This window comes from Rattus rattus, chromosome 4 (genome assembly GCF_011064425.1).
Source record: "Rattus rattus isolate New Zealand chromosome 4, Rrattus_CSIRO_v1, whole genome shotgun sequence".
NCBI classification, from domain to species: domain Eukaryota; kingdom Metazoa; phylum Chordata; class Mammalia; order Rodentia; family Muridae; genus Rattus; species Rattus rattus.
Window position 1 is genome coordinate 120,491,710 of NC_046157.1, and position 260,753 is coordinate 120,752,462.

The window sequence follows — 260,753 nt, forward strand, 5'->3', positions numbered from 1 at the left end:
ATGCACACCAGAAGAGGGCATCAGATCCTGTTACAGATGGTTATGAGCCACCATGTGGTTGCTGGGAATTGAACTCAGGACCTCTGGAAGAGCAGTCAGTGCTCTTTACCGCTGAGCCACCTCTCCAGCCCAATTTATTCTTAAGTGATAGTTATCATACCGATAAAGATCATCATGCAAATGGCATTGCTTAGTTACCAGTAATTATTCATGAATTATTTACAGAAAAATTAGCCTTGTCTTCAGATAAGTGTTTTCGTTGTAATTTTCTTGTTTTCTTTTGCCTTTTTCTTTCCTTTTGAGTCAGTGTTCCATGTATCTCAAGCTCTCCTTTAACAAGGTGATATACCTGAAGATGATTCCCATTTTCCTTACTCTAGCTCCTGAGTGCTGGCATTACATGTGTGTGTCACCATGCCTATTTTAATGGTGCACAATAGACAAGGAGTCAATAACATGAGCTATATACTCAGCCTCTGCTACAGTCATTTCAATGTATGCTTACTTATTTTGATAAAGGAGAAAGCAAGCAAGGAAAAAAGACCATGAACCCAATTCAGGAGATCTAAACATTGTGTCAAGAAAATCACCTAATATCTCTAAACCTCCATTACCTTGGGTTCCAAACTATGGAGTTTGATTGGAAAACGATAATCAGAACTGTTTCTGTTGGAAATATTGGGAGGCTGAATCTTTCTTAATGGAACAAGTATCAGAAAAGATCCACTCTGTTATGAAATCTTTGGAGAGGAATCTATCATATCTCTGACTCTCCAAATTACAGCAAAATATGATGGGATGTTTAAGAACCTTTTTTTTTTCTGTCTTTTTTTCTCTAGTACTAGTCCATTTTACCTCCTGTGCATGTGACTGTCGTGAGTTCTAACACCTAAGTCCTTTCTCCTGTTGTAACTGAATAGCAAGAGTGTTCCTGGAAAACAGAAAGAGTAAGAATGGGACTGAAATGGATTTAGGTCCCTCTGCCTGCCTCTTTGCCCTGACTTGGAATAATAGCATGTTACAAAGCACATCGATTCTATATGCATGCTAACCGAGTAAACTGCTTTTTATCTTTTCCCTTTATTTTCACATTCAAACAAGAATTGGGTCGACTAAACGTTAAGGATTATCTTCCCAGAAACTTTCTCAGCGGTCCGCTCATGCTCCAGATTCTCTCTCCTGAGGATGTGTTTTTAGTCTTTTTCCACTCAGAAATTTACCAGGCTCATTAAGAATGGTTTGCTGTGTTTTCCTCCCAACCCCACACACAAGTTCTGAAGTCTGAGGTAAGCATAAAAGTTGCTAATAAATAGAATGTGGCCGTCAAAAAAAAATTTTCTTTCTTTCTTTCTTTCTTTCTTTTTTTTTTTTTTTTTTTTTTGAGGGTAGGTGTTGGAATGGGGAAGGGTAATGTGCAAAAGAAAGATCCAGGCCAAGTTTAAAGAGAACAAAAAAAAAAAAAAAGTCTAGCTCCTGCAGCCGCGTTTCATGATTGATGCTGGGGCGGGCCCACATCACTTATATTTATGCAGTTCCTGTGTCACTTTCTCTTTTGTTAAACCGCAGAGGTGTTATACATTCTTAAGAAACAGCATCTTTGGGAGGAGGTTTAAAAGGAAACGTGGAGCTGTGGGAGTGGGGCGGGGCCCGCGTTTTCGCTCAGTTCGAAATAAGAATTGGGTAAGGCAATGGGTTTCTTTCTGCACTCTCTAACCTCTCCAGGTCTGCCTTTAAAAGCAGGACAGTTCTGCATTACTGCAGAAAACCCCACCAGGGTCCCTAGGAGACCTGTCGAAGTGCGCACACGGAGCCATAGTTTTCTTCTGGCCGAGAGGGGGAGCCCCACGATCCCAACCCCAGCAACTGGGAGTCCCGATCCAGCTCCTGCTGTCGCCAACACCAGTTCGGACTTCGGAGGATTAGGAGAAGGATTAGGAGAAGGAGGGAGAGGACCAGAGCCGGAAGGTCCGGAGCCCAGTGCCTTTCGAACCTGCACAAAGTTTCCCCGAGGGCCACAGACACTCGACCGTGCTCCCCGGTCCCCGGAGCTCCTGTGCTTTACCCAGCCCAGCGACTGCATCCCTCTACAAAGCAGGGTAGGAAGCGGAGCGTCCCCGGCCGGGCCAGCTAAGGCAAGGTGGCGGGGAACCAGGAACAGACCGGGAGAGGAAAGCGCGGTTAGCGGGAGGGTGAGGAGGGCTCCGGTCTGCGGCCGCCTACAGGTTGGGTAGATGCAAACCCCGAAGGCGCAGGGAGTCGGCGGGCAGGGAAAGAGGCTGGGACCTGTTGCTGCAAGCGTGGGCAGTAACGGAGGAAGATGGGGGCACCCAGGGACGCCAGCCCTGCGACTTCCCGCCGCATCCTCCTCTCGACCCAAGGAGGAACTTCTCCTGGGTGCGGCGGGGGCGCGCAGGCGCCGGGAGCGAGCGGTGGGGGACACTAGACCATCCCGCTGCGGGTGGGTGGAGCAGAGGCTGCCCAGCAAAAGGAGGCATCGCTGGGTCAATGAGGTGACCCGGCAGCCAATTTCCTCCAGCCTGGTCTCGCTTTGTTTGGGTCGCTGTAAAAATGTGGGCAGCGGGCGGGGAGGCGGCAAGGAGCTTGTGACTGGGCTGTAGATACTTTAAGGCCCAACATCGGTAGGCCACCCCCCCACCCCCATCTCCTATCCCCCAACACTCAGACACTCTCGAGCGGAGTCCACGCGGCTGCCCTTTGGCTAGGCGGGTCCGATCGCCTCTTGGGCTGGAGGTAGCGGGACCCCCGCTTGCCAAGCTTGCTTGCTCTGGTCCACCTCCTGGTGGTGGCGGAGAACACAGCCTAGCTGGCTCTCTATCCTGGGGCTGCTGGGCTGATTTCCCTGTTTGCAGGAGGGAACTCTGGGCAGTCTAGTTTTCTTGGAATGTGTTTACAATGTAGAATGGGACTTGAACAGGAAGCTGGACGCTGCAGCTAGAAATAGAGTGCTAAGGTAGAGTGAGGAAAATAAAGCTGCTGTTGGGGAAACTCCCAAGTGTGGGGGGAAAGTCAAGGAACACTGCCTCCCCCCACCCTCCCCGCGCTCCCTTCCTCCCAAACCGGGTCTTAGTTTCTTGATGGAGCTTATCTTTGTTTGCAAATAGACAGGTACGTGCAGTTATTTCAGTCTGTTAGTTTGACAACATAATATCAATTAGGAAGATTTAATAACTTTGTATTTTGCTTGCTTTTAAAAAATGCTCTACTAATATTTAAGAATGAAAACTTTCTAGACTATTTCAGTTCTAGCTACTCTACTAATTCTAGGACTTGCAGAGGCCGGGATACCGATGATTTTATGTAGTCCATATAGGTGACCAGGTCGTAAAAGAGCATGAATCAGAAAACAGAGTAAATGATGAGAGGTGGGAAATCCTGAAAGGAATTGGATTATTTTCAGATTTGTAAATCGCCTGCTTGCTCTGCCAGCCTTTCCCTTCTCCCTCATAAACAAATAGAAATTGCTAGAAAACCCATCGATTGGGAGAGGTCAGACACTGGTGTCTATAAGCTTTTTTTTTTTGGAAACAACGTTGAGGCTAAGGTACTGCTCCATTGCATAATTAAACTCTTTTTTGAGCTGTCCAGGAGCGTTTTCCAAGTTCGTCCAGAAAAGAAGAGAAGAATCTGGCAGGCAGCCAAACTATACTGAGCTCAGTAGCCAGGCCTGAAAGAGACTAGGGAAGTTGCAGGGCATAATTTGAAGGGCTTGGTGGTGGTACTGGGGCTTAAATAAGGGGTTTCTTTTAAAATGAAAAATTTAAATGGCTAAGAGCCATTTTGGGAAAACAAAAACAAAAACAAAAACAACTAACTAAGCATAGACTGCAGTTGAGTATCAAAGAGAGTTAAGAAAGCCTAGAGGGAAATGTCATCCTTCTCATCCTGGCTCTGAAATAGCAACACTTTGCATGTGCTTACACTGTTACTGGGTCCCCTCCAGATGCCCTTTGTTAGCTGCTACTTCAGTTCTTTGGCCTTGATCTTTCTTCTCTGTTTTCATGGCCAGTAAGGATGAAAGACCAGGACTGAGCAGATGGTTTTCCACCTAAATTGATCAACTCAGTTATTTTAGATAGCTTGGGTTTGGGATCATGGAATTAAAGTGGAAAATTCATCTAGTGTTTCTTTCTTGTATTACAGAAGTGACCCCATAATAAGCAAATCTTCCTCTTTTACCTGAAGAAGGACAAATCAGGGTGCAAGCTTCCTGCTTCTTTCTCAGTTTCAGGCGAACCAGGCACTCACAGCCGTATCTGCAATTTGGACCCTTTTCTGTGTTACCTTTGCTGTGTTTCATCTGTCCCTCACGTTGTTCCTCAGTGAGGTGGATGGGGTGGGCGTAGGAGGTAAATGGCAAAAAACAAATGTGGTTTGTATTCTTTCTGAACGTCAGAGTTTGAGGTTGTAAATGCCACTCTTCTCTCTGAGATTGACTTTATGAATCATCTGGCGTAAAGTGTCTTTCCTTACTGTGTCTTCTGTTTTTCCACTTGCAAAAAAAACCTTTCCTTTACACAATCCCAAGGTCACTAAAGAGATGAAGTGATATGAAAAGCTTTTTTTAAAGGTCATGAGTTTTCTCACTGAGTTTATGAGAATAAATTGAGAGTTTTATATCTGTTATACATATATAATAATATTTCTGTAAACTTATCTTTTACCTTTTAATCATAGCTATAATCATAAATTTTTATTTTTTAATTTTTAATGTTTTTGAGATTTCTTACCAAAGTACTAATGCATTGATATCATTTCTACTCCTCCCTCTCTGATTTAACACCTTCTTTCCTTTTCCCACAATCTCTCAAATTAATCTCTCTCTCTCTCTCTCACACACACACACACACACACACACACACACACACACACACACACACACATAGACACAAACACACACAGACACCAAATAAGAAAAAATGTACGTACTTCTACTGGTATGTTTAGGATGACCACTTGGGCTAAAGTAACCTGGAGGAAACTTTCTTCATCTCTCAAAGCCACTGATTGGCTGTAGCTCTTCATGGAGGGGTGGGACCTTGTGAAAGACACATCCGCATTGACACATCAGCTCGTATTGTCATTATGTAGATCTTCTTAGGTGACTACGTTGTTGAGATTTCACGAATGCGGTCTCTCTGTCATGTCTGAGTTCCCTATCTAGTAGTAGTTGTCCTTGTCCTCTGGTTCACACAATCTTTTTGCCTCTTCTAACACAATTTCCCCTGAGTTTTAGGTGTATGGATTATGCTGTAGATGTATTTGGGGCATTCCATTTAGTTTCAGCACTTTGAGCAATTTAATCTGTTGAAAAAAAAAACCCTTTTGGAAGAAGCATGAGGGCTACTCTTATCAAAGTGGCAAGTGTGAGAGCTGCAAGTCCGGAGCTAGGGCTAGGAGTGTTCAGTGTCTCAGACCTAGGAGTGTGTAATATCTCAGGTTGAGGATTGTGCAGTATCTCAGGCAGAGGAGTGTACAATGTCTCAGGCCTAGGAATGTGAATTGTCTCAGGTCTAGGAGTGTTCAATATCTCAGGCTTAGGAGTGTGCAATGTCTCAGGCCTTGGAGTATGCAATGTCTCAGGCTTGGAGTATGCAATGTCTCAGGCTTGGAGTGTGCAATGTCTCAGGCTTGGAGTGTGCAATGTCTCAGGCTTGGAGTGTGCAATGTCTCAGGGCTTAGGAGTGTGCAATGTCTCAGGCTTGGAGTGTGCAATGTCTCAGGCCTTGGAGTGTTCAATATCTCAGGCAGTGTTCAATATCTCAGGCTTAGGAGTGTGCAGTGTCTCAGACCTTGGAGTCTGCAATGTCTAGGGCCAGCTTGGTTTTCAGATTTTCATTTCCAAGGATGTTGAGTAAGATGTTGTTATGTTAAAGACTGGGTTATTTTGTTAAGCAGAAGAGACCAACTCACTAATTTTTGTTTATCTCTACATTCAAAAACCAGTTAATTTTAAGGCCTGGCTTATATTTTTCTTTGTGAAGTGTTAACAAGCATGTTTGCAAAATTGTGTTTATTTAATTGTTTCTCAATTTGCACATTTAGTTTTGGTGCTTTTGAGTTAGTGCCCCATTCTGTATCCCAGAATACCTGGTAACTCATTATTTATGTAGCCAAGGCTGGTATACACTGGAACAAGAAGCAATCCACCAGCCTCACTTCATCTTTTGAGTTCAGGAATTCCTGGCATGAGCCTCTGTGCTGGCCTGCCTTTCTTAGAAGCAGAGTTTGAGAGATTAAAATACATTTGTAACGTAGAAACTAACTAGTGATAGCCACAACAATTTCCATATGGATTCTATGCTAGATTGTGGAGCAGCTAGGTTGACTCATTCAGTATTTGTTATGTGAGCCTTAGCTTTCTGTCAAGATTTTAGCACTGAACTCAGCTTTGCTGATCTGTATGTGATAAAATTCATTTACTGTCTGTATGGGCATCTGTAACTTGTGAACTTATTAGTTGGTGACACGTGATACTTGTGAAATATTCAATCTTTAGTTTACCTAATAGTATGTTAAGAGTGAAACATTTTGCCTGTTTTTAGGTTCCTTGTGTTATTCATGAAAATAGGTCGATTTGTCGAAGAAAATAGAATAAACATGATAAATGTCTTAAAGACAAAAGCTCTGTGAGATGTTTAGTAATAGTCTTTGTTATTGGATTTCACATTATCACAAATAATGGAGTATCAAAAGCAAGCACAAAGAGACTGGAGTAGTCTAAATTGTTGATATAGTAGTCAGAATATCCATACCTTTGATTTAACTACCAGGTGAATAGTTAAGGATATATTAAGTTAATGTTAATACAGAATGTCTTTTTTTTGTGTGTGTTTTAAAATCTTTTTCCTGGGCTGGAGAGATGGCTCAGCGGTTAAGAACACTGACTGCTCTTCCAGAGGTCCTGAGTTCAAATCCTAGAAACCACATGGTGGCTCACAACCATCTGTAATGAGATCTGATGCCCTCTTCTGGTGTGTCTGAAGACAGCGACAGTGTACATATACATAATAAATAAATTAAAAAAAAACCTTTTCCCCCTCCGTAGAATGGAAATGACGCCTTTTTGCTGTAAATTTTAGCAGACTGATTTGTTTAGAAGACTGATTTGTTGGTGTTTCTAGTTGCAATAATGTGTGTTGTCTTCTAAAACCTCTAAAGGACAGAGAAAGTTATTTCTTTGAACTCAATAATGAATTCGCGATAGTTACAGAAACCAATTGCATGGATTCCATGAGCCCTGGTCCCTAAATGTTTAAGAGGTTGGTGGATCTAAGAGTTTCTGTTATCGCATTTATAGATCAGGAAGTTTATGTTTGTTCCTATGGGACACTAAATATATTCGTATTGGAGGAAGGAAAGTGGCATGAACTTTTAACACATCAATTGGTCTGCTTGCAAACAGCAGAGATATTAAATTGAATCAACTTTATTTTTTTAAAGAGAATAACTGAACATTATTCTTCCTATATAAATCCCTCTGCTTTCAGGGTGCTATTTGCTAATTCTGTGTTTGTTTTATGCTTGGGAAATGGTTTTATCCACTCTTGTGATGCTAAACATGCATGTGTTTTGATTTTTAAATAAAAACACAGTTAATTGGCTCACATATTATGTAGGAGAATAAATGCCAATTTTCTGTCTTTATTGAATGGTATACTTGTGGAAATCTTGAAATTGTTTTAAGTGGTCCAGTATTCTCTGCTTAGAATAATTTACAAAGATTGCTTCATCTCACATAATCCGAATAGGTGATGAGCTCAGGGGGCAACTGCATCTCCAGTGTTCTGTACCATGTGGTAAAGATTAAAAAAAGTTTAAGAGTTTGAGTAACCCTATGTTTAATTTCTAGTGTTCACCCAAGAAAACACAAGGGTATAAAAATACTGGTCTTTCTTTTCCCTTTTCCTTGGGTGATACCGTTACATAAACATACCGTGTGTGTATCATCTTATGCTTTCTGGCAAAAGGGATTTAGACGATATCACATAGGCTTCCATTTCTTCGGTGTCTACGTTGCCTCCTGTGTGAGAATTTCTAATTATGACATATGTATGTTCTTGAATGCTTATGAATTTGTGTTGGATATGTCTTTCTGTAGGAGTAAGGAAACTTCAGTTAATCTTGTTTTCTCAACTGAGAATTGAAACTCTGAGTCTTGTGCATCCTCAGCAAGTCCTTAGAGCTGGGGTCCACTCCGACACCTAATGCATGTATACATGCATGCATGTATGTATGTATGCATGTATGCATGTATGCACACACGTACATATACAGAGTAATATTGAGTCAAAGACTCACTATGAAGCCATAGTTGGATAGGAACTCTATGTAGACCAAAAGCTGGCCTTAAATTTACAGCGATCTGTCTGCCTCTGCCTTCTGAGTGCTAGGAGAAAAGGCAACACCACCCCCAGCACTAATTGATATTTCTAACACTATTTATTTAATTTCTGTGTATTTAAATGTGCCTATGTGAATCTATGTGTATAACTTGTATGCAGTTGCCCTTAGAGACAAGAGGGTGTCAGGTGACTGGAAACTGGAGTCTCAGGCAGTTGTGACCAGGGGACTGAACTCAGATTCTTGACGAGAACAGGAAATGTTACTAACTACTGACACTTCTCTATAGCTTCTGAATTAATAGTGTGGAATCTAGTTTTAATACTGAATTTCAAAGTACGTGTGTGAGAGAGACAGAGACAGACACACACACACACACACACACACACACACAGAGAGAGAGAGAGAGAGAGAGAGAGAGAGAGAGAGAGAGAGAGAGAGAGAGAGAGAGAGAGAGAGAGAGAGACTGACTGTTAGGCAAGTAGAGTTCACTTATGAATTACTATTTTCTCAGACGGTGACCTGGAAACAAACCTCTTCTAAGATCTTTAAGTTAGAAATGGGCAGAAATGAAGTTGCCAATTGTAAGAAGGCAATTTCTTTTTTAGAGAGCAGGTACCACTGATAAATTTATAAGGTCCTATGAAATAATTGTGTATAAAGGCAGTATACTATTGTAGTGATAGATGTTAAAAGTGGGGTTTTTAGCCTCCTTAGACCATTTATGTTCTGGGATGAAAGACACACACGGTCTTGTATTTTAAAATATGCCTTAGGCAGCACAATATCTGGGCAACTGCCTACCCTTCATGCTGTTAGAATCTCCTTCCTATCCTTAACCCAAGTTGTTACTGTTTCCTCTGGGGTGCTCTTCACATGGCGGCTCTCCTTTCTCCTCTCCTGTATGTTCTTTCCTGTGGCACCTTCTCCCTCTCCTTCGCTCCCTCTCTCTTTCTCCCTCCCCCCCTCCTTCTCCTCCTCCCCCTCCTCCCTCCTTGTCCCTATCCTTCTCCCCCTCCCGCTCTCCTTCTCCTTCCCTTCTCCTCCTCCCTCTCTTTTTAGCCCCTGAAACTAAACCCCACCTAAGTCTCTTCTCCTCAGCGATTGGCTGTCAACTTCTCTATTCACCAATCAGAATTAACTTGGCAGGGCCTCTGAGATACATGTAGACTCCAGGTTTTGGGGGCCCTCACTTAACATTACAATAGACAGTAAAAGACAAACCCTCAACATACTATATATTATATTTTAGTAATGTTATATATTATATATATATATTAATGTTGAAAGATGTTAAAGCTGATAAGTTTGCTGAAACTTCGTCCATGATTACCCAAGAATTTTAGACATAGCAATAAAGTTTTATTAGATCTAACAAACAGAAGTAAGATTGATGTGAGCTGTGGTTGTATTATAGAGATATGGTGCTTTTGAGGCCAGCCTGAGCTATCTAGTAAAACATGTTTCAGTACAACAGAAAATAACAGAACAGTAACAATAACATGGAAAGAGAAAGGAAAGTATCAGCAACATTGAAGAATTTAGCTTCTTTGCAGCAACAAAAAGTCATTTAAGAATTTAACTAGTCCATTATTTAAGCTGTGAAGAATTTGGCTAGTGTAGTGTTGTTAAATACACCTGTGCTCTTAGCATTTGTGAGGTACAGGCAGGCAGATTGTGAACTGAAGTCTATCCTTGGCCACATGGCAAGTTTGAGATTAACCTGGCTACATGAGACCTTATCTCAAAAAATTCAAAGGACAAAAGATTTTTATTCTTTACTTCATATTTTCAAATGTGTAGTCAATATTTCACTAAATGACATCATGTTTTCCCTTTCATTTGTACTTGAGAAGATAATAGCTTACTTCATATAGCATTCTAGACTATTTAAACAAAGCAAATTGAACATGTGTCGTGTGTAGCAAATATGCAAATTTGGGGTAATTAGTTCACATTCAAAAGGATAAGCGTAGGTTTGGCTGCTGGATGTGTTTCAAGCTATTTACATAATGAAGAAGGTAGTGCGCTTTAGAGTGAGAATTAAACAATACATGGGTCCATTTACTGAGCTATAAAGCTAGATGAGTTAAAATGGACTTGCGAGTATTCATAAGAGCTTACGGGGTCAAATGCATGCTAAGCCTTATAATTAGTTCATTTTTGTTCTGAGGAGCTGTAGCCAACAGAGTTTAGATTGCTGGCTGAATGTCCTTATAACCTTTGAAGATGTCCACTGTAGTAATTATAAATATGACTTCCAATATAAGTGCTGATTATTACTGGTAGCACACATAATTACAGAGAAAATCTGGATTGTTATGAAGAACAATTGTATACCAGAATTACTTTCAAAGTAATTTATTTATTACAGTATTTATTACAGTAATTCAGTGTGACTAGTAAGAAATTGTTTTATGTAGAGCACTCTCTCAAAGTATAATTAATGAAATACTGAAAAGTCAAATTTGAGTAAACATCTTTTATTTGAAATGATATAGTCACAACCTCTGATGGAAACTTACTATGTAGAATTTATTACTTCAAATTTATTATGTAGAATTACTATATTGCAAGAGTGGCTATTGTTTCAAATTTGTATGAGTTATAGTTTCTCTTTTAATGAATGAGTGGGACTGTAAATATAAATTTAAAAATTTTAATAATGGGTCTGGAGAGATGGCTCAGTGGTTAAGAGCACTGACTGCTCTTCCAGAGGTCGTGATTTCAATCCCCAGCAACCACATGGTGGCTCACAACCATCTGTAATGGGGTCTGATGCCCTCTTCTGGTGTGTCTGAAGACAGCTACAGTATACTTATATACATTAAATAAATAACATTAAAAAATTTAAGTAGTAAACAAATAAGGAATCTCCACTGTTAATATTATCTTTTATCATTTTAAAGGAAGAACAAGTCTTACATTTATAACATGGGTTTACCATGGGCTTAATTACTTAAATTAAGCAGTCTTAAAAAATGTATGATAAGTTTGAAAAAAATTCCTAGAATATTGAAAAAAGCTTTCAAGAACTGTTTTAAATGAGATACAATAAATTGTGAATGTATTTTTCTGAATCAATGATTTTCAATAACATTGCAACTTTAACGTTCACCCTTTACTCATGTTGGAAAATACGTTTTAACTATGAGTCTACAGACACATGGACTCTGATGTGATTTAATATATCGAAAGCCACATATTCTTTTTATAGTTGTGTGCATAACAGTGAGAGACAGACAGAGGCTTTGCTATAGGACTTGGTAATTTTCTGAAGAGCAGGGGAGAGGGTGCTGAGGGAGTAGGAACAAGAGAAAGCAGTTCACGAAAAGATCGTGTGGACATGGTTCTACACAAAGTCTTCCTGTTTCAAATGAACCTGGGGCAGGCTTAGAAGCCTGAAACCGTGAGAATGATCTAGCAGCTCATATAAAGTTTCTCTCCATCTCTATGTTTATGACGTGGTCATTTACATGTAGGACTTAAGGATTTTTTTTTAACTGTATCAGTTTTTAAAAATAATTATTATATCTATTATTTTTCTTTTTATTTCCTTACATGCAAGCAACATATAATTGGAAGAGGTTGTTCCTTTTAGTAAACATTTATGCTTAAGTTGGGAATATGTAAATAATATGTATTGATCTTTGTCATAGCATGAATTGTGTTTGGAATAATTATGATCTGGCTAGCATTTTTTATGGAGACCTTTCACTTCTCCTGTTTAAAGTACAGATTGATAAATATTTCCTAATTAGTCTTTATGGTCATCAACACTCATACCAATACTAAACATTTTAAAACTGTGAATGACAGGAATTACTTTTCTATACATGGATGTGTTTTTAATTCATTTAAAAGTACATATTTGTTTAAATAATGTACATTACTTATTACTGATGGAAGATTTAAGTATGTGCTAAGAATTTTTGGAATTAAAATTGGAGAAAGCATATAACATATTACTGTATTACAAAAATGTTCCTATAATTAGAACCTATGATGTAATCTATTGCCCTCTTTGTGGTCCTTTTCTTCCTTTTGCTTGGCAGGGGACTATATCTACTTTAATTTAAAATTTTTATTCATATTTGTTATACTTGAAATGAATGGGTTATTTTACTTTTTAAATCTATTAAAGAAGATGGTATTTAATGATATTCATTTTAGAAAAAAATACAGCTTCACATAGTCCTCAGTTTGTAGATCTGTCCTACCTTCAAGTTCAAAGGATGGGGGTGTTGGGACTCAGGAAACAGTGTCCCAGGCTCTCAAGTGTGGCAGTCTTGAACTAAAGGAACACAAAAGTGTGGGAGCTGGCTCTCCCGACCTCCTGCACCCGTTTTCTTTCTCTTCTGAAGTTGAGGGAGTGGCTTCACCTGGAGCTGTCTTCCTAGCGGGAAGGCAATTATGAACTCTCACTAACTTGGAAAGATTAATCCCTGGGGAAAAAGAGATTGCGTCCAGGATGCTCCACCTGTTCAGGTATCGTCTAAGTTTCTGATGGCAATACTTTGTGGACCTCCTAAGATTGCTTTTGTTTCTGTGTACCCCTCCTTCCGTTCTCCCAGGACTTGTCAATGTGAACCTCCTACTCTGTTCAAGCCTATGTTTTTCTCATGTAGCAACTAAAGTTATTTAAGCTTAATCACCTGACTTTTGGAGACTGTATTTTACTTAGCTTTCTTACATTCTGATTCCTCTTAGACAACACATATGCATCAACAAATGGGTGTATCTTTTTCCTACTAAATTTGTGTATCGTCAATTTATCTTATGTTTGATACAATTTCTAATTACTTAAAACTGAGGACTCAATAGTAAGTGGAACCTTAGTTTGGTTAAGAACCATGTTAATTGTTAAATTAGATACTTGTCTGATAAGAGTTTCTGGAAGCAGCCATAGCTGCTCTAACAGGCATCTGCTCCATTATGACAACTGAAGAAACAAGGATTGGTGAGCGGAGATGGGAGAGATCTAATCGATGTGGCCACATAAACAGAGAAACAGATAAAGAAGTTCAGTAGACCCAATTTCCTCTTTAGGGTACTGACGTAATTTTTAGGTAGAGCAAGAGGGTAAGTGGTACGGGAAATTAAACATTCGTGGTCAAAGTGTGGTCTTGATTACTGTTTCAGCTCTGCAAGGAGGTTCTACAAGGTGTTCCACACAGGTCCTTATGGCTGTCCTATGAACAGGATCAGTCTGTTCCTTTGGACGCTTACTCCTACTTCAGGGTGTAGCCTCATTCTGATGTGTAATTGCACTTAGCTGGGTGATGGTCTGCTGGGTGAGGTTTTTCTATTCCAGGAATCTGTGGTGATTGCAGAGTTATGGCTTTGTCTGCCTGCCTCCTTGGATTTAGCCTTGAAGGGGATGAGATAGTTTAGGTTTCTAGATAAGCCACTCCTTAATTTCTTGACATGCCTGGTGTAGAAGTAAGCAAGTGACTAAAGCTAAGCGAGACCCACACCACATGAAAGCAGATATGGCAGACTTATTCTCTTCTGGTTACCTTTTGCCCCAATGAGGAGTCAGTGTTTTTCAAAGGAAATGTTTTCTAAGTGCTTATTACACATGCGTGCTATAGACACTTTACAGAGAGTCTAATTCATCTATAAAAGCATTGCCAATACCACTATAGCCTTAATGTAGCAAACATATCAGTCATTTGATTAACCAAATGTAACCTGAGACGAAAAAATTAGGGAGGAGTAAGCAAAGGGAGGAATAATCTTCGCAGGCTTAGAGTAATTTAATAAAGAATAAATTAATTTGAAATATAAATTCATAATCCATTCCATTCATAAAATTATACTACTGTTTATTGTTTGTATGGCACCCTTTGTGGACTGATAAATATATATATAGGTATATATATAAATATATAAATATATATATATATAACCAATCTCACCTTCTCGTTTGAGTAATTTAAAATTCTGATATTAGTGCTAGCATAAGTATTTATGTAACACAAATCTTATAGGAATTAAAATTAAAAGAAATTATGACTTGCAGATTCATTCACAGAGGTGTATATTAAAAGTTTATGTAAAAAGAAAGAACACAGAGAAATGACATTTACTGCAAGAAACCAGGTGCTTCTGAACTTTGGCCTCTGGGACTCTTTGTTACATTGTCCAAACTCAGCAAGAATCTTGTTGGCTCAGCTTAGCAGTCTCACTATTTGATTATGCTGAATTATATAACTGGATTTCTTACTGCCACATCTCCAAGATGATGTCTTCTTACTCTGCATTCAGCAAGACTCCTGCGAGATGAGCTCAGCCACAGTTTCCACTGGTACCTGGGATGCTTTGTCTCTCATTGCTCCCTTTCCTGCTAATTCTCAGTTTTCTTCTTTGGGGTTTGAGCCAAATGTTTCTCCCACATGGCAAAAGAACTCACTGTACCTGTTGTGATTCTGCTTTCCTTCTTTAAAAAATAAATTTTGTTTTATACAGGAGATCTTAAAATTTTTAAGTTTACTTTTAAAAATTTAATAGTATATTTCCTCTTCTACTGTAAGGGTCCCAGAATTGCTGAAGGAAGGCCCCAGACTCAGATCATATGCAAACAAAGAGTGTTCATTCTACAGAAACAACCAGGATGCCAGAGTCAACCATTTTTGAAATGGCAATCCCAGTCAAAGACATGCAGGCCTTCTTATAAGGAACTGGCAGAACTCTCTAGAAGGATTAGATAATCTAAAATTTCAGGAGTGGGTGTTAGGGGGTCACAGGTGATCAGTGGTCTGCATTCCTATGTCACACCTTGACCCACAGGATGAAATAGGAGCTACCCAGAGCAGGTGACTCATTCTGAGATAAGATAGTTCTCCATTTTTGTGGTTATCCCTAGGCTGTTCTTTGGGAGGGGGTTTTATGATGTTGTTCTGGATTTTATGGTCTATTCCCGAAGCTAGTGCCCTACAACCTTTTGTGAGATCAGGCTGGTCCTTAAATGGAGACAAATGGAGTACATGTTGTCTTTTAACTTCTAACTGCCCCACGTGTCTCACACATTAATATTTGTATGTTTGTGGGCACACACACAAGATCATCCATATAGATCATGTGGATCAGATACAACTTTGTAAAGTTGATTCTTTCCCTCCACCCTTATGGGAGATACGGGTATTGAACTCAGTTTATCAGGCTTGCACAACAAGGAGTTTACCCATCGTGCCATCTACCATGTCACCGGCCCATTTTATATGTTATGAATAATCTTTTTCTTTAATAGTAGTGTTTCATTCTCCTAGCTACAAGCATTAGTAATTTAGCTTTTTTCCTGAGTTAGGAGTTTAGGTTCTCATTTTTGTGTGTATGCCACTTGTACTCCAGTGCCAGTGATGGCTGGAAGATTCCATCAGATAGAATGTAGCAGTTGTGAGACCCCGAGTCTATGGTTTCTGAGAACAGAACTCAGGACGTTTGGAAATTCAATATGTACTTTGTAGCTGCTGAACCACCTCCCTTGACTTAGTTTTTTTTTTTTTTTTTTTTTTTTTGTTTTTGTTGCTTAGAACTATGTAAATTGTTTTTTATAACATGCTTTCTCAAAGTAAGAAAAGATGACTTTTGGTTCTCTTACTCTAAAAGTAATACGATTCATCCAAATCTGGAATTGGCAAGCATAAGAGTAAAATGTGTTTTATTATATCAATGTCCTTCCAAACCAAAATAGTTACCCAAATAGTTTAAGCAGGAAATTATAAATAACCTAACAGCTCAAATAAGACATAAAAGTCATAGTGTACAGGCTTGTTGGGAATAAAGGGGTGTGAGAAACAGAAGAAAGGAGGTGTGGGTAGTACAGAGTAGGGAAAACAGTGAGTGGGTGAAACTGGCTGTGATACAGATGTCGAGAACCTGCTGTAAACAGATTTGGTAATGGAAACAAGCTCAAGGCTAACTTATTAGCATGGACATTAGAAACATGTAGGTTGGAGAGAGACATAGTTAATAACCTGAATACCAAAGGAAAATGAGAAAGTCATCAGGGGGGGTTACTGGTGCAAACATTTAATGTGCTGGTATTTCCTGAAGTGCTGTGATGAGGTGTTCATTTTAGTATTTTGCATAAGAATGCAATAATTATGCTTAAGATGCTTCACGCATGAGATCATGACTTTCATTCCAAGCAACTAAGTAAGCAATGAAACTTTCCACTGGAAAGCTTGATCCAGGGAGCCCAGAATAAAACGTGCTAAAATTCTCAGGATTTTTGGTTTCTTTAGACATAATGGATGTTTTGGGGCCTTCATCTATGGTTACAGAAGAGACATGTACTCTGGTGACCTTGTTTTCTGGTTTAAAAGGGTTCTTGTGAATTTTGAAATAAGTAACTTCAGGTCGATATGAATTGGGAGGTTTCAGTCCATGGTTCATTAGCTGCATTAATTTAATTTTAGGCGTGTGGTAAGGCCAGTACATCATGGCAGATAGGGGAGAGAGAGAGATGAGAGAGGGGAAGGATAAAGCCTGTGACCTCAGTGACCTACTTCTTCCACTTAGGCTCATTCCTTAATAACCCATTTCGCTGCGAATGGACTAGATCCATCATAATCAAATCTCATCTCAATAGCTCAGTAACAGCAGCTGAACCTTTAATACCTTTGAAATCAAAATAGGCAATGGAGAGAGAGACATTTATCAGCATAGACATGCATCAGCCACTTTTGTCCTCCTGAACTGAAGGAAGAATATAAAGTAAGAAAGGCTTATTATTAATTCCAGGAGGCACAAGAAACAGTTTATTAGGCGGTCACAGCCTGTGGTGATTTGAAAGAAAATGGCTCCCAAGGCTCTACAGGAGTGGCACTATTCAGAGGTGTGACCTTGATAGAATAGGTGTGGCATTGTTGTTGAAGGACCATGTCATAGTTTACTTCCTCTTGCCTGCTCATCTGGATATAGAACTCTTGGCTATCTCTCCGGTACTGTGTCTGCCTTCGTGCCACCATGCTTCCTGTCATGTTGATAATGAACTAAACATCTGAACTGTAAGCCAGCTCCAATTCAATGTTTTCCTTTATAAAAGTTGTAGTGGTCTTGGTGTCTCTTCACTTCAATAAAACCTTAACTGAGACAGAAGTCACAGCCTATGAGTCAGCTATAATCATGATGTCCAATTCACCAGACCTATTCTGTTCTCTTCCCACATGTAGCCATGTTCATAACTCAGGAACCTAGAGAATTCATGAAGATTTCAAGATCCATACCAAGGACCCAAACTCTCCATGCTTCCAAACTCATACGCCTTTAGAGTATATATTTCAATTATTATTCTTGTAAACATTCATGTTTGTCTTTGACAACTCTCAATTAGGATTAATTTTTGAGATCTATAGGGATACTCATCGAGTATTTTCATATGCATGCATATTCTCCTCTCACTTTTAGGCAGTTGGCCCTCTGCCTTTGTTACTTCAAACATTTGTATCCCAGGCATCAAATATGCTGAAGACAGCCTCTGACATCTTCACTATGTCTGTTTCAGGTTATTTCTCAAAATGAGTCTCCCCCGTAGGCTGTGTGTGGAACACTTGCTGTACAGCATATTTGGAAGGCTACTAGACCTTTTGGGGGTAGGGTCTGGCTTTCAGAAGAAGGTCAGCAGGTCAGGCCTTTGAAGATTACAGGTACTTCTGATCCCTGCCTACATTCTCTGCTTCCTTATCCAAATCAAGTAAATAAATCTCAACTCCTCTGCCATGTCTGAGCTCCTCTCCTGTATCTTCCCTGCAATGATGAACTGAATCATTTGAAACCATGAGCCAATAATAAGCCTTTCCTCCTTTTATGTTCTTATTTCAGTTGAGGAGGGCATGTGGTCTAAACAGAAAATGGTATCAGAGAAGCACATATTATTTGGCTATTTTATTTGTAAGAACTATTGTGATTTTTTATCAGTAAAACAACTTACTGAGCCTTGGGGAGAGGGGAGAGCACTGTAAAATGAGGTCACTTTGGCCAACCAAGGTCTCTGATTGGTCTCTAGCTCATTTTGTTCAATCAGTGGCTTGGCTTTTAAGCTAATATTTTGTTCCTGTTATAGGAGCTGAAAAATCTGGACCTCAGGACACCATCTTCTTGTTGCACGCATTAGCAATCATGTGTGCTGGACTGGGGTTATGGGAACAGGCTGTCTCTCTCTTTTCCTGACATCTGTACATGCATTAAAGAAAATTAGGCCTTATAGATGAAATCTGCTTTTTAGGTTTGGTATTTAAAGCATATTTTTCCATCAAAGGCTAAAAAAAAAAAAAAAATCCTACTTTAGTTTTGTAACTCTTCACAGGAAAAGCATTCTTCTGGAATTAAAATGAAAATCTTACAAAAACCAGATTTTGACCTGTATCAATCCATAACATGTTTATTTAGATCAACTTGTTAGGTAATTAATTAATTAATTAGGTAGTTAATTGAGGAAAATTTTCAATTTGTCATTCAGTCTGCCTGGAGATTCAGTATCATCCTTGAATGGATAGCACATACCCTGAGTACTGCACTTAGAATCCTGTATCAGCGTTTCCAGTTGCTCCCTCCCCTGCTGCTGTAATATTTCTCAAAGTACCCCACCCTGGTTAAAGTATGAAAAGAATCATGCACATCAGGAAAGCAGAAGCTCGCAAGCAGAAATACACTGGCTCTGTTGCATGTTTCTGACCCCTTTACATCTGTACAGTGCAAGAAAATATGAAAGGAAGTGTGTCATGTGTGTAGTGTAACAGAACACCTATAATGAGTTATTAAAAACATACTGACCATTAAGTAACCCAGCCCTGTGCCAGGCGTTCCTTTGTACGTTCACCTAGGCTTCATTACTGGTTGCTTAAGGGGTCTCGTGGGCGCTGATTTTGCTAAGTCAGGCATACCTAGGTCTGAACTTTTTTTTTTTCAGTGTAACTGAAGGTAATGATATGATGTCCTGTCATGTATCTCTCTGGCAAGTGTAAAAATGAATGAAGTAAAAATCATGGTTGTAGGACATTAGACAGCCTTTCCAAACTTTCTGTGCTTCAAATCCTTTCAGTAAAGAAAGGAGACAATATAGCTGACTTCATAGGTTTGCCCAAGGACTTAATGATTTATTATAAAGGAGAAGATCCTGGGAAGACTCTGAGCTAGACACTGAGCTCAGAAAAATAATGTAGTAATTACTTGACCTTGAGCTAAATGTAATAATGATTGCAGGCAAACAGGAATTTTCCATAGCAAAAATGATTGTGTCAAATGTGGGATATTCTATGAACTAAGTTTCACTTGACTGTATGATCTTATGGTTTTGGGAAGTAGGAAAGGGGCAGGTCGTGCCTGTGAAGTAAGCAGGGCATAAGTAAGTTGTGACGGAGGCAGAAGGGATAAAGGCACAGAACAAATAGTCTCTTCTATGCAGTGACGTTTGAAAGAAGAAAACATGTACAAGACAGAATTTAATTTTTAGATTTAAAAAGCAACCCTCATGTATACAGAAATCTCCCTACTTATTTGTTATGGATTCTTTTTAATAATTATTTATTGAAATTATAATATAATCAAAATCAATCGCATCATTTCTTCCTTCATTTCCTCCCTCCAAATCCTCTCACTTAACCACACATATCCACAATGGCCTTTTTTTCTTTAATTAATATTAAATACGCATGTGGAGATATCTATCTATCTATCTATCTATCTATCTATCTATCTATCTATCTATCTATCTATCTATCTATATATTGTGTGTGTGTGTGTTTCTTTGCATGTGTGTGCATGTGTGTGTGTGAGTGTGTGTTCTTCCCCAGAGGCGACTATTTCTCCAGTTTTCATCATTACTTAGCTCTCTGTTGTTCCTTATTTAAGTCGAGGACTATTCAGGTTTCCCTCATAGACATTAGTATGTCTATTGGTGTTAGCCTCGTTCAGTTTATGTTTAGGTAGTCATGCTGGTAAGAATTGATGGTTGTAGAGTCTGACTTTTTTAGGAGAAGAAAATCTCACAGCATATGTCTTGATCTTTTGGCTTTTACAGTAATCTCTTCTGAATGGATTTTTGAGCCTTAGGTGCAGCTGTGCTGTAATATACCTGTTAGGAGGAGACAGACAGACGACTCTCTCTCTCTCTCTCTCTCTCTCTCTCTCTCTCTCTCTCTCTCTCACACACACCCACACACACACACACACACAGAGGGAGATAGACTGAGACAGAGCAAGACATGGGTGAGAGTTTGCTTACAGAAGCATGGGAGCCATCCTATGTGGTTATACAACTGAATAAACTGTCTGCCTTCAGTCATCCACCTTTAGCTCCCTATAGAATTTTAGCGAAGTATCAATGACTACCTGCCTATTAATCCCCGGGCAGTGTTTCAGAGACAATTATTTTTCAAAAATATTACTATTCACTGATAACATATACATAGCGTAGTCTGATGCTCTTTTAAAGAAAAATTTATTATTACTTCATTGGCATGCCATTGTTAGAATGCTGACATGACTTCCTTTTGCATGTTTTAAATTATTTAATTACAATGTATTTTTCATGTTCAGGTGCCACCTGTCAAATATTTGTGTCCTGAAAAGTGCCACTTGTTAATGAATTACAAGAAATGAGGAGTAAATGGTGTTTTGATTTATTTGCTGTATCATTTTAATGATTAATTCCTCGAAAGGTGGCAAAGAACACTGATTTTATTTATCATTTCTAATAAAATGATATGACTATATGACTTAGCTGCATAACATGATTCTTAAAGATGTGTATATTTATAACATTTTTAAATGAATTAAATGAAATGTAAATTACTACACACTTGTGCTTATTATGCTGTTTGCTATCTAATACTAATATCTTTGCAGTTTATGTAATATATTTATTAATATGGTATTTTAGTGTTTTGCCTTATGGCATACATACAATGAATGGGTGATGTTAGCTGAATAAAGAAATGCTGTTTTAGCTATAGCACTGCCATGTTGTATTGATCTTATGATCCCTATCTTATCATTTCCAGCTTTCCATTGTTCAGTGTTTTCAAGTTGGCACCTAATTCTTAGAATCTTCCAGGATTTCACTTGGGTATTTATTATGCATGGCCGCTATGAGTGAGAAAACTTTATACCTTTTCAGATTTGGTTAGATGAAATAACTGTTTCTTTTCTAATTTATATTTGTGGCATAGAATTATATGTTAATAAATGAGGAAAATAAATCACAATCCATCAAAGTACAATTATTCTGGCTCATAAAAGAGCATAAAAGAGAAAATTGAAAATCTTTAACTGTTTACTGACTATTGCTCTGTATCATTTATAACTCATACTGATTCCCTCAAGTTGGAAACGTACAGAAACTGTCTCAATGGTTATAGAAGTCTTTTACAAACATCAAGAAAATTTATAAATTCCTAAAAATGCCCTACATACTCTGAAGGTCTCAGTTAATTTACAGAAATATATCAGAAGGAAAGTGGCTATTTTTATTGAAGAGATGGCTTAGTGGATAAGAATTCTTGTTCTGCAGGCATATGGACATAACCAGATCTGTGCACTCTCTCTCTCTCACACACACACAAAGCCAAGCTGGGGTGCATGTGCCTGTAACCCAAACATTGGAAGCAGAGATAGATAGATGATTCCCGGTCCTGATGGGCCAACCAGCATACCTGAAATGGTAAACTTCCAGTTCAGTTAAAGACCCTGGTCTTATGGCTGTAAGACAGAGAGCAATAGAGAAAAATACCCAATGTCCTTTTTTCTCCCTTCACATGCATGCTTATGGTCTGGCAGTCCTTGGATGTATCACACACACAATAAATTCAAACTAACAAAAAAAGCGTGACTAAAATTCCAAGCTTTTATAATGATGTGCAGAAAGTGTTCATTTGCTCATATTTTGTCACTGTTAGTTTTCTGTGTGGCAATGTATGTCAATGCATGTGCGTTTTAAAATATATTGCATATTATATTATTGTGTTGTATTATATTTATTATTATATAATAGGTGAGCATGAAAAATGGTTTAATAGATAAAAGCACTTGCTGCCTGAGCCTGGTGACTTGATATTGATTCCTGGAACCCGCATAATGAAGAAAGAAAGAATTTCCTCTGTAAAGTTGTTCTGTACATGTCATGCGCGCGCGCGCGCACACACACACACACACACACACACACACACACACTACCCTCACTTCAACTCATTTAATCAAATAAACAATTAACCGATAATCTGTAGTGCAAACTCCAAGATTTCTTGGCAAGATTCCTTTTGTGAGGTTGGGTAGGGAATGGAGAATGATCAACGGTCTTACTGTGATGTTCAAACAATTCATATTGTTCAATTTATATTGTACATGTTAGTAGATTAAAGCAAATGTTTTGCATTTGTAAAAACTCACTCTTTGAAGAAAGAGAACCCACAAACATACATGCTGATGCATCTCCATCGTAAAAATGGCTGAGACAGAGGACAAGAAAACAAAACGAAACAAACGAGTGTTTACTCTTGCCCTTTCCACACACGCTCCTTGGAAGTAAAAGCTGCTATTGGTTCAGTATGTTTCATTTTAGTGCAAAATTTTAGCTATTTCTAAATGTGTAATCTGTCGGAAATATTTTTGTAATTGGGGTCACAATGCACATTCTTCTAGCTGGGTTGGAGGGGATCAACATTCTTTGTAATTAAGGAGATTTGCTTACATGGTCCAGAGGTCACATTGTTTTCTTCTCTCACACCCACCCAAGTAGCTCCAAGCACTAGCCAGTGTGCTATCACTAGGTTTCTCTCACAGTTGTCACAGTTCTTGCGACGAATGGGGAGAGCATCAACTACTTCTTTAAAGTCATTTTGTATTTCAAGCAAAGAAATACTGCCTCTTAAAATGGAAATATTTTTTCTGTGATAGATGTTTCATACCAACAGTGGAGTAAATATTAGACATCTCAAGTTCTTTTACTAATACTGGCTTTTCCTTTTGCTCTTGAGCTTTTGTGTCCTTCCTGCCTTCCGTCTTCATCGCTCACATTTTGCACCAGGTTTGGTGGTGATCAGTGTAGTTGTATCATGTTGTCGTCTAGAGCATTATGAGACATTTAGAAATAGCCCTGGGTGCTGCCTGCTTGATGTTAGGAGAAATTGCCTGGGTGGTACAATGCAGAATGTCTCCCGAAGTTCTCAAATTCTTCAAATCAGCATCTCCAAATGTCCTCGGACCATCTCCTACGTTCCCGGTGGGAGAGGAACATGGAACAGTTACTCAGGTAAAGAATTAGGGTTAAGTAGTATTTAGGAACTCACAATAATTTTCTAAAACTTATTTCTCCTGACCAGGTCATAGTGTAATTAAAATTGTCTTAAATTCAAGTCTAAAGTCCATTTAACCATTGTTGACACATATTTACAAAACAAAATGTTTTTCATTAAAAAGCACTGACTCTTAAAAATGTCCTCATTTACAAATCAAAATATGAGTAACCCCAAATCCAGAACTAAGATAAGTCTTCATGCAGAATATTTCTTAGTACTTTATAAAATACATATTGAGCTAAAGATAATGTGCATGCATGCATGCAATTTCCTTTTTTTTTCTTTTGTATAGAATAGAGTTTATTCAGGGCATGAGGAGGGGAGTTAAGAGGGTAATGGGGAGAGAAGGGAGAAAGCGGGAAGAGAGAAAGAGCAAGCTTGCAAGAGAGAGCAGGAGGGAGTTAGAGAGCAAGAGTGAAATTTCTACTTTTTATTACTTTTATTTTTATAGTCCACCCTCATCCTTGTCTGCCCTCCCACACTTTCTCATCCCATTCCTCCTTCCTCTCTTTCCAAGATGATGTCTCTATTCCCTCACCCCCATCCTCACCAGGCCTCCCCACTCCCTGGGGGCTGAAGTCTCTAGATGTTTAGGAATACCTTCTCTCACTGAGACCAGACCAGGCCATCCTCTGCTGTATGTGTGTCAGGGACCTTGGGCGTGCTAGTGTTTGATGCCTCTTTGGTGGCTCAGTGTCTAAGAGATCTCAGAAGTTCTATTAACTTCTGGTTAACAGACTGCTGGTCTTCCTATGGGGTTGCCCTCCTCCTCAGCTTCTTCCGGCTTTTCTTAATTCAACCATGAGGGTTCCTGAATTCAGTCCATTGGTTATTAAGTATCTGCATCTTTCTCAGTCATCTGCTTGCTGGGCCTCTCAGAGGACAACCACACTAGTCTCTTGTCTGTAAGCACACCATAGCATCAGTAACTGTGTCAGGCCTTGGAGCCTCCCCTTGAGATGGATCCCAAGTTGGGCTGGTCTCTGGACCTCCTATCCCTCAGTCTCTTCTCCGTCTTTGTCCCTGCAGTTCTTTTAGACAAGACCAATTCTGGGTTGGAGTTTTTGACTGTGGATGGCAACCCCATCCCTCTACTTGACACCCTGTCTTTCTACTGGAGGTGGACTCTATAAGTTCACTCTGCCCACTGTAGGGCAATTCATCTAAGGTCTCTCCCTTTGAGTCCTGAGAGTCTCTCACCTCCCAGATGTCTGGTGCTTCCTAGAGGGTCCCCGCAGCTCCTATCCCACCCCCAAGGTTACATCTTTCCATTTGGCTGGCCCTCTGGGCTTCTCTCCCGTCCCTCCCAATATCCTCTCATGTTCCACTTTCCCCCTCCCCTTCCCCTCTTCTATCCAAATCCCTCTCTTCCTCTGCTTGCCATGACTGCTTTCTTCTCCCTCCCAAGTGGGATTGAGGCATCCTCACATGGGCTCTTCAGCTTCTTAACCTTTTTGAGTTCTGTAAATTGTATTCTAGGTATTCCATACTTTTTTGGCTAATATCCGCTTATTAGTGAGTACATATCATGCATATCCTTTTGGGTCTGAGTTACCTCACTCGGGATGGTATTTTCTAGTTCCATTCATTTGCCTGCAAAACTCATGATCTCCTCATTCTTAATAGATAAATAGTATTCCATTGTGTAAACGAACCACATTTTCTGTGTCTATTCCTTCTTTGTAGGACTTCTGGGTTGTTTCTAGCTTCTGGCTATCACAGATAAAGCCACTATGAACATAATGAAACACTTGCATGGTGGGGCCTATGCCCCAAAGCTTGGTCTTCAAGTACATATATTTCCAATTTTTCTGAGGAACTTCCAGATTGATTTCTAGAGTAGTTGTACCAGTATGCAATCACACCAGCAATGGAGGAGTGTTCCTCTTTCTCTACATCCTTGCCCACATGTGCTGAGTTTTTGATCTTAGCCATTCTGATTGGTGTGAGATTATTTTGATTTACATTTCCCTGATCACCAAGGACTTTGAACATTTCTTTAAGTGCTTCTCAGGCATTCGAGATTCCTGTTGTGAATTCTCTGTTTAGTTCTATACCCCATTATTTGATTCGGTTTGGTTTTTTGGAGGTTAGCTTCATGAGTTCTTTACATAGTTTCAATATTAGCCCTATGTTGGATGTGGGGTTTGTGAAGATTTTTTCCCAGTCTGTAGGTTGCTGATTTGTCCTATTGACTATATCCCTTGCCTTATAGAAACTTTTCAGTTTTATGAGTTCCCATTCTTGATCTTAGAGCCTGAGCCATTGGAGTTCTGTTTAGTACCTCCCCTCGCCCCACCTCCCACTCCTTGCCAATGAGTTTGAAGATTTTTTCCACTTTCTCTCCTATTAGATTCAGTGTATCTGGTTTTATGTTGAAGTCCTTGATCTACTTGGACTTGAGCTTTGTGCAATGTGACAAATATGAATCTATTTCTATTTATCTACGTACACACTGCCTATACCATTTATTGAATATGCTTTCTTTTTTCCATTATATATTTTTGACTTCTCTGTCAAATATCAAGTGTCCATAAGTGTGTGGTGTTTATTTATGAGCCTTCAATTTTATTCTATTCATCAACCTGTCTGTCTCTGTACCAATGCCACGCAGTTTTTATCACTACTGCTCTGTAGTACAGATTGAGGTCAGGGATGGTGATTCTCTCATAAGTTTTTATTTTTGAGAATTGTATTATTATTATTACATCCTGGAATTTTTGTTTTTCCATATGAAATTGAAATTTTTATTTCCATGTCTTTGAAGAATTGTGTTAGAATTTTGATGGTTAATTAACCCCAGGATATTTTATATTGTTTGTGAATATTGTGAAGAGTGGTGTTTCCCTATTCCCTTTCTCAGCCTGTTTGTCATTTGTACAAAGGAAGGCTACTTATTTCTTAATTTTATATCCAACCACTTTGCTGAAGTTGTTTATCAGCTGTAGAAACTAAGGCTAGAGTTCAATAACCACAAAAATAACGGAAAACCCACATACCCACGGAAACTGAACAACTGTCTACTCAATGATAACTTGGTCAGAGAAGAAGTGAAGAAAGTGAAGACTTCCTGGAACTCATTAAAAATGATGACACAGCAAACTTATGGGACACAATGAACACAGTGCTAAGCAGAAAATTCATAGCATTAAATGCCCTTGAAAAGAGACTACATTAGCAACTTAACAGCACACCTGAAAGCCCTAAAACAAAAGAAGCAAACACACCCAAGTGGAGTAGATGGCAGAAAATAGTCAATCTCCACCAAAATCAACCAACTAGAAACAAAGATTCCCATACAAAAACTCAACATTCTGGTTCTTTGAGAAAATTAAGTAGATAGATGAACCCCTAGTCAAACATAGTAAAGATCACAGGCAGTATTCAAATTAACAAAATCAGCAATGAAAAGGGAGGCATAACATCAGAAACAGCCTATACTCAACAAAACAGGAAAAATCTAGAGGAAATGGATAATTTTCTAGATAGATACCTTGTACCAAAGTTAAATTGAGAGCAGGTAAATTATTTAAACTGGCCCCTATCCCCTAAGGTAATAGAAGTATTCATTAAAAACCTCCTAACCAAGAAACGCCCAGGACCAGATGGCTTTAGTACAGAATTCTATCAGACTTTCAAAGAAGAGCTAAAACCAACATTACTCAAAATGTCCCATAAAATAGAAACAGGAAGAACACTACCTAATTCATTCTATGAAGCCACAATTACTCTGATATTTAAACCACACAAAGACCCAACAACGAAAGAGGACTTCAGACCAATTTCCCTTATGAATATCGATACAAAAATACTCAATAAAATTCTAGCAAAATGAATCCAAGAATGCGTCACAATGATCATTTATCATGATCAAGTAGGCTTCATCCCGGGATGCAAGATTGGTTCTATTTACATTTTTTTAAAAGGGGAACTCAAAGGATAATCCTGTATTTTCCTTAGCATTCATTTTTTGATATACAAGTATATGGATTTTAAGTAGGATAACATAGAGGAGTTGTTTGATTTCTTCTAAGACTTGGGAACCTCCTTGAGGGTTTTTTTGTGGGGAAACAATGCAAACAGATGATGTGTATCATTGAGTTATTCCATCTGGCTGTTGTTCTGTTGAAACGGACTAGCAACAACAAATGGTATTGACAATGAAGCCGCTTTACAAAGTGTTTTCTGTATTTTACACTTAATGTGCTTATTTCTGCCCTTAGTATATATTCATGCTTAATGAATTTCCTGTTGACTTAAAAAAAATTCTATTATGTACTATTTTTTTAAAGAGTTGCCTATTTTTAGCTGTCTAAATCACAGGGTTAAATCACTTCTGGTCCAGGAGCAATGCTTAACTTTGAACTATAAATCTGACAATGGAATTCAAGCTTTATATTCATTTAAATGTATTATTTTTTGTTTTCAATACAATGGTTTATAAATTGGTAATGTCTGAATTTCCACTTATTTTTAATGAGTGTAAGCTTTAAGAGATTTGAAAATGTCAAATCTTTTCAAAATAGAAAAATGAAGTTTTTTTTTTGTTTCTAAACAAGCTGTATTCAAGGCATGTTGTATAAACCAGTATTATATTCAATGCTAATACTGACTCTTTGTAAAGTAATAAGATTTATTCTTTCATATACTGGAGAACAAATAAAATTACTAAAAATTAATATATTGACAGTACTACCTATGCCACTAATGCTGGTGAATATGGGATGCTAAATATGTACAGTGTAGTAATAAAATTATCTTTATATTTCTTGCTGTTTCCTTGTAACATCTGGATTTTGCAAAGTTTAATATTTTTGTTTGAATAAACCATTTTATACCTAAATATCTTTCTATTGAATACAATATGATCTTTTTTCTTATGTTTTTATAACTAAATAATCTGGGAAGAAAAGTACATTGGTTAAATGTTGGCAAGTCTCATTGGTTGCAGAATGAAATAATAAATTTGTTTGATATGAAAGTTCTCTTTTTGACTCATACAGACTTTTGCTTTTAAATAGGATTTTTCTGGAATATTGTAAAATTATTCTGCTTTATTATTTTAAATATTACCTACATTGATCTCTACTGAATATCATGAAGCCACACTCATATAGGAACTTTCCACCTCAGAACTCTTCCTTGAGGCTGGAGGGGAGATTTCTGTTTGTTCTTAGGGGTTACCAAAGGAATGACAATACAACCTCCTCTTTTTTTTTAATTTGTTTGTTCTTAGTTCATAAATTTCAGTACTGGTTCAGGGTTCAGCGGAAGGGGAAAGCTGAAGCTGGTTCCAGCTTGCTTAATTTTAGATCTCCTCAGGAATGTTATTAAAAATAGTTCAAGTATGTGGCTGGGTATACTACTCATGGTGACTTATGATAATCCAGACTTATGGACATTCCTTTACCAGGTATTTCTATAGTTGAGCTCATTTTCTTGCAAGGCTGAAATTCTATGTTATTTCAGCTGTTTCATGGAGGTTTCTGTGGAAACTAAAATTTTATGTGCCCTCTCTCTTGGCTGTCGATAATAAAGGTCACAGTTATTTAACTGTAAACTTTCACTGAGGAACATTAGAGCTAGCCAACTTCAATTCCCACTCCTTTGTTGACTGCTGTTTTGACCTTGAGTACCTCTCTCCTGGTTGCTTGAAACTTCTCAATTTTCCTCTCAGCTTTTGCTGTTCTCTACTCCCATTTCTTGCCAATCTGATCCTGTTTCATTTTGGACAGAAGCCTCTGGAATCCTGCCTTTTGTCAGGGCCTCTCTGTTCTATTCCCTCCACCATCTGCCCTGTCCTTTTATTTATTACTCCTGAGCTCTACACAAGCTTCCCATCCTGTGAGCTTAGGGAGTTTTATATTTGCTTTGCAATACTCACTTCTCTTTTTCCTAAGTTTTCAAACCATGAATATAAGGGCATTTGCTACACTTGAAGGTTCAACAGCCATTTTGTCTCCCCATTAAGCATCGAGGGTTCTCTTTTAATTCTCTGTAGATAGGTACATATTTTCCTTTTCCCAGAAATGCCACTGTAATTTTTTTGTGGTTTAATATTTTGTTTTACTTCTTATGGTTAGATTACAACCTCAGCAGATAGGAAAGACTTGTGTTAAAGAAGTAGATATAACTTGTTTCTGATCTGTTTCTTCTATCTGCTTCAGGTAGGGACTATCTTGTGGTATAAATTATTTTATAGTGTAGATATTCCATTCATTGCGTGGAAAGATGTATGTTAGCAATAACTAAGAGTTGGAAGAATAAATAAGGCTTATTTATGGTGGAATATTATTTTAATACTTAGTTAATATCCTGGAGAGTCTCAGTGATCTTGCCACCCACAGAGAAATAACTTCCTTATCCCAAACATCACCACTCCCCAAAAGCCATAGAGATACAGCGAGGGAGTTTATGTGTGGGAATGGAATGCAAAATGCAGGATTTCAAGAGTAGTTGATGATGACTTGTACCTGTGTATGTGTATTTACACATTTAGAACAGAAGGTTTTTTTTTGTTTGTTTGTTTTCAAGCTTTTATGAAGCCAATTATAGTAGTTATTTAGAGCTAGTTGGAGTACTTTTTGAATTTAATGACAATTTCTAGTTTGGAATTGGGAAACTAATACGGCAATAGCAGTAGACTAGAGTAGACTTTCAGTCTCTTATTTTTATTGTTATTTTTTTGTGAAATATTTTCAATGTATAACATTACTACATAGGCAAAACAACTAATAAGTTTGCAACTAGAATACACACAGTGGCTTACTAACTCAAATAGTGGAGCCATATTATTAAGCTGAAGAAAGTCCTTGGTAGCTTTTATATGTTTCCTGCTTTGGTGAAAAGAGGTAACATACATAGCATAGAAAAGTTTTGAGCACTAGAACTTAGCCTAAAGGACTAACAGCTCAAGCTTGGACTGACAAAGATTCTAGTGTCAGAAGAATGCCCTCTCACGCTGCTCGTGCACCGGTGCTTAAGGTTACTCTGCACACATTTCTGCATTTAATCAGGAACGATGCCATCTCTTAAATTTTTAGAAGGTATTATCACACCTTTAAATAATTTTCCTGAGAACATTCTGAAACTCAACCCTCTAACAATAACTGCTTGGTGAGTGTATGAAGGGTCAGCAAACTTTTCAATGCCCCATTTTTGAAAATTACTATTCCAAGTTCCTTTTAAATGACTGCAATTTTTTTCTTTATGACACTGCATAGAGTAAATATGGAGCCTCTGTTTCATCACCTTAGCCATTTAAAATATGATTTCATTTGAGTAGACACACTTTTGCTAACTGAATTCGATGGCAAGTGTGGAAGCAAACGCAGAACTAATAAAGACGGATGCTTTGATTAGTATGTAGTTTTCAAATGCCAGTATAGATACTTAAACATCTTTTTATGCCATAATATGCTATTAACGTAATATAATAATGCATCCTCTCCTTTATGCTTTTTGATTTTATGCACTCATTCTTCAATCTGCAAAGAATCAGGCTTAACAGATAAACTTTGGAAGCAGCCCTCCATCAAGTCATATCTCCATTGTGGAATCTGTCTATAATTTCTCCATTGTTATTTACTGTTGGAATATCATCTACTGACAGTTTATTTTAGTCATTGTGGAATCAGAGGCCTATGGCCAAATTTACAACCTCCAAATTAGAGAATCTTACTCCTTCAGCCGGCTGCTTCTATATATGCACAAAAACATTAGAGCTCTCAGCAGTAACCTTGCATTTGTTTAATTTTCAGACCATAGGCAATTGCATTGAACACAGCATCAGGGGATGTTGTGTACTATTGTGCAAAGACTTTTTGCTCCTGTCTATTATAAAAACAGAAGGGCAATTGAAATCAACTGAAGAGAAGGCACTTTGGTATTAGAGGGACCTATATTTTCGATATACCTTCTGGGAGACCGGGAGAGCCAAAGTCCCTGTCAGCTCATTGGTAGTGCTGCATATGAATTAAGGACTTTGATTGATACAGGTATAAAAGCTAAGAAGTCAGAAATATTTTGTTCTTTATTCTGGATTAATGATGGGTCACTATCCTGAGTGGAAGAAGCCTACTACAGCTCATGAAATCATGCCTTATGATCTCTGAGAAAACTCTGGAGGTGGACTCTTGACATACTTTGGAGCAGAGAACATTGGCATAGAGGAAATAAAAGTGTCATGTCATAGCCACAACCTTGACAAGTAATAGAACTGGAACAGTAAAGCAGTTGCCTCTTTGGGGTCAGATCTCTGAACGTCTGAGACCCACAGTTTAGACTCAGTCTCAGTGAATCATTAGCATCCCTGTGTCTCTTTTTCAAATAACGAAACCAGAGATTTCTGTGGTGAGAAAGCTGGCTGATGCGTTCAGTATGTGATTCAAGAGAAGAGCGGAATTCTGTGACCCACCCATCTGTCTCCATTTTTTGTCTTAATTCCTAATTCAAAACACGATGCATTTTAAAATCCATGAAGTCACCTTGGAGATCTAGTGTAAGGTCAGATTTGGGGCTGTTCACATTGCATGTTCTCTTACATTGGATGTTCTTGATGAACATGTAACCAGTATCTGTATCAAACTGTACTGATGTGGGGAACATATCATGTAAGCTATCCTGCCAGCATAGCAAACAAACAAACAAAACAAAACAAAACAAAACAAAACAAATGCAAAAAAACAAACAAACAAACAAAAAGCTAAGACTTTTGGCTCTTTACTCTGTCTATCTTTGAGATAGTTTTGCTATGCAGGCATGATAGCTTATGCAGTGTCTAGAGAAAACTCTCCATAGAGAAATGTCTAACTGTCATACAACCATTAGGAACCACACATTTTCCAAACAGGCGTCTACTTCACGGTGAAGATGAATTCTAGGTTTGAAATTTATATCCTGAGCTTAGCTCTGTAAAGTAAATGTGTTTCAGATTGTATTTCCCATGGACCCTTGCTCTCTGCCTATCTAGACGAATGTTTGGTTGCCCACTCCTTTCATTGTTGTTATTCAGTGGGTTCCTCCAAATGACAGAACAAGGAAACACTAATAAAACCTGTGCCCTCAGTACACTTCCAGAAGCATTGTTGTTCCTTTCTGAGTTGTTTCCTAGTATATTGGATTCATACTCGCTGACTAATTTCAATGAAGACCGCTGCTAAGTGTCTTTGCTAAGTGTCTGTTAGTCCATTACCTAAGTTTGTGGAATCCTCAAGGCAGTGCTCCATGTGAGCTCAGGACTTGTGGCTTTCTATTCCTTTGTTGTATTGTTGAGTGCAATCATAACTGCAATTAGCCAACTGTAAAATCTAAATAACCTTTAAGAATCTAGTCAGGTGTTTATGACAAGAGTGTTTTATTATTTCGCATATCTACCACTGAAGGCTCACCTTTAATTTTCACCCAAATCCTGAAAAAGTAAGTCAAATTATCTTTGCTTTATAGATGAAAAACATGACATATAAATGATTAAAATAGTTTGCCTTTGGATTACTGAGATGATTAAGACATCTGATTGCTAAGGCTCACCGACCTGCTGTACAATAATCCGTCAATAAACCAAAGTTTTAGCATAGTCGTTTATGATTTGTATTGATGCTAGAGCCTTAACTGAGTCTCAGTATAGCTCAGAGCTGTTCTTCTGAGTCTAAAGTCTTTGGTGGTTTTAGATACTTTTAGGAACACCAGTCATGTGAACACTAAATGCAGTTTTATTTCTTCTCTTTCTGTAGCAGAGTTTGTAATTATTGCCAAAAAGTCAGATGTTGGTGGCCTTCTGAACTGTACTCTTTGTCCTATGGATGGCTTTAGCTTACAAAACCAACCTAGGCTATTCGGGCTGACGCTGTGGTTAGTGCTGATGACTGAACAGATGGTGGCCACGATGTGACTCAGCACAGCTCTTCTGGCCTGGCTGCACACTCAGCAGATCCACAGTCTGCCTGTTTATGCAGCTTTGGTCTGTGGTGGAGAGAGAGGCTTATCTGGAAAGCCAGAGAAAACAAAGCAAGATGCTAATGGAGGTCAGTGGATGGTTCTAACTTCTCTGTGTGGTGTTGTGTCAGGTTTAAGAACCATATGGCCAGGGAGCTGTTTTATTGTAGGGCCATTTAGGAAGGAGGCTGGTGTCAGATTCCAGATAAATAAGTTTACATTTTGTGCTGAGAGCATTTTTATCAGAGGGTGCTGTGTTTTACAAGTACTCACATGAGAACAAGTTGCCTACTGTACACAACACAACTGATGAATTCCCCATGGACCCACAGAGAGATGCCTTTCCTGTGTCAATAAAGCGCTCTTTGTTTCACAGACATTTCCCTCATTTTGGACTGGAATGTTTGAATCCAAAAACAGATGAAGCAGGCTCTGCTCTGCTGGTGCTCGTAAATTGGGGCTATTGCTTTGTGACCTGTAATAACTATTTCTTGCAAGGAAGAGAGGTGTCTTGTTTTTCTAATTTCTTTAACAAGTGTCTCTGAAACTACTTGCATGCTGAAATTTTGGTGACAGGACTAAGGCAGCAAAGTGACTCAATGTGAACTTTCCATTTTAGACTTTAATGTTTCCCAGGTTCTGACCAAAATCTTGGGTTTTATTCACGTGATTCTGTGTGAATTCTCAGTTAGGATGTGGTGGGCTCTTCGGTCTCTGTTTCCCTGCCTGCCATTAGTCCCGGGTTACAATGTGATGTCACATTTGCTATGGGCAATCTTGGAACTGGCTAATAGGATGTTTAGCTGCAGGTATATTTATTATGGATTTACTCCTTTGTTGTCCTGTGAGTCACCTGAAATATCAATTTTGGAAGTGAAAAATGGTGGAATATAAGCAGTTCTATGCGATTGTGAATACTTAACGTGCATGGTGTTTACTGCACTAACAGAGTTTGTTTTCTGTAGGGGCTTCCTACTGCTCCTGTTGTTTGCATGTGAGCCTCTACATCAGAGGATGAGTGGTCAGTGAGGAAAGAGAGGACACTCAGTCAGAGTATCTGGGGTCAGACTCAAGCGAGCACAGAGGAAACTTTACATTGCTAATAAAGGATGACCAGAATTACAGAATTAGGAGAAGCATATCTAGTTTAGTAATTATCTAAAAATATGAATGATTCTCCTGGATTATTATCATCTTTAGGATAAATTATTTAAATTTGTTTTATTTTGCATTTAATGTTTCACCTTCCACCTCTGCTTCTTTTTGCTGGAGATTGAATCTACTTAGGAGGAAAGAAAGAAAGCCCTCCACTACCTAGCCACACTGTCAATTAAATTCGTTCTGGAAACCTCCTTTATGTCCATTTTACAAATTAAGTCTGTCCCTGAATGGGTGGTACATGGAATAAAGGCCCTGTGCTGACCACTTTTCTTGTAGGAATCTGGACATCGCTTCCAGGTTTGTAGTAATAATTTTGTTAGTTGGACAGATTCCTTTCAGTGGATAAAACATGTCACTGGATGAAAAAGGAAGGTGAGTCTGCATCTAGAGTATATAGAATTCAGTTCCTAGAGTTAGGCTAGTTTTAGTTTCACAAGTGTGATATTACTCAGTCTACTAGATTCTTCTCTCAGCCTTGTTCTCACTCTTTCTTTTCAAGATAATGACAGTAGGTAGACAGGTATCAAGAGCGACTGAGATTTTTGTCGTGTGGAACTGGGGATGGGCATGAAAGAGCCTTCTTTCCTAATACAGTTCTAGAGTTTTCTTTGTTTTCCTTATGTTACCTAATGGCTACTACTATAAATATATTAGTCCCTAATAGATTCTCCACCATCTTAATTTCTCAGTTTTCACAAGTAAAACATAAATCTGGCCTTTTCCCTTGTTTTGTTTTATCTTTTCCTTTAATTGCATCGGCTTCAGGCAGTCTGAGAAGATCAGAGATGCGACACTATTCTGATTGTCATGCATAATGAGTGAGTAGATGTCATGCAGAGTTTAAAAAATAGAGTCCTAATAAAGTCTCTTCTTCACCTAACTTGTCTTTACTGAACTCCTTGCTCAGGGCATGAAGTGTTCTGTGACAGGCCTTGGTTGATTTATTCATGGTGAAAACAAGTAGATAGGGTGGATAGTAAAATATTTAATAATCTCTTGCGTTTTATAGTATAGCATATGTATTTTATCTTTTTTATTTAGTTTGCAAAACAAAATCAGAGACAACTATACTTTACATCAAAGATCATGAATTCTTATCTTCTCTCCTACTCAAAGCCAGAGGAGCTGTTCTTAAGGAAGTATTGTTTCTACATCATCTTTAAAACCATATTCAAAAGGAAACTGCCATTCTATCTACACTGAATCATTCAATACATTATATTTACATGCCAGATAGGTCCTATGTCAAATTTTAAAGAGAAAAAACAAGAAGACAAAAGTCATTGCCCTTCGTGTGTTAACATTTTAATATGGAAGAATTGGGAGAAAAAATAATAAGAAGTCAGACAGGGATTCCTGTGATGGGAAAGAATATATTAGCCAAGATACATTAGCATTATACATTATACTTAAATTTTCACTTTCAGATCTGCCCACCAGTCTTGCACAGCCTGGTTTCTTTCCTGGAAGGCAAACCAGTGATCTTTGTCCTAAGAGGTCTCCTGGAAAGAGATCTAAGGCAGGAATAAATGTGAGTTTCAGCTCCTTTCTTTAGTCAGTACTTTGGCTCCTGACTGCCCTCTTACAGTTTCCAAGCATTTTTCTCAAGGCAGCCCACAGGCTTTCTGTGATGTCACCAGATCTGTCAAAATGGGCCAGGAGTGTCAGTGATGCCTGGAGGAAGTGCTACTCTCGCCTCTACCGTCCACCCTCATAACCATCTTCCTAGGTAGCTCTTCCTTTTGTTTTTGAAGCATAATTTAGTCTGAAGATTCCTCAATTATTTGGTCTCAAAATCTCATAGTTCAGTCAGCCCATCTAAATGAGTTCATTTACCATCTGTCTGTCCTGAAACAGAATGCCCACCACATCCTTGAGAGTAGTTTTCAAATCTATTTGTAGAGTGCCAGCAGCTCATTAGCTGGGATGGTAGGTAGCCCTTTGCATTTCTTTTGTCCAACCAAAACAAAAACCCTCCACTTTCTGGTCATTTTACTGTAAGGATTTGTAAACACTCTTGTGGTTTAGTGGCTTTCAAAGTTTACTGTATGCAGGGGTTACTTAGAGGGTTATGGTGAGTGCTGTAGGACTCACTTATCCCAGAAAGATTTTTTCTGGTTCAGCGATGGATTCCAACAATGTATAAAATTGCATCTCTCTCTCTGTCTCTGTCTCTCTGCCTCTGTCTCTGTCTCTCTCTCTTTCTCTGTGTCTCTCTCTGTCTCTCTCTGTCTCTGCCTCTCTCTGTCTCTCTCTGTCTCTCTGTCTCTGTCTCTCTCTCTCTCTGTCAGAGGTCAGCCTCCATTGTTGCTCCTCAAGAGCTTTCTACCTTGTTTCTTGAGATAATCCTGGGGCTTGTCAATTAATCTAGGTTGGATGGCCAGCAAACACCAGAGATTTCCATGTCTTGGCTTTCCGATTGATAGGGTTACAATAATGCAGCACCATGCTCCATCTGGAAATCATACTCAGGTCCTCATGGTTGTTCAGGAAGCACTTGTAATAAATATTTTAACAAACCTGTCACATCATTAATGAATAGAAAATTTAATGATAGTTTATTACAAACTCGTGTCATGGAAAAGTCAGTTATAAAGTAGTTTGTGTAGCTAGATATGGTGACCATGCCTTTAGTATGGCACTCAGGAGGAGAAGATAGGCAGATCTCTTTGAGTTCAATAACAGTTTGGTTACACAGGGAATTCCAGGCCAGGCAGAGCTGTACAGTGAAACTCTGTCTCAAAAACAAAAACATAGCAACAGCAACATCAAAACCTTATGTAGTACAATTTCACTTTTGAAATGCGTCAAGCTTAGAGTATTTATGCACTATGTTAATGAATTTTGAAATTTAGGTAACCAATCCTTCAGTTCTGTCATGTGGGAACATTACAGAAGATGGTGGGGAGGAGGTAGTGGGGAGACTATGTAGCCAAAAGGATTGGCGTTATGATAAGTGATTGGGAGAGGCCAGAGTAAAGGAGTTGGAAGTCTAGGTACTCCAGTGAGTAACATTTTTGGGGAAAGATGCCAAGAGGCTAATTGGTTTAGAAGGAGACAGGATTCGTTTTCTTTGTATTTTTTTCTAATTCAGAGGAGGCAGTAATTCAGTTTAGCATCTTTTAAATGTAAACTCCACCTTTTAAAATCAATCGGAGAACCTGCCTTCAACTGAGAAAAAATCTATAAGATGACGCTTTCGTCTTTAGTCTCTGTTAAAAGCCGACTGAACACCACTGGGGTTGGAGGAAGGTTTGTGTGTTGGAAGCTAACATCATTTTTAAAATGTCTGTTTTCCTCTTGCTTGAATTTAAATGACAATATGGCCACTGTCTTAATTGTGTTGGGGATTTCCTCTCAATCTTAGGAGCAACAGTTTGAAACCAGATGATTCTTAGAGAACTCTTCTGAGGAGTCCAGCTGCTACTCAGCTGTGATCATTCATTGTTCTAAAATAAGCAGCTTAGGCTTAACTAGCCACACTTTGGACTGTCCCTATACAAAGCTGTTTCTGTCCCACATAGACTGGGGACTCCCTGTGTTCCAGACTCAGCTGCAGGGTCTGCTGAATTAATCACAGGATGCTTAGATCACACTCTCTAAAGACTTGGCAATTTCTATAGTGACTTCACCCTAACACTGAACTCTGCCCCTTTTAAATGTGCCCTCGATGGCTAGGAATTGGAGAGCAGTCTAGTCCTAGGAGGACAGTGTAGAAAGAATATTCTTAAAAGACTATTGAGAAGAAATGGGCATTCACTTGTCCTCTTGCCTATTGCAATGGATTTAGCAGTTGATTTGCAGTTAGTATTTTAAGCACTGTAGAACTCTGTATGCACAGAAATCAGTGTTTTGCATTGACTATTTCATTGTCTCTATAACATCCTGGACAACTGTTGCTTGTCTTATTTGGAGGAAATGAAGAGCCTATTAAGTTAGAAGTGGCTAGTAATTTAGGACAAAGTGACTTCAACTCAGGTTGTACACTGAAGTTACCTTAAAAGCCTTTATGAAATATAGATACCTGGATCTATGTCATATAAATTAGATAAGAATTTGGGACCTGGAGAGATTGCCCAGTTGTTCGAGCACTGACTTCTTTCAAAGGTCCTGAGTTAAATTCCCAGCAAATTTCCCAGCAATCACATAGTGGCACACAACCATCTGTAATGAGACCTGTCGCCCTTCTTCTGGTGTGTCTGAAGACAGTTAGAGTGTAGTGCAAAACATAAAATTAAAAAAAAATGGGGAGTGAATAATGAGAGAAATGTGGAACTGGTTACAGGATCTAGATGTAGGGATCTAGATCCTGGATCTAGAACCCTGAAGCCCTGACAGGCTACATCTAAACATGGATTTATGAAAGATTCCTCAGGAAAAGACTGGTACTGGTTTTTCAACTTTTCTGTAATTTTAAAGATAGACCAAGAACAAAAAAAGTTCAAAGGGAAGAGGATGAAGATTATATTTAGCATACAAAGATCAAAACCTTTATAGAAGTTTATCAAGAAATAAATTTATTAAAAAGAAAGTTGTTAAGAGTGAAATAACAGTGAATTAGATAGTGCTTTGACATACAGGAGGAAGTGAAGGATGCTAATTGGTGGAATTAGAGATCAACAAAACCAAGTAACTAAAGCATTCTTAGCACAGAGAAAGACAGTGGTACAGTCCTTCTCAGGAAAGTTGCTAGTAAAAAAAAAAGAATTTCAAAAGGAAAAAGGAAGAGGGGTTTGACTTTAATGAAGATTGTATTTAATATACCTAAGTACATATTTAAAATATAACTTCAAAATCAAGTTTGAAAACTATTGCCAGGATAGCAGGTAATGAAAGAGTTTTTTTATTTCTGGAAGAGAGAGCAGAGTTGAATGGAAGTCAGTCTTTGCTGGTGTAGTGATTGTAAAAAGGCTTAGACACATCCTTCTGTTCCAGATTTTGAGATATTGAGACTGTCTGCAGATTGGTTTTAACCATACCTGCAAAAGGCCTTCCTCTGCTACATATGCAGTTGGAGCCATGGGTCAGTCCATGTGTAGTCTTTGGATAGTGGTTTAGTCCCTGGAAGCATTGTTTTTCTTATGGGGTTGCAAGACCCTTTAGCTCTTTTAATTCTTTCTCTAACTCCTCCAATGGGGGTCCCGTTCTCAGTTCAGTGGTTTGCTGCTACCATTCGCCTCTGTACTTGACATGCTCTGGCTGAGCCTCTCAGGAGACATCTATATCTGGTTCCTGTCAGCATGCACTTCTTAGTTTCATCCATCTTATCTAGTTTTGGTGGCTGTATATGGGCCACATGTGAGGCAGGCTCTGAATGGCCATTCTTTTAGTCTCTGCTCCAAACTTGGCCTCCATATAGCCTCCTACGGATATTTTTGTTCCACCTTTTAAGAAGGAGTGAAGCATTTGCACTTTGGTCCTCCTTCTTCTTGAGCTTCACGTGGTCTGTGTATTGTATCTTGGGTGATTTGAGCTTTCAGGTTAATATCCACTTATCAGTGAGTGCATACCATGTGTGTTTTTCTGTGATTAGGTTACCTTACTCAGGATATTTTCTAGTTCAATCCATTTGCCTATGAATTTTGTCAAGTCAATGTTTTTGATAGCTGAGTAGTACTCCATTGTGTAGATCTACCACATTTTCTGTATCCATTCCTCTGTTAAAAAGGGCATCTGAGTTCTTTCCAGCTTCTGGCTATTATAAATAAGGCTGCTATGAACATAGTGGAGCACGTGTCTTTTTTATATGTTGGGGCATCTTTTGGGTATATGCCCAAGAGTGGTCAAGTTGGGTCCTCAGGTAGTGCAATGTCCAATTTTGTGAGGAACCTCCAGACTGATTTCCAGAATGGAAATGGTTGTACCAGTCTGCAATCCCACCAACAATGGAGGAGAGTTCCCCTTTCTGCACATCCTTGACAGCATCTGTTGTCATCTGAGTAATTTTATCTTAGCCATTCTGACTGGTGTGAGGTGGAATCTTAGGGTTGTTTTGATTTCCATTTTGTCTGGTGTTAGCTTGTTTTGCTGTCTCTGGCAGTGGCTTGACCCTCCTGTAGAGCTGCGTGTCAGTGCTCCTCTAGACCTGTTTTCTTTCAGTTGGATCTGGGAACAGAACTCTGCTGTCAGGTGTATAGGCGCTCCTGGCGACTGGCTTTTAGCTCTTGACTCAGGCAGAAACCCGAAGGATACTTCCCCTGACTGCCCAAAGGGCACAGATGGCACTAGGTGATTTTCTCTTGGGTCAGGAATGTGTGTAGAGAGTAGTCTCCTCTGAGTTCTCAGGGGTGTCCGCACTTCTGAGGGTCTAGCTCTCTCTCCCATGGGATTTGGCTACACAAAGCTGTGTGACTGGTTCAGTTCAGTTCAGTTCTGGGTGCACGCCAGACCTAGGAGGTTCCTGCTCCTGAGTGCTCCTATATTCCTGTACCCAGAGGCACTATGCAGTTTCTGCTTGGGCCAGGGATGTGGGAGAGCTGGGTAGAAGTGTCAGACTGTCCTGTGGTCTCAGGATTGTCCAAACTTCTGGGTGTTCAGTTCTCTCCCCCACGGGATTTGGGTGAAGGGTGCTGTTGGATCAGTTTGACCTTTTTAAAAAACAAAAAACTAAAAACAAAAAACAAAAACCCTGTTTTGTCCTCTGCCCCTTCATCCTTCAGGTAGGATGCTGTGAATAATTTCATGAAAGACCTTTTCAAATTATGTCTGTTTGGATTGTGTACATTTCTTTGAAGTTCCTGTGTCCTCCTGGGTATGTCACATTTTGCTGATTTTTCCTTTTGTATATTTATGTTATGAAACAGTAATTAAAATGCTTTCAGTAGCTAAGTATATCACATTCTATTTTACTTACTAAATGCTTTAAAATGAAAGAAATAAAACTAAGACTCTACTTTGGACCTTATCTTCTAGTGACAACAATATCATTGGAGACTGAATTGTATTTAAGGTTAATATATAGGAAAAAAATTTAGATGCTTCAACCCATCACAGAGCAGGTTTTTCAATAAATTTTAGTTGTATGAAACTAAAGGCCATTGTCGTCTCTTCCAGGAAGACTCTGATTGTATTATTTTAAGGAGTAACCATTAGCATGTCAAGAGCTTGTGGATTTAGGTATGGGTTTATTTCTTCACAAATTAATAATGTTATTGACTTCTAATTTTAAAGAATGTGAACATGTCATGTTAGGATGTGATCTTTAGATAATCCTCTAACAATCTTATGAAGCTTATATGAAATTTAGAGGCTGGGATTTAGATTCTGAAATGCGTAATTAGGAGACTCACTGTTCATTTCTAATCAGAATTGTCTTTGTTTTGCTCGTTGTGCTCTTAACTTTAAGAAGAAAGGAACAGGACACAAAAGCAAAAATAACCAAGCTCCATGAGGTAAAGATAAAACACTTCTTTATTTTACATAGTTGTCAGTGGAAGACATATAGGCCAAATTTTTTTTTTTTTTTTTTTTTTTTTTTTTTTTATTAACTTGAATATTTTTATATACAGTGTTATTCCCTTTCCGGTTTCGGCAAACATAGATAGCCCTCCCCCCAACAGTCTGGTTCACTGGGGGTTCAGTCTTAGCAGGACCCAGGGTAGATAGCCAAATTTAAATAAAGAAATTCTGATCACCATGGAAATGCAAACAAAGCCACTGAGGCCCTATTAATTCACAACATTGAGAATAAAGTATTCTCTTAAAAAAAAGGCACTAAGTGCTGGTGGTATAGGAAAAAAGGAAGATTGCATAGCATCCTGGTTCTGAGTGAACCGGCTATGGAAAAGAATGTTAAAATTAAACCTTCATAATCGAGTCATCCCACTATTGGGTATATATCCAAAGGGAATGAGGTTAGTATGTTAAAGAAATATTTTGAGTCCCATAATTATGGTAACAATCTAAATGTGCATGTACCATAGACTACTATTCATCCATAAAAACATTGTGTTAAGTGAAATAATGCAAGCACAAAATGATGAGTGCCACATGATCTCACTGTAAATAGTTCATTTACTAAAAGTTGAGAGTGTAGTATTTATTAGGGTCCAGAAGCAGTGATGGGGAAAGGAAAGTTTGGAAAAGTTTAGTCAATGGGAATTATGCTACCACTTGATAGCAGGAAGGAACTGTGATGCACTTTGATCCGGATACCAATTCTTAAAACATAGAGCCAAATGCATGTATGTAACAATAAAGTATAAGAAACTGTTTCTGTAAAATCTTCACCATAAAGAAATGATGTTTTGGAGAGATATGTATTCAACCTGATTGCAGGATTATCCCATATAAATGCACATTGAGATATCATGTAGTATGTACTATATGTCTAATTTATGGTTTTATGTATCATTAACAAAAAAAACATATTCTAATTAAGTAAAAGAGAAGTAATGCCCTGAAATGTCTTGAATCTTTCTTTTTGAAAGTTTCTAGGTTGGAAATCAAGGAGAAGCCTTGTTTCACTGTGGGGGTCACAAACAAATAACTGTAGCACTTGCCCCCTCTCTCTGTAGTCCTTCCCCAAAGGGCCCATTTAGCTATATTAGCGACTCATTCATTGAGCAACACATATTTTCAGGTATATCACACACTGTTCTAGATGCAAACAACAGTGGTGTGTAGGACTGAAAAGATCCTTGCTCTCCACAGAGCCCATGTTTTAGGCAAATTAGCTTAAAAATAAACAAAGAAACCAAACAAGTGAACAGTGACTTTGAGTAAATAGAGCAGCATGATCGATGATGAAGGATGTGGTTGGTGTGTGGAGATGGACAGTCAAGGACGTAGTGGTCTGTGAAGCAATATTTGGGATCTGTGGGTAAAGCAGGAGCCAGCTTTGGACTAAGTTTATAGTGCACAGTTCAAGTCAGAGGGTTGCTCAGAGGCATAAGCTGTGAACATTAGTGAACCATAGATAATCAGGGCTTGGGGAGAGAGAGCAGCCAGAGGTGGGTGAGAGGCTGGCGGCCTCAGACTTGGCATCAGCGGCAGAGACTGTCCCTTCACAGAATGTGCAGACTCTGAGTTCATGAGAGTTTTCTACCACGCTCATACTCTGGCTGTCTTGGATATTTTAAAATCTCCTTTCAATACCTTTGTTTAGTTTCATGTTTTGTAGAAATCCTTCTTTGTCAGTGCTTCTCTAGAATAACAGTCCACTGCCCTTGCTTCTTATTCATTGATGATGTCCTTATACCACTGTTTCCATCAAATGAGCAACAAGAAAGAGACACCATAAGCTCCATTTTGCTTAATGGGGGCAGTAGTGGCAGAATTCCCCATGTAGGGGCTGGTGTCCAATGACTGCTTTGAAGTAACCTTTGCTGAGTGAGTGTTCCTGATGAAAGCGGCAATGTGGTCATGGAATCAGTGTTGTTCCTTCGGCTCGTTTTCTGACTGCAGAGCCTGGTATGTTGACTACCTTGGGATTTCCAAGAATGTACTATCTTCTGTAAATATCTTTTTACTTAAAATAACTAGGATGCATTTCTACTGTTTGTACTGAGAACTCTGTGTCAAGAACTTAATCTTAAAAGTAAACTTACTGCTCACAGCTGCGAAGCACAGACTCTAATGGAGTCATTCCAGTTCCAATGTCTTGGGTTATTTATTGGTCCATGTAGTAAATGTTGTGTAATTCAAAATGATGTTCTTATTTATTTTTTCCAAAACTAATATTTATAAGTTTCCTACTTTATCAAAGCTTTCTTCTCAGTATCCACAGGAGGACACTAATTACTCAGTCATACCTTGTATGCTTTTTTTGCCTTCTTTAACTCAAGGAACATGCTGTTGTATGAAGATGCTAGTTATTAGATGTCACTGAAGGGGTGTGCTTCCTTGCTTACTAAGGAATTACTCATCAGGAAGAAGGACACATTTAATTACTAATCATTTTCATTTCCAGAGAACACTTTGGTGTCTGTTTGATAGTCATTATATAACCAGCCTTTTATGAAACTTACCATTTTGAATCTAAGGCAAAAAGCTCATAAAATTTAAGTGCTTTTAAATAGCTTTACAAAAGTAAAATGACAGTAATTATCCCTGCCCCTATTTGTCCAGTGCTTATAGCAGGTTGATCTTGGAAGGGCTGTTACACACGTAGGTGCTTCTCTGAAAGGCTTTATTTCCCATTTAACCATCTAGTACTATACTCTATGTTGAAGTTCTGAACTTTTTTTTTTTAACTTCTGGCAATTTTATTTCCTGGAAGCTCTTTCTAGAGGTTGAACTGAACATGTTTTCTTTCTTCATTGACATGTCAGTTAGGTGGAGCGTTTTCACCACGACTACTAGAGAAGAAAGTCTATCCTCTAATGCTTATATAAGTGAAAATGTCTCCTGGACATACTTAGTTTGCTTTGCCTGATAGAGAGTTCCCATTATGACAAATGGGGAAACAGGTGATCGATGAAACACCCTGTTTTTCTTATTTAAAGACCTTATGACCTATGATGTTAGGGTGTATAAAAGAACAACTTATTTAGAATATTGATTTTAAAACAGATTCTAGACTTTGAGTGTCTTCCTGAACTACCATTAGGGTGTGTGGAACTTTGGGTTGTCAGTGGAGTCTTAGAAGTCTGTTGTGCTACCCGTGCTCGCTCAATCTTTTGGTGACATATTTGTGAGCATTTACATGTTCCCACTCCTGAATGCTTTCCATGTCTTAGTAGGGTGGAGAAAATGCTTTGAAGAGGAATTCTCATCCTGAAGTATTTTCTGTGATTGTGTTTGCCTTTCTTTTGTCTAATGACATAACGAACATTTTAAATGATATGTTACTCAATATTTTAACCTGTAATTGTCTCTTTCTAGACTCATCAGGGACATTTAAAGACGTAGTTAATCTTAAAATAGTTATTGAGGATTTTTGAGGAGAATGTGCTGGTTATTCTGTCAATCTGTCTGTAGGGTTTTTGCATAATAAAAACCTAAAAAGAAAATATTACATGCTAGACTGATATGAGTCTTCAGAAAACTTCCATGCCCACATTAGTGAAGTTGAAGTGAAAGTCTCATACACAGAAGTGCTACTAGGGGATGAATGCTTCGATGCTCCAGTGTGCCCCATTGAACATAAATGAAAAAGTATTTGCTTCAAGTGTCACTCACTATTGGTTATCAAAAGAAACATATGTTATGTGCAGTTCATGAAATGCTTTTACAAAGTTGATCTAGGAAATAATGGGTCATAATTAAACATTAGCTTAGGGCAAGACTTCTTTTATTTTCTGTAGTAGTGAACTGAATAATGACTTTAATTGAATATAAATTTTAACTATTGTGTAATCAGAGACGCTTACAATAGTATATGATATCAGTTCTCCAGGTTAGACCCTTTAAAATTAAATTCAACATTTCTGAACAAAGAAGATCAGGCTAGCTTCTTGGAGAGTCTCTGAAAATACATGTTTTCTATAGTAACCTTCATTGTGATTATTAATAACATGATGATTTGAATATTTGTTTACTTGCTAGAGGACAGTAGTGTGCAAAGTTATAGCACAGATGATCATGTAGTTTCTCCTAACTAAAAGGGGTACTCTTATTCTTGATGTATGGAAGATATAGAAAACAAGCATATATATGAGCAATGGTATAACTAAAGATAGAGATTTCTTCTGTGTCCCTAAAGTTTATGGTTGTCCTAGACCATAATTTGCTATAATTAAAATATAAGTTATTCTAAACTCTATTGTTTTCTCTGTGCTCTTTTAGCTTGTTTGCATGAGTGGAATAAATATGATATTTTTCTACACTGTCTCAAAAACTTTATATTTGTTTAGTTCTATATCCAATTTTTGATTGGGTTGCTTGTTTTTTGGTGGTTAGTTTCTTGAGTGCTTTATATATTTTGGATATTAGCACTCTATCAGATGTAGGGTTAACGAAGGTATTTTGCCAATCTGTAGGTTGCTAATTTGTCCTATTCAGTATGTCTTTTGTCTTACAGAATCTTTTCATGAGGTCCTATTTATCAATTCTTGATCTTAGAGCATGAACCATTGGAGTTCTGTTTAGAAAATTTCCCCCTGTGCCAATGAGTTCAAGGCTCTTTCCTACTTTCTCTTTTATTAGATTCAGTGTATCTGCTTTTATGTTGAGTTCCTTGATCCACTTGGACTTGAGCTTCTTTCAAGGTGACAAATAGGGATCTATTTTCAATTTTCTACATACAGATGGCCAGTTAGGTCACCACCATTTATTGGAGATATTTTCTTTTTTCCATTGTTTATTTTTGGCTTCTTTGTCAAAGATCAAATGTACATAAGCATGTGGTTTCAATTCTGGGTCTTCAGTTCTGTTCCATTGATCAATGTGTCTGTCATTGTACTAATACCATGAAGTTTTTATCACTATAGTCTGTAGTAGAGCTGGAGGTCAGGGATGATGATTCCCCCGGAATTTCTTTTATTGTTAAGAATTGTTTTTGCTATTCTGGATTTTTTGGCTTGTCCAGATGAATTTGAGAATTCCTTTTTCCATGTCTTTGAAGAATTGTGTTGGGATTTTGATGGGGACTGCATTGAATTTGTAGATTGCCTTTGGTAGGATGGCCATTTTTACTATGTTCATTTTGCCAATCTATGAGCATGGGAGATCGGTCTATTTTCTAAGGTCTTCTTTGATTTCTTTCTTGAGAGATTTGAAGTTCTTGTCATGCAAATCTTTCACTTGTTTGCTTAGAGTTCCCCCAAGGTTTTTCATATTATTTGTGGCTATTGTGAAGGGAGTTGTTTCCCTAATTTCTGTTTATTTCAGCCTGTTTATTATTTGTATAAAGGAAGGGTACTGATATATTTGAGTTAATTTTATATCCAGCCACTTTCCTGAAGTTGCTTATAAGCTGTAGAAGTTGTCTGGTAGAATTTTTGGGGTTATTTACGTATACTAGCACATCATCTGCAAATAGTGATACCTTTACTTCTTTGCCTATTTATATCCTCTTGATCTCCATTTCTTGTCTTACTGTTCTAGCTAGAACTTTGAGTACTATATTGAACAGATATGGGAAGAGTAGGTATCTTTGTCTTGTCCCTGGTTTTAGTGGAATTGCTCCATTTAATTTGATATTGAGTGTTGGTTTGTAGTAAACTGCTTTTATTATGTTTAGGTATGGGCCTTGAATTCCTGATCCATCCAATACTTTTAGCATGAGAGGGTGTTGTATTTTGTCAAATGCTTTTTCTACATCTAAGGAGATGATCATGTGATTTTTTTCCTTTAGTTTATTCATATAGTGGATTACATTAATGGATTTTCATATGTTGAACCAACAAAGGAATCTTGAATGGCTGAGAAGCACTTAGAGAAATGTTTAAAGTCCTTAGTGATCAGTGAAATGCAAATCAAAATGACCCTAAAATTCCACCTTACATCAATCAGAACGGCCAAGATCAAAACCTCAGGTAACAGCACATGTTGGTGAGGATGTGGAGAAAGAGGAACACTCCTCCATTGTTGGTGGGATTGCAAACTGGTACAACCCCTCTGGAAATCAATCTGGAGATTCCTCAGGAAATTGGAAATAGTTCTACCTGAAGATGCAGCTATTCTACTCTTGGGCATATACCCAAAAGATTCCCCATCATGCCACGTGAGCACACGTTCCACAATGTTCATAGTGGCCTCGTTTGTCATAGCTAGAAGCTGAAGACACCGCAGATGTCCCATAATAGAAGAATGGATAGAGAAAAGGTGCTTCATTTACACAATGGAATGCTACTCCGCTGTTAAGAACAAGGACATCCTGAGTTTTGCAGGCAAATGAATAGAACTAGAAACTATCATCCTGAGTGAGGTAACTCAGACCCAAAAGGACATGCATGGCATGTACTCACTAATAAATGGATATTAACCAAAAACGTACAGAATTCCCAGGATACAATCCACAGAACTCAAACAGATTAAGAAGCAGCAAAGTCCAAGTGAGGATGCCTCAATCTTTCTTAGAATGGAGAAGAAAGAAATCACAGGGGGGGAGAGGGAGGGACCTGAGAAGGAAAGGGACAGGAAGGGGAAGAGGGGAACGTGACCAGGTATTGGGTGAGGGGAACAGGACTGAAGCCCCGAGGGCCAGCAGAAAGCCTGGAAATAGGCAACCTTGGGTGGTTGGAGGTGGGGGCCCCTCCAGAATGTACCAGAGACCTGGGAGTGAGACTCTCAGGAGTCAAAGGGAAGGACCTTAGATGAAATGCCCTACAGTAGGGGCAGGGAACTTGTACAGCCCACCTCTGGTAGAAAGTGAGGGATGGGGTTGCCATCCCACAGTCAAAACTCTGACCCATAATTGTTCTTGTCTGAAAGAACTTCAGGGATAAAAATGGAGACAAGTTTAAGGAAAAGGAGGTTAATCAACAGGTCCAAAGTGGGATCCAGCTAAAGGGGAGGATCCAAGTTCTGACACTATCACTGAGGCTATGGAGTGCTCATAAAAAGGGACCTATTGTGAAGGCCCTCTGAAAGACCCAACAAAGAGCTTGAAGAATCAGATGCATATATTTATACTCAACCAATGGACAGAAGCTGCTGACCCCTCTGGATGAATTAGGGAAAAGCTAGAAGAAACTGAAGAGAAAGACACCAAAAGTCTCAACTAACCTCACCTCCAAGATCTCTCAGACATTGTGCCAACATCCAGGCTGCATATACCAGCTGATATGAGACCCCCAACACGTATATATCAAAGGACTGCTAGGTCTGGGCTCAGTCAGAGAAGATGCACCTAACTCTCATGAGACTGGAGACCCCAGGAAGTGGGGAAGTCTGTTGAGGTGGGGGTCATGTGTAGGGGCATCCTTGTGGAGTTTGGTTTTAATAGATAGTTAAGATACTTTAATATAAACTCTGGTTTCTGGCTACCTCAATTCACATGTAATATATTTTTAAGCATACTTTAAGAAAGAAAAGCTGTTTAATAGCTTAATGCCATTGGAATTCTCCAAATATGTTAGTCAACTTTAATCTCCTTTTAGCTGATTTAGTATGGAAATATCTAATTATTATATTTCTGTTGTTTCTAAGTTATGTGACAACAAACACATTATAATTAGTTCTTCATTATCTACAATTTTCACATTTTAAATAACCTTTATGAGAGACTTTCACTGGTAAAAAGATAGCATGTGTTTCAATGAACTCTGAATCTTCTTCCAAAGTACTTGCTGTCATGATATAAAACGTACACTATCTTTAGTGAAGAAAATGTGAGCCCAGAAGGTTTTCTTTAAGATGTAATGATGATTAACAAGATTTAAGAGTGCCTAAGCAAGAATGGACTACATTATAATGGGCTCCAAGATACCTGGCTGCTAGAAGCGGGTGTAATAACACATGCCTTCTTCCAAGAATGAAGGAGGTAGAGACAGATGTGATCTCTGTGAGTTCCAGGACTTCCATAGCTACATAGAACCTATCTCAGAAAAACATCCCCCCACCCCCCCAAAAAAACATGGCTATTATTAGTAGAACTCTGCAAGCTCTGTATCTCTGGAGAATGGAAGAAAAAACAAGTTTCAAAGAATAAAATATATGGAGAGTTGAGCCCAGCCTATACATCACTAAATGTCCCAGATAGGACAATTCATGAAGAAACCTGGATATCAGGTTTGAAGTATGCTTTTGGATTTAAGCAAAGAAGGTAACAAGGCTGATGTGATATACATACTTATAGAGTAACTAACCTTTTTATAAACATTTAATTATTGGTTTTAAAGTTTAAAAACATGCTATTGAAGAGAACCTTACAAATGAGAGCTTAATGTAACACAGAGAGAATGGGGACTTCTTTATAAGGAAACAGCATCCAGAGTGAATGGTGTAAAGGATGTATTTTGACTTTTTATTTTTATCGATATATTGATACAAATGCAGATTTTACTTGAAGTCAAAGACATTCTTAGATCATGAGTTCCATAGGTAGAATTTTACTGATGTCCTTATGTACAGAATTCATTGTAGACCCTCCCAGGGTAGGCCTCAAAGGAAGAAAGGACTCAGGTACACACATTTTGCAATTTAGGGATAAATAATTTCTTCCAGATTTTAATGATTTCTTCCCAATGTTTTATAGCTTACTTGCACTTACCTCGTGTGACAAGGAAAGTAAATGAATACCTGACTAACTTTGGCTTTTATTAGAAGCAGGAATAGAAAATATAGGTTTAGAAGTAAGCTATTGAACAGGATAAAAAAACTTGAAGACTTTGTCTTAGAATTGTACTTTGACAGAGCTACACTAAAAGGTTGCATATAGATAGAGGGAAAATAAGCTTGACCTACCTTTGAATGACAAGATTCCTAACTTAAAGGGCCAGTAAATATCTTCAACAAATTATAGAAGAAAACTTACTTAGTTTAAAGAAAAAGATGCCCATAAACATACAAGAAGCCTACAGAACTCCAAATAGATTGGACAAGACAAGAAATTCCTCCCATCACATAATAATCAAGACTTCAAATGCACAAAACAAAGAAAGAATATTAAAAGCAGTAAGGGAAAAAGGTCAAGTAACATATAAAGGCAGAACTATCAGAATTACACCAGACTCCTCACCAGAGACTATGAAAGCCAGAAGATCCTGAACAGATGTCATACAGACCCTAAGAGAACACAAATGCCAGCCCAGGTTACTATATTCAGCAAAACTCTCAATTAACATAGATAGAGAAACCAAGATACTCCATGGCAAAGCAAATTTACACAATATCTTTCCAATAATCCAGCCCTACAAAGGATGATAGATGGAAAACACCAACACAGGGAAGGAAACTACACCATAGAAAAAGCAATAAAGTAATCTTTTTGCAACAAACCGTAAAGAACATAATTACACCTGTGATAACAAAAATAACAGGAAACAGCAATCACTACTCCTTAATATCTCTTAACATCAATGGATTCAGTTACTGAGTAAAAAGACATAGACTAACACATAAAGAGGGCCTAGCATTTTGCTCCTTACAGAAAACACACCTCAGTGACAAAGACAGAAACTACCTCAAAGTAAAAGGCTGGAAAACAACTTTCTAAGAAAATGGTCCCAAGAAACAAGCTGGAGTAGCCATTCTAATATCAAATAAAATAGACTTTCAACCGGAAGTTATCACAAAAGATAAGGAAAGACACTTCATATTCATCAAAGGAAAAATCCACCAAGATTAACTCTCAATCCTGAATATCTATGCTCCAAGTGTAAGGACACCTACATTCAAAAAAGAATACTTACTAAAGCTAAAATCACACATTACATCTCACACAATAATAGTGGTAGATTTCAACACCCCACTCTCATCATGGACAGATCATGGAAACAGAAATTAAACAGAGACATAAAGAAACTAAGAGAAGTTATGAACCAAATGGACTTAACAGATATTTATAGAACCTTCCATCCTAAAACAAAAGGATATACCTTCTTCTCAGCACCTCATGGTACTTTCTCCAAAATTGACCATATAATTGGTCGCAAAACAGGCCACAACAGATACAGGAAGATAGAAATAATCCTATGCATCCTATCAGATCACCATGAACTAAGGCTGGTCTTCAGTAACAACAAAAATGACAGAAAGCCAACATATCCATGGAAGTTGAACAACGCTCTACAAAAATGATAACCTGGTCAAGGAAGAAATAAAGAATGAAATTAAAGACTTAGAATTTAAAGAAAATGAAGGCACAACATACCCAAAGTTATGGACACAATGAACGTATTGCTAAGAGGAATATTCACAATTCTGAGTGTCTCCAAAAAGAAACAGGAGAAAGCATATATCAGCAGCTTGACAGCACACCTAAAAGCTTTAGAACAAAAAGAAGCAAATACACCCAAGAGGAGAAGAAGGCAGGAAATAATCAAACTCAAGGCTGAAATCAACCAAGTAGAACAAAAAGAACTATACAAAGGATCAACAAAACCAGGAGCTGATTCTTTGAGAAAATCAACAAGATAGATAAACCCTTAGCCAGACTAACCAGAGGTCACAGAGAGTGTACCCAAATTAACAAAATCAGAAATGAAAAGGGAGACATAACAACGGAATTGAGGAAATTTAAAAAATCATTAGATTCTACTACAAAAACCAATATTCAACATAACTGAAAAATCTGGATAAAATGGATAATTTTCTAGAGAGATACCAGGTACCAAAGTTAAATCAGGATCAGATAAACCATTTGAACAGTCCCATAACTCCTAAAGAAACAGAAGCAGTGGATTTGTCACAGGTAAATAATCTGAAGCAGACCATCTCAGGAAGATTACCTGCTAGCATTCAGTTTGTCTTATTATAGCTCCTGACACTTTAGTCCTATCTCTCTCTCTCTCCCCAATATCTGATCATGTTCCTCTCTCCTGCTCCCTGTCCTCTTTTCACCCTGTTCCCTCCCTCCCTCTCCTCCCACCAGTGACTGCTTTCTTCTTCCAACCAGTTAGGATTGAGGCATCTCATTTGGCTCTTTCTGCTTGTTAACCTTCTTGAGTTCTGTGGATTGTATCCTGAGTATTCTGTATTTTTTTCTAATATCTACTTATTAGTGAGTACCTACCCGACATTATTATTAATAATACCTTGTGCTTACAAACAGGAGCCTAGCATGACTGCCCTCAGAAAGATCCAACAAGCAGGTGAAAGAGTCAGATACAGATATTTATACCAAACCAATGGATAGAAGTCGGTCTCCCCTGTGGTTGAATAAGGGAAAAGCTAGAAGAAAATAAGGAGGAGGGTGACCCTATTGGAAGATCAGCAGTCTGAACTAACCTGGACCCCCGAGTTTGCCCTGACACTGAGTCAGAAACCAGGCATCATACACCAGCGATATGAGGCCCCCAACACAGAGGATTGCTGGGTGTGGACTCAGTCAGACAAGCTGCCCCTGACCCTTAAGAGACTTGAGGCCCCAGGGAATGAGGAGTTCTGGTGGAGTAGTGGTGGCTGGGTAGAAACATTCTCTTGGAGGTGGAGAGAGGAGGTATGGGATGTGCAATAGTCAGAGGGAGGAGGACAAAGACTGGACTGTAAAATACGGCTAAAGAATAAAAAAACAATCATAAATAAATATTTTCTATAGCCATGCATTGCAAAACAAAAGAAAAAATCACAGTGTCATATGACCTTCAAAGCATATGATATATACATATTAAAATATTGTAATGAAATCCATTTCATATATTGAATATTTGAAAATACCCTAAGGAAATACATAAGGAAAAGGATAGAAATTTTTTTAAAAAATGTAGTAGTTCTGTGTACCAGTTGTTGCAACATGGTTAAGGCATTGTTCACCAAGAGTCATTTTTTTGACAGTGTTCTGACACCCGTCACATACATTAGCAGTGGTAGTAACAGATGTAAAAATAGAACTATATCCTAGATTATTAATGACATATAGTAGCAATTTCCAAGTACAAACAAATTTTCTAACGATTGAAAATTATTATGTGTGCTTTCAATAATATAAATTATCAAAACATTGTTTTATTTTTCTTGGATTTAAATATTCCAAATAATACTTCACCCATACAGTTTTTTTAGAGTAGCATGTTCTTGTTATAAATTCGTCATTTGATAAATTTAGTATGCTTCTTTTTTTAAATCTATTTTAGAATATTTCATCTTTGCATTTATGTACAGCTCCTTCACAAACATAGTTAACCTTGGCTACATATGTTGAGAGTTTCTAGCCATTTGGTAACTGTTTAATATTCTGAGACATTTTAAAGCTGTTCCTTAGAGTAGGTGCATTATTTCATAGTCTCAGAAGTGTGTACTGCTTCTAATTTATTCTTATTTTCACCAATGTTTATTAATATTTTCCTTGCTTATTTTAGCCACTCTGGTAGATGGACAATGGAATTTCTTTCTGTATTTGATTTTCTTTCTCTGACAGCTATTGATACTGAACATTTGTTTACCTGATTGTTGGTCACTTGCACATTTTTGGAGAAATGTGTTTCCTGACCTTTTTTCCAGTTTCTAAATGTTGTCTTGTTTCTTTGCTACTGAGCTGCTCTCTCATCACATGTGAAACAATTGTGAATTTTAGGCCATTATGTGATTGTATTTACTTTTATGTAGTATATGGAAGGGGATTATATTTCTTTGAAGCATGACAAAGTTTAACTTTCATGATAACACTTGACTATGTAAGTTAAAATTTTTATTGCTGTCCTTTTTATGAAATAAGTAAGAAATCATGGCCTATAATGTGAAAAGTACTCCAGTTTTCTTTGAAGAGGTTTACATAAAATATTGAAAATGAAATTTTATATGAATATAATGTGATATAGGGGTTCCTCTTCACTCTTTGTATACAAAATTTGAAAGGACTCAACCTTCTTCCCTGATCTGGAACCACTGTGGAAAATCAATGGACTTTTATGCAAATGTCTATTTCTGCTCTTTTACTTCTGCTTCACTGAGGATAAATACAGATAGCTTCAGAATAGCATTCATCTATGCCTTAAATACTATTGTTTTGCAGAAAAAATTTAAATAGAAGCATTCTCATTAATTTTAATATTTTAGTAATTCTGTATTCTTATTTGTACATGTATTTTGGAATTTGCTCAGTGCTATTTTATAAAAAGACATACATGATATACATGATAGAGATAGCATTGGACATGTAGGCCTATTGAGAGATATTAACATTTTAACATAATAAATCTTTAAAACAAAAGCATAAGCTCCTTCTTTGTCAGATCTTTTATTTTTCAAATCTCTCTATATATTTTAATTTTCAGTGAACATATATTGCATTCTGCTTGGTGCTATCGTACAAATAATTGTTCCCCAATTTCGTTTTTAAATTTTACTGCTGCTGTATAAGAGACAAAGATTTTTCATGTTTATATTAGTTAATGTGCTTAGTTATTTTCACAGGGTTTTTTCTTTGTTTCCCTTGCATTTTTAAAAATGCATCCATGTATACATGTATGCACACATGTGGAAAATGGGTACGTGTGTGTGTGCGTGTGTGTGTATGTATATGTGTGTGTGTGTGTGTAAGTGTACATTCATGTATGTACACATGTATGGAGGCGGCAGGAAAACGTTGTTGGTTGTTCTTAATCCTTCTGCCTGGTGTGATTCACTAAATACGTTAGATTCCAGGGGTCTGCCTATCTTTATCTCTCAAGACTTGCAAATACAAGTGTATGCCACTAAATCTGTTGTTTTTCAATGTTAGCTTTGAGGATCAAACTCTAAACTTAATTTTCTATCTCCCCACACCTGAAATTTTGTTATGTGAGATCTTGTGATCTGTGAGTCAAGATATGAATAATTTTAATTTTCCTGGATATTATGCTTTTTAACACTTATTTTAACTAATTTTGAATATTAGATTTTTTTAATTTTATAGTCAAAGTTTGTTCATATTTAAATATAGCAATATTGTTAACACAATGCTGCCTTACATTGCGTATTTGAATTGGTTCACATTGTCCATTGTCCAGTGATGGAACCTACAAAGCAAATTATCCTCATTTTACAGTGGCCAGCAAATACCAATTGAATGCAACATCATTTCTATAAATGCAGTAGTAATTTTAAAAGTCAGAATCACACCTGAGCTATATCTATATCTTAGTTTCATAGTGAATTCAAGCCTCAAAGTGCTTCAAGTAGATTTATGCAAAAGGCGCTGCTTAGAAATCCAGTGGAGATTGGGAACTCTGGACTAGTAACTGTAGCCTGAAACAAAGAGCACTACTACTAAACGGGCTTAGCATACCTTGATTCTTTTACATAATACACGGATTTGACAATCAGCTTTTAGTCAAGTAAAGCATAGGAAAGACTATACCTTGATTTTAAAAAGGGGGTGGTGGCGGGAAGGCTAATTAGAAGTATTTTTCCAGTGAGGCAGCTGTGAATAGAAAGGTTAGGTTTAATTAGAACAGAGTGGCAGGGTGAAATAGAATTCCAAGGCACAAAACATAAAAGCCTGATGATGGCAGACTGAAGGAAAGAAAACATAATACTAGCCAATATGACCACCTAAAAATATCACAAGCATGTTTGAGACTTGTTCATATTCCAAAGCCACAGTAGAAGGACCAAGACTCAAAGCATCACCCTTCGATCCAACCCCCTGTGTTAAGAATTTCTTGCCACACTTCAGGAGTCAATACATTGTGCGGGTCTGGAACACACACCCCACATCTTCAATGTAATCCAATTTGTCCAAACCATGTTTCATCCATGTGTACCCTGCAAGCCCCTACAACATGCACTCAGGAATAGCTTGCAGCCGAGGGTGCTCATAATAAATAAGGAAGAGGGGAGAGCAAATATAAGATATACGAGAACGTGTTGTAATCTGCAGGATGAGAGACTGGTTTCACTCTGATCTGTTTACACTAATTTGGATTCCCAAGAGCAAAGCCTCACCGTACCACAGGCTCCATCATCTTCCTTCCTATTTTGGAATTCTTTGTCTATCTGTGTGATGTGCATGCATGTATGAGCACTGTGTGTGTGTGTGTGTGTGTGTGTGTGTGTGTGTGTGTGTGTGTGTCTGTCTGTCTGTTTGTCTGTGCACGCGTACTCTGCTTTACTTTCTAAAGCAGGGTCACACAGAATCCAGGTCTCAGCATTTCAGATAGTCTAGTTAACTTGCTCGCTGTGTTTCTGTGTCCCCAGCTCTTGAGGACCAGCACTAGAGGCAGTCTGCCCCGCCCATCCAATATTTAGTGGATGCTGGGAGCCCAAACTCTGTCTCATTTGCACTGCAAATAGTTTATATAACCTAACACATTTCACCAGTCTCTTTATTACGTTTCTTAATGTGATAATAATTTCTTTGCATAATTCCTTTACTGATTTTTAGCAGTTTTTTTTAAAGATGTATTTCTGGCTGGCTTGGAATTTTCTTTGTAGGCTAAATTCGTTTTGAAAGCTTAGAGATTCACCTGCTTTGTGCTGGTCTTAAAAACGCCAATCACTGTCCCTAGCTGATTTCAATATTAGATGAATATTTGTTTCATATCACAATATTTCAGTACTCCAAGGAACTTTTTTTGATATTCTGATTAAAAAGCAGTTTGCAGGCCTTCAATTTATCCCAGTGGATAAAGACACCTGCTGCTAAATCTGAGAACCTTAGTTAAATTCCTTGATTTAATAGGTAGAAGAAAAGAACTGAATTAATCCCATACACACTGTCCTCTTATAGTTACATATACTGTTTTGTGCAAGTACATGGGTGCCCTGAAACATATACACACTCTCTCTATAAATGACCTTATGTAATAAACAATCCAGCAAAGGCAGTTTGCCTCTAGTGCTAGCTACCTTTCTATTCCCATAATTGTCTGCCACCAACAATTTGAGTTTTTACTATTTGCCCTACTCTCTTCTTTGGGACTCAAATGTGATCATAAAGCCAGGTCTGTCACTAATGGTTAATTTTATGTATCAGCTTGACTCTTGTCAACATGTCCATGCATTTGATTGAGCAATGTTCTGGGTAGAACTGTGTGGTTTCCCTTGATTAGATGCATGTTGGTGAGCTGAGTAAAGCATATTTTTTTCTCCCGTGTCAGAGGTCCCCAGGCAGTCAGTTGGAAACTTAGGCACTGCAGAAAAGTGAAATAAATGGGACCACCTCTTGTCTGGCTACTGGAACTGAGATATTGATATCTGCATACTCCACACTCAGACTGCGCTGTGTAGCTGACTACCTTTGAATGGCAATATTCTCCCATGGTTTTATTGCTGTTTAGGACCTTGAGTCAGATTGTCATGTTTCATGTGTTCCCAACTTTTTGCATATTATTCTTGGGAGTTACTGAGCTTCAAAATTATGTGAGTCTATTGTTTTGCACATCCCCTTTGTCTAATGATTTATTTATTTACATGCAGTGGTATTTCGCTTGCAGGTTTGTGGGCAAGTGCCTGATCCCCTGGAATTGGAGTTAGAGACAGTTGTGAGCTGCCACATGGGTGCTTGGGAATTGAACCTGCATCCTCTGGAAGTGCAGCCAGTGCTCTTAACCTCTGAGCTATCTCTCCAGGCCCCGCCTCCCTTGTCTCAATACACATAAACACATTTTGTTGAGTTTATTGCTCTGGAGGACACTAATAGTGTCTCCCATTAGAAATACATCAAATTCATGTTTCAGTAAAATTACAACCAGATATTGCAACATAACTATAATCTTCAATATCACTGCTGAGCAGCTGAAATAGGAACACATCAAATACACAAATGTCACATTTTCAGAATAGTCTGTATTACTGTATTTATTTCCAAGGACATCACACAAGCTAGGGGTAAATAATTTGATAATTTACATATGACAGTACTGATTTGGTGGTACCCGCTGAGTATTTCTACTTTAAATTAAATCAGTTAAAAAAAATATTTTCCCCCTTGACATGAGACAATTTTGTGCAAAACATGATACAATATTAGCCAGAGGAATTCAAGGGATAATGAATGTGTGGGAGTTCAAGGCCCAAGACACCTTCCTTGAGTTTTTACTGTGTGGCAAATGCTTTGCTAAGCTTTCACAAAGATTATTTTTAGGAAAGGAATGAGATGTGATGAAAAAATTGCACCACACAATGGGAAATACGAAGTAAAAATGAATTCTGAAGTTTATGAATACTCGTTATGTACCACATAATAGTCTGTGTGCGTCCATGTACTAACTCTGTTCTTCCAACCCATGAGAACATTCTTTAAATTTTACAAATGCAGGAATGAAGCAGAGAGTAACTGAACAGTTTGAAGGACCATGTAGCAGCTCTTCACAGGGGATATTCTTTCTCCAGTGGCTTTGCATTTACTTCTGCCTAGTGCCAGTTTCTGTTTTTTTTTTTCTTTTTAGAACTGTTTAAAAATTATTTCTTTTCCTTTTACAGATTATAATTGCATCATTTCCCTGTCACTTTCATCCATCCAAACCCTCCATATGCCCTTTCCTGCTCTCTTTTAAATTCATTGCCTCTTTACACACATATATGTAATGTAGCAATGAGTAATTATTGCTACATTTATGTACATGTATGTATATCTATGTATGTACTCATATTTCTAAATATACACATACGGCCTGCATATCTTTTCAGGACTGACAACTTGGTATTTGGTAACCAAATAATGTGCTGTTCTCTAGGGAAGACTGTTTATCCACCACCATTTTAATAAACCAGCATAAATCCCAACTGTATTCTAAATATGTTTTCTCATACTCACAGATTAGTATAGTCCTCTCTCTCATAAAGGAAATGAGAGAATAATTGAATGTGTCTCTCCCACACATTCATTATCCCTTGAATTCCTCTGGCTCATATTGAAGCATGCTTTGCACAAAACTGTCTCATGTCAAGGGGGAAAATAGTTCTTTTCACAACAGACAAGGAGCATTACATAAAATCACAATCAATCAAAATGCAAACTTGTAGAACCCAGTACCAATTGATGCATACACGATACAACTTCTGCCCAAGAATATTATGAAAGAGGGATTGGAAAGATTCTGAGGAACAGAAGAATGTGAAGATTACTGTGAGATCATGTCTATTAGGAGTATCAGAAGCTATAGTTATTTACCCTGAGTACATATAATAACTGCCTCTGGGCATCTCATTCCATGGTGTAGAAAAGAGAAATGCATATGCTGTGATTACCATCACTTGGGAGTTGAGGAACTGAAACCAAGATGCTTACTGACTTTTGTGTTGGACATTCCTTAGTATTAAAGTTGACGGTTTAAGCTGCCATGCTGAAACTTCTAACACTTCAGAATGCAATAATAATAGCTAAAAACAGAATAACAAACACATCTGTTAGGTACATAAAATAGTGTCCGGCACTCTATTTTTTCCTAACATTGTTAATAAAAAATGAATTTCAAATATAGATGGCTAATTAGAAATTATCTATATTGCTAAAAACATTGCCTAGTTCACTAGGAGATATAAAGACATTGGTATCTAAAAATAATGCAACATGTTCACATTTATATTAAATATGAAAAGGTACCATCAATGATGTCTATGTATTTTGAGCAAAAATTTCTATGCATTGAATATTTCAGAGAAATTTAAAAGCAATATTAATATTATTTGCATAGAGTTTATTCTTTCATATCTATTGGAAAATGTATTTTATTTGTCTATGAGAAAGGGAAAATTAATGAGAGTTTGAAGCTGAATGGACACAGAGATTCAGTTCTCAAAACAAAAGACTGCTGAAGGTTGTGTCAACAACAGCAAGGATATATTTAACATCACTGGGCTTAAAACAATTAAAATAATAAATGTGTACATATTTAACCACAATCAAACCTAAAGTTGAGAAAGAACATGTTTTCGGCTCTAATAGTCCATTCAGGCATAAGTTTGTGAAAGTTAAAAGGATACAGAAGAGTCAACTTGACACAAAACTAACAATCATGATTGTAAGGGAGAAATTTTGATGGACAGCCCTTCCTGTGACTTTGTGACATTCACTAAAAAGCTGATGTAAAGGCCAATTAATGAAACAGAAGGAGAGTAGTTGGTTTTTAAAAGCAATGCAGTGTACTGCTTGTACACTTCAATTAAAAGATCAATATTGAAAGATATGTTTAACAGGGAACCATAAGAAATAGGACAAAATATTTGAAATGCACCCTTTATGTTTTTATTTATGTAGGTAGAAGAATAGTTTCTGTTCTTTTTTTGTTTTATTGGATATTTTTAATTATTTTTTTAAAAATTTTTATTAGATATATTTCTTTACTTACATTTGAAATGTTATTCCCCTTCCAGGTTTCCTGTCCATAAGCCCCCATTCCCTCCCCTCCTACTCCCCCATACTGGTATTCCCCCTATACATCCTCCTTATCCCCCCATATTCCCCTGCACTGGTGGTCCAACCTTGGCAGGACAAGGGCTTCCTCCACTGGTCCTCTAACAGGCTATTCTCTGCTACATATGCAGTTGGAGCCCTGGGTCAGTCTTTCGGTAGTGGTTTAGTCCCTGGAAGCTCTGGTTGGTTGGCATTGTTGTTTTTTTTTTTTTTTTTTTTTTTTTTTTATTGTTTTTTTTTTTTATTATTATTATTATTAACTTGAGTATTTCTTATATACATTTCAATGTTATTCCCTTTCCGGTTTCGGCAAACATCCCTCCCCTCCCTTCCTTATGGGTGTTCCCCTCCCCACCCTCCCCCCATTGCCGCCCTCCCCCCGACAGTCTAGTTCACTGGGGGGTTCAGTCTTAGCAGGACCCAGGGCTTCCCCTTCCACTGGTGCTCTGCCACTAGGATATTCATTGCTACCTATGAGGTCAGAGTCCAGGGTCAGTCCATGTATAGTCTTTGGGTAGTGGCTTAGTCCCTGGAAGCTCTGGTTGGTTGGCATTGCTGTACATATGGGGTCTGAGCTCCTTCAAGCTCTTCCAGTTCTTTCTCTGATTCCTTCAACAGGGGTCCGTTCTCAGTTCAGTGGTTTCCTGCTGGCAGCACGCCTCTGTATTTGCTGTATTCTGGCTGTGTCTCTCATGAGCGATCTGCACTCACATTTTGATCATCCGTCTTGAGTTTCATTTGTTCTAGGCATCTAGGGTAACTCAAGCATTTGGGCTAATAGCCACTTATCAATGAGTACATACCATGTATGTCTTTCTGTGATTGGGTTAGCTCACTCAGGATGATATTTTCCAGTTCCAACCATTTGCCTATGAATTTCTTAAAGTCATTGTTTTTGACAGCTGAGTAATATTCCATTGTGTAGATGTACCACATTTTCTGTATCCATTCCTCTGTTGAAGGGCATCTGGGTTCTTTCCAGCTTCTGGCTATTATAAATAAGGCTGCGATGAACATAGTGGAGCACGTGTCTTTTTTATATGTTGGGGCATCTTTTGGGTATATGCCCAAGAGAGGTATAGCTGGATCCTCAGGCAGTTCAATGTCCAATTTTCTGAGGAACCTCCAGACTGATTTCCAGAATGGTTGTAGCAGTCTGCAACCCCACCAACAATGGAGGAGTGTTCCCCTTTCTCCACATCCTCGGCCAGCATTTGCTGTCACCTGAGTTTTTGATCTTAGCCATTCTCACTGGTGTGAGGTGAAATCTCAGGGTTGTTTTGATTTGCATTTCCTTATGACTAACGATGTTGAACATTTCTTTAGGTGTTTCTCAGCCATTCGGCATTCCTCAGCTGTGAATTCTCTGTTTGCTCTGAACCCCATTTTTAATAGGTTATTTGTCTCCTTGCTGTCTAACTTCTTCAGTTCTTTGTATATTTTGGATATAAGCCCTCTATCTGTTGTAGGATTGGTAAAGATCTTTTCCCAATCTGTTGGTTGCCGTTTTGTCCTAACCACAGTGTCCTTTGCCTTACAGAAGCTTTGCAGTTTTATCATTGTTGTTTTTATGGGGTTGTAAGCGCCTTCACCTCTTTCAATACTTCCTCTAATTCCCCCCAAGGGGATCCTATTCTCAGTTTGGTGGTTTGCTGCTAGCAATGACCTCTGTATTGGACATATTCTAGATGCGTCTCTCAGGAGAGATCTATATCCAGTCCCTTTCAGTTGTTGATTTTCACAAAGAACCAGCTCCTGGTTTTGTTGATTCTTTGTATAGTCCTTTTTGTTTCTATTTGGTTGATTTCAATTCTGAGTTTAATTATTTCCTGCCTTCTACTCCTCCTGGGTTTATTTATTTCTTTTTGTTCTAGAGCTTTTAGGTGTGCTGTCAAGCTGCTGACATATGCTCTCTCTTGTTTCTTTTCGCAGGCACTCAGAGCTATGAATTTTCCTCTTAATACCGCTTTCATTGTGTCCAATAAGTTTGGGAATGTTGTATCTTCATTTTCATTAAATTCTAAGAAGTCTTTAATTTCTTTCTTCATTTTTTCCTTGACCAGGTTATCATTGAGTAGAGCCTTGTTCAACTTCCATGAATATGTGGGCGTTCTTTCCTTATAGTTATTGAAGACCAGCCTTAGCCTGTGGTGATCTGATAGGACGCATGGGAATATTTCTATCTTTCTGTATCTGTTGAGGCCTGTTTTGTGGTGGATTATATTGTCAATTTTGGAGAAGGTACCATGAGGTGCTGAGAAGAAGGTATATCCTTTTGTTTTAGGATGAAATGTTCTATAAATATCTGGTTAATCCATTTGGTTCATAACTTCTCTTAGTTTCTCTATGTCTCTGTTTAATTTCTGTTTCCATGATCTGTCCATTGATGACAGTGGGGTGTTGAAATCTCCTACTATTATCGTGTGAGGTGCAATGTGTGCTTTGAGCTTTAGTAAGGTTTCTTTTATGAATGTAGGTGCCCTTGTATTTGGAGCATAGATATTTAGGATTGAGAGTTCATCTTGGTGGATTTTTCCTTTGATGACTATGAAGTGTCCTTCCTTATCTTTTTTAATGACTTTTGGTTGAAAGTCCTGCCCGTGATTGCTCGTGTATATTCTTGCACCCAGGGTGCACAGTTGGCACTATGTGATTCCCTCTTGGGCCTGGCCTGTGGGCACAGGGTATTCTCCTCTGAGTCCTCAGGAGTATCCACACTTCTGACGGTCCAGCTCTCTCCCACGGGATTTGGGTGCAGGGAGCTGTTCGGCAGGATCAGTTCAGTGTTGGGCACAGACCAGAACCTCGGGTACCTGTGGCTGTCTGTTCCTATATCCCTGTGTCCAGGGCACTGTGCAGTTTCCCCTTAGACCAGGGATGTGGGCTGAGGTGTGCAGAGGTGGCAGTCTGTCCTGTGGTCTCAGGATGTCTGCACTCCTTGGTGGTCTGCTCTCTTCCCCATAATTTCTGTTCTTCCTATCATCTCTTACTCTTCTTAGGAAAATAGTCCAACTTGAGTTTTACTGAGTATAAGGAAACTTATACTCAGTTTTCTATCAGTTTCTTTCAGGCTATTTAATTAACCAGTCCATTTCCTAAGGGTTTTGTTTGTTTTGTTTTGACACAGAAAGTAAGAAAAGTGGTTAGCATTTTTCAAAGTGTATAAAATAATTAACTTGGTCCATTACTGGAGAAGGGTAACTGTGTCTTATCTGACAAATGTTTCTCTGCGGTACATTTACTTTACCAGAAGAAGGTGGTTAATTTTAAATTTCAATTTGCCATATTCTTAACTCACCTGGGAAGACAGCCTCAACTGAGGTGGTATAAGAATGGGTTGGCTGGTAAGCATGTCTATGTGGATTGTAAGAAGACTTGCCCATTGTAGATGACACCCTATCTCAGTCAGGGTTCTCTAGAGTCACAGAACTTATGGAATATCTCTATATATTAAGGGAATTTGTTGTGATGACTTACAGTCTGTAGTCTTAGAACCCCAACAATAGTCAGCCGTGAATGGGAAGTCCAAGACTCTAGTAGTTGGTCAGTCCCATGAAGCTAGTTGTTTCAGTTGGTCTCCTACAGAAGTAGATTCCAACAGATGTGCTGGCAAGTAAATGCAAGCGGAAGAGAGAATCTTTCTTCTTCCAATGTCCTTATGTAGGTCTCCAGCAGAAGGTATGGCCCAGATTAAAGGTGCGTACCACCACACCTGGATCTGGGACTTGTTTTGTCCTAGGCTGATCTTGAAGTCAAGAGATCTCTTTGCCTTAGTCTCCTGGGATTAAAAATGTGCACCACCTTTCCTGGACCTAAGCTTTTCATAGCCACTACGTCTCAAGATCTCCATGACAAGATCCAGGTCAGTAACTTGTGTTTTCCAGCCTCTAGATCTAGATCACAGTCCAATTCTGGATTGTAGCTCATTCCAGATATAGTCATGTTGACAACCAGGAATAGCCACTATACACCTTTATCTGATTCGGGATCTTAAATAACACACAAGAGAGAAAACCTAGCTGATACAGAAGACAAAGATCCATTCATTTTGCTCCATGCCTGGCTGCCTGGGTTTCTGCTTACCTCTCCACACATCAAAGTTACACTGTGTTGGGTAAGTTTTACCAGCTTAACACCGAATGCTCACCCAGGAAAAGGGAACCTCACTTGGAGAGTTGCTTCCATTAGATGTGCCCATGGGTATGTCTGTAGGGGCATTTTCTTGATTAATGTGGGAAGATCCAGTCCAATATGTGCAATGTGACCCCTGAGTATGTTCTTAGGCAGTGTGTGTTGGGTGCCACACTGGTTACTGAACCCGCTTGCTCAAAATCTGACCACTTGGGAAGAAAATGTCTATTTTTCCCTCCTGTCTCACCATCACTATTTTGGGTTTTGTTTTTCTTTTCTTTTCTAGCCACCTTCTTTATCCCCCTTGTCCAAAAACTGCGTGTTGCAGTCAGCCCTGGCTCTGCTGGGATGGAGGGGAGCCCACTGAGGGGACTGTGCCCTCCGTTCCTGGCGAGGCCACCTCTGCTGTGCTTGCCTCTGTGTCCTGGTCTTGTCTGTGAAGTGGGTCCACCTTCCAACTTACCTCACAGGGGTGTTGTGGGGACACCATGATGTGAATGTTGTGACACCCAGCCACCGCCTCCCTCCTCTGTACCCCTCCCTCCTGGCACTTCTCCCCTGTGTGCCCTCTTCCACACCTCTGGCTTCTGCTGCAGCCTCCTCCTCCTCCTCCTCCTTCTCCTTCTCCTCCTCCTCCTCTTCCTTTCCCCCTTCCCCCTTCCTCCTCCTCCTCTTTCTCCTGTTTCTCCTGTTTCTCCACCAAGGAGCAGTCTGACCAGTGGCGTTCCCAAGACAGACAGTCACAGCCCCCTGCTTAGCCTATGGAGGCTTGGGCTCGGCCTCTTGGCCCACTGCCTGGAATCACAGCCTCTTGCAGCCAGGTCACCCTCCTGCCATGACCATTCCTGTCTCTCCCTCTCTGCAGGCAACTGAAGCAAATGGATATAAACTTCATCTGTGAAAATATTTTTCCTTCCATTTTTGTTCCATTTGGGGGTTTCTTTTCTTGGTTTCTATATTTGATTGGTTTGGTGAGAGAGCAAAGGCTTCCTAGGGTACAGGGGATCCCCTCCATGCTGAGGGGCTCCCTCTCCCTCATTCTGTGCGTCTCACATCTTTTTCCTTTCCAAAATCGAGATGTTTCATGTTGAGCCAGCCTTAGAAAATAGCAAGAATTTAACCTCTGCCAAAAAAAGAAAAAAAGAAAAAAGAAAAGAAAAGAGAAGAAAAGAAAAAAATGTAAAAATTAAATCACAAAGAGCAGAACAAAACATATATATATCTTTATCCTCCAGCCTTCGAGACCACCCTCTGAGGGAAGCGATTCACTATCTCCCTACTGTCCAGGGCCCTATTCTTGTTTTAAAATAAACTTTTTAAAAGGAAAGAAAGCCACTCTTGCTATCTCTTTTTTTCTGTTATTTCTTTCTTGGTGATGAATGTGCTTTGTAAATGTAGAGTACAGTTTCTTCATTTTTAAAAATAAAAAATATTTCATGAACCTGACTTAATGTTCTTATGGGTATAGTCAAAAGTTTTGTTGTAGCCAGGCGGTTGGATTATTTCTGGAAATAACTTTTAATGGTGAAAGTACCTCTTTTATCACTTGTTTGTTTTTATTAAGACCTTATATAATTTATTTAGTGTGTGTTGTTGTGGTTACATTGTATACTTGCTAGTGTGTTGTTGTGTATAAGTTGCATGAAGTAGGTTTGCCCTAACGTTGCTTGTGTTATAATGTTAATTTTGGTCTCTAAAACCACTTAAAAGACTGTCTGCATGTAAGTCACTAAGGGACTCTGCCCCAAGTTTGTTTCGATTGGTAAATAAAAATGCCAGGAGCCCATTCCATTTCCCAGGCTTGAGACAGTTAGGAGAGAGAGAAAGAAGGAGGCAGATTCTCAAATCAGGTTTAGGAATTAAAGAAGAAAAATCATCAAAAAAAAAAAAAACAAATATAAAAAACAAAACCAACAACAACAAAAAAAACCAAAAGTCTCCTATTGGGGAGCTGCCCAGAAGGTGACAGGTTAGCAAAGATAAGACAGAATTACAAGGTGTTAAGCTAGGAGTACTGGAAGGAAATACATGTTACCAGCAAGGAAGATTAGAAGTACCCAACCATTGAGCTAGCCAAGGCATATCAAAATTAACTATCTTGTGTTTGTGTTTGTGTGTGTGTGTGTGCGCGTGCGTGCGTGCGTGCGCGTGTGTGTCTTTCATTTGAGAATCCAGAGGGCTCTGGTGAGTAGCTGGAAGTGTGACAAAGCAGTTTAACTAATTCACTGCTACAGTGGCATGTATGTATTAAGGTGTATTTGTGGAGGTAAGAGGACCCACATGGGAATCTCTTCTTTCCTTCTAGTACAGGACTTTGGGGCAAACAGCCTTACTCACTGTCTCCTCTTACTGGCCTTGTTTGTTTGTTCATTCATTCATTTATAGGGCATAATGATCAAAACTCTGGATATACTCTGTGAAAAGCACTTTCTTCTTTAAAAATGTCATGCTAATGTTATATCTCCTGGAGGCTTTAAAACATATGTTTTAAAATATGTGCTGAAATACATGAAGAGCTATAGTAATAATTGTTTAACATGTTTCACTTAAGTATTTCTCAAAGAGATCTGACCATGAAACCTTTTTACCTTCTTTGCATTGCACCCACAGAATTAACTTTTTTTAAAATGTTGTTGAACCTGGTGGTGAGGATATTACTCTCTACGATGCTGAGCAGATGTAAACTTTATTACCTCATTACTCCTTACAATACTTGCACACAACCCTGTCAGCATGTTGTTGCTTATTCTTTTAAATTTGCAGATGACTCCAGCTTGGTTTTGTTTCTGTTTTGTTTTTACAAAGAAGAATTCCAGTTCTCTAGCTTTCTAGCAGTTGGCTATTTTTTATACAAGATCTCAGCATTACCCTTAAGGAATTGGGAGCCAGATGGTGGAGTGAAAGCTTGCTATCTCAGAGAGGCACAGAAAGCTCCGAGCTGACATTCCTCAGTTGACCTCCCAAAAGGAAAACAAAGTTCTCCCCACACCTCAAACCCCCATTCTAACTGAATAGCTCTCCTTCCTACTTCCTGTGACTCTCTCTCTATGTCCTCCTGACTCCTCTTACTCTCTATCCTGGATTTTTTTTATTTCCTATGTTCACTCCCTGTTAACTGTTTGTTTACTTAGCCTCTTGACCTTCTATTTAATCATATTTACAACAAACAGAAAGCCCTTGGAGTAAATGTGTGTGCTAGGGTTAAGCCACACTACAACTAAAAACAGGGTTTTCTAATAATTAGCACAATCTCAGGGTTCTCAGTGTATCCCCCAACAGCATGGCTCTGTTCCTTGCACAAGCATCTAGACTTTAAGATGACTTTTTTTCTGCATCTTTTCCTTCACTATCTGATTTAAAAGCTACCAGATACGGCTGGATAAAAGAGTAGAATGCTCTTTAATTCCTTTTTGTGTTCCATAGCTTTTACTGCTATTCTGATTTTAGAAAAGGAAACTGGTGACTGATAGGAAATGAGTTCTCTCATTGTCTAATTGAAACGTAACAAAACAGAGGGAACATAAGACATAAATGGATGAAACAACAGTGACTGGAAATCCCTTTCTGCCCTTAATAGTCCCAAAGCAAATTTTCAATAAACATTACAATCTGCTCCTTTTCTTAGAAAATATTTTAGGCGTCAATTGTGTTTGCAGTAATTTGGAATTTTATTGTTTAATTGTTTAACTTCCAAGAATTATTTTTGTACCTCGGAATGATTATAATATGCTCCTGTACACGACAGCTTTAGAGGAAGGTTCAAATGCGAATTGGTAGATCCTTCGTAATAATTTCGTGACCCTTGAGGAACAGAGCACAGTGGGAGTAATTGCTGAATGCAAGGAGTAGGAGCTGAAAATCAGACGGTTATGGCAATTAAATCATGATGCAGTATAAAAATGATCTTGAGGACTCCAAGGCAGCATTGAGGATCATGAATAATTGAGAGAAAAAAAAAGTCAAAGTTTACGTCACTCTGGAGTAACAGCAACAGCTATTGAAATCACTGGCATAAGGTCCAGTATCCATCATTGTTATGCCTGCGTGATGGGAAGAAGGAGAAGATGCGTACATCCTAGACTGCTTTTTGAAAGCAAAATAAAAAGTTGTGATTGGAAAATTTTGAGTAAAAGAAGAAGAAAGACTGTATAACTTGATGAATTTATAACATTTACATGGTAAGAAGTTTGAAGAACTTTATCAGTTCTAGAGAAGAGGAGGTATTTTATGCTGTGCTCAATTTGGGTCTGCTGGCTGCTCACCGGCAGCATTGAGCTCTGATAAGTTTGCTTCCCATACTTGTGGCACACTGAGGCTTACAGACTTCATCGTATTACATATACTAAGCCAGAAAATTAATTTAAAAATGTATATTACTCATGTCTTCACTTTACACGTAGTAGGTTTCACTTGGCCTTATTATGAGCTAGCTGAATTCCCTCTGTACTTGTAAGAATGACTTATAATGGCTACAAATTTAGTGCATCATATAGTTTCTATAGGCTTATTCTCTTCACAGTGCTAAAGCAACTGTTTTGTGAATAGGAAAAAAGAAACCTAGACAAAATCAACTTCAGGTAAGGCAGGTTTAGTATTGGCTTCCAGTTTGTTGATTCACTGTAGGGGAGAGGGGAAGTCCGGATGAGCTTGATTGGCCTATGTTCACAGACAGAACACAGCAAAAGGTGAATGGTGGTTGACACTTGTCCATCACTGCTCTGTTGCTGTTAAGAGAAAACATGACCAAGAGAAAGAAAACATTTAATTGACGGCTTGTTTACACGTTATAGGTTTAGTCTATTATCAGTCATAGAGGGATGAATGGTATCAGACAGGCAGGCAGGACAATGAAGCCAAGATCTATAGGCATCAAGGAGCAAGAGAGATACTGGGTCTAGCATGGGCTGTTAAAACGTGGAAGCCCACTGTTGGACACCCTGTTTGGATGGGAACATGTCCTGGGATTTGGGAGCACAAGAACCATACAGCTCTGAGATGGGACAGTGTCCCAAGGGAAGGGCATCCTGAGACGTGGGGGCCTAGGAACCACATAACTGAGAGGAAGCCTCCTCCACAGAGGCATTGCAGTGCCCAGGTAAGGGCATCCCTAGTTGAGCCATGGACTTAGGAGCCTCAGCCTCGCTCCTTGTCTTTTCTCTTTCCCTTCTTCACTTCCTTGCTTTTTGTCTTCTTCCAATGAAAGAGCCACACCAAGCAGAAAACCTCATAAAAGAGATTTATTTTAGGGTCCAGAGTGTGGAAGGATGAATCCAGGAGTGGCTGCCTATGGTCCCAGGAGGGAGGAAACAGCTTAGAGTTGGACAAAGTTCAGTGCTTATATAGGTGTGTGTGTGTGTGTGTGTGTGTGTGTGTGTGTGTGTGTGAGAGAGAGAGAGAGAGAGAGAGAGAGAGAGAGAGAGAGAGAGAGAGAGAGAGTTTTTTAGGGTGGAGATTTTGGGGTGAGGATTGATAGGATTTTAAGTCCTGAGCTGGGGGGAGCTCAGGGATTTGTGGGTTTTCCTGTTCAGGGATTGGTGTCTTTTATTCAGACTTTTCACCTAAAATTAGCATAATCTGTGAAGGTCCTGTTGAGGGCCAGAGACAACCTTTGTGATAGTTTCAGAGGTTGGAAAAGCCCTTTTGACAGTTAGGGAGGTTCTGGCTGCTGGAGCTCCTCAGGTAAGGGCCAAGCCCCTTTCTTGCTGTAAGAGTTTACAAAGTTTACAAAAAATACAACATACATATACAAACAGAATCCACTGCGGGGAAAGCCTTTCCTGCCACTTGAGTGGAGTGAATATCTAACAGTAACCCTAGTGACATACTTCTCTTCCAACAAGGCTATACCTACTGCAACCATTCTATACCTTCTAATCTGAATAAGCATTCAAATACAAGAACTGTAAGGGTCATTCTTACTCAAACTAGTACAGTGCTCAAGTCGTGGTCTTCTTTTTATTCTATCTAGCATCCCAGTCCATGAAAATCTGCCGCTTACATTTAGGGTGAGCCCTCCCACTTCAAGCCAATTGAGAAACTCTCTAACCTAACAGTTTGTCTATAAGTGGATTCTGGATTGTGCCCAGTGAACAAGCAGTATGAGTCATTACAGCAAACCTATTGTAAATCAGAACCTACAAATTCCCCCAAAAGGTGGTCTGCTCACACCCAGGGAACTTGTGTTGCTTTTCAGTAGAATGATATCTTTGAGGAGAATTTACAGTAGAAGGTATCAGCATCCTCATTTGTTTTCTAATGAAACTGAGATAATTTGGAATGGTTTATCTCTAGGATAGTAAAGGAGAGATAACTACAGGCAAATCAGCACACTGAAGAGAACAGCTCTGGGAAGAATTAGCCAGTGAGAGCAGAGAAAGTTTTAACATAGATATCATCTCAGGGGTCAATGGAAAGACTCACTGTCTGTGCAGTGCTCATATACACAATTTTGTTCAGTTCAGAGGTTATTACCTTGATAGAATTGCTATCAGGATTATAACTGGCAACCGACAGTCCTAAGAGCTGATGGAATATTTTCCCTGTCAACAAAAGCGAGTAGTTTTGCTTACCTGCTCTCCAGAAAACATTTTAGAAAGGAAAATAGTAGGCCACACTTAAGGTTATACATGTTTAAACCTTACATGTATCTTTTTTAACACTTAAAATTCTTATTTGGGAATATTTTTATATAAAAGTAATGCTTTGGAAGCAGAAAATGTCACAGCAAATATATGCGTTGGAATCCTTGAGCTACAGTTTCATCGCACTCTGGAGTAAGGGGCTGAAACTATGTGGATCCTTTCTGTGCTTTTGGAACAATGACACTGAGGTTTATATTTATTAATGAATGACCAGGCTTTGTGCTGGGCCTGTTTTCCACTAATTCGTAACTCAATTCTTCTGTTTACACTAATCTAAGTTCTGCCAGGTAGCTAGTTTATGACCTCTCCTCAGTTTCAGACATCCAACTTCCTCCAAGTCAGGTGACTTGCTCAAGCAACCCTCTTTCCCCAGTTTCCTCCCTCTGTCTGGAAGTCCCACCTTGCTCTATTGCCGTTACTCTAGATTTTAGGCTCTTTATTTTAATGAATGGAAGGTGCTTTAGGCAGGCGAGGAAGAACAGACACACCTTCACAAAATGTGTGGAAGCAGCACTCCAACAAGGAGCTCCTCTCCTTTTCCATGTCCCAGTAATTTCTCTTTTTATCCTGCCTTATTTATATTTAAATTTTACTTTATGTATTTAGATAAAGTAAATATATGAAGGTAGATCATTTGCTTCTATTTCTTTAGTAGTTATGGGATTGTTTAGATGGTTTATCTGATCCTGATTTAAATTATTTTACTTCACTGACATTTTAAAGTTTACATTTTAGTACATATAAATGTATAAGATATAGTCCTGTCTAAATCGGGCTCCTCTTGCTGTATAATGTGCTAACTTTGGCTTTTATTTAGTAAAGAAATTTAAACAAAAATATCTGATGTTGATTTAATACTTGAATGGTTCTGTCATAAACTAATAGGGAGTTAAAGTAGAGAAGGAATGTTTTGTTTCTTATCAGATATGTTGGTCATTATGGTACAAAGTAGTAATTAATTTAGCCTAAAGGTAGGCATCATATATTATATCAAACCTTAACTGACTTTGATGTATTGTTACATAAAACATGTTTTAATTTCTTTTGTATTCTGCTTATTTACAAAATTAACACAATTATTCAAGGGAAGTTTTTATACTTACATTTGGGAAGGGCGGAATGGGAACTGCAGAGATAGTTCTGTCAATCAAGTGCTTGCTCTGCAAGTTTAGACACCTAAGTCCATCCTCTGACCTCATGTGAAAAAGAGAGATGGTGATTAGTCCCTACAGTTGAGTTCTGGGGAAGCAAAGATGGGATGATTCCAGAAGCACACTTCCTAGAACTGCTCAAATTTCTGAACCTCAAGTTCCAGTGAAAGAATGTATCTCAGTAACTAAGGTAGATGACCTTTGATGACCTACATCTGAGGGTGATCTCTAGTCTCATATGTGCTTACACACACACACACACACACGCGCGCGCACACACACACACACACACACACACACACACACACACACACACACCTGAACTAGAAATTTCTTGATTGGGTGACTTTTGATGATACTCTTACATAAGCCGTCTAAGATATGTGCTAATTACATCTACATTTGAACAGTATAATTACTGTTAGATTGCAAGTTGCTGAAATTAGTTCTTGATATTTAAATAGAAAAAATGGCATTTTGTTGAAAAGACATAGTTTGTTAAGAGGACTGGAGGGTGATTGGATGAAACAGGTCTCTCAACCGATGATTTGAGCCAAATTGTTCCAGAGATCTGAAGAACAGGGGTGAATGCTGAAGGGTATTGCCATGAAGCAAAACTGAACGAATCATGCGTTTCAGAGCTTCCTTGGTCACAAATGATGTCTCAGTGCTAGACACCTGATTAACAGTTCCCCGAGGCCTGCAGATATGATGAAGAGGGTAGGTTCCCAAAGGATCTTACTGGTTGTCAAGCCAGCACAGGAGTGTGTGCTCTGTATGAAACAAGAGATCTTAGCTACAACTGTTCCTCAGAAGTGGCATTTGAAAGACCTCGAATCATAATGGTAATAAAATCTCAAAGAGCTTTACCAGTAAAATGAAAGCAAATTCAATGATAATGTGTGCCGAGGTGTTAGAAAGTAAGAAGAAATTAGTGTGTTCTTTCTTACACACACACACACACACACACACACACACACACACACACACACACACCTATTGCCTTTTTTATCCTAGACAGTCAGCATGCCTGACACAGAGAAAAAGACTGGTAAACAACTATTAACATAAGAATCCTGTGATTGGGTGCTCATTAATCACATAGGGCTACTATTATAAAGAAAAACAAAGTAGGTACCTTAGGGGAATGAGCATTAGTTTGCTAAGGGATATGAAGCCAAGACTACAAAATCCAAGTGCTTTGGGGAGATCCTGTTGGTATTCCTTCTGATAGAGTAGATCCTAGTCTCTGCTTGGCTTTCTTCCTTCATATCTATTTCGTCTTTTCTTTCTGAAAATACAGTCGGTTCTAAATTCACAGGGGCTCTCATCTCACGATCCTGAGCTGGTAATATCTGCACAATTCTGAGGCTGTACGAAATCTTATGAAGAAGAGTAGACAGTAAATTTCATGTTCATTGCATGGTCTGCATAAGGGTGAAAGAAGAGAGATCATGAGACAGATGGTAAGAAAACAATTTAAAGATGTACACATTACTATGAAAATATGGAATTGCCACCAGAAGGAGCAAACCAGAGAATGACATGAGCAGACTCATGTTTTACAATAAGCACATCAGGCATTGTTTGAGTTCTTTAAGCAATGTTGGAGAAAGAAAAACTGGTTGGGGTATGGCATGGTAGTTTACGTGTGAAATAATAATGACAGTTTAGGAAAGGAGGTGCTGGTGGGAATAAGGAACAGTCAGTAGATTTGACACTTTCTGAATTAAAGGCAAAAAGATATCAGTAGTCACATGATGGCTCAGGTGCTGCCTTCTGCTTTCCAACAAAGCCATCTTAGCATATGAATTGTAGATGAATGGAGATATTTAGAAAGCCTTTATAACTATACCCAGTAACCGGCTATGGAACTGAATTTAAACATGACAATATGAATAATTTTTATAGACATGGGAAATAGCCATAGCAAAATGACAAGTGAAGTACACTCAGCTGGGTCTGCAGCGAGATCTGAGTGCATCTGGACTCAAATAGTAACATGGTGAAGGCACGTGTACTACCTGTTTCTATGTAGATTTAATTGTCTCAAAAAATCCCAACGACTTGGTTTTAAAGCTTGTGTGTCTAGTGAGCATATACTACATCTATAATAGGGAAACACAGTTTAATTTGAGCACTTAAAATGGACCTAGTGTAGCATCCATCTCTGAAATATAGTATGTAACTAAATAAGGAGCTGATTTCAAAAGCTTGGGCACCTTTCAACTTAGGAGAGCAAGAGAATGAAAAATTGTTCCACTTTGCCAAGTTGTTTATAAAAATGCTTAACTATATGTGTGGATACAGATCACATGTCTTCAGGTTAATAGCTATTTGATGAATCCGGGGGAAGTGCCACTGAGGGTCATACACAGCAAATTAATCCAGAAATAGTTGTTGCTTATTTTTGACAAGTGATCTTTTTGTGCAAACTGATCATTCACACCAGTCTGCCATTGGTAAATGATTGCATACCTGTGCATACTGTGCTAATTTGTGTGGTGCAAATAATATCTGATTTTCTGGGACATAAAAGTTAAAGCTTTTTAAAAATGTTTTCCATCTTTATTAAATTGGGTATTTCTTATTTACATTTCAATTGTTAATCCCTTTCCCAGTTTTCAGGCCAACAACCCCCTAGCCCCTGCCCCTCTCCTTTTATATGGGTGTTCCCCTCCCCGTCCTCCCCCCATTACCACCCTCCCCCCAACAATCACGTTCACTGGGGGTTCAGTCTTAGCAGGACCAAGGGCTTCCCCTTCCACTGCTGCTCTTACTAGGCTATTCATTGCTACCTATGAGGTTGGAGCCCAGGGTCAGTCCATGTATAGTCTTTGGGTAGTGGCTTTGTCCCTGGAAGCTCTGGTTGCTTGGCATTGTTGTTCATATGGGGTCTCGAGCCCCTTCAAGCTCTTTCAGTCCTTTCTCTGATTCCTTCAACGGGGGTCCCGTTCTCAGTTCCGTGGTTTGCTGCTGGCATTCGCCTATGTATTTGTTGTATTCTGGCTGTGTCTCTCAGGAGAAATCTACATCCGGTTCCTGTCGGCCTGCACTTCCTTGCTTCATCCATCTTATCTAGTTTGGTGGCTGTATATGTATGGGCCACATGTGGGGCAGGCTCTGAATGGGTGTTCCTTCTGCCTCTGTTCTAAACTTTGCCTCCCTATTCCCTTCCAAGGGTATTCTTGTTCCCCTTTTAAAGAAGGAAGAGCTTTAACATTAAATCTACTTTGCAAATTCAGGGAACTTTGCTGTGAAAAGAGGGGACCTTATTTACATGCTCTGTTTATTCTGCAATCTGCTTTCAGAGTGCTAAGACAATATTTTGTTAAAGAATACTCACAAATATGATTTTATTAAAACTCCCAAGTCAGTTTTATTTGAAGCTACAAAGAAATATCACAGGATAATTATGCCGCACAGGAACTTTAGTATATGGACAAATGTTGGCTATTCCCTTCAATCAAGAAAGTCTTTTGAGATTAATGTGGATCTTTGTTGTGGTTTAAAATTTTGATAATTGTTTACACCATATTGTTTACTGACTCACCAATCAAGCATTGTTTCATGTTACACTGGGATAGTGTAAATTTTCTTTTCAAATAAATTGTAAACATACAAATATATTTTATTTGATAACAAATGTAAAAAAGTAGACAAACTTTCTTTGGAAATAGTTTTTAATAAATATAGTAATGGGTGTACTAGAAATATATTTCATCACTGATCACTTAATAAAGAAAAGTACATAGTAATGATAATTTAAGAAAGAATGAAGTTAAATTTTAGTGGACACTTATCCAAAGTGAGCTACTCTTATATGACTTAATTACATTGTGCCGTCACTATGTAAAATGACTTGTCCAATCTAAAAATCTTGACTTAATTAGAAAGGTAAATACACAAAATTCCTTAGAGACCTTTGCTGTTAGTATTCTATGCATCTCTTATGCTTGATTTTTGAGAACAGTTTGCTAAAATTATGATTTTCAAATATCTGCCCGGAGAGCATAAAAGGTAGCCATAACAATTATAGCAACATTATGACAATCTTTAGTGTGGTCCAACTGCTGTTTTACAAGGGGATTATATGTATAAATGAGATCAACATATTAGTCCAGAAATGAGAACGCTTCGGTATTCAAAGGTAAACTAAACTTGAGTGAGAAAAAAATGCCAAAAAACAGAGCCAAGTTTGGTCTTTCATCTGTCCCAATAGGTAAGTGTTAACATCCTAGAAAGCATTTGATGAAAATGTACCATATTGCCAAAAGAGTTTCCAAGGTAAATTTATTATTTTGATCAATTACAAAGTGTTAAAAATATACTGAGATAGAAAAACATAAAAATATTAGATATACACCTTATGCTGTCACTAATGAAAACAATAACACTACATTTTCTGGAAGACAGAATTATTGTAATTTTATAATTATTGACATCACTTTATATTAAAATTATAATTAACTCTCTAAGAAGAAAATTGTAGGTTATTTCTTATACTATACTAAGCACATAGTAATCATACTTTAAATTCCTGAGTAGACCAGAAAATAAAGATAGCATATATAATTTAATTCAGAAATTTGCTGACAGTATGTCATGGTATTTTTAAGTAAGATACATATTGATACATACTACATAAATACATAATTCATACATATGTCCTCCTTCACCAGTGTTAAAGCATATCCTACAGTTGCAGCTGAGCATATGGTCAGTCATTTTAGTTTCTGGGATACCTGATTGCTTGGCTTGGCTGACATCAGTGGCATAGAGTGTATGTCTGTCCTGAGAGCTCATGCTCTGTACTATCCTATACTCTAGACCACCCCAGAACTAGATATGTAACATAGCATTACACTTCAGTTCTACCTCAACATCAGATCAGTCCTACTGGTGTCAGACACATGGCTTGCACTTCTGGACATAGGCCTAGGTATGCTTGGTGCTGGCTTGGTCTCAGCAGTTCAGTCCTCAAGACCACCCTTGCTGGCCAACAAGAGCCAGAATCCAAGCCTCTTCCTGTGAGGAATGCTGTTGTGCTCCTCTACTATAGCTCCTATACACGAGGACTCAAGTTTTCCCCACAGACTTAGGACTTAGACTCTCATAGAGAGCCACACCAACACAGATAGGTTGTGTCTGTTCCTTACTAGTACAGTCTACAGGCTGGCTCTCAGCTCACCACATTGCAGGTTACTCAGGGTCTTGTATGTCAGATTTTGTCCTCATTTGTCTTCACAGACTAAGATTCCAGGCTTCTTTCTTATGGACCCAGCATCCAGGATTTTTCTTGCTGACTAAATTGAAAAATATATCCCAATGGATCCCCACAGACGAAGATAACGGTCAGTCTTGACCATGGACTACAGCTTCAAGCCTATGTGTGGGGCCATATTAGACAACTTCCTCAGGATTTCTAGGTGGCTTGATTGATACAAAGACTTTCCCAGAACAAGCCAGTCTGTAGATACTGGATTAAATCATTCTGTTGTACAATGGCTGGAAAACCCATAAATAAGCAAGAAAATAATGACACTAACAAATAACCAAAAGAAGGTCCCAGGGGCCTGGCCTCAACAAATATATATCTCTGAACTGCCTGACAAAAAATTCACATTGACTGTTCTGTGAAAGTTCAGTAAAGTTTCAATAAGAACATGCAATGAAATAATTCAGTGAAATATTAGCAAAGCAATACATTTCATGGGGGAGGAGGTCAACAGAGGAAATCAAACTCTGGTCCTAGATCTGAAAATAAAGCTAGTGAAGTAGAAAATGGAATGAAGAATGTCAGCCATGGGACTGTAAAACAGAAAAATCTGTGGAGTCAGTCAGAGGTCATTAGAAAACATACAGAGATTGAAAAATAGAAGAAGGAAATGAATGAACAATATATTAGGTCTCACTTGATACCATCAAAAGAATAAATCTTTTTGTTATGGAAATTGGCAAATGAAAAGAGAATGACAAAGAGTCCTGAAAGTTATTAAAACTAAGCACACAGTTTTTTTTTTTTCATATTTTCAGAAGGATATAACTGTCCTAGTATGGAAATAGTAGGTATTACATTCAAAAACCCTAAATAAGACAGGTTCAAATTGTCAAACCTAAGGTAAAGAGAAGGCTTCCCTTGAAATCATTAAGAAAAATATAGCATCTCAGGTATAAAGGAGTTCCAATGAGGCTGGCAGTCATCTGGGCAGAACTTGCCTAGTTAGAGACGAGGGGAGAAATGGATGTCACATAATGGTAGGAAGAAGAGAACTAGAAGTCAATCTGAGTACTGAAGATCAAAATGCTTCTAACCATGTGTGCTTTCCCAGCACAGATGGCCCTGTGAACTAAGGCGGTAAAGACTCTTCTAGACCTAAACTTGAGAAAGCTTTTTGCCGATAAATGCAAAAAGAATGCTAAGCATAACTTTCAGCTAAAAGAAAGGAATTAATTAGTATTACAAGCACACAATCGTCTAACTCATAGGTGTAATTAAGTATGCAACCACGTTTATAGTGCTTCACCTAGTTTTGTGATATTGCTATGTAAATTAGCTATATGCTTAGCATAAATGGTAAAAGAAATGGTAAAAGTATAAAAACATTTTTATGCTAAAAACAAAATTACTTTACAGGAAGCAAAACCATTCTGTTGGTCTGCAATCAAAATTAAGCAATTATTCATTGTACAAAGTTTTGGTAGTTCTTATGTGAGACTCAGGTAACTACACAGAAAATCTATTGTAGATACACATTCAATGCAAAATGCAAGGATTCATCACATGACAGGAGAGAAAAAAATCTGCTCATGGAGGAAGACAAAAAGAGAAGGGAGCATATGCTTCACAACACAGAAAATAACACAACAGCATCTCTATTTCATTAGCTATTCTGAGTATAACAAGACCCAATATTCCCATCAAAATTTATCTGAGTATTTTAAATTTCTTTTTTGTTAAAGTTTTATTTTGGTATTTATTGATGTGTGTGTGTGTGTGTGTGTGTGTGTGTGTGTGTGTGTGTGTGTGTGTGTGATTGCAAGGGCCAGTGGAGGCAAGAGGGCATCAGATCCAGTTATAGACAGGTGTCAGTCAACATGTATGTGTATATGCTGGAAATTAAACTACAGGTACTCCCCAAAAGCAGTGGGTGCTCTTAACATCTGAGCCATTTCTCCAGCCCAACTGAGTATTTTTATTAAAAAACCCCAACTCTGTACTCTTTACAAGAGATTAATTTTTAACAGCATTGAAAGATGGACAAAATCATCCTCTACAATGAAAACTAAAAGGGAGCAGTAGTCATGGTGCTCATATTTGATAAAATAGATGTCCACTCTAAATAGTGAAGTGAGACACAGAAAGTCCATACATAATGACAAAGGTACCATTCACCTTGCAGATCAAACAGTTACAAATATTCACTAAGATCGAAGTGCTCATGTATACAAAGATACACATGATATATATACACAAAGATACAAAGATGTGTATGAGTATATACATCTGAAGAGACATATTCTACACAACACATTCATATTAAACTATGTATTACTTTCATATACTACTTTGAAAAATAGAAGTATCATTCAGACAGAAAGTTTTAGAGGGATGTGCTGGATCTAGACTGCATTTTAGACCACATCAACCCTTAGATTCTATGGCTATAGTCCTTGACACTCAAGTGCATGTGGGGTCTTCTTCAGCAGGGATTGCATGTTATGCCACAGAGCATATATCAGTAAATTTAAGAAGACTGAAACCATATCAGATATCTTTTCTGACTACAGTGATATGAAATTGAAGGTGATGATAGAGAAAAATAACTTATAGTAGGTATTTTGAAAACTATAAATATGTGGAACTTGAAAATATGCTTCTAGCTATGCTATCACAGTCCTATTACCTTAGAAAATGGGTAAATCTATAAAGGGCAAAGTTAAGTCTTCTGCTAGAGCAATTCATTCTCCTAATCACTGAGCCACTCTGCAATGTCTGGGATATACCTTTAATGAATCAGGAAGTTGATTGTACAAAAACTTACTTCAGAGTAAAGATCAGGACCTGATGGCTTCACTGTCAAATTATAGTACACATTCAAAATAGGTAAAACATTAGTTTTTCATAAACTCATTCAAAATGAGAAACCTTCAAGATCAATTTAAGAATCCATACTTAGCCTGGCAGAAAATCAGATATGGATTTTATAAGAAAATTATAGGGTAATATCCTGATGAAGACACAAAAATCCTCCCGCAGCAATGCACTTATTTTAATGTACACGTCTCTCAACTGCAAGGACAAATGCACCAAGTGAACTCTTTCCAAGTTTCCCAAACATTTCTTTCTTTTTGGTCTGTTCTCTTAGAATCTTCTGCTTACTCCTTCACATATTTCTGTTTGGTGTGTGCATCTTTCTACTCATGGCTTGGTCATTAGCTCCCCGGAAGTGCTCATCTTGTATTTTTTATATGAATTGATTCCCTCATAAACCACAGGATGTTATTTGTTTAAAAAAATATATCCTATCTTGTGTGTGTGAAATTATTCTTATACCCTAATACCTGTTATTCATCTTAAGTCTGTAAGCATTATCAAGGCATAAGTTATATCCTAGTCACTCATAATATTAGCCATATTATATTTTTCTTTGTAGTTTTCGCTCAGGAGTTTTTCAAAGGATCAAGTATATCCCTTCTCTGCTTCTATCAGCATTTTAGTTTCTCTGATATTTTACCTAAAGAAAATAATTGTACAGTTTAAATGTCTATATTTTATATATCTTCATTTGTATATTAAAATTAAATATCGAAATGGCTATTTTGTTGTCAATTTATGTGTGTTCTTGTAATTATCAGAAAATGTTCCTTTCATTTACTTTATACATTAAAATAAATTGTGTATTGTTAGTGAATGATTGAGACCGATTAATTATACTTCTGGGTGTGGCTTGTAATGCCTTCATGTCCCATCTATTGAGCTGAAACTTTTGTCGTGATTATTATAGAAAGGCTATTTGAATACATTTATAAGTGGGCTGTAGAATGCAGCTGTATAACCACTTGACAGAACATTTTTTATGCTTGTCACAGTGATTCTAGGCAGCAGGCTGTCATTTTAAATCACTGTACTATACTGAAAAGCTAAAAGTTTCAAAAACTTGAGTGGGATGTTTAGACAGGGTTAATGTCTAAAGGGAGACCTGTAAGAGATACAAGGATTTTTTTTTAAAGGGTAAATAAATTTACTATTTACATACATGGAAATGTCATAATTAAACCTAATATTTTGTAGACTATGCACAAGCAGAGTAGAAGAATGAATAGTGGAAGGGTACAAAGACAGGAAGACAAGTAGGAGGTTAGGGAGGAGGGATATGAGAGGATGACTTGCTCATCTCCTAGAATGTTCAGAAGACTCTGAGAGAAGCATGTCATCAGTAGTTTGCCAAATCACCTAATAAGGCTGTATGATTAATTGTGAATTACTGGAAGTTTTCAATTGATCACAATTGTTCAATTCTCATATAAATTATGACAGAAGATTAATTTTGATTTTTATTATTGAATATTACTAAACTTTTTTGTCTTCACATTTCCTGTTTATTGATAATAAACAATTAATACCTTTTTTCTTTTTAAATTTTATTTTTCTTTGATATTTTATGTATTTACAATTCAAATATTATCCACTCCCCCCTTACATCCCTGTTGCCCACTCCCCTGCTTCAATGACGATGCTACCATTCCCACCAGCCCACTATCACCTCAACACCCTGGAATTCCCCTACACTGGGGAAATGAGCCTTCCCAGAACCAAGAACTTTTCCTACTATTAATACCAGACAATGCCAACCTCTGCTACATATGCTGCTGGAATCATGTGTACTCACTGGTTGGAGGTTTAGACACTGGGAGCTCTGGTAGGTATGGTTGGTTGATATTGTTGTTCTTCCTATGGCGTTGCAAGTCCCTTCAGCTCCTTCAGTCTTTTCTCTATTCCATTGGGATCCCCATGTTTAGCCAATGGTTAGCTGCAACCATCCTCATCTGTACCAGTAAGGCTCTGGCAGAGCCTCTTAGGAGACACCCGTATCAGGCTCCTGTCAGCAAGCATTTCTTGGCATCAGCAAAAGTGACTGAGTTAGGTGGCTTCATGTGGGATGGATCCCCAGGAGGGGCAGTCCCCGGATGACCTTTTCCTTATTCCCCACTCCATCCTTTGTCCCTGAATTTCCTCCCATGAGTATTTTATTCTCCCTTCTAAGAAGGAATGAAGCATCCACATTTTGGTCTTCGTTCTTGAGCTTCATAATTGTGAATTTTTTCTTAGGTAGTCCAACAGCTTGGAGTGCATACCATGTGTGTTCTTTTGTGACTGGCTTAACTCACTCATGAAGATATTTTCTAGTTCCATCCATTTGCCTAAGAATTTCATGTGGTCATTATGTTTAATAGCTGAGTAGTTCCCCATTGTATAAATATACCATATTTTCTGTACTCATTCCCGTGTTGAAGGACATCTGGGTTCTTTACAGCTTTTTACTATTATAATTAGGGCTGCTGTGAACATAGGGGTGCATGTGGCCTTATTAAATATTGGAGCATCTTACCTTTACGATTTCTGAAGGTCACTTTTGCAAACTTATAATGGTGGCATTTTCCTGATATGTTTTTAAATCTTAACACAAACCTTTTATTTTTTCCAGAGGTTTCGCATAGAAAAATGCTTTCTTACTTGGTACTACTCTCATAAAATATTGGATACTTTTCTGTATTATATGATGTTTTAATTTTCATTAATTTACTCCACATTCTTACAAATCTTCTAATGGGTTGTCCTCACTTCCTGAATGAGACTCTTCAAGACAGTTTTAGTATTAATTTCTATGGACATTGCTTGTGTTCAGAGCAATTATTTTCTCACAATTTCAACTGCATAAGAAGTCTCATCACCTTCCTTAGGTCTACCATAGAGCCTTACAGGGCGGATTTGAATGTTGCCTGGCTGTGCTGTGATCTGTGGGCTGTTTCCAGGAAGACCTGCCTCCATGATCCCTCAGATTGTTGTCTGAGTTTATTTTCTCATAGCTGTGTACCTGACAGAAGCTATTGCTTCTTCAGACACAACAAAGGAGAAACAAAGCTTGTTCTTTTTAAGAGGATTTCAAAGACAGCTTATAAATAATACTGTATTTACTTCTTCATATCCACAAGACTCCTTAGAAAGGCTCAGTATTTAATATAAGAGATCTCACATACTCTGACAAGTCTAGGTTTGAAAAATTGATAGTTTTGAGACTCTTTCGGAGTCTTCATCTATTCAGGAAGGCAATTAGTCAGGAGGTTGTTTGACCTTTTTTCACAGGGTCTGCCCCAAATCAGTGTAGTACTATGTAAGCAAGACACATATTGGGTAAAACTCTTAGTTAACTGTCACCTACTGTCATCTGCGTTTGTTGTTGATTTTCTTTCTCAGATTTTGCGGTGTTACCTTGGTTGCATTTTTCAGAGGATTCCGTAATTATGAGCCCCTTATCCTGTTCTCGTGAACTTCCTTCACTGAATTTTCTGTTAATAGAATCATCTCTCATCATCAAAGGTCCTACTACATCATAGTCATAGCCTCTACTTGAAGGTCACCCCAGGCCCCTCTTCTCTCATGCTGTGTGGTTATTATGCTCCTCTCTGATTTTCATGCATCATCTCCCAATCTCTAATAACAGATGTGTCTTCACACTTCTTTCTTAGTAATTCACACATTTTCATTGCTGTTTCCTTTGATCAGTAGGTCAGACAAGTTTCTATGGTGAATTCAAGGGAAAAATAAATATTAAAACTTTACTGAAACTTTATTTCTCTCATACTTTTATGCTTTGCTTGTATTGTGAGGCTTGTATATTAAGACATGAATATGTAAATTAAATTACAGTCTGAATATGATTTATATAACACATGTATGCAAATGTCTTATATTCCATCTTCATGAAGAAAATATCTTTCTAAACCATGTCACAGAGACTGAATTTCCTTCAGAGGAGCCATACAAGTTACCTGAATGTGTATTTCCTCAGGCTAAAAACTCTATAATTTGTTTGACCTTCAGGGACCTGTGATTTTATTTACCAGTACCACAGCTAGAGTTTTGCGTATTACCACACCAGTCCTGGTAGAACAACTATGCTAATGTAGCCTTGTTTTACTATGTGTCACTGTACAATCATATTGGTACAATCCACTTCAAGTCTGCTAACTAGTAGGATGAGTACTTTGAAGAAATGACAGAGAATTGTTAGAAATGTAGCACTACCACTTTACAGGCTGTAGAATTTTCTAACAATGAGGTGTATTAGGAACTAAGTGTATTCATTCTCTTTGAAGCTGATCTGTAGAACTCTCTACTTCAAAGCTGGTGCAGTCTAATCAGCAGTTATACATACCAAGCCAGTGTTAGAATTTGCTATATACTAGATTTATCTCTTTGTTATATTGGAAGGAGGGAAGGCATGTTTCTCCTTATTATTTCTTCATTATTCATCTGACAAAATGTTCAGTCTTGAAAATTGTATAAAATTAAAAATCTAAACAAATGTGTCATAATTCTAGGGACTAGACATATAGCACAGAGGTGAAAAGCACTTACTGCTCTTGTAGAGGACCTGGGTTCAGTTCCCATCACTCACACATCTTCTCACAATTTCCTGTCATTCCAGGTCCAATGGATCTGATTCCCTCTTATGTTTTCCATGTATTCCTGCACAACTGTGGTGTGTGTGCATGTGTGTGTGTGTGTGTGTGTGTGTGTGTGTGTGTGTGTATGCACATATATGCACAAACATAAAAACATAAAATAAATACGGAAATAATAAATATATTTTTCCTTAAAAATAATTCTTAGTTCTGAATTCACAGCAGGCCAAGGTCCTGGTATGTAGTATCTGGAATTACACAGACAGGCATCTTGGGCAGACTTGTCTAGATTGCTAGGTAAGCATAAAGCTATTTTTCTGTTTGGAAGATGTTAATTGTTGTGTTTTACTCTTTTAGTAAAGGGTTGAAATATCAAATGTCCATTCAAATGAGCCTTCCTAGCTATTCTCTTCCATACTAGGCAAAGAAGTGTATTATTTATCTGACAAAATGTTCAGTCTTGAAAATTGTACAAATATAAAAGTCTAAATAAATGTGTCATAATTCTAGGGGCTAGACAGATAGCGCAGAAGTGAAAAGCACTTTTTGCTCTTGTAGAGGACCTGGGTTCAGTTCCCATCACTCACACAGCTTCAACCAGAGGGGTCAGCAGCTTCTGATCATTGTTTGGATGCACATATCTACATCTGATTCTTTCAGCTCCTTGTTTGGTCTTTCAGAGGACAGTCATGATAGGTCCCATTTTGTGAGCACTCCATAGCCTCAGTAATGGTGTCAGGTCTTGGGACCTCCCCTTGAGCTGGATTTCCCTTTGGGACTGTTGCTTGGCCTTCTTTTCCTCAGGCTCTTCTCCATTTCCATCCCCTCATTGCTTTCAGACAGGAAGAATTATGGGTCAGAGTTTCGACTGTGAGATAGCAACCCCATCCCTCACTTGATGCTCTGTCTTTCTGCTGGAGGTGGTCTCAACAAGTTCCCTCTCCCCACTGTAGGGCTTTTCATCTAGGGCCCCCCTCTTTGAATCCTGGGACTCTCTCATTTCCCAGGTCTCTGGTACATTCTGGAGGGTCCTCCCAACCTCCTTCCTCCCAAGGTCATCTATTTGAATTCTTTCTGCTGGCCCTCAGGGCTTCAGAACTTTTCCACCACCCAATATCAGATCACATTCCCCTCTTCCCCCATATCCATCCACTTCCCCTCCCTTGTTCCTCCCTCCTTCCCTCCCTTTCTCCCTCCCTTCACCCTTGTGGTTGCTTTCTTCTCTCTCCCAAGTGGGACTGAGATGTACTCACTTGGCCCCTTCAGCTTGAGGACCTTTTTAAGTTCTGTGGATTGTATCTTGGGTATTCTGTACCTTTTTTTTTTTTTTTGGCTAATATCCATTTATTAGTGAGAAGATACCATGCATGTCCTTTTGGGTCTGAGATACCACATTAAGGATGCTATTTTCTAGTTCCATCCATTTGCCTGCAAAACTCAGGATGTCCTCATTCATAATAGGTGAGTACAAATGAATGGAATCATTGTGTAAATGAACCACATTTTCTGTACCTATTTTTCTGTCGTGAGACATCTGGATTGTTTCTGGCTTCTTGATATCACAAATAAGGCTGCTATGAACATAGTGGAACACATGCCCCTGTGGCATGGTAGAGCATCTTTTGGGTATATTCCCAAGAGTGGTATTTCTGGGTCTTTAGCTATGTCTATTTCCAATTTTCTGAGAAACCTCCAAATTGATTTCCAGAGTGGTTATACCAGTTTGCAATCCCACCAGCAATAGAGGAGTGTTCCTATTTCTCTATATCCTTGCCAATATGTGTTGTCACCTGAGGTTTTGATTTTAGCCATTCTGATTGGTGTAAGGTGGAATCTCAGGGTCATTTTGATTTGCATTTCTCTGATCACTAAGGACTTCGAACATTTCTTTAGCTGCTCCTCAGCCATTCAAGATTCCTCTGTGGTGAATTCTCTCTTTAGTTCTACACCACATTTTTTATTGGGTTGTTTAGTTTTTTGGTGTTTAGCTTCTTGAATTCTTTATATATTTTGGATATTAGCCCTCTATCAGATGTAGGGTTAGTGAAGATTTTTCCCAATCTGTAGGTTGCCAATTTGTCTTATTGACTAAGTCCTTTGCCTTACAGACACTTTCCAGTTTCATGAGGTCCTACTTATCAATTCTTGATCTTAGAGGAGGAGCCATTGACATTCTGTTTAAGAAATTTCCCCCTGTGCCAATGAGTGCCCTTTCCCATTTTCTCTTCTATTAGATTCAGTGTATATGGTTTTATGTTGAGGTCCTTGATCCACTTGGACTTGAGCTTTGTGCATAGTGACAAATATGGGTCTATTTTTTTGTTTTTCTACATACAGACAGCCAGTTAGACCAGCACTATTTATTGAAGATGCTATCTTTCTTCCATTGTATATTTTTAGCTTCTTTGTCAAAAATCAAGTGAAGGCAAGTGTGTGGATTTTTTTGGGGGGGGGGTCTTCAATTGTATTCCATTGATCAGCTTGTCTTTCTCTGTACCCATACCATGCAGTTTTGTTTTTGTTTTTGTTTTTGTTTTTTAATTCACTATAGCCCTGTAGTAGAGCTCCAGGTCAGGGATAGTGATTCCACCAGCCTTTCTTTTATTGTTAGGAATTGTTTTCACTATTCTGGGTTGTTTGCCTCCAGAAGAATTTAAGAATTGCTCTTTCCATTTCTCTGAGGAATTGTTTTGGGATTTTGTTGGGGATTGCATTGAAGCTATAGATCACCTTAGATAGGATGGCCATTTTTAGTATGTTAATTTTGCCAATCCATGAGCATGGGAGATCTCTCCATTTTCTGAGTTCTTCTTTGATTTCCTTCTTGAGAGACTTGAAGTTCTTATCATATAGATCTTTCACTTGTTAGGTTAAAGTTACTGCAAGATAGTTTCTATTATCAATGGCTATTGTGAAGGGAGTTGTCTCCCTAATTTCTTTCTCAGCCTGTTTACAATTTGTATAAAGGAAGACTATTCATTTATTTGAGTTAATTTTATATCCAGTCACTTTGCTGAAGTTGCTTATCTACTGGAGAAATTCTCTGGTAGAATTCTTGGGAGCACTTATGTTTACTGTCATATAATCTGCAAATAGTGATACCTTTAATTCTTCATTGCCGAATTGTATCCCCTTGATCTCTTTCTGTTGTTTTATTGCTCTAACTAGTACTTTGAGTACTATATTGAATAGATATAGGAAGAATGGGCATCCTTTTCTTGTCTCTGATTTTAGTGGGATTGCATTAAGTATCTCTCCATTTAATTTAATATTGGCTGTTGCTTTGATGTAAATTGCATTTATTATTTATTATCTTTAGGTATGGGACTTTCATTCCTGATCTCTCCAATACTTTAAATATTAAATATTTAAAAATAGGTTTTTTAAATTTTTTTTTGTGTATCAAAGAAGATAATCATGTGATTTTTTTCTTTGAGTTTGTTTATATGGTGGATTATGCTAATGAATTTTCATATATTGAACCGACCTTGCATCCCTGGGATGAAGCCTACTTGATCGTGGTGAATGATTGTTTTGATGTGTTACAAGAAGCCTACAGAACACCAAACAAATGGGAATAGTAACGAAAATCCTCTTATCACAAAGTAATCAAAACAATAAATGCAGAGAACAAAGAAAGAATAATATAAGCTGCAAAGGAAAGGGCCCAGTAACATACAAAGGCAGACCTATCAGAATTATATCAGACTTCTAAACAGAGACTATGAAAGCCAGAAGAACCTGGTCAGAGGTCATGCAGACTCTAAGAGAACACAAATGTCAGCTGAGGCTACTATACTCAGCAAAACTCTCAATCAACATAGATGAAGAAACTATAATATTCCAGGACAAAACCAAATTCAAATGGTATTTGTGTACCAATCTAGCCCTACAGCGGATCTTAGGAGGAAAACTCCAATACAAGGAAGACAAGATATTAAGTATCTCACAACAAAGCCAGAAGGAGAGACCCACAAGCACCGAAAGCTACCTACAAAACCAAATATAAAAGGGGCCAACAGTCATCTGTCTTTAATATCTCTCAATATTAACAGACTCAACTCACCTATAAAAAGACAAAAGCTAACAGATTGGATATGCAAATAAGATCCAGCATTTTGCTGCACACAAGAAACTACCTCAGAGTAAAGGGATGGAAAAAGTTGTTCCAAGCAAATGGTCCCAAGAAACAAGCTGGAGTTGTCATCCTAATATCCAAAAAAATAGACTTTCAACCTAAAGTTATCAAGCATAATGAGGAAGGATACTTCATATTCATCAAAGGGAAAATCCACTAAGAGAAAATCTCAATTCTGAACATCTATGCCCCAAATGCAAGGACACCCACATTCATAAAAGAAACTTTACTAAAGTTTAACTCTCCACAGTAATAGTGGGAGACTTCAGCACCCCACACTCACCAGTGGACAGGTCATTGAAACAGAAACTAAACAGAGACACAGTGAAACTAATAGAGGTTATGAACAAAATGGATTTAACAGATATTTACAGAACATTTCTCCCTAAAACAAAAGAATACACCTCTTTTCAGCACTTCAAAATCGGTCATATAATTGGTCACAAAACAATCTTCAACTGATACAAGAAGATTGAAATAATCCCATGCATCTTATCAGACCACCATGACCTAAAGCTGGTTTGCAATAACAGAACAAACAGCAGGAAACCCACATACATGTGGAAACTGAACAACTCTCTACTTAATGATAATTTGGTCCAGGATGAAATAAAAAAAGACATTAAAGACTTCCTGGAATTTAATGAAAATGTTGACATATCATACCCAAACTTATGGGACACAGTAAAACTAGTGCTAAGTGGAAAATTCATAACACTAAGTGGACTGGTAAAGAAACTGGAGAGATCTTACCCTAGCAACTTAATAGCACACCTGAGAGCTCTAGAACAAAAAGAAGCAAACTCATCCAAGAGGAGTAGAAGGAAGGAAACAGTCAAACGCAGGGTGAAAATCAATCAAATAAAACAGAGAAAATACAAAGAATCAGCAAAACCAAAAGCTGGTTCTTTGAGAGAATCAACAAGATAGATAACTAACTAAAGGGCCCAGATGCAGTATCCAGATTAACAAAATCAGAAGTGAAAAAGGAGGCATGACAACAGAAATGGAGGAAATTAAAAAAAATCATCAGATCCTACTACAAAAACATATTCTCAACATAACTGGAAAATCTAGATGAAATAGTTTTCTAGACAGACACCACATGCCAAAGTTAAATCAAGAGCAAGTAAACTTTCTGGACAGGTCCACATCACATAAAGAAACAGAAGAAGTCATTAAAAACCTTCCAACCAAAAAGAAAAAGAAAAAAGAAAAAGAAGAAGAAAAAAATAAAGAAGCCCAGGGCTAGATGGAGTTAGTTCAGAATGCTTTAGCCTAATTATCTGCAAAGAATGGGTTGTCGGAATGTTACTATAAAATATAAATGTAAAATACCAGCAGTAGCAAAGATCTGCAGTGTCCAGTGAGCTTGGGCTTAAAAACCATCAGAGATCCAGACTTTATGCAACAGTGAGAAATATACAATAGGAGATTTCTTCAAGTTTTATGTTCTTTAGACATATTCTTATTCTTAGGAACCTATATGAATTTTCTATAGCAGCTATTTCTCAACCTGTGGGTCAAAACCATTTGGGGTCAAATGACCCTTTCACAGAGGTAACCTAAGACCATTAGAAACACAGGTGTTTCATTATGATTCATAATGATAGAAATTACAGTTATAAAGTAGCAGTGAAAACAATTTTTATGGTTGGGATCACCATGAGGCATTTTATTAAAGGGTCACAGCATTAGGAGGCTTGTGAAACACTGCTGTACAGGAAGTGGACCACTATTCTCATCATTCTCTCTAGTAGCCAAGTAAGGCGCTTTCATCCTCAGAAAGGCAGAGTTGCATCCAGTCTTGTTCACTTAGTTACACTGCATATAGGGATCTCGTTCACCATGTTGGCCAACTTTTCTCCCCACTGCTTTTTCTCAGCATGTTTCGTTGCAGGACAGTGAAGGTGGGAGTTGTTTTCATGCCCTAACTGCAAAGTGAATCACTACTCCTTGGTTTGTGATATTCTCTACTTGAATAAAAGAGGCAATACATATTTGAGCTGCCTTAAAGATAAGTGAAGGTTTTCTAGTAACTACCTAGATGTTCTGGGCACTACATTCTTTTTTCTGTAAACAATTCTCTTTTCCTAAATGCATGTTTGTTCCATAACCTCAAAAAGTTTGCTTGCTCAAGGGTGTTTCCAAGGTAATAAAAATGATTCTGAAATTTCTTTGAAAGCAGATCCACCAGTGAGAGCAATGTGGGTCTGGGATAGAGCATGTGAGAGTAGGTAAGACTGTGTGATGATCATTGGGTTTTTACAAATGTGTAAAATGCATGAAAACTACATTACACAGGAATGTAAATGTCAGTTCAGCCTCTCGTGTAAAACTGTTATATTCTGAAGTTCTGTACTGGACTACTTGTTTTGAATAAGGGAGAACATTTTATCTAAAGATGATCTTAAAGCAGCCCCTACCCCCACATTTTCTCTTTCCTTCAGCCTGGATCTGGCTTCATGTGGAGCATGAAAGGTACTGTGTAACAGCATGACTCAGACTCTTCCCTGTTCTCCAAGGACAAGAAAGCAGACAGGTGAATCTCAGTAGAAATTCTGATTACTTAGCATGTCTTAATCCTCTCTGACCTGAATACTTCTTTTTATTTTATAAATGAAAAGTAGGACATTTATTTTAATATTTAAAATGAATTATCAGTACTAAAGCTAAAACTATGATATGACTACTTATATTTAAGCCATTATACACATTTGCCAACAAAAGTGCCCATATTTGACTTGACAAGAGATGATTTAACGATGTTTTTAAACAACCTATATTATTCAATATTTCAATTGTGAGAATTTAATTACTCGTTTCCTATTTTAGATGTTTTTCTCCCATTCTTTAATTGATAGTATAAATAGCTTATAGAGGCAATTTGCATTCTGTTATTTTAGTCATTATTTTTGAAGTAATAAAATATTTCCATGTCCATTAGATTAAATGTTATTTATATAGTCATGCTAAAAAGATTTTGCATTCCTGATCTCAGCTGCTCTAATCTAGAAGACTAAATATGTGTCCAGTCTCTTCATAAACTTGTTTCTGCTCCAAGATAAAAGAAGTTGTCATAAATCATGCACTGAAAAGCTGCTAAGATACCCCCCAACACACACACACACACACACACACACACACACACACACACACACACACACTAACATCTAAGTTGTCTAAGCATGTAGGCTAGGAAGCTAGGTTAAAAGTTGCTCTGTGGTTCTCCCTTTCATCCCTAGGAATATACAAGGCATGGCTATACTACTGAAAACTTTATATCCCTACAAAGATTTAGTTCAGTGTCATAGTATATGAAACTTCGGTCTTCAGTTTATCATCTATATTATTTATATCAGAGCTACAATTATCGTAGCTGTGTTGTTACATGACCATTTTGTATTTGTAAGAAATAAGGTAGATTTAAAACCTACACACACAAAAGTTTATTGACAACTTGAATGTGCACCTGTAAATATCCATGCTCCTTTTAATTCAACATTTGTTCTATAGGACTTTTTGTGGAGAAGACAGAGGAACTCCTTATATTGGGGGATTTTTATTTAAATTTTTTTTGAGGTAAACATGGTTGTAACTCTTTATTTTGTTAGAGGAGTTGGACCCTTGCATTGTGCTCATCTTAGTTGAGGAAAGGCAGGAGGCAAGAAAGAATGTATAGAGAACTGCTCTGTTTATGGTCTTGTGCCCCCACAGAAGGATTTGGCATAACATCTTGAGGTTTTCTGGGAGAAGTCAGGAACACTGACTGGCTCAATCCAAGCAAAGAAACTCACATAAAGTTTCTCAAGGAATATATTATAACCATATACATAGTTATTATGTATATACATATTATAAGTAATGTATAGTTCCTAACTCAAAGGTGTCACTGCTCAATACATACTTCTTTAAATTTTTACAAAATATTTGACCATATTTCTGATAGTTTGTATATGTTGGCCCAGGTAGTGGCACTATTTTTAGTTGTGGCCTTGTTGGAGTAGGTGTATCACTGTGGGCGTGGGCTTTAAGACTCTACTCCTAGCTGCCTGGAAGTGAGTATTGTGAAGTCTTCAAATGAAGATGTAGAACTCTCAGCTCTGCCTGCTCCATGCCTCCTGGATGCTGCCATGTTCCTGCCTTAATGATAATGGGTTGAACCTCTGAACCTGTAAGCCAGCCCCAATTAAATGTTGTCCTTATAGGAGTTACCTTTGTCATGGTGCCTGTTCACAGCTGTAAGACAATATTTTGATCCTCCAATAATTCATTTCTGTGTGGGATAGTACAATGTCAGAGTAAACACAAGCAGTTGTATTAATTATATCCTCTGTTGCTGTGATGAAACACAACTTACAGAGAGAAAGCATTTGTTTGAGTTTCACTTCTTCCTGATCACACCCCGTCTCTGAAGAAGTAAGGTAGGAACCAGGAGGTGGGATCTGAAGCAGAGAACTGGGAGGTACACAGCTTACTTGGCTTGCTCACTTCCTCAAGGCTCAGCTACTTTGCTTATACAGCTCAGACTTACCTACTTAGGGATGGTGCTGTCCATGGTAGGCTGGTCCCTCCTATGCTAAGTAGCAACTAAAGCACTGTTCTGGAAGGCACACTCATAGGCGAATCTGGGGGAAGCATTTCCTCACTCATCTTTCCAGGTATCTAATTGGTGTCAAGTTGACAAAACCCAACCAGCACAGTGGTAGCTATTTATCAAGTGTTTTTAAGCTCATAATCATGATCTTTCATTGAACGATAATTAAAAACTAAGTGATTAACTTTTAAAGTTGGAGCAGATGAGGTTGAGGAGGGTAAATGTTTAGGTTAGCTCATCTTTTTTGTTTTGAATCTGGAGTTTAATCCATGTTGGTTCGTTTTCAAATCTCCCAGTGCCGGGAGACAAGACCACTGTTAGCAGATTGTTCCACAGACATGGGCTCTACTAATAACCTGGCATCTAGAGTGACACCTTTAGGGGTATTTGCATAGAGACTATATGTACAGTGAATCTTCCAGAAAGATATCTGAAAGAAAAAAACAAAAAGGCTATAATTTTTTATAAAATTAAGTTTGAAAACAAAAAAGGGAATATTAATACAACAGCCTGAAGCCTATGAGTCACCTTCCACACGCCCCTGCTTTAATGTGTGGGAGGGACACTGCTCTGCTTTTCAAAGAAGCATATTTACTGCATATGCCAGACATCATTTCCTTGAGGCTATAAGACCAAGACCAAGAGAGTTTTGTAAGATTCACAAGACAAAAGATCTAAAATGGCTTCTGTTTACTGAGCAAACAGACATTTTAAACCAGACTTTACAATGATGTGTTGACAGTTCAAGAGTATTAGTTTTCAAAAACATTTAAAAAAAAGCAGGCTTTGAAAAAATCTGAGTGAAAAAATATCAAATGTCAGCTAATAGGAATGTTCTTTCATTTTTAAAATGCCAGTATAATTTTTCTTCCAACAATAATTACAGAGGATAGATTCTTTTTTGCTGAAAGCAAAATAATGGACTCAGGAATAAAAGAAAGGTTATTTTAAATTCATACCTAAAGGTCACAATTAATTTTCTACCACTTAGAATCTTTGAAGAAAACAGTTTTACTACATAAGCATGATACATTATCCCTAAAGAAGTGTGACGGATTTTTCACTGTTATTATTTTTAACATCTTATTTTTAATTATGACAGGCAAATATTGTTAGTCTACTTGAGTTCTGGAGCCATAAGTAAGGCCGTTAGCTTTCATAGAACATATTTAGTAGTTTATAAAATGAGGTGCGAGAGGATGAACCATAAGAGTGTGTGTGTGTGTATGTCTGCCTGTGGACTCAGACATTTGTGCCTATGGAGGAAACAGCTTCCTGTGTTTATTTTACCCCAGGAACACTCTTTATCATATTCTGAGGAAGCATCTTTCATTAGTTTGAAATGCACAAGGCAGGATAGTCAGAAAAGTCAAGTTGTCTCTGACTATTTAGCATCTAGAATACAAATGTAACCAGCTTGTATGGGAATTCTGGGTAAAACCTGGGTTTTCCTTGCAAGGCAAATCATACTCCATACACTGTAAAAACATCTTCTAATACCTTCTTTAAAAGGTGAACATATATAGGTTACCATTAGTCTTGTTTGTTTCAGTTTTGTCTTATTAATAAATGCTTTTTGGAAACTTAGAACAATCAGAAAATGATTCTGAATTTTTTACTACTTTAATTTCTCTAAATGAATTTCTTAACCTCTATGTCCTTGCTTGTGTAATTGAGCAATTAGAAGACCTCCTTAGATAGCACTGTTGTGAGAATTATTGGAGATATTTACAAAGTTTTTATAATGATGGTTGACTTTTAACAATATGTCTTAAGAATTAATTGTTCATATATTATGAAATGGCTGATCTGCTTTGGTAATTCACAACTTTTTTTTTATAAGCTCTGGGTTTTATTTGAAGAATTAGGTTGTCTTTCTTTTTCCTTCTTTCTCATATTTCTTTCTGACAAGCAGCCTGTCTCCTACTCTTATAATATAAGAGAGTTATTTATGAAACCATTTAGACATGGGGAAGTAGTTTTAGAAAACTAGAGATCTGGATTCTTCACTGTTAAAAACATTTGAATAATAATATTTTGATTATTCATAGTTTATTCATGTTTTCACTCCCCATTGGGTTTATCAACTAGTCTTTCTGGGAATATATACCAAAGAAATAAGAATGAGCAAGAGGTTGGGGATTTAGCTCAGTGGTAGAGCACTTGTCTAGCAAATGCAAGGCCCTGGGTTCAGTCTCCAGCTCTGAAAAAAAGAAAAAAAAAGGAAAAAAAAAAGAAAAAAAGAATGAGCAAGAATCCCAAGAGACAGTTGCAGGGCTTGCTCATACTTTAGTTATCCAAGCACCTTGAAATTGGATGTGACTTTAATTCTTTATCAGCCCCTCCTTGTATTAGACTGAATGATTTACCTGGTGTTTTGCCTCTTGATGCTTAAATGCCTCTGAATGTCTTATCTAAGCCAACATCTATCATAGTGTAGACATTGAATGAGAATGCAGATGTCTTCTCAATTAACCTTAAACACAATGTCGACTCTCTCACATTAAAAAAAAGAGGAGTGACCATAACACTAGACCCAATAGGTAAAGGTAATCCAATGTTAACATAGAATATTCCAGCAAAACATCATTTTATCAGTTTGCATTATTAGAAGTTATGGGCCTTGAATTCCTGATCTTTCTAAGACTTTTACGATGAAGCAGGGTTGAATTTTATCAAATGCTTTCTCAGTGTTTAATGAGATAGTCATGTGGATTTTTTTTCATTAACCACTACCCAAATACTTCTATGAATCCACAATTACACTCAGACCTAAACCACACAAAGACCCAACAAAGAAAGAGAACTTCAGACCAATTTCCCTTATGAACATTGACCCAGAAACACTCAATAAAATTCTTGCAAAGTGAATCCAAGAACACATCAAAACGATCATCCATCATGATCAAGTAGGCTTCAAACCAGGAATGAAGGAATGGTTCAATATACAAAAATCCATCAATATAATCCACTATATAAACAAACCCAAAGAAGAAAAAAAAAACATGGTCATCTCATTAGATGCTGAGAAAGGATTTGACAAATTTAACACCCCTTCATGGTAAAAGTTTTGGAAAGATCAGGAATTCAAGGCCCATGCCTAAACATAGTAAAAGCAATAGACAGCAAGCCAGTAACCAACATCAAACTAAATGGAGAGAAACTTGAAGCAACCGCACTAAAACCGGGGACTAGACAAGGCTGCCCACTCTCTTCCTACTTATTCAATATAGTTCTTGAAGTTCTAGCCAGAGCAATTAGACAATAAAAAGAGGTCAAAAAGATACAAATTAGAAAGGAAGAAGTCACAATATCACTATTTGCAGATGATATGATAGTATACTTAAGTGACCCCAAAAGTTCCACCAGAGAACTCCTATACCTGATAAACAACTTCAGCAAAGTGGCTGGGTATAAAATTAACTCAAACAAACCAGTAGCCTTTCTCCACTCAAAGGATAAACAGGCTGAGAAAGAGATTGGGGAAATGAAACCCTTAACAATAGTCACAAATAATATAAAATACCTCAGTGTGACTCTAACCAAGCAAGTGAAAGATATGAATGACAAGAACTTCAAGTCTCTGAAGAAAGAAAATGAAGATCTCAGAAGATGGAAAGATCTCCCATGCTCATAGATTGGCAAGATTAATATTTTAAAAATGGCCATCTTGCCAAAAGCAATCTACAGATTCAATGCAATCCCTATCAAACTTCCAATTCAATTCTTCATAGAAAGAGCAATTTACAAATTTATTTGGAATAACAAAAAACCCAGCATATCGAAAAATATCCTCAGCGATGAAAGAATGTCTGTGGGAATCACCATCCCTGACCTCAAGCTGTATTATCCAGCAATAGTGATAAAAATCTGTTTTGCATTGGTACAGAGACAGGCAGGTAGATCAGTGGAATAGAATTGAAGACCCAGAAATGAACCCACACACCTATGGTCACTTGATTTTTGACAAAGGAGCTAAAACCACCCAGTGGAAAAAAGATAGCATTTTCAACAAATGGTGCTGTTTCAACTGGAGGTCAGCAGGTAGAAGAACGCAAATCAATCCATTCTTATCACCCTGTACAAAGCTCAAGTCCAAGTGGATCAAGGACCTCCACATCAAACCAGATACCTTCAAACTAATAGAAGAAGAAGTGGGGCAATGCCTTGAACACATGGGCACTTGGGAAAATTTCCTGAAGAGAACACCAATGGCTTATGCTCTAAGATCCAGAATTAAGAAATGTGACCTCATAAAACTGCAAAGCTTCTGTAAGGCAAAGGACACTGTCATGAGGACAAAACAGCAACCAACAGATTGGGAAAAGGTCTTTACCCATCTGGTAGAGGGCTCATATCCAATATATACAAACAACTCAAGAAGTTAGACTCCAGAGAATCAAATAACGCTATTTGGAAAGGGGATAACCTTTGAAATGTAAATAAAGAAAATATCCAATAGAAGTATAAAAACAGTAACTTTTTTAAAAAGCTTAAAGTTTATACATAGTTCTATGAAAAATCCCTTTTTCTGCCAGACAGGGTGGCATATACATTGTGAAGCTGTATAGAAGAAGGAATTTACAGTCAGCTGGGGTATACAGCAAGCTGCTATAAAAACAAAAGGAAAACAGTACAAAACAGACACTTTGCTAATTGATGATTTAATAAAATAGCTTAAACTAAATCAAATTTCTAACCAGAAGTTAGATTTCTAGTTAGAATTAAAGGTGGAGTTAAAAGCATGCATCTTGGAAAGAGACCAGTCACTCTGGAGGAGAACTCATCAATGGGAATGTGTGTGTCTGTTTTGTTTCTGATTATTGTTTCTTTTCATTCAAAAAAATCCATTTATTTATAGAAAAGGACCTTAGAGTCAAATGACATCCTGCCTTCCTTTCTAGTGAACAGGCCAGATTCTGGGACTCATTCTCTCTGCTCTGTTTGTTGGTCTTCACTGTCTCCACCCAGGTCCTGGTGTGTCCCCAAGGTGCTGCCCCAGAAGCTGACCTTCCTGCCTTGTGAACTTTACACATTGAACTGATTTTTCAGTGGTACAAATGCCAGGTTGATTGGACCAGAAGCTCTAGACCTATTTTGCAGCACAGTGATTATAGTATTTTTTAATTCAACTCTTTTTAAATTATTTTTATTGACTATTTTATGTATGTACATTTCAAATGTTATCTCCTTTTCCTCCTCTATCATCTCTCCTCCTTCTGCTTCTATAAACATGCTCCCACTCCCACCTTAATACCCTGGCATTCCCTACACTAGGGGAAATGAGCTTTCACAGGACCAAAGGCTTCTCCTCCTATTGTTGCCAGACAATGCCATCCTCTTCCTCATATGTGGCGGAAGCCATGGATACCCCTCCCTCAATGTGTACTCTTTGGTTGGTGGTTTGGTCCCTGGGAGCTCTGGGGAATCTGTTTGGTTGGTATTGTTATTCTTCCTATGGGGTTGCAAACCCCTTTAGCTCCTTCAGTCCTTTCTCTAACTCCTCCATTGGGGTCCCCATGTTCAGTCTGATGGTTAGCTGCAAGCATCTTGATCTGTATTAGTAAAGCTCTGGCAGAGTCTATACTCCTATATACACTCATATCTGGCTTCTATTAACAAGCATGTCTTGGTATCAGCAATAGTGACTGGGTTTGGTGGCTGCATGTGGGATGGATTCCCAGGTGGGGCAATCTCTGGATGACCTTTCCTTCAGTCCCTGCTCCATCTTTTTGTCCTTGTATTTCCTCCCATAAGTATTTTGTTCCTCCTTCTAAGAAAGACTGAAGCATTCACATTTTGATTTTCCTTCTTGAGCTTCATATGGTTTGCAAATTGTTTCTTGGGTATTCCGAGCTTTTGGACTAATATCCACTTATCAGTGAGTGTATACCATGTGTGTTCTTTTGTGACTTGGATGATATTTTCTAGTTCCATCCCTTTGCCTAAGAATTTCATGAAGTCATTGTTTTTAATAGCTGAGTAGTACTCCATTGTCTAAATATACCACATTTTCTGTATCCATTCCTCTGTCAAAGGGCATCTGGGTTCGTTTCCAGCTTCTGGCTACTATAAATAAGACTGCTATGAACAGAATGGAGCATGTGTCCTTGTTATATGTTGAAACATTGTTTGGTTGTATGCCCAGGAGTGGTATAGCTGGGTCCTCAGGTAGTATTATGTCCAATTTTCTGAGGAATTGCCACACTGATTTCCAGAGTGGCTGTACCAGCTTGCAATTCCACTAATAATGAAGGAGTGTTACTATTTCCCCACATCACCAGCATCTGCTATCACCTGAGTTTTTGATCTTAGCCATTCTAACTGCTCTGAGATGGCAGACCAGGGTTGTTTTGATTTGCCTTTCCCTGATGACCAAGGATGTTGAACATTTCTTTAGGTGCTTCTTGACCGTTCAGTATTCCTCATTTGAGAATTCATTGTTTAGCTCTGGACCCCATTTTTAATAAGATTACTTGGAGTTCAAAACTTAATTCTATCCCTCAAGAACTGTGTATCTACATTAATTTATACCACCATTCAAGACTTACATTCCCCTCTACAATGAATTTCACACTATCTATTTTCTAAGGATTAGTGAAGATTCAGAAAATAAAAGAACTCTAGAAAACAGTTGGTACATAGTAGGTTCTCCATGTTGGTGAATTCTCCTCTATGTACTCTCCCCACAGTGATTATAGTTAACTATATATTAATTTCTTGATAAATTCCAAGGGTGGTTGTGAAGTCTCATTAAAAGAAAAAAAGAAACAAACAAAAACAAAGACTTGTTAAACTGTAGGGTAGGTTTTAAAAACACATTATGAATGAAAATTGCATACATTTTATTCTTTCCATTTAAAGACTGAAAGGATAACAGAGTCTTCATTACTAGCAGAACAGCATCTATTGTATTGGCCATTCATGGACAAAGTGTTTTTATTGTAAAAGCTAACTGCCCTGTTAGCCAGGAAACAGTGACTTTTGACTTTTGACCCACTTTCCTTCAGTGTCATGGCAGGTAACAGTGACTACTCTATACACTGGAATTTGTGTATAACCCAGACATATTCCACAACTAGCACATTACTGTTCTGTTCTGCGAAAAAAACCAGCACTGTGTATGTCCCAAGCATTTAATTTTGTAATTAAAATCCTATTTTTGTGTGTTCCAAGACATAAAAGCCTCTCCATTTTATCTTCTACGATATAAATAAATTTTACTAAGAATATCCCAATCTGTGTTATGCAGTCAAAATTTGATTTTACAAAGTCCTTTGAGGAGTCTAGGGTAATAATGAATGACAGGGCTTTTTAAATATGAAACAATTTCTGAACAGATCTTCAAATTTTGTTACCTAATTTTCGTGTTGGCATTTTTATAATCCTTCAAGTTTTTAATAAAAATAATTTGCTGATGTATGAGACCCACTGAATATGTTGATACAACTTCAATTCTTTGTTATTTCTAGTTTAATGATCCTAGAAGTGATGCTTTTTGCTTAAATTGATTTCTTTCTCATCCTGACAAGGTTTCCTTTTTATCACCAAGTCTGTGTTCAAAATTTACACACACACACACACACACACACACACACACACACACACACACACACACACACACACACACACTCATACCACACTGGGACAGGACACAGATTTTACTGGAATGATCTGATTTCAAGATAGTTGCTTTACTTGCATGTGACCTTCTCCAGCAATTACTAAATTTAATAAAAATAATTTTGTAATAAAGATTAGCTGTTTTAAGGGTGTGATTGAGACATAGTCCTATTTTCCATCTCATTCCCTCCTTCTACTACTCTCCATTCCTATATTACAGTCATTTAGAATAGCAATTTTACTTCTACTACATTACTCTTCAAATTTGCTTCTCCACAAGACTCAAAAAGTTAGGAGGTTTTAAAATAAAAGATTATCTCCCCTAGAAAGCACATTGTAAGAAGCAAACTATATCATATGCTAGCACCTCAGAAAAACTCTGAACCTGTCTTTAGAAGATTTAAGTTTAGCTAGTTCTCTTTCTTGATGTGGGAACTTGGGGCAGTTATAATCCCCATAGATGTGTGTTCAGAAAATGAAGGTATTATAACACGCTTACGGGGAGAGCTGTGCCAAATAAGAATATTTCACAGGTCCATGACATGGAACAGGTGCACATCTCAGGCGTGCTAAATCCTTGCACGTAAACACTGTTCATCTCTTCTCTACCTCCAGCTCTGCAGAAAACCAGAATATTAACTTTGCCAAAAATGAATTAGTCTTATGGTAACTATCATTTCATTTAGTGTTTCAAGTCATAAGGCTAAGCTCACATATAGGAAATGTCTTTTAATAAATTTTGTTGTGTCCATTTTTTTGTTTCTTTTATAAATTTGTTTGTATTTTCCATACACGTTTTGAATGTCTATGACTCATAGTTTGTGACAACCTCCTCAATGTATCTAAATATGTTGCTAACTAAAGAAACTATATTGTAGATATAGTTCTAGTCATAGCCACATGAAACTTAGTACACAACAATATCAGGATAGAAATACATGAGCCTTGTAAAGTACCATTGCTTTCTTGGTTAGTCATGCAACACAAGAGTGTGTCACACAAAGATAAAGCTAGGAAATTAAAGGTAGTATTTCTGCTACAAATTTTCCCAATGAGACTATATTCTACTAATGCAAACAATTCCCATTGCTGCTCTTAGAATTCAGAGACTTAGAGTCATGCTGGAAAAAAATGCATCGGAAGCATCCTATGAGATTAGAGACAAAATGTATTATTGCTGTATTGTTAGAAAATTCCGTGAAAATTTAATTTTTCTTGAATTTTAAAAAGAGGCAGTGTTTAGTAGTAGCTCAAGTGGGAATTATAGACTTTATTCATTTTTACATTCATTCAAATATTAAAAAAATTGTCTTTTCCTTTATCTCTTTCCATGTGTTTTTCTGATGCTCTGCATTTATCTTTTAGACAATTATAAGTCTTGCCAATGCTACATACCCACAGATTGCTTATTAATGTATATGATGTGATGATCATACATACTAATAATGTGCAACATATGATGGTGCAGCCCAAAATATATCTTTTTCTGTTACCATTAATGATACTTAGAAAAGTATTTTGTAATCATGTGCTACATTCTTTTCCTATAGCAGGTGTCTTAGCATTCGTTTTAGCAGTAGCAACTCATGCTGCCTTCTAAAGAGAATCTAGGAACGTTCTCTCAGGCTTAATTTGTTTGTCTAATTGTAATATAATGACCCTAATGTGCAAATTTAGAGCAGAAGATTTTATGGGGGCACATGCAAATTTAGAGCAGAAAAGGGTGTGCGGGCATAGCTACATGCTGTCTTCCACCTTGACCTAGGAATTTTTCTTAATTGTTTAGGGACCTCAGTTTGAGTAAAGTTAGATTTTTGACCACACTGGGTAAAAGAATTTCTGACTAAGCCAATGAGAAGCAGAATTAGAACTTAGTTAAGGTAAATTAGAAGATGTTCAATAGAGCATGAATGTGGGCACCTCAAAGGAAATTCTGGCCTCATTGTCGAAATTCTGACTGTATGTAGAGTTTTTTGGAGCTTTTAAAATGTCATTATTCTTTAGGATCTTAAGAGACCCTCTTCTCTTTTATCTCTCTTTCCTGTGTGATTATTAAATTATAGAGTAGCTATGGAGGTATCTTGGATCTGATTGCAATCTGATGAAACCAGGTCCAAGTGGGTTAAGCAAAGTTTAAGGGTATGTTCTTGATGTTTCTGGCAAGATTCCTAGGAAAGGAAGTTGGTAGCTGGGAAGGGAGGAAGGTATTGAACAAGTGTTAATTGTTTCACTTCCTGATTCCTAGTTGGTGAGAGTCTTCAGCCAGACCTCTGGAATAGAATTCCTCTTTCACTTCTGGTTCCTGTGTCTTTATAATCCCCCTGTTCACATAATTCATCCTGCATGATTTATACCCTTTCTTCGACTGCTTAATTGTTTTTGATGAATAACATTTGAGCAACACGTGAATAGCATAGTTAAATTGATAGGGTTTTAAATCTTTTTTTTTTAGTTTCTGGTTTTGATACAGGTTCAATATATGCTAGTATGGCCTGGAAACCTACTGTGTAGCCAAAGATAATCTTGAACTTCCAGACATCTTGCCGCCATCTCCAGAGTGGTAGGATTTACAAATAATGCACCACCAAAATTGAAAAGGGGACTTCTCAGGCAGTAAACACAAACCTGAACTACCAAGCTCCACCCTCAGCCGAACCCTTCCTGTTGAAATTTTCTAGCTGAAAATTGAACTAAGGAACCAATAGTGACCTTGAGTAAGAAGCTAGTTGTAGTGTCAGATTATGAACTAATTCTTCCTACTTAAAAGTAGTATTTTGAACTCATATAAACATATATTATCTGTACACATCTATGCTCAGTTCTATATTTTTCTGAAGCATTTGAACACTGAATTCAGTAGGCCAAGATGAGTTAGTATTGCTTTCTTCAAGTTTCATTTGTTCAGAATGGTTTCCCTATTGTAAAAGAAATAGGTGGACATTGGGGCAATGGCTCCCGCTTTCTGTTAGTAACTGCTTTTATACAATAAAGTGCAGAAGGTTCTTCGATAGGCCACAGAGAACAAGGTTTGTGTTTCAGGAGCTTAATCACTGCCACTCAGTACAGCTCTCAGAGCTGATGCCATTTCCACCACAGTAACTGTCCCAAACAAAAGGCCTCCTCGCTTCCTGGCTTTTCCTGAGCAAGTTTCCTGGCACCATTGGGCCAATTGCTCAGTTAGTAATGTAAAACGGCTTCCAGTTCACCTACGAAGTTGGAAGTATGATGCTTAGAACACTGGCACATGGATATTTAAATTATTAGCAATATATTTCTAAAGAGCTAGTTTTCTACTGAATATTATTAGCAATTATTATTGAACACCGACTTGACATAAGCCAGAGAAAGACACATTGTTGCTTTGTTTTATCTAGCCTGTGTTGGCACAGAAATGATAGAAGACATGTTTAGGTACCCAGTCACTGTGTTAGCCTGCTGGGTGAGCACATGTGTTCAGTATTAAAGGAATGAGCTCTGGCTGGGCATTGCAGCATATGGTTTGCATTATGAGAGCAGAGTCATAAAATAAAATGAGAGGGAAAGCAGAGTATTGCAAATATAAAATGTTCAGTATTTGTTTTTCTTTAAAGAAAGGTTGTGCTTTCTTTCCTTCTATCAAAACAGGATTTCTTTGGGATGGTGCCTGTACTGTGTTTCTGTATATTGATGGTTTAAGAATTTAATACATAATTTTCCGCCCTTAAAATGTATTTGGACCAATCTTTAGATGATTTAAAAATGCTTATTTTAATTTTGTACTTCTTATAGTTATTCTCTTTATTACTATCATAATTAAAAATACATTGCTTTAAGGTGTATTTGCTTCTCCTTTCTAAACAAATTCATTGGGAAATTACACCTTAAACCATCTTTACAGTTTTCTCTTACCCATGAGTGCCGTGGTGGAGTAAACTATGAGAGAATAGTTGTATTAATGCAATTTATATATAACGTTTTTAGTTTTCATATATGAGGAAAATGTGTCTATGGTATTTATACACTAAATTGATATTCTAGTTTAAAAGCATTAAGTTAGGCAAAGAGCTCAGTGAATAAAGTCCTTGCTGTACAAGCATGAGAACACAAGTTAAATCCTCAGAACTCACTTAAAGTTGGGTGTGCATGCATGTGTTGTTAATCCTAGTGTAGCTATGGGAGCCAAAGTTTGAATGTCTGAATCCCAGGCCAGTTACCTTCATGTGTACACCAGCAAACAGGCCTGTGTCCAACAATGTGGAAGATGAGAACTGACACTAGAAATTGTCCTCTGACCTCCACACATTTTCTGTACCACCTATGTGCTTAAACATATACGTATAAGCATGCATATGCACACACATAGAGACACACCAAATGATAATGAAAAGTAAATGTCAATTTATGATTTTAAATATGTACAGGTGCAATATTACTATAGCAGCAGATAGAAACTCTTAAAGTAATGATTTATGGGGTTGTGAGGAATTCCTTATAATCTTTTAAGTATTTTTGAAACTTTGGATCATTAAAGATTATTACATGCACAACAGTAAATATTATCTAATATTTCCATACAGCCTACTGTTTAGAAGGACATTAGAGACAGTCGATCCTGCTACTCCAGGCTGATTTTCATTTCCCATTTGCTTACCATTAAGTGTGAAGAATGTACCTCGTGATTGCGCTTTTGTACGTGAGGGCTCAGTGGCCAGAAACCGTTGTGTGATCCACGCAAGGAATTGCAGACTGAGTAAGCTTTTCACCTCCTGCTCTCTAGCTCCAAAGCGAAGAAAGCCTTGTGGGATTGCTCCTGAGTGCAGTTGTATGGTATAAAAATTCAACCTAAAAAGATAGACAGAGTTAATCTATCTATTGAGAAAACCTAACCCGTATTTTGGCTGGGTATTGTCCTTTTCTTGAATAACTCTCACTCACAAGGCTTATGTTTAAATTCATGTTAAAACATTTTTTGTTAAAAATGTTTAATTTTGTTTTGTCTATATCATATTTTTTAAATCATACCTTCTCATTACTTCCTATACATCTTCTCTGAAATCTTGAATGTGAAACCCTACCTTTCCTGTTGTCAAATTCATTTTTGGTTAATTTTGAACCCCATAAAATACCATCCATGACAAAAGAAAGCAAAGACATAAAGGAGAAGGGAAGAATATAGTCATAAAAAGCAGCCCAAGATGGCCTCTGTCCACTGGTCAAACAAACACACAACAAAACAAAAAATCCCAAAAACCTGTGGTTAATTTTGGCCATGTTTGTGAAACTTTCCAACTCAAATCATTTAAGAATATTTTGCCTCATTTCTACAATGCAATTTTCTAGAAGTTGCACAGGGAGAAGGGCATTTCTAGGTGTCTAACATAATGAACAGAATTAATTTATTGTAGCTGTTTGTATTATGAATGTTAATTATGTCCCCCCCCCCAAAAAAAACTGTATGAGAGGGTCTGTCCATAGCTTCTGGGAACCTGCACCCAGTTGGTTCTGACTGGTAAATAAAGATACCAACAGCCAATAACTGGGAGGACAGACAAAGGCAGGACTTTAGGATTCCCTGGCTTAAAACTGGGAGGAGGGAAGAGGAGATCCAAGAGGCAGGGAGAGTGTGGAGGAGAGGAGAGGGACCATGCATAGGATGCTATGTGCTTTGGGAGTGATTGGCGCATGTGCCTCAGACACCTTCAGTTTTTATGTTCACTGTGTAGCTGGCTATTCAGCCCAGGTCTTCTCACCCAGTCTGACAGATAAGGGATAGAATTTAAATTGAGCAAGAGGACTGCTTGTGGCAAAGACAGGGAAGTCAAAGATTTAAAATCAGGACGCTAATGCATAGAAACATTGGTACTTATTTTTAACATTGATCATCAGTTTTGCTGAAGTCCACATTATGTACAGTGCCACTGAAATGTCCTTCCTTACCCATAATGTCCTAAGCTTTCTCAAAAGAATATTCACTGGAATAAATATGTTAAACTATGACAAACCAAATGTATACAGCTGTATGTATATGTATAATTTTATTTTTGCTTGTTAGTTCTTGAGCTACTATTTACTTTGCAATAATTTTAAAGTATTCCTAAAATAGTTCGCTTAGCTAAATAATTATATTGACTTTGATAAGGGAATATGATAAAAGGTAATTAATTGTTAAACACTGTATCTAAAACTATACTATTGTCAAAGGCAGTTTGTTTCTACTTAAAGCATATAATTTCCAAAGACGTTTTGCATCCCCTCTTTTAATTTCAAGCCTGGAAAAATCTCAGCCACTGCTGATGTATAAATTTCAGTCGGTAACAATGGCCAGAATACACACACACAGACACACACACACATACACACACACACACACACACACACACACACGAACACACACATTTACAGATAAAAACACACCTTCATATTTCTTTATGTTTTTATGTGAATTATAAGTCTCATCCATGAATTAACAGTCCCACTCTCCCAAATTTTGTTCCCTTTTCAACTCACTCCCTTATTTGAGGTGACTATTTTGGTTTCCATTCTCTGTTTCTCTTTTCTCTAATATTCCCACATCTTACTGTTTTCACTAAGAGCCAGTGACCTACAATTTATTTTTTCCACTGTATGATTTTGATATTTATTAGATATTTTGGTACTATGAATCATATCTCAGTTTTCATTTTTTTAAATTTTATTTTTCTTGGATATTTTATGTATTTACATCTCAAATGTTATCCCCTTTCTCTCCTCTTCCATATTCTTTCCCCTTGCCCCTGCTTCTGTGAGGATGCTCCAACTCCTACTCACCCTCTCCAAACGCTATGCCCTGGCATTAACCTACACTGGGGAAACGAGCCTTCATAGGACCAAGGGCCTTTCCTGGACAATGTCATCCTCTGCTCCATATGTGGCTGGAGTCATGGGTCCTTCCATGTGTACTCATTGGTTAGTGGTTTAGTCCCTGGGACCTCTGGTGGGATCTGATTGTAAGACCAAAATGTAGATGCTTCATTCCTTCTTAGAAGGGAGAACAAAATACTCATGGGAGGAAATACAAGGAGAAAGAGTAGAGCAGGTAATGAAGAAAAGTCATCCAGAGACTGCCCTACTGGGGATCCACCCCACATGTAGCCACCAAACCCAGTCACTATTGCTGATGCCAAGAAGTGCTTGCAGACAGGGGCCAGATACGGTGTCTCCTGAGAGGCTCTGCCAGAGCCCTACTGATACAGATGAGGATAACCATTGGACTGAACAAAGGAACTCCAATGGAGGAGTTAGAGAAAAGACTGAAGGAGGTGAAGGGATTTGAAACACCATAGGAAGAACGACCTACACCTTATTTAAATGAGGAAACTCTACTCAAAATGGAAATCTAAATTCTCCTATCACCAAATTACCAGTTCCACAGTAGATCTTCATATTCTCTTAGTCAGCTCTCTTTTCTGTAAGTGTTTGAATTGTTCTAATTATCTAGGAATACTTACTTCACTTTTGGATGTAGCAATATACTTTCATGCCTGCTCAAGAAATTTTTATGTGTTTAACTTGTTTATTTATTTATTTATTTTTTGTTTTGCTTGATTTGGCTTTGGTTTTGGATTTTTGTTTGTTTGTTTTTTTCTGTATCATCATTTTTTCTATCTAATTCATGCTTTTCATCTGGATTCTTCATATGTCAGCCCAGCTTCTTCCTTTCTTATCCTGTTCAGGCCCACATGCCTAGAGAATGTTATCAGCCACAGACATGCCAATGGGTGAATCTTCTCTAAGCAGCATCTCAAATGTAGACTTCTGTGAATTTTGTTGGGTTCATGTCCAACAGTAGAGATTTTTATTTATGTGTATGTGAGTCCTAAATTTGTTTACCCTCTAAACGACCTGGCACACTCTGACTGAGCCATCATCTATAAGCTAAGCACTTTGCACTTTGTCGTGTATTCTTACTATTCTTACTATTCTTCTCTGCCTCACTATTCACAACTCTAAAATCAACCACTCATTCTCAGCTCCCATTGTTATCTCGGAACAACCATATCCTAATAAGAAGCCTTTTTAAAAATATGCATGTGGGTGACTGTGTGTGTGTGTGTGGGGTATATTTATTTATAGGCATGTAAAAGAGTAAGCCTTTGAGAGGAGAGGACAGAAAAGCAGAAGAGGTTGACAAACACTCAGAGCAGTAGTCACAGGCATTGTGGGCAGGGTGCCTGACTTGTTAGGTAGTTGCTGGGATTTGAACCATGGTCCTCAGGATTGTGTAGCAATCTTAACAACTTAGTCATTTCTCTAGGTCTCCAAGGAAAAGTCTTGAATTTCACCTTTCAAACTTTGCTTTTCCAAAGAGTATATTCATCATTTGTTACATCTATTTTAAATGAGAAAGTGTCTGTTATCAGTCAGTTCTCTCTTTTCTTCAGCATGCATCTACTAATTTACAGTCCTCATTTTGCACTTTGAAAGAGACATAATAAGTGAGAAAAGCAACCAAACTTTCAAGAAACTTGTGACACACGTTGAAAAAGAAAACCATAACTTGCACATTTCAAGAGAAGGAAAAAGGTAACAGTACCTGTTCTTAAGAGTTGGAAAGAATTGGGCTTATACTGGAACAAAAACCAAAGAGGCTCTCAAGTGTGTAGTTGTCATTGCCCAGCTTTAGAGGAAACTGAGGGAAGATGAGAAAGCTGATATCAATTATCTCAGCAAACAGAAAAGGCAAGCTATTCCTCGAAGAACTAACATAAGAGTAAAGTGTTTGAAAAGGCTCCTGTGAGATGTCAAACTGAATAAAATAATTGCTGCTGGATTACCTCACTCAGGATGAGATTTTCTAGTTTGATCCATTTGGCTACGAATTTCATGAAGTCACTGTTTTTAATAGCCGAGTAGTACTCCATTTTGTGTACTACATTTTCTGTATCCATTCCTCTGTTGAGGGATATCTGGATATTTTCGGTTTCTGGCTATTATAAATAAGGCTACTATGAACATAGTGGAGCATGTGTCCTTGTTATATATTGGAGCATCTTTGGGCTTATGCCCAGGAGTGGTATAGCTGTGTCCTCAGGTAGTACTATGTCCAATTTTCTGAGGAACCAACAGACTGGTTTCCAGAGTGGTTGTACCAGATTGCAATCCCACCAGCAATGCAGGAATGTTCCTCTTTCTCCACATCCTCACCAGCATTTGCTGTCACCAAAGATTTTGATCCTTAGCCATTCTGATTGGTGTGAGGTGGAATCTCAGGGTCATTTTGATTTACATTTCCCTGATGACTAAGGATGTTGAACATTTCTTTAGGTGCTTCTCACCCATTGGAGATTCCTGAGTTGAGAATTCTTTCTTTAGCTTTGTATCCAATTTTTAATAGGGTTATTTGATTCTCTGGACCTAACATCTTGAGTCCTTTGTATATTTTGGATATTAGCCCTCTATCAGATGTAGGATTGGTAAAGATCTTTGCCCAATCTGTAGGTTGCTGTTTTGTTGACAGGTGGAAGGAGGGAGGGACTTGAGAGTAACAAAGGACAGGAAGGGAAAAGAAGCAGGATCCAACATATACCAAGGACACATGCTACACTATGTTTATAGCAGCCTTACTTATAATAGCCACAAACTGGAAACAACCCAGATGTCCCTCAGCAGAGGAATGGATACAGAAAAATGAATATTTTAAACAATGGAGTGCTTCTCATGTACTAAAAACAATGACTTCATGAATTTCACAGGCAAATGGATGGAACTAGAATATATCATCCTGAGTGAGTTAACCTGGTCACAAAAAAGACACATGGTTTGTACTCACTGATATGTGGATATTAAGAAAAAACTCTCTGAATACCCAGAGTACAACTCACTGGCCATATGAAACTCAAGAAGAATGAAGACCAAAGTGTGGATGCTTCAGTAATACGTAGAAGGCAGAACAAAATAATCTTAGCATTTCTTATTTGTCTGTGATTCTTTGTGTAGTGTTAAGGCCTTGTGGGATTACTCCTTTCATGTTGGTATTAATGTACTTGTTCAACTCGTGTTCGAGTAGTCATATTGGTAAGACAATGAGTGTCATTTCTGAAATTACTGGGAGACACAATTTCATAGCAAATTCACAGATTCTCTGGCTCTTTAAATATTCCCTCCCCTCTTCTGCAATGTCCCCTGAGCCTTGTTGTGCAGTAATATCTTGTAGATATATCCACTGGGACTAGGCTCCACAATGCTACATTTGATTATTTATGGTTTCATTTAGTGTTCTCCATCTGTTGCAGAGGTAAGTTTCCTTGAGGGAACTATAATTATCTGTGGAGATAAAAACATAAAGAGTGTGAGTAGGGATTAGAATGGTTTAATAATGTGACAGTTGTAGGTTTTCCTCCAATGCCTAATGCTTCACCAGCACCGAGTAATTAGCTACTTTCCAGTAACATGGTGTTTCTCTGTGTTGAGTAGGCTTTAAGTCTAATTAGGGTTATTGGTATCTCCAAAGCATGCTTGCTACTATTGTTCCATAGGGTTATTAGGTCATAATGGTCATTGATGTGGTTCATAGGTGTCATAGCTGGCTACAATTTTGGTTACTTCCCTCCTTTGGTAGCACACATAGTTCCTTCTCATACCATGAAAGCTGCTCCTCAGAGAGGAGGCTTTAAAGTCAGTTTCAGCTCTGGGGCCTCTCAGATTCTTGTACTGAATAAAAAACCTGTACTGATAAAAATGTTATTTATTTATGTTGAATACATTTTCAAAATATCATGTTTTTAAACTGTTAGATAGTTTCAGTAAATTGGAAATGCATGTTTTTCATACCAATAGACTTTGTACTGTTTTAATAAACAGTTCCTATGGCTTGGAATTCAACTAATATTTTCTAAAGTTATTTACTACATGCTAAGGATGAAAAAAGAGCAAACGGCATTCAGATTCATGTGTTTTCTTTTTTTTATTTTTTGAGATATTTATTTATTTATTTCAAATGTTATCCTCTTTCCTGGTTTCCAGTCCATAAACCCCCTATACCATCCCCTTCCCCCTTCTTCTATGAGGTTGTTCCCCCACCCATCAACCCATCCCTTCCCACCTCCACACCCTGACATTCCCCTACACAGGGGGATCCAGCCTTGGCAGGATCAAAGGTTTCTCCTCTCATTGGTGCCCAAAAAGGCCACTGTCTGCTACATATGCCTCTGGAGCCATGGGTCTGTCCATGTGGTTTAGTCGCTGGGAGCTCTGGTTGGTTGGTATTGTTGTTGTTATGGTGTTGCAAGCCCCTTCAGCTCCTTCAATCCTTTCTCTTACTCCTCCAATTGGGACCCCATTCTCAGTTCAATGGTTGGATGCTATCATTTGCCTCTGTACTTATCACCCTTTAGCAGAGCCTCTCAGAAGAGAGTTATACCAGGTTCTTGTGAGCTTAAGCTTCTTGGCATCAGCAATATTTTCTGAGTTTGGTGGCTGTATGTATATGAGGTGGATCCCCAGGAGAATCAGGATCTGAATGGCCATTCCTTCAGTCTCTGCTCCAAACTCTGTCTCCATATTTCTTCCTATGAATATTTTTGTTCCCCCTTCTAAGAAGGACAGAAGCATCTACACTTTGGTCATCCTTCTTCTTGAGCTTCAAGTGGTCTGTGGATTGTATATTGGGTAATCTGAGTTTTTGGGCTAATATCCACTCATCAGTGTGTGTGTGTGTGTGTGTGTGTGTGTGTGTGTGTGTGTGTGTGTGTGTGTGTGTTTGTTTGTTTGTTTGTTTTTGGTTTCTCTTTTTTGGTGATTGGGTTACCTCACTCAGGATGATATTTTTTAGTTCCATCCATTTGTCTATGAATTTCATAAAGTCATTGTTTTTAATAGCTGAGTAGTACTCCATTTTGTAGATGTACCACATTTTCTGTATCCATTCCTCTGTTGAGGGACATCTGGGTTATTTCCAGCTTCTGATTATTATAAATAAGGCTGCTATGAACATAGTAGAACATGTGTCCTTATATATCTTGGAGCACCTTTTGGGTATATGACCAGGAATGGTATAGTTGGGTCCTCAGGTAGTACTATGTTCAATTTTCTGAGGAACCTCCAGACTGATTTCTAGAGTGATTTCTAGAGTACCAACTTGCAATCCCACCACTAACAGAGGAGTGTTCCTCTTTCTCCACATCCTCGCCAGCATCTGTTGTCACCTGAGTTTTTGATCTTAGTCATTCTGACTGGTGTAGTGTGTGTCTCTAAAGCATCATTTTCTATTCATGGCTTACTGTAGATAGAGACATGATCATACTCATTAGTCCGGGAATAAAATGGTTACTTCATTTGCGTGGATGCCCTAGAAGGAAGTCTTTTCAAGTTAATTTAAAAAGTTAGTTGAAGTTTGTTGCCAGAATGTTTTCTAAATATGTTCAAATGTTTCGTTACATGAAAAAGAAATGTAGCCTTAGGTAAGAAAAGAGTTTGAGAGAATTATTTCTCTAGGGAAGAAGGACAAATGTGACAGGGGTAACAAGCTAGTCACAATGTGAGCAAATAAGGAGAAGGGCAGAAAAAAATGGGTGCAGGGTGCAGTGAGCAGGGTGCCGGGTGCAGGGTGCAGGGTGCAGGGTGCAGGGTGCAGGGTGCAGGGTGCAGGGTGCAGGGTGCAGGGTGCAGGGTGCAGGGTGCAGGGTGCAGGGTGCAGGGTGCAGGGTAGGCTGAGGAACACAAAGCTGTGAGTTGAGAGGCAGATCTGAGAATATTTCTTATTCATGTCAGCAGTTCCAGAAGAAAGTGCTGGAGATGATGGTATTAAGGGTGAGCCCCACATCCTAGAATCCTGGGCCAAAGAGAGACAATGAAATTTGATTAAGAATAAATAGTAGATGTATTTCAGTTGGTCCTGGGGCACAAGTGGTTCAGAATAGTGATTTGCAGGTTCGAAATTGTCTCTGCATACAAAGCAAGATTCCTTAATAATCCAACTGTGGAATGGCATTAGCTGTGTTTGGACTTGAAAAAGAAGGGAGATCTCCTTTTGTTGTCTCATTGCTCTGCCTAGAACTTCTAGTGCTATATTGAATAGATGTGGGGAGAGTGTGCAGCCTTGTCTTGTCCCTGATTTTTGTGTCTCTGATTTTGCTTCAAGTTTCTCTCCATTTAACTTGTATTTTCTGTGTGTTGGAGATCTGGGTTGGAGAGGGGAAGGCAAAGGGAAAAGGGGAACATGATCAGGTATGGGGGCGATAAAGGATAGAAGTCCTGAGGGCCAGCAAAATGAATGGAAATATGCAACCTGGAGGGGTAGAAGGTGGGAGGACTCACTAGAAAGTACCAGAGAGCTGGGAAGTGAGAGACTCTCAGGACTCAAAGGGAAGGACCTTAGATAAATGACCAACAGTGGGGAGAAGGAACTTGTAGAGTCCACCTCCAGTAGAAAGACAGGGCATTAAGTGGAGGGGTGAGGTTGCCATTCCACAGTGAAGAACTCTGACCCAGAATTGGTCCTGTCTAAAAAGACTGCAGGGACAAAAATGGAGAAGAGACTGAGAGAAAGGAGGTCCAGTGACCTGCCCCAATTGAGATCCAATTGAAGACTCCAAGTCTTAACCCTATTACTGATGCTATGGTATGCTTACAAACAGGCCTAACATGGCTGCCCTTTGAGAGGCCCAACAAGCAGCTGACTGAGACAGATGCGTATACTTACACCCAATCATTGGATTGAAATCGGGGACCACTGTGATTGAATTAGAGAAAGGCTGGAAGAAGCTGAGAAGGAGGTGACTCTGATTGGAAGACTAAGAGTCTCAAGTACCACGGATCTCTGAGATCCTCAGACACTGCACCACCAACACTGCTCAGGCAGCATACTGAGCTGGTCCAAGGCTGCCCAGCACATATACAGCAGAGAACTGCCTGGTCTGGCCTCAGTGGAGAAGATACGCTCCTCTTAAGTGGAGAGACTTGAGGACCCCAGGGAGCAGGGATTCCTGGAAGGGAAGAGGGGGCTGAACATCCTCTTGGAGTCAGGGGGAGGAGGAATGCAATGAGGAACTTTGGGCCGGCTGACCAGGAGGAAGGCAATGACTACATTGTAAAAAAGTAAAAGTAAAAAAAAAATTATACTTAGTATCTTAAATATGAATTGCAGGCAGACTATTCCCTTCTCAATATTTTTGCACCTACTTGAACTGTAGCAACCTTTGATTTTTCTGTGCCTAACTTCCCAAAGTTTTAATTGCTACCATTTCCCACGTGGTCACAAAAGAAAATAAGATATACTCTGACAAAAAAACCTATATAAATAAAAATTGTTCCTGTGTACTTTATTTTAAATATTCATTCTCGCATCACTACTAATAAATATTTTGAAAAGAAAAAAAGAAAAAAAAGAAAGAAAGAAAAAAAAAAAGAAAGAAAAGAAAGAAAGAAAGAAAGAAAGGGAAGTAAGAATTTCTTGACATTGGTTTGTTGCCTGAATCACAGGCCCAAGGTCAAGTAAATTTTTTTTTCAAACATGTGATGAACCCATGAAGGGATGGCTGAGGAGAAATAATTTATCAGTTATAATTGAAACATTAATAAGCAATCAAAGTAGAAAACTGACTTAATTCAGTTTATTATAGTCGCACTGAGGTTGAAAGGAAAATGGTCATGGTAGCAATGGAAGAAGGAGGTGTTATTTACTATGTCCAAGTAGTCCGGTGTGCAAGCCTGGGCTAAGATACCTTTGTTCCCAACTGTCAGAAGAGTATGGCTTCCCGCATGTGCATATGAAGACTTCTTTGAATCTATGCTTGATTCCCTCTCAGGGGCACCCACATAAGTTGGATAAAATACATTTTCTGGCAATGTTTTAAAAACTAGCAAACTGTTGCCCAGATCCATGTTCTTTACATCTAAGGGAGTTTCTATAAGGTTCTAATGGTCATTCTGAAGCTCTCTAATGTTTTTGTGAGTTCCTTATGATGAAATGTTTCTACTAAGTTGAGGAAAACATAAAGTATCATGTGGCATTTCTGCAAAGAACTTCAAAGTTCGTAGTTCAAAAAGGAACATCACATTTAAGGTCTTCCACAATCTACAGAAGTCAAGTGTGCCATAAATATGTTTCAGTATAAAAAACCATGTCTTAAATATTCCATTAGTCTTTGAGAATATTTTTCTTAGTATCATTATTTTCTTTATAATTATCCATTTTAGAGAACAGTAGCTGACTCTTTCATTAAGGACACAACTTTGTAATGAAAACCCCAGGAAGAAACCAGTTTGGTTGACATTGGAAAGAATCATAATGAAAACCTCCACCTATTGAAACATGGCCGGAGCCTGAGTGGTTGAGCTAAGGACAACACAGACACTGAAGAACTAATATAAGGAGTAGCTTTATATTGACATGAAAAAGATTGCTGTGACCTTGTGTCACCCTCTGGTCCTAAGGATACCTGGGCCTATCACTGTCCTCACCTGGAGAATGAGTGCCAGAAAAAAAGCAGAATGTTTTCATCACTGCATAGCTACAAAACCTTTATACCAGCATTGGGCCAAGTTCTGACTATAAAACGAGAGGGCTATAGCTGCAGAAGTCGCTCCTGATGTACCCCACCAAAATCCTGTTATCAAAAGTAAGGCTTTTAATTCATGAATTTAAATGCCCTGAAGGATAGGGTGCATCTTATCATTTTTCTGTTTAAACAAAGAACCCAGATGTTCCTTGTAGTCCTTTCTGTGTCCCATTCATTGTTACAGAATATGCTTGAACATCTCTTCCTATTGGAGGATTTTAGCAAAGAGCCTTTACAGCAGACACTAAGTAAATCAAGACAAGCATCACACACTAGCAGTGATGTGCTAGCAGGACTTAGGAAGCTGTCACTCTGCACACTAGCAGGTTTTAATAGTTCCAATGTCCTCTTTAGAGTTAATTCAGATTTAAGATTGACTGGCATCCTCTAACAACTGCCTGACAGACTTGCATTTTCACAAATGTATACGAAGCCTGAGTACAATTTAAATGCATCTTTAGTATTCACAAAAACAAATTACCTTCCTATCTGTAACTGAATACTGACCACATGAATTACCATGCATCATCTTTGTAAACAAGGAGATTTTTAATAAACCACTTAAATATATTGATGCCATGTGTGTTTTAATCAGGTTTTGACTCATCAACCCCCTTTTAATACTTCAAAACAGTTCCCTGAACATTGAATTCCAATGAAACCAGAACCGTTTAATGAGTTCTAATATTAGATCTACACCTAGTTTCCATAATCATAACAAAATATTTGGGCTTTTAAAAAATGAGTTTCACTATCAGATTGGTAAGCAGAAGACTGCTTTTCCTTTAAAAACTGCCCAATTTAAAACTTCTAAACTAGCTTATAAATACCAGTGGTTTAATTTCTACCCAGTAATGTTTTGACCCGACTATGGGGTTTATTTAAGCAATGTTGGTTGACTTTAGATGTTTTTAAATATTTCACTTATAAAGTAAGTTAAATATAAAGTGGCCTTTGTACTTTATCTGGTGTTAATAGGTTGTAAAGAAAACATAAGATAAAAATAGTCTAATTAGATCTAAAGTCTATGTTTCTCTCTTCTGCCCTCTCCAGTCTCCCCTTCCAACACCTACTCTGATTTCCCTAACCTGTCCATCTCATTGGATGATTTTAAATTTATTTTCCATTGGAAGAGTTAAGCAAGGATGCACCATGGTGCAGTTTTTGTATTGTTGTATACGTTTAGGGTTTGGACCTTCTTCTTGGGTCTGTGGGTCTATAGCTTTCACCAAATTTGGAAAATTCTCAGCCTTTGTCCCTCAGTATTTCCTCCCCTCCTCTGACTTCAAGAAGTATTTGGCTACTTGAAACTTTCCTACAGTTCAGACCCCCCTCCCCCCTTTAAGGTTCCTCCTCCTCCTCCTCTTCTTCCTCCTCCTCCTCCTCCTCCTCCTCTTCTCCTCCTCCTCCTCTTCCTCCTACTCTTCCTCCTCCTCCTTCCTCTTTTCTTCTTTATAGCCTTTCCTTCTCTGTTTCAGTCTAATTTTGTGTGAAATGGTGTCCCCTCCTCCATGGAAAGTCTTATCTGGCTACATGAGGTGGCCTCATTAGGTTCCTTATCCCCTCTGATAGAAGTCTCAGCTAGGGTTAACCCCATCGAAACCCAGAAGGTTCCCTGGACCCAGAGTTCACACCCCGGACACTGATCCATTCTCTCTTTCGGCCTTCCCTCCTCCCGCCTCCTCTCCCACATAGCTTCCCACATGCATACCGTGCATATCTTTCTGGGTCTGGGTTATTTCATTCAGTGTATTTTCTAGTTCCATCTTACCCTGTAAACTTGATAGTTAAATAGTATTCTGTTGTGTAAATGAACATGTATGTTATCCATTGTCTTCTGAGACTTCATCCAGCAGCTGATGGAAACATATGCAGAGACCCACATCCAAACAATAGGCGGAACACCCCATAGTCTTGTGGAACAGTAGGGTGGGGGGAAGGAATGAGGGAACCAGAATGATCAAGGGCACCACAAGAAGACCTACAGGGTAAACTAATCTATGTCTGTGCGAGCTAGACGTAGGCCCATACATGTATATAACAGATGTTCAGCTTGTTCTTCATGTGGTCCCCTAACAATTAGAGCAGGGGATGTTTCTGACTCTGTTGCCAACCTTCGAATCACTTTCCAGTAGCTCAGCTATCTTGTCTGGACTCAGTGGGAAAGGAGGCAGTTAGTCCTGCTGAGATTTCGATGGGAAACCTCCCCTTCTCTGAGGAGAAGGAGATAGAGAAATGGGAGAGGGGTGTGAAGGTGGGAGGAGAGGAGGGAGAAAAGCTGCTATAAAGGCTGTAAAGTCAATTAATTAATTAATTAATGAGGAAAAATGTCTGCCTTCTTAAAGAGAAGATTCCTTCCATACTCATCCAAAACCTTAACACTCCCATGGGTCCGCAAATAGAGATTCTAACATTAACCACTCCATAAACTGTTATTTTGTAATATGTCTGAGCTTGTATATAGAAATAATTTTTACATGAAAAGGTTGGCTGAATAAGTTAAGTGTCTGAGATGGATAGCCCCTTATGCAGAACAAAAAGTCCATTAGCCAAGTTGTTGTACATTGTGAATGTATTTATAAAATGATTTTGCTTTTAAAGATATATTAACTTTTCCCCTATCCATCTCAGTTGTTAAGAACTCCAAACTTGACTATTTTCAGCAAGTTCAGAGGAAAAGTAACCGTCTTCCTTAAATTTACAGATAAATATAATAAACAATACGCATGCCTTGGAGGACTTTTAGCTGACATATTGCACTTAAGTCTGTCCCTCATTACATTAGGTATTTAGGTTTATCCTTATCTATTGCCCTTTGGGAGTTAGTAGACTATTATATATATTGAGTATTTAACATCTCTTAAATGCTTTGTCATTTAAAATGCACTGAAAGCTGGATGCTGTGATGCATATGTAACCCCAGCATTTGTGAGACTGAGGCAGGAAAATTACCCTGAATTTGAACCAGATTGGGCTACATAGCAAGACTTTTTTCCAAAAAAGCAAACAAAGCAATTGGCAAACAACAGAGGTTGGTCATCAATGCTTCCTTTATGTTTATAACAGGGTACTGGGCGTTACAGAGCTGAGCAGTTGGGAGTAGCAACATCATGAACCGTGCTTTCAGCAGGAAGAAAGGTAAGAACTTGGCAGTCAAATCAGTATTTTTTACTAACAAAGTACAAATAAGACACATGCTGTTTCTATTTATCAAAGCAATTTGGTTATATTAGAGCAATTCACATTTGTAGTTACTACTAATTAATATGTTTTCATTAAATTAAAAAGAAGAATTAATATGCTTAGTTCACAATACATATGAACATATCATTGTATGCTATACTATTAAACTGTATAGAATAAAATGACCCAAATTCTTTCCTTATGGAAAGGGTGTTTTAGTAGAGGCCCAGGAGCTATCTTCTATTTAACTTGTTTCAGGGGATTTTAGAGTGAATATTTAAATAGTGTTAATCAGATTTCTAGATGACTGAAAGCTGGAAGAGATGACAATTAGGTACAATTATAAGTAAACAGACATAAATGAGCAATTAGGTTGTATTCTACACTAAAATTTAGGTAGATATTGTAAATTGCCCAAGAAGGATATAGAAAATCCAACTATTGCATTACTGTGCACATAAAGTTTTGGAGGTTGACCTTAACTGTCTTGAGTAAGAAAAAATGACCCAACAGTAAAATCAACTATGATTATTTAGTGTATGGACAATAGATACCCAGAACCAGCAACTATAGAGGTAGAGTTCTATTTTATTTAGTGAAGTATATTCTCTGTTACTCTGTCTCTTCACTGAGTATTCTAGGACTCATGTATCCCTTTCTGATCTCAAACTCACTGTGTCGCTAGGAGAATGAACTTGAATTTTGATAATCTGGCTTCCACATGGCAAGTGTTGGGAGTAGAGGCATGAAACATTGCACCTATTCATGGGGCTATGCATACCAGCCAAGTGAGCATTCTACTGTTGGAACTAAAATGAGCAAATGATGGTCTGACACATACAACATGATCAGATCACAAATCAAATTGGGGGCAACTTTTAACACTTTCACTGGAAGTCAAGTTTGAGAATTCTTGGTATGCAATGAGGAATGTTTTACATTATTTATTTGAAGGGTTATATTTTCAAACTTGACATTTACTGTAATGAAGGGCGAACAAATGTAAACTGTAAAGCCACTGATTTTGCATAAGAAAATTCACATAGTTTGTGAAGGTTTATAGAAATTATTAAATTGTTGTTTGTAAAGAGGTACAAACACTTGAGTGTGGCATGCAGACTAGTGTATTCAGTAGGAATTTAGATAATATGATCTTTCAGACCCTGTTCAAACCTGGGAATCTGAAAACATTTATTTATAATCTGAATAAAGAAAAGCAATGTGACATTGTTTGATGTCTACAACTTGTTTCTGATTAAAAACCCACCAAAAGGGAAGTGTTTCCATTCTTGTAGTAGCAAAGTCAAGAAATAGCTTTCCAACACTGTAAGGGCTGCAGGAAAATATTTACATCATGATTGATCAGTTGGGCCACAAATCTCTCCAGTCCTTTTGCGATACATAGATATGGTTACAGTTGTCTTCCTGAAAGCTTTAAAGCCGAAGGCCCCATCTAGAAGTCAACATACACTTGAAAGATAATTGAATTGATTTCCATTGAAAAATCTCAAGGACCAATATTCCTTTCCAATTCAACATGTGCACAGTGGGAGGACATATTGGGAATAGGAAATACACGCACTTGTGCATTATTTCATTCATCTAAAAGGTTCTTCACCTTCATGTTACCCATGTTTAAGTTAAATGATTATCTTCATCATAAAATTGTTGATCAGCATTTTGTTCTACCTCTAGGTTAGAACTTAACCAAACACTTTAACTTTAGCTGTTAGTTCTGACTTCCATGTGTTATAGAATAGTTCATAGAGAGTCTGATTTTGCTGTTAAACAATAGTGCTATGTGCACATGGTAGGAAATCTTTCTTTCATCAGCTCAGATCTGGAAACCTTCACAGAACAAGGAGTCTAGGCCTCTGTTCTCTTTTCCTCCCTGGGGTCTTTCCCTTCCACTCATTACTTGCTGTTTTGGTTGCAATCAGATGGTGGAGGTTTTCAAGGGAAAGGGAAGAGACAAGTTCTTACTAAGCTTGGTGGCTTCACTTTCCTTAGTCAACAAGATGATTAAAAAAGGCTTTGCATTTGTGGACACAAATGATGTCGTCATCATCGTCGTCGTCGTCGTCGTCGTCGTCGTCATCATCATCATCATCATCATCATCATCATCATCACCACCACCATCAGTGTCCACAAATGAAGGATCCCTATTCCACTCAAGTATCTCACATATTTATTCCCATAAGAGTTTAGATAAAAAAGTTGTATATTTTTTCAGATTTCTTGATGATAAATCTTTTATATTTCCACCTTTTCTGTGTGTAATACTTAATATATATTTTTCTTTGTTTTGTGAGACAGAGTCTCACTTTGTAGTCAAATTGTCCAGGAGTTCATTGTTTAACTCAGCTTATAGTCATCCACCTGACCTGGCCTCTTTAGTTCTGGAATTACTGGCATGAGCCACTAGACATATATATATATATATATATATATATATATATATATATGAATGATCCAGGTCACTGGGATCCAGGCCTCCTCATACCTCTTCTTCCTCAATACTGAGATGTGAAGTACTGCATGAAGGTGCTACATGCAAAAGCCAGATCTGAACTCAGGTCCTCATGCTTGCTCTGAGAGCATTTTGCTCATGCTAACTCCTGATCCAACTCCCTAGCCCTGCAACCTATCATTCTGGAATTATTTTATTTCTAATATTTGATTACATTTGCCTACCATTTCCAATTACTACAATTAAGATTATTACTTTTCAAAACTTCTGATAGTAGACCTTCAACTATTGCTTTCTAAATTTGAAGTAGAGATTATCCCTATAGCCCATTGCATTTAATGAACGTAATCAACTTCATGGAAGAGCAGTTCCTCCCTTAATGTATTTTTCCCTTTAGATTTTGCAAACCTTTTTACTAAAGTTATCATAACTATAAAAGAACATAATATTTTTCTTACCTGGCAATTATTCAGTATACCTTAGCATTTATGAAAGCAGTAAACGCAAAATAAAACTCATGCTAATTTGCATAATTGTTACTATTCCTAGTTCCCTGCTGTTCTTATAAAATGAGGACCAGGGGAAGTGATGCGTGTGTAAGAGGACAGTGAGTTTGAGGTTAGCCTTGGCTATATACTGACATACCACAAAATTAACATTTTCATTTACAAGACCTTATTTTCTTAAATTAAGAAAGGTTCAGGAAATTAGACTGCGTTCTCCAGCAAGGCATCCTTCAGGTGAGAATGTATGCGTATGGCATCATAGAAATTCATGGTTTAATTCATTGCTGCATTTTTTCTGTTACAGACAAAACATGGATGCATATGCCTGAAGCCTTATCAAAACATTATGTTCCCTATAATGCAAAGGTAAAATAGTTATTGAGATATCATCTAATTTTACATTGTTATATGTTATGTTGAAATAGTGGTGCTAATTTAAAAAAAAATCTTATGCATTGACATGTCCTGGTAAGAAATATTGAAACTATTTTGATATTACTGAAATAAGTGATATAACATATTAAACGTTGTTTTTATCTCCAAGTTTCTCTGAAAAGAAAAATATATTCTATTTAGCCTCTTTATAGTCATGTATTTCACTGAAACTTTTTAAAAATCGTTAGTTAGACTTTATTTAAATTGTTTTGCAAATGTCATTTTCTCTGGGGAATTTAACAATTTTAAAATTATTTTTCCTTAAATACATCTTCATATCATAGTACACAGACAGCAAAAACAGCTAATCATGGAAAATGAGGTACAATTTTAATATGTAATTGACAATTAAGAAAACAAGTGCCAGCCGGTAGTGGTGTACACCTTTAATCCCAGCAGAGACAGAGGCATGTGGATATCTGAGTTTGTGCCCAGCCTGGTCTATAGAGCAAATTTCAGGACAGTCAGGGATACAGAAAAAATCCTGTCTCGAAAAAACAATAACAAGCAGAACAACAAAGGTGGGGGTGGGGGCAAACAAAATGCAAACCATGACATAAAATGCATTTCCGTGGATTACTGTACTTAGATGAAGAAACATTTATACATATGCCATCATTTTAATGATTTGATCTACTATCTGAAATACTACTGAAAGGAAATAATTTCTAAAATGGACCCTGGAGAGAAGTGTCTTTATAGTTAACAAAAGATCTGAACTAGTTTTCAGAGAAAGCTGAATTAAAATCTTAAATAGAAACAAATGTAACATTTGAGATTTTGAATATGCGGTTATGGTAAGCTTTGACTGTTTGACTTCGAAGATAGCATGGAGGTAGTAGGAAACCTAGGTATTTTGTACTAATATACTACGTTATTATAACTTTATTGTGGCTTGTTGGTCTTTTTTCTCCCTCAATGACCTGCTTCCACCTCACTGCAGTGTCGATAGTAAACGGGATGAATCATGAGTGCACACTCACAAGTATCGACCATGCTCTAAGGACAAAGCAAGCTCTGATGTCTGCTAAAGGATTAAATATTTCTGTTTTCTGAAAAGAGTTATTTTGTATTTTGTTTTCTATTAAAATGTATTTAGTTTCAAAAAAATAAAATACCAATATGTATTATATATAATTAACTATACACACACACACACACACATATATATATATACATATATCTATATTTATATAATATAGGATATTAGGAACAAACTTAGGGGTTATTTTAGAGAAAATGAAAAGTTTGTAAAATAGAAAACCAATGGGTCCCTTCAGTAGTGTTGGTTCATGTCCACACTGGCCGGGAGAAATGTCTAAAAGACCTGAGCAAGAAGCTCCCTCAGGATGTTTGTTCTGCATCAATATTTTGTTAGGGACAGGGGAAAAAAAAGTGATTTCACAGAAAAAAATGCTCCCAAATACTTTCTATGGAACAGGAATATTTATGAATTTCCCTGTAAAATTGATATGGAGGTTAATTGCCACTTCTTATCATACAAAGTTTATGAACTAAAGAAAAATTTTACTGCCTGTCATACCAAATATTAATTATAAATGGCATGTGATTATGTATAGATAGATAGATAGATAGATAGATAGATAGGTAGATAGATTATAGTGCTATTAGTAGTTTGAGCTGCACATTCAGACATTGCTACTCACTGTACAATTCTATCCTTTAGGCAGAAGCAAGGGCTATTTCACTTTGTGTAATTAAAATGGATCACTGTGAATCACCTGTTTGTCAATATCGGAAGGTTCTATTCTAGCAAGAACTAGTTTTCTCTTTAGTACTACAATGTTTCTGTGATGATGGAGATCTATATGTAGACAGTATTAAATTCCTTGTGCTGAACCAGATACATAGTTAAAAAATAACTGACACTAAAGAAAAACTATAGAACACTTTCTCATACAGGGCCACCTACGTTCTCTTAAGATTTCAGCAACAGTGCCTACCACACAAGCTGTTTAATAAGTAAGAGACTGGCTAGGTGTTATTACGTGCATTCATAGAAACTTTTGTTCTTCATGCAGCTTATTATGGAGAAACAGGTTGCTTTTGTCTGTTTTAATTTGATGGAATTTGTGAGGATGTATAACATATGGACATCAAATAGCATTGCCGCGATCTGAAGTACATTCCATTCCCTCCATCATAGCACTTAGTCTTTTTTGGACCAATTTTAAAGACGTACTCTCTTGTTCAACAATATGCCCTATGAAAAGTCAGCCTGTGTTCACAGGAGGTATTCAGTGCAGCATGGAAGGTTACAGACAATGGAACTAAATTGCCATGGGATATATCCTAACTAACAATTTAGCTGTACGAACTTTCCTGTATCTGGACTGTGCATTCAAATATAAGGTAGTCAGTGATAGCAAATTCTTCTTTGAGTTATTTGAGATATAAATAAGGTGGATGAAGTTTGAAACAACAAATGACATAAATAACTACCTAGTTGATATTAGTAACGATAAGCACTTTTTTTTCCCACAGAGCTTATCAAAGTGACTTCATAAGTTTTTCTTATACATGATTGGTGTGTCAGTGCAGAACATTGTCACTAATGTATATTTCATTAAACTTGTGATAGTAGTGTTTTCTTGCATGACCTCTATTAGTAGGGATTGTATATGGTAACCTTGTATACTGACTAACAATATTGTCTTTACCTTACAAGTTAGAAAACTGATTGGGAAACATTGTTAACTAAGGCTTTACTGAAGATTTGTGTATTCCAGAGCTTTCTAGATCTTTCCTATGTGTGTGGTGTCTGCTATCATAAGGAAGGACAATAGCCAGCATAAAGGCCACACTATGTCTTTGTTTGGTTTATATTGCTGTGATCAAACACTAGCCAAAACAACTTTGGAAAAAAGGGATTATTTGTCTAACAGGATACAGCCCATCATCAAGGAAAGCCAAGGCAGGAACCCAGAAGCAAGAGACCATTGAAGGAATACTGGCATGTTCCCTGGTCTTCTCTTATACAACTTAGAACCACCTCCCTAGACTTTGCACTGCCCGCACTGGGCTGAATCCTCCCATCAATCATTAATCAAAAAAATTTAACACAGATGTCCACAGGCCAATCTGTTGGAAGTGAATCTTCTGCTACACTCTTCCCAGCTGTCTCTAGTTTAAGTTAAATTGGCTAAAATTAACCAGCACATACCATGTTCTTTGCCATTCACACGGCACTTTTGAAAAGTTTTAGAGAATCAGAGAACAGTGAGTCACCCCCGTGAGGTAGGATTCCCATAGTTAAGAAGATGCAGAATATCATTTCCATCCATCAGGTTTGAGAGAGGGCTTTTAGGGTAAGCAGTCAACAGGTATGACATATACAATGGATGTGATAAGAACTGAACTGTAGCCCGGATACTAAAAGTGATAAAACAATACATATCAAAGATCTCTCCATGAAGTGAGATCAATAGGACTGTGTTGGATGTTTTTATGTCAATTTGACACAAGCTAGAGTATTTTGAGAAGAGGGACTTTCAGTTGAAAAAATGGCTCCATAAAACTGGCCTTTAGGTAAGTTTACTGGGTATGCTCTTGATTAATGATTGATGGTGGAGTCCCGACCAATGTTGAGTGATGTCAACTCTTCTTAGTTGCCCTGCGGGTATAAGAAAGCAGAGTAAGCAAGCTAACAAGAATTCCTTTATGGCTTCTTTTTCATTTCCTATCTTTGTGTTGCTGACTCACATTTTTTGGCCCTGACTTCTTCAGGGGTGGAATGTGGCCTGAAATTTGTAAAGTGGGTTAAATCCTTTCCTTCCCAAAGTTGTTTTGGTCAAGGTGTTTTATCATAGCCATAGAAATGCTAAAAAAGAGAAGTACTAAGGCAAGAGAAGTAGGGAGAGGATGAATCTACATGATAGGCCAAACAAAATTGCTGCAATTTTTGACAGAAATTTGCTGACCCTGAAGACCACAGGTAAAATTCCCTTCTTGGCAGGGAAATGCAATTCCATCTCTATTTTGTCCCCAAGGCTTTTTCAGTTGCTTGGATCAGGCCTGTCCAGACAACCTAGAATAATGGATGTTCTACAAAGTATTCATTGACCGTAGGCGTTAAACACTCTACAAAATAATTCCATCACAGTTGCTTGACTAGAATTTGACTAACTATTGGCACCATTACTCGGCGAATTTGAACATAAGACTGCTGGTCTTCAGTCTAGTCGCAGACAAAGCTAAAAAGGGAAACTAAGAAGACTTTTGGATGGCTGAGCACACAGTTTAAGTCATAAACTAAATGCAGAAAATTTTAATGATCTCCGCCATGATGTGAAACTTGATCTTTATCACTAGAATGAGGATGTCATTAGAACTCTTAGGAATTTGTCCACGAGTACTGGTAATAAGTTTACTGAATGGTGGGAAATACATATGTCATATAAAAAAGGTAAACATCAGACAAATACTGGATGTAACATAGGAATAGTTGGTATAAGGAAAACAGAAATATGCCTACTTTCTAATTGGATAAAAGAGAAGATTGTCTGTATGAAGTTGGACTTCACTTCACTTTTGGCTTGTACTGGTTTAAAATTAAGAAGATAAGGTTAACAGAACTGTTTAAGAATGGTAATTGTTTCCTGGAAAAATATGTGATGTCATTTAATTGAGATGTCTTTAAACTTTTATGTTTTGTTTGAATATTATTGTTCCTTTCATTTATTTGTAGGAATACATTTTAGTTCCATATTCTTTCATTTTATAGAGTATTGATTATAAAATTTTGCCTTGATCTTTATATTTAAACCATGTTGAATATACAGCTACATGCAGATATAGAATGTTAGATTTAGTAAGAATCACTCTACGTAAGGTTCAATAGTTTGGGTATTTTCTTTATATGTAGTGACATTAGTGCTAGTTCCCTGGGAAGTTATCATATACTATTCTGTACTCTGTAACCATGGTTTTAGTCTATGGGCTATAAGGAGAAGGAGAGTCCGTTATAAAATTAGTGTAGTGGGGATCATTAGAAGCCTGCCTTTTGAGACAGAATAAAATATAATAAGAAAGAAACTCTCAGAATGCAAGTGGCCAATGTGTATTTGCACTGCAGATTTATGGTCTACAGTCAAAGAATTGGTAAGTCACTACTTTCTTCTTATAACCTGTAACCTGCTTTTCAACAGACAAGATAACCATATTTAACTAATTTAAAAGTGAAAAACTGCCTGTGTAAGCAATTGCCAGTTTTGGAGGCAGCTTCTGTCTCTCTAGTCTTAGCTAACCAGACTCACAGAGATCTGCATGCTGCCTGCCTCTGCATCCTGGGTATTAAAGTTATATGCCCTTAAAACCGGATGCTGGTACACTTGCGGTAGAAGAGATGCTTATCAAATTTACTCACATGCCCCGTTGAATATAGATGCTTACTGTGATTCTTCACATGGAACTACTGAGTTGTGGAAAATGTACAAAACAATGAAGGAAGCAATAAGATCTTACAATCTAGTTGTATTGTTCGGTCTTTTCTTTCTTCCTGATTCTTCGACCTTACTTTTTTTCTACTGTTGTTTTATGAAATAGGTTCTCATTTTTTTCTTTCTTTCTTTTTTTTTTTATTGTGCTAGACCCAAACTTGTAGTCCTTGTTTTAGGCTCTTTAATGATTGAAATTACAAGTGTGCCTGATTTCTGAGATAAACTTTTAACTAAAATTGACCATAAGGAGCCAAAATGTATTCACTGAGCCCGTGACAGATGTGATGGCTACTTGAATCAAACTAGATGAGAAAAGTGCTGCAGAGCCTGAATTCATTTTGAAAATAAGGCTGACAGGCTCTAAAGATGGATTTTTATATTCACCTCCCATTGCTATACTTAGAACATTAAAGCAAAATCTTTCAAAGATATCACCCATAAGGAAGCTGCATTTTCATGCCCACCCACTTCTGACAGAAATGCTAATATGTCTTTTCTATGAAGGTGAAATGCTGGTAGATTTTTTTTATTTTAATCAGTTTATTATTCTATTCATGTAAGAGTAATTTTCTAGATGAAGTCTTGTGACAAATGTCTCATATGTAACAGTTATTAAATATTTTATTTTAAAATGTATAATTTCTCTAGAAGGTTGATACCTTGATCCTTTCATGAAATGTTTAGATTTAGGATATGGTATAAGGGGACTGGAGTTGTAGTTTGGTCGTGGGACACTTGCATAATGTATGCAAAGCCATAGCATCAATCCCTGGGAATTGTATACCCATGTCTTCATATATTTAACAAGTACACATTATATGTATAATACAAGTAATATTTAACACAATGTAATGTAATATATGAAGCAATGGATTCTTAAGGACATTGGCAGGTTATGTGATGTTTTAGGCATTCTTTTGTTGCAGGCTCTGAAAATGAGCAAATCCAAACAGAAACACAGACTTTGACCTTAAAAATTATGGCTTTTCTGATAAAAGAGAACTGTTGGAAAAAAGAATAAAAAATTCTGGATGAGAACTATGTAGGTGACGAGAAACACTGTGAAATACAAATATCAAAGAAACATTTATCACGGAGATTACAGCAGATGCTGGTGTTTTCTAGAGATGTTGGCTTTTCCTACGGGACAAAATGAAATGTCTGCTGATCCCCTCTAGGTGTGCCTAAAGGATTGCTGACTTGGTGAACTGGAGGACTTCTAGCTAGCCTTTCCTTCTCACAATCAGATCTTGAAATATTTATAGTCTATAAACTCTTATTTGACAAATGTAAATGAGCAAAGGACAAAACCAAGCCAATAATTGTGTGTGTGTGTGTGTGGGTGTGTGTGTGTGTGTGTGTGTGTGTGTGTGATATTGAATGGTAAAACATGGGGTTGGGGGGAAGACAGAAGATTAGATAAGTCAGTGAGGTGGTAGAGCTTTAAGTTTGCTATTTGTTTAAAAACATCTTTGCTCCTGCTGTTTGAAACCTCTGAATAAATCTGTTCAATAGGACTTAGAATAGGAAAACTTAAAATCTTGGTGAAGCAGAGGTTCCTTTGCATCCCACAAGAACAAGACATTCACCGGAAACTCCACTGCTAGTAACATTGTGTAGCTGTGCTTAACATATCCTGTTTCCGTGATCGGAATGATTACTTTGCAAATTGTCTTGGTTGAATTTTCACTTTGTTAACTCAAATCAAATTGATGAAAGTTTTCTGTATATTTTTTCATTTTCATTAGTTGAAGAGGTTCCTAATTACATGAACGCCCATATTTATTATAGGATTCAAACATTTATGGATAAGGAATGTATAATTGTATATATATATATATATATATATATATATATATATATATATATATATATATGACTCAACTCTGTGTCCCTTAAAAGGAACAGAAAAGTTACATTTTTTTCTGAAGTATCTAATACATTCCTGAAACATACAAAATGGTTTTCTAAGTTTTTAAAGACATTTTACTGTACTTTTATAATACCCATAAATATAACAACTTACCAAGTTTCTTAGATGTATGGTACAAGGAGAATGTTAAAAAGAATTATATATGAAGATTAGAGTGCAAGGCTCAGAAGTACTTTTTACAATCCATTTCACTTATATCACTCAACTATATTTTTTATTAAAATGTGGGAACTGATAATAAAAGTCAGCTCTGTACAAGCCTTCTGAAACAGTTATGTGGACTCTTAGACTTGTTCTTCGGTTATGCTAGCACATACAATAATGTTCATTTCTAACATTTGAAGATGGACATACGATTATGTATGTTAAATGTTAGTTCACTTCGTCCAATGGTAAATTTTATATTCTGTAATAATTCTAGGCAATTCCATTTCTGTAACTGTATATCATGGTCTTTGTTTAACATAGCACCTGCTGGGGGAGCATCTTTCTTGTGGGTTCCTCTTGAGGCAGCAGAGGGGGAAGAGCGTCGGTGGAGGGTGAGACATTGTCTTACGAGATATTTAGGTTGTGCTATAATAAAAATTTACTTATCGAAGTCTAAGTTACTATGCTATCGTAGCTGACCTGTCTTCTGTGTTCCTCTGAGACCAGAAACTGCAGTCTCTGGCACTTAGCACCTTAGCCTTTGTACTACCTAAGAAGAACTGCTGGCCTCTAACTTTCAGCCTACTAGTCAAGTCAGAAGTCACAGGAAGAAAAAGGGACATTTTGAAATGTGATTACAGAGTATATTGCTAAGTTGTAAAAAGTTTTCTATAAAAGCTATCTAAGGGGGAAAGTGGAAAGATCCTAAGCAGGGAAGGGGAAAATTTTTTTCTAAGGGTAAAAGATTCTACTCTCTTCTCTTTGTCCTCAGTTCTTATACATCTTTCAGAGTTCATGATCACATGCTACAAAATTCATCACAAGTTCACACAAAAAGTCAAATCATAAATTGAAATAGAAGTTTACAACAGAGAATGTTTACATGCATATAAGTAGGAGTGATTATCTGGCTAAAACATCCATCACCTGTCTCAGCTCCACAGGTTCACAAAGTTTCTAGTGAAGTTTTGTATAGATAAACCCAGTCAATATTTTATCTTCTGTTCTAGCACCTGTAATATATCCTTAGTTCCCTTTTTATGACCTTTAGCTAATTGTTTTACAACCTCTTGGAATGTGCTCTGAGTAGGAGAAACTGTGGTTACCATCTAAGAGCGATTAACTGGTGACACATGGGAGACTGGCAGAGTCGTCATTGCAGTTTTGACTGTCAGAAGAGGACCTAATAGCAGTCCCACTATAAAAAGAGCTTAATAGTCACTGATTTTATGAATCCTTATAGGATTTTCATTAAGACTTAAGAAGTCATCTCCTTGTCTATATAGCATCATTATAAGACAGTATATCTTCATATATATGCAGTGATCTGCTCCAAAGGGGTAGGCTATTATATAACGATTGTTATATATATTTAATAATTACGGGGGTAGGGGAAGATAATGCCAGGAAATACCAAAAATTCCACAAGATGAGCAGGACAGGACCAAATGAAGGACACAGCCCTCCCATTCGAGTTGACCAATAATTTTAAATGTTGTTCAGGGTAACCAATCGCAGTCATCCAACTCAGGCAATCGCTGAATTTCCCCACCAAAATGTTTATAAAAAGTGTGTGCTTTGTGAGCTCCGGGTCTCCTCTTGCCTGCGTGCTGGGGGCCCCAACGTATGTTGGAACAATAAACCTCTTGAGATTGCAGCAATTCCGGTCTCTGTGACCTTATTGAGTGGGAGTCTTCCAATAGACTCTTAAAGAATCCGTGTGACTTATGGTCCTACAGAATTCTACAAAAGCACTTAGTTATTAGAGGGATTGTATGAAGGTTGGATATGTCTATCATTTTGTGAAGGAACAAGAAAACTTGTTTGTGGACAAATGATATTTTTGAAAATAGAACAAATTGATCTGATCCTTAAAGGGTCAAGCAGTAGAATTCTGAAGCTTGAGATGTGAATTCAAGGGGCTGAGCAAAAAATTAAGCTGAGAAATATTTGAGAAAAGTCAAAAAATTCAAAGCTTTGATCAAGACTCAGGAATGGCTTTGATGAGTGGCTAAAATCAGCACATGCTACATCAAAAACTTAGGCAGGAGGTGAACATTTCTTTGAAAGAAAGATCCAGGAGAAATGAGAAGTAAGGATAAAGGACTTAACACTGAAGGTTAAACAATGATATAAATTGATCAGAGAACCAGCATCCTTACTGGATTCTATGGTTCATTTTAACTGCAGTCTAATTCAATACAAATGACTCTTCATCTTTGGATTCAGTCAACAGAGGAAGGAAAGTATTTGGAGGAAAACTGTACCAATATAGATTATTTTTCTTATAATTGTTCTCAAGATAGTGCAAAATACCAAGTGTTTGTATAATGGCTAGATTGTATTGTGATCTAGGTACTCTAAAATGGATGTATGCATGTTATACATGTGCTATTTTACCTGCCTGAGGGACTTGAGTTATAGGTACATATATGTCTGTGACCTGCACCCCTCCTCATAAACACTATGGGAGAGCTTCATTGTTTAGGAAAACAGTAGGGGTCAAGTGGCCTCCAGCTTTTCTCCTTGTTGTTCTCCTTCCAAGGCATGAGATGAGGCAGTGACCAGCTCAACCAGGCACAGCATAGCTTTTTTTAAAATTTTTTATTTTTTCCCATATTTATTAAATTGGGTATTTCTTATTTATATTTCAAATGTTATTCCCTTTCCCGGTTTCCAGTCCAACATCCCCTTAACCTCTCCTCCTCCTCTTCTATATGGGTGTTCCCCTCCCCACCCTCCCCCATTACCGCCCTCCCCCCAAAAATCATGTTCACTGGGGGTCCAGCCTTGGCAGGACCAAGGGCTTCCCCTTCTACTGGTGCTCTTACTAGGCTATTCATTGTTACCTATGCAGTTGGAGCCCAGGGTCGGTCCATGTATAGTCTTTGGGTAGTGGCTTAGTCCCTGGAAGCTCTGGTTGGTTGGCATTGTTGTTCATATGGGGTCTCAAGCCCCTTCAGCTCTTCCAGTTCTTTCTCTGAATCCTTTAACGGGGGTCCCCTTCTCAGTTCAGTGGTTTGCTGCTGGCATTCGCCTATGTATTTGCCATGTTCTGGCTTTGTCTCTCAGAAGTGATCTACATCCGGTTCCTGTCAGCCTGCACTTCTTTGCTTCATCCATTTTATCTAGTTTGGTGGCTGTATATGTATGGGCCACATGTGGGGCAGGGTCTGAATGGGTGTTCCTTCTGTCTCTGTTTTATAGTTTGCCTCCCTATCCCCTCCTAAGGGTATTCTTGTTTTCCTTTTAAAGAAGGAGTGAAGCATCCGCATTTTGGTCATCCTTTTTGAGTTTCATGTGTTCTGTGGATCTAGGGTAATTTGAGCATTTGGGCTAATATCCACTTATCAATGAGTACATACCATGTGTGGTTTTCTGTGATTGGGTTACCTCATTCAGGATGATATTTTCCAGTTCCATTCCTTTGCCTATGAATTTCATAAAGTCATTGTTTTTGATAGCTGAGTAGTATTCTATTGTGTAGATGTACCATATTTTCTGTATCCATTCCTCTGTTGAAGGGCATCTGGGTTCTTTCCAGCTTTTGGCTATTATAAATAAGGCTGCTATGAACATAGTGGAGCATGTGTCTTTGTTATATGTTGGAGCATCTTTTGGGTATATACCCAAGAGAAGTAAAACTGGGTCCTCAGGTAGTGCAATGTCCAATTTTCTGAGGAACCTCCAGACTGATTTCCAAAATGGTTGTACCAGTCTGCAATCCCACCAACAATGGAGGAGTATTCCTCTTTCTCCACATCCTCACCAGCATCTTAGCCATTCTGACTGGCGTGAGGTGGAATTTCAGGGTTGTTTTGATTTTCATTTCCCTTATGACTAAAGATATTGAACATTTCTTTAGGTACTTCTCAGTCATTGGACAATCCTCAGCTGTGAATTCTTTGTTTAGCTCTGAACCCCATTTTTTAATAGGGTTATTTGTCTCCCTGAAGTCTTTTTAGCATAGCTCTTTAGCATAGCCTTAGTTTATGGTCCTCTGAAGACTTTCTACAGACATTTTACGAAAATAATCTTTATAACTCTTAGGCATTATGCAGATAAATATGTACATTTTAAATCATACTGAAGCTATGTTTTCTCTCTTTTTCAATGGCAGAAACTATGGGAAACTTTGTCTCCCAAACAACTTTGCATATATTTTACATTTAAAAAGAATCTATTTGTCTTTTTTTCCCCATTTCCTAGGAAACTGTTTATCTTCATCTGCCACCCCTCCACCCTCCCCTGATAGGAACTAAGTGAATTTTCTTCTGAATGTTTCCCATCAAATCAAAGAAGTAAAAGTGTTCTCCATGTCAGTCCTTGTGTGCACTAGATAGTATCAGACTTCTGCCTTTGCCCAGTTGAGATATCTAAACAGAAAAAAGGGAACCAGTGATGACCAAAAGACCCAATGTATGCGCTGCAGCCTCAGTCTGAGAAACAGTGTTCCAAAGTGTTGTGTTTTATAAAAATAAAGGAGAGAGGGAATATGTTTGCTGTAGGTGCTGTAAGGTGTGGGAGAATGGGGTGTCTCTGTGGGCCCAGGCTGAGCCATTCCTTTCCCTGAGGGACCAGCCTCAGGAAGGTATAGTATAGAGTAGAGTTTATTCAGGGCATGCGGAGGGGAGTTAAGCGGGTAGTAGAGACAGAGAAAGGCAGAGAGAGAGAGAGAGAGGTAATAGAGGAGTAGAGCACTAGAGGAGTAGAGGAGTAGAGGAAAAGCCATGAGTACATGAGGAGGGAGAAGGGGATAGGGAGAGAGAAGGTAAGAAGTGGGAGCAATAGCAAGAGGGCAAGAGACAGGAGGGGGCAAGCAGCCCCTTTTATAGTGAGAGTCAGGCCCACCTGGCTATTGCTAGGTAACTGTGTTTGGGCGGAGCCTATACTAAATGCCAACACAAAGCACAGAGAATAAATTGCAAGTACTCACAAGTCGGCCATTTACATTCATAGGTCAACCCTGGGCTATATTTTGTAAGAATAATAATGGTGTGCCAGAAGATGATGCATGGTAATGATTAAGATTTAGCAAATAAAGAAAAACACAGAAGTATTAAAATTAACATACTGTTTCTAATCCTACCAGGCACAAATGACCCAGGGTTACCTTTTAGCTAAAGATATTTCAAGAAATTCTTTCTATACAAATGTGTAACCGTGGGTATATAAATCAGAAATGACTTAAGCATAGGTGACTAACTTTTAGCAGTAACCCTGTGAGCACATTTTAACTACCTCATTAGCTCTCACAAAGAGCAATGAGAATAAGACCGTTCCTATTTATAATTGAAGAGCTAAACTGTAACTGTGAGGTTGAGTGGACAGATAGAAAGAGCTAGCTTTATAGAGGGTAAATTCTAATAGCCATGCTATTTTAAAATAAAAGTATTTGACTTGAATTCTCAGATAAAAAAAAAGTTAAAGTGAATCAAGTTACTAACGTCCAGAAATGTGTCTCTTTGGATATTAGCTCAAGGAAGGTTGGTGGAGAGTGAGCAGAAAGGAACTGAGAGATCTCAGCTTCTGGCCAGCTTCTTTCCAGCGTGTGCACATACAAATAAGGAAACCAATATGAAGTATCTCAACGGCCCTCTTTTCTCTGCTCACTTTGCTTTGCCTTGTGAAGATTCATTAAACTACATTTTTGAAAGCATAATCGCCAAGTGGCTTAATCTCAGTTTCACATTGCAATGACTCTTGTTCACCGCCCTTTGGAACCATTTCTCCTCTGTGCCCGAGGCTTTGATTAATTTTATTTTCCCTCAAAAAATTTTCCTAAAAGAGACCCAGTGAATGCAAGTTTCTGTGGAATGTTTTCTATTTCAGAATGTCTGCCTGACACCTGTCTTTCTGGATCTTTCTCCCACTCAGAACATTAGTCTGTAATAAGCAGTCTTTCTCTCTTTTCTTGGGGGAAAAATATCTAACTTTACAGTTTCCCCCTCTCCTCCATTAATAGTGAACAACACAATGGCTGTTTAGTGTTGAGTATTCTATGTCACTTGGTTTCCCAGATACAGTATACACTTTTGTTAAATTTAAAGTTGTTTTGTTATTTTACAGTTTTTATCGTTTAAAAATGTTTTAAATTGAAATAGAATTATGTCACCTTCCCATCTCCCTTTCTTTACCCTAGCCCCTCCCTGCTACCCTTTTTTTTCTTTTTTACCTTACCTAAGCCACACTCCCTCAGGTTGATAGACTCCTTTTCTTTCCTTGTTATTCTTATGTGCTATAAATACAATCTGCTGAGTCTGGTTTTGTTTTGTGTTTACAATTGCAAGACAGATCACTCTACATTTGATATTCTTCACGTTTTCCTTTTACCCTTTTTTGGACTCTTTTCCAGTTGTTTTTGCTGACAAATAGGTTTGTCCTCCCAAGTATGGTACTTTATTCTGTTCCTACTAGATGCTCTCTCACACACACTCAGGGCTCATTCCCCATCTCTTAATGGCTTTGCCCTCTAGACCTTATTTCTGAATCAAAGCCTCATGCATTCTTCCTGCAGGCACACTATCAGTAAAAGACTTTAATATTGCCCAATAGTGTTCTAAATCAGGCTTATGATACCTTTCAGTAAGTTCATTCTCTTCCACCTAGCAGAACTGCTGTAGAAAGCTCTTGGCTCCCTGAATTGTTTGCGTAAGTGAGAAAATGAGGCACCATTTGAAAGACACTTCTCTTTGGAGCTCAGCTGCCATCATCAGCATGACCTTCTCACTGAAGTTTTCCTTGAGATGCCTTTGTTCTCATCACTGCTGGCAGTGTTAGATTCAGATTGTCACAAGTATCAGATTTGTCCAAATGTAACCTTACTAGGTCTAATAAACATGAATGGTTTTTGTGCTCTTCATAGACCAATATCTATGGAGGGAGGATGGATTCATTGGCTCAGCCCATGTCACAGTGTCTGAGATTTTGTAAGGTAATTCTGGAAGAAAGTCGTGTCTTTGAAGAAAAAAACAAACCTCTACTGGAAGAAGGTAAAAAGACAACTATAGGTACAAGAATCACAAACACTCTTTCACCAAGATAGGCTTTGCCCTGTCTTCGACTTCCTCTCTATCCACACATCATATGTCTTGTGTATATGTCCTTCTCAATGAAACTACCAACAACAACCAGGTATAGTATGGTACTCCTCAAAATATCTATGGTGAATTTTCATGTTTTATTTTTTATAGGAGAAACTTTCATGGAGACCATTTTCTCACAAATCAATACTTTTCAGAAATTCTACAGAAAATAAAAAACATACTTCCTGTCAAAATGCCTTGAGAATTTAGCCATGGTTAAGTGTTGATTCCTGTTTCTGTCTTGCTGGCAGCAGGAAGACAGTTCATGTTATTCCTAGCCTGCTGGTCATGCGTGTCATATACTTGTAAGGCCGTGCTCATCTCTTGCACAATAGGCTGATATAATAAATTCCATGATGTAGTTATTTCTCTTCTTTTTCCTAGGTCTTAAGATCTCCAGCCCAGGAGTGATCTATTTATAATGAAATTCGATCATCCTACATCCTGATGGTAGAGCTATATTTCTGTCATAACCTATCTCTCACTCATAGGAGTGGCCAGTATTTGCCTTCTCTGCTTTTTCAGCTATGTCCTCTTAAATACTCTTGTTTCCCAATGTAGGCTGTTGTGTTTTGTCTCATCATCTTTCTCATTATTGTCTTCAGAGACATTGTATATATGTAGGCATAGCTAGACTCTGCTGCCTCAGTGATCTGTGGATTACTGTATTTCTTTCACCATGCACACTTTGTAATCCCTTGTGCTTAAGCATCCTTTCCTCACTCTTATAACTATATCCCGAAGATATCTGTGGTTTTTCTCTTTTAATTTATTCTTTTAGGAGTTCATACTCCACATGTGATATATCTTGATCACATCCATCACTCACACCCATTCCAACAACCCACATGATTCTCAATCACATCTCAATCACATTCTATACTTCAGTATTTATACATTTTTCAATGGATTATGTCTTTTTATTCTATTGAGTTGAGTTAATGCTGCCCTTATGTTAATGGGCATGAGGGTCATCCACTGGGTTGTGGGGAGTCCACCAGTTGCCACTGTCATTAGACCATTAGCTTCTAGCAGTTAGGGTCAGACACTGATTGTTTTCAAATTTCTATGCCTGTGGTAAGGCTTATACCTTAATGATTGGTGATCATATTTCCTGGTCCACCCAAGAAAATGAGAAGGACAAGCCATATAGGACTATATCTTCATTGTAGTTTAATATTCAGTGCCTCTTTTTATAACTTTTAAAAGAATAAATACATTTTAAAATTAAAATAAACTGGAAAATTTCAGTATACAGTTATAAAACTGGGGCTAGTAAGCTTGAGCAAAAGAGATCAGGAAAACTTTTTTTAGAAACTCAGTTGGAAATCAAGGGACATAAGCTAAGTGTGCCGGGAGAAAAGAACTATAGTAACCTATAGACCATGGAGATTCAACTAAGAAAGATGATAGGATCTTGGTATGCTCAAAGTATATGTAAAGCTTCAAAAGAGAGCAAGAATGAGAAAGAGATGGTAAGACAAAATAGAGCAGCTTACTCTGGAAACTAAAACTATTCGAAAAGGGTAAGGGTGGAAAAATGAAGAAGACAAATCTTTGGTCTCCCCTACATGTGAAGACTGAACAATCATAAAAATACAGGGTTCTGTCATGATGTAGACTGATTACATTTCCTCATGCATACGCTTCCAACCTTTTCAGATTACTATGTTACCTCATTTATTAACTGCATCCTAATTTAAATCTCAGCACCCATTTCTAATACCCTAGACTCAGAAAGTAGAGTCTTTATCTCCCTTTTGAAAATATCCCAAGAAATAAATAGGAGAGTAGGCCTGTGTCTTCAAAGTCCAAAATTAAAACCATCAGTGATGTAAAGAAGGGGAATAAAGGGTGGTTCTGCTATTAATACACCATAACCAAATTTGAGTCTGTAGATCTGTGTTTTAATCCAATGATTATGGCTTTAAGGTCTCAGGAAAACTAGTTGAACATAACTGTAGTAGTTTATACTGTTTAATTTACATATAAATTGAAAGTGGTACCTTCTTTTTAAGCATTTGGTACAATTCCTATAACATCAGCACAATTGATAGCACGTGATTTTCTTATTACTAGATGTTGAGTTTCATTGTTTCCCCAATTTGATATAAAATTACTGCTATGGGGAAGGCTTCTACAATTTCATTCATGGCCACAATTACAGATGGGATTTTAGACGATCACTTTATTAGGAGACCAGTTCTTGGCACATTTTAATAACAACCATTCTAAGTTTCAGCTTTATGAAATAGTAGATATAAACTGCCTAGACATACACAGTCTCTTTTCCCCTTACACTGTCTTCTACACATATTTTATTTGTTACAGAATTGCTCACTAATGATGTCAAGTATGGCAGCTAAAGCTAATTACTTCTTGAGAGATTTAGATTCCGAGAAGCATAAATCACCCTCGTCATTCTCTGCAGGATAAGAGATGGTACCTGAGTGGGAGAGCACAGAGGCAGAAGCCTAATCTTCACTTAGTTGATCCACAGTTAAAATCCTAAATAACTAAGCATCGCAGTCTGGATTTATTTCCAGTGATTGTGACATCACTTTCCTAGTTACATATCTGTTTTGATTGCTTACTAGAATGATATTGCTCCATACTTACTAACACAAATGTTTGCCAAGCCATGGGTGCCAAGCCATGGGGGCAGAAACAAGCTAGTCCATTATCAAAGAAAGTATTTCCATTTGCAAATGTTCAGAATTTTAAAAGCATCTTAGAGGAACTTCTAAGGGAAACTGAGTTAGACTGAATAAGCTCAATTATTGAGAGAGCAATAAGAGTTATTTTTGATTAACACTTCAGTGAATTTGACTTTTTAAAATGTACTGGAACAGAATAACAAATCTAAGCAGCTCATGGCCATTTCTTTGACCATCACTAGCAAATAAAAATAATTGTTAAAACCATGTCAGATGCTACACCTAAGAAGTCCCACCAACCTGACTACTGAAAAACGAATTGAAAAAGACCCTGACGTTAGATTTGCTAAAGTGTATAGTGAAAAGCACACTGAGAACTACAGGCCATTATGGATGGCTGATAGCTAGCGAAAGTTTTCTCCAGTGAAGAACACACTAGCCGGGTACCCAAATACTGAATGATCAGCCATGAAAAGCGTACTACAAAGTAGCATTATAACAATACATTACCTTTAGAATATAATATACCATGCATAATACCAACAATCAAAAAACATGTCATGAACTTCGAGAAAGATAACAAGAAAAAGATATGAGAGGTTTGGAAAAAAAAAAGGAAAGAAATATTGTAATTATGTTATAATCACAAAAATAAAAATTAATAATTAAAGATAATATATATTACAAATTTAAATTAGTTTGTTATTAAATTGTTTCAGAGTTAACATGTCTTAATAATTGTCTATTTTTAGGAAGTTTTTTATTTTAGTTTATAAATTAATAACATTTTAACTGAGTTCCAGAAACAAGTTTGAGATTCTACCAGAAATACTCAGGAAGACATAAATGCTTATTTTCCTATAGTATATACTACATATCAGTTTTAGGGGTATGAAATGCCTTCCTTTCAGTCTCACTGAACATCCCACTATGAGGATTTTACAAAATTGTATGGTTGAAAGGATGGCCAATTACTCAAAGCAAATATACTACATACTCAGAGGAATGCCATACACAAAATATCAGAAGAAGCGTTCAGCAATGCTTCCTGAGGTCCCTTGTCTGTCACAAGATTCATTGCCAAATATTCAATCAACGGCATGTGTGGGAAGTGTTTTGGTTTCAGAAAACTATCATATTTCCAACCATCTAGATGATATAAAAAGAACTAATAAGTATTATTGTAGCAATGGAAATGGGGGGTTCATTGTAGCTAACATCCCAGAGGCATACCAAAACATGACACATTTGAAAACATTTGGGATAGTTATAATTTAGAGTGTCAGTAGGAAAATACAGAATTCATATAATGATATCAACACAATGATATTTTCAGGGTCAGAAACACAGCAAAATACTTCAACCTGAGATAAAACATAACAGGGTACTATATCTCTTAAATCTAAACATTGAAGTTTAGACTCTATGGAGAATTTAAATATCTTCTACCCATAGCATCATTAAAATATCAATATAGAAAACAAAATATTTTGCAAGAATCCAGCAAAACCTAAATGGATATCCCAATCTAAAGGGTTTCAATGTGTCCCTTCGGAAACTATGAACAGGCAATAATATTATTTTAAATGATTTACTCTTTGCACTGAATACTAGAATGAACTACTCTTTTCAAGTTTTCACACGGTTAAAGGAAAGTTGCTGTCTTCACTAGAAACTCTTTCTTACACATGATCCAGTAAATGTCAGTTTCCTTTGGAGTAGGAGACAGAGATGGGATTTTTTTTTCGTTTCTAATCTCTACACTCCAGAGTCATTGCAATATTTCTCCTCTAACGTTTTCAATGTGTTCTTTAGCCCAGAATTTTAATCAATCTCTTAACTTAGAATTTTCTGGGCAAATTTTTATATGGGTATGTACATATTCAGTGTGTGTGTGTGTGTGTGTGTGTGTGTGACACACATTTCAAAACTATGAATTCATTATAGCTGTTAGATACATTGACAAATATGACTGGCTGTATGTTTACAAAAATACCGTCACATAAGTAATCTTCTTAAAATGTGGAGAAACGGAAAGTTACATTTTTCTTTCCTGAATGACAGACCACAACCAAGTGCTGAATATCAAGGGTTATCAATATTATATTGTATCTCATCCTGGCTCATGGCAAAATGTCTACAAAGTAATGAAAAATATCAGAAAGTCATTTTATGCAAAGCACAAAATTCCGAATGTCAACAAGTTCAGTGTCCTCTCTACTTTTGTAGCCTTCCATGTCACTGAGGAGTGCTTCAGTTTCACATCTGTGCTATTACATTCTAGCAATGTAGTCGCACCAATACCATTATATCTCATAAAAAGCAATCCAGTTTACAAGTGCATACAGTATGTGTCTGAGTCTCCCTCATGTAAAGATTGAAGGCTGGCCTTTTCTTATAGGCAAGGTTTCTTTAGATTCAAACCTTTATGACACAAAGTCTTTTCTCTTGATATATATTACCTTTTCTGGGTTCAGAAGTTGAAGAGTAGACGTATATATAGCATGACACTTTGACTTATGTTAGACATAATGTAGAGTTAGTAAATTATGACATAGACTACTTTTATTTTCATTTTTATATGAAAACAGCCTTTAGAAAAAGAGGCAAACTGTTGAAAGCGGGAAGCAACTCTCTACCTGTGGATCACAATCTTTTGGGAGGTTGAATGACTCTTGCACAGGGGTTACCTAAGACCATCAGAAAACATAGATATTTACATTACAGTTTATAACATTAACGAAATTATAGTTATGAAGTAGCAAGGAAAATAATTTTATGGTTAGGGGGGTTACCACAATGTGAAGAACTGTATTAAAAGGTCACAGAATTAGGAAGGATGAGAATCATCATCTTAAATCATGAAATGAAAATGCTGCTATATTAGGTAGTGCCCTGTTGCCTCTTGCTGTTTCATTTTTAATATATTCCCGTCCTTTCTGAACTATTGCACTTGGGAGTATTTGTCATTGACTGTCTGCAGAGCTGCACGGTACTTAGCAGCAAAGTGCAATGTTATTATTCAACATGAAGAATTTGCTCTATTTGGATTTAAAGGGAGGGGGAAGTGTTTCTTAAAATGATGTGCTTAGTTTTGCAATACCATTTCCTTGTCCAGTCTTTTTGCTTCAGTGGGTTTAAAAGGAGTTCAGAAATCTGTATTATTCCTTCAGTGTTTGAGTAGCACTGGGAAAGAAAATGTTATTTTATTGGTATTTGAAGGTCAAGTAGCAAACTAAATGAAATGAACAGGAAAAGCCAGTATTCCAGTAGTAGCTAACATGTTCCCTCCACTATTTATGGGAAGCTGATAATGAGGAGCAAAATTGAAAAGTGCGAGTTTCAGTCCTTCTGCCTATGCAGCAACTGTGACAGTGTTAATAAGTGTCAGACTATCCAAAGATGATGACTCAGGATGCTGAAATGAAAATTTCAGGAACTGAATCTATTGTCCTGAAGTCACATTGACAGTAGCCTTGTAATGACCCTAGTTGGGTGTTTAAGGGGCCATCCCATGTATGGGAAAAACGTTCTTTGCTCCTGCATAGCACAGATGCACCACCACCAAGACTCTGAATGTCCATGTGTGCTTAATAAAATTGATACAGCTAAAATTGAAAAGCAGTTTACTCTAGCTATTACCTGTCCCCATATATTCGCTCTTCTATTCCCACTTAGCTGAGGACCATTATTTTCTCCCAAACTCCCTTTTTCTGAGTTAAGAACCTCAAACCTGTAGGTTTGATCAAATTGGTTAAGATTAGCTGAGATTGGATATTGGTCTCAGCTAACTTTTAAAACCTAACTTGCACTTGGTGGGACCAAATTCTACCAACAATTTGGCCGATTGTATAACTTATCAGTCTTACAATCTTTCTGTTGCACTGGTAGTCCTTTGATCTCCCCAATGCAATTATGAAAACCATTATGTGTTGTCATATTGGTTGTTACTATGACTGCATTTTGCAAACAAGTAAGTGAAAACTAAGTGAAATCAAATACCCCCTTCAAGGTTACAGATAGTAATCAGCAATTGTACTGGCACATGGCATGACTTTTGGCTTGCTCTCAGGCAGGAGAACTCAAAGTCCCCTTTCTGTGCTTATGCACAGAAACAACAAACAGGGCCTGTATCCTGAATAGATGTTGGTTTTTTGTATTTTACACGAGATAGAAAACTTTTATTTTTGTTTTTGTTTTCTAAAATCTTTCTTTTTTATTGGATATTTTTTATTTATATTTCAAATGTTATCTCCTTTCCTGGTTTGCCATCCATAAACCCCATATCCCATCCCCCTACCCGTTCTTCTGTAAGGGTGTTCCCCCTTCCCTACCATGCCTCCTTCCCACCTCCCCACCATGACATTCCCCTACACTAGGGGGGAGGGTGTCCATCCATGGCAGATGCAAGAGCTTCTCCTCCCATTGGTGCCCAAGAAGGCCATCCTCTACTACATATGCAGCTGAACCTATGGTTCTGTCCATGGGTACTCTTTGGGTAGTGGTTTAGTCCCTAAAACTCTGGTTTGTTAGTAATGTACTTATGGAATTGCAAGCCCCTTCAGCTCCTTCAATCCTTTCTCTAACTTCTCCAATGGGGACCCTGTTCTCAGTTCAATGGTTTGCTGCTAGCATTCACCTCTGTATTTATCACTCTCTGGCTGATCCTCTCAGGAGATGGCTGTATAAGGCTTCTGTCAGCATTCACGTCTTGGCTTCATCAATATTGTCTAGGTTTTGGTGGTTGTATATAGATGGGCTGGATCCTCTGGTGGGGCAGGCTCTGAATGGCCATTTCTTCACTCTATGCTCCAAACATTGTCTTCATATCTCCTCCTATGAATTTTTTGTTCCCTTTTAAGAAGGACTGAAGCATTTGTATTTCCCTGATGACTAAGGATGTTGAACATTTCTTTAGGTACTTCTCGTCCATTCAATATTCCTCAGCTGAGAATTCTTCATTTAGCTCTGTACCCCATTTTTAATAAGGTTATTTGATTCTCTAGAGTCTAACTTTTTGAGTTCTTCATATATATTGGATATTAGCCCTCTATCAGATATAGGAGTGCTAAAGATCTTCTCCCAGTCTGTTGGTTACCGTTTTGTTCTAATGACAGTGTCCTTTGCCTTACAGAAGTTTTGCAGTTTTATGAAGTCCCATTTGTCGATTGTCTTAGAGCATAAACCATTGGTAGTTTGTTCAGGACATTTTCCCCAATGTCCATGTTTTCAAGGTTCTTGCCCACTTTTTCTTCTAATAGTTTGAGTGTATCTTATTTTATGTGAAGGTCCTTGATCCACTTGGACTTAAGCTTTGTGCAGGGTAATAAGAATGGATTGATTTGCATTCTTCTACATGCTGACCTCCAGTTCAACCAGCACCATTTGTTGAAAATGCCATCTTTTTTCCACTGGATGATTTTAGCTCCTTTGTCAAAATCAAGTGACCATAGGTGTGTGGGTTCATTTCTGGATCTTCAATTGACCTACCTGCCAGACTCTGTACCAATACCTTACTGTTTTGATTACTATTGTTCTGAAATAGAGTTGAGGTCAAGGATGGTGATTCCCACAGAAGTTCTTTTATTGTTGAGTGTAGTTTTTGCTATCCTGGGTTTTTTGTTATTCCAAATGAATTTGCAAGTTACTCATTCTAACTCTATGAAGAATTGAATTGGAAATTTGACGGAGATTGCATTGAATCTGTGGATTGTTTTAGGCAAGATGGCCATTTTTACTATATTAATCCTGCCAATCCATGAGCATGGGAGGTCTTTCCATCTTCTGAGATCTTCTTCAATTTCTTTCTTCAGAGACTTGAAGTTCTTGCCATATAAATTTTTCACTTGCCTGGTTAGAGTCACACTGAGGTATTTTCTGTTATTTGTGATTATCGTGAATGGTTTCATTTCCCTAATTTCTGTCTCAGCCTGTTTTTCCTTTGAGTAGAGGAAGGCTGCTGATTTGTTTGAGTTAATTATATACTCAGCCACTTTGCTGAAGTTGTTTTTCAGGCTTAGTAGTTCTCTGGTGGAACTCTTAGGGTCATTTAATTATAGTGTCATATCATCTGCCAATAGTGATATTTTGACTTCTTCCTTTCCAATTTGTATCCTTTGACCTCCTTTTGTTGTCCTATTGCTCTGGCTAGGACTTCAAGTGCTATATTGAATAAATAGAGAGAGAGAGTGCGCAGCCTTGTCTAGTCCCTGATTTTAGTGGAATTGCTTCAAGTTTCTCTCCATTTAGTTTGATATTGTTTACAGGTTTGTTGTATATTGCTTTTACTATGTTTAGGTATAGGCCTTGAATTCCTGATCTTTCCAAGACTTTTAAGATGAAGGGCTGTTGAATTTTATCAAATGCTTTTCAGCATCTAATGTCATGATCATGTGCTTTTTTTCTTTGAGTTTGTTTACGTTGTGGTTTATGTTGATGGATTTCCATATAATGAATCATCCCTGCATCCCTGGCATGAAACCTACTTGATCATGATGGATGATTGCTCTGATGTGTTCTTGGATTTGGTTTGCGAGAATTTTATTGAGTATTTTTGCATCGAAATTCATAAGGGAAATTGGTCTCAAGTTTTCTCTCTTTGTTGGGTTTTTGTGTGTTTTAGGTATAAGCGTAATTGTGGCTTCCTAAAAGGAATTCGGTAGTGTTCCTTCTTTTTCTGTTTTGTGGAATATTTTGGACAGTATTGGTATTAGGTCTTATATGAAGGTCTGATAGAATTCGGTAGTAAACACACAATATAGAGAACTTAACTAAGGTGAAAATAAAATATGACATGTTCATTGTGACAGTCACTTTCTGTAGGACTGGATGGCCTTTGTTCCACTTCGTCAAAAGAGGGGTATTCCCATGCTTTAGCCATCCATAGACGTCTTCTGTCATGAGTAATTTGTAAGAGTCTTCGAGAATATATTGTCATGATAGAGAAGAGCAAGTGTCTTGTGCTTAAGGCCTCTCCAGATGTATGAGCCAGGAAAAGCCATATTCTTTAGCATTTCTTGATTTCCTCAATAATACTTTTTATTTTTAATCCCTTAATCTGTAGTTGTTATTTTCTTCAGAAAGGGTATTTATTTTCATTTGTATTGATTTCATATATAACCTATTGCTTCCTTGTTAGCGTTAAGATATACAGGGCACACAGAAAAGTTATGGCAAAAGCATGTTAGTAGTGCGCACTGAATGTTCTTAAAACTGGCACCGTTTCTATGGGAAGAGAGAGAGGGAGAAACAGCTACATCTTTTTTGTTTAATTTATCAGGGTATACCTCACTCCTTCTGAGGCAACTCATAAGGAAAAGATGGATCCTGTCCTGAGGCTAAACAGTCACTGACTAGTTTGTCAGAATGTAGTTTTCTTCATGGACTCAGTTTTAACATAGATACTATTATGTTTGCTATTAGTCCTATAAGGATTTAATGATTATTCATTTTACTATAATGTGATGACTATAACTTAAATCCCTGTGAGTATGGATACTAATTACTGTGCTGAAAGAAAAAAATAACTATTTTAATACCAAAGGTACAGATATACCCTGGTACCCTCTTTCCCTTAGGTGAAAATTTTTATTTTAAGGTAATTTTTTGCCACATGCAGCACAACAAAAGGCTAATGTAGATTGAAAATAAACTCTTTACTGTACAATAGGTATGAATTTGCAATAGTTTAATGATATTTTGGGTCTTCAAAAATATGCATAGAATATAACTTCTCAGAAAAACTTCTAAAGAGTATAATATTTAGGAATGGTGGTGTGTAACTATAATCTTAGCAGTAAGGCAACCAAGGCAGGAGGTTTGGGAATTTAGTGGCTTGCCAGGTCTATGTAGTGAATTCACAGCCACCCTGAGTTTTAGAGTGAGACTTTGTTTTACTAAGAAAAAATACATATAGTAACAATAACAGCATTAGAGGGTATTTTAATGAAAATTTCCAATTTGGTGTGAGTCCATTATTGCTGCTATAAGTAAAAGGCCACTGTAACGTTAAAAAGGCAGAAATTTATTGTTTCTGAAGTCTTAGAGACTGAGAAATCAAAGGTCAAGTTATTCAGATATTTGGTGTCTGGTGAGGCATTGATTATTTCTAAGACGTGCCTTGAACTGTCTTCTCTTCAGGAGAGATGCCATGCCAGTAGTTATCATGGATATTATAATCTATTCATGTACTCAAAGCCCTCATGACATAAGGGCCATCTTGGAGATTCACGCTTTTGTTCCTGTTTACAGTACATTCTTGTTATTTTTTAGTGCCATAGTAAGATCTGTGACGTAAGATCAGGCTACCTTTGAACTGAGGATCTTCATACCTTTGTCTCCAAAGCACTGGGATCTCAAGCTTGTGGCACCATCCATGTCTGCTTACCTCTCTCACTGGTTACATGTAGGAAACAAACGTCCCTGGTTGTAGGAGTCTCTGTTTCTTGTAAACCTAACAACATGAAGAAGACCAGAATTTGCTCTTAAACTTTATTTGGATTTTACATGTAAGGTTGAGTCTTTCAGCAGAGTTACAGTGACAATGCCAATCAAGTCATTGAATCAGGTATGCAAATGCAATGTTTATTTGGTAACACTGAGGAATAGGTGGCACATTCAAATTAATCCTTTGAGGTCTATTCTCAATATTATTTTTAAAATTAAAGAGTTTTTATTATTTATTTGTGTGGGTATACGTTTGAGTGTATTATGTATGAGTGTTGTGTGGGTGAATGAGTCTAGGTGTGTGTCTGTGCAAGTTTGTGAGTGTGTGTGTGTGTGTGTGTGAGTGATTGTGTTATTGAGTATGTGATGTGTCTGGATGTGGGTGTGTGAGTTTGAGTCTGTGCAAGTGTGTGTGTGAGTCTGTGTGTGAGTGTGTGTACATGTGAGTGATTGTGCAAGTATGTGTGTGAGTGCATGAGTGTGATGTGTGTGTGCATTTGTGAGTGTGTGTGAGTGTATTGTGAGTTTATATAAGTCTGTGTATGAGTGTGACATGAGTGCATGAGTGAACGTGTGTGTGATGTACATGTGTGTACTTGTGAGTATGTGTATTTGTGAGTGTGTTTATTATGAGTGCGTGTGAGAGTTTGTGAAGTGTGAGTGAGTGAGTGTGTGTATGCTTGAGTGCCTGCATGCCACCACATACATGCTGAGGTCAGAGACAACTCTTCTATCCTCGCTTGTCATTTTATGGGACCCAGGGATTGAACTCAGTTCTGCAGACTTACATATCTCTATTTATTGAGGCAGCAGACTGTTTTCCTAATTTTATGTATGTTGATAAGCATGAAAATAAAGACTTGACAACTCTTTTGAAAATACTGAACTTAACTGGTGCTGCACATTTTTTCCCAGTAATTACTTTCCCTTGATTCAGTACATCAGAGTATCTCTAAAGTCACATCAAGAAGAACACTTTAGAGATCTAAGCAGGAGCAATAATTCAGCTGTCACAGACTGTTAAAAGAAAAAAAAACGCAATGACACCAGCTTTCGGTGTTAATAATATAGAGATAGGCAAACTGTAGAAAGTGTTTATATTCTGAAAAATAAAACCGACAAAAGATTTATAAATGCTAGATGTACAAAATTGTTCTAGAAACTCATTTGGGCTTTTAAAAGCTCCACAGACAACTGGATATACAACTACATACTAAAGGGAACCATTTTAAATTTTAGTTGTTAATTCTATGTACCATTCATACCCTGCCCTACATAATAGGAATGTATATATACATATATGTGTATGTATATATACATATAATATATTGATAGTATGTGTTATGCAATGCTCTGATGTGCATTTCACATCCAAAACTTTACTCAGAACTGAATTACTTATACTTATCAAATAATTATGAAGAATATTATTTATAAAGGAAAATAAAGAATAAAAGGTAATTGCAAAATTTGTTATTTTTTTTCTCTTTGAAATTGAGAAGATGATGTGTTGAAACAAAGTCAGTAACGACAGGGAAACTGCTTTTATCTTCATGAAATTATAAACATAAAACAAAGATCTAATAGATTATTTGACATTTATGCAAAATCACATATATGGCTGCAATTCAAAGTCCTATCACGTACCTAAAACAGCCTTTGTTACCACTCAGCAGTGACTCTCATGCTTATCCATTGTGTCTTCCCTGCTGGTACTGAAGAGAGCAATGCCTTACTTTGGGAAAGGCTTCTGGCAGCCACACAGGACTGTATGGCTTTGTTACAAATCTATTTCTATGATTTTGCTTTTTTTTTTGCTTTATTTTTTCCATATTTTTAATGCATGATCTTTAAAACCTGTACATTTAAACTATTTTAGATAGAAGTAGAAATGAAGTAGTATTGCTTTGTTGTCATTTGCTTGCTTGTTTATTCAGGAGTTCTATTTTTCTTTGAAGACGTATGCTTGGTTGGCCCCATAGGCACTTGAGATAGGACTTCATGAAATCTTCATTGTTTTTGACTCTTCTGAATCTCGGAACCTCGTTGCTACTTCTTGACTCAAGGGGGAAAATAAAACTTCTTGGGCAAAGTCCCTCTTGCCTTTCAGTGAAGGGTGTTTCTTCTGAAACTTCTTCTGTAACAGGGCACTTGGCATAAAAGGTGACTGATTTTCCCCCTCTTCTCTCTAAAGTTTTAGGCATATCTTATCATCCATCTGTATCACATTTCTCTCCTTATTCAAACCATTTACTTCCCCTGAGTCACATGTTCATTTGTTCAGGATTTTACCTAGAGTCTATAGTCTTTAATCATTCTCCCTCCAAAATTCTGTATTAGCAAACATTTTAATCTATAGACTATAACATTTTATATACTACTAATGCAGGATCTCATGTTCTTTTGTGATAATCATCTACCTGTCAATGAATAATGTCAAACATCATGACATAGTATGCCAGATCTGCTATTGGACCCAGTATGCCAGATCTGATGACATTTCACCCAAATTTCATTTGTCCATTGTCTTTTATGAGCATAGACATTAGTGAAAAATATTATATGTATGAAAAATTATAACCAAGAGGCCAAATGCTTTGTCTTAAGTAATAATCATTAATCTTTCTTGAAATATATACATATAAATTAGGGGCATTAACATGTTTATTTCAAGTACATGAGACTTTACTTGCATGCACTGGGTATGTCAACAAAATGAGTTTTAAGCACATTACAGTCACTGAACCCTGTGCCCTTTGAGCATCCCCAACTAACTTATTTTGTACCATATATAACCGGCTGCATGACATTATTAGTGGGGTCACATAGTGTACTGGTATACTTTATTAAAGATAATTATAGTAACCTGACAAATAAGTTAGATTATTAAATTTAGAAAGAAGTTTCTTGAAAAATTAATATACCATATAATTATTGTCTCGTGTAATGTTATATTTGGTGACTGTTTTGAAATCTAACTTTTTATACATAATATATGGGTTTTCTGTTATGTTGCTGACATATTTGTATGTTTTGTATTCTCTTCAAAATCTCAGGTTTCCACATACTTTTTATTTTTTAATTGGATATTTTATACATTTACATTTCCAATGCTATTCCCTTTTGAAGTTACATGCTCTCCTATGCTCCCTCCCCCTGCTTCTATGTGGATGCTCCTACACGCCCATTCACACCTCAACACCCTGGCATTGCCCTACAATGGGGAAATGAGTCTTCACAGGACTAAGGGCTTTTCCTCCTATTGATGCCAGATAATGCCATATTCTGACATATGCAGCTGAGCCATGGGTCTGTCCATGTGTACTCATTGGTTGGTGGTTTAGTCCCTGGGAGCTCTGGGGTGTCTGATTGGTTGGTATTGATGTTCTTTCTATGGGGTTGCAAACCCCTTAAGCTCCTTCAGTCCTTCAATTCTTCCATTGGGATCCCCATGCTCAGTCTGATAATTAGTTGCAAGCATCCCCATCTGTATTAGTAAGACTCTGGCTGAGCCTCTCAGGAGACATCCATATCAGACTCCTGTCAGAAAGCACTGATTGGCATCAGCTATAGAGATTGGGTTTGGTGGCTGTGTTTGGGATGAACCCGTGGGTAGGGAAGTCTATGGATGGCCTTTCCTTCAGTATCTGCTCCACTCTTTGTCCCTGTATTTCTTCCCGTGAATATTTTGTTCCCCATTCTAAGAAGGACTGAAACATCCACATTTTGGTCTTCTTTCTTCTTGAGCTTCATGTGGTCTGTGAATTGTATCTTGGGGATAATGAGCTTTTAGGCTAATATGCACATCAGTGAGTGTATACCATGTGTGTTCTTTTATGATTGGGTTACCTCACTCAGGATAACATTTTTCTAGTTCCATCCATTTGCCTAAGAATGTCATGAAGTCATTGATTTTAATAGCCAAGTAGTACTCCATTGTGTAAATATCCCACATTTGCTGTATTTATTCCTCTGTTGAAGGACATCTGGGTTCTTTTGAGCTTCTGGATTTTATAAATAAGGCTTCTATGAACATAGTGGAGAATGTTTCCTTGTTTTATGTTGGAACATCTTTTGAGTGTATCCCCTGGAGTTGGTATAGCTGGGTCCTCAGGTAGCAGTATGTCTAATTTTCTGAGAAACCTTCAGGCTGATTTCCAGAGTGGTTGTACTAGCTTGCAATCCCACCATCAGTGGAGGAGTGTTCCTCTTTCTCCACATCCTCACCAGCATCCGTTATCACCTGAGTTTTTGATCTTAGTCATTCTGACTGGTATGAGGTGGAATCTCAGGATTGTTTTGATTTGCATTTTTTTTGATGACTAAAGATGTTGAAAATTTCTTTAGGTGCTTCTCAGTCATTCAATATTCTTCAGTTGAGAATTATTTGTTTAGCACAGTTTTTAATGGGATTATTTGGTTCTCTGAAGTCTATCTTCTTGAGTACTTTGTATATTTTGGATATTAGCTCTCTATCAGATGTAGGATTGCTAAAGATCTTTCCCCAATCTTTTAGTTGCTGTTTTGTCCTACTGACAGTGTCCTTTTCCTTACAGAAGCTTTGCAATTTTATGAGTTCCCATTTTTTGATTTTTGATCTTAGAGCATAAGATGTTGATATTCTGTTCAGGAAAATTTACCCCGTGCCTATGTATTCAAGGCTCCTCCTCACTTTCTCTTCTGTTAGTTTGTTGGACTTGAGTTTTGTATAAGGAGATAAGAGTGGATCAATTTGTATTTTTTTATATGTGTTGCAGTAAAATAAAATATGTTTTCCTTTAACCTGCACTAGATCTGGCTCTGTAGTGCCCCATGACATGTTTGATATTTTCATCCGTCAGCAAAGCATCTCACCCGCTTTTCTCCATCCCATGTCTCACTGCAGATGGCTACTCTCTGAGCCTGGCAACAATCTCTCTACCCGTGTAGTTCCCAAGGCCGGTTGCCACCATGCCAGACATACACATCCCAATTCCAAGGCTGACCAGTGTCTTACAGCCACCACACACTCTCTTAAATTCAATTAAATCGCGACAAGAAAGAACACAAAACACACTAACCTCTGATCCAATTGATAATATATAATTGCCCACCTAGACATAAAAAACCCTGTACATATCCATCCCTTAAAAGTATTCATAACAACCTATAAATGTACAGAGAGACATTTTAACATCCACCTCCATGTTCCCTCGTCTTCTTCTCCCAACTCTTGCTCCAGTCTCCTCCTCCTCTCTACAACTTTTCTCCTGCTCACCCTTCCTTCTTGTCCAATGACAGACCTGGTTCTATCTTGTGCCTGTCTTCACCTCTATAATGACATCATCCTACATATATGCTGACCACCAGTTGTACCAGTACCACTGCTGTCTTTTTTTCCATTGGATGGTTTTAGCTCCTTTGTCAAAGATCAAGTTGTGTGGGTTCATATCTGGATTTTCAATTCTATTCCATTAATCTCCCTGCCTGTCTCTGAACCAATACTATGTAGTTTTTAATCACAATTGCTTTGTAATAGAGCTTGAGTTCAGGGATGGTGATTGCAGAGAAGTTCTTTTATTGTGGAGTATAGTTTTTACTATCCTGGGGTTTTTGTAATTCCAAATGAATTTGCACATTGCTCATTCTAATTCTATGAAGAATTGAGCTGGAATTTTGATGGAGAATAAATTGAATCTGTAGATTGCTTTTGGCAAAATGGCCATTTTTACTCTATTGATCCTGCCAATCCATGAGCATGGGAAATCTTTCCATCTTCTGAGATCTTCTTTGATTTCTATCTTCAGAGACTTTAAGTTCTTATTATACAGGTCTTTCACTTACTTGGCTAGAGTCACACCAAGGTATTTTACATTATTTGTGACTATTGTAAAAGGTGTCGTTTCCTCAATTTCTTTCTCAGCCTGCTTATCCTTTGAGTAGAGGAGGCTACTGATTTGTTTGAGTTAATTTTATATGTAGCCACTATACTGAAGTTGTTTATCAGGCTTAGTATTTCTCTGGTGGAATTTTTGGGGTCACTTAAGTGACTATATGATAGTATTATCATATAAAAGAAGAGGTATACTTCTTCTTTTCTAATTTGTATCCTTGTGACCTCTTTTTATTGTCTAATTGCTCCAATTAGGACTTCAAGTACTATATTGAATACATAGGGAGAAAGTGGGCAGCTTTATAATCTCTGATTTTAGTGGGATTGCTTCAAGTTTCTCTCCATTTAGTTTAATGTTGGCTACTGGTTTGCTGTATATTGCTTTTACTATGTATAGATATGGGCTTTGAGTTCCTGATCTTTCTAAGACTTTTATCATGAAGAGGTGTTGAATTATGTCAAATGGTTTCTCAACATATAATGAGATGATCATGTTGTTTTCTCTTTAAGTTTGTTTATATACTAGATAATATTGATGGATTTCTGTATATTGAACCATTCTTGCTTCTCTGGGATGAAACCTTCTTGGTTTTGGTGAATGATGGTCTTTATGTGTTCTTGGATTTTATTGAGTATTTTTGCTTTGATATTCATAAGGAAAATCGGTCTGAAATTCTCTTTCTTTGTAGCTTTTTGTGTGGTTTAGGTATAAGCATAATTGTGACTGCAAATTGGGTAGTATTACTTCTATTTCTATTTTGTGGAACAGTTTGAAGAGTATTGGTATTAGGTCTTTTTTGAAGATCTGATGGAATTTTGTACTAAACCCACCTGGTCCTGGGCTTTTTTTTGAGACTTTTAATGACTACTTCTATTTCTTTGGGATTTATAGGACTGCTTAGATGGTTTATCTTATCATGGTTTAACTTTGTTACTTGATATCTGTCTAGAAAATTGTCCGTTTCATCAAGATGTTCCAGTTTTGTTGAGTATAGACTTTTGTAGTAGGATCTGGTAATTTTTTGAATTTCCTCAGTTTCTCTTGTATTTCTCCCTTTTCATTTCTGACTTTGTTAATTTGGATACTATTTCTGTGCCCTCTTTTTAGTCTGGCTAAAGGTAAATCTGCAATGCAGTGCATATGATGTGGTGAAAATTAATGATTGCTGTGGAGCAGTGTGGAAAAAAGCCTAAATAAATTTTTTTAGAAAGAAAAATACCTATGCTTTAAAATAATTAAATATTGCCAAATTGAATTTAGAGGAATATTTGCCTTTTGGAAGAATGGCCTGAATATGACAGCATATCAGTATAGCTGTTCACTTCTACAAATTGTGATGAGAGATTTAGGCTATCAGCTGCCAAGCCAAAATCCCATACTACAACATGCCTTTAGCTGTGCACAAGGCAGGCTTGATAAATGGAGGCAGACCCAATTGATCATGTACAAGCACACTGGTCTGCTTGCCAAGGCACAACTGTTTTGGAATTTAAAGGCTTCAGTTTTCCCCATCTGCTGCCTACAGTTCCGGTGATAGCTTCCTAGCATATTTATTGATTTCTTGAAGCTTTCGGGTTTAAGTATTTAATTTTGTTGATTTTTTTTCAAAGATGAACCTGCCCTAATTTAAAATAATAAAGCCCGTAGCTCCTATTTTAGCATCACTTTGGGATCTAAACCAAAGTGGTATAGACCTGTACCCATCTCAGAAAAGACTGTTCCTGAGAGGAAGTGTTTATTGAAAGCTTACTGTGATATCAGCTGGATGTCTCCATGCCAATACAATATACTCATTTTTTTCTTGTGGGCTTATCTGTCTAAACTGAAGTTTACACATGGCAGCCTTCAGAGACCTAGTATATGATAAAGGCAAAATTAAAGGCCCAAGTCCATGTGATTTTTCTCACTAAATCCTATTTATACAGTCCTACCTTGACACTTCCATAGGTATCTTTGATTTTCTGTTCATTCCTGTATCTACATACATGAAGCATAGCTTGGAACATAGCATGTTTTCGCTAACCCACTCTTGAGTAGAAGAAGGCTACAGAGCCTGTACTTATTAGTGCTAGGATTTGGGGCAGATGCTGACTGATTACATAAAACAATCTGTTCTTGTCACCAATAATTTGCTGTGTCAGGAGTCTCTGTTCTTGACAATTTTTTTAATGGTTATTATCTGTTTACCCTTTTGCCTTTGCTGACTTGAAGCTACATCTCTATGCCTAAGGGCTGAAAGTCCAGAAGGCCATGCCTGCATCCAGTGTCATAGCTGTTGTAACACACTAATGAGAGCTGTGCCTTAGCAAGGCTGTAGTGCATCTCTTAGGCCATACTAGTCTATGAAATGAAATCAGGAATGACGTGTATTACATGTATTGGCAACCCAAATTCTTTTTTTACTCAATGAAGCTAATCTCAGCTTCTGCTGAGAAACCCTGAAAAAGGCGATGCTCTTTCATCCAGAGCAATAAGGGTGGAAGTTTGAGGAGTAAAGTCCCTAATGTGATCATTTATCTTTTATGATGATGCTTTCCTCAGAATGACTTAATATTTCCTAACCAAAAATATTTACTTTCAGATAGCAATCTTTGTTGGGTAACAACTATATATTCGGCAGTCTCTTTAACAGTCTACTCATATTACTTTTAAATAGTGAGATTCGGTAAATGAATTGTGAGAAAGGCCATTGGTGCTATAAGTTAAGGGCAATACGTAAAGTAGCATTTGACCATTGGACCACTGGGAATTTACATTTGTTTCATTCACTGCTGTGTCTCTAGTACCTGGAGTACTACTGGGTGTGCAGTCAGTATTTAAGGATGTATACTAGGTAGGATATAAGAACAAAACTATTGAGCATAGGGATAATTATCATCACAGTATGATACCTTGGGTGAAAAGTACGAGGAGAATTACTTAATGGAAGGAGTGAGGGTGTTTCTGGGATATATTCTCAAAAAGGATGGGAAAGAGGCAAATTGAGCCTAGGAGGATGAATAGAGCATATGAAAGATCTTCAAGTGAATGCATTTGAAATCTAGAGTAAAATCAGGTCTGGGAAGAATGATTGGTAGAAGTTTAAATCCATGGCATCTCACTGTACTGTATACTGTATTATTAAAAAAGTGGGACGAAGGTGAATTAAGGCTAAGATAGTGTCTTGGTCAGGAATTCTACTGATTTGGTAAACCATAATGACCAAAAGTACTTGGAGAAAGCGGCTTATTTCAGCTTTCAGCTTATCAGTCTATCATTAAGAGAAGCCAGTGTAGGAAATCAGAGCAGATATCTGGAAGCCAGAAACAGCATGCGGCTTATTCACATGGTTTTCTCAGCCTGTTTGTTATAGCATCCAAAAGCATATTCCAGGGGCATCACTTTTCACCATGAGCTGAACTCTCCCAAATCAGTCATTAATCAAGAACATGTTTCACAGACTTGACCACAGGCTAATCCTGTGAGGCTGAACAAGGATCTTCTCATTGATAACTTGGTAAAGGAAGAAATAAAGAAATTAAAGACTTTTTAGATTTAATTAAAATGTTGACACTCCATGCCAAAACTTATGGGACACAATGAAAGTGCTAAGAGGAAAACTCAAAGCTCTGGGTGGCTCTGAAAAAGAAACTGGACAAAGCAAACATCAGCAGTTTAACAGTGCACCTGAAAGTTCTAAAACAAAAGAAGCAAATACACACAAGAGGAGTAGAAGGCAGGAAAAATCAAACTCAGGGCTGAAATCAACCAAGAAGAAACAAAAAAGAACTATACAAAGAATCAACAAAACTGGTCTTTAAGAAAATCAACAAGATAGAAAAACCTTCATCAGACTAACCAGAGGGCACAGATTGCATATGCAAATTAACAAAATGAGAAAAGAAAAAGGAGATATAGCAACACAATTTGAGGAAATTTTAAAAAATCATAAGATCCTGTTTAAAAAAACCTATATTCAATAAAGGAGGAAAATCTGGATGAAATGGTCAATTTTCTAGACAGATACCAGATACCAAAGTTAATTAAGGATCAGATAAACCATCTAAACAGTTCCATAACTTCTAAAAAAAAAATAGAACCAGTTATTAAAAGTCTCCCAACCAAAAAAAGCCCAGGGCCAATATCAATACTGTTCAAATTGTTCCAAAAAGTAGAAACAGAAGGGACACTTCCCAATTCCTTCTATGAAGCCGCAATTATGCTTATACCTAAACCACACAAAGACCCAACAGAGAAATAGTACTTCGGACTAAATTTTCTTAGGAATATCATTGCACAAGTACTCAATAAAATTCTCGCAAACTGAATCCAAGAACACTTAAAAACCATCATTCACCAAAATCAAATAGGCTTCATATCAGGTATGCAAGGATGGTTCAATATACCTAAATTCATCAATGTAATCCACTATGTAGACAAACTAAAAGGAAAAAAAACACATGATCATCTCATTGGATGTTGAAAAGTCATTTGATAAAATTCAACACCTCTTCATGTTAAAAATTTTGGAAAGTTCATGAATTCAAGTCCCATACTTAAACATAGTAAAAACAATATACAATAATCAAGTAGCCAGCATTAAACTACATGGAGAGAAACCTGAAGCAATCTACTAAAATCAGGGACTAGACAAGGCTGCCCAATCTCCCCTTACATATTCAGAACCTGAATTCCTAGCCAGAGGAATCAGATAACAAAAGGAGGTAAAAGAGATACCAACAGGAAAGGAAGAAGTCAAAATATCAGTATTTGCAGATGATATGATACTATACTTAAGTGAGCCCAAAAGTTCCACCAGGGAACTACTAAGCCTGATAAACAGCTTCAGCAAAGTGGCTGGATATACAGTAACTCAAACAAATCAGTAGCCTTCCTCTACTCAAAGGATAAACAGACTGAGAAAAAATTAGGGAAACAACACCCTTCACAATAGTCACAAATAACATAAAATACCTTGGTGTGACTCTAACCAAGCAATTGAAAGATCTCTATGACAAGTACTTTGAGTCTCTGAAGAAAATAATTGAAGATCTCAGAAGATGGAAAGACCTCCCATGCTCATGAACTAGTAGGATTAATACAGTAAAAATGTCTACCTTGCCAAAAGCACTCTACAGATTCAGTGCAATCCCCATCAGAATTCCAACTCAATTCTTCATAGGGTTAGACAGAACAATTTGCAAATTCATTTGGAATAAAAAAAAACCCAGGATAGCAAAAACTATACTTAAAAATAAAAAAACTTCTGGGGGAATTACCATCCCTGACCTCAACTCTATTTCAGAGCAATAGTGAAAAAAAAAAAAAAAAAACGGTATGGTATTGTTACAGATTCTGGCAGGTCGATCAATGGAATTGAATTGAAGACCCTGAAATGAACCCACACACACACATATGGTCACTTGATCTTTGATAAAGGAGATAGAACCATCTAGTGGAAAAAAGATAGCATTTTCAACATATGGTGCTGGTTCAACTGGAGGTCAGCATGTAGAGGAATGCAAATCAGTCCATTCTCTTTGCCCTGTACAAACCTCAAGTTCAAGTGGATCAAAGACCTTCACATAAAACCAGATAAACTCAAACTAATAGAAGATAAATTGGTCAAGAGCCTCGGTCGAATACATAGGCACTAGGGAAAATTTCCTGAACAGTACACCAATGTCTTAAACTCTAAGATCAAGAATTGACAAATGGGACCTCATATAATCGCAAAGCTTCTGTAAGGCAAAGGGCACTGTCATTAGAACAAAATGGCAACCAACAGACTGGGAAAAGATTAGTACCAATCCTACATCTGATAGAGGGCTAATATCCAATATATACAAAGAACTCTAGAAGTTAGACTCCAGAGAATCAAATAATCAAATCAAAAGAATTGTGGTACAGATTTAAACAAATAATTCTCAGTTGAGGAATATTGAATGGCTAAGAAGCACCTAAAGCAATGTTCAATATCCTCAGTTGCCATAGAAATATAAATCAAAACAACCCTTTGATTCCACCTCACACTTGCCAGAATGGCTAATATCAAAAACACAGGTGACAACAGATGCTGGGGAGGATGTGGAGAAAGAGGGACACCCATCCATTGTTGGTGGGATTGCAAGCTGTTACCACCTCTGAAAATCAGTCTGAAAGTTCTTCATAAATTGGGCATAGTATTACCTGAGGACCCAGCTATACCACTCCTAGGCATAAACCCAAACATGCTCCAACATATAACAAATGCATATGCTCCATTATGTTCATAGCAGCCTAATTTATAATAGCCAGAAGCTGGAAAGAACCCAGATACCTGTCAACAGAGGAATGGATACAGAAAAAATGGTACATCTACACAATGGAGTACTACTCAGCTATCAAAAACAATGACTTCATGAAATTCATAGGCAAATGGATGGAACTAGAAAATATCATCCTGAGTGAGGTAACCCAATCACAAAAAAACATACATGGTATGCACTCATTGATAAGTGGATATTAGCATAAAAGTTCGGATTACCCAGGTTACAATCTACAGTCCACATGAAGCTCAATAAGAAGGGCAACCAAAGTGCAGATGCTTCAGTTCTTCTTAAAAGGGGGAACAATAATTTTCATAGTAGGAGATATGGAGACAATGTTTGGAGCAGAGACTGGAGGAATGGCAATTCAGAGCCTGCCCCACCTGGGATCCAGCCCATATAAAGCGGCCACCGAACCCAGACAATATTGCTAATGCAAGAAATGCATGCTGACAGGAGCCTGATATAGCTGTCTCCTGAGAGGCTCTGCCAATTCATGACAAATACAGAGGTGAATGGTAGCATCTAACTATTGAACTGAGAAGGGGGTCTCCATTGGAGGTGTTAGATAAAGGATTGAGGAGCTGAAAGGACTTGCAACCCCAAAAAATCAACAATACCAACCAACCAGAGCTCCCAGGGTCTAAAGCCCCACCCAAAGAGCACACATCGATGGACCTATAGCTCCAGCTGTGTATATATCAGAGGATGGCCTTGTTGGCACCAATGGGAGGAGAAACCCTTGGTCCTGCCAAGGCTGAAACCCTCAGTTTCAGGGAATATCAGGGAGGTGAGGAGGGAAGGGGTTGGTAGGTTGGGTAAGGGAACACCCCCATACAAGACGGGGAAGGGGAGATGGGACAGGGTGTTTATGGTTGGGAAACTGGGAAAGGGGATCACATTTGAAATGTAAATAAAAGTATGCAAAAATGTCTCTTAAGTTGTCTAGAAATAGGATTAATATTTCTTAGAGTAGTAGTAGCTTGCTAATAACAACTTTAAAGTTCATATTTATTAAAAAACTCTTATGCAACTGAGATCTTATTTATCCAAGCACATGCTAATGTCCTGTGAAAGCCAGAATGAACCCTTCATTCTAGACATAGGAATATATGTAGATATCTTAAAATTGTTGCTTGTCTCAGATTGCATGCATATTTCATTAAAGTGCAATGAATATTCTAAATGAGCCATAATGAAAAATTTAAAACCAAAAGTATTTAAAAAACACAATTTTGAGAGGAAAAAGTTTATATGTGTATATGTTGAGTCTTTGCTGTCTCTCAGTCAGAGTCTAAATCTGATGTCTTAAAATGCTTTCTCCATTTTTCCTGATAGTTCATTGTTAATGATTTGTTCTTTTTATTTATTTACCAACTTAATGTAAATTAATTTCATTGATTTGCTCATACTCTGTCAAAAATGCTATGCAACCTTTTACATCAACATGTTTTTCAAATTTTATGAATGAGAAACCAGACAATAAGAAGTTTGCTACATAAAACATGGAAATGAGTTAATTTCCTGAAGAACAAAGCAAAAACCTGACTCCATAACGTTTTCATTGTGTTATATAAGAAAATATATAGTATAAAACGTAACTGGTCAAATGCACGCTGTGAAGAGAGATATGTGATTCCAACTACTAGCCAGATCTAATGGACCAAGTCACTCTCCATTCTTTTCTGTTTTTGCTTGAGGGAACAGGAGTGAATATTGTGAGAGGGAGAGAGAGTTTGGAGGGCTGGGATTCTTCAAAGAGGACTCGTGGAAGTCCCTTCACCTCCATAAAGGCTATATTTCCTCTATAAAATGATGGGATGAGATTGGAGTATCTCCATAGTTCCTGCAATTTCACAGTCATGTGATTCTTTTGAAAATAGATTAGAAAGCCCTTGCTTTTTGTTTCCTGTAAATGTTCATTTTATATTCGCTCAGACTTCTTAAACCTTTTAAGAAGAGGATGCCTTACATTTATTCCAGCGGCTGGAGTCCTGCGCTGAGTGGCAGCAGGTTGTGGAACTCCTGACTGAGTAGCCTTCCTGCTGCCTTTTCTGTCAGTGGGCGTCAAGCTCAGCGTGGGAGCCCGTGCACAGTGTCTGAAGCGTCTCCTTTGCAGAAAGCACATTGATTAGGCTTGCACTTGCTAATCTTTTAAAAGCATGAGTCTGCTGAAACAGCATACCCCATATCTGTCTCTAATAAGAGCATTGATTTCATAAAAATGTCGAAATAAAATGCAAAATTTCAAATTAAATATAAAGGATAAATCGACCTTTTAATACTAAGCTTATTTTTTTAACTTGGACCTACTTTTAAAGGTACCTTTTATATTGCTTAGAGTTGAAATTAAAAACTCTCTTTTTGGTAGATCCATTTTAATTTTTGGGGGGTATTATGGTTTTGGCAATCAGGCAGGAGATTTAAATCCAATTGAATCTGACCTTTCTTTAGTAACTGGCAGTTAAGATGTGCTTTTATAAATGATTTTTCCTCTTGCTTGGATCTCTGACATGGTTATTCAGCCAAATAAAATCCATAAATTTAAATTGGCTTTCTTCCATATAGCTAATCTATTAAGTTGATTGAGAAGAAAAAGGTCAAAAATCACTTTTTAAAAATAATCGTAGTATAGTGATGTTAGCCTGACACAGAAAACTCATCCTATAATCTGTGTTTTTGCTTACAAAGATATATATTCTCATTAATCAATTTTTCTCTAATCAGAATATCATGGTAAATATGGTACCAATATTCTTTACTTATTAATCTTGGTCTTACATTTTAATATTTTAACATGTATGTATTTTCCTTACAACTTCAAAAACAATTATGGAGTAAATATATAAAATAAATTGGCATATTTTGAATTTGCTATAAGTAAAACATACATTTCATATTATTGTTTTTAAATAATTTTTTCATGTGCCTAATAGTGACATATTTCATGGCAGACTCAATAAATCATTTATTTAATTTTGTTTTTAACTTTATTTCCAGAGTGATTCTTTTTCTTTTTCTTTTAAATCGTTACATTCGTTTACATCTCAAATGATATCTCACTTCCTGGTTACCTCTCCACCAGCCCCACATCCCACATCTGCCCTACCCCCCTACCCTTTGCCTGTATGAGAGTACTCCCCCATCTACCCCACTCTCCTGCCCCACCGCTCGCTCTAGCATCCTCCTTCACCAAGGGCCTCCCCTCCTGCTGATGTCAGGCAAGCTCATCCTCTGCTACATAGGTATCTGGAGCCATGAATCCTTCCAGGTACACTCCTCGGTTGGTGGTCTAGACTCTGGGAGAACTGGGTGTCAGGTCATCCTATGTTGTTCTTCTCATGGAGTTGCAATCCCCCTCCTCTCCTCAAATCTTTCCACCAGCTCCCCGACCAGGAGCCCCACCAGGCTCCCTGAGCTCTGTCTGATGGCTGGCTCCAAGCATCCACATCTGCATTGGTCAGTTGCTGACACGACTTCCTCAGGACCAGCCAAACTAGGTTTCTGTGAGTAAACTCCTCTTGAGCACTGCAACAGTGTTGGGTTTGGTGTCTGCAGACATGATGGATCCCCAGGTGGGGCAGTCCCTGGTTGGCCCTTCCTTCAGTCTCTGTTCCATTTTTTTTGTCCTTGTTCTTCGGACAAGAACATTTCTGGGTTAAAAACTTTGAGATGGGTGGGTGTCCCTGTCCCTCGACCCAAGGGGCCATGCCTATCTGTTGGAGGAGGTCTCTACAGGATCTATCTCCCTCTTCTCTGCATTTCAGCTTAAGTCATCCCTATTGGTTCCTGGGAGCCTTATGCTTGTTTCCCTGGTGTCTGGGAGCCACCGGAGGGTGCCAGACACCAGAGTGATTCTGAAATATTTGAGGGAGCAGGCAAAGCAGTTTAAATGGCTCCCTGTTGATGTGCAAGACTGCTCTCTGCTGGCAAAGAGACACAAACCTCAAAAAAGTTCATTTTAAGTAATCCTTGAAAATGAGGCTAGAACTCTCAAACTCTTCTGTATAGTGTCTATTGTGAATATAATGGGATGAAAGAATCAGTGAGAGGAAAAGATAAGAAAATGAACTCCCTGAAGTGTGTGCTGCTTTAACCCATTGGTAGTTACGAATTAATCAAATGTGGCATACTGCAATATGATCTTTAAAAATTACATAAAGCAAATATTTTATACACTAGCGAACTTAGTGGACATTTTAAGACTTTCAATTTCAATAGACTGTAGAATACAAAATGCCCCTTTTTTGTGCAACTGCCTAGATTGTAAGTTTTCTACTACATTGAACTGAGATATATTTTCTGTGTAGAATATAGAGTTACATCTACAGTATTTATCAGCATTAAACATCCCTGTATTTATTGAAGTCACTTTAAAACATTAAAAAAACACATGGATTAGTTTGTAAATTTTGAAAAAAAATATATGCCATGTTACCATACAGACTAAAAATGCACCAAAATTTTTTTATTGTAGGTAAGGAAATAACAAAAGATTGACCTTTATGTTTCTGCTAGAAGCATCATCCTGAACTGTATTACTAACTCTATTTCTTTTACATTGCTAGTGATCTCACATTCTAATTTCTCTTGTTAGTTTTTCTGAATATTCAAGTATTACCCTTTTGAATAGTAGTATCTTCTGAGAAAACAACAATTCCTTGCTCCTTGCAGTTTTCATCTTAAAACCTTTCTGACATCAGTCTTTTCATTGTGTTCTGAATTTCCTTGATGTTTTGGGTTAGGAGTTTTTCATGTTTTGAATTTTCTTTGACTGTGTCAATCTCTTCTACTGTATCTTCTGCACCTGAGATTCTCTCTTCTATCTCTGTATTCTCTTGGTGATACTTATATCTGTGCTTCCTTACCTCTTTCCTAGGGGGTTGTATTCAGAGGGACAGAAAAGCTGCTGATTTATGATTTGATGTTGGGTTTCCTGGTACACTGCTTTTCATATTCTCAAAGATTTCATGAAAGAGATACTGAAATCATGGTGCTGGGTCACCATCCACAGTTTCTGAGTCATTATAATTTGTATTTATAACAATTTTCCTGACAATGCTAATACTACTAGTCAATGAACAAATTTTAGTCTTGACTTACTGAGGCAAGTTTTCTAATTGTTCTATGTTTAATATCTAATTTCTATTCCTTTTGATTGACCTTCCTTCCCTTATTTATCTGGTGAATAATATCTTTTCTGGGTGGCTTATATTTCATATTATCAGTGAATTCTTCTCTAAAGTGCCTGTCTAAAAATGCAAAACCAAATAGACAACAAACAGAGATAGTCAACAGGCACAGGCGTCTTCAAGCACGCACCTCTTGTTTTTTCCCAAGAGGTAAAAAACATCAGTCATTGCTGTCCCTCCCACTAGAATGTAAACTTTCTAAGGCTGGTTTTTGCTTCATTTTATTCCCTAGTACATTCTCAACTTCTATAACATTACTTGGCAAATATAAAACATGCAATATTAAGTTTTACATTTAGTAGAGTGTCATGTATTCACAAGATAGCCTTGAACCTTGTATACCTTGTGTACTTTGTGTAACTAAGGATAATTTTAACATTTTGTGTGTGAGAATGGATCATTTTATAGCCCTGGATGGTTATGTAGAATCCAATCTCAAAGAATTTCATTTGTTCAGTGCTGTGATTAAAGGAGTGCACCACTATGACTATCTACTGGATTTTTTATTTTCCTGCCTCAGTACCTCTTGAGAATACTGGGGTTACAGATGCAATATGTTTTATGTGATGCTGGGGATTGAACCCAGTGTTTGTGTATGCTAAGTAAGCTCTCTACATCCTCAGACTGAATGATCCTTCTTGATTAACTTTTTCAAATTTATCCTTCTAGTATTCCTTTACTTCTCAAATTATCTGAATTGTATTTTTAATAGCCATGTGCATTTTTGTTTTCTAAGTGAGTTTTTTCAAGTTTGTGTTTTTATTATGAATAAAATGTATTGACCTTAAGGTTTGTCTGGTTACTTTTCTATTACTATGATAAGACCAAGGCAACTTATAAAAGAAAGAATTTAGCTGGGTTGCTTACAGTTTAAGAAGATAAGTCCATGACCATGATGATGGGAGCATAGCAGCAGGCAGGAGGTATGGTATTGTTACTGAATTAGTAGCTTGGTGCTTACACCTTGAGATAATGGCCAAGACATAGCCAAGAGAGTCCTTTTTCCTTCTGCTTTTGTAAGTCTGTGGATGATCTAGCCTACTGAATGTTGCTGCTTGAATCCAACTGAGTTTTCCCATCTCTGTTCATCCTCTTTGACCTCAGGGATACAAACAGAGGTTTGCCTTCCCCACTCCAAGGTGAATGTATACTAAGTTAGGTCTTGAACTCACTATGTAGTCCAGGTTGCCCTCTGTTCCCTGCCTCAACCTTCCTAGTGCAGGTATTGCAGATATGAGGAACTATGTTATGCTCTAAGTGTATTTCTTGATTATGTAAGATAAAATTTGAGGTAAGTAGCAAGGTCCACATTAAGGTGTACTTTTGTTCAATTCCATTAGTTTACTTAAAGATAAAAAGCCATGATAAATCATGAAAAGTGACTTTAATACGGTCCTGGACCTGATGTGTATGGAGTTATTAAGAATATTCTGGAGTTCATCCATAGTTTTCCCATATGGCATATTTGCATATAATGCTTATGACTCCTGTCATTTCTGTCAAAGTATGATTATTACTCTACAAAATTATTGTCAGTTATTGTTACTGTATGGTATTGACATTGTATGACCTACTAGCTCAAGTTTTGCTTGCATATAAAAATTCTTTTCCCATTCTTCTTGCTAATGACACCTTAGTGATGTGTCTTTGAAAATTTAGGAGAAGTTGAGAAAAGGAGTCTGACATATGGATTAATTCTAATCTAAAAAGTCATTGTTGTTAAATCTTTTGTTTTGAACCCTTTATCCTCTATGATCTGACACGCTACTTTCTTGGTTTAAAGGTTTAGTGGTACTCTTAAACCAGCCCTGAAACTTTAATATGTACAAATCTCCTGGCTGTGCTGCAAATCTAGAAATATTACTTGGACCTCATCAAAGCATATATTTGTGCGTTCTCTGAATTTAAACAGTTATTAGTGCACATCAACCTAATTATATTTTAACCTTGAGAAAATGAGTAATGATAATATGGAGCCAGTATGATAGTGACACAGAGTTAGCATTTACTAACTTCTAACTGTTGAGACTAATTTTATCTCTTTGGGGACAATGAAATAATTTCAGTTTTCATCCCAGTAGGAATCTTCAAATAAAAAAACGTAGGTGAGATCTGTTAAAAAAAACTTCTGAAAATAGGAATTACAAATGATCAAATTATGCATTTTCATGTAGTATATATAAATTGAGTAGCAATTGTTCTCCTTAATTAAGATTTGAGTTTGAATTTCTGTTTAACTTTCTCATACACAAAGTATCAGCTCCAGATGGTTCAACGATGGGTTTAGTAAAGTCTGTGTCTCATGCACGCTCATGTTCAGTTTCTTGGCAGTACTGAAGTGGAGCAGCCAAAGGGAACAGAAGTTGTGAGAGATGCTGTCAGGAAGCTGAAGGTAAGAGCCCTTCAGGTAAATGGCTGTTAAAATGATCTTGTGTCTCTAGCAGATTGATAGAAGCTAAAGCATGAATAGCTGTTTAAATCACTCTTTAAATTAAAAGAGAAATTAAATTCTCTTTAAATTACAATTAAATAAATACTACCTGTTCAGAGAGACATTTTGAATTTATAATTCAATTACATGTTCATGAATTATTTTGCTTTATATACTATATTTTTCTACAGTATAATTTCTTACAGTAACTAAAGGCCTTTAAGGCAGAACTCAGTCAATGTTTATGGTCAGTGATCTGCTTTTATAAGCAGACAATATGTACCCCATGCTCAAAACCAAAGCTAGTATGAAAGTTATATAAATTTCTGACAATTAGGCTATCATATCTATCAGTTGAAAATACAGTTAGTATTCATTACAAAGTAGAAGTATTTTTTAGTGCTATTATATATTAAGGATGCCCTAATGGGCCATGTCAATGAGCAGCTTTAGGGAATCTTGTGTGACTAATAGCAAAAGAAAATATTGACAAAACACCCTAAGTATTCATGAGTAATATATTTTTGGAGTAAAGTCTATGGAACCCCAAAAACTCATGCCCGGCAAGTTTCCTGAGAAACTCTTACGGCATGCCTCAAGAATGCTTATGTAATAGCTCCCCTCTCAAAAGCCAGCCTCACTGAGATACTACAGTTAGAATAATCCCTTCCGTCAAGAGGATGGCCATCCTCGTGATGTGAGAGGTCTACAGACCTCTATTTTATTTACAAAGTTAGCTTTTCTTCTCTGTGGCTGCTCTCAGAATTTAGTGATAATCTTGAGATGATATGCTCATTCCACAGGAATATTAGGTGCTGTGGCAGAATCATGAACTATAATAATTGCTGCAGTATTTTGGGAAAGTTACATAAAATATATCAAAAGTTTCAAATGAGGGGAAAGATCAGGATGAGATTTGCATTATGGATGAAAAAGTGAAGTGGGAAGTGATTTCATTCATTCATTCTGTCGAGTATTTGACATAGAAGTTCCCTAAGTATACATTCTGTGGGGTCCCAAGATAACATCCTCTTTCATTTGGGAAGAATGCACTTAGCAGCCATTTCTTTACAATGTTCTTTGGGTGGTAATTGAGGCTGGACTTTATCTGAGCAGCATTTCTATCTAAGTGTAGAGGGTTTTATTGAAAGACTATTCAGCTTGTGGCAACACTTAAATTATGATTTTATATAATTGTTTTTTTTTTTTTTTGTTTTTTTTTTTTTTTTTTGGAGCTGGGGACCGAACCCAGGGCCTTGGGCTTCCTAGGCAAGCGCTCTACCACTGAGCTAAATCCCCTTATATAATTGTTTTTAAAGTGATACAAATCCTGATTTAAGCCCAACTTTACTGCAATCAGAAGGTATCTTAAAAGAACAATTATTTTGGCGATATTTCTTTATATCTTGGGAATTCTTCATTCAACATCTCATACCTGAAACCAACTTAAATGGCTTCTAAAACTATGACTTATATATACTATATGACATTTCTGTATAATTTCACACGAAGAAATGAATATTATTGGGGAATATAATGGAAACCAATAAGATAGTTTAAGTGTACACTTAGTGGGCAGTAGGTTTTATTAAATGTGTCTTTTACAATTAATATGCATTTAATAAATAAACTATTTTGGCTGAAAAATTTGTTTCTTAGAGAAAAAAGATTCTTAGAGAATCTTTTACTAGTAAACATGAAGAAGACAATGGTTTTATGTAAATTTGTTGTCATATTTCTTTTATGTTGTGTTGAGGTCAGAAGCTATCATACAAACTATAGCAATATTTGTACTTATTTTAATTTTGCTGTCATATAAATAAGACCAGATGGTGGTGCTGTGGCTCCACTAGAAATGGAAAGTACCAACTGTTCATGACCTCATTTTGATTTTCTCCGTATTTTTTTCAAACACAATCCTGACTCTTTAATACATATATTGCAGTGCTATACTCAGATTTTTTCTCGTGTACTTAAAATGTTATTTATATTTACTCCCCTTTCAATGTTTGCATTTTAAATGTGTTTGATTTTTGAGTTTTGATAATTAGAAATTTAAACATAATTCAGGGTGATGAAAAGCTTAACGGATTTTCAATAATGGTATTTTCTACCCCCTGTACCTCATGGCATCTGCTTGAATTTTAACAAAATGTTTCTAAAAATTTAAATATTGACTACTGTGTAACTGTAAAGAATTCAAAGTTTGAAATTTTTAATGTAATAATTTGTGCAAGAATATAAATATTTCCATATTCTGTCTGCTAAAATGTTCATTTTTCTGTTTCTTATGCTTAAGCTGATATTTAAGAAAATAGTAAGTATCTAAAAGTGTGATCCTCTAAAACTTAGCACAGTTATCATGATGAATTTTGTTTTCAGACAGTGTCTGTTTAAGTACATTCAGTACAAATACCAGGACTCAATGTGTGTTCACAATTTGTTATGCCTCAGTAAGAATCCACACCGGAACATTGCTATTAATTCACCAGCATCCCTGAAATAAGCAGGATATATATTTCTGTCCCCAGTTTGAAAGGCTCTAGTTAATGAAACTCACTTGACACACACAAAGCTGCTTTAATGTGGTAGATAGCCTTTAAAAGTCACTGTCAAGACAAATTCATCAGCCCAGGTCTTGATCACTGTATTTCATTCTATGCAGCGTATTTCTGTTTTCTTTTACTTTTTCTTCAACTGACCAATAATTTAGAACTTAGTTAGGAATTATTTAGCATCTAAGTAGGAAAAATACAAAGTAGTACCAAATAATTTGCAGATTATATAAGATACATAAGCAAGCCTAAAAATCCCACCAGGGAACTCTTACAGCCGATAAACACCAGCAAAGTATCCAGCAAAGTAACTGAGTACAAGAAGTTTTTTTTAAAAAAAAAATAATAGTTTTCTTATATACAAAAGTCAAACAGACTGAGGAACAAATCAGGGAAATAATACCTTTCACAATAACCTCAAATAATATAAAATATCTTGGGGGTACTTCTCGCTATGCAAATGAAAGACCTGTATTATAAAAACTTAAAGTCTTTGAAAGAATTGGAAAAAAGTATCAAAAAATAGAAAAATCTCTTATGCTCATGGATCAGAGGGATTAAAATAGTTTAATTACCAAAGCAGCCTATAAATTCAATGCAATCCCTATCAAAATTCCAACACAATTCTTTAGAGACCTGTTCATGTGAAAAATTAAAAATAAATGAACAAACCAAAATTGGAATTTCTAAAACAATTCTGAACAATAAAAGTATTACACAAAATGGAGTATTATTCAGCTGTTAAAATTAACATGAAATTTTCAGGCAAATGAATAGAACTAGAAAAAAACATAATCATCCTAAGTAAGGTATCCTAGACCCAAAAAGGTGGAATAAATGATAAAATACATTAAATTGAATAAATGATAACCAAACCAAAGAGGAAGGCTCTAGAGGTGAAACTGGGTTCTCCCTGGGATGGGGAAATAGAATAGACTAGTGGCAGGTGGGGACAGAAACAGGGAATCAAGTGGCTGGGAAGGGCCATGGGGTGGAGGGAGAGATTATGGGTAGAGAAGCTGGAATTGGGGGGCGGGTATTGGGGAGTGGTGTGGAAACTTACTGCAGTGGAAAGAAATTTCCTGGAATCCATAAATGTGATCTTAATGAAGATTCCTAGTAATAGAGGATATGGAGTCTCAGCTGACTATCTCTTGTAGCCAGGCTAGACTTCCAGTGGCCAGATTGGGTTGCATTTAATTGAATTGTTGGCCAAAGGGTTCCCATGGAAATCTCCAAACAGTCTGGTTGTGTTGCTGTTGCTAAGACAAAGGGTTGCTCTCTACAAATGGACAACAGCATCCCATTGTTGGGTACAATACCCACGTTTCTCATTGAACTTGAAAAATGTCAAACTGGTACCTACATGGAACTTCTTCTATCTGTGTACTCTCTTTCATACAGGAAGGTACTCTTCAAGCTACCGGAAGAGAAACCCAACCATAAAACCTTTGACCTACAATCTCCTACATGTAAAATATACTGGCATAATGGTGGCACAGAACTTGTAGGAATAACCAACCAATGTCTGATTTGACTTAAGATGAGAAGGAACCCATACTTAATGCCGCTTGAATAATCAAGAACCAGAGACCAGATAGTCTGGATACCTAGGGTAAAACCAAACACTACAGTTCTTAAAAAAATAAAAAAATAATTTCTAATGATACATAGGTCCGTGCCTTATAAGCCATCAGAAACACTTCCTCCAGCAGCGGAGGGGAAGAGATGCTGTGACCCACGAGAGATGCAGAGAGAGAGTCTAAATTTTGAAGTCTCTATCAAATTCCTTCCGTCAGAGCTCATGCTATCCATTAGAAGAAGAGACAGAAATCTTTTAAGAGCCAGAAGGGATAGAGGACACCACGAGAAAAAAGGCCTTCTGAATTAACTAATTAAAATAACATGTGAGCTCACAGAAACTGAAGCAGCAAGCAGAGAGCCTATGTGGGTATACACCATGCCCTCTGCAGATATAGAATAGATTTTAGCTTGGTATTTCTCTGGGACCCCTGACTATGACTACAAGTGGGTCTCTGACTCTCGTGCCTGCTCTTGGGACTCCTTTCCTAATATTGGGTTGCCTACGTCCAATTCAATATGATAGGTTTTACTTCATTTATTATCTTTTATTTTGTCATGTGTGGTTGTGATCTCCTCTAAGCCTGTTCTTTTCTAACGAGAGAAAGAAAGGGAGTGGAGGGGAGATGATGAGAAATTGGGAGGAGTAGCAGGAAGAAAACTATAATCAGGATGTATCGTATAAGAAAAAAATCTATTTACAATAAAAGAAAATATACATATAAACACAAAATACACAGCACCGCCAAATAATAGTGCCAAAGCAATAATGTTTTCCCAACTAATGTATATTCTATTAATAATGGAATTAGATTTCACTTTTCAAACTGTCCTTTATGAGCTATTTGGAAATTGTGGGATGACAGCATCAAAATGCAATGGTCCTATATAGCAGTGACATATGTTTAACTGACTTCATAATTTCAAGTAACACTTCATTCTTTTATCATTTTATGGGTACAAAAATGACACTGTACTGTGCTAATGTATCAATTGTGTTTTACATCTTTAGGATCTTTTCACTGGATTGAATTATTATCAAGTTCAATGATAGATTATTCTATCTACATAGGTCTATCAAGGAAGGAATTCAGAACAAAAATTGGATGAAATTTACAAATGAGACTGTTCAAGTATTTACATTAAAATAATAAATAAGAAAAAGAATATAGCTTAGGAGAAGTAAGCATCACTTTGTACACCGTCTCCCAGCAGTCCTGAATTAGAAGTGTTTCTGAACACAGTTAAGAAGTCCCCAAGTAGCCAGGCAATAGTGTCTTATGCCTTTATTCACAACACTCAGGAAGCTGAAATAGGCAGATCTCTGAGATCAAGGCCAGCCTAGTCTAGAATGAGGTTCAGGACAGCCAGAGTTACACAGAGAAACCCTGTCTTGAAAAAAATGAGAGAGAGGAGAGAAGAGGGGAGGAAGGGAGGCAGGAGAAAGAAAGAAAGAAGGAAAGAAAGAAAGAAAGAAAGAAAGAAAGGAAGAAAGAAAGAAAGAAAGTCTACAAGTAAGAAAATCAAGGAGAGTTAATACGGAAGCATGAAAGAAAGGCTTTCAAGAAATGAGTTTGAAGATGGATGAAGCAAAGAAGTGCAGGCAGCCAGGAGCCGGATGTATATCTCTCATGAGAGACACAGCCAGAATACAGCAAACACAGAGGCGAATGCCAGCAGCAAACCACTGAACTGAGAACAGGACCCCCGTTGAAGGAATCAGAGAAAGAACTGGAAGAGCTTGAAGGGGCTCGAGACCCCATATGAACAACAATGCCAACCAACCAGAGCTTCCAGGGACTATGCCAATACCCAAAGACATGGACTGACCCTGGGCTCCAACCTCATAGGTAGCAATAAATAGCCTAGTAAGATCACCAGTGGAAGGGGAAGCCCTTGGTCCTGCCAAGACTGAACCCCCAGTGAGCGTGATTGTTGGGGGGAGGGTGGTAATGGGGGAGGATGGGGAGGGGAACACCCATAAAGAAGGGAGGGGGGCTGGGGAAAGGGAATAACATTCAAAATGTAAATAAGAAATACTCAAGTTAATTAAAAAAATGAAAAAAATATTGTTATAAGTTTGTAGCACTATGAGGTCCTGATTAAAAAAAAAAAAAAAAAATGAGTTTGACCTTCTCTGTAATTAGCAAACTACTGAAGATGTAACTGAGTGAGTCTAACCTTATATACAAGACTTTTGAAACCTACTTTTTGCAATCATGTCACAAGACTGATATAACCCTTGATATACATGAAAACAAATGTGAGTGCATGTGTGCAAACATAGCTTTCAGAAGTGTGCATAAGGGGGTTAGGGAAAATCAAGTTTGGGTTGGGTGAGAACTCAGGGTCGTTGTAGCACTGTTTAATTCTTCCATCTTCTTATCCTCCCTCTCTTGAAACTCCCCTTTCTCCAGCCCGCCTCTCTTCCTCCCTTCCTCCCTTCCTCCCTCCACCCTCCCCGCACCCACTCTGTGTAACATCAGCCTTCTTTTCTTTCTTAATTTGTTCGATTCTTTTTTTCTAAACAGTAAGTTTAATATTACTGGCTGTTTTGTAGCAAATATTGGCTCTGTTTAAAAAATACAGGGTTACACAATTCTTGTCAGAGGTCATAGGAATTGCTGTTTCCAGATGGTAAAAAGGCCTTGGAAACCACTGTGTTTTTGTTTTTGTGGAAAACAAACTGTGAGGAAGACACCAGCACAGGTTGGCTTTTCTCAGGTGGCCTTCTGTAGATGAAGAGCAACTGGTGGTTCTGTTAAGCCTTCAAAAAATAAAGCTCAAAGTTGCAAAAGGATAGTCTGATTTGAAAAGAACATTAGTACACTTTCTGTGAGGGGGAGCTAAAACAATTTTGTTACGTGCAAGCAAAACACATTTCTTAAGGACAGAAAAGTATTTGGCACACATTGGATATCATGTGCTCATTCTAAACCCTCTAGAGATAAAAGAAAGAATACAGCTAAGCAACTTATATTCATAGAAATGCAGGAAAGAGCAGCCTGAAAAATGAAGCCACCCAAACGGGAACAAAACAAATGGCATTAGCTAGAACTCAAAGGCAGACACTTCAAGGCACTGCTGTGGGCGTTAAGTAAGTTGCTCTCTGTGATAGTGCAAAGACGTGAAATAAGAAGACTTTGAACATGCTGCCCCAGGACCCACTATAGCATGAATGTTCACATCTGCCCTAAATTAGAGGGACTTACACACAGCCAAAAAATTGGACACACAAGAGCCTTGGAGTCCTGCCCGACCTCACATCTGATCCAATTTTAATCAAGTTCAGAGGTTTTTCCATATGCCGAAAATGAGTTAAAGGAACCTTGAGATGGGAACAAGAAATCTTACTACTTTAAAAGTTTTCTTCTTTTTCTTCTCTTAAAAAGACATATGGAGAGAAGGAGCAAAGAAAGAAAACACGGAGTGTAGAGGGGTTTCCAGACAGGAACCGGACTCATTTTAATGTGGAATCAGGAGAGAAGGAGCTTAAAAAGAAAACAGGGCGTCAGGGTGGGTTGCAGGCAGGTCGGATACCAAGTAAAGCCATGGACCCAGGAAAGCAACAGTTAAACTAAAAAGAATTACAAAATATTGATGAGAACAAGCGTATTCTAAGAGCACATATATGTTGCATGTATGTGCATAGGTAAATATTTGTATGTATTTTAATGTTAAAAAGTTAGAAACATATCCTTAAATGTGACACCAAAATTTCTACCAGAGAAAGCCTAAAGGTGATAAACAACTTCAACAAAGTGGCTGGATAGAAAATTAACTCAAACAAATCAGTAGCCTTCCTCTACTCAAAGGATAAGCAGGCTGAGAAAGAAATTTAGGAAACGACACCCTTCACAATAGTCAGAAATAATATAAAAAAAAAAAAACCTTGGTGTAACTCTAACCAAGCAAGTGAAAGATCTGTATGACAAGAACTTCAAGTCTTTGAAGATAGAAATTGAAGAAGATCTCAGAAGATGGAAAGACCTCCCATGCTCATGGTTTGGCAGGATTAATACAGTAAAAATGGCCATCTTGCAATCCACAGATTCAGTGCAATCCCCACCAAAATTTTCAACTCAATTTTTCATAAAGTTACAAAGAGCAATTTGTAAATTCATTTATAATAATAACAATAATAATAATAATAATAAAATAATAATAATAAAAACCAGGATCACAAAAACTATTTTCAACAATAAAAAAACTTCTGGGGAAAATCACCATCCCTGACCTCAGGCTGTATTACAGAGCAATAGTGATAAAAACTGCATGGTACTGGTATAAAGGCAGGCAGGTAAATCAATGGAATAGAATGGAAGACCAAATATGAACACACACACACACACACACACACACACACACACACACACACACACACACACACGGTCACTTGATCTTTGACAAAAGAACTAAAACCATCCAATGGAAAAAAAGACATAATTTTCAACAAATGGTGCTAATTCAACTGGAGGTCAGCATGTAGAAGAATGCAAATTGACCCATTTTTATCTCCATGTACAAAGCTCACGTCCAAGTGGATCAGTACTTCCACATAAAAACGGATACACTAAAACTAATAGAAGAGAAAATGGGGAAGAGCCTTGAACATATGGGCACAAGGGAAAATGTCCTGAATACCAATGGCTTATACTCTAAGATCAACAATAGACAAATGGGACCTCATAAAATTGCAAAGCTTCGGTAAGGCAAAGGACACTGTCATTAGGACAAAATGGCAATGGACAGATTGGGAAAAGGTATTTATCAATCCTACATCCAATAGAGGGCTAATATCTAATATATACAAAGAACTCAAGAAGTTAGACTCCAGCGAATCAAATAACCCTATTAAAATGGGGTACAGAGCTAAACAAAGAATTCACAGCTGAGGAATGCAGAATGGCTGAGAAGTACCTAAAGAAATATTCAACATCCTTAGTAACTAGGGAAATGCAAATCAACACAACCCTGAGATTCCACCTCATAACAGTCAGAATGGATAAGATCAAGAACTTAGGTGACAGCAGATGCTAGTGAAGATGTGGAGAAAAAGGAACACTCTTCCATTGTTGGTGGGATTGCAAGTTGGTACAACCACTCTGGAAATCAGCCTGGTGGTTCCTCAAATATTGGACATAGTATTACCTGAGGATCCAGCTGAACCACTCCTGGGCATACACCCAAAAGATGTTCCAGCATATAAAATGACACATGTTCATAGCAGTCTTATTTATAATAGCTAGAAGCTGGAAAGAAACCAGATGTCCTTCAACAGAGGAATGGATACAGAAAATGTGGCACATTTACACAGTTGGTTACTACTAAGCTATTAAAAAAACAATGACTTCATGAAATTCTTAGGCAAATGGATGGAACTAGGAAATATCATCCTGAGTGAGGTAACCCAGTCACAAAAGAACACACATGGTATGCACTCACTGATAAGTGGATATTAGCCCAAAAGCTTGGAATCCCCAAGATACAGTTCACAGACCACATGAAGCTCAATGAGGAAGAACAAAGTGTGGATGCTTCAGTCCTTCTTAGAAGGGGTACAAAATATTCACTGAAGGAAATACAGGGACAAAGAGTAGAGCAGGGACTGAAGAAAAGTTACCCAGAGACTGCCCCACTTGAGGATCCATCTCATACGCAGCCACCAAACCCAGTCATTCTTGCTGATACCACGAAGTGCTCGTTGACAGGAGCCTGATATGGATGTCTCCTGAGAAGCTCTGCCAGAGCCTTACTGAGTCAGAAAAGGATGCTTGCAGCTAACCATCATGGGGACCCCAATGGAGGAGTTAGAGAAAGAACTGAAGGAAGCGAAGTGGTTTGCCACCCTATAGGAAGAACAACAATATCAAGTAACCAGACCCGCCCAACCCCCCTGAGTTTCCAGGGACTAAACCACCAACCAATGAGTACACATGGAGGGACCCATGGCTCCAGCCGCATATGTAGCAGAGGATGGCATTGTCTGGCATCAGTAGGAGAAGCCCTTGATCATGTGAAGGCTCATTTCCCCAGTGTAGGGGAATGCCAGAGTGTTGAGGTGGGAGAGGGAACATCTTCATGGAAGCAGGGGCATAGGGAAGGGGTGATGGGAGGTGGGGAATGGGATAACATTTGAAATGTAAATACATAAATATCCAATAAAATTAAAAAGAGACATCCCTCTAAATCTGGCATTGTTAGGGAAACAATGGCAGGTACTTCCTCTGGCTGAGAGCAGAATCTATCTAATTTCCTTTTAAAATTTACACAGACCCTAACACAAATGTGCATATGTACTCAAAATGAGTGGAAAGACAGGTCAATACAGCTGTGAAAGTAGGAGAAACCCTTATCCCCACCTTGAAGATGCTTTACTTGTGATTCTAGACCACATCTTACTACTATTGGAGTCACTCCTGTGAAAATTGCCCAGGCTCTTAGCTTTCATTTTTATATGTTGTCTGTGTTATCTCTGTTGGTTTGCCTGATGCAACAGTATGTAACTAGGTAGATATTCAGTTGTGGCAACGTTGTACATTCAACAGTAGGTAATCAACAAATGCTGAGAACTTATTAAAATAAAAAATTAATTATCTCAAAATGAATTAATTTCTACCTATTGCTTTCCTTTGTTGCTGGTGTGCGTTCAACGTTTTTAAATTCCATGTCACAAATGCACGAACAAATCAAATTATGTATTTTTTTTTTTAAAAAAGAAAGATTTCAGCTGGGCTTGGTGCCTTATACTGCAATCACCACACTTCCACACTTGCAAGGCTAAGGCAGTGGATTTTCATAAATTTGTGCCCACCTGGAGCTATATAATGATTTCTAGGCTAGCATAGAATGTTAAAGAGCCTGCCTTAAAAAGAAAAGCTAAGCAAATGAACAAAAACCCAAGGAAAAATTAAAAACAAGTTCCTAAAAATGAATTGGAATTACGAGGAAAATTGTTTTATGAAATGCTTTGTAATGGGCAGTACCTGAATTAATGAATGTCTGCTAAGGACACAAATTCCAAATGTGCAATTATGTTTATTCACCACAGGAATGGAACTATAATTTTGTAAATTTCTTTGTCTTTTGTAGTTTGCAAGACACATCAAAAAATCTGAAGGCCAGAAGATTCCTAAAGTTGAATTGCAAATATCAATTTATGGAGTGAAAATTCTCGAACCCAAAACAAAGGTAAGGCTTGTTTTGAAAGCCATGTTGTCCTACTCTTCAACCAGTTACCATTGCATCTGTTCCCACTGACGTTGAATTTTATTAATTACTTAAAATGGTTTGTTCTTCGTGATTTATTTAAATATGTGTAGGAATTTGGGGAAGGGCACAGCCTTTGGAATCTTGAAGTTGTCTATTCTGCAGCCTGTGTTCCACACCTAATAACTTACATAAAATATATCCAGTAGTAGTTGTACCCATATTTAGAGATTTATTTTTGTTATTAAATTTATGTATTTATTTATTCACTTTACAACCCAATATCAGCCCTTCTTCTCCTCCCAGTGACTCCTTACACAAGTTCTCTGAGAAGAAGTCCCTCTCTGGGTGTTACATCCCCTGCCCCTCACTGGAACTAGGCACATGCTATCCCACTGAGGGCAAGCAAGGTTGTCCATTTAGCAGTGTGGATCCACAGGCAGGTAAGCGGCAGGTCCAGGGACAGCCCCTATTGCAGTTGTTGGGAAACCTGCATGAAGGCCAAGTTACATCTTACACATGTGTGCAGGGCCTAGGTTCAGCCTGTGCTCACTCTTTGATTGGTGATTCAGTCTCTTGGAACCCCCAGTAGTCCAGATTAGTTGACATTGTTGGCCTTCCTGTGGAGTCCACATCCTCTTTGGGTCCCTCAATCTTTTTCCCATCTCCTGAAACTCCATCTAATGTTTGGGTTTCATTCTCTGCATCTTTCCTTTGCCTGCTGGGTGGAACCTCTCATAGGATGGTTATGCTAGGTTGCTGTGTACAAGCACACTGGAGAATCAGTAATGGTGTCAGGGATTGGTTTTTGCCCATGGGATGGGTCTCAATTTGGGGCAGTCATTGGTTGGCCATTCCCTCAGTCTCTGTTTTACCTTTAATTTTGCACATCTTGTAGGCAGCACACATTTTGGGTCTAAGGCTTTGTAGGTGAGTTGCTATCCTTTTCCCTCTTGACCACTTCAGAATCCATATCCTCCACTGCTTGGAATATCAGCGAGATTCACTCCTATAGACCTTCTGGGGCTTCTCACCATCCAAGACCTTTGGTATGTCCTAGAGAATGCCAGCCCCCGCTCCAACTGATCTCCCTTCTCTCTCCCCTGCTCTCCCTACATATGATCCCCCATACATGCTCCCCTACACATTCCCTCTTCTATCCAGTCCCCTTATTCTATCAACCTCAAGATTCCTATTCACTTTACATGAAAGATGTATATGGTATGATTTGCTGGGTGTGAAGGAAGACAAAATCTGTGCAATGTATTAAAATGTCCTGCCTTAGATACAACTGTTTCATATATGCTTTCTAGGACTGATAACAAAATGACAAAGGCTGGGTATCTTAAACAATAGCAATTTATTTCCTTCAAAGTTGTGGGCCTAGAATCCCAATTTCAATATCCACACATCCACAAGCTCAGTTTCTTCCTTGTCTCGGATGGTTGGCTGCTATAGCTTACCCTGTACACTACACTTCATATTCTTTGTCTGTCTGGGCTTTTCTTTGCTTGTTTTGTTTTTAATAAGGACATGAGCTTTAACTTAGGATCACAAAATGTCTTTATTTAAACTAAATTAGTTAAATAATTCCTTTATCTCCAATTAAAAGCAAACCTTAAGACAAATAGTTTTATATATTAATTATATAATATATTTATATAATTATAAGTAATTGATAATATGTCATATATAAATTTATATATAATTGCATATTAATACATATTAATTGTATACAATAATTGATTTCATTATAACATTTTCATACATGTGTACAGTGTATTTTGGTTATAGTTACTTCAATTGCCTTTTCTTGGTTCCTTCTTACTTGCAGTGTCCCCTTCCTTTGCCTACTCAGACCTCCTTTTACTTTCATCTTTCTTTGTTCTCAAAGGGTGTTATTTTTATTGCTTACAGAAATTGGATGAAGCGATATTCACTTTATCAGTTGGTATCCACCTGAAGCTATGATCACTCTCTTCACCATAGACTTTCCACTGCTCACGAGATCTGTGTTAGGTCTTACATAGGTATTCACAGCTGCTTTGAGCTCAGCGTGCAACAGGCATGTCATACCCAGAGCCTTGGTATCCCACAGTCTCTCCACCCTTTCCTGCACGGTTCTCTTTTTTTAATTAGATATATTTCTTTACTTAGATTTCAAATGTTATTTGCTTTCCCAATTTACTGTGCATAAGCTCCCATCCCCTGCCCCTCCCCCATAGGGTATTCCCCATCCATCCCCCTTACTGCCTGCCTCCCATATTCCCCTGGACTGGGGGTCCAATCTTTCTTGGCAGGACCAAGGGCTTCCCCTTCCACTGGGGCCCCAACAAGGCTATTCTCTGCTACATATGCAGTTGGAGCCCTGGGTCAGTCCATGTATAGTCTTTCGGTAGTGGTTTAGTCCCTGGAAGTTCTGGTTGGTTGGCATTATTGTTCTTATATTGTTGCAAGCTTCTTCAACTCTTTCAATCCTTCCTCTAATTCCCCCCACGGGGGTCCTGTTCTCAGTTCAGTGGTTTGCTGCTAGCATTGACCTCTGTATTGGACATGCTCTGGATGTGTCTCTCAGGAGATATCTATATCCAGTCCCTTTCAGCATGCATTTTTTAGCTTTATCAATCTTATCTAGTTTTGGTGGCTGTATGTGTATGTATGTGTATGTGGCTGTATGTGTATGGCCACATGTGGGGTAGGCTCTGAATGGCTGTTCCTTGAGTCACTGCTCTAAATTTTGCTTCCATATCCCCTCCTATGGATATTTTTCCCCTTTTTAAGGAGTGGGAGCATCCGCATTTTGATCATCCTTCTTCTTGAGTTTCCTGTGGTCTGTGGATTGCATCTTGGGTAATTCGAGCTTTTTGGCTAATACCCACTTATCAATGAATCCTGCAGGGTTCTTAAATCCTTTCTTCTCCATCTTCTGTAAGGCTCCCCGAGTCCTCAAGGGAAAAATATAAATGTATAATTACAAATGAGCACTCAAGAGTTACTTTTCCTCATAATTTTACTTTCTAAATGAATACAGTATTATATAGCTATATAAGTCCATATAGCTACCACTCCACTGCAGAAAATAAGCTTTTATGGCTTAAACTGACAGCACTAATCTATGGGCAAAACATAGCTTTTTAGGAGGTAATTTAATGGTGCATGTGTCCATTTAGCAAACAACAGCAGTATTTTCCTCATTAGGACTTAGAACTTCCATGGCTATGGGCTTTGACCAGGTTTATAGTACTAGAAAGGAATTACCTCCTGTGGTGCAGACTTCAGATCCAATCAGAAAAATGTTTGATTTTCTCTGTAATGTAGACTTGGTACAATTGTACCAGTGGGCTCATCTTGCCTGTCCAGTTGGTACTTCAGCATGCAAAGGTTGCAATAACAAAGACTTCGTAATTATACCTTAGCAACCTGCATAGCATCTGCTGGTACTATGAGAACAAGCCAGAAGGATTGAAGCTCCCAGCAAATTTCCAGATTGATATGTTCATATAGTGAGAGTGAAACATCTTCAGCCATAGGGTCTTACCATTTAGTTCTGCTGGACAACAAGCCACAGTGGTAATTGTTTATTTGGGGGTTCTCAGGGAAATCCTTGACCAACAATTCACAGAGATGTACTCTTTCTCTGATTCAGGGATTTTTATTTAGTAATCTCTGTCTTCTGGGAGCAGCTATATCTACATATGTAGGGTTCTTTCATTTAAACTCATTGTTTTTACATTTCACTTTTGTTTTACCAATTGCCAGGCTTCCTTGTGGCATATTCATACGCTGTAGTTTTAGTTGATTTTCTCTTAGAACTCCTTCGTTTCCTCCATATCCCTATTACTCTCTCCGTTCAATTATTGCCACCCCTAACATTTCCCTTGAAAATAGAAAGGTTGAAATAATAGTGTATATTTTCTAGTCAAATAAGTCGTGAATCAGAGAGTACTCACAATAATTCACCATCCTGATCAATGAGGTTTAAAGGGCAAATGTAAATATGGTAAAAGAGATTCTCTAACCAGGTATGACTAGACATATGCTTTATTTGGATATGCTGTGATGAGCTGATGCCCATCATTGGTTAAAGCATAGCTGTGTGGAATTGGCTGAAGTCGCACTGTTTATTATATGTATTGTGTATTGTTAGTCTGTACATACTTTTAACATGCTGTTTGTTAGGTAAGAAATAAAATAGACAACTTCAATTTCATGAGCTCCTTCTGATTTCAGTAAACATTTCCAATATAATCATAGTTAACCATACTGAAAATTAGCTCTTCAGGGAGAATTAAGGGCACTCGGAATAATTTCATTGCAATTATTTGACAAAGTTGCAAAAATGAAGTCTAAGGCCCCACATTGCCTAAATTTACTTCTCAAGATTTATTTTATTTTATGTAAATGGGTGTTTGGCCTGCCCATGTGTCTCTGTGCCACCGCCTGAATTCATGGTGCAGATAGAAGCCAGAAGAAATCTTTGGATACATGAAACTAGAGTTTCAGATGTTTGTGACCTCAATGCCAAGGCTGGAAATCAGACTTGGGCCTTGTGGAAGAGCATTAAGTGACTTAACTACTTGGTCATTTCTTCAGCCCTGTAATCCTAATCTTTGGATGCATTTGTAAATAGTTGAGAGATTATAGCATGGATGAGCATGTAGCTTCTCTTCCTAGATTCAATGTTATAGAATAATGATGTCCTTTTCAAATTCAAGGGATGAATTTAAGGCTTATTAATACACCGCGTTGTGTTTTCCTACTTCTCTGTCTTGGTTGAACAGCAAATAAATAAAGGGGTCGACTGCAGCTGTTGCAGTACGACTGCTGCTGAGGAGCTAAAGTCAAAGTAGAGAAGCGATGGAGAGTGGAAGTAGGAGTCCATTGCACTATGAAGCATATGCAATTTGCTTATATAGAAGGTAATAGAAGTGAGGCTCATTTAACCTGCCTTGGCTGAGAAAAGTCCATTAGGCAAATGGCAGGCACAAAAAGCCCAAGAAAGAAATAAGCTCAGAACACCGCTATGACATATGTGTAACCAGTATCTTGCAATCTTCTTAGTTCCAATCAGTGGACACTTAGGATGATCTAAAATCTTCCTTCTTATGTTCTTAATATTTAGGAAATACAAATATGACTAAATAGTGTATGAACAGATAATTTCTTTAGTCTCCTCAGTTGAATAATAATGTTATATTCTTAGAAATATACAAAATTTGAAAACTTAAGACACATTTTGTCAGTCACTATTAATATGTGCAATGGATCTGTCCATGTGTAATCCTGAGGAAGAGTGAATGCAAATCGGTGTCTTCAGCAGGAGATGAGAAAAACTGGGGTTGTACATTATAACTTTTTATTTAAACTGTTAGGTGCTACATGATTTTAATCTGCCTTTCACAAGAAAGCGTGTCTATAGACAAACAATGTTGAAAAGTTCTAGAAAAGATTCTAACAGGTAGTTCAGATACCATGTCTTTCTTGTTCCTCTTTCTTGTTTTTTAGCCACTTGGTGTAAGCAGTTTCTTTCAGTTGGTCTGAGCTGCTTCACCCAGCTTTTGATTTTTCACCCAGGAATGCAGAGACATTTTTCATTTAATTAGTAAATATGAAAATAGAAATACAGCAACAACAAGAACAACAACAATAAGGTAATAGGAAAGAGGGAAGAAAGGAAGCATGTTAATAGTTGATTACTGTCCAATAAAAAAATCAAAATAGACTTTAAAATCAGTTTTATTTTAGAAGAAAATGGAGGAAAGGCAGGATGGACAGGAGTCTGGACAATGTTTACCTGTTGTTATTCTTGTTATTGGATAACCCTCTTTTCTGCTATTGAGGACCCCTCATTGCCAGTCTGTCATTCTCTTTCCTAATCTGTTACTGTCAAAACTCGATACTTTTCACATTTAGTAAAATGTCGGTACAACAGAGTTTGATGAAACAACCTTGGTGAATTAAGTTTTGAACCTTCTAGACAGCCTTACTCAGATCATTGATATCAATGTTCATCCTAGTCCCAGACTTTTAGCTCAGATGTTGAAAAGCCATTCTTCCAAAGGGATTATTTTACGCTCTCCTCAAAAGTAAGTTTTATGAAGCTCATGGCAACGAAGGCTATTCATGCCTATTCCTCGCCAATCTGAAAAACAATCTTGGGATTTTAAAATCTCTGTTATCATCTTGTAATTTAATTTTATTACATCTGTCACGAGAACAACTACCATTTATGTCTGTGCTACATAAGAACATGTAACCTTGGCTATATGAACATACAGGAAGACTTGACTGTGTGTACACACAGAAGACTTGACTGTATGCACACATAGAAGACTTCATTGTATGTGCATTTAGGAAGGTTTAACCATATACATTATGGAAGATTGGAATGAGCGTACATGTAGAAAGTGTCATTTTTTATTCCATAGAAAAAATAAAAGACACTCAAAGTAGGGAGTTACAAGGCTCTGTTAAACTTTAGTGTCCCCAGAACATTGTCACAAGGTTGATGCTTAGAGTCATCCTGTGCCTCTGAGACATGTGGTATGTGTGTGAGAGAGAGAAGAGGTGAGAGGAGGGAAGAAATACCTACTACAGGAAACACTAACACATGGATTATAAACCACTACCTTAAGAGAGATAATGAATCTGATAATAAAAATCACTTAATTTAGATTGAAACGTATGAAAAAGGTCAAGTAAACACGAGGCGTTTACATTTATTTATAGTTATACATGAAAGAGGTAGGATTGAAAATACATTATTAATCTAAGATGGCCTTTCTTTATACAAAGTATATTTCTTTTATATTTGGGTGGATATAGTTGAAATAAATGCAATCTCTGTAAGAGTTAGCACCTATTTTTTTTTCATTTTATTTGATTGTTCTCCAAATGGAGAGTATATGGTTCACAAACAGGTCGCACAGAGGGAAATATGCATTGATCTTTTTTGTGTAGCTGTAATAAAAAGGTACGGATTATAAAACATATGTGTTTTCTCACTGTATGTTGTTGTTCCCTAATCTCTTTATTGGGTCTCAAAAAATAGTTCTAGGTCTAATATACATGAATTTTGTCACAAAATGGACTAACTATTAAAAAAAAGTAGCTTATCATACAAGAGGCTCTGAGTTCAATCTCTAGTACAAAACCAAAATCAAAGCAAAATAAACACAAAAGGTATCACAAGAGAAGGAAGTTATGCTCCTCAGCTGCAGGATTGAGAACTACAGATGAGAGAGTGTACAATCACGTAAGAGCCAGGGAAGGACAGCCCCATCATCCCCCAACATTGGATTCAGGGTAACAAAGATGAAATATAGATTTTAGTAAGTAATAATTCAGGAGTGTTGGAGGGGAGGCATTAGCAACATGGAAGTTTGAGCTGATTAAGGCATATTAAATATAAGGCTGAGTGTGCACATGCGCTGTGTGTGTGTGTGTGTGTGTGTGTGTGTGTGTGTGTGTGTCTTTCATTCAAGAAACCAGAGCATTGGTCAGGCAGCTAGGAATGTGAACAGATTTATGGTTATAAATCTGCTACACTCAGCTACCTTGTCGTCTTTGGTAGGAAGATGAATTTTTGTGTTGGTGTGATAAAATACTACAACAAAAGCAATGTATGGGAGAATTTTAGTCACAATTTCTGTTACAGTCCATAATGGAGGTGAAAGCAAGGCAGCAGGAAGAGTCTTGAAGCATCTGGTGACATTATATCCTCAGGAAGAAAATGATGAAGGCATGTTTATGTTCAACTTCCTTCTCTACTTTATTCATTCTACAATATTCTTCCCAAGGAATGATCTTACCCACAACTAACATGGGTCTTCTCACATCAATTAATGAAACCAATATAATCCCTACTGGTACAGAGGCCAGTTTCCTAGGGTGATTCTGGGGTTATCTCAAGGTGACAACATAAACCATCACTCCAACACCAACAAATATTAAGATAATTCCTAATACAACCATTACCTTCTGTGACTACACTGGTTGTTAGGTGAATGAAAGATGGCATATTCTGCCACTATCTATGAAAAGTATATGTTTTTCATGTTTTATGTAATTTATATAAAAGTAAATAGGAATAATAAGTCATTTTCTGGACTATATAATGATAATTCCTTATGTATCACAAACATGATTATGAGCTCCCTACACCCAAATCCCTTGGGGAGAGAGCTGGACCCTCAGAAGTATGGACACTCCTGAGAATTCAGAGGAGACTACTCTCTGCCCACATTCCTGACCCAAGGGGAAATTGCCTAGTGCCATCTGTGCCCCCTGGGCACAGGAACCTAAGAGTAGTCAGAAACAGGATTCTTCCAGTTCCTGCCTGCACTGAAAGCTAAAAGCCAGCCACCAGGAGCACCTACACACCTGAGAACTCCAAATAGGGTGGACCAGAAAAGAAAGTCCTCCCTTCACATAATAGTCAAAACACCAAATGCACACACACACAAAAAGAATATTAAAAGCAGTAAGAGAAAAAGGTCAAGTAACATATAAAGGCAGACCTATCAGAATCACACCTGACTTCTCGCCAGAAACTATGAAGGCCAGAAGATCCTGGACTGATGTCATACAGACCCTAAGAGAACACAAATGCCAGCCCAGGCTACTGTATCCTGCAAAACTCTCAATTAACATAGATGGAGACACCAAGATATTCCATGACAAAACCAGAATTACACAGTATCTTTCTACAAATCCAGCCCTACAAAGGATAATGGATGTAAAGCTCTAACACAAGGAGGGAAACTATTGTAATCTCCTTGCAATGAAACCAAAAGAAGAGAGAGACACAAAAACATAATTCCAACTCTAACAATGAAAATAACATGAAGCAACAATTACTATTCCTTAATATCTGTTAACTTCAGTGGACTCAATTCCCAATAAAAAGACATAGACTAACAGACTGAATATATAAAGAGGACCCAGCATTTTGCTGCATACAAGAAACACACCTCAGAGACAAAGACAGATACTTCCTCAGAGTAAAAGGCTAGAAAACAACTTTCCAAGCAAATGGTCCGAAGAAACAAGCTGTAGTAGTCATTCTAATAACTAATAAAATCTCCTTTCAACCAAAAGTCATCAAAAAAGATAAGGAAGGTCTCTGCATACTCATCAAAGGAAAAATCCACCAAGATGAACTCTCAATTCTAAATATCTATGCTGCAAATGCAAGGGCACCTACATTCCTAAAAGAAACCTTACTAAAGCTCAAATCACACACTGCACTTCACACAATAATAGTAGGAGATTTCAACATCACCCTCTCATCAGTGGACAGATCATGGAAACAGACATTAAACAGAGACATAGAGAAACTAACAGAAGTTATGAACCAAATGGATTTAATAGATATTTATAGAACATTTCATCTTAAAACAAAAGGATATACCTTCTTCTCAGCACCTCATGGTGTCTTGTCCAAAATTGACCTTATAATTGGTCAAAAAACTAAGCCTGATAAACAACTTTGGCAAAGTGACTGGGCATAAAATTAACTCAAATAAATAAGAAGCCTTCCTCTACTCAAGGGATAAACAGGCTGAGAAAGGAATTAGGGAAATGACACCCTTCACAATAGTCCCAAATAATATAAAATAGTTCAATGTGACTTTAACCAAGTAAGTGAAATATCTGTATAATAAGAATTTCAAGTCTTTGAAGAAAGAAATTGAACAAGATCTCATAAAATGGAAAGAACTCCCATGCTCATGGTTTACCAGGATTAATATAGTAAAAATGGCCATTTTGCCAAAAGCAATCTACTAATTCAATAGTATTCCCATCAAAATTCCAACTCAGTTCTTCATAGAGTTAGAAAGAGCAATTTGAAAATTCATATTGAATAACAAAAAACCCTAGATAGCAATAACTCTATTCAACAATAAAAGAACTTCTGGGGGAAATCACCATCCCTGACCTCAAGCAGTATTACAGAGCAATAGTGATAAAACTGTATGATATTGGTACAGAGACAGGCAGGTAGGTCAATGGAATAGAATCGAAGACCCAGAAATGAACCCACACATCTATGGTCACTTGATCTTTGACAAAGGAGCTAATACCATTCAATGGAAAAAAGATATCAATTTCAACAAGTGATGCTGGTTCAACTGGAGGTCAGCATGTGGAAGAATGCAAATCAATCCTTTTTTATCACCCTGTACAAAGCTAAAGTCCAAATGGATCAAGGACCTCCACATCAAACCACATACACTCAAACTATTAGAAGAAAAAGTGGGGAAGAGTCTTGATCATATGGGCACTGGGGAAAATTTCCTGAAGAAATCACCAATGGCTTATTCTCAAATATCAAGAATTGACAAATGGGACTTCATAAAACTGCAAAGTTTTTGTAAGGCAAAGGACACTGTCATTAGGACAAAACAGCAACCAACAGAATGGGAAAATATCTTTACCAATCCTACATTTAACAGAGGGCTAATTTCCAAGTACACAAAGAACTCAAGAAGTTAGAGTCCAGAAAGCAAATAACCCTATTTAAAAATGGTGTACAGAGCTAAACAAAGAGTTCTCAGGTGAGGAATATTGAATGACTGAGAAGTACCTAAAGGAATGCTCAACATCCTTAGTCATGAGGGAAATGCAAATCAAAATAGTCCTGAGATACCACCTCATGCCAGTCAGAATGGCTAAGAATAATAACTTAGGTTACAACAGATGCTGGCGAGGATGTGGAGGAAGAGGAACACTCCTCCATTGTTGGTGGAATTGCAAACTGGTTCAACCACTCTGGAAATCAGTCTGGAGTTTCTTCAGAAGATGGGACATTTCACTCCCTGAGGACCCAGGTCTACTTTTCCTGGGCATATACCCAGAAGATACTTGAAAATATAACAAAGACACATGCTCCACTGTTCATAGCAGCCTTAGTCAGAAGCTGAAAAGAACCCAGATGCCCTTCAACAGAGGAATGGATACATGAATGAGAAAATGTGGTATATCTACACAATGGAGTACTACTCAGCTATCAAAACAATGACTTCATGAAATTCATAGGCAAATGGAATGAGCTAGAAAATATCATCCTAGTGAGGTAAGCCAGTCACAGAAAAACACACAAGGTATACACTCACTGATAAGTGGATATTAGCTCAAAAGCTCGAATTACCCAAGATACAATCCACAGACAACATGAAGCTCAAGAAGAAGCATAACCAAAATGAGAATGCTTCACTCCTTCTTAAAAAGGGGAACAAAAATATTCATAGTAGTAGTAGGCAAAGTTTGGAGCACAGCCTGAAGGAACAGCCTTTCAGAGCCTGTCCCACATGTGCTCTAAATATATACAGCTACCAAAACTAGATAAGATTAATTAAGCTAAGAAGTGCATGCTGACAGGAACTGGACATAGAGGTCAACTGAGAGACACAGCCAGAGCATATCCAATACAGAGGCGAATGCTAGCAGCAAACCATTGAACTGCAAGTGGGAACCCCATTGGAGGAAGTAGAGAAAGGGGTGAAAGAGCTGAAGGGACTTGCAACCCCCTTAAGAACAACAATGCCAACCAACCTGAGCTTCCAGGGACTAAACCACTATGGAAAGTCTATACATGGACTGACCCGTGGCTTGAACTGCTTATGTAGCAGAGGATGGCCTTATTGGGCACCAATGGAAGGAGAAGCCCTTGGTCCTGCCATGCTTGGACCCCAGTGTAATGGAATGTTTTGGGGTGTGGGAATGGGGTGGATGGGAAGTGGAACACCCTTATAGAAGAAGGGGAGGGGTTTGGGTTAGGAATCTTATGTCCAGGAAACCGGGAAAGGCAATAACATTTGAAATGTAAATAAAAAATATCTAATTAAAAAAATGAAAATATACCCATAATAAAAAATTAACATGATTGTATACTAGCTATCAGCATGGCTCAGGGCTGTTATTTGATTGACTATTTGTATTAAAACAAAAATATGTGTCAATGTGAATATTATTAGGAAAAATAAAGAAAGTACATGTATGTCCGAGACCTACATGGTCATTGTTTATCTAAATATTAAGGGTAAGAAAGAGAAAATGCACTCATCAATATCCTATTGTCAAAATGAAGAATATGGAAGTCAGAGGGAGACAGACTTTTAGAGAAGAGATCGGTAAGGTAGTCGAATTGAAGATAGGTAATAGGCTAGATATGATTAATATAGGTTACATGCATGTATGAACTATCATAATGAAGCCAATTATTCAGAAAACCATGCCTGGCTATTACTGCGTCTTGAGGAACTTGTGCATAGGTGATTCTGTTCTAGACTACAATCTTTGTTACTGTGAGAATCATAAAATACAAGGGATTTTACAGAATTTGGTCTGTTTCTATAAACTTTGAAACAACTTTTAATCTTTTGCAGCTCAATATTCTCTTAGGCAAATGTTCACATTTTAAAGAATATTTTTGCTTGTTTGTTTGTTTTACGATTCTTTGTAGCTCAGAAAGCCAGTGAAGCTCTGATCCTCTTCCATCCAGCATGTGTTGCTGTACATGCCATTGCAGTGAGCATCTTAATTCAACCTTGAATCAGGAGTTCCACATCCATTTTGTATTCGTTATATTTGAGGCATGTGCAAGGGTATGAGCAGAACTTGAGAAATGTATACTATACTTTCAGAACCGTAAGATATATTATTAACACAGCTGACATTTTAGAATGTGGAAGAAAATATCATCAACCGTATTTTCATTCTTATTCACAGGAAGTTCAACACAACTGCCAGCTTCATAGAATATCATTTTGCGCAGATGATAAAACCGACAAGAGGATTTTTACCTTCATATGCAAAGATTCCGAGTCAAACAAACATTTGTGTTTTGTGTTTGACAGCGAAAAGTGTGTAAGTATGCCAGATGTTTCAGGGTGGCTCTTTTGCTTTTACAAGCCGTAGATCGTCTTCTTTCCCACACTAACAAAGTATGTGGAAGTGAACAAGGCCTGCAAACACTTAACTGCACTAATGAATTCATCCTGTCAAGAGAACAGGCTTCAGGATTCATCCTAACTAAATCTCAAGTTCATTAGCAAATGCCTGCATGCAAATTTCTTTCTTTAGAGCATCACGGCTACTTTTATTTGTTTGCATCAATCTCAAAATAATTTAGTTTATTTTAAATTTTTATCTAAAAATTACCGAGTAACATCTGCATGATGCAAAGAGGAATAGTAAGCAAAATGAGTCTTTCTGGAATACGATGAATTTAGTGAAGTCAGATATTTTAATCTAAGGAACAAATGCTATTTAACTTCTTAAAATTTTCCAACTCTTTGAAAATTGGTTTCTGAAGTTTATTATTCAGAACATTTCATATAACATAAATAATAATGTTGAGTCCCCTTCCGAGTGTGTGTTCTCATGTGCATCGTGCATGTGCGTGTGCTGTGAATGAAAATTTGAAGTTCTTAGCAAGTAAGGACATTTAGGAAATTCTGAGTCATGACCCAATTTCTTAATCATCCAACATCTTAAGGAAAATCCTGTTCTTGCTTACAAGTGTAAGCTAATGTTATTCATAACTAAGTCTGAGTTCTGTTATAAAACCTAAGATGTGAGCACATATTGCAGTCATTAATGGTGTCAGGAGACAAACATCCAACCTCAGCTACACTTTTTGATTAAAATGAAAATAGAACTCAACTCATTTAGATTCCATTTTAGCCTTGTTCTCAAAAATAGAAAATTAGTAATATCTTTCCCGTTTTTATCATATGGTCTTTTTGACAATCAATTTATTTCATATCTATTTCTTCCATCAGGTAGATAACAGATGCCCAGTAATTTTATCTTCTGATGCAAAATACAATGTTGACATTTACCCAAAGTAGCTAAGTTATTTTTGTATCATTTAAATTTTATAACTTTTAATAATCAAGTTCCCATGGTGGCTATGTAGCAGTATAAGATCTATTCATAATTTTTTAAAAAATACCGAACATCTCATCTGAAAAATATATGTAAGCAGTGAAAGTCAGAATTCTGTAGACAAGAAGGAACTTCATATGGTGACCACATTAGTTTTGAAATTTATCTCATTGCACAAACGCACCATTGTTACATTTTCCTATGCTTTCACAACATGTTATTTGCTGTTAATTTTGTTTGTATGACTGAGAATATTAAAGCTAATGTTCTTAAAATAATTTTTATTTTAAGATGCTATACTCTTTTACAGTATATATCAAAGTAGTTAACTTAATTTTCTTTCATTCATTGCCTTTAACTTGGAAATCAAGTTAATTGGAATTCTCTGAAGTAATTCACAATTAAAATTCATAATAAGTTTTAGCATTGTTATTGTTTTGTGCTGATTTATAATGTTTCCTTGATACCCATCTAAATCTGTTGTATGATCATAAGGCAAAAGTGTGTTTCTCATAGAGCTACTTCACGTAGTAAAAAGTATACTTTTTTTAATCTCATGGAAGTTTTATTAGAACTTAATTGTTGGACTTATATGAAAGGCAAACAAACTATAAATATCAGTAGCTGCCTTTAGGAAAAGAATGGGAAGAATGAAGGGATAAAACTCTGTCATTTGAGTTACTGATAAGAAGGACATCTAAAGTATCAGGGAAGCCCAAAGTGTTGGCAAAAGTATACTTAGAAAAAAGATAAAAAGAAAAATAAAACTAATAATGCTTTTGTAAGTAATTCACAAAATGGGCTGACTGATGTTGTTCAGTCCGTTACTGCACAGGATCCTGAAATGCTGGGAAAGGAAGATGTACTACCTCCTTAAAGAAATAATTATTCTATCTCTTCAACAGGGTTTAAGGCAAAACACATTTTCCTATGGGTTGAATACTTTTTCCCAAAATTACTTTGTTTTTTTAGGCTTGGAAATATTTAATAGTAGGAAAAAAGACAAGTCAACATGGAAAGTATTGAGAGGCAATCAAGTTTTAGATGTTAGAAAGAATTGAACATTACATGAAAAACCATGACTCTCTATGCATGTAACAGAAACCTCAAAGTACTCAACCAAGTACTCTGAGGAATGCAAAGAGGAGTGGGCAAATCCACAATTACACAGAAAGCTTTCTAATGGATATAAGACGTAATGGTTAATTTACTGGGTACTTCTTACATGAGTGTGAAATACATACAAGTACTTTTTACATACATTCTGTAAAGCTATCAAAATGAGTAATAAATTTGATGAATCATATACATAAAACAAAGGTTTTTTTGTACCCGGTAGATTAAAGATTTTTAAGCATCCATGAGACATTCATTAAGCGTGTATTACTATGCACCCACTCCAGTGGAAAGACAATAATGACAATGACAATAATAGTTACCACCCATTGTCTTAGGAACGTGGCTGGTAAGAGTAAAATGGATGAGTATTATTGTGGATTTAGCAACAGCTCTTAAAATATAGTTGGCCGTGTGTACTGACTTTCTATATTCTTTGACATAGCAATTATCATTCTGATTATCTTAAGTGAATTCTATTAGATATAGGAGGAGACAAACAGAATTATGAGAAAATAGTAGAAAAGCATATGCCAAAAGGATAGAAGCTAGTCAAGCATGCCAAAACAATTCAAGAGAATATCAATTGCTATTAAAATGAAATTAGCAGGGCATACAAAAAAAAGTGCTTTAAAGGCTAGAAAAGCACAACATTAAATCGGTACATTTCATGCAACTGTTTAAGGAGTCCAAAGTATCCCATTCGAGAAAGAGTTATAAACTACCTTTTATGATTTAAAACAAAAGACAAAAAGAAAAAAGAAAACTTATACCTCCTACCTTCCATTTTATGTTTTTTTATTACATCCATCTTTGTAACATTCTATTCCATCGTAAACTATCTAAAAATACATTTGTACTAAACTCACATAATTTTTGTACAATAGCAACCCAGCCTTTTCAACCTTTTAAAAAAAGACTATTTACATAAATGCTTATATTTAGCCCTATAAATTAAAGTAATTTTCACAAATAAATAAATAAATGACAAATTATGAGCCAATAAATATATACAGATAGTTTCAATCAAAGCAGTAGAGTTATAAATTATGCTCTTTTTATTTCTTTGGAGTAATTGTAGTGTGCACGGTGCTCTGCTGCAGATACCAAACATGACTTCACATTCAAAGTCTCAAATATCATTGATATTTAAATTTCTTAAATAAAATTAGTCCGTTCTGTGTAACTGACAGATGTCTGGAAGAAGAAACTCACCAGAGCAGTGTACTGAGAGCAGCTGATGAATATGGTTTCATTTATTCTTTTTCTGTGAAGGTTGCTATTGTGCAATAGACTTCTAAAAGAAATGACAAACTAAGCGAAGCCTGGGAGAAGATGCTTGCAAACTTCAAAGGATAGAGAGGACTAGCATCAAGAACGCTCGGTGTTCTATAGCATATAACCCATCAATATAGAAAATGGGCAAATGACATTTCATTGAAGAAAAGAATCTATAGATAAGAAATAAGTATGTGAAAGATATTTCATGGTGGTGTTTATTAGGAAAACATAGTTTGAAAGTCAGACAGAGACATTACCCCACAGTTATCCAAAGGGCTAAGCCTCCAAATGCTGATGAGAATATGGAAACTCATTGTAGCTGCTGGGATAAACAGCCCCTGAGTCTTAAGAAACTTAATATGCAACTCTTGTGAACATTTTGGAAATTCACAGCACAGAAACCTATGCTTAAAATATTCCCAGAAAGACAAACCTAGTAATATTTACGTATGCATACATATGTATATGCTTGCCTGATATAGCACATTGCTAATGGCTCCAACCTACAATCATCCTTTAAAGTGGATTAATAAGCATTCTTATTAATCTCAACCTCAGAACACTACTTAGCAGTGAAAAAGAATGAGCTGTCAGAGCCTGATGGCTCTCTGTAGCATTCTAAAAAAGACAAAATTATAGAAAGGAGCAAATTGATGCTTGCTGATGGTCTGAGAAGTGAGACTAGGCTGGGGAAGAGTGACAAGGTGAAGGATTATTGTCAAGCAATTTCTGCATTTTGGTCATATTATCCAGATTATAGCTATGATTTGTACTGTAGTTTTTGAGGCATAGTACCATGGTAAGGTCAGGATACAGATTAACATGAAATGCCTATGCAAATTTGTATAATTTAAGGTAAATCTAAAACAATCACAAAAAGATGATGACCTATTTGAAGCCAAATTGCTGGGGACAATAGCATCATCACAGGGTTGCTGAGGAAGTCAGTGATAGGGACTTTGGTGATTGAAGTGGCAAAGGTTGCAAAAGGGCAATTATTTTTTTTTTCTTTCCTAACTCTTGGCTCTTCTGGGCCAGAAACTGCTGGCCCCTGGAGATTAACACCCTCTGTTTAACAGCAGGGTCTGGAGATAAAGAAGTTAGTTTATTTGGGCTCTTTGTTCTTTTATTCAGAAGCCCCTCCCTGAGGCTCCGAGTTTTGTTAACTCATTGAGAGCCAGATGAAGTCACACATGCGGAAAGAAAATCTTTTACTCAGGCAATATGCACAGGGATATACACATTCATACATACGTACACTCTAGTCAGCCCGAGCAACTGTCTATCTGCTCTACACATGTTCATACGTATTTGCATGCATACGTATGTATATATAGACAGATGTATACGCATATACTTTTAGATTGATGGGGCAGAGCCCCCCACCTCAATCCCCAAAGCCACCCACATACATTTGGTGAGTGGATGTGGCAGAGCCCCAGATGCCAAACCTTTATTCCTTTCCTCTGGCCTTTTTATATTTTTTTAGACAAAAGTTCTTTAGAAAACTTCCTCAGAGATAAGATGTTACACAAAAGGGGAGTTACAGAAGGATGTTGATAGTAAGTTCAAAGCAGTGTTTCATTCTATAAGCTCATTATAAGTTCAAAGCAACAGGTTTACATGACCTTGCTTTATCATAGTGCACACATGTGGGTTCATCCTTGGATCTGACCTAGAATGAATGTTTTTCCTTGATCACTAATTTGTCCCAAGTTTATTTTCTTTATAGTGTAATTGTGAAAGCTCATAGTCTTTCTTATTATGCAGCCTTTATTTGCTATTCTATGAGTTATGGGCACATTCTATTCTTGATCCTGACTTTAGTCCATTTTTCTGGCAACAGATAATACCACCTCCCAAAAGTTTCTTTCTAAAATTATCAAACCAGGAATTCGATATGGTCATTAATTCTTCTAAGCAGCATTAATTCAAGAAAGTTCATCTTCATATTGATTTCAAGGAAATTATCTCAATAGGGTGACCTGATGCCTATGAATCATTAAACTGTGTAATAGTGATCTGAAAAGACATATTAGCATAAGAAGCAATACTGGCGTGAAGTCTCATGATACCTTGCCTCTCAGAGCTCACCCATCATAGGCCCTGGGAAAAAAATGATGGGCCACCTCTAGGAAAATCACCTGTTAGCCTTAGCCTCTCCTAGATGGCTCCTGACACCAAATTTTCCTCTTATTTTAAAGAAATACATACCTTGTAGATTCACTGATGACAGCAGACCCACAAAACTAAGCAGGGACACACACCTTTAGTTTCAGCACGTGGAAGGCAGAGCAGGCAGACATCTCTGTGAGTATCAAGCCAACTTTGTCCACATTTTTGGATATCCAGGGCTATGCAGTGTGAGCCTACCTCAAAACAACAAAGCAAAACCCCGTGATTTTCAGTTTCTTTCTAATTTAGATAAAGGCTTAAGTTACTATACTATGGCTTGCAGTTCCCTTTACTGGTTAAAGCCTGCTATGTTAATAAAATTTTAGACTTATGCAACTTCCACTAATTATCTGTTAAAAAAATGTGTTATTTTCAAGATACACATGTATCATTAGTTCCTATCCCACCTAATATGTTTATAGTGGAAATTTTTATAATAAGTTCTTATGGTTATATTTCATGTTACAAGTTTTTGAAATTCTATTTTAAATTAGTATTCTTTTGTTCATTATATATCACTGTGTTACATTAGGTGAAAAATAAATTTTCTAGTTCAATAATCCACCCTAACATGGTTTGCTAACAATCAAATCTGAAAGCTGAGTTAATTTCCTTCGTTTTTTTAAAAAAAATCATAAATTGTGGATCAGATTCTTGAGCTTCTAAACATGATTGAGTTACCTCATTCTGACAAAGCCTGTCTGTAAGCCATAAAAATCACTTTAGCTAATAATATTACTGGAGATCTGTTTACAATAAGACTGACATTTACTATTTTGATCTAAGTATATAAAAGTTGTTCAATTTCTAGAAATGTTTAGGACTGACTGTTGATATGTTCATAATGCTGATTGGATAGGAAAATAAAATTCAGTCTTGCTTTACTTTTTAAAATAGCTTAAAAGTATAAGGAATGAAGATCAGTCAGTAGCATGCTTTCCTAGCTGTTGTGAGGCCTGGTTTTTATTTTCCAGCACTCCATACATCTAATAAAGAGGTCAATGTCTTTAATATCAGTACTCTGAAGATGAGGCACAGTGAAAATTACAGAGTCCTGCTAAAAATACAGCTTAAAATAGCATTCACATGAATGACCATGTCCAATTTAGTGTGAGTCCCTATGAATGGGATGAATCATTGATTTAAAACTAGTCCAGAATAAAAAAATTAATAGTAGAGGAAGAAAATTGAGGCCCATCATTTAAAAAAAATGGGATTTATTTTGATAAATTCCCAGATGGAAACACTAAAAATTTTATTTTATTTCCTCATGCTTTCTCCACCGCACCTCCGTATTGAACTGTTGGAACTCCATAGTTCTTTCTGTATTTGAGAGCCATGGTTTCCACTATTTAATGAGAACATCAGACAAACATAAGATTTTACAAAATTGCATTTTAATTATGTGCCTTGTGGGAATGTTAATCATCCTGTCTTCGGAGCCATTATATAAACTAAGTTGGTATCATGTGTAAAAATTTTATAATAGCTGCATGTTCAAAAGAAATTAGGTGTTTAAAAAAAGTATGACCTTCAAAAAGGTGTTATGGATAATTTGTATGAAGTTGAATGTTATTGATGGTGAATCATTAATGCTACCATTTGAATTATCCTTTAAACTGCACATATTAAATTATCCGAGAAAAGCATGTGATCCTATTAAATAAAGAACTTCCGTAATTTAAAGGGTAGGAGACTGACACTGGAGAGAAGACTGGCTGCTCTTCCAAAATTCCAGGGTTCAATTCACAGAACCCACATGGTAGGTCACACTATCTCTAACCCCAGTTTCAGGTAATCTTGCTGGCCTCTGGGGATACTGGCATACATGTAATATCCAGATATACCTGAAGATAAAGCATGTATATGCATGAAACATGTTTTAATTAAAAATGAAAGGAAGGAAGTTAACCACCATAAAAATAGAAGGGTATGTGGTAGAGAGCTGGATAGAATGTGCACAAGCTGGAGGAGGTTGAAAACATGGTCAAAATCTAGTATAAAAAAAAGAAAGTAGGTCCTATCTTTTGTTACACAAAAAATTATAAGCATGATATCCCAAATTTTGAAAGTAGAAATAAAATTTCATGACAATTCCAATCTATCATAACTACTTCTATGATATTTTAATGTTATACACATTTCCAGAATCTAATACCACAGAATTTCATTGCATATTTTTTTAATTTGTTTGTGCCTCTCTCTCTTTCTCTCTCTTCCTCTGTCTCTGTCTTTCTGTCTCTGTCCCTCCCTCCCTCTCTCCCTCCCTCCCTCCTTCCCTCCTTCTCTCTCCACAATGTTGTCTGAGTTTGGTAACAGTATGTGGGGTGTCCTTGTGATATTTTGGAGGACCTTTTGGGTATATGTTCAGAAGTGGTATAGTCGTCAGGTAGTACAATGTCTAATTTTCTGAGGAACCTCCAGACTGATTTTCAGAGTGCTTGTACCAGCTTGCAATCCCACCAACAATGTGTCCTTCCTTCTCCACATCCTCGCCAGCATCTGCTATCACCTGAGTTTTAATCTTAACCATTCTGACTGGTGTGCGGTGGAATCTCAGGGTTGTTTCGATTTGCACTTCCCTGATGAATAAGGATGTTGAGATTTCGTTAAGTGCTTCTTGGCCATTTGATATTCCTCAGTTGAGAATTCTTTGTTTAATTCTGTACGCTATTTAACAGGGCTATTTTAATCTCTGGAATCTAACTTTTTGAGCTTTTGAATATATTGGAAATTAGCCCTCTATTGGATGTAGGATTGGTAAAGATATTTTCCAATCTGTTGGTTGATTTTTGTCCTATTGACAGTGTCCTTTGCCTTACGGAGGCTTTGCAATTTTATCAGGTTCCATTTGTTGATTCTCTTTTTTCTTTTTTCTTTTTCTTTTTCTTTTTCCTTTTTTTCTTTTTCTTTCCTTTTCTTTCTTTTTTTTTTTCGGAGCTGAGAACCGAACCCAGGGCCTTGCGCTTACTAGGCAAGTGCTCTACCACTGAGCTAAATCCCCAACCCCCCATTTGTTGATTCTCGATCTTAGAGCATAAACCATTTGTGTTCTGTTAAGGAAAATTTCCCATGTCTATGTGTTTGAGACTCTTCCCCAGTTTCTCTTCTATTAGTTTCGGTGTATTGGGTTTTCTGTAGATGTTCTTGATCCACTCAGACTTGAGCTTTGTACAATGTGGTATAAATGGATTGATTTACATTCTTCTACATGTTGACATCCAGTTGAAACAAAACCATTTGTTGAAAATGCTGTCTTTTTCAATAGAACTGGGTGGTTTTGTCTCCTTTGTCTCAAGTGACTGTAGGTGTGAGTCTGAGTTTTCAATTCTATTCCACTGATCTACCTGCCTGTTTCTGTACCAATAACATAAAGTTTTTATAGCTATTACTCTGTAATGTAGCTTGAGGTCGAGTGGTCATTCCTACAGAAGTTCATTTATTATCGCGAATAGCGTTGGCTATCCAGGGATTTTTGTGATTCCAAATGAATTTGCAAATTGCTCTTTCCAACTCTATGAAGATTTGAGTTGGAATTTTGATGGGGATTGCATTGAAACTGTGGATTGTTTTTGGCAAAATGGCCATTTTTTAAAACTATATTAATCCTGCCAATCCATGAGCAAGGGAGATCTTTCCCACTTCTGAGATCTTTGATTTCTTTCTCAGAGACTTGAAGGTCTTGTCATATAAATCTTTCACTTGTTTGGTTAGAGTCACACCAAGGTATTTTATATTATTTGTGGCTATGGTAAAGGGTTTCATTTCTCTAATTTCTTTCTCAGCTTGTTTTTCTTTGAGTAGAGGAAGGCTAATGATTTGTTTGAGTTAATTATATATATCTAGCCACGTTGTTGACATTTTTTTTTGTTTTTGTTTTTGTTTTTGTTTTTGTTTTTGTTTTTTTTTAAATCATGTTTAGGAGTTCTCTGGTGGAAATTTTGGGATCACTTAAGTATACTATTATATCATCTGCAAATCGTGATATTTTGACTTCTTCCTTTCCAATTTGTATCCTTTTGACCTCCTTTTGTTTTCTAATTAATTGTTCTGGCTAGAACTTGGAGTACTATATTGAATAGGTAGGGGGAGAATGGGCAGCCTTGTCTAGCCACTGATTTTAGTGGGATTGTTTCAAATTTCTCTCCTTTAAATTTGATGTTGGCTACTGATTTGGTGTATATTGCTTTTACTATGTTTATGTATGGGCCTTGAATAGCTGATCTTTCGATGGCTTTTAACATGAAGGGGTGTTGAAATTGTCAAATGCTTTTTCAGCATCTAATGAGATGATCATCTGGTTATTTTCTTTGAGTTTGTTTATATAGTAGATTATGTTGATGGATTTCCATTTATTACACCATCCCTGCTTCCCTGGGATGAAGCTTAGTTGACCATGATAGATGTTTGTTTTGATCTGTTCTTGGATTCGGGTTGCAAGAATTATATTGAGTATTTTTGCATTGATAGTCATAAGGGAGATTGCTTCCAAGTTCTCTTTCTTAGTGTGGATTATGTATAAGAGTAATTTTGGCTTCATACATCAAATTAGGTAATGTTCCTTCTGTTTCTATTTTGTGAAATAGTCTTAAGAATATTGGTATTAGATCTTTTTTGAAGGTCTGATAGGATTCTGTACTAAATCAGTCTGTTCATGGGCTTCTTTTGGTTGGTAGACTTCATAACTGCTTCTATTTCTTTAGAGGTTATAGGACTGTTTAGACTTTTTATCTGATCCTGATTTAACTTTGGTACCTGATATTTGTCTACAAAATTGTCCATTTCCTCCAGAATTTCCAGTTTTGTTGAATATAGGCCTTTGTGTAGGAGCTGATGATTTTTTAAATTTCCTCAGATTCTATTGTTATCTCTCCCTTTTTATTTCTGAGTTTGTAAATTTGGATACACTCTCTGTGCCCTATGGTTAGTCTGGCTACAGGTCTATCTTATTGATTTTTTTTCAAAGAACCAGCTCCTGCTTTTTTGATTCTTTGTATAGATCTTTTTGTTTCTACTTGGTTGATTTCTGCCCTGAATTTGATTATTTTCTGCCTTCTACTCCTCTTCTGTGTATTTGCTTCTTTTTGTTTTAGAGCATTTAGGTGTGCTATCAAGCTGCTAATATATGCTCTTTCAGTCTCTTTTTGTAGACACTCAGAGCTATGAGTTTTCCTCTTAGCACTGACTTCACTTTGTCCTATAAGTTTGGGCATGTTGTGTCTTCATTTGCATTAAATTCTAAAAAGTCTTTATTTTTCTTTATGTCTTCCTTGACCAAGTTATCATTGAGTAGAGCATTGTTCAGCTTCTACGTGAATGTGGTCTTTCTGTTGTTTCTGTTGTTATTGAAGACCAGCCTTAGTTCATGATGATCTGATAGGATGCATGGGATTATTTCAATCTTCTTGTATCTGTTGAGGCCTGTTTTGTAACTGATTATATAGTCAATAAGAAGAAGATACCATGAGGTCTTGAGAAGAAATTATATTCTTTTTGTTTTAGGATGACATATCCTACAGATACCTGTCAAGTCTATTTGGTTCATAACTTCTGTTAGTTTCACTGTGTCTCTATTCAGTTTCTGTTTCCATGTTCTGTCCATTGATAAGAGTGGGGTATCGAAGTCTCCCACTATTATTGTGTGTGGTGCAATGTATGCTGTGAGCTTTATTAAGGTTTCTTTTATGAATGTGGGTGCCCTTGCATTTGAAGCATAGATATTCAGGATTGAGAGTTTTTCTTGGTGCTTTTTTCCTTTGATGAATATGAAGGGTCCTTCCTTATCTTCTTTGATAACTTTTGGTTGAACACTGATTTTATTCGATATTAGAATGGCTAATCCAACTTGTTTCTTGGGTCCATTTTCTTGGAAAATTGTTTTCTAGCCTTTTACTCTGAGGTAGTGTCTGTCTTTGTGACTGAGGTATGTTTCCTGTATGTAGTAAAGTGCTGGGTCTTCTTTATGTATGAGTCCAGTTTGTTAGTCTATGCCTTTTTTATTGGGGAAATGAGTCCATTGATATTAGAAGATAGTAAGGAATAATGATTTTTGTTTCCTGTTACTCCTGTTGTTAGAGGTGGAATTATGTTTGTATGGCTTTCTTCTTTTGGGTTGTTGCGAGAAGATTACTCTCTTGATATTCCTAGGGTGTAGTTTCCCTCCTTGTGTTGGAGATTTCCATCTATTTTCTTTGTTGAGCTAGATTTTTTGAAAGATATTGTATAAATTTGTTTTTGTCATGGATATTTTGGTTTCTCCATGTATGGTAATTGAGAGTTTTGCTAGGTATAGTAGCCTGTGCTGGCATTTGTGTCGTGGGGTCTAAATGACATCTGTCAGGATTTTCTAGTTTTCATGTTCACTTTTGATGTGATTCTGCATTTATGTTACTTGACCTTTTCCCTTACTGCGTTTAATATTCTTTGTTGGTTTTGTGTATTTGGTGTTTTGACTATTATATGTGGGGAGGAATTTCTTTTCTGGTCCTGTCAATTTGGAGTTCTATAGGCATCTTTTATGTTAACGGGCATCTCTTTCTTACGGTAAGGAAGTTTTCTTATATAATTTTATTGAAGATATTTACCTGCCCTTTAATATGGGATTCTCACTGTCTTCTATATCTTTTTTTTCTTAGGTTTGGTCTTCTCATTGTGTCCTAGATTTCTTGGATGTTTTGGTTTAGGATCTTTTTTTGTTTTGCATTTTCTTTGTTTTGTCAATGTCTTCTATTCTTCTATCTCTTGTATTCTGTTGGTGATTCTTGCATCTATGACTACTGATTTCTTTCCTAGGTTTTTTATTTCCAAGGTTGTCTACTTTTGTTATTTCTTTATTGTTTCTATTTCCTTTTTTTAATATTCTGAATGGTTTTGTTCAATTCCTTTACCTGTTTGGTTGTGTTCTCCTGTATTTTGTTAAAAGAGTTATTCATGTCCTTCTTAACATCCTCTATCATCATCATGAGATATGATTTGAAGCCCGAATCTTGCTTTTCCGGTGTGATGGGGTATCTAGGACTTGGTGTAATGGGAGAACTGGGTTGTGATGATACCAAGGAGTCCTGGTTTCTGTTGCTTATGTTCTTGTGCTTGACCTTTGCCATTAGGCAATATTTTCCTGTCATAAAACAGGAATTTATCTTATTAAATGTGGCAGTTGTCAGTTCACTGCATTAGTTAATGGCTTATTAAGACTCTTTGGGTTAATTAAGTAAATCATTATTTCATGAATGCTTAAATGTCATGAAATTGTCAAGATTTGCATAAAGAAGGAATGAGCTGGTGGACTTTGGATATCTACAGGAGTTTTTTTTTTTTTTCTTGAAAGAATGTATACCATGTTCAATTCAGATGTCAGCTTTACTTTGTTCCATTACAATTATCATACAAAAATATGAACATTTTACCATCTCTGAAAATTAGGAGCTGTCATAATATTTTACATTTTGACCATCTTACCTGTTTAAGATCTGATTCTTGTTTGAAACTACTCACTTCTATGAGGATTGTGAGCCAATTGCATTTACTTGCTCCATTTGTAAACTCCCTGGAGTTTTCTGTGGACCCCACCCAAGATGCTTTAATCGTATTACCCACCCAGAGTATGGAAACCTTCTCACTAGGAAAAGAAAACAATAGCTTAACAACAAAAGAATTCCCAAAATCTAGTTAAATGCTTATATTTAATTGGTAGAAAGTATTTAAGGAAGGGAGAAAAACAAAAGAAAGCTCTTCATTTTTTTTATTGGATATTTTATGTATTTCCATTTCTAATGTTATCCCTTTCCCAGTTTCCCCTCTGGAACCTCCCTATCTCATTTTCCCTCCCCCTTCTTCTATGAGGGGGGCTACCTCTTCCACCCACCCACTCCCACCTCACCTCCCTGGCATTGACTTACATTGGGGAATCAAGCCATTACAGAACCAAGCTGCTTCTTCTATTGATGCCAGACAATGCCATCCTCTGCTACATAAGTGGCTGGAGTCATGGGTCCTTCCATGTGTACTCTTTGGTTGGTAGTTTAGTCCCTGGGAGCTCTGGGGTGTCTGGTTGGTTGATATTGTTGTTCTTCCTGTGAGTTTGCAGACCCCTTCAGCTCCTTCAGTCCTTTCTTTAAATCCTCCACTGGAGTCCCTGTGCGCAGTCCAATGGTTGGTTGCAAGAAACCACCTCTGTATTTGTTAGGCTCTGGCAGAAAAGCTCTTCAGTTTTTCCAGAGCAGGCTGCATAGGGAACTCACACAGCTTTCTCACTTTAATAACTGTTCACTGGTGGTCTCCTTGTATACTTGATTTTATTCTTGAGGATGAAGGGGTTATCAGATTCTTATGCCAGTGCAGAATTTTTTGCTCGTCTGTTAAGTCTCTAGCCCTGATCATTGTTATCCTTTCAGATTACTTCCTACTAATGCCTGCTACTAATTTTTTTTTGGGGGGGGTTGCTATTAAGTCACAGTTTGATGTTTTGTTGTTAACGTGAAGATCTTCATTGTGTGGTTTTTACAAAGGCTGAAGAAATTACATTAACAATTGGCCAAGCATTTGACTTAGCATACAGGAAATTTCTAGAATCTGGAGGAAAAGATGTGGAAACAAGAAAACAGATTGCTGGAATGCAGAAAAGAGTGAGTAAGCTAAGCTTCTTGTTTACCTTTGACTGATGTGCATACTGGCAAGTTTGCCTATCATCAAACAAACTGAGAAGGCCTGCCATTAATTGTCCCTCACAAGACGGGAGCTGCTTTCACCGTATTCCTATAATTCTTCCTCTTGGATCCTCTGCACAGTCTTTAACTGTTTTATATTGAATTCCCACAAGAACTTAGTGTTCTCATGTGACTTTTCTTCACTTCCTGATGCTTCTCATGGGGATCAGAGCAGCAGAGGCAGCAGATGCTGGGTAAGTGGTTTCCCATGCAGATCAGATTCCTTTGTAATTCAATTATGCCCTTTCTCCACCCTTCAGAGTCATCATGAGTAACTTTGTCTTGTGGTTGTACTCCAAGATTATGGGTATAAATTGTACAGCTCAACAAGTAAATACAGCAATGAACATTAGGAACATAAAATTTACACACACAAGAATTTTTTTTAATTTAATGTCTTTCCAATGACCTAGGATCTTCTGATATTTCCCTAGCTTTTTCAAATCATTTTCTTCCTTGTATACAAGATAATATTTGAATTTTAATAGAATAAAATGCAATTTCCTAACGTAGCTGAGATAAATAATGTTTTGATTTTTAGATCCAAGACTTAGAAACAGAAAATATGGAACTTAAAAATAAAGTACAAGATTTAGAAAACCGGTTGAGAACAACTCAAGTGTCCTCGACTCCAGTAAGTATATTAAGTGTGTGATGTTATGATTTCAACATCTACTGATCATTTATACTTCACTAATTCAAATCATATGTCTTGGTCAATAACAGAACTAAATATGGGTAGAGATGAAGATCAGTCTGCAGGGTGATTTTTTCATATTTAAATTCCATAGGTAGTTCAAAACACAATTGTTTTCATGGTATTCTTTTTGTTACCTCGTATTTTTATAAAATAATTTAAATCTCACTTTGATCTTAAGGTTTAATATACTTTCTCCCTTTGTGGCAAACTCTTTCTTTCATTCCTGCGGGTTACTGTTTACTGGGGTCATACACAATACCCATGCAATCTGACCTTGCAGTGCTGAACTTCATTTTAGGAAATAGACCAAGAACAAGACCATGTACTGGATACACTTGCTTCAGACACTGAATGAAGCAAGTGTTCAGACATTAAGGAAGCATTTGTCATGAAGTTATTTGTGTCTGACCTGTTCCATTTAGAAATTCTTTCCTCATTTTTTGGGATGATATCATTATTAAATGATTTTGGCAAAAGGGATTCTTTTTCAGAGAAGTACATTTTAAGGCTTTACTTTTTTTTTCTAGCAAAGATGTATTTAGGACTGGACATTTTTCTTGTTTAATAATCTGTAACTCTAATAATCTTAATTAATGAATGCATTTTATTCACACTAAATGTAACACAACATTGTTATGCAAGTTGAACTCAGTTGTGAGACAAGTAAACTGTTGCAAGAATTTTGACAATTTTCATCTATAATATGTATAATTATATACCTATAATTTTATAGACTTTATATCATAATGACTTTTCAGTTCATCACCATGAAGAAGGATGCTTCAAACTAGCATGCCCTAGAAGTTGGTCATTTTTTTTCTTTTGCTCTAAACTCATGTTTTTCCATCCTCTGTGCTGAGAGAACTGATATAACCATTGCTTGACAGCATTGATAACAGTTAGCTGCTATAGGTGAGCAGAGAAAGGTTGGGAACTCCTGAGTATAGGCAATGTGCTCAGTGGGCTTTGGAGCCTCCTGAGGTCTGAGCCTTCTATAGTATCCACTGTTAGCACAGCCTTCTTAGTATAATCTTTCTTATTTTTTCCCTTCACCATATACTCCACTCAAGGGTTTTGTGGCATTTTGTTTTGGCTTATTTGCCTCCCTCTTCTCAAGATACAGAACGATGACTCAAATGCATTCTTCTGCCTTGACTCTAAAAATGCAAAATGCTGCACACGCTCTTTTGAGCTATGATAAAATGCTTAGTATAGTCTTGCTATAAAATACAAAGTATAAGAGAGTTTATTTTTCAAGAGAGTTTTGAGTATTTCTTTTCTAAAATTTATCAGGCTATTCTCCAGTTCAGTCTTGAGTTGACAATGTCATTTTGCATGCAAACCCAAAGAATAGTGACCATGTTTCCTTTCTTGGAGGACAGAAATCTAAAACCTTATCATTGAAAGGGAGGGTTTGGGACAATCAAATGGACTGGGGACACATTCACAAAACTGCTCCCTTTTCAGCAGATCTTGAAAGTTTGTCTCAAGGCAGACACTGTCCTGTACTAACAGTGAATACCTTAGAAAAGATGGAGTCATTGCTGAGGTTATAAATCAGCAAGGTTACTATTCCATAACTGCAATTTGCTATTGCTATGAATCATAATGTAAATATTTGAATATGCAGGATATCTTATATGCAATTGCCATGAAAGGGTAGTTTGACCGATAAAGGGGTTGCAATCTACAGATTGAGAAACATTGTTGTAGATTGTGCAATGGTTCTTCTCACCATAATTGAAGACATATGAAAAGAACATAGAAAAAAATTGATTCATAAAAGACAGTCAATTCAAAAATATTCTAGAATTCTAAAATTTAGATAAAGTTAAATGACATTAAATATGAATTTATGACAGTTCTGTTTTGAAAATATTGTATTGGTAAAATATATGTATTATTTTGAAAGTATACATATATACATATTTTCACAAATATATAATTGCAAGCTACTGAGTCCATTTTGATGTTTGTGTGTATATGGTTTGAGGGCTTGTCTTTTTAAAAGATTATAAACAAATATCTTTGCTTTTCATTTTCTTTTTTTATTTACTCAGCAGTGAAAATAAGCTTGCATAATCCTAAGTGCAGCTGTATTTACTACAGTAAAAATCATTTCCCACTTTTCTTATAGTAAAATAAAGAAGCGTATGCTATGTAAACTATTCTGACGTACAGCCATGCTTAGGAATACCAATTTTTTAGAGATCCGGTGTGGTTCAAACTGTTGAATTGAAAAAAAATGACAGACGTGTAATACTGAAAATATTTATTGAAATTTATGCATATTTTATTTAATGACTTGTAATTGTTAGGTTCACCAATTATTGTTAAGTTAGAAATAAGGTACACCTGTTCTTTCTTGGGAATCTTTAGTGTTACCTTCAAGTACACTGCCCATTTCTTTTTTGTTTTGAAATCAGGAACACAACTTAGAATGCTTGCAAAATGATCAAACTTTCTATCCGTTTGATCAAAGAAATAGTCTTTAAAGTAACTAAGGAAATACTGGAATTGATTAAGAATCCCATTATTCACATTCAATAATATATGTAAATTTTATGTACAAAATTATATTGTCATGGGATATGAAATGAGGTTTCATTGTGTTAATGGTACATGTAGCAATCCCCTGCCCCAAACAGATGACCTCACTACCGACCATCCCAACACAGAATTTTCACAGTCCTAATTCCACTCAATTAGCTAAGTCACGGGTTTCTTTTCTGGTCAATGAAATAAACCTTGATATTATTCATTATATGTAGCTCCTTATCACATCAAGGTTATGGAAACCTTATATTGGTTTCAGAAATTGGTCCTTATGCTAATGTAGCACTGAGAAATTTCCATTCCTTGACTCCATGGTTTGCGTCTTTTTTCCTGTGTTCTGGTGGTTTGGCAATAGATGAGAGGCTGGGTTTTCTGCCATCTGGGACTAATCATCTAGGAACAATCTGAGTTCCACTTATTATAATGACATGGCAATATTGCCTATATTTATGTTTGAAAAGAAGGTTTATTCTACCCTCTTGGCCTCGTGAACACCTTCAAAAGTTTTTTCCTTTATAAAATTTGGGCACACCAAGTTAAGTCAGTTTTCTCCTCTTGGTTCTTAGGTCTAGGTACTTGAATTTTAACTTCACTAGCTCCACAAGCTTTCAAACAAATCAAGCTATTGCCAGAAAATTAAATGAAAAAAAAAAAAAACCCTGTAGTTTAGAGGAATACTGTCTATCACTGGGTAAAACAAATGTCTCTCAGTGTTAGATAAAATTCTACTTTTACATATTCAACTGTGCAGCCACTGATTAGATTTCATAAGACAATTACAACCTAAAATGCATATTTTGTTCCAGGTAAACAAGCCTGATTATTTATCTTTCTTTAGTGCTTTCCCAATTACTCTTGAATTCAAGCTAAGCAAGAGCACATTATGAAAACTCTCAATTACACAGCAAACTGAATGTGTGTCTCTACATGAAGGCATTAAGTTTAAACATGAACATCAGTAAGAAACATTTGCTGCCCTCAGGAAATGGTTACCAGTTCTTCACTTCACTTTCAGCATTGCTGACTGCATAGAGATGATCTAGGGACTAACCAATAGAATGGGAAGCAAATATGTTTTTTCCCCAGTTCTGTTGGGCAGTACCTGCTCACGGTATTGAACCTTTGTTTCAAGTTTCTTTCGGTGATATGTGGCTAGGCAAGTCATAACCATTTAACTTGCATGAATCTTAATCAGTATGACAGTTTCTATAGGATATAATTTTACTTTGTGTGAAAAAATTTCTAATTATCTTCCCAGTCCCAACCTGCATTGTATAATTAAATAATTTGGGTGTTACATTGTTAATTATTAATGTATTTTATAAGCTTGCTGTGTATTATTGAAAGCATGATGAAATTATTCAGTCATAAAATGTATTGTCCTGCACTTATGAATGCAAATGACTTTGCTCTGCTTTTAAAAACACAAAAATAGAAATTGAATTTGAACACTTGTAAATAAGAAAGTAGTCTATGGGGCTGAACTGTTTCTTTTGGGGGGGTTCTTAGTTTTTAATTTAATTTTATCTTTTATTTTTTTCCTTTTTTTCTTTTATTGGATATTTTATTTAGATTTCCAATGTTATCCCTTTCCCAAGTTTCCCCTCCAGAAACAGCCTATCCCATACCCCATACCCCTGCTTCTATGAGGGTGCTCCCCAACCCACCCATCACCTCCCCTCAACTCCCCACCCTAGCATTTCCCTACATTGGAACATCAAGCATTAACAGGATCAAGGACCTCTCCTTCCATTATGCTCTACAAGGCCATCCTCTAACACATACTTGGCTGGAGCCATGGGTCCCTCCACGTGTACACTTCGGTTGGTGATTTAGTTCCTTGGTTGCTCTGGAATGTCTGGTTGGTTGATATAGTTATTCTTCCTATAAAGTTGCAAACCCCTTCAGGTCCTTCAGTCCTTTCTCTAACTCCTCCATTGGGGACCCCATTCTCAGTCCAATGGTAGGTTGCGAGCATCCACCTATGTGTCAGGCTCTGGTACAGTTTCTCAGGAGACAGCTATATTATGCTCTTGTCAGCACGCACTTCTTGGCATCCACAATAGTGTCTGGGTTTGGTGACTGTATATGGAATAGATTCCCCAGTATGGCAGTCTCTGGAGGGCCTTTCCTTCAGACTCTGCTTCACAATTTAACTCCATATTTCCTCCTATGAGTATTTTGCTCCCCATTCTCAGAAGGACTGGTATATCGACTCTTGGGTCTTCCTTCTTCTTGAGATTCATGTGGTCTGTGAATTGCATCTTGGGTATTCTGAGCTTTTGGCTTTATATCTACTTATCAGTGAATGCATACCATGTGTGGTTTTATTTTGTGATTGGGTTACCTCATTCAGAATATTTTCTAGTTCCACCATTTGCATACAAATTTTATGAAGTCATTGTTTTTAATAGCTGAGTAGTACTCCATTGTGTAAATGTACCACATTTTCTGTATCCATTCCTCTGTTGAAGAAAATTTGGATTCTTTTCAGCTCCTGGAAATATGGCTGCTATAAACACAGTGGAGCATGTGTCCTAGTTATATGTTGGAGCATCTTTTGGGTATATGCCCAGAAGTGGTATAGCTGGGTTCTCATGTAGTGCTATGTCTAATTTTCTCAGGAACTGCCAGACTGATTTCCAGAGAGGTTGTACCATCTTGAAATCCCACCAACAATGGAGGAGTGTTCCTCTTTCTCCACATCCTCACCAGCATCTGTTATCACCTGAGTTTATGATCTTAGGTATTCTGACTTGTGTGAGGTGGAATCTCAGGGTTGATTTGATTTGCATTTCCGTGATGACCTAGGATGTTGAACATTTCTGTAGGTGGTTGGCAGCCATTCACTGTTCCTCAGTTGAGAATTCTTTGTTTTGCTCTGTACCCCATTTTTAATAGGGTTATTTGATTCTCTGGAGTCTAACTTCTTGAGTTATTTGTGTACATTGTAAATTAGCACTCTATGGGATATAGGATTTGTAAAGTTCTTTTCCCAATCTGTTGGGAGCCTTTTTGTCCTATGGAAACTGCCCTTTGCCTTACAGAAATTTTGCAATTATATGGGGTCCCATTTGTCTATTGTTGATCTTAGAGCATAAGCCATTGGTGTTTTGTTCAGTAAGTTTTTCCCTAGGCCCAGGTATTCAAGGCTCTTCCCCATTTCCTCTTCTATTAGTTTCAGTGTATCTGGTTTTATGTGGCTGTCTTTGATCCACTTTGTCCTTGGTGTAAGGTGATAAGAATGGATCGATTTGCATTTTTCTATGTGCTGACATCCAATTGAAGCAGCACCTATGTTGAAAATACTGTCTTTTTCCACTGACTGTTTTAGCTCCTGTGTCAAAGATCTAGTGACCAAATGTATGAGCGTTCATTTCTGGGTCTTCAGTACTATTCTATTGATCTTCCTACCTGTCTCTATACAAATACACTTTTGATCAAGATAGCTCTGTAATACAGTTTGAGGTTAGGAATAGTGATTCCCCCAGAAGTTTTATTAATGTTGAGAATAGTTTTTGCTATCCTGGGTTTTTTGTTATTCCAAATGAATTTGTAAGTTGCTTGCTCTAACTCTATGAAGAATTGAGTTGGAATTTTGATGGGGATTGTATTAAATCTTTAGATTGCTTTTAGCAAGGTGGCCATTTGTACTTTATTAATCCTGAAAATGGGAGATCTTTCCATCTTCTGAGATCTTCTTCAATTTCTTTCTTCAAAGACTTAAAGTTCTTGTCATATAGATCTTTGACTTGCATGGTGAGAATCACACCAAGGTATTTTATATTATTTGTGACCATTGTCACAAATTAGGGTGTCATTTTCCTAATATCTTTCTCAGTCTGTTTAACCTTTGAGTTGACAAAGGCTACAAATTTCCCTGAGTTAATTTCATATCCAGCCACTTTGCTGAAGTTGTTTATCAACTCTAAGAGTTCTCTGGTGGAATATGTGGGTCACTTAAGTATATTATCATATCATCTGCAAATAGTGATAATTTGACTTCCTCCTTTCCAATTTGCATCCCTTTGACCACAATTTTTTGTCTAATTGCTCTGGCTAGAAATAAATATCCTATATTGAATAGGTATGGAGATAGTGGTCAGCCTTGTCTAACCCCTGATTTTGGTGGGATTGCTTCAAGTTTCCATTTAGTTTGATGTTGGTTACTGGTTTGCTGTATATTGCTTTTACTATGTTTAAGTATGGGTCTTAAATTTCTGATCTCTCCAAGACTTTTAACATGAAAGCATGCTGAATTTTGTCATATCCTTTCTCAGCCTCTATTTTTTCCTTGAGTTTTTTAATATAGTGGATTACATTGATAGATTTCCTTATATTGAACCATCACTGCATCACTGGGATGAAGCCTACTTGATCATGGTGAATGTTCATTTTGATGTGTTCTTGTATTTGGTTTGTGAGAATTTTATTGAGCATTTTAGCATCAATATTCATAAGGGAAACTGTTCTGAAGTTCTCTTTCTTTTTAAGGTCTTTGTGTGGCTTAGGTATAAGCATAATTGTGGCTTCAAAGAATGATTTGGGAAGTGTTCCTTCTGTTTATATTTTGTGGGATAGTTCGAAGAGTATTGATATAGCTCTTCTTTGAAGGTCTGATAGAATTCTACACTAAACTCATCTTGTCCTGGGTTCTTTTTGGTTGGGAGATTTTTAATGACTGCTTCTATTTCTTTAGGGATTATGATGGCTGTTTAGATGGTTTATCTAATCCTGATTTAACTTTGGCACTTGGTATCTGTCTAGAAATTTGTCCATTTCCTCCAGATTTTCCAGTTTTGTTTTGTTTTTTTTTTTTGTTTTTTTTTTTTTTTTGAGTATAGGATTTTTTAGTAAAATCTGATAATTTTTTGAATTTTCTCAATGTCTGTTGTTATATATCCCTTTTCATTTCTGATTTTGTTAATTTGGAAACTGTCTCTGTGCAGTCTGGATAGTCTGGCTAAGGGTTTATTTATTTTTTCAATTTTCTCAGAGAACCAGTTCCTGGATTTGTTGATTCTTTGTATAGTTCTTTTTGTTTCTCCTTGGTTGATTTCAGCCCTGAGTATGATTATTTCCTGCTGTCTACTCCCCTTTGGTGTATTTGCTTCTTTTTGTCTAGAGTTTTCAGGTGTGCTATTAATCCACTGATGTTTGTTCTCTCCAGTTTCTTTTTTGGAACCATTCAGAGCAATAAGCTTTCTTCTTTGCACTCCTTTCATTGTATCCCTTACGTTTTGGCAGGTTGTGCCAACATTTTGATTAAATTCTAAAAGTCTTTTTTAACTTCTTTATTTCTTCCTTGTCTAAGTTATCAATGAGGAGACCCTTGTTCAGCTTCCATGTATGTGTGGGCTTTTTGTTGTTTTTGTTGTTATTGAAGACCAGCCTTAGACCATGATGATCTGATAGGATGTGTGGGATTATTACAACTTTCTTGTATCTGTTAAGGTCTGTTTTGTGACCAATTATATATTCAATATTGGAGAAGGTACCACGAAGTGCTAAGAAGATGGTGTATTCTTTTGTTTTAGGATGAAATGTTCTGTAGATATCTGTTAAATCCATTTGTCTCATAACTTCCATTAGTTTCACTGTGTCTCTGTTTAGTTTTTGCTTCTCTGTTCTGTCCATGATGACAGTGGAGTGTTGATGTCTCCTACTATTAATGTGTGAGGTGCAATTTGTACTTTGAGTTTCATTAAAGTTTCTTTCATGAATGTGGGTGCCCTTGCATTCAGAGCATTGTTGTTCAGAATTGATAATTCATCATGGTAGGTTTTCCCTTTGACAAATATGAACTGTTCTTCCTTGATAACTTATCCTTCTCCTGGATAACTTTTGGTGAACGTTGATTTTCTTCGACATTAGAATGGCTATTGCAGTTTTTTTCTTGGAACCTTTTGCTTGGAATTTTTTCTTAATTTTTTTTATTTATTTTTTTCATCTTTATTAACTTGAGTATTTACTATTCACATTTCAATTGTTATTCTCCTTCCCAGTTTCACGGCCAACATCCCCCTAACCCCTTCCCCTCCTCTTCTGTGTGGGTGTTCCCCTCCCTATCCTCCCCCCATTACCACCCTCTCTCTCAACAATCACGTTCACTGGGAGTTCAGTCTTGGCAGGACCAAGGGCTTCCTCTTCCACTGGTGCTCTTACTAGGCTATTCATTGCTACCTATGCAGTCGGAGCCCAGGGTCAGTCCATGTATAGTCTTTGGGTAGTGGCTTAGTCCTGGAAGCTCTGGTTGGTAGGCATTGTTGTTCATATGGGGTCTCAAGCCCCTTCAAGCTCTTTCAGTCATTTCTAAGATTCCTTCAACAGGGGTCCCGTTCTCAGTTCAGTTCTTTGCTGCTGGCATTCACCTATGTATTTGCTGTATTCTGACTGTGTCTCTCAGGAGAGATCTACATCCAGTTACTGTCGGCCTGCACTTCTTTGCATCATCCATCTTGTCTAATTGGATGGCTGTATATGTATGGGCCACATGTGGGGCAGGCTGTGAATGGGTGTTCCTTCTTCCTCTGTTCTAAACTTTGCCTCCCTATTCCCTGCCAAGGGTAGTTCCTTTTAAAGAAGGAGTGAAGCATTCAATTTGGTCATCCTTCTGGAACGTCCTTAATTTTGTGTCATCCTTGCACAGGGGCCATGCTAATCTTCTCGGTATCGTTCCAATTTTAGTATATGTGCTGCCGAAGCGAGCACGCTTGGAATTTTTTTATTCCAGCCTTTTACTCTGACATAGTGTCTACCTTTGTCACTACAGTTCATTTCCTGTATGCAGCAAAATTCTGGGTCCTATTTACAAATCCAGTCAGTCTATATGTTTTTATTGGGGAATTGAGTCTATTGATGTGAAGAGATATTAAGGAAAATTGACTGTTGCTTCCTATTACTTTTGTTGTTAGAGGTGGAATTATGTTTATGTGGCTAACTTCTTTTAGGTTTTTGAAAGAAGATTAATTTCTTGCTTTTTCTAGGGTATAGTTTCCATCCTTGTGTTGGAGTTTTCCATCTATTATCCTTCGTAGGGCTTGATTTCTGGAAATACATCTCTTTTAAAAACCTTATCTGAAAACAATTTCAAGATATTTGTTTCTATTCAAATAGTTTCTTAGGTGTTAGTTATTTTCTGATAGGAATTGTAATTTTTTATAATATACAAAAGCTCAGCATGTCTTGCTTCACCCATCATCAACTCTGTCTACATTATTCCTGTTATCTGCTGTTTTCTGTTGTTTTTCTTTAAGTGAATATTTTTTATATTAGCTCAAATGATATGAAACTATAGTTAACTAATTTTGCTTTAATGAATGGAAAGTTATCTGACTTACTCCAGGGTTGTTTTTATGTGTTTTACATGTATATGGCATTCTCAGGGTAGGAATATGCCTGCCTTGGTCATCACACTAATTCCTATCTTCATTACAGGCTGGTGGTGTGACAGTGACTTCTCCTTCCACTGACATCTTTGACATGATTCCATTTTCCCCAATATCACACCAGTCTCCAACATCTGCTGGCAATGGCACACAACTACCACCCATACCTAGCCGATCTTCAGAGATCAGTAAGCACTCTAAATATATTATTATGCTTACTATATTTGGCTGTATTTTCAATCTTTCACATTTTGTAGAAATAAAATAACCAGCTTGCAGTTTAATTGCTGAAGTATTATGCTTTTATATAGGATTCAAATTTGATTAAATCTATATTGCTTTATAATTTAGAAAATATACTAAGCATATCCCTATTTGCAAGTTAAACCTTGTATGAAACAATATTTTAGTATCCAGCTACTTGCCACATAAAATCATTCAGCTATGCATTTGTGTTTATTTAATATCTTAACTTTGCTAAAAATAACTATTATTAATGAAATTATTTGTTATGTGTTTACTAGAGTAGTTTAGATAGCCTCATTATACATTCATATGTTGTTAGTGGAAGAATTTGTAAAGTATGAAAAATTCTATAATTTTTTTGTGTATAATATTATGTAAGGGTTTTGTCTTTGATGTACTAAATATCTAAAAACATTTTTACAGATGTATATTCTACATATCTTTAAAAAAACATTAAAATCTCTCCTTGGTATATAGAAAGCATTCAGAAAATATTCATTGTCTGTGTCTGACTGGGTGTCTTAGTCAGGATTTCTATTCCTGCACAAACATCATGGCAAAGAAGCAAGTTTGGGAATGAAAGGATTTATTCAGCTTACATTTCCACATTGCTGTTCATCACCAAAGGAAGTCAGGACAGGGTCTCATGCAGATCAGGAAGCAGGAGATGATGTAGAGGCCATGGAGGGATGTTACTTACTGGCTTGCTTCCCCTGGCTGCGTAGCTTGCTTTGTTATAAAACCTAGAACCACCACCAGCCCAGGGATGGCACCACCCACAATGGGCCGTCCCACCTTTGATCACTAATTGAGAAAATGCCTTACAGATGGATTTCGTGGAGGCATTTCCTCAAGGGAGGCTCCTTTCTCTGTGATGATTCCAGCTTAGGTCAAGTTGACACACAAAAGTAGCCAGTACACTTGGCCCCTTGTCAACTTGACACCCAAGCACATTACTATTAAGCAGTAACCCTTATTTTCTATAAATGTCAGCCCACTGGAATTTTTGAAAATATAAACTCAGAATGTGCATATATAATGAACAAGTGTTTTTTTCCTTTTGCACTCAAAGCCCCATAGCACACAAAGCAAAAATTGGATATTCTGGTTTGCTTTTCATTGCTGTGATAAACACCATGACCAAAAGCACCTTGATAAGGAAATGGATTATTTTAGGGGAAATCAGGACAGGAACTTAAGGAGGAACAAACCAGAGATCACATATGGAGGAACAGTGTTCACTCACATCCTGTCTCTTACTCTTAACAACCTAAATCCATTTGTTCACAGTGGACTGGACCCTCTTCAATGAATCACCAATGAGGAACATGCCACGGGCATGCCCATAGGCTAGAATGAAGGACAAAGTCCCACAGTTGAGGGTACTTCTTCCTAGATGTGTCAAGCCAAGAGGCTTCATGGATTGGAATGGATCTAAACCCTGTGTTCAAGGAGATAAATAGACTAAAGAAAAACCTCATGCTAAATGCAATAAAAGGAGTGGTGAACTCAGGGCAAAAACCCACCCAACTAAGCTTCCAACTTCTCAAAAGAAATGAAAGAAACACTTAGGGCCATGTGTGGTAGTTCATACCTTTAATCCTAGCACTGCAGAGACAAAGGCAGGCAGATAGAGGAGTTCAAGGCCAGCCTAGTCTACAGAGCAAGTTCCTAGATAGCCAAGCTTAGGCAGTAAAGGAAACTCTCTCTCTCTCTCTCCCTCTCCCTCCTCTCTCTCTCTGTCTCTCTCTCTCTGTCTCTCTGTCTCTCTGTCTCTGTCTCTGTCTCTGTCTCTCTCTCTCTCTCTCTCTCTCTCTCTCACACACACACACACACACACACACACACACACACACGAACAAAACTGGTGAAGATGTCATTGAATAAGGGGGGTGTGTTCTGGCCCCAGCAAGCAACATTGTTTTGCCTTTAGAATCAAGGATAAAAGAAAGGAGTTTTTGATTCTTCCTCCAAGACTAAGGAAAGCTGCTGAGACTAGGCATGTGTCAGGTGTATTCCTTCATGGAGGGTTAGAGAAGCCATTGCACAGACTTGTGAAGGTAAAGCCTAAAAACCTTGGAGCCCCTAAGATATTGGAAATACCAGAATCTTTGGCTATGAGCCAAGAAGAGATGTTAACAGTGAGTGGAACCAGCTTAATAGCAAGAAGTGTGTTATAGTCAATAAAGCTAAAAGCAGTTGGACATCTGAAGGACACTTTAATATTGGACATGGAGATGCTGAGTTCGATGTTTGCCTAATTGGTTTTTGATCTTGCTTTGGTACAGTATTTTCTCACTAGGCTGTCTTTCCTCTCTTTTGGAATGCTAATGTATATCCTGTATCAATATATGTTGAAGGCATGTGATCAGCTTTTTTATTTTATCTTATAGGAGATTACAGTTAAGAGATTGAATGAATCTCAGAAGAGACTTTGGACTTTTAAACAGGGTTGAGATTGATAGAATCTATGGGAACTCTTGAAGTTAGACTGAATAGAATTCTGCATTATGTAGTACCTACAAGTTTTGGGGCATCAAGGAGTAGAATGTGCTGGTGTGACCCCATTGAATGCTTGGCGTATAGGGAATGACACTGTTAAAGTGTGAGATCTTGTTGGAGGAAATGTGTCACTGTTGGGGGCACACTTTGAAGTCTCCTATGCTCAAGCTATCTCCATTTTGGCACAGTCACTTTCTGCTGGCTACAGATCAAGGTTTAGCACAACTCCTTCTCCAGGACCACGTCTGCTCTCATACCACCATTCTTCCCACCATGATAATAATAGATTAAACCTCTGAAGTATAAGCCAGCCCTAAGTAATGGGTTTTCTTTCATAACAGTTGTCTTGGTCATCGTGTCTCTTCACAGCAGTAAAAGCCTAACTAAGATGTAATAGTAGCTTTTCTTCTGGGGTGAGGGGGTTTGGGTAGTAACTACTGGACACCCCTGAAAAACTTCTAGGGTAGATATTACTATTTGATATTGGGTTTTATATTTGTCAACCTATGGCGCCTGGGAGGAACTTTATCCTCTGTGTTGCATAATTACAATTAAACTTGTTTCTATGAATACAGAAACATATACATGAAGCTTATAAAATAATAGGCTTCAACATGACTTTTTCATGCATCATGATGGTTAGTTATCCTCAAACCTTCTTCTCTGTCCTACTCTCCCACTCTTCTCCCTCCCTAAACTTCCTTCTGCATTTTCTCTTTCTTGTCACCTATGTTCACCACTATTCCCCTCCCTTAAGATCTTTCTTCATTTTCCTCACCAATAACCCATTTCTAGTTTCCTAGTTGCTCCAGATACTCCAAGTTAAAAATACAAATATAAATATTTGACCCCAATATTCACATATGGATAAGAGTATACAACACTTGTTTATAGCAATCCCATCCTAAATGTGACTGAACTCATCTTGCTGGAGATTTTTTAATATCTTAGTTGGCTTAAGAATATGCAGCATAAATTATAAGTATCTGTAACTCATTTGATCCTGTAAATGCTTATATTAATATAATAATTAAATTCGTACTTTTAAGTTATACTTTTGGTTTTGTTCTGTCTCAACTAATGTTTCATCCTATTTCTTACCATGTATTTTCTTTCTTACAGAACGGGACCTTTTTGGAGCTGAACCTTTTGACCCATTTAACTGTGGAGCAGGGGACTTTCCTCCTGATATTCAGTCCAAATTGGATGAGATGCAGGTGACTATTTTAACAGATTGTTTATTTCTTTTAATCTGGAACAGCAACAACAAAATGTAACAAAACTCTATCCTTCATTGCTATAAATGCTTGCTTAAAAGAGTTAGACTAAAAATAACTACACTTACTCCTTAAAACACACATCCTAAGGACTGTGCCTATCTTTCTTTCTTTGAATGAACCAATATAAAATGGAAAGTAGATGGTTATTTTTAATACAAATGATAGGATTATATTTTTTTTTCCGGAGCTGGGGACCGAACCCAGGGCCTTGCGCTTGGTAGGCAAGTGCTCTACCAGTGCTAAATCCCCAACTCCCAGGATTATATGTTTTTAAATTACTGAACTTAAAAGCCATTGAAATGAAATTGTAATACTTTTGTTTCAGTCATAATAGTTCTGAATTTCAAAATTGTGAAGGGGTTAGATGAGGGAAAATCTTTGTAAGACTAACATACTTTTTTTGAGAAGAAGCATTATAACTGTGGTCATGACTCCTTTAATTTTGAGAAAGCAAACACCAGTGGTAACTTCTTTAGGAGGTTGGTCAAGCTTCTTTCTCTAGATTTTTCTGTAAATTGAAAGTGGTTTTGAAAGCTTTATAATTTTACCATTGATGGAAAGATTATCATACTTAGATTGGAATAATGGCTTCTCTTTATATTTGCCCTCCATGCTTGACTAAAACAATTATGTCTAACTTTACACCACAAATACTCATAGCTGATAAAATACAGAACAGCACAAATTACTTGGAACTGACTGAGAAGAGATAGTTGAGACTTTAGTTTGAGGAGATTCAGTTATTTCTGCTTGTTGTCCTTATTAACCCACTCCTTCCTTGAGCTTCACCACCCCTGCATACCTACCCCCAAACTAGAGGACAAACTGTGATCTAAAGCTGGTGAGCACACTCCTTTACCTGAGACAATATAAATACCCTTCCACTTAATAAATGACATGCTGCCGCCTTTTCTAATTATTATGTGCCTTTTTCTTCTAGATTTAGTAATATGATTGATTTAAAAGGTTGAATTATTTAAAACATGCCTTGATGTTTTCAAAGAATATATCAAAATTTCTCAAATTCAATTTCTGATTATTTATTTCCCCAAATTTTTATTTAATTCATTTAAATTTACTAAAATGATTATATTTTTAAAGTATTATGAAAATAAGCATTGGTGACTGAGCCATATCATTTTTATTTGACTAGTAATCATTACAACATCAACAAAACTCACATAAAAATGTTTAATTAAAATAAGATGTATAAACAAAGGGGTAAAACAAAAACCACCCAATTAACCTCTGTCAGTCTCAACATGCAGTATGTCTAATAGGAAATAGGAATAATCTCTCACCTGTATAGTTCAGTGACTGTGAAAACTGCACTTAAAAGTAACTGGTTAATGAGACATAATACTGTGTCCTCTCTGAGTTATTTTCTTTTGTTGTCATCTGTGCTCATTTGAATGAAATATCTGGGACAATGCATGTAAACCATGGGCTTGGGGGCTGGAAGGAGTAGCTGCTCTCAGGCTGATGCAGATTATGAAGATTTTCCATGAAGGCTTTTTGTTTTTAATAGTAAACTTAAGACTCGAACAAATTTTAAAAGATAAGACTTCACCTGTAGACTTCTGAGGTCACCAAGTTCAAGAAATGTGGTACAAGAGTGATATAGAAGTGGGGTAATCAGGTAATGTTAGAGTGGGGTCCAATGCTTTTGACTCTCAGGTTTCTAATCCATTTCTTATGTCTTTTTTATCCTTCTGCTTTCACGGCGGGTAGCGCCAGAGATGGTCGGTATCTTGTTTCATAATTTAAAGAGCTAACAAATTTTTTAAAAGCTAAAATATTTGTATTTACATGTTTTACTTAACTATTCAAACAAGTTTAATGTAGTTATATGTGATTATATATATGTGTATATATATGTATATATGTATGTGTGTGTGTGTTTAAAGAGGTTTCAAAGCTCAGATCTCAAGCTTAATATCTCAGTTATTGTCAATATTTCACTGTTCACTTCATTGTGTGTTTGTGTTAGTTCAAGACTTACAAGGTCACATTAAGTATAGTAAAATAGTATTTCTTTCATTTATAGTCTCCAATGATCCTAATTAATCATATATATGTCTACTCTATCCTTGCATATTGTATAAAATATCAATATAGTATAATAAGCTAAGTGAATAATGTCATATAGTACATAACATTAGTGGTAGGCTTTGCTAAATATTTAGTTTTCTTTTTTATTATAGATGATTAAAACTAAGAGTTTCAATATTGACTTTAAAATTCTAGGAATATCTCGTGCATTTAAGAATTAAAGCAAAAACATTAAGTCATATTTTATTTCAAGTAGTTGAGCAATTTAATATCTTTTAACATCAATCAAATAGTTATTTGATGTGGCATAATTTATGTGTTTCAATTTTTATTATTTATTTACATTCCAGTCATTGGCCTCCCTTCAGTCTCCTCCTCTGACAGTTTCCCATCCTATTTCTCCTTCTCTTTGCCACCAACAGGGTGTTCCCCACACAACCTAGGCCTCCCATTTCTCTGTGGCCTCAAATCTTTCAAGGATTAAGCACATCTTTTCCCAGTAAGAACTGACCAGGAAGACCTCTGCTATATTTTTGCCAGGGGTCTCAGACTGTCCTGTGTATACTCCTGGTTGGTGGCTCAGTCTCTGGGAGCTCCCTGGGTCTGGGTTAGTTGAGACTGCTGGCCTTCTTATGGGGTCACTTCCCTCAGCTTCTTCAATCCTTCCCCTAAATCAACCGTAAGGATCTCCACATCTTCAGTGATTGCATGTTAGTATCTGCTTCTGTCTTAGGATGTAACATAATTTAAACTGCAAAGTATGTGTCTTTGTCAGACAAAGGAACAAAATAGAAGTGATAGCTGTGAGTATATTTTATGGATTGCAATAATGAAAGAGAAGTTGAGGAAAACTCAGGTAGAAAGTGGTTGCCATGCAAACATGAGAACCTTAGTCTCAGATCCCACATAAAAATCCAGGGTAACCCCATCACTAGAAAGACAGACACAGATGTTTCCTGGGGCACATTGTCTAGGCAATATAGCCTAACAGGAAAGTTTCAAGCCAATGACATGGAAGATATTCCTAAAAAATAACAGTCAATCTTGATCTCTGGTATCATTATATAAGCCATATACATGCATAAGTATGCCTAAACTTGCACACACTTTTTCACATGAGTATACAAATCACTCACATACCTGAACACATGTACAAAGATGCACACATGCATAAAATATCGTAATAAGTTTTCAAACAATGGTGGGTCTAAAAAGGATGAAAGAATTATACACAAATATCAAGTCAATTGTTTAAAAATTTGGGAACCAATGTATAAATGAAATATAAGCAGTACCTCCAGACCAATGTCTCAAGGATGTTGGGGGGCATTCCTGGGGAATGATGTTTAAAATTGGTCTCTAGCTTCCAATGCATCTACATACATGTGCATGCACACCTATACATACACATGCACCTACATGCATGTGTATAAGTAAAAGAGTAGACAAATGATTGGGAGGCCAAACACTCATTACGTGAATAATAAGCACTGACTCAGAGAAAGAGCCACAATCATCAAACACATGTGTAAATGTATTTTATGTAATCAAAATAGACAAATAACTTCTTAAAACTAAGTGCCAATTTTAATTAACTGACAATTTTTAAATAAATAGTATGAGTGAATTTGTTGAGAAGCATGAAGTCTAAATGCTTTCTAGATCAAGGTTAGATTAAAATTTAGCATCTCCACAGGAAGTCATACTAATTTGAAACTAAACTTGATACTTGATATTTTCCTTTTCTAGATATTTTTATTGGATATTTTCTCTATTTACATTTCCAACATTATCTACTTTCACAGTTTCCCCTCCAGAAACCACTTATCTCATCCTCACTCCCTCTCCTTCTATGAGGATGCTCCCCCAGCAACCCACCCACTCCCTCCAGACTCCTTGCCCTAGTATTCCCCTACACTGGGACATCAGGGCTTCATAGGACTAAGAGCGTCTCCTCCCATTGATGCCCAACAAGGCCACTTTCTACTACATATGCAGCTGGAGGCCTGGGTCGCTCTATGTGAACACTTAGGTTGGTGGTTTAGTCCTTGGGAGCTATGGGGGGTGGTCTGATTGGTTGATATTGTTGTTCTTTTTATGGGGTTGCCAAATCCCTTTAGATCCTTCAGTCCTTTAACTATTCCATTGTGGACCCCATTCTCTGTCAAAAGGTTGGCTCTGATCATCAGCCACTGTATTTGTCAAGGTCTTACAGAGGCTCTCAAGGAGACAGCTTTATCAGGCTACTGTCAGCATGCACTTCTTGGCATCTACAATAGTGTCTGGTTTGGGTAACTGTATATGGGATAGATCCCTAGATGGAACAGTCACTAGATAGCCTTTCATTCAGTCTTTCATCCACACTTTGTTTCTTTATATCCTCCTCTGAGTATTATTCCCCCTTCTAAGAATGACTGAAGCATCCAAACTTTGATCTTCCTTCTTCTTCAATTTCATGTGATGTGTAATTGTATCTTGGGTACTCTGAGCTTTTGGGCTAATATTCACTTATCAATGAGTGCATACCATATGTGTTATTTTGTGATTGGGTTACATCACTCAGGAAGATATTTTCTAGTATCATCCATTTGCCTAAGAATTTCATGAAGTAATTGTTTTCGATAGCTGAGTAGTATTCTATTGTGTAGATGTACCAGATTTTCTGTATCCATTCCTCTGTTGAAGGACATCTGGGTTCTTTCCAGCTTCTGGCTATTGTAAATAAGGCTGCTATTAACATAGTGGAGCATGTGTCTTTGTTATATGTTGGGGCATCTTTTGGGTATATGTACATGGGTCATTGTTATATTTGGAACATCCCTTGGGTTTATGCTCAGGAGTGGTATAGCTAGGTCCTAAGGTAGGACAATGTTCAATTTTCTGAGGAGCCAATAGACTATTTTCAGAGTGGTTGTACCAGCTTGCAATCCCACCAGGAATGGAGGAGTGTTCCTCTTTCTCCACATTCTCACCAGCATCTATTGTCACCTGAGATTTTGATCTTAGTAATTCTGACTGGTGTGAGGTGGATTCTCAGAGTTGTTTTGATTTGCATTTCCCTGATGACTAAGGATGTTGAAATTTTCTTTGGATGCTTCTTGACCATTTGATATTCCTCATTTGAGAATTCTTTGTTTAGCTCTGTATGCCATTTAATAGGGTTATTTGACTCTCTGGAATCTACCTTCTTGAGCTTTTTGAATGTATTGGAAATATAGCCCTCTATTGGATGTAGGATTGGTAAAGATATTTTCTCAATCTGTTGATTGATTTTTGTCCTATTGACAGTGTTCTTTGTCTTACAGAAGCTTTGCAATTTTATGATGTCCCATTTCTCTGTTGTTGACCTTAGATCATAAACCACTGGTGTTTTATTTATGAAATGTTTCCCTGTGTCCAAGTGTTCGAAGCTCTTCCTCATTTTCTCTTCTATTAGTCTCAGTGCATGGGGTTTTATGTGGAAATCCTTGATCCACTTGGTCTTGAGCTTTGTACAAGGTGATAAGAATAGATTGATTTACATTCTTCTACATGTTGATCACCAGTTGAACAAGCGCCATATTTTGAAAATGCTGTCTTTTGTTCCACTGGATAGTCAAAAATCAAGTGACCATAGGAGTGCATGCTCATTTCTGGGTCTCCAGTCCCATTCCATTGATATGCCCGCCTGCCTCTAAACCAATACGATACAGTTTTTATCACTATTGCTGTGTAATACAGCCTGAGGTATTACATCCCTACGTGGCGATTCACACAGAAGTTCTTTATTGTTGAGAATAGTTTTCTTTATCCTGGGTTTTTTGTTATTCCAAATGAATTTGCAAATTATTCATTCTAACTCTATGAAGAATTGAATTGGAAATTTGATGGGGATTTCATTAAATCTGTGGATTCCTTTAGGCAAGATGGACATTTTTACTATATTAATCCCGCCAATCCATGAGCATGGGAGGTCTTTCAATCTTCTGAGATCTTCTTTGATTTCTATCTTCAGAGACTTGAAGTTCTTGTCATACAGATCTTTTATTTGTTTTGTTAGGGTTACACCAAATTTTTTTTTATATTTTTTGTGACTATTTAAAGGGTGTCGTTTCCCTAATTTCTTTCTCAGCCTGTCTATCCTTTGAGTAGAAGAAGGCTACTGATTTGTTCAAGTTAATTTTATGACCAGTCACTTTGCTGAAGTTGTTTATCAGACTTAGTAGTTCTCTAGTGGAACTTTTGGAGGCACTTAAGGATACTATCATATCATCTGCAAATAGTGATAATCTTGATTTTTTTTCCTTTTCAATTGTATCCCTTTGACATCCTTTTGTTGTTTAATTGCTCTGGCTAGAACTTTGAGTCCTATATTGAATAGATAAGGAATGTTGGCAGCATTGTCTAGTCCCTGATTTTAGTGGGATTGCTTTAAGTTTCTCTCCATTTAGTTTGATGTTGGCTATTGGTTTGCTCTATTTGCTTTTACTATGTTTAGGTATGGGACTTGAATTCCTGATCTTTCCAAGATGTTTACCATGAGGTGATATTGAAGTTTGTCAAATGATTTCTCAGCATCTAATAAGATGATCACCTGTTTTTTTTCTTTGAGTTTGTTTATATAGTGGATTATGTTGATGGATTTATGTATATTAAACCATCGCTGCATCCCGGGATGAAGCCTACTTGATCATAATGGATGATTGTTTTGATGTGTTCTTGAATTCAAGTCAGGAGAATTTTATTGAGTATATTTGCATTGATATTCATAAGGTAATTTGTTCTGATGTTCTCTTTCTTTTGCATTTTGTGTAGTTTAAGTATAAGCATAACTGTAGCTTCATAGAATGAATAGGATAGTGTTCCTTCTGTTTCTATTTTTTGGAATACTTTGAAACTTTGAAAAGTATTGATATTAAGTCTTTTTTTGAAGGTCTGATAGAATTCTGCACTAAACCCATCTGGTCCTGGGCTTTTTTTGGTTGGGTGACTGTTAAAAACTGCATTTATTTCTTTAGGGGTTTTGGTATTGTTTAGATGGTTTATCTGATCCTTATTTAACTTTGGTACCTTCTATCTGTCTAGAAAATTGTCCATTTCATCCAGATTTTCCAGTTGTTTTGAACATTGGGCTTTGTATTAGGATCTGATGATTTTTAGAATTTCCTCAGTTTCTGTTGTTATGTGTCCCTTTTCATTTCTGATTTTGTTAATTTTGATACCCTCCCCGTGCCCTCTGGTTAGTCTGACTAAAGGTTTATCTATCTATTTGGTTTTTTCAAAGATCTAGTTCCTGGTTTTGTTGACTCTTTATATAGTTCTTTTTGTTTCTACTTGGTTGATTTCGTCTCTGAATTTGATTATTTCCAGCCTTCTACTCCTCTTGGGTGTATTTGATTTCTTTCTTTCTTTCTTTCCTTTCTTTCTTTCTTTCTTTCTTTCTTCCTTTTTCTTTCTTTCTTTCTTCCTTCCTTCCTTCCTTCCTTCCTTCCTTCCTTTCCTTCCTTCCTTCTTTCTTTCCTTCTTTCTTTCTTTCTTTCTTTTCTTTCTTTCTCTCTTACTCTCTCCTTTCTTTTCTTTTTTTTGTTCTAGAGCTTTCAGTTGTGTTGTCAAGCTACTAGTGCATGCTCTCTCCAGTTTCTATTTGGAGGCAATCAGAGCTATGAATTTTTCTCAAAGCACTGCTATCATTGTTTCCCATAAGTTTTGGTATGTAATGTCAACATTTTCATTAAATTTTTTTTTCTTTTTCTTTTTTTCGGAGCTGGGGACCGAACCCAGGGCCTTGCGTTTGCTAGGCAAGCACTCTACCACTGAGCTAAATCCCCAACCTAAAGTGTTTAATTTCTTCATTTCTTCCTTGACCAAATTATCATTGAGTAGAGCATTGTTCAGCTTCCCATGCATGTGGGCTTTTTGTTATTTTTGTTGATATTGAAGACTGGCCTTAGTCCATCATGATCATGATAGGATGCATGGAATTATTACAATATTCTTGTATCTGCTGAGGCCTGTTTTGTGACCAATTAAATGTTCAATATTGGAGAAGGTGCCCTGAGGTGCTGAGAAGAAGGTATATTCTTTGGTTTTAGAATGAAATGTTCTGTAGATATCTGTTAAATCCACTTGGTTCAAAATTTCAGTTTAGTTTCTGTTTCCATGATCTGTCCACTGAAGAGGGTTGGGTGTTGAAGTATGTGATTATTATTGTATGAGGTGCAATGTGTGCTTTGAGCTTTAGTAAATGTTCTTTTGTGAGTGTGGTGGACCTTGCATTTGTAACATAGATGATCAGAATTGAGAATTCATCTTGTGGATTTTTCCTTTGATGAGTATGAAGTATCCTTCTGATCATTTTGGATAAATTTGGTTGAAAGTCGATATTATTTGATATTAGAATGTCTATTCTAGCTTGTTTCTTGGAGCCATTTGCTTTGAAATTTTTTTCCAGCCTTTCACTCTGAGATAGTGTCTTTTTATCACTGAGGTGTGTTTCCTGTGTGCAACAAAAGCTGGGTCCTGTTTACTTATCTAGTCAGCCTATGTCTTTTTATTGGGGAAATGAGTATATTGATGATAAGAGACCTTAAGGTAAAGTGATTGTTGTTGCTTCCTGTCAATTAGAACTAATTCCTGTGTTAGAGGTGGAATTATTTTTGTGTGGCTATCTCCTTTTGAGTTTGTTGAAAGAATGTGACTTTCTTACATTTTCTAGGGTCTAGTTTCCCTCCTTGTGTTGGAGTTTTCCATCTATTATCGTTCATAGGGCTGGCTTTGTAGAATAATATTGTGTAAATCTGTTTTTATGGAATATCTGTTTTTTTTTTATCTACGCTAATTGAGAATTTTCCTGTGTGTAGCACCTTGGGCTGCCATTTGTGTTCTCTTAGGATTTGTATGACATCTACCTAGGATCTTTTGGTTTTCAAAGTCTCTGGTGAAAAGTCTGGTGTAATTCTGATAGGTCTGCCTTTATATGTTGCTAGACCTTCTGACCTTACTGCTTTTAATATTTATTCTTTGATTTGTGCATTTGATGTTTTGATTATTATGTGACAGAAGTAATTTCTTTTCTGGTCCAGTTATTTGTAAGCTTCCATTATGTTCATGGCATCTCTTTCTTTAGATTAGGGAAGTTTTCTTCTATAATTTTGTTAAAGATATTTACTGGCCCTTTAAGTTGTCAATCTTTGCTCTCTTCTATACCTATTATTCTTAGGTTTGGTCTTTTCATTGTGTCCCTGATTCCCTCGATTTTTTGGGTTAGGAGCTTTCTGCATTTTGCATTTTCTTTGTTGTGTCAATGTTTTCTATGGTGTCTTCTGCACCCGAGATTCTCTCTTCTATCTCTTGTATTTTGTTGGTGCTGCTTGCATCTATGACTCCTGCTCTCTTTTCTAGGTTTTATATCTCCAGGGTTGTCTCCCTTTGTGATTTCATTATTGTTTCTATTTCCATTTTTAGATCCTGGATGTTTTTGTTCAAGTCCTTCAGTTTAGTTGTGTTTTTCTTTAATTCTTTAAGGGGTTTTTGTATTTCCTCTTTAATGGCTTCTACCTGTTTACCTGTGTTCTCCTGTATTTCTTTAAAGGAGTTATTGATGTCCTTCTTAAAGTCCTCTATCATCATCATTAGATGTGATTTTAAATCCGAATTTTGCTTTTCTGGTGTGATCGTGATTCTAGTATTTGCTGTGGTGGGTTTCTGTTCCTCATGTTCTTGCACTTGCCTCTCACCATCTGGTTACGTCTAGTTCTTCCTGCCCCTGTTGCCTCTGACTGGAGCCTGTCCCTCCTGTGATCCTGGTTGTGTCACAACTCCTCAGAGTCTAGCTGTCTCTGTGATCCTGGGATGCTGGAATCCTGTGATCATGAGATCCTGGGTGTGTCAGAGCTCCAGGGAGCAAGCTGATTTGCAGATCCTGAAATTCTGGTGTGACCAAGCTCCTGAGATTCTGTTCTGTCAGATTCCCTGGGAGTCATGCTTTCTCAAGGTGCTGCAGGAGTGGGTGGGGAACCAGAGCCCTGGTTTTGCTCTGGGCACAGGTGCAAGTTAGAAGTGACCTGTGCCTCTGGCTCGGTGGGTATATGTGTTTTCCTGGTTCCTCTTGGGGTCCTAGTTACACTGGGTGTTGGGAAAGGTGTTGTGGCTTCAACTGTGATCTTGAGTGTGTCAGTGTTGCAGTGCTTCTGGTTGTATCCCATCTCCTGAGAGTTGAGATTCCTCTGTGATCCAGTGATCCTGTGATCCTGTGTGTTTCTGAGCACCTGGGAGTAGGGCTCCCTTAGGAGGTTGTAAAATCGTATGCAAACCCAGCACCTCAGTTTGCTCAAGGTCCAGGTTCAGACCAGAAGGAACCAGATCCACTGGCTTGGTGGGGGTTCTATGTCCCTGGATCCTAGGGCACCCAGTTAGTCTGGGTGTTGGGGCAGATCTGTCTCCAGATAGAAACCAGATATTTGAAAAAGTAGTATTATTTTTAGTATTCACTTTGAAAACTATTTAATTACTATTCACAAATACACATAGCAATAGTTCTTATTATACTACAGACTTTTAAAATGATTAATAACTACTGTGATCATTACCCAGTTGACTATGATTTGCATCTAAGTCATGGGAAGAAATTTATAAATCTTTTCAGTACTAATACTGCTATATAGTCTGTGTGCAATAATCATAATGAGGGTTTCTGAACATTGACTATAGATGTGATTTCTTCTGTACATGATGATGCTTGCATTACATAACTATATATGTATTAAATGCTGATTGTAAATGAAAGTAATGAAGTACTTTCACAATGACTCCCAAAGAAACCTACAATGTGGCCTGTATCCCACTGATTAGCACAGATCTGTGTTTCTTTGTAAGCCAGTGTGCATTGATTTAGAGGCAAGATGAGGTTGGAGAACGACTGGAGTCTCAGAGACAGTTTATAATTTAATTTTTCTCTGCAAAGTAGAAAAAAGTCAGGTGTAATGCCACATTCCTCTAATCTCAGAATTCAGAAGGCAGAGGTAGGTCAATCTCTGAGTACAATGTCACCTTAGTCTACAAAGTGAGTTCCAGAACAGCCAGGGTTATTCAGAGAAACCTTGCTTCAAGGAAACCAAACCAAACCAAACAACCACCCCCTCCCCAGCCAAGTAACAAAAATGAAAGAAGGGATAAAGGAACAATAAAATGAGATAAAGGTAAGAAGAGAGAATTATTCACTTAACATTCAATAATTAAATTTCATCTTACCTTCAAAAGCATGCTAGGGGATCAGAAGTCAAAGGCAAGACTCTCAAAATTCATATATACATATATATATATATATATATATATATATATTCATTGATAGATAGTTGATTCCGATAGATAGATAGTAGATAGATAGATAGATAGATAGATAGATAGATAGATAGATAGATAGATCAACAATTACAAAAAAAAAGAGGCCATGAATTTACAAGAAAACAAGAGAGTGGTATATAAGGATTTTATAGGGAGAAAGGGAGAAAATGGATGGGAAAAATGATGTAATTACAATTATAATTTCAAAACTAAAAATAGTAGGAAACATGATTGTGAAGGAACAGCAGCAGCAGAACTGATGGGCAGCTCTCAGAAGGTATACTGATCCATGGTATTACATCCTGTTTGCAGTATAGCACTCTCTTTGCAAAAGTATTTTACCCTGGATGTGGACTGTTGTAGCCAGAAGGAAAACGTGACTGTTATTAGGCTTCTGTATACTCTCACTCATAGAGGTTCTACACAAGTAACTTAGTGAAAACTATTTACTCTTCCATTGGACCAGAATTCAGTTTCCAGCACTGACCAAAATGGCTCATCTACAAATCAAAAACGGAACTATCTACAACCTCAGGACATGCAGTACCATCTTTTGATCTTCTGGTTACAAATTTAGATACACACAGACACACAGACACACACACACACACACACACACTCACAAATTTTAAAAACTAGTAATCAATTATAGTAACTTGAAATATTGAAAATGTGTAATACAAAAGAATGGATATCTTAAAACTGTGTCATGTCTTAAATTGGTATTTTCTTATGCACGTTCATCTCATATACTTTAGACAAGAAAATGTTTCATAGTATAAAAGAACTCACAGAATTTTATCTATATAAAATTTTGATAAGTCAAAATTTGCATTTACTATAAACACAAATATTATAACTTTGTTTATAGTATCTTTTGCTTATTGATATGATAATATGATTTCCTTTGTCATTATTATTTACACTATAACAATTTTATTCTACTTTACAGGAGGGGTTCAAAATGGGACTAACTCTTGAAGGAACAGTATTTTGTCTCGACCCATTAGACAGCAGGTGCTGACATCACAAATGAGTGATCCTGACATACTTATTTTGTTTATATACATATATATCATTCATTATTTTAAGACAGCTATTATACTTGTGCCAATATATTTTTTGAATATATAAATGTTTTTTAGATTTGTTGAAGTAACATTCTCCTCAATTTCACTGTTGATTTATCTTTTTATTTTAAACAAGACTTAGTATAATTTATATTGGACTTTTATGTTTCCTTCTTTGTTATTGGTAAATTTATAACTGAAAGGCAAGTTTTATTAATGTCTGCCTTGTTTGCATTTTTTAAATTATCATTACCTTGACATTTATGCTCATTCTCCAGGATATTAGTTCATTATCATTGTCCCAAAACGCCATACCTAGATATCTTCCAAATACCCAAAGACAGTAAATAATATACATGCTCTATTTTGACACCAATAAACAGGCTACCGGTTTTTAGTTGTATGCCATTTTGTGATTAAAAAGTTTGCCTCATTATGAAATCTAAATTTTAGCTATTACGCTACCAGCTTACTAAATTCTATCTGGTAAAATAAGAAAATAGGTTTTAGTAGTAATCACATAAATATATTTAGATTATTGGTAAATATAAAATAATATCAGTCATTCAAATTATATTATGCAAACGTTTAATTTGTCTCAAAAGTAACAATTGAGGAAAAATTGCTTCCTTGGAAAAATTAAAAATTCATTTCTAATATGCACTCTGGGTTAGCCTCTGCTCCAGTATTTTAAGAAATGAAGTTTTTGCTTTCTGCAGATGTAATGCCTATTGCCTGTTCTTATGTAACCAATATTCTGCAGTTATCATGTGACGTGGCATTACTCTGACCCATCTTATGCATCAATGCCACATTAGTTTTTATATCTTAAAATTTTGGTGGGGTATTTTACTTAAATTTAAGAAAATTCAACAATTTTAATTTTTATTTGCTTTAAGTCAGAATTTTATTTTCCACACAAAACAAAACTCATTATCTTTATCTTGACTATAAGCAATAAAACTTTCCAGAACTCATTCTGATGTACTAATGAACCTGTCCTTTGAACGATACACGCCCAAAATATTACCCTTACGATGTACAATACTACCAGTGCAGAAAAAAAAAATGACTGTTGAAAGTTCTAATTTGGTTTATCACAAAGAAGGAAAATCAAGTAATGAAAATCTGGGCTTAGTTTGTGAGAATCTTACCAAAACTAAGTAGATATGTTTACTGCTGGAGTCTTATGGAAGTGTTACAGGTACCTTTTCAGTAGGAGCAGAGCAGAAATCAATGGGCTTACGGAACTTTCTGTTTGAATGATTATGCTCTATGGCATACATGAGCCTTCCTGCTGACGTTCTGTTACACCTGCTAAGTTAAACCTTAATTAGCAGGTACTGTGTGTTTCATCAGAAACTCTTTGATGTTCTTGATTCTCAACTAGTATTTTGGAATTTGTATAATGAGGATGTTTAGAAGCCGTCTATATGGCTTTTTTAACAGATAGAATTTGTATTTTTCTTGTACTTTTAAAGGCTTTATGTAATAGGTATGTATTTAGCAAACATTTAGTATCAATTGTAACACGATAGAATACTAAGATGATATTTGCACATTTACTGTATGTTACTTACCTGTTTTTAATGGTGATCTGTTCTGCTACTGGCATGATCAAATAATACATAAAATTGGTCATTAATATTTAACATTTACTTCACCAGTGAATTTTTAATGAAGACACGATTGAAATTTAATTTCTATGTAAACTCAACGATATGTTTGATTTTGCTGAAAATAAAAGATTTTAAATAAATTAAACTGCGTGATTTGCTCATTTAACAATCTATAAATATATTCTAAAGCTAAATGGTTAATATTTCATTCCCTAGTTGGAGCTGGAAGGATAGAGAGGGAAAGTTTAACTTGGGTCTTATTTTCCTCAGCCCACACACGTCTCAGTTTCATGAGTAAATCTCACCCAGTTGTGCAAACATGGAGACGGTGCTGATGATGGCAAAGACAATAGTTTGGTTTCTTTTAGCAGAAGCATCTGATGCAATAGTTGTACAAAGATCACTTTTCAAAATTGATTGTTCCTAATTCAACCAGAGGGGTCAGCAGCTTTTGTTCATTGGTTGAGTGCACATATCTACATCTGACTCTTTCAGATGCTTGTTGGGTTTTTTGGAGGGCAGCCATTATAGGTCCATTTTTGTGACTGCCCCATATCCTCAGCAATGGCGTCAAGTCTTTAGGCCTCCCCTTGAGCTGGATCCCATTTTGGGCCTGTCACTGGATCTTTTTTCCTCAGGCTCGTCTCCATTTCCATCCCTGTATTTCTTTCAGACAGGAAGAATTATGGGTTAGAGTTTTGACTGTGGGATAGAAACCCCATCCCTCATTTGATGCCCTGTCTTTCTGCTGGAGATGGGCTCAACAAGTTCCCTCTCCTCACTGTAGGGCATTTCATCTTGGGTCCCCCACCTTGCATCCTGAAATTATCTCATTTCTCAGGTCTCTGTTACATTCTGGAGATCCTATCAACCTCCTTCCTCTCGAGGTCACCAGTTTTCATTCTTTCTGCTGTTCCTCAGGGCTTCAGTCCTTTTCTGCCACCCAATACCAGATCACGTTCCCTCTTCCCCCAACCCCATGCCCTTTACCTCCCCTGTCCCTCCCTCCCTCCTTCCCTACTTTTGGTTGCTTTGGTCTTCCTCCTCCTCCCAAGGGTGATTGAGGTGTTCTCACTTGCCCTTCAACTTGTTGACCTTTTTAAGTTCTGTGGACTGTATCTTGGTGATTCTGTCCTTTTTGGGGGGGGGGGACTAATATCCAGTTATTAGTGAGAACATACCATGCATGTCCTTTGGGGTCTGAGTTACCTCATTCAGAGTGATATTTACTAGTTCCATCCATTTGCCTGCAAAACTCAGGATGTCCTCATTCTTAATCGCTGAGTAGTATTCCACTGTGTAAATGAACCACATTTTCTGTATCCATTCTTCTGTTGTGGGTCATCTGGGTTGTTTCCAGCTTCTGACTTTCACAAATAAGGCTGCTATGAACATAGTGAAACACATGCCCCTGTGGCACGATGAGGCATCTTTTGAGTATATTCCCAAGAGTGGTATTTCTGGGTCTTTAGGTAGGACTATTTCTGTTTTTCTGAGGAACCTCCTAATTTATGTCCACAGTGGTTATATTAGTTTGCAATCCCATCAGCACTGGAGGAGTGTTCCTCTTTCTCTACTTCCTCTCCAACATGTGTTGTCACTTGAGGTTTTGATCTTAGCCATTCTGACTGGTTCAAGGTGGAATCTCAGGGTTGTTTCGATTTGCATTTCTTTGATCACTAGCTTCCTCTGCTGTGAATTCTTGGTTTATATACCCCATTTTTGTTTGGGTTGGTTTAGTTTACTTCTTTCTTTCTTTCTTTCTTTCTTTCTTTCTTTCTTTCTTTCTTTCTTTCTTTCTTTCTTTTTTTCTTTTGGTGGTAAGCTTCTTGAGTTCTTTATATATTTTGGATATTGGGCGAAGGTTTTTCCCAATCTGTAGGTTGCCAATTTGTCTTATTGACTATGTTCTTTGCCTTACTTAAGCTTTCCGGTTTCGTGATTTCCCATTTATCAATTCTTGATCTTAGACCATGAGCCACTGGAGTTCTGTTTAGTTGATTGAATTAGGGAAAAGCTGGAGGAAGCTGAGGGTCAAGCCTACAGTATCAATTAACCTGGACCTCCCAAGAACTCTCAGACACTGGATCACCAACCAGGAAGCATTCACCAGCTGAGATGAGGCCTCCAACACATACAGCAGAGGACTCATGGGTCTGGGTTCATTCGAAGAAGATGCACCTAACCCTCAAGAGACTGGAGGCCCCAGGAAATTTAGTGGTCTGGTGGGATGGGGACATTCTCATGGAGATGGTAGAGTAGTGGGGAGGAGGTACAGGATGTGGACCAGTCAGAGGGGAATAAAATCTGGAGTGTTAAATAAATAAATAAATAAATAAATGATAAAACAAAATAATAAATATCATTAACTGTGATATTATTTAATTATAGTTTAAGTTGTGTATAAAAGTTTATAAATATTAAATATTAAAAGTAAATAAAATGATGTAATAAAATTAATGTAAAAATATTTGATTCTTCCTTTAGATTGTTTTGGGTGACAGTCTTCTAAATAGAACTTTTATAATAGGACTGTCACTTGTTGTACTATCTAGAAGAATTTTGATACTCTTCCAAACATAGTTTAAGCATGTGAGTCTCATATATACTGCCTTTTGAAAAAACCGTGGATTGTGCATCAATTTATTCAATAAAAAATCTATATATCATTACTTTATCTTACATATGAAAACATAGGTGAGAAAAAATATTTAGGAAATATATTAATTTGTTAACAAAATTCTTAATTTCAAAAGAAATTTTGTGTGTGTGTGTGTGTGTGTGTGTGTTAATAAATGAAAATGTCACACGAACCAGTAACTTCTTCCCTGGTAGCATAGACAATAAACTATGCTTAAACATGATTAACTTGAACTGCAGTTGGTGTCAGGTATCACATAAGAGGTTTATCAGGACAGGACACTAAAGATATTCCTTATTTATTTTTAGTTCTTTCAGTAGATTTGGATTTTTTCTAATATGAAAACTTGTGCCTGAGAAAATGGCTCTTGAGTAAAGATGCTTGCTACCTAGATTGATAACCTCACTTAGATATATCATTGGGAACCAATTCTTCTAAGCTGTGCTCTGACCTTCACATGTATGCTGTGCACATGTGCCCACCTCTGTGTTCACAGACCGATACACACAAAAGTTTAAATTTAATTGTTAAGTATAAAAATTCTTTAATCATATAGAGTAAATTCACATTGAAATAGATATCCTGACAATTTTATGATGTTGCATTTTTAAATGCTGCTACATATTACTTTTGTTATTCCCATAACTGAAACAAATATTGGCTATTAATATTTTTCTGTGCCACTATTTCCATTCATAGTTTCAACTTCGTTATTTACTCAAGATTTTGATGCGGGCCTTTTGTTGGTTACTTTCAGTGTTTTGGACTGATTTTAAATTTTGACAATCTGAGACTCCACCAAACTACCCCCCTATGAGCTAGGGGGGCTACTAGTGTGGAGCTAGGAGCTACTAATGTGGTAATGGCTGGCATTGGCCCTATAAATCATGTGTTCTGAGTAGTGTCTTCTTAGATAATTCAAGACAAACTTTGAATCATTTCTTCTTGAAAAACTCTTATAATGTATTGAAATAGATAGCTCATAATTATAGATAATTTTATTATATAGTATTATATAGATACCATAATATCCTGGTTTTGAAATTCTATACACAGAGTTGCTTTTGAATTCAGCTAAAGTAAAATTTTTACTTGGAAGCAAACACACTAATGTCTAAATTCCTTGTAGGCTTTACTTCTAGGCTTTCAGATGACTTTTTATGAAGTATCGATATTACTCTCATACTAGGCTTTTTACCATTCTCCAAAATAGCTTTTCTACATTGATTATTTTTAATATTGATTTATATTTACATTTATTTTGTTTAGATATTATACTATGATCATATCACTTCCACCTTCCTTTTTTTCCCCTCAAACTGTTTTATATACCCCCTCTTGGCTGTCATTCAAATTTATAGCCTCCTTTTTCAGTGACTTTTGTTATACACATGTATGTATATGTATATATTCCAGCACATCTTGCTCTGACTGTATTATGTGTGTGTATGGTTTCAGAACTGACCACTTGCTATTGTGTGGATAATTTTTGTGCTCTTCCCGTGGAAAGGCTATTTCTCCCACTCTCAGAATACTTTATTTAGTTGTCCATAGTTCTTCATATAAACAACACTTTTTAAATGTCAGTTATCTATTATATAGATTATCCATTGAATATGGATGAAGGAAGGAATGTTGTCTTGCCATTTCTATAGCTTCTTTGCTGCTGAGCACAGCAATCCATCTGTAAGCACTCAGTATAAGGATTTGTGATTTCATAACGTGTGCTTGCTGATAGTGTAGACTCAAATTTCTTCTGCACAGTTGCATAAGAAATAATATCAAGCCTTCTAAGTGAATATTAGAAGAAAATAACATTTTTTCCTTTTACAACATCACCTCCCACTTACCTAACTACCTTTTTTAGAGAGAAGGTCCCCTAGAACCTTTTGGCCTTTAAACTCAGAGAGATCCATACTCCTGTGCCTCTGCCTACAGAAAGCTGGTATTAAAGACATCCGGGCTCCTAATGATCAGTTTAACGTTGACTGCAGTGATAATTTTCTAAATTAAATACTCGGAAAGCTGTCTAGAAGCATCTAACAGCTACCGTGGAATTATAGGTCAAGGAAAACTGAGCCTAGTTGAGAAAAAAAAAAATCAATGATCCTTTAGCTTCAGATTCTGAACACTAAAAGATTAATGTTACATAACTATTCCAATTTCAAATATTCAAATGAATCCTGTACTTTATTTGTTGAGAATGTATATCAAATATTGATAGTTTTAAACTCAAAATTTAATTATACTTTAATCCTGCAAATGGGTACATGTTTTTACATCAGATATAAGTCTCTTTTTAAGTTATTTATCTTTTTTTAATGTTTTCACTGTCCTCTTCACAAGCAATTTTATAAAAACAAGCTGTAGTCTTTCCCAGTTGACTACACCTCCCCTCAGTGTGTGTCAAGGCTTTTGTGTTCTACTTGCTTCCAAAGGTCACTTGTTCTAATTGAAATCATTGTCTGGATGGCCTGGAGGCAATTGAGATTCTGGTTCTTTCTTGCAAAGAAAGCAAAGACAGATGTTTGTCACTTGGCTACATTTTTGGAAGGGAAAAATTTAAGACAGTTAGGCTGAGTCTAATAATAGTTGGAAAGTATAGAGCTCTAGACCTGTGCACAATCTGCTGTTTCCATTGTTCTCCATTTATTTTTTTGCTTTGCATACACATTGAAGCCATTTGTTTACTCTCACATCTCCAAATATTTAAAATTACAGAATAGTATGGCAGAGTGCATAGACAGTTCAACAAACTTTGGTGAAATTGAATATCTCCTCCACACACACTCCATTTAACTACTCAGCTCTCCGTGTATTTATTTTTCCTGGCTGCTTTAGTGAAAGATAAATTGAATTTCACTAGACAGCGGAAGCACGGAGTATAGGAGGTGACAGGTATTGAGGGCTGGTCATAAATCTGAGATGTCAACTTACGCTAAGAACATGGCTGCATAGATGTTCGACCCATTTATTTTTCCAGACAAGTTGGATCATTTTGGGTCCAGAGGAAGTAATGGGAATGATATAATTATAGGAAAGGATGTTTCTGAGTGATTAATCTTCAGTTTCCCTGTTTCATAAATGCCCAAAGATTTTTTTCTCTGTATGAAAAAATTGAAAGGGGAAATATCTGAAAATAACATCACTCTTTCAGGATAAGATTTCCACGAAAGACAAATCACTGATTGCCTTTTTGTATTACTGAGGTTTTAATTTTCTAAAACACCTATGGGTAGACATTGAAATAAACTCTGGAAGTCTGTGTAATTCTATTTCTGACATAGTGTGTTCTTTAACCTTAAAAATTATGTCATGATTTAGGAAGCCATGTAATAGATTGTGTCTTTATTAATTCATGAATGATAGCTCTTTGATGCACAGTTAAGTAGAACATCTCCCTAAATAAACCAGTGAAGTAGAAACATTTGTTGGAAAAGGTCATGTATTTCCTACATTTAATTGTATCTCTTCACAAACATCTTACAATCTTATGTACAAAATGTTATCCCTCTTTAGCAGGCAAAGTAAAACGTAAATAAAAAACACAATTCTGTTTCTCTGCATCTCAGTTGCCTCTTTTTATGGCCACACTGGGAGGCCTACTTCAGAATGACCTAACACCAGAATCTGCACTTCTCTTCACAGACATTCATGGCTTCCTATAATGTCAGAATCTGGAGGTAATGATATACGTATCAATAAATTATAAAGGCTTGAATTGAATTGACCATTAACCATTGAAAGCGAAACAGTAAAGAACATAAAACAAGACAACTTGGGAAACTAAGGCAGAAAAGTTTACATGAAGCAAAACCACATAGATTCTGAGAGTTTGTTCCCAGTACAGTTTTCTACCAATCTGCCTCTGTACCCAGGTTTCACAAAATAAATAAATAAATAAATAAATAAATAAATAAATAAATAAATAAATAAATAAATAGAAAATGTATAAGCATGACTATGAATGGGAATGATGGAGGTCTTTCTTGAAATGGAGTCAAATAACGTCACTGGGATAAGTTTTACCAACAAGGGAACGGAAATGAAGATGCCGTGTCCCGGCTCGCACGTCAGCTTTCCCAAGGGCAACTCCTGCTCTGTACATTTCCCATCAATGTCCTCAGTCCCTCCTTAGCCTCAGTCACAGAGCTGCAGACACAGACAACAGCTGGCTCTGCGACACTGAAGGTCTCCAGCATTCACTCCGCTGCTCAAAACGGTCAAACCGTTAGGAAATATTTTGCCAAATTAGAAAAGAAATTTAAAATACAGTAGTTTAAAAAGAGTGATTTAAAAAAAAATCTAATCTTGTAATATTAATTGAACCATTTCTATACCAAAACAGAAAGTCCATGAGACCACAGAAAGCTTGTGAGTCATATGACCTAATTGAATTTATTTAGAACATACGCGTGTTCACAAAAAAATATTGCATCAAAACCAGATTGTTTCCTGCACTGTTTCCCAACTAAAAATTAGGTGAAAAAAAAAAGGACCATTTTCAACAAGAACAAAAAAAATCCCTTTGCATGAAAATTATCTAACCACAAGCAAAATGGAGCAACAAAAGATTTTTCATATTTTACCATTGCCAAGTGTACTTGCTCTCAAGAACAACCAAGTGCCATTAAAATAAATACATTGGTTCACTGTTGTTTCTCATGAGAATGAACAGCATGCAGCAGAGAGTAGCCGAAATGATATTTGGGTCAAGTATTTAATAATTAAGACAGATTGTTACATTGTAAGACCCTGTTTGTTTTGAGTGGGGTGAAGAATAAAATAACTGTAACAGTTCATAGTCTGACAATTTAGGACTCTTGAGAATCTAGAGTCTAGCTCTGAATGTTTCCACCAACGGAATAGCAAAGTCTATTTACTTATATGTAAATATGTTGGTAAAGAAAAGCTGGTACACAAATAAGCCTTCCAGAAAAATGATTTTGAATCTGGTGAAAGTAACATATAGTTTATGATATTCATTTCGGGAATGTGCTGGACAAATTGTTTAAAATTTCCCATTCTAATGGTAAAAATCTTCAAAAAGAAAATGTCACGAATAATGAGCATACATTGGCAAGGATAATATTTATTTTTGATTGCCAAAATTGTAGGAGTCCTAATAGAAACTGTGGTGTTTATGTGAATAAAAGGGCCACTGTGAGGCCAGCAGCATTTTCCACCCAGCTCTCATCACAGAGTATTCTCCGTTCTGTTGAGGAACCGCAGGCTCATGAGTGGCTGGCTGCTCACGGCAGCGATCTGGAAACACTGCAGTCAGACCCTTAATAATGGCAGCAACATTTCTCAGAACAAAACCATTACTTTACAAATCGTGCCAACAGCTTGGCTTAGAAAAACACAGTTTGAAAAGCTTGAGATCAGCATTATATGTCAGGGTTACTATCAAACTTCAAAAATGTGACTTTAAAGTGAAGAACTCAAGCAGTATTTATAATGGCTTTTATTTGTCTTGTTTGAAGTTCTCCAGTGTTAACTGAAGACACCATCAGTTGTTCCTTTTTTGGTAAATCATTTTATGTGTTTACATTTCAAAAGATAGCACACTTCCTGGTTTCCCCTCCACAAACTACCCTCATCCTATCCCCCTCTAGTCTGTCTCTATGGGAGTGCTCCTCCACCCACTCACCCACTCACCCACTCCTGTCTCACCTCTCTAGCATTCCCCTACACTAGGGCATTAAGCCTATACAGGACCAAGGGCCTCTCCTCCCACCGATGCCAGATAAGGCCATCCTCAACTATGGGTGCGTAGCTAGAGTCATGGATCTCTCCATGTATTCTCTTTGGTTGGTGGTTTAGGCCCTGGGAGCTGTGGGTGATCTAGTTAGTTGATTTTGTTCTTCCTGTGGGGTTGCATTCCCTTCAGCTCCTTCAGTCCTTCCTTTGGGGTCCCTGGCCCAGTCAGATGACTGGCTGTGAGTATCTGCATCTGAGTAAAAGCACTTCTTGGCATCAGCAATAGTGACTGGGTTTGGTGTTTGCAGATATGATGGATCCCTGGGGGTAACAGTCTCTGGATGGCCGTTCCTTTAATCTCTGATTCCATGTTTTTTTGTCCCTGACTTTTCTTTGGATAGGAGCAATTCTGGGTCCCATTCCTCAAGTGGGGGCCATGACTATCTACTGGAGATGGACTTTACAGTTTCTTTCTCCCCTTTGTTGAATATTTTGTCTAATGTCATTCCTACTGGGGTCTTGGAATTTCTCACATTCCTTGGGTCTGAGACTTTCTAGTGAGACTACTCCCAGTTCCCCATCCCCCACTTCTACATATTTCTATTGAATTTCCTGACACTTTGGACTTCTCTCCCTTGCCATACCTGATCTTGCCCCCCTTTTCCCTCCCCATCTTCTCTCCCTCCCATGTTCCTTCTTCCTCCCTCTATTTCCTGTGATTATTCTGTTTCCCCTTCTACGTAGGAATGAAGCATTCACAGTTTGGTCTACTTCTTCTTAAGCTTCATATGGTTTGTGGACTGTATAGTGGGTATTCTGAGCTTTTGTGCAAATACCAATTTATCAGTGAGTGAATACCATGTGTGTCCTTTTGTGTCTGTGTTACCTCACTCAGAATGGTATTTTTCTAGTTCCACCCATTTGCCTACAAATTTTAAGAAATTGTTGCTTTTAATAGCTGAGTAGTAAATTGTGTAAATGTACATTTTCTGTATCCATTCTTCTGTTGAGCTTCTGGCTATTTTAAATAATATTTATATATGGCTATTATAAAATGATAAATAAATATTTATATATTTACCTATAAATAATATAAATATGGCTGCTATCAACATAGTGGAGCATGTGTCCTTGCTATATGTTGGAGCATCTTTTGGGTATATGCCTAGAAGTGGTACAGCTGGGGTTCAGGTAAAGCCATTTTCACTTTTCTGAGGAACCACCAGATTGTTTTCCAAAGTGGTTTTATCAGCTTCCAATCCTACCAGCAAGCAGAACACATGTAAGTACTGCTCTTCTGCATAAGTGAACTTTGCTCGCCGAACATGCATAGTACCCAACATAGAAATGCTTGAAACATTGTCTGGAGGTTTTTATGTGATATTTTTTTTTGCTTTATTATTTGCTTGCTTGTTTTGAGTGAGACTTTATGCAACTCAAGATGGTTTCACAATCTGATCCTTCTGCTTGGAGTGAATATGAGGAGCAACAGAAGACACAGGTACTTAATGAGAAAGAATCACTTGTAAAATGTTGCTGAAAATTTGAAAGACGGTTTTATGATTTCTTACACAATTAAATATACTCTGTAATTTAGTACAAAATTTAGATTCCTAGTTTTTAATCTAACTAAATCAAGGTTGGACCCCCAAGTGCAGGGGAATGTTGGGGATGGACGTTAAGGGGGATTGATGGGGGGAAACACCCATATGGGGGAGGGGGTGGGGATACAGGCTTATGGACAAGAAACCAGGAAAGGGAGTACCATTTGAAATATAAGTAAAGAAATATGTCTAATTAAAAAAATAAAAAAAGAAAAACCATAAAAAATAGGTATCTACACAGAAGCCTGTATGTTTATAATAATTCTATTCATAATTTTTCCAAACTGGCAGGAACCAAGGTGTGTTCCAATAGGTAAGAGTATAAAAATTTTGGATATACCCAAATCTGTATACAATGTTATTCATAAAAAATTGAAATGAGCTATGAGACATAAGAAGTCACAAATGTCACAGAAGGTAGGCAGTTTGAAAGCATCATAATGGGTACAATTCCTGGAATGTCAGAGTGGAGAAGACAGAATCAATGCAAAATAAAGTGATGTCACCTGCCATGTATCCTGAGTTTAAAGGAGAATTTCCTGTGACAATGAAACTGTTTGATGCTCTAATTGTAGGAACATAAAACTATTTATTTAATATCACAGAACTTTACAAGAGATGGCTCAGTGGCTAAAGCACTAGCTGCTCAAGCAAGACTGGTCCTCAGATTCCTAAGTCTACATGTCCTCAGTGGATGTGTAAACTCACATGTATTCAGCCCAAAGTGAAGATAGCTGGCTAGTGAGATTAGCAATGATGGCAATGTTCAGGTTTTATTGAGATACCCTACGAAGGAGAAAGTGGAAGAGCATAAGGAAGGTTATTGACACCATTTTGGGCCCTTGAACTTTTTACCCATCCATGCACATCTACACATATCCATGTCTCAACCACAGAGAATATACAAGTATCACATGCATAAATGTATATGAGAAAAAATAAAATTTTAAAAAGTAAATTACAGCAAAAGTGATAAAAGCGATAGATATGAACTATGAAGGCTTAGGCTTGATTAGCATCTGCCGGACTAGGAGCTTCAGCTTTTTGTTCTCTTAGATTAAAGAATTAAGTAATTGCAAGAAGGAGTGGCAGTAGCTAAGTTTCTCTCCATTGGTGTGGGCAGTTGTAGTTAAGCAGACAGCAAAAGCTAGAATCATCTGCATGGTGATGTATTAGATTTAGAGATGGTAATAAGAACCCAGTTTAATTTAATGCAGATAATTATTGATACATGTTTGCAAGGAAGGAGACTTCCATTATATAGTATAAGGAGAAAGCCAAATGAAAAGCCTGCTTTTGTAAGCCCATTTAAAATAATAGAAGGTCACTCTCCTGTGTAGCTGCACAATGCTGGTTCTAGAAGCCATTGTTTATCAAACAAGAATCCCATTGCCATGCTGATGAGATGTTGGTCAGGGAAGGTCCAAGACACCTCAGAAAGCATATACAAGCTATATAATAAGAAATAGAGAAAGCATGCTGGAACTGAGCTAGGCCTTGTCCTCCCTACTGGCTCTAGCTGTCGTTGTGCTAGAAGACACTCCTACAGGCTGCTGGGCAAAAGAAGGCATTAGTGTTCTTCTCATGCCCAGCTATGAATCCTATGGAATACAATGCCATAGGTAAGATGTGCCCACTCCTGGAACAGTTTGATAGGAGTAACTAGTGACTTTCAGATTGGATGTGAAGCCAGAAGGAAATAAATGCCTGGTGCTCTTAAAAAAAGAGAGAGAGACACGTGTGTATGTAATGTTTCATATACAAACATATTCCTACTTTTATCTGCTGAGGAATAAATGCAATGACTCTTTCACAGCAGTAAAGTGCATTCAAGGATAATGCATCTTGGTTTAACGCTGCTCATCCTGAGGAAACCTGGTCACACGTGGCAGGGGAAAGTGTGAGCTGAACTGGAGGTACTTTACAACTTCTGGAAGTAAGAAATTCCTTATAATAAATCAAAACAAATTACAGCAAAGGAAATGATGTTACAATTTTATAAAAACCCAAAACAACACAAAAATAGACAGAAAGAGTTCTCACGCCAAGAGACTGAAAAAATTAAAATTTATCAAAGCAAAGTCGAGTACTTTCCCACTTGAAAAATAAATACGCGTGAATTGCTCCTGCTGTAAAGTCACTGAGAATTGTGGAGAAAAGAACACTCACAGATAGATGTGCTTTATGTAAACATTCCGCTGTCATGACTTTCCATTTAAGTATGGGCAGCCAGTCAGTATTGACTAAAGGGGAAAACCACGAAAAGGTCAGAGTGGAACATCACCAGCAAGAGGGAGATGCAGACTCTTCCTACAGTATGAGGAAAATAGCATATATCCCAAGGGCTGACTTCTCTTAAACCATAATCTCAATTTAATGATAAACAAAGTTATCACAGCAATCAGACCAATCTTAGAATAATATTTACACAATCAAAGCTGACCTTTTTAGACCATTAATTTTCAAGATAAGGCTTTCTGGAAAAGCTGTCAAGACTAAAAAACAAAAAACAACAAAAAAGAACCATGGCTATTAACCATGATCAATATACTGAATGGATGCAAGAAGTTGAACAAACAAAAGATCTCTGACCAACATGTTGATTTTTTTAGCAATGCAACAACATCAGCTTGATGGTTATAATGAATACCAAAAAGAAGTGTGAAATAGGGGAATATGTGTGAAACATTGGAGAACTTTTCTGCCATTGTTTGCTATTTTTTTATAAATCTGAACATATCTGCAATGAGCAGCCATTAATTTTTAAAAATATTACCAGTATGTTTTGAACTGTAGAAATCACATGCCTCCAAGCTGAGTGTGGTTTTAGAATTGTTAACAAAAGTCCAAACCTTTAAACACATAAAGTATAAAATATTTACAGTAACTATGGTATACTCATTTTTCTCTGAAGGTTGAGCATCAGAAGATACATTAGTATAAAGCATCAAAGCAATCACACACATACTCTCAACAGGAAAAATTGAAAATGGACAGAAAACATAATGCTGGTATTGAGGAATATGCTAAATGACATTTGATGCCTCTAAGTTATACTTAATGTTCATAGAAAGATTTGGGCCCATATGTTCAACCTGCATTTCCTTCCCTTTAATGCCGGAGGAATTAGTTATACAGTTGATAGGGATATGAAAAGAACATGTGAACATACGTAATTAGGGTAAAACTTGTTTCATGGGCAACTTTTTACTAGAAATTCTACATATGTCTGAATATGAAGGCACTGGTATATTTTAATAACTCACTTACTTTTAGGTAATGAAAACACAAAATTTAACTTTATATTTGTTTTGTGTATCTTTAAGTGATTTAAGAACAAGTAAAAATATTCTTTTGAAGTAGTTTGTTAGAATAATTTTTTTGTCTTTGGCTCTTGAAAAATATGATATTTTAGGTGCCTGCTTTTTCTATAGGGTATCTTTAATGAAAGGGGTATTCAATATTTTCAGAAGTGAATGTTCAGAACTAAGCAAATCATTACAAGACCTACATAATTGGAAACATGGATGCTGGTTCAGGAAGGTCCTCACCCCTGCCATCAAAGCCATTACATGTCTTTTTGAAAGGGGTCTGTGTCTGCAAAGCCATTGTCCTGCAGGAACAAAACTCCCACAAAGTACAATCTGGGTTGCCTTGCTGGTAAGCCCACAACTCTGTGCTTTTTCTATGGTTTGAAATTTATCTCAAGGAAAAATTTAAACCAAAACCAAACTTGGCTACAACACTTAGAAAATATGAGTATTCAGGCAACTCCCAAATGTTGAACAGCAAGCGACTGCTGACAGAGTGTCTGCCTAATTTTGCTTTCTTCAGCATTGTGGACACTGAGACAAACATGGTTAGAATCTGCATAAATGCTTGCTTTCCATCTCTACTCCCCTTGCAGTACGAACCTTTGATTTATATGAATCAAACTTCTCATACTTCTATTGCAAATATGGCTACTTTCACTTTCCCTTAAGACTTCTCTCTCTTCTCATGGTCTCACCCATTTCCAACATGATGTTGATGAACTCCTAACTTTATTCCTATTTTTATGTGTTATCAGGGCCTTTCCATCTATTAGGATAGTATTTACTGAAGACAACTAGAAAGTACATGTGTGTATTATAGTTCTTTTAATACAAGAGAACTGACAAAAGGGAGAATGAATAAACATGTGATTGCCATTCAATTTCCTCCTGTTTCTACCCTTCATTTTACTTACAGTTTCCTCTTGTTCCTTTATCATATATATATATATATATATATATATATATATATATATATATATGATCCTATGAGTTAACAATGAAATATTCAACACTTTAATTGTGATGAGGGGACACACAATTAAAAGTCAAGATAACATATATCCTTACCTAACACAGATGAGGATTAGACTTACATTGGTTTTACCATATTGTTTTTTTAATATATTCCTGCAGTAAAATGACTGGGCTCTCTCTCTAAATAAGGAAATAGTTGAGTGGCAGTACCTTTAGTGCAGATGTGGAAAGCTGGATTTTTAAAAAGGATAGATGAGCCAGAAGATAAAACTTAACAACCCAGAGTTGGATTCAGAACAGACAAGGAAAATAGACAAATTCACAAGCGGATGCTAAATTTGGGGTGTTTTGAACTATAAAGTCAATGGGGTAATCCATGAGCATTTACATCTGGAAAAAAGATAAGCAGAGCAACATCTTTGAAAGACTATGATCCTTAGTAAAAATTATTCACTGCCAGAGATAGGAAGAATCCATAGCAAGGAGTCCTGAACCTCTCAAAATTCAGTCTATGAAAGAAAACCTGCACTTCTAAACCTGGGCATTAAGAGGACACTGGGAATTTCTAGTTAATGTTTAAGTATTCTAATCTGAGATGGAATAACACTGTAGGAAATGTATTTCTTAGTGAATAGATTCTGGCTCTCTCTACATAATGGTAACTCATTTTGGAATTACATGTAGTGATGACAGCTATTCAAGAGGAAGAATGGCAGTACTACAGGCTGATGTTGGACTGATTTGCAACTTTGACGCTCGACAGGAGCCAGAACCCAACTTCTAAATTGCTGAGAGAAAAAAGAAATGGTTCTTGGTACTTCTAGAAAATGAAATGGGTGAGTAAGTTCCTGTCAGCATAATACAGAGCTAGAGGAGAACTCAACTCTCAGATTTCCAAAGTCAACAATGTGGCCACAGGGTGTGTGTCTGTCTTTAGAACATTTGTATGGGTGGATGTAGAGCTAACAGCACCAATTGGCACACTTTCTCACCATTCTGATTGGTCTTCTTTCCCAGGGAAATGTTCACAAGGCATATCTGAAACTGATATTTGGAGAGTAGTTATGGTCACATAATTTTTCCACTACTACCTGATCAAATTTCAATCATACATGATTTTGACCCATTCTGTCTATATTTGTGTATTTTAGGGCTCCTTCATTTATGTCTTCCATTTAGACTTTAGTTGCCTCCTATGTCTTTTATCTTAAAATCTCAGTGAGAAATAACCCAAACAATGCCTCAATTAATTACCCACAGTTGTCTAACATATACAGCAACCTCCACTGAGGATCTGAAGGAAATTACTAGTGACTTTTTCTTCATCTAAAAGGTCTCTTAGAGACAAAAGTAAGGGTCGTGACAGTTGATTTAAGTTTACCAGGATGCAGCACTTTCAGGTGGGAGGTGGGGGATGAAACATTGTTAACTATGACTTGAGGACCCAAAGCCAAAATTTTAAAACAACAATAGAAACCAAATTCTGGAAATAAATTATTGGTATGGTCCTAGTTATTGACTTTTACTATAAAGATCAAATATTCTACTTGTCAAACTGTCTACTGCTGATAGGAATTGCTTAATATAGTACCTTCCTTCCTGAAAGATGAGCCTCTTGGCTCAGGAGGAATCATCTCCAAGTTGGTATTTTTCTCCCCGATTTCAAAAGATCACCATATAACTAGAACCACTTTTGAAATCTGGGAAATTTAGACTTGGACTCATGGATCCAATCCACAGTTGGGTCCACAACTACCTATTCTACATGATAATGTAACTACATTGAAATGGTGGGATGCTCACTGATAATTTCCTGGAAATAGAACAAGTCTCTATAAGCACTGATATCTTATAAGAAACATAAAATTATATCCCCAACATAAGCTGATTTCTGTGATGACGAATCGATTTTGCTTCAGTATAACCACTATGATATCTGTTGGATCTGAGGTTTCTTCAGGGAAGGGGAAGGGGATACAGAGGCTGCCTCTGAGTGGATGAAAGAAAAAAGGGGGAGGGGAGGAATAATAGGGCCTCCTGTCAGGGCGGTGGCATAGGAGGAGGACATACCATGCAAAGTGAGATGACAGTGGAAATGTCGCCTCCCCACAGTCAGTGATGAAGTGCCCTGCTGTCGCTGGGCTGCCTGGGCTGGTCATGGAGTTGCCTGATTGTCTTGCTGTCACCAGAACCCATGAGCTAGCCATGGAAATTGCCTGATTATTACTGGTATTCCTAGTGTTTTCCCTTCAAGGAGTGGTGACTAATGGAGAAATCTATACATTCTCTCTGATTCACATAGTGGACGTTCGACCGTGGGAGTAGCTAGATGAGACTGAGTGGAAGCCTAGGCTTTGTACATGCATACCCTCCCCTCCTGCCATCATGAAACTCTGTTGTATTTATTGTGGTAAACATAGAGACGGGTAAACATTATTTCACAAGTCAGCATATCATTCCGATTGTTAATGTCTACTTCCATGTAAGCATGTATATTAGCATGTATTAAAATATTGTACATTTCATGTCCAGCTCCACAGTACCACCTACATACCTTCAGCAATGATTTCTTGTCCTTTTCTTTAGATTTTTAGGTCTCATGGCCAATGTCAAATTTCACGTTACTTTGAATATATTAACCGAATTTAGTCTTACTTCATTTAAAATATGTGATAAGGTACATCACTTCATTTCAAAGGATTTCCCATCATTATTGTTTTACTTGGCTGAGGAACAGAAAAGTATTCATTTCTTCACATTAGCAAACACCATTTATCAGAGCATTTATCTTCAATCTATCTTCTAAAGGTTGCACTGTCAAATTAAACGAGGTTGTTTGACTATCTTACGTCTCTTGGGTTTTTAAATATAAAAACAACTATTGCCATTTGCATATGCCATTCAAGAAATCAGTACCAATTTTTATAAATTTGCCATCTTATTTGGAGAGACTCATTTCAATAGATTCTACTACTGTAATATTCACATCTCACACAGCAAGGACCACTTTAATAACTTTACCCATTAATATAGCAAATTTCTATGCCAGGAAAATGCACACGAATTCAACTATTGCTTTGAAGATTGAGGCTTGAGTAAGGATTCACTTATCACAAAGCCCCAACACTCTCACTTTGAAAGGAACTATGAAAAAAATTTTAATAGCATCTTTCAAAATTCTTGGCTATATTTTTCTACTGAAGTATAATTACTCAAGTAATTGTCAAAAAATTCTTAGGCAGAAAGTCAAAGAATATTCTGACCATATGTATGTATTTGCCATATGTATACATATACATATATACACGTATATGTATATATGTGTGATGAGATTTAAGAGTCTTATTCATAAAATATTTTTATCTTTTCCTTTCCTGCAGATTATAAGCTCTAGCCCTGAATATTTACTTAATTTTGAATAACAACATGTGTTATAAATGTCTATTGGTACAGCCAATTACCTATACTTGATCATTTTTTATAACAAGTATTGCTTAGTACCATATATATCTATTGCTATAGACTGACTAATTTATTGTTATCTAGCCCTCTGTGTTAGACCTAGAGATTGTGTGTTTTGATGACCACTCTATATCTTTGTATCTTTTTGTAAGGGTAAGAGTTATTGACTTCTGTCTGATGATCCAATTATCCTTACTGCTGTCTGTAATCACATTTCTAAAACCAATACCACTACCATCAGTCTAAATAAAACAGTAACACAGATCTATCTTATCAATGCTACGGCCCTTTACCCAAGTAAATCCTGTCATGCTTTTGGTAATTAAGTCTTCTTTGGGTGAGATAAAGTAGACAACTTGTGAGTTTTATACCTTATGTACTTTACCCCCCCCTTTTTTTTATTAACTTGAGTATTTCTTATTTACATTTCGAATGTTATTCCCTTTCCGGGTTTCGGGCCAACATCCCCTAACCTCCACTCCCCTTCTGTAGGCTTCCCCTCATCCTCCCCATTACCCACCTCCCAACAATCATGTTCAGGGGTTCAGTTTAACACTTGGGACCAAGGGCTTCCCTTCCACTGGTGCTCTCACTAGGCTGTTCCATTGCTACCTATGAGCGTCAGGGAGCCCAGGGTCAGTCCATGTATAGTCTTTGGGTAGTGGCTTAGTCCTGGAAGCTCAAGGTTGGTTGGCATTGTTGTTCATATGGGGTCTCAGCCCCTTCAAGCTCTTGATCCTTTCTCTGATTCCTTCTTGGGGGTCCTGTTCTCAGTTCGATGGATTGCTGCTGGCATTCGTCTATGTATTTGCTACTATTCTGGCTATTGGTTCTTTATCCTCTTATAGGACTTCTTGGACCCCTTTGCCATAGTCCTTGAGTATCACTACACTGTAATACACCTGTTATATATGTGCAACTGAAAAGAGCCTAGTGCCACGATAAAGGCAGCACACTCTTACTCCCTTCTGCATTAGACAGCAGCACTCCCCACTGGTACAGTCATCTCCTGTCTTTGATGGACACAGAGAATTAATGCCCTTGAAGTGATAAGGCCCCTACTCTTGAACTATGAGAAAGAGACAACCAAGCATTCCCAGACAGCTGTGGCCAGCTTGTAAAATACACTGGTCACTGATAATGAAATGACTCATTTCTTCCCAGGTCATAAAGGTCCTTTTCCAGATGTATGGTTCCTCCTTGCTGTCTGAACAAACTATCAGTTTTGAAGGATAGCATTCCTTTACCCCCTCACTCAATCATGTAACACCAAGGTTCGGAAGCTCCAGCTATGCATTTCCCATGTATAGACCCAGAGACCCTAGACTCAGGGTCACATTCCTAGCCTGCAAAGCAGTGGGTGGTTGTATCCTTAGTTATAACTCGAATAAAAGAATCTTGTGTGTTTTGTGTCAGTGTCGTGATCTCTGGCAGTCTCCTGGGGCGCTCATGAACTTGGCAGAACACGATCAATCTCTTTCTTTAGCTTTCCTCAAACTCTCTCTTTCCTCTCCATACTGTCTTCTCAGTTGGTGATATCAGGTGTCAGAGGAGAGTGAGCCTCCTTCAAAATCTTTTTTTTTCCTACACATATTTAGCATTCTTTACTCTTACAGATGTTTTCACAGTTCTTAGCAGTATGTAGATCCTGCAACATTGGGAACATAGCATTTTCCCTTGCTTAGCATGCTAGTTATATTGTAACTTAACTGTAGAAATTGTTGCCAAAGATGATTGATGGGAGCAGTTCTGAAAGGTGATGAATAGCTTCTTGTGCACTGGTCCATCTTTTAGCCTCTGACTGTCAAGCTCAGTGACTTATTTTTTTTCTGTCTAGCTATGGTAGCCAGGATATGTTTTGTTTTTTTGTAGGAGGGTATTTTTTCCTTCCATTTTTATTAAATTGGGCATTTCCTATTTACATTTCAAATGTTATTCCCTTTCCCAATTTCCCATCCATCAGCCCCTTCCCCTTCCCTGCCCTTCTATGTTGGTGTTCCCCTCCCCACCCCACCCCCATTACCCTTTCCCCCTGCAACAATCCCCTACATTGGGGTGTCCAGCCTTGGCAGGACCAAGGGTAGCCAGGATTTTTAATTACTCCCATAATTTGCAAATTGCATCGTATGTAACCTCTATAATCCTTTCTTTGACATGGTAAACCCCCAGGACCATAATATGGGATGGCTTTCAGAATTAGGTTACTGGTCAAGTGATTGGTTGCTGTTGTTATGTGAATTCCTGAGATTGTATTTTAATTACAACATTTCTCACTTACCTTTTCTTTTCCCTCCCCATTCTACTTCAAATTCATGGCATCTTTTTCACCTGAGGAACCAGTCAGCCTCCACCTTAGGCGTAAAAGCCATCTTATAGTAAAGACCAGCTAGGCTCATTCCTGTGTATGATTAAGACTCTGTTCCTCAAGGATTATGTTGTCCCACACCTGTAACCTCAAGTGCAAGTAGTTCTATATTGCCTGTTCCTGGAATGAAAATCATGTCTTTGTTTCAAAAAGTTAATAACAATCTTGCAACACTATCTTTGTTTGGAGATTCTTATGAATCCCTTGTTATGGGCTATTTTTAAGACCACCTTGTAATCATGCCTTTGTTTCAGAAGGTTGCTCTCCTAACTTGTTATGATTATGTTCTGTTCCTGTAAACTAGGCTATTTTGTCTGCCAAATTCCCCATTAGGAAACCCCTTATCCCTGAGCTATAAAAACATTGTTTTCCTTACATCTAATGCTGACTTCTCAAACCCCACCTTAGCTGGAGGCAGCCCATGTTCAGGAATAAAAGAGCTTACTGTAATTAATTGCTTGCTTTAATTAATTTGACCGTGATGATTTGAGAAGGTGGTTTTTCTCCTCCCAACTTTGGTATTAACATAGCAGTGGTTATTGCATGCATGTATTAATTGATTTTTGATTTAATCGATGTAAGATTTTTTTTAGTTAGGTGGACTTGCTTCATTTGATTGAACCAGTAAAAAAGAAGAAGAAGAAGAAGAAGAAGAAGAAGAAGAAGAAGAAGAAGAAGAAGAAGAAGAAGAAGAAGAAGAAGAAGAAGAAGAAGAAGAAGAAGAAGTTGTTGTTTCTGTGAAAGCTTCTCCTTCAGAGGGCCAAGAAATAACAAACTGCAGTGCCTTAAGAAGATATGTAAATGAAATCCTTCCAAATATTAAGTACCCCTCTCACAGAGAGTTGGCAAGAAAATGGGATTCCAGTCATACCACCACAAGTTGATAAATCCTGTCAACAACTTGAATGAGGTTTCGAGAGGCACGCTATCTCAACGATAAAACTTGATTTGTGCTAGGGTACCACTGCACCCAGCTAAGCCATCGGTGACCTTCTGACCGACAAAAGAAGTGAGCACAGAGCTAAATCACCAAGTTTGCTGTACCTTGTTATATACGAATTAAGCACTAATTGCCAACACTTAAGACACTCTAAAACCTAAGATTCAAATATCTTTCCCCTGTCATTTCTTAAGATAAGCCAACTGAAAATATTCTTTTAGGGTTTCCAGTTTCTTTCATTCCTATCGTCTAATCACAAACAAAAAGTTCTCATTTCTGCATTTGTACTTGTTCTTGGGATTTGGAAGGAATTTCTCATAAGAGCTGTTTAGCTAAATGGTCAAGACTTATGACTCATATCTTCTGTATTGCATTTTCTGTTTTTCACCTTATGGAATGTATAGATTTTTACTATGTGATTAATATAACCAAGCAGAATTTAGAGGCTATCAAGCTTGCTTCTGATGTCTGACACTTAAATGTCACTTCCCTTTGATCTTCCTTGTTGATCTTCGTCCAGCTTTATCACTTCATGGCCTGGAGGAAAGTGAAACAAATGCTACATTATATTGAATGGGGTAGGTGTGGGCATATTGTTGTAGAGAACAAGAAAACCCATTCAGGGACTGGAGAGATGGCTCAATCGGTAATGGCACTTGCTGCCAAGATTGACAGCATGTATTCATGCTTAGTCCTGGGAAGCACATGATAGAAGGAAAAAACTAACTTCAGTGGATTGTTCTCTGATCTCCATGTGCATGCCACACACACATAGACACACAGACAGACAGACACACACAGAGACAGACAGACAGACAGATAGACAGACAGACACACACACATACACACAAGTGTGTATATGCAGAGTAAACATAATAAAATCATTTTAAAAAGAAACTGTTAGAAAACCTCACCTGTTTTCTTTTTTTAATGAAAAACAAATATATGTTTTATGCAGGGTAGTATGAAATGGTGGGAGGGGTGCCTCTGCAGGCCCATGCTGAGACAGCTCCCCTGCCTGAGGTAGACTTTATTTGGTGGCATGGGAAGGGGAGTTCAGAAGGGAGTAGAGACAGAGATAGAGAGACAGACACACAGACAGACAGGCACACAGACCGACAGACACAGACAGACAGACACACACACAGACAGAAAGAGACACAGCGCGAGAGAGAAACAGAGAAACAGAGAAAGACAGAGAGAGACAGGAGAAGATAGGTGAGGAGAGGACAGGAAAGAACAGAGGAGGGGAGCAGAGGGGAGAAGAGACCAGACAGAAATAAGTGGAGAGAGAGGGGGAGAGGAAAGGGGAGAGGAGAAAGGGGTCAGAGAGAGAAAGTCAAAGATAGAAAAGGGGGCAGAGAGAGCAAGGAGGGTTCACCCAACCTTTTTTATAGCAAGTCAGGCCTACCTGGTTGTAAACTAGCGACAGCAGGACAGGTTAGCATCAGCCATCAAGATGTGGCACAATTCCATTCTTGTAGGGAAGTCATACATCTTCCCTACATGTATGCATAATATCCTTCATAAAAAGCCAGTGCTTCCTCTCCCTATCCTCTTTTGCTTAATAACCTTACCCAAAGGTTGCTTCTACAAAACCGTCCCCCAGTAAACCTCTCCCATGAGATCTTTTGTGTGGAGTGACTTTGTGTTGTTCATATAGTAAGTCACTACTCTTACGTTTTGTAATGCAGTATAATGCAATGTAATTGCAGTGGGAGGGAACATCTCTGTGGGCACATGGCTAGGAGTGCCCCTGAGCAATCACACCAAGTGACAGGCCTAGTATAAAAGAATGTTTTATTATTGGGTTAAAGGAGGAGAACAAGGACCTACAAAGGGGGTAGAAACAGAAAATGGGGGGGGGGTGCGCAGAGGAAAAGGGAGACAGAGGTCTTCTGGGAATACTTGGGGACAGAGAGGGAGAGAGAGTGAATAGGGGGCAGAGAGAATAGAAGATGGAGAGAGTGCTCCCAGAACCCGTGGGAGAGATACCTTACCGCCTGGTCAGGTGGGCACTCCTGAGGCTGCAGAGCAGAAGAGACCACCAACACTGCCCACCCCTGCCCACATCCCTGGCCCAAGAGGAAACTGTATAAGGCCTCTGGGCTCCCGTGGGAGAGGGCCCAGGTGAGTCAGGAGCCCTGCCTGAGACACCGCCGGAACCTGAAGGAAACAGACCGGATAAACAGTTCTCTGCACCCAAATCCCGTGGGAAGGAGAGCTAAACCTTCAGAGAGGCAGACACACCTGCGAAACCAGAAGAGACTGCTCTCTACACACATTGCTGATTCCAGAGGAAAACACCGGAGGCCATCTGGAACCCTGGTGCACG

At 37.3% G+C, this 260,753-nt stretch overlaps 1 protein-coding gene and 1 non-coding gene across 6 annotated transcripts; one reads left to right on the forward strand and one right to left on the reverse strand.

Moving 5' to 3' along the window:
• The first annotated feature begins 121,138 nt into the window (after positions 1-121,138).
• Positions 121,139-235,837, forward strand: Gulp1 (GULP PTB domain containing engulfment adaptor 1). 5 transcript variants are annotated; one of them, XM_032901058.1, is made up of 13 exons: positions 121,139-121,199; positions 124,526-124,587; positions 170,055-170,126; positions 172,465-172,482; positions 181,394-181,492; positions 194,243-194,380; positions 208,483-208,599; positions 208,851-208,874; positions 209,222-209,314; positions 219,374-219,512; positions 223,195-223,289; positions 225,084-225,094; positions 235,678-235,837. In XM_032901058.1, exons 1-13 carry the CDS (start codon positions 121,172-121,174, stop codon positions 235,697-235,699), a joined length of 918 nt encoding a protein of 305 aa, XP_032756949.1. In that variant the 5' UTR covers positions 121,139-121,171; the 3' UTR covers positions 235,700-235,837. The 5 variants fall into 5 exon arrangements, with proteins under 5 accessions (XP_032756949.1, XP_032756945.1, XP_032756947.1 ...); XM_032901054.1 differs by lacking the exon at positions 225,084-225,094; XM_032901056.1 differs by lacking the exons at positions 208,851-208,874; positions 225,084-225,094.
• LOC116899757 lies at positions 218,544-218,647 on the reverse strand. The gene has a single exon (XR_004387772.1). It is a non-coding gene; the product is annotated as a U6 spliceosomal RNA (small nuclear RNA).
• Positions 235,838-260,753: the final 24,916 nt, after the last annotated feature.

Coding starts and splice junctions, on each gene's coding strand:
- Gulp1 (XM_032901054.1), top strand. CDS start 121,172: ATGAACCGTGCTTTCAGCAGGAAGAAAG. Junction 194,381..208,482: donor TGTTTGACAGCGAAAAGTGT/GTAAGTATGCCA, acceptor GTTTTTACAAAG/GCTGAAGAAATTACATTAAC. Junction 208,600..208,850: donor TTGCTGGAATGCAGAAAAGA/GTGAGTAAGCTA, acceptor CATGGGGATCAG/AGCAGCAGAGGCAGCAGATG.